At 54.1% G+C, this 209,265-nt stretch overlaps 11 protein-coding genes and 1 long non-coding RNA gene across 15 annotated transcripts; 5 read left to right on the forward strand and 7 right to left on the reverse strand.

Moving 5' to 3' along the window:
- Window positions 1-877: 877 nt before the first annotated feature.
- Window positions 878-5,873, reverse strand: P4HA3 (prolyl 4-hydroxylase subunit alpha 3). The gene is made up of 14 exons (XM_033085882.1): window positions 5,828-5,873; window positions 5,444-5,669; window positions 4,911-5,053; window positions 4,524-4,738; window positions 4,084-4,233; window positions 3,935-3,986; window positions 3,590-3,747; window positions 3,332-3,508; window positions 2,753-2,817; window positions 2,451-2,610; window positions 1,957-2,019; window positions 1,640-1,708; window positions 1,351-1,447; window positions 878-1,195 (listed from the first exon to the last, which is right to left on the reverse strand). The coding sequence occupies exons 1-14, from the start codon at window positions 5,871-5,873 to the stop codon at window positions 1,125-1,127; spliced, it is 1,692 nt and encodes a 563-aa protein (XP_032941773.1). The 3' UTR covers window positions 878-1,124.
- Window positions 5,874-6,381: 508 nt separating this feature from the next.
- NEU3 (neuraminidase 3) lies at window positions 6,382-8,803 on the reverse strand. 2 transcript variants are annotated; one of them, XM_033084519.2, is made up of 4 exons: window positions 8,745-8,803; window positions 8,310-8,364; window positions 7,976-8,215; window positions 6,382-7,872 (listed from the first exon to the last, which is right to left on the reverse strand). In XM_033084519.2, coding segments are annotated over exons 1-4 (1,224 nt in total). In that variant the 5' UTR covers window positions 8,747-8,803; the 3' UTR covers window positions 6,382-6,945. The 2 variants fall into 2 exon arrangements, with proteins under 2 accessions (XP_032940410.1, XP_032940404.1); XM_033084513.2 differs by having other exon boundaries at window positions 7,976-8,218.
- Window positions 8,804-9,927: 1,124 nt separating this feature from the next.
- SPCS2 (signal peptidase complex subunit 2) lies at window positions 9,928-13,368 on the reverse strand. The gene is made up of 5 exons (XM_033084580.1): window positions 13,297-13,368; window positions 11,725-11,808; window positions 11,293-11,453; window positions 10,489-10,623; window positions 9,928-10,186 (listed from the first exon to the last, which is right to left on the reverse strand). The coding sequence occupies exons 1-5, from the start codon at window positions 13,333-13,335 to the stop codon at window positions 10,000-10,002; spliced, it is 606 nt and encodes a 201-aa protein (XP_032940471.1). The 5' UTR covers window positions 13,336-13,368; the 3' UTR covers window positions 9,928-9,999.
- Window positions 13,369-17,070: 3,702 nt separating this feature from the next.
- Window positions 17,071-33,387, reverse strand: RNF169 (ring finger protein 169). Its single transcript, XM_033085894.2, has 6 exons — window positions 33,060-33,387; window positions 26,722-26,798; window positions 22,434-22,580; window positions 21,577-21,689; window positions 20,816-20,915; window positions 17,071-19,772 (listed from the first exon to the last, which is right to left on the reverse strand). The coding sequence occupies exons 1-6, from the start codon at window positions 33,385-33,387 to the stop codon at window positions 18,570-18,572; spliced, it is 1,968 nt and encodes a 655-aa protein (XP_032941785.2). The 3' UTR covers window positions 17,071-18,569.
- Window positions 33,388-33,443: 56 nt separating this feature from the next.
- On the forward strand, window positions 33,444-59,370 carry CHRDL2 (chordin like 2). Its single transcript, XM_042780161.1, is given in 14 exon segments — window positions 33,444-33,535; window positions 36,546-36,622; window positions 39,738-40,028; window positions 40,031-40,123; window positions 44,985-45,097; window positions 45,753-45,846; window positions 46,725-46,867; window positions 48,401-48,494; window positions 48,792-48,847; window positions 50,079-50,247; window positions 51,103-51,297; window positions 54,075-54,257; window positions 57,504-57,596; window positions 58,468-59,370. Coding segments are annotated over 14 exon segments (1,773 nt in total). The 3' UTR covers window positions 58,548-59,370.
- A 9,479-nt stretch (window positions 59,371-68,849) lies between these two features.
- Window positions 68,850-90,295, reverse strand: POLD3 (DNA polymerase delta 3, accessory subunit). The gene is made up of 12 exons (XM_033084454.2): window positions 90,203-90,295; window positions 89,383-89,438; window positions 88,779-88,881; window positions 86,837-86,876; window positions 85,273-85,405; window positions 82,614-82,866; window positions 81,423-81,495; window positions 79,492-79,654; window positions 78,105-78,217; window positions 74,084-74,178; window positions 73,929-74,010; window positions 68,850-70,477 (listed from the first exon to the last, which is right to left on the reverse strand). The coding sequence occupies exons 1-12, from the start codon at window positions 90,260-90,262 to the stop codon at window positions 70,272-70,274; spliced, it is 1,377 nt and encodes a 458-aa protein (XP_032940345.1). The 5' UTR covers window positions 90,263-90,295; the 3' UTR covers window positions 68,850-70,271.
- Window positions 90,296-95,101: 4,806 nt separating this feature from the next.
- Window positions 95,102-96,884, forward strand: LIPT2 (lipoyl(octanoyl) transferase 2). Its single transcript, XM_033084551.1, has 2 exons — window positions 95,102-95,641; window positions 96,235-96,884. The coding sequence occupies exons 1-2, from the start codon at window positions 95,161-95,163 to the stop codon at window positions 96,465-96,467; spliced, it is 714 nt and encodes a 237-aa protein (XP_032940442.1). The 5' UTR covers window positions 95,102-95,160; the 3' UTR covers window positions 96,468-96,884.
- Window positions 96,885-98,192: 1,308 nt separating this feature from the next.
- Window positions 98,193-99,888, forward strand: KCNE3 (potassium voltage-gated channel subfamily E regulatory subunit 3). Its single transcript, XM_033084612.1, has 2 exons — window positions 98,193-98,314; window positions 99,071-99,888. The coding sequence occupies exons 1-2, from the start codon at window positions 98,261-98,263 to the stop codon at window positions 99,392-99,394; spliced, it is 378 nt and encodes a 125-aa protein (XP_032940503.1). The 5' UTR covers window positions 98,193-98,260; the 3' UTR covers window positions 99,395-99,888.
- Window positions 99,889-105,103: 5,215 nt separating this feature from the next.
- On the forward strand, window positions 105,104-128,104 carry PGM2L1 (phosphoglucomutase 2 like 1). The gene is made up of 14 exons (XM_033084440.2): window positions 105,104-105,431; window positions 111,366-111,533; window positions 114,968-115,074; window positions 117,050-117,134; window positions 117,277-117,360; window positions 118,445-118,638; window positions 119,264-119,453; window positions 119,644-119,741; window positions 120,563-120,743; window positions 122,179-122,272; window positions 122,656-122,785; window positions 123,172-123,361; window positions 123,551-123,684; window positions 124,503-128,104. Exons 1-14 carry the CDS (start codon window positions 105,321-105,323, stop codon window positions 124,603-124,605), a joined length of 1,869 nt encoding a protein of 622 aa, XP_032940331.1. The 5' UTR covers window positions 105,104-105,320; the 3' UTR covers window positions 124,606-128,104.
- Window positions 128,105-132,432: 4,328 nt separating this feature from the next.
- TPBGL (trophoblast glycoprotein like) lies at window positions 132,433-133,512 on the reverse strand. Its single transcript, XM_033085981.2, has one exon. The coding sequence runs from the start codon at window positions 133,510-133,512 to the stop codon at window positions 132,436-132,438; it is 1,077 nt and encodes a 358-aa protein (XP_032941872.1). The 3' UTR covers window positions 132,433-132,435.
- Window positions 133,513-161,979: 28,467 nt separating this feature from the next.
- SLCO2B1 (solute carrier organic anion transporter family member 2B1) lies at window positions 161,980-189,514 on the reverse strand. Of its 2 annotated transcripts, none has more exons than XM_033084429.1 (15): window positions 189,222-189,514; window positions 183,251-183,340; window positions 179,512-179,649; window positions 179,272-179,434; window positions 177,722-177,946; window positions 176,855-176,953; window positions 176,414-176,544; window positions 171,518-171,626; window positions 168,030-168,194; window positions 166,723-166,915; window positions 165,729-165,885; window positions 164,522-164,691; window positions 163,886-163,950; window positions 162,692-162,812; window positions 161,980-162,515 (listed from the first exon to the last, which is right to left on the reverse strand). In XM_033084429.1, exons 2-15 carry the CDS (start codon window positions 183,329-183,331, stop codon window positions 162,341-162,343), a joined length of 1,992 nt encoding a protein of 663 aa, XP_032940320.1. In that variant the 5' UTR covers window positions 183,332-183,340; window positions 189,222-189,514; the 3' UTR covers window positions 161,980-162,340. The 2 variants fall into 2 exon arrangements, with proteins under 2 accessions (XP_032940320.1, XP_032940312.1); XM_033084421.1 differs by having other exon boundaries at window positions 189,176-189,514.
- Window positions 189,515-194,999: 5,485 nt separating this feature from the next.
- Window positions 195,000-199,994, forward strand: LOC117010330. Of its 2 annotated transcripts, none has more exons than XR_004420636.1 (3): window positions 195,000-195,718; window positions 196,625-196,724; window positions 199,311-199,994. It is a non-coding gene; the product is annotated as an uncharacterized LOC117010330 (long non-coding RNA). The 2 variants fall into 2 exon arrangements; XR_004420637.2 differs by lacking the exon at window positions 199,311-199,994 and adding an exon at window positions 197,174-197,226.
- Window positions 199,995-209,265: the final 9,271 nt, after the last annotated feature.

Consider the following 209,265-nt stretch of genomic DNA (forward strand, 5'->3'; position numbering starts at 1 on the left):
CACATGTACAGAAACATCTGGATGTGATAAACCGGGCTGCTGAGCAACCTGTGCTCTGTTCAGCCTGCTCCGAGGATTCAAATCTCATCCGAATGGCACCAGATGAGTGTCTCGGTTTAGAGACAAGTTTAGGAGAAAAACGCTCTGGAATGAGTGTATCCTCTAAAGAAAGGGTTCCGACAATCCCCTTCTGACAGCAGGAGCTTAACAGTAGTGAATGAAAGTGAAAACAACCCAATCGTTTATTGCCAGAGTGCCCACGCGGCAAGGAAAAAGAAAAGTAATAAATGCTAGATATTGAATTATCCTACCTTAACACCACTCCCCACCCCCTCCCACCCGGATAAAAAAAAAAAAACAAAAATGAAAACAAAATCCCAGGGAAAAAACAAACAAACAAACAAACCCCACCCCAAACCACAACGGCCACAACGTGTGGGGAGGGAAAAAAAATGGCGGCGGCTGCTGTGAGGGGAAGGGAAAACAAAGGCAGCAGCCCGGGCAAAACAAACGGGAACCTGGCGGGTTTGTGGCGTGGGTCCCCTCCTCACAGCACACGGAGGTGATGGATTCCATCTCCTTTCTCTCACTGGCTCCGCTGCCCGAGGTGTGGGGCCGGGACGGGCCGGCCCCCCCGCCCCGCCGCGCCCCCGGCTCCTCCCGCCGGCTCTCCGGCTTGGACCGAAACCAAACCGAACCGCTCAGGAAAAAAAAAAGTATTAAAAAAAAATCCGCCGAAGGATTGCTCACGCAGCCTCCAAGGCCAGGGAAAGGGAAAAAAAAATAAAAGCTCTTGCCTCAGCTAACAAAACCCGCGTAGCTCAGCGCTGTGAGGGAGGCCGGTCCGCACTGAGGCTGTGGCAGCCCGGGCCGGGCAGGAGCACAGAACTGCAGAGCCGTGCCAGGGCACAGAAAAGTCCCGGAGCAACGGGGCTGGGTGGGGTTGGGCAGCTGCAGTGCCCCAGCCTGACCCTCGGCTCCCGTGGGAAGTGCCGGGCTCCGTGCCCGCCGTGATCCCGGTGCCCGCCGTGATCCCACGGCGGCTTTGCCCCTGCAGGTGTCCCAGCCGTGATCCCACGGTGGCTTTGTCCCTGCAGGTGTCCCAGCTGTCATCCCACGGGGGCTCAGTCCTGTGGGTCAGCACCGCACGGCCGCCGAAACTCCTGCCCGTGTTCATGGATCCACTTATTGGCCACTGGAATGGACAAGGACACGGACCCTGTCTGTTCCCATCCCTCTGCGCCCTTCTCTAATCCTGCACTGGTATTGGGGATCTTTTTCCCTGTTCCCAGCCCCTCCTGCCTCCCTCCAAGCCCGTGTCACCCCGGTGACACTGGCAGCGTCTCTCACCCCACTTGTCCCCGGCCAGGACAGGGCAGCCGGCGTGGAGGGTGTCCCCGTCACCATTCCCATTCCTCCGCAGGTTCCACCAGAAAAGAGCCGCATTCTGCGGGGCAGAGAAGGGTTTGGAACCCTAAAACAGAGCTGGGATCTCCAAGACCGAATTTTGGTACCCCAAAACAAATGAGGGAGCCGCGGGGCTGGGGTTTGGCATCAGGAGAGGCTTAACCACAACTCCAGGGATACAGAGAGCACATCCTCCCTTCCCCGCTCCCAGGGATTCCACAGGACCCCTCACCTTGACCACGGGCACGCTGAAGTTGGCATAGATGAAAGCAGTGGAGCCTCCAGCCTCCACTGAACTCAGCTAGAAAAGCAGCAAAAATAGGAGCCGTGAATCCCCCTTCCCTGGGATGCTCCTTTGCACAGGGAAACTGAGGCACAAAACCTCCCTTGGACCCCAGCTGCGTTCCCCTCACTTGGGCACAGCACAGAACCCACGGACACTGGCACTTCCCACCCACTGCGGTGTTCCAGGGCTGCCCTCACCCATCCCACACCCTGGCAGTCTCGTCAGTGCCATGTCTCCAGGCTTGGAAACGAGGGAGGACTCACGTAGATCATGATGGTGGCGATCCTGTTGCCCGACTTCATTCTGTACAGGGGGCTCTTCCTGGACTGCTCCGAAAGGGAGGTGGGGACGGTCAGTCCCATGGGGATGGTCAGTCCTGCACTGGCACAGCTCAGCCCAGAGGCCCCTCATGCCCCAGCAGCTCCCCAGAAAATCCCTCCCTCTCCCTTCTTTTTTCTCCCTCCTTCCCTCCCTTCCCAGGAATACCCCAGACACCCATCCAGGGACCATCCATCCTATCCCTGCCAGGGTGCTAGGAACATCTCAGGGAAATAACCTAGGGATCACCATGGGGACACCCCCAGGGATCATTCAGTCTTCCCTTGAGCACCATCCCAGCAGCATCATAAGTAGCATCCCAGGGCCCATCTCCAGGAACATCTGAGGAATCACCCCAAAGGCCAACCCAGAGTCCGTCCCAGGAGCATCTCAGGAACCACCCTGGGTCTCCCCACAGCCCCGCTGGCAGCTCCCTGACCGTGGCGTGGTCGAAGTGTGGCTCGTAGTGCCCTCCCAAGCCGTAGTTGACCACCTGCAGGTACTCGGCGTAGGGCGGCCGCAGGTCCAGCCCGGTGACGGCGGCGATGCGCGTGTCCAGCGCCCGCACCACCGGGTCGGCCGTGTCCTTCAGCCAGGCGCTGTGGGCCCCCAAATTCATGTGGGGCAGGGTTTACCCTCAGCAGGAGCCAGGCTTCCCAGCATGGCTTCACTGCCACCGCAGAGGTGGCCATGGAGCCACGGTGGCCCTGCGGCTGGAGGACGAGGAGGGGTGGCTGCTACCTCTTGCTTATCCGGTACTCGGCTTTCTGCTGCTTCTCCCCAGAGGCAACCACGGATCTCTGCAGCTGAAGGACACATGGGGGATGCATGTTGCCACACATGGGGACCCTCACACCAAGCAGAGGCCATGATCAGGGTCGAAGCTGGTGGTTTGTACCCACTGGTTGCCAAATATCCCGCCCCAAGGTGCCTCACTGGGATGAGGAAGCAGTGACAGCAGGTGGAGCCACTGCAGTAGGGTGTCACCAAGCCAGGCTTGGTTGGGAAGTGGTTTAGGTGCATCTATGGACTTGGTTTCCTCCAAAAAAATTTTGGGGGGCTCAGATGGACTGGGGTCTTCACCTCCAGGGTCTCATCTAATCCTAGAGTGGTTTGGGTTGGAAGGGACCTTCCAAGATCATCCAGTTCCCCCCCATCCCTGCCATAGACACCTTCCACCAGAGCAGTTTGCTCCAAACCCCATCCCATCTGAAATCCCTGGAGGAAGCTTTGGCCTTAAAACCCCTCCTATCTCTGCCTTCACCCTGGATCACGCCCTGCTGCTGGAAAGGGACATCCCTGGAGACAGGGCTGGCTCACCCAGGGCCCTGCCAACCCCTTGATAGTCTCAGCCTCAGCATCGGTGATGAAATCATGGTACAGAGCCACGTAGGGCTGGATCTGGACCAGCTCCTTCTTGGCAGGCTGCAGGAGGAGGTAGGGGCTGCCGTTGGTCTCGTAGGAGCAGCCGAGGTGCAGGAGCTGCTCTGGGGCTGCCTGGGGAGGAAGAGGAAGGCAAGGAGGGCATGAGGGGGGCACAGGGGTGCTGGGGGACCACGGCACCCCTGCCAGTCCCACCTGGCCCCTGGGGCGCTGGCACAGCTCCTCGTAGGCATCACGGCTCTGCAGGCGGGTGCTGTTGGGGCGCTGCAGGGGGCTGGCACTCGCCCCTGTCCCCGTCTCCAGCAGCTTCTTGTACTTGGCCACGTTCCTCGACACCCTTTGGTTACTGGGATCTGCTGGGGAGCTGGTGTCACCCAGACTGCCCATCCCCATCAACCCCCTTCCCTGGCATCGTCCCTGGAGAATTACCCCAGATGGGGGCAACAAATGGGGTGAGGGAGGCTGTTGCCATGCAGAGGTGATGGGGACATCCCAAAATCTTTTCCCTCTTCCTGCTGTATCCAGGATTGTCCCACATACCGTAGCGGAGAAACTCCCTGGAGAGGCTCAAGGCATGAGAGATGTTTCCAGCCTGGATGGAGAAGTGGACACCCCATGAGCATCCAACCTCCCGCCTGTGGTTTGGCTCTACTGGACACTGGGGATGGGGAAGGGACTCATGGCTTTACCATGAAGTAGGAGAAGGCCAGATGGTCCAGAGCATCCTCCAGGCTGCTCCGGTCCTCCAGGTTCCAGCTGCCATAGGAGAGGCGGAAGAGGCTGGCAGCCTCCTCCAGCCACGCAATGGAGTGGTAATAGTCACCTGTGTCATAGGCCACCTGCGAGGCAGCAAGCACAGCACCTGCACCAGCTGGGCCTGCATCCCGTCCCATCCCATCCCATCGCAATTCCCACCCATCCTGAACCATTGCAGCTGTGGCTTTCCTGTTGCCATCTCCACCCTCATTCCCTCCACATCCTGTCCCATCCCTTCCTTTCCTGTTCCATCTCCATGCCCATTTGCACCTGCACTTCCATCTCACCCCATGTAAGGAAACCCCAATGTCTATTCCTATGGAACACCCCGGGCTGGAGAAGCTTTGTGGAGGCTCGTGGGGCTCTCCCTCACCTTTCCCACATGGAAGCAGTCGTCGGCAGACAGGGAGACGCGCCGGCCGGGGCTGTAGAGGGGCGGGTGCCCGGCTCTCTGGAAGACGCCGCTGGCCAAGCCCTTGACGCTGAGTGCGTACACGTCCTGCAGCCTCATCAGTGCCCTGGCTGCCCCATCCAGGTCCTCAGCTCCAGGCAGCTCCTGCTCCACCTCCCTGAGGCCAGCATGGAGTGCTGCAGGGTGGGAAAGACGAGCAGGGGGTGCAATCGCTCTTAGCAGCTCTTTTCCCTGGGGACCCACATCCTGCTCCTCCATCCATTCTCCTGCCCCTCCATCCTCTCCCCACCGGCTCCTGGCCCTGCCCAGGTGACAGAGGGGACCCAAGGCCGAGTGCCTGCCCCGTACCCTGCGTGTTGCTGGTGGCCTCGTCGCTGTAGACGATGCTGGGCCAGTCGGAGTGGAGGCGCTTGATGAGGCTGAAGGCCAGCAAGGGGTTGTCCACCGAGGCCTTGGGGTCCTGGTGCAGTGCCTGGACCTTCTCGTAGAACCTACAAGGCACCCACTGGAGGACACTTGGATGCTCCTCAGTGTTGGCAGCGCCCGGGTGAGGGCTGAGTTCCCCACAGCTTTGTCTCAGAGTCCGCTCTTAGCCAAGCCGGAGCTGAGGGATTGTCCAACCCTTCCCTCGTGCCCGTGCCTTGGGGATGCTGCAACCCATATCCCCACGGGTGCGGGGACCGTGTCCCCCTCCTGAGGACAGTGGGGACGTGAGCCACTGCCGGTCTCAGCTTCCCGTCCTCCCCCCACCCGCTTATTTATGGCCACCCACAAAAACTGGGCGCTGCGGGGGAGGTGGGGATGGATTAACCGCCCCTCGTATCCAGGGAATCACCCCCACCTGGGGCTGGGATGGGATGCCGGTGTGGGGGTGCCGGTACCTGCGGAGGCGGCGCAGGCGGGAGCTCTCGTCCCGCAGGTAGGAGCGGAGCCGGCGGAGCAGGCGGCGCTCGGCGCCCAGCGCTCCCCGCACGCTCAGCATCGCAGAGAACGTCTCGGCCGGGGCGGGGGGCGGCAGCAGCGCCAGCAGCGCCCACAGCCCCCCCAGTGCCCCCAGCGCTCCGAGAGTCCCCAGCGCTCCGGCCCCAGCGCACCCCGCCCGCAGCGCTCACAGGGCTCCAGGTGCCCGCAGAGTCTCCGGTCCCGGCAGCGCCACCAGCACCGCCCGTGCTCCCGGTATCCCCAGTACCTCCAGCAGCGGCCCCCGCACCCAGAGTATCCCCAGTGCCCCCCGTACCCTCAGCAGGAGCCCCAGCAGCACAGACCCCAGCCCTCCCAGTCCCAGCCGTGCCCCAGCCGCAGCGCCCGCATCCGGCCGCCGCCGCCGGGAGAAGCCGGGGGAAAAGGGGCGGAGAGGCCCCGCCTTTGGGGGGAAAAGGGGTGGGGGGTGCCCCGGATCCGCCACGCTGGCTGGGGAGGGCGGTGTGGGGCTGCTCCCCGTCCGGCATGTCCCCGACCCCATTCTAAGCTGCGCCTCTGTCCCCATCCCGCTTGTGCCCCTCTTATCTGTCCCCGTCCTGCCCCACACTCATCCAGCCTGTCCCTGCCCCTTTCCCTATCCTGTCCTGTCCCCATTCCATTTTGACCCCATCCTGCCCGTCCCTGCCCACATCCTGCCTGTGCCCGTCTCGATTTGATCTGCTGCCCATCCCGCCTGTTCGTGCCCTGCCTTGCACTCATCCTGCCTGCCCCATCCCGCCTCTCCATACACAAAACTCAGCACCGGGATGCAGTGGGCGGTGCCAGGCTTGAGGCCGAACGCATCCTTCTGGGGCAGGGTCAGCTCCGTTGGGATTTCCCCTGTACCGACTGGATTTCATGTGTTTTGGGAGAATTTTATTTTACATCAGCACGGGAATGTGAGGTCAGTGTCACTGCCGGGATGCGACAACCTGTTCCCTATGGAGCAGAATGAAACACCCCCCAACAGTTCCCTCCCCCCCAAATTAGTGTTCTTTTCCCCAGGAGGCAGGGAGAAACTCAGTCTAAAGCAGGCAAATGAAGAAAACAGGATAAAAAATGGTAAAAACTGGGAATCCTCTGCCACCTGCAGGAACACAGGAACAGGAACATTTTTAACAGAACCAAGACTTTTGGGTACTTTTTCCTCGTAGAATCAGCTGGCCTGGCTGGCACCTTCTGCTTTTCAGCTGCCACCAGGTGAAAAATGCTGATTTTTGGAGAAGCAGCAGCAGCATTTCCTATGCTGTGCTGGCATCCCCCTTGGCCAAGCCAGCACATCTCCACTGCCGCAGGCGCCCGACAGCATCTGACGGGTGATTAAAAAGCCATAATTAAATAAAAGGAACATGACGCCGAGCCTCTGAAACATCCTGGCGAGGTCTCGGCGCTGCCACGCTCAGTAGTGAGTGCACTGTCTGTGTTAGTCAGCCTTGAGGTCCCGATCGCCAGAGAGGTCCAGGGTGAAGAGGCAGAAGGCGATCTCCTCGCAGGCGCTGCTGGCGCCGCACTCGAACAAGCAGCCGAAGACGCCGAGGCCGGGGCAGGCGGCCAGGTCGGAGTAGCCGGCCGGGCCCGCATGCAGCACCCAGGGCCGCCGCCAGCCCGCCCCGTCCAGCGGAGAGGGGTTCACGTAGAGCCCGAGGTCGCGCCGGCCGCGCCGGTCGGTGGGGTGCGAGTAGAGCAGCCAGGTGCGCGCCCCGGCGGCGGCGAAGCTGAGCACGCTGCCCTGGCAGCCCCGCGGGGGCTCGCCCAGCGCCGGGCACGGCGCCGGCCGCTGGAAGCGCAGCCCCTGGTCCGCGCTGAGCGCCACGGCGCGGCAGCCCCGCGGCGCCCGGGCGCTGCAGTAGAGCAGCGGGCGCTGCCCGCCCGGGATCTCGGCCACCTGGCACTCGCCCGTGCGCTGCCCGCCCAGCGGCGCGCCCTTGTGCCAGCGGCGCCCGCCGTCGTCGCTGTAGAAGACGAGGGAATGCTGCCGGGTGAAGCAGGGCAGCCGCAGCGCCCCGTGCACGTAGTAGGCGTAGGCGGGCACCACGAGGCGCCCCGAGCGCAGCTGCACGCCGTGGCCCGGCCCCACGGCGAAGGTGGCCCAGCGGGCCAGGTCGGCGCCGATGGCCTCGCCCGTCACGTCGCGCAGCGCGCTCCAGCCGCGGCCGCCGTCGGCGCTGGAGGCGAAGCAGAGCCGCGCCGCGCTGCACCCGCGCCAGATCTGGCACCGCTCCGTCTTGCCCTGCTCCACGCAGATGCAGAAGAGGAACACGGTGCCGCTCCGGGCGTCGAACAGAGGACACGGGTTCATGGTGCGGTGGCGGGGCAGCGCCAGCGCCGACAGCTCCTCCACGGGACCCCACTGCCGGCCGGGAGGGAGGGAAACGGGGCTCAGCCACGGGCTCGCTGCTCCCTGCAGCGCCCGGCTCCGGTCCCTACAGCCCGGGGGCATTTTACCATTTTACCTTGACCGAGCAGCCGTGCCGGCGGCCCCGCCGCAGCACCAGGTACTTGGCATCCTCGTCCCGCGCCGAGGAGCGCTTCTCGGCAAAGGCCAGGAAGGAATCATCCGGGGGCACGTAGAGCAGAGCCGGGATGCGGTAGGTGACCCCACCTGCCTGTCGGAACAGCGTCTCCGGAGGGAAAATGTGCGGGGATCCCGGTGGTGGTGGCAGTGCTGGGGGGCTCTCCCCGCCATCCCTCTGCTGCTGGAAGGGTGGGAAAGTCAGACGGAAAGGGTTGAATCCCGGCAAAAGGAGGAGGTGTCCTGTACGGAGGGGGACAGGGATGAAGGCTCACCTTGAGGCAGGTGGTGGCCTGGGACATGGTGGCCCCCTGAGGTTCCCCCTGGGACCTGAGCAGGGAGGGAGAGTGGGGTGAGAGCAGAGCCCCTCGGTGGGGTCACACCGCCCTCCTGCCTGTCTGCGCTGCCCCCCGAACTGCTCAGACCCTGCTTCACCCGCGGTGCCACCTCCAGGCTGTTCCCAAGGGCTGTGCACCTCCTGCGCCGCACCAGCACGCCCAGGCTCCCCGTGTCCCGGAGTCCCTGTGCCCCTGCACCCCTCCATTCCCGTGCACCCCCCGTTCCCCACGCACCCCTCCCACCCGGATCCCACCAGGATCCCACCCTGCACCCTCCTGTCCTGCGCTCGCCCACAACACAAACCCCCGACACTCCAACACCGACCCCCCGTCCCCTCCGTGCCGCGACCCCCGCACTCCCCGCATCCCCACATTTCCGCATCTCCGCATCCCTCGCTGGCCGCTCCTCCCTCGCCGCCCCGCTCCGCCTCTTCCTGCAGCTCCCGGGGCCGGGCCAGGCGCTCGGCAGGCGGGGAAGCGGGCGGGGATCCGGCTCGGAGGGCGGCAGGGGCGATACCTGTGCAGGTGTGAGCGGTGATGGACGGGCTCCTGCTCCCACGGGAGAGCTGGAACGGTGGAATATCAGGAGACTGACTGGTAGAGCCGCTGCCGAGAAGTCCCCAGCAGGCAGGAGGGGAGCCAAGAGAAGGAGAGAGGCAGGACCCTGCTTGGGATGCCAGGAGAATCCTTCCTGGTGCTCCTGTGGAAGAGATGTGGAGAGGAAAGGCTGGAAAATCACGAAGGTCCATCTGGGCGTTCCCTGAGGTGAGGCAGCCAAGCCCAACCAGCTCTACAAGATAAAAGGAGGTCTCATCTTCATCGTCCTGTGGCTCCTGGGGATGAGGTTTAGGTGACAAGGCTGTGGTGGTGCCACAGGAATGCCAGGACTCTTCCAGCCGTGAGGATTTTGTGAACTGGGATTTCCTCCCCAGGCGTGAAACACCCCAGAGATGCTCCGAGACACGTTTGATGTCTGTTCTTCCCTTTTATTGAAAAAACAACCCCAAAAATCTCTCTTTTAAAAAATGCCCCTTTATAGAAGGGACACATGGAACAGGAGATTCAACAAGGGAACCGTGGGACAGACAGACACAGCTTGGCACATCTTTTACACTTTCTGGAAGCTTCCTGGCTGAGCACACAGAAGTAACATATTTGGTTCTCCCCCCCAACACGTTTTTTTTTTTTTAATATAAAAACAATCCACTAGCCCCAATTAGATAAATACAAAAATAAAGCAAAGTTGTTTGGGAGGGGATGGTTTTTTCACAGCAGGGTTTTGTCCTGAACTCCTAACAGAAAACAGAAACGTGGGATCGGTGAAAGCCCCTGGACACAAAGCTCTGCAGGTAAAGCAGAGGATGCTGGGGCAGCATTGGTGATGTTTCCCCCCCTGAGGGTGCCCAGAATCTGTTTCTGGGGTCCACCTCAGAGCCTGGAAGGCAGGCACACAAACCAAGCTTAGCCATGAGCTTCCACAAATCCTGGGTCCAGTATTAAAATTCCTGCTTAGCCGAAATGCGGTAGGACTTCAGGACAAAAACAGAGGCCATGATTCACTTTCTTAGCCACTTGACTTTATTGGTGTTACTTTAGCAGGTTCCCGGGGGGCGGGTGGGCTCTGGAATCACTTTGTTTTCCTCTCCAGGGCCAGGCTGTCGTGCAGCTTGGACACCTCTGGCTCGTAGGCCTCCATGACTAACGTGCCGTTGTTATCGAAGAACTTGGCGATGGATTTGGTGAACTCGGCTTCCCTCTGCTGTTTGGTTTTCCCGCTGATGAACGTCAGCTTCAGGGTGTACTTGTCATCAAACCTGTGGGAGGGGAGACACGCCTCAGAGCAGGACCCCAGTGGGGACAGGAACCCTCTCCTGCTTGGGGAAACCCTCCCGGGCTGCAGCCCCCACCACTAACACAGGTCAAGGCTTTTACACCCTGCATAAAGAGCAGTGAAACACGGACACTGGTGGCAGAGCTGCTCCCATTCCCAGAGCAGGACATGGATTTTGGTGGAGCAGAGTGGGCTGGCAGGTTTCAAAGGAAGGGCAGTACTTGGGGTGCTCTCTGGCAGGGATCAGGGGAGGGGTGGCAGCGGTGAGCCCGGAGCAGGCGGTACCGTTTGAGGCTGGAGGAGAGCTGCCAGACATCGTCAGGATCCATCCCTGCAGGGTCCTTCCTGTGGGCCACCAGGAAAATACTCTTCTCTTTGTATGAGGTATAAATGGTCAGGATTCCCATCATCACAAAATACGTGCAGGGAACGTTAAGGAAAGGAAGAAGGCGCAAGCAGAAGCAGAAATCAGGCAGAGATCCCCCCTGCCACTGCTGTTCAACCACCTCTTGTGACATTTTAATTCCAAACAGGATGTTTGGCTGATGCTTCATTAGCATGGGAAATTAAGTAACAAATTTGAACTTTATTAATTGATTATTCACTCCCTGGAAGTGTCTGAGGCCAGGCTGGATGGCGCTTGGAGCAGCCCGGTCTCTGAGCCCACTGAGTCCAACCATTCCTCCAGATCATCCCTGCTGTCAAGGCCACCTAATCCTTTGCATTCTGAGCCTCATGGAGTTGGCCCATGGACCCAGCCTGTCCAGATCCCTCAGCAGAGAGCTGCCAGCAGGAATTTCCTTTTCCCCTCTCAGTGTCTGACCTGTGGTATTAGGGAAAAGCAAACGTGTCTGTAACCAGACTGTGGGTAGAATTAAAAAAAAAAAAGGATCTGCCTCAAACCACCCAAATTTAGGGGCATGACACCCAGACAGGCAGGAATTTTCCCATCACATGAAAAGTGTCTGACTGTCAGCTGAGCCCCACACGACAGGAAGTGTTAATTCCTGAACACGGGAATACCCAGAAGGGTTTTGTTCATGTGGAAAACCAAACCCTTTCGGTGTAACCAGGATCTGTAAAGGATATGAGATAACACAGAAGGCAAGAACCGGTTTGGATTCAGGAAAAGGGTGCAGGTAATCCCAAATCAAAGCCACAATGGCAAAGAGACAAGAGATTGTGCAGATGATGAGGCGGCCGTCGATCAAACGGAAATTCTCCACGTATTTGTACTTCTCCAGGAGCACCTGTGGGACAAACAGGCAGCCCAGTCTGTTGGGAGCTTCTCAGGAATTCCACACAGTTTCTGGGAAGGGTTTGAAGGGACAATCCCAGTGGTAAACAGCAGGTTTATGGGGAATTCATTCTGCACCAGGGATCCTGGCAATTGATCCCTGTCAGGCACAAACACGTGGGAATCACAACAGACCCAGCATGGACACGGGACAGCCAACCCCCAAAATGCAGGAAAGGAAATCAGAATTCCCCAAGAGGAATAACCCAGCAGAGAGAACCTACCTTTTTGGCAGAGTCATCCAAGGAATTTTTCACAGCTGAACCGTCCCATTTGTCAATTTTTACTGGCTTGTCATCAATCTTCCACTGCAATGGAAATGTGTGGAGTGAGGGGAATTTCATCCCAAGGCTGAGCACCAGGACAGGAGGCAAAGCTGGGAGCAGCTGCCTGTTTGGGAAAGCCTGGCTGGGCAGAGGCAATACCCATTCCTGGGCAGGCTCAGCTTATACAGCTCATCCCAGGCTCGCAGTGGCTCTGACAGCAATTTCATTTTGCTTCTGCCTGTGCTGCTCCCGCTGCTTCCCCAGGAAGTGACAGCTGGGCTGAATTCCTGCCTTTGGAAGCGCTCTACTTTCCAGCCACACTGCTACACACGGGCTCTTGGAGGATGGAGGGGAATTTCAAGGAATTTCAACAACTCTCTTTGTGCAAGGGGAGAATTAAAAGGCACAAACAAGACATTTCAGTTAAAACCATTCTCTGAAACAAAAGCCAAGGACTCTGCCACTCTTGCACAGTAAAATCTTCTGCAGGGATGGGTCCCTCCCCATTACCAATTCCCACACACAACGGCTCAGCTTTTCCAAAGGGTCCACCTTCCCCTGAACTACATTATTTTTTGGTGACACATCAGTCCAAGCCCTGAGTATCCTAAGCCATCCCGTGAGTGACTGGAACTGGAATCTTAGCTGCCAGTAAAGCAATCCTCAATTTCACTTATGTTACTTCACTTTATTTTCCTGCTCCAGAAGCTCCCAAGCTGAATTGATCAACTTCCAATCCAAAGAGCTCCTTTCCCTCCTCTGGAAGAAACAAAACCACTTTAAAATATGATGTAAAACTCGATCTGCTCCCCTGCAGCCACACAGGGAAAAGCCCAGTTATCCCCCAGGCCTGGCACGTGGGAATTGTGAGGCACACAGTGAACGTCACTGCGTGCCCACGAGGTTTATGAGGCACGAAAGCAACGGCCAGAAGGACCTAAAAATCACAGAGAACTGGGACAGAGCTCTCACATCAGTGTATGGTACCAAATATTTTAAGTGGCTGCTTTTTGAAGCATTTTCTTCCAGGGTCAATTAGCATAAATGTTAACTGGAAGCCAAAGCCTTTGCTGTAAGAGAACAGGGTCGAATTCTTTCCACTATTTATTTTTCCTTTCCTTTTCCCTACAGCAGTTGGAAAGGGGTGAGCAGGGCTGAAGGGAGGATGCTCAGGGATGAGGGGAGATGCTCAGGTAGGATGCTCAGGGATGAGGGGGGATGCTCAGGGATGAGTGGGGACGCTCAGGGATGAGTGGGGACGCTCAGGGATAAGTGGGGATGCTCAGGCAGGATGCTCAGGGCTGAGGATGCTCAGGGCTGACTGGGGATGCTCAGGGCTGAGGATGCCCAGGGCTGGCGGGATGCTCAGGGGTGAAGGATGGATGCCCAGGGCGGAGGGAGGGATACCCAGGAGTGAAAGGCGGAAGCCCGGGGGCGGTAGGGGGATGCGCGGGACTGGCGAGGCGCCGCCCGAGGGGCACGGCCGGGGCGGGGGACGCTCGGGGCGCTCAGGAGCCCCGCTGGCGGTACCTTGTCCAGGAGCCCGTTCCGGCCGCTCTTGGCCGCCATCTTCTCGCCGCCTCCGCCCCCGCCCCGCCCGCGCCACCCGGCGGCTGCTGATTGGCCGCGCGGGAGGACGTCCGGCCCCTGGCGCCGCGCGGCACGCCGGGAAATGCAGTCCGTCCGTCCCGCCGCCATGCCTGCCGCGGGGGCGGCGCTCGCACCGTGGGGTCGCGGGTTCGGGTGGGGACCCATCCAGTTCCGCCCCCTGCCATGGCGGGTGAACCTCCCGTTGGATCAGGCCCAAAAGTGATGTCCAGCCCTGGCACAGCTCCCCCATACCGCAGGATTTAAAGCCGTGTGTGGATGTGGCACTTGGGAACATGGGTTAGTGGTGGCCTTGCAGTGCTGGGGCATTGGAAGCCTTGGAGGCCTTTTCCAGCCCGGACCGTCCCACGGTTCTGTGATCTCCAACACCATACGGCACCCTGTGGTGTGGCCGAGCCCTGTGAGGAGGATGCTGCTTATTCCTCCTCGGCCCCCTTGCCAGGACAAGGAGCCTCCTGTTTTCCACTGCAGGAGATGCAGTGCCAAGCTACGTGTCCATCTGGACTGATCCAACTGAGCTGCCTTGATGCAGGATGTCAGTGCTATGTTAAAAGAATCTGCTGCAGCCCCAATCCAGTCTCTACAAGTGAGAGCAAGCGATGGCTTTTCACCTGTCTGCTCAAGCCTGTACTAATGAACCTCTTTGTACCTTTGTTCCTCTCGGTGGGAAATCGGGCCTGGCTGGCTGCCCTGCCTGTCCAAGATGTTCCCGGAGGAAACCGCGCATTGTCCTCGGTGTTGGTGAGAGCAGAGGGGGCGGCAGTGGAGCAGCCACAACTCCTTGGGCAGCCTCTGGCAGCGTTCCCGGTCACACGGAGGTGCCAGCGGAGCTGGAAGCGGAGAAAGGACGGCTTGAGCACGTCCTGCTGCAGATGCCAGGGATCCCGACAGGATGGGCGAGCAGCACCCACCTCTCCTGCCCACGTGGAAAAAAGCACGGGTGTATTCCAGTGGGAGAGGATCAGCTCTGCCAGGGTGCCACAAGGACACTGCTGGGCTCCCTGGGATCTACAGCTGGATGAACCCCAGCCCAAACCAAGCTGCTGGGAGAGCAGCCTTGGATTAAAGTGGGTTTGTCCTGAGAGGAAGAGCAACTTGGGTCTCTGAGCTTTTCACACCAAATGATTTTGTGATTCCACAATTACTCCACACCCTCGTTCAGATGGAGTCCCCTGTCTGGGCCAAGCAGCAGTAGGATCCTAATTGTTTCCAAGCACAGCAAGAAGCAGGGGTTTCACTGTCAGAATCTGTTTTTATTCTGTTTGAACCTCGGCCTTTGCCCTGCAGTTCAAGTCCCGGTTGCTGTTAGAACAAACACTGTTATTTGTACACATTTGTTGGCATATTTCTGGTTTGTGACAATTGTTTCACAAGCAGGATTTACTCTGTTTCAAACAACAGAAGCCACAACATGACAGATGCCTGCATGTCATTCCACTCACACATTTCACACATGCAAGTCCGCGCTCCTTTGGTGCCTTCCATCGCTTTGTGACACATTCAGGTGAGGCCACAGGGGCTCAGCGGAGAGCAGAACGGCCGTGAGAGCTGCAGCCAGCCGCTGCTCTGCTGGCGAGCGGAGAACACGAAAGCACAACGATTTAAAGCGTTACTGGAGGGAAGTGTAGCGACATCGAGATTGGTTTAGAACAGTTCCGCAGCGGACCCGAGGGAAGCAGGCGCGCTCCTCGCCCGTGACCAGCTGAAGCTTTCCCGTTTGCATAGTGAGGAGCTAACTCCAGAGCAGTGCCAGGAGCGCGTGGCACTGGGGATCACCCCAGCTCCGTGCTGCACTCCCACCCTGGCACATCCTGGGGCTCCACCGTGGGCAGTTTCTGTCTCGTGTCCCCCACCACACGAGAGGGCCCAGGCTCTCCGAAACGCTTCCCCTCATGAGTGGGACGAGCTCTTTGCCAACCTTCTGCTGGACAGCCGGGAGCAGGACAGGGCTGTCGGAGGGCCCAGGCAGAGCCCTGCCCTCGGAGCATTGCTAAAGGCTTGTTTTCTAAAGTCAGTGAGAGTCTTTAAGGCTTCGATCTCCCCCTTTGCTTTCACTGAGAAAATACAAAGAAGCGCTTGTTCAAGCTACACTTCATGACTACTGTGCACTGCATGTACAATAGCATTGGAAGAGAAATACTGACAATATAGAACAACGTCATACAATCACCTGGCATGATCCCTTTTGGCACTTTTCCTTCACTTATCTCATCTCGCTGACTCCAAACACGGACCCTTCTGTACGGCTTTTCCCGGGCAGAGAGCTCCAGAGGGTCAGAAAACAACTTTCTGGGAGTCGGTGGCATCTTTGGCAGACACAGTCCTTCCGTCACGGAACCAACCCCAGCCCCTCCGGATTAGACAGCTTCGCGTTTTGGGAGGACGCTCCCACGCCCGCTGTCCCACAGCCAGCAAGGAATGCCTTCATCCCGGAGGGAAGGCAGCTGAGGGTTACAAAGGACTTTCACAGAAGTGTGAACAAATACTGGGTTCAATCTTGTGCTGCATCCACTGTTCAGCAGGAGGTGTTTTCCTTCTCAGCTGGCACGGTTTCTGGCAAAGGTGGTGTCATTCCTGACCTTTACAGGGGAGAGGCTGGGTTTTCCTGCTCTTTTGAGTGTTATTATTTACAATTTCTGTTGTTTTTTGCAAGCTTACACAAACGTTGAGTGTTAAATTAATAAACATTCATCCTGGCTTTGCACTGCCACAACCCTTCCCTGATGTGATTGTGATTCCACATCCAAAGGTCTCCTTGAACGCAGATGCCATGGCCTGTGCGTGATGCTCGGGGAATTGGGATCTCTGTTCTGGGGGCAGCCGGGAGCACGAGGGGTCCCAGGAAGCTCTTCTGGCTGGGGACAAGCTCCAGCCCAGCACTGCCTCCTACACTTCTGCCCAGCTTGGATTTGGGATCAGGAAATTAACGCACAAACCCCTAAATATTTATAAAATCTTTTCAAAAGAAGGTATTTAAGACACTGGCCTAGTGCATTGGGCTGTGAAATCTGTTTTAAGAGGGGAAAGAAAAGATACATTCAGTGTGTGAATCTATTTTTTTGTGGTGTAAGCAGCCCAGGCCCTGCTGAACACCCACAAACACCATGAGAAAAAAGGAAACTGTTTAGGGAAGTCTGTTTGGGGCTCCAGGGATGAGCTGCAGAAAAGGGGGCCTGTAAAGATAATTCTAAATCTAAATGCACCTGGGAAGTGCATGCTGTAGCTCAAAATGTTGGGAAAACCAGCACAGATTCCGAGTTAAAGCTGTGGCTCTTCCTCCTCGGCTCCAAGGGCAGATCCAGGCCATCACTACTTCTCTCTGTGCTGTTCTTCTAGGTCCAGTCAAGGCTCCAAGTCCTGAATTTCCTTCCAATTCACAGCTGGAGAGAGGAGCAGGTTTTGGTTTGGGTCTAAAGCTTCCAGCCTGCTTCAAGCAGCACCTGCAGGAGAGGGCCTGGAGTGCTGGGAAGGCACAGCAGGCCAGGTCCCACCAGCCCCAGGTACAACTTCAACCATCCAGTAGTTTGTGTGGCAAGGAGATACAGAGATAGAGATATATATTATGGAATCATTGCTATAAGATTTCTCAAAACAAAAGTGTCGATCTGTTGAAATATAGTATTTAAAATATATAAATTTTACCCAATAAAATATAAGATTTCTTTTTTTTTCTGTTTTTTTTTTTTTCTTAAATCCAGTTCAACTAGGGAAAAAGAAACTGCCAAGGTCCTTGCAGTGAAAAAGAAAACCAGTTCCTGTTTTCTTTTTGACTGTTTAAGATGGAGGGAGAAAATTGAACCGTTTTTAGACAGAGGAAATTGGGCAATGCAGTTGTCTTAGATCAGATCTGTCTACATGCACTGGCTGCCCTCCCTTCACAGGATCCACAGGGAAGTTTGTCCCTGCCCTGTGCTCATCTCAAAAACACCCTTGCCACCTGGGACACGGGGGCCAGGACTGGCAGTGTCCCAAGCCCTGCCTCAGACAAAGGTCCCATGGCCTGGAGGGTCCCTGTGAATGCTCTGCAAGGCAGCTGCCAATTCTGGGTAGGAAGGGTCCTCTTTGAGCTTTGTTACTGGAAATAATCCATGAAATTAATCCATGGAAGAGGGTTAGAAACACTCAGAGGGAGGCCTGCCCCATGTGGGCAGAGAACACACGCTGCACCAAGCCCAGGCTCTGAGCCAGCTCTGCTCCAGGCCCAGCTTCATGCCCGCTAGTTTTTAGTGCATCGCTCACCTGAGCTTTCTTAGTGGTTTGAAGCTGAAGCCAGGAAGCTGGAGCAGGGGCAGGGCAGCCCTTGGGACAGCTGGGCTCCCATCCCATCGGCTGCCTGGCCATGTCTCTTGGGATGCTCCTCTGGGACAGGCAAGGAGAGCCTCAGGTGTGCTGAGACAGCTCTTACCTGAGCAAGGGACGTGGCAGCTGCCAGGATGTACTTCCAGAAACTCCCTGGCCAGGTTTCCCTTTCTTCAACACTACAGGGAAGAACAGAAAACCCTCTGGGTTTGGAAAAGACACGGATTGGGAGAAAAGCTCCCTGGGTCCCAGTGCTCACCGAGTGGCTCCACTTGAGCTCTCTCCCCTGTCACAAGCATGAAATTACAAATGCCTATCAAGTAAAATCCTTATTTTAGGTCCTTCTTTTGGCTTTCTGCTTCAAGAAAGTGATGAATGACCTGTACTGCTGCTGCAGACAGTGAAATACATTCACTGGAAGTACTGTGGGGAGGCTCTGTTTAGGACTCCCCAGGAGAAGTATGGAGCATGGGCAAGAGGCTGACCCCACAGCCAGATGCAGCCTGAGGGAGAAAAGGGGGCAGGCAGAGAGAAGACTCTCGGACATTCCCATGAACAGAGCTTTCTCCTGGCAAGGGATGGTCCTCTCAGCCCACGCTCACAACCCTCCTAGCTGGGGATCCCAGGTGTGCCTGACTGCGTGTGGAGGCCTTGCAGTGTATTCACAGGGATGACAGACAATTCCTTCAGACCACAGGGGTTTTTTCCTCATTCTCTTTCTTTTCTTTTTTCAAATCTGAAAGGACGCTGGCTTCTCTCTGAACTGGACCTAGAAATGTCTTACCACCGAATGAAAAAACAATTGCGTGGGTGGAAGTAGGGCAAAAAATAGTTTTCCTATAAGATAATCTGATAAACCTCATGGTCCTCTAGAAAGGCAACATCGTCCAGCAGTGCTACTTGGCACCCAGAGTGCTCTTGGACCGCAGCAGATACCGATCCACGCGGACTTTCCGCCTATCCACTGTCCTGTTCTCGCTGTCGAAAATCCGCTGCAGGTGCAGGGCCAACCTCCTGTCCTCCTCCTCTTGCTGGAGCTTCTGCTCCACGTCCCGAACCTCGGGAGGCAGCCCCACCTCCCCTGCCACGTGCCTCAGTCTTTTGACGGAGCCGTTGTGCTCCAAGTGCTTTGTTTTGCAGCGTCTCTTCCGGCCCCGGCGCAGCAGCGGCGGCTGCTCCCCGATGATGTTCTCCACGGAGCTGCAGGTGCTGTTCTGCACGTTGATCAGCTCGCTGTTGTTCAGGTATTTCAGCTGCTTCTTCCCCGATGCCTTGATGGGGACTCCGAGCGTGCTGTTGTCAGGCAGCGATGCGCTCACGCCCATGAGTCTCCGGTTCAGCACTTTTGGGCCTAGGCTAAGACAGGATTTGTCCATGAACATGTTCACTTTTAGGTCAGGGACTTCAGCCACTCGTGTGTTTAGGGAGGTCACATTTGATCTCACATCTGGTTCAGCAGCAGTGTCATTGGTGGATAAGGCCTGCGAACCTCTGCTCTTCTCACTCCCTCTCCCCAGCTTCACTTCACTGACGGAAGGGAGGAAATCCAGCTCAGGGCGAGGCTCTCCTGCTGTGTCAGGTGGGAGGTGATCATCCTGCACTTGTGGCTGCTCTTTAGTGTGACTGTTGGAATTGGTGATGTCAGGAACCGCAACGTCTTCCCCAGGCTCCGAAGCCAAGGACGTAAGGGTCGCTTTAGAGAGAGTCTTTTTGATCTGACGCTCCTGAAATATCTGCTCCCATTTTTTCAGTATTCTAGGACTGGCCTCGTAGGTTGTTGGCTTCTGCAGGCTGCGGTTCAGGTTTCTGGGGGTGGATTTGATGATGAGGGGGCTCAGGACTCTGCCGTCGGGGAGCCTCTTTGGGGGCGTGCACGGGGAGCAGACGATGGGCTTGAAGTGGTTGAGCTCCTCGGAGATGCTGTCGTTGCTCTCGGGGCTGATGGAGCGCTCGGGCCTGTGCAGGGCCGACAGCGAGGACACGGCGCTGAGCAGCAGGCGCTTCTCGGCCGTCAGGTCCGGGGCGGACAGGCAGCGGTGGTTCTGCGAGGACAACAGCACCCCCAGCAGCGGCGTGGACGTGCCTGTCACGGGCAGCACCTGCAAGGCAAGGCAGCACAGCTGGGACGGGCTGGGGCTCGGGATGCTGGGCACAATCCCAGCACAAATAAATCAGAGAGGAAACAACACACACAACTGCAAATGGTCTTATGCTTAGCAATGAGAGGAAATATTTTTATCCAGCAGCTAATGTGCACAATAGCAGCCATTCCCTGATTAGTCCAAAAGAAGGTTTTTTCTACTCACTTATTTTGAGGTCAAAATAAGTTTTTGGAATACCCTGTAGTGGAACTCTAATTGGTCACATCCATAAGGCATCCTCTTAAAAAAGAAGAAAGTCCTTGGAGGGAAGGTAACTTAGGGATCTTTGCTGTGGGCTCAGTGAGGCTCCTATCAGCTCAGATGGCAGATGGCACAGGTTTCTGTTCCTCATGGGATCTCTGGATCTGAACCCTCTCCTTCTCCAGCAGGGATGAAACTGATCCCAAGAAGGAGGGGTGTCAGCACCTTGGAAGTGCCCAGGGCCAGGTTGCATGGGGCTCCTGGGATAGTGGAAGGTCTCCCTGCCTGGGGCAGGGGGTTGTGTGAGCTTTAGGTTCCCTTCCAACCCAAACCATCCTCTGATCCTGGGGAGACCAGGCCTTTGGATTTTCTATAGTATGGAAGTACCAATATACCCTGCTGTCAGGAAAACAGTGGGGTTTTTTTCTGTTTGAACAGCTTTGGAGAGAAAGGGAAAGGGAGAGAATATTATTTTCCTAAACTTCCAAAAGATTTTTCTTTTCCTGTCTGGGGATTTAGCCTTGAAAAGAAAATGAATCACAAAACAAAAGCCTGATGAGAACCCTTTCAACTTCCAATTAGCCTCCAATGCTACACAAGAACCCTGGCACCTGTCTGCTTTTCTGTTGAGTAATTCCCAACCCAGCAGGTTTTATTGGGAGCTGCTAGGAAGCGATTGGCCCCACGGCGATAACAGGGTGCCACAAAGCCCATATTTTATATCTCCAGATTACTGGTGCTGTGTAACCTCAGATAAAAGCATTTACATACAGGAACCTGTTTCCAGACGCTGCCTGTACCTTTGTTTTGGTGGCTGGGGCTGATCTCTGCCTGCTCTTGGATCTCTCCTGAATGGTGTCATTGCAGCTCCGACTCCTCTCCACCTTGGAGGTCAAATTCCTGAAAAGCAGAGGGGTGAGAACAGGAGACTGTTTGTGACCTTAGGAACAACCAGCTCAACAGCCCTGGCAGTTGCTTCCTGTGGGAGAGGCATCAGCCTTGGCAGCAGCTGGTTGGCAGAGATCCTTGCTGTGCCCTCGGGGAAAAGGGATCCAGGAATCCCAAATTTGTGGCAGAGCTCACAAGCTCCACGCTGAACACATGGAGACCTCTGCCCATGGCTCACAATGAACTGAGGTCAGTGCTAAGGAGGAGCTGGGTAAACCCTTTGCTTCTCATGTGGAAACACACCTGGCTATTGAGCTGCTCCCACTGCATCAAGCAACAGCTTTCCAGGGAAAAAGCCGTCTGGGGCTGATGCTATCCTTTGTATCTGTGCTGGAGAAGGAGCCAGCACTCTTGAGTTCATCCTACAGAATTCTGATTTGTGACTAATACCTTAAATCTACAGGCAATGATTTTCCTCCTTCATGGGATGAACATTAACTTCCTTAACTTCCAGGTAGGAAGTAATCAGACAGACACCACGTTCTACCAACGAGTCTGCTCTAAAATTCCACCAAAAATCACTTATTTTAGGATGGAACCACCATTTGAATTAGAGCATCGCAGGTCTGAAGAACATCTTTAAAGGACATTAGACAAAGTCTCAGCATCTTACCCTGAAAGGAAAGCAAAGGAGTAGGCACTGGTCTTGGAAACAAAAGCTGACCGATGCGTTTGCTTGCCCTGGAATGGTTCTTCATTCTCGGAATCCGAGAGACGTTCAGGAAACTGAAGTCAATCAAGGAAGAGTTAGCTGACATGCACAACAAAAAGAATAACTTGGAAAATAAAGCTCTTTCTTGCAGAAGTGTTAAAGACCCCCAAATCCCCCATTTCTGATTATACTGAGAGGACATAAAACATAAACACAACAGTACAAATAAATTGATAGTACAATAAATAGTACAAATATAAGCACACAGCTCCTAAATATAGCTGTCAGTCATCAAAGAAAGGTAATTTATTGATCAGGAAAATGTGGGGAAATTCTACAATACAGGTTGCTACAGGATGTTGGTTACTCAGCCCCCATGGGACAGCCTATCAAATGGAAATTTTAAGAGCATTTCCTGCAGAGCCTCCCAAATGAAATGGGAAATAAGCAGAAGTCAGCATGAAGAATGTGTTGAACTTCAGTCGTACAACTTCACTGCAGAGGATTCACAGAGAAATGTTCATGGAAATGTTCATGGAAATGCACAGAAGGCTGAACACCAAGGATATCCCCAAAGCTGAGGGGATTTGCCGTGTTAGGCAGAGTCACATAGGGGAGGACAAAAAGGGGGACAGAACCTCTAGAAGAACATCTGCAATCATAACAGACCTTAGAATACAGTTCTTGTTAACAAGGATCTTTATAGCCAGCTCATATCCTTCATGAACTGTTAAAACTCAATCAAGAAATCCTGGAAAACCAAAGAATGAAAATTTTGGTATGTGGGCAGGAAGGAGAAGCACGAGGAGCTTACTTACACAGTCTTGGTTCCCTTTCAGCACTACAGATTCATCTTTTTTCTGCTGTTCTTCCATTTTTCTTTTCCCTATGTCCATGTCATCTAGAATGAACTTGTGAATCAGATCCTCAGATGCCTTTTCTTCTTGTAGTTTCTCTTCCCTCAGCTGGAAATAATGACAAAAGAGGTAGAGTAGTCATAATTTTAAGTCCTACACTTACAGATTGGCAAGACCAAGAGTTTGGTCACATCATTTGATTTTGTTCCTTCATTTCTCTACTCCAGGGTAGAGCCACTGCATCCCTCTCACAATAATGTGAAGATTGGTTTGCCTCTATACCACGTTTGTGTTTTATACACAAGTATCATGGATTTTATCTTCTTTGCAAAACAGCAAAGGCACCACGAGGCCCAGGGCTGGACAAAGCCTTCTCTGCCACTGTATTTTCCAAAATAGAGGGACAAAAGCTTTTCTCTACTTGTAGGCAGAGAAAATAAAAATGTTCCAAACTAGTTTCAAGCAAGCTGTGATATTTCAGTTCTAGCCTTCCAAAGACCTGGCACGCAGCACACACAATTTGGCAGACATATACGCAGCAGCATCTAAAATAAAAGGTGAGATGCAGCAATTCCCACGTTGAAAGAGGTGAAATCCCTTTGTTTCACCGCTGTGTTGGGATGGAGAGGATCCAGAGCCCACCCTGCCCCTGAGAGCTGACTCCAGGCTCAAAGCTTGAATTCAGTTTCCAAAACAGAGAAGTGCAAGGGAATGCCAGGATCTGGGACACAAGGTACATGGACTCTGACTCTGTTGCACTATTTTGCCCCTCTGCTCCTCCTTTCCACTACCTTTTCCTGATGAACACACTTCAGAGAGCACCACCTGATTGTCCCTGCCCAGGGTAGCCAGCTCCCTTCTCCCTCCATCACCCAGCCATTCTCCCAGCTTGTGCCTTGCCTCTTCCTCAACTCAGAGCCAGGAATAGTCTACATGGATCTCCTTCCTCCATCCACCCTCCATGCAGAAGTTATCTGGACCTTTGATTGACACATCCTCATCCAGCTCATGAACCACAGCACTAGGAATTCACATCCCTGGGTTTTTCCTCATATTTGGGCATAGGTATCTCAGGTGCTTCAGAACCTCCCTAACTCAAAAAGGCACTCCTCATTCTGCCAAAAATATCTAGTGTTTTTCTTCCCTGCTGGAGGAGGGGAGAACCCCACAAGTATGGACATAAGGATGACAAAGAAAAGAGTTCAGAAGGCATTACAGGAAAAGCACATTGTGATTTTCAAATTGGGAAGGACCCAAATCCTACTGAATCCAAGCCCCCACAGATAAGGAAGAGAGAAACAAGGAAGAAAACATGGAGGACAACAATGAGGAAACAAGGCAGAAACCAGGAAAAACTCCACTGTTTAGCTGATAGTGGGTGTTCAGCAAATATTTTCAAAGACTGGTTTGACTCCTTGCTTAGAGGTGTTTTAAGATGTATCTTTAAATTCCTCATCTATTAATAATCTCAAGAATAACTACAACAGTGTCTGACTAACATAGATTGTGACCACATGACGCAGACATGATGAATAGTCTGCTCTAAGTCAACAGTACTGCTGCCTTTTCTGAAAAACAAATTCACATCAAGGTTTATCATAAAGTGTTTTTGTAGGTTTTTTTCTGGCTGAAATACTACCCAGCACTCATGTCCCTCCTGAATTTCTCACGTGGAAGAAAGTTATATGGAAAAATTCACTTTTCTGGCTGAATTATAAAATCAAAAGACACAAGAACATATAACAACACACAGGAATATTTAAGGATTTTTGGGAAATCTGTGGTACAATTAGTGTGAGGTGACAACACAAGCTTTGCTGACAGGGAAGTCCATAAGGCAACAACAGGATCCTAATCCTAATTAATAGGATACAAAAAATAATTTAGATCCAGATTTAAGCTTGCAAACGAAATCAAACTCTAATGATAAAATCTGTACTGATTACAAAAATAAATAATTTGAAGTAGCCTTAATGCAAATTGTCTCCCAGCCAATTTCCCTCCAGACATGGCAATGCTGTGCTGGGACAGGAGAACAAGAAACTGAAACGTGCACCCTGGGAGAAGAACCCCATGTTATCTGAGTAGCATCTCTGAAATACTGGATGCAGGACCAGCAGCTGCTGTGAACAGCACAGTGAGCAGAAAATGCGTTTGAGTCCTTTTGGACACTGCAGCTGCAGGGGGAAAGGAATGCTGTACAAGCAATGGATAAATGTTCCCTCAAGAAACGCCCATTCCAGAACCATCACTCTGACAATAACATTTATTGCCCAAAGTTTGGCAAACTCACGTTTGGTATCTTCTCTTCCCTCCACAAAGTGTCCAGGCTGCTGCCTCCCGGAGCCTGCTCCGTCTGCCCTGGCTCTGGGAAGCTGCATGTCAGCACATGCCTCAGGTAGGAGTTTCCCTCCCACTGTGTGTGCTTACAAGCAACAGACTTGCTTGTGATAGAAAGACAGCTGGACAGGATGAGTTGGGGTTTTAGTACACAGAAATGACAGCCTCCTCTGGAAAAACATAAAATGCAAGAGATCCAAGGGCACAAAAGAGGAAAACACGGCCTCATTATCCTGCACAGACAGCAAATATCCATCTAATTCCGAAAGCCAGTTGAGAAAATTAAGCTATGAGATAATCCATGTCAAATAAAATCTCTTCAGTACCTAATTATGGCACCACTTTGTTTCCAACTGCAAAAAGCAGGGAAGCGGGTCAAGAGGTCAGATGTATAAACCAGCTCACATCTGGGAGATGGAAAAAGGTTTGGAAATGCTCCTCTCCCTTCCTCAGTGGGGAGGCCCAGGTTATCCCCACTGCACAGGGTGAAACCCTGTCTCTTGAGACATGGAAGGAAACCCACCCATATACAAACTTAGATCCCAAACCGGAGCTCCTGTCTCCTCCTGCCTCACTCAGAATTTCAGAGATGCCAACAAACTCTTGATAGGTAGCAACAGTCACGATTTTGCTTCCCTACAGCTTCCTGACAGGAGGGTAAAGCCAAACGAGAGTCAGTCTCTCATCCCAGGTAACAAGTGACAGCACAAGAAGTAACAGCATCAAGTTGCACCAGGGGAAGTTTAGGTTGGATATCAGGGTAAATTTATTCCTTGAAAGGGTAGCCAGTCATTGGCACGGCTCCCCAGGGCAGTGATGGAGTCCCCGTTCCTGGAGGGATTTAAAAGCCATGTGGATGTGGCATGGAGGGACATGGCATAGTGGGGGCTTGGCAGTGCTGGGGGAACAGCTGGGCTCCACCTCAGAGGGCTTTTCCCATCTAAGTGATTCTATTCTGATTCCATGAATAAGGAAGCAGTGTGACTGCATCATCAGCTGTCATTTTTGCCAGCAAAATTTCAGTGCCATTTCCTCTAGGATGACGATTCACAGAATCTCCTCCCACACGGCTCTTTCAGCTGAGCTTCACAAAAAGCAAGCTTAAGGTGGCAGGGGGAAGAAACCCATCTCCCATCTGGCAGGGAGCAAGAAGGGGAAGGCAGCAGGCTGAACAAGGACAGGACAAAAACAGGCCCAAATGCCAGAAACGTGGTGAAGTATGTCCCTGAGACTGGAAGGGAAGGGAGAAGTGTTTGCACTGGGCTGCACATGGCAGTTTTTTGCTGAAGTCAAACTGTAGATGTAAAAAGGTTTTAGCTGCAGCCTGACCATGCTGCAGATGTGCTTCCTTAAACTGGATAGAGAATTGTTGCTGAAAATGCCACAAGTGCCATGACTTTGCACACAAAGTGTCTCTGCCCTGCTGGCAAGGCACCTCAGCTGGAGAAGAGTTTGCAATTCCTATGACAAGCTAATGAAATAGTCAGCCAAAGCTATCACAGTAACCTGCAGTGACACTGCCCATCAGTAAAAATAAGCAGAAAGCTCTAGTTTGAATATTTGGTTTTTTTTGAGGAGAAGGATATTTGAGGAGAAGGAGGTGCCTTATGCTGCAAAAGCCTTTATGGAATTATATCCACAACCAAACAGTCCAGCAACAACCAACAGTACCTTCCAAAGAAGGTACATTTCCATGTCCTGGAAGGCAGACTAAGACAGCAGAATTTGGCTTCTACATGTTCAGTTGCAGCCATTTCCTGAACTGGATGAACAGTATAAAGAGAATAAATGACCTTTGTTACAAAACAGGAAAAAAGAGCCCTTCAGGTTTCCCTGCAGGTAGGATGGCATTCCTGCAGGAAATCCAAGTTATTCTGGAAGAAAAAACACCATTACCCAAAGCACTGACCTTCCTTAGCTGGCTTTCATATTCTTCTCGGAGTTCTCCCGCTTTGCTTAATTTAATGGGTGCTCTGAATATAAAATCTGGAAAGAAAAGGGGAAAAAAAAGAAATCCTTTTTAGTGCAGGATAACTGGTGTTGGCCATCATTTCCCAAAAAGGGTGAGATCTCCACAGGCTGCACAAGAGCTTCTGCAGCGCTTTTTTCAAGCCCAGATGTTTATATTCTGCCACTGCTATCACAGCTCTGTTTAACACACAGAAACATCGGGAGGAGGATGGCCAAGCAATCCCACTCTGCACTTCCCGAGCTTCCTCTGAGATTCTCAAGAGTCCTTGACAAGCAGTTAAGCAATCAGGGAGCACTGGGAGGACATAAACACAGGGTGAAGTAACAGCCCGGAGATGTCACCGGGAATGTGAGCCCCAGGAATAGAGCCAGGATTTAGGTGCTGCTGCAGCCAGACATCCCGAAGACCTGGAGCAAGCACTGCCCCTCTCCCGCTTGCAGGCACTCCCCACTCCAGTGTCTGAGCCCAGCGGGCAGCATGTTCTGTCCGGCAGAAATTCCCTGTCCTGCTCCCACTTCCTCCCTTTCCCCTCGGGAATTCAGAAACCAAAAGCACACTGGCACAGGGTTATAGCTGAACTTCCATCCCTGGAGTCTGCTATTCCCAAAGGAGTCCCTCGGTTTTAGCAGCCTCAAAGCTCCCTCCCACTTCTGTGCAGTGCAAGTCTGGGCAAGTTGCACTTCAGTTGGAGGAGCCTGGAGGGAAAAGGGAAGAACCAGAACAAAACAATAACCCCTGGACAACCATCCTGGCTCAATCCATCTCAGTATTCCAGGCAGGGTGCAGCACAGTTCATCATCCCAACGTGCTGTGGTCAGGATGGGACAGGCTCGAGCAAGGAGCAAACATCAGGGGTGCCTCCTTTTCCCACCCTGCTAAAATGAAAGGATGTAAACCAGCAGCTCCACCACATGTTTTCAGAGAATTCCAAGATTATTTAGGCTGGTAAAGACATCTGAGACCACTGAGTCCAATCTGTGACCAATCCCACCTTGTCACCCAGCCCAGGGCACTGAGTGCCCCATCCAGATATTCCTTGGACACCTCCAGGGATGGGGACAGCACCAGGGATGGGCAGCCCCAGCCAACGCCTGACCACCCTTCCAGTGAAGAAATCCCTCCTGCTTCCCAAAGGGAACCTCCCCTGGCACACCTGGAGGCTGTTCCCTGGGAGCAGAGCCCAAATCCCCTGGCTGTCCCCTCCGGTCAGGGAATTGTCAGGGCAGGACGACCTCCTGGGTTTCTCCTCACAGAACTTCCCTCCTGTAGGAAGTGTTCCCTTTAGGCTCAGAGTGAAAGGTACAGCAGGGTGGGTGAATCAAACACCCAGTGACCAGGTGCTGACTGTTTTGCTGGGCATCCTCTGGCTCACAGCCACATTTCCCTCGTCCCTGTGGATGGGCCACAGCCCCGGAGCCAAACACGGCATTTACAGCCTGGTGAAATCCCATCACCACCTGTCCTGCTTTCCCCTGGATTCCCTTTCAGAGCTCTAGGGAGCCATCCATGCCTCTGGAGCTCTGAACAGGCAATGCTGCCAACGCCAGAGCTGCACAAATTGCAGAGCATTTCCTTAATATTCGCTCAGAGGGAGAAAAATCATCTCATGCAAGCAAACATGAAGCATTTAGATTGTAAGGCCTTTTTTCTCATAAAAGAGCTGCTATTTCCTCTTAACCCACATGCCTGCATGAGCCAGGCTTGTTTTTAAAGGAAAACATCCCAAGTGTCCCCACACATGTGATAAAAATCCCAAGCAATGTGGATGCTGGGGAGGTCAGGCTGCATTCCCTGCTCCTTGCGCCCGCAACCGGCCACGCTGGAATCCTTCCACTGGCTTCCAAAATGTTTTTTCAATCGTGTCCTTGAGCGGTTCCAGTGCTTTGTGAACTTTATCAAGCTGAATTTCCACGGAGACGGTCCCAAGAGCAGCAGCGCTCTGTAACTCGCCTGCAGCAAACTTCAATTACTTCTCAATGTTTAAGGCTTGTCTCCGGAGCTGAAAAGGTGGAGCTCTCCCCTCCAGGGCACGGGCTAACCCAAGGGAAACACGCACCAGCAAAGATGAGCCACGTCAACTCTCTCATTCCTCACTTGGGTTCAGCAAGCCGGAAGAAATTTTAAATAATAATAACATTTATGTGTAAGCTGTAGTGGTTGAGCTAAAGGGGTCCAACAGCAGATGGAGGCAACTTTATCAACAGCATCTTTATGTACCCATTTGTGTATTTTACAGATGGGTCAAAAAGAGATGAGACCCCCAATTTCCAACTCTGTATAGAAGAGATGAAAACAAAAAAAAGTATGTTTATCTTTATTTCACAGAACTCCAGAAGGAGTCAGGCTGGAAGGGACTGCTGTGGGCCACCTGGGCCCTGCTCTGACACTCCCTGCAAGGTGACCAGAGCATCAAGTCTTTCTCTGGCTCACCTCCCTGTGCCAATTCTGGATGTTCAGGTCCAGCACAAGGCTGCTCAGCCAGTTCAGTGTGTGCCACAGCCTAGGACAACAACAAAGCAGGCAAAACCGTGGGAGAAAAGGCTTTTTGCTGGATTTTGCAGCAAACCCCTTCCTCTCCAGTGATCTGTGTGTGAACAGAACTGGTTTCTGAATGAAGCTGACTCCGACGGGCTGCTGGGAGGGTGCAGCTGGGATGCTCCTTCCATGCCTGGTGAGGGCACTGCAACAGTCACAGTGGCAGGATCAAACCTGGCATCCTGCTTTTTTATGCTGGCAGACCAGAGTTGCATCCTATTGTGCTCAGTCTTGGAAAAAACAACTGATTTCTGCACTATTTGAGAGGACAAAAGATTTTCTAATTGTTTAACACTGGTTTTCTTTATAAGAGGCATCTGACTTGCAGCCTCAATCCCCCTGAATGAGTCCATCCTTTCCACACCAGCTCGGAATGCCTCACACACCATCTCTGTGGAGCCGCGCTCCCGACCAGCACATTTTACATTTACTGGCAAAGGATTCAGAAACCTCCATCTGGTGAATTCAGCAAGATGGGCTGACTGAAAGTGAAGCTGAACTCGATTCAGAACCCTCTGGCTCCCGGTCTGTCGTCCAGAGGCTCCTGGGTTTTGCCAAACCGATGCCATCAGGCAAGTCCCAGCTCTGCCAGCAGCAGCAGTGAATCCCCCTCGCCCCCAGCTTCCATGGAAACTTTCAGCAGGCTTTGCAGCTTCCCTCTCCCTTGAGGTTTTCACTACTTTTCCTTTTAACTCCTGGCAGTTAACACTTGCAGCTGAAGATGAAATCTTAAATGTTTTCAAAACATAAAACAAGAAGTTAGGAATTTCCTGACCCTAGCACAGGTGTAACCACTACTCAACCGGAAAATTGTATTCCAAGAGTTAATGATCCACTGCCATACCTCTCACACTGACCACTGGGGCTAGCTCTGGGTCTGGCCATTAATGGCTTGAATGGCAGATTAAAAATAATTTAACATTGTGGAGTGCTGGAGAGAGGGCAGTGAGGAAAGAGATGGAGGTGGAAGCCCTCTGACAGCCTCACGGCACAGTCCCTACCCCAGAGAGACACCCTGTCCCACCTTCCTAGGAAATCACAAATTTAACCCATCCCACCAGCAACACAAGGAGGAGAAAAGAGACGGTGTCAGGTTTAGTCACTCTGATGTGGGGAGCAAATCACCGCTGTTCCTGAGACAGGGCAAGGCTTCTTTGGGATTGCCACTTCCCAACTTGTAGCACTGCGGTCTTCAGACAAAAACAACAACTAGTGACAGGCTACAGAACAACAGAAATGACAGGAACTGAGGGAATCATCAGGAAATGCTCAACAACGAGACTGGTTTGGTCCAGCGGGGAAAGGGGAAAGCCACTGCCAAAAAAAGCCTGGGAGGAAGGAGGGGGAAGGCATTTTACAAGTCTGGTAAAAATACGCCACCCCTCTTACGAGCATCAGTTATTGACTGTTGTGCACTGCTACTGGGCAGAGCAGAAACAAAAGAAATCTGATTTCTGAATGCACTTATTTTCTCACAAATCAGGCCGAGCACCTCGCTGCAAACATATTCTGTTCCTTCTCCTTGGCCAACTGGATCCTCAAACACACACCCGCAGTCTCCAGGCCTCCCATCTGCTGCTCCTCTCTGCCTTCCAAGAACTGCACCAAGCAACTGTTCTAACACAAGAAACCTCACTTAGCAAAGCAAGACTTTGACTTTGCACCTATTTGGACACCTAGTGCAGAATCAAGCCCACTATTATGGAAGAATCCCGCAGGGAATCATAAAAACTGGGACAGGAAACCACGATTAATTAGCTGGCTTAAGCTAGAATAATCAAGGCATGTCAAGTGGTCACACAGAGTAGTTTCAAAGACTCTGCACGTTTTAAGTGATTTAATTAAATACCTGAGCCACAGCTTCTCTGAGCAGCCTCTGCCAGGGCCTTAGCATCTTTACAGGGAAGAAGTTCATCCCAATATCCCATCTAAACCTGCCTTCTGCCCCCTTGGTCCCACACACACCCTGCACAACCCAGGACAAGCAGAGAACTAAAATTAATTCTATTTAAAAAGCCCAGCTAAGACACTGCACAAGCACTCCTGCAGCATGGCTGGGCACTCTGATCCACGCTCAGCTGGACCACGCCGAGTCCATTTAAGCATGACTGACAGTAGAGACTGACTCGGGAATTCCCACCGTGCCTCCTCCAGGGAAACGCTCCCAGCGCTCCAGCTCAGCTCCCTCTGGACAGCCCCTCTGCTCATGGATTCAGCAAACCCTTCCGTGTGAAGGCTTCCTAAATCTCTTCCAGGTTAGTGGGGTTGGTTCAAACCACCAATTCAAGCTGTTGAAGCGCATCCTGCCAATTCTTCCCGCAGCCAATTAGAGGGTGCTGACACAAGCATGAACCGGGAGACCAGAAACACGCTGGGAAAGGAACGGGCTGGGCTCAAAGGATGTTTATCTGCAGCCTAAGTCCTTGTTTGCTCTACAGGGCTCCCCTCAGCACTGCTGTGCTGCTCAAGTGGGCACTGCTGCAACATCTCCCCAACCAACAGATCCCAGAGCATCCCGAGTTCTGACAGCAGCAAGGTGGGCACCTCCAGCAGCTCCCACCGGGAACGAGCAGCGCCACCGTCTCAGACCAGGATTTATTTTGAAGGGAACACGGGGAGCCGTTTTCTAGGAGTTGAGGAAGGCAACTAGCTCTGGAGCAGGGAGGAAACTTGTAACAAAAAGCCATGAACACAGGTATGAAGGACTTCATGTCATCAAGGGACCAGGACTGCCCATGGTGCAAAACCCTTCCTGTCCTGATGCAGCACAAACCTGCCCAGCTCCTGGCAGCACTGCTGGAACCGTTCACTTTCGGGGCACAAAACCACCTGAGGAACAGGGGAAACATCCCCCAGCCAGGCATCCCCTCCAGGGGATCATGCTATCCATCCCCTCCAGGGGATCATGCTATCCATCCCCTCCAGCTCCCGACAACACAGAGCGGGGAGGCTCAGCCCCACTGCCCCTCCCCGCTCAGGCTGAGCCCCCGAAGTCATTACATATCCCAAGCTGAGCCCCCCGAACTCATCACACATCCCAAACTGAGCCCCCGAACTCATCACACATCCCTGGGGCTGAGCCCTCGAACTCATCACACATCCCTGGGGCTGAGCCCCCCGAACTCATCACACATCCCAAACTGAGCCCCCGAACTCATCACACATCCCCTGGGGCTGAGCCCTCGAACTCATCACACATCCCAAACTGAGCCCCCGAACTCATCACACATCCCTGGGGCTGAGCCCCCCGAACTCATCACACATCCCCTGGGGCTGAGCCCATGAACTCATCACACATCCCCTGGGGCTGAGCCCCTGAACTCATCACACATCCCAAACTGAGCCCCCCGAACTCATCACACATCCCTGGGGCTGAGCTCCCCAAACTCATCGCACATCCCAAACTGAGTCCCCCGAACTCATCACACATCCCAAGCTGAGCCTCCCGAACTCATAGCCCATCCCAAGATGAGCCCCCCGAACTCATGGCACATCCCAAACCCGAACTCATGGCACATCCCAAATCCCGAACTCATCACACATCCCAAACCCCGAACTCATGGCACATCCCAAACCCGAACTCATCACACATCCCAAACCCGAACTCATGGCACATCCCAAATCCCGAACTCGCCCCCCCGTGGCCCCGCCCCGGCCCCGCCCCGCCCGCGCCCCCCCCGCCCCTCCCGCCCGGGATGGGGGGGCCGCAGGTGCCGCCGCCGCCGCCGCCGCAGCCGCACCTTGGTCCGGCGGCCGCTGCTCCCCGGCTGCTGCTCCGGCGGCCGCGGTGGCCGCGGGCTCGGCCTGGTGCCGCCGGGCCCGTGTGGAGAGGCGGCTGCGGCACAGCGGGCAGCAGAGGCCCGGGCCCTGCGGGCAGCGCTGGAAGCAGGAGAGGCAGAGCGAGTGGCGGCAGGGCGGCGTCACCGCCTCCACCAGCGCCTGCCGGCACACCGGGCACTCGGCCACCGACAGCACCACCGCGTCCTGCTCCTCGGCCGCGGGCCGGCCCCGCCGCCGCCGCCCCCGCACCGCGGCCCGGCCGCCGGCACCCGCCGCCGCCGCCGCCATCTTCCCACACTTGGAGGGCCCCGCCCATCGCACATAATTCATGAGGGCCCGTAGTAATGAGCGCCGCGCGCCGGGCCACGCCCCTCATGAATATTCATGAGCAGCGGCAGGCAGCGCCCCCTGCGGGCAAATCCCGGAATCACCGATGGTTGGGGTTGGGAGCGCCCCAGATCCCACCCAGTGCCACCCCAAATCCCACCCTGTGCCACCCCAAATCCCACCGGGTGACACCCCAAATCCCACCCTGTGACGCCCCAAATCCCACCCTGTGACACCCCAGTGACACCCCAGTGCCACCCCAGTGCCACCCCAAATCCCACCCGATGACACCCCAAATCCCATCCTGTGACACCCCAGTGCCACCCCAGTGCCACCCCAGTGCCACCCTGTGACACCCCAAATCCCACCCCAGTGCCACCCCAAATCCCACCCGGTGACACTCCAAATCCCACCCGGTGACACCCCAAATCCCATCCAGTGCCACCCCAAATCCCACCCAGTGCCACCCCAAATCCCACACAGTGCCACCCCAAATCCCACACAGTGCCATCCAAAATCTCACCCAGTGCCACCCCAAATCCCACCCAGTGACACCCCAGATCCCACCCAGTGCCACCCCAAATCCCACCCAGTGCCACCCCAAATCCCACCCCAGTGCCACCCCAAATCCCACCCGGTGACACCCCAAATCCCATCCAGTGCCACTCCAGTGCCACCCCAGATCCCACCCAGTGCCGCCCCAGATCCCACCCAGTGCCGCCCCAAATCCCATCCTGTGACACCCCAGTGCCACCCCAAATCCCACACAGTGCCATCCAAAATCCCACCCAGTGCCACCCCAAATCCCAGCCAGTGCCTCCCCAAATCCCATCCTGTGATACCCCAAACCCCACCCCGTGACACCTCAAATCCCATCCTGTGACACCCCAGATCCCACTCAGTGCCACCCCAAATCCCACCCGGTGACACCCCAAATCCCATCCAGTGCCACCCCAGTGCCACCCAGTGCCACCCCAAATCCCACCCGGTGACACCCCAAATCCCACCCAGTGCCATCCAAAATCCCATCCTGTGACACCCCAGTGCCACCCCAAATCCCACACAGTGCCACCCCAAATCCCACCCAGTGCCACCCCAGTGCCACCCAGTGCCACCCCAAATCCCACCCAGTGCCACCCCAGTGCCACCCAGTGCCGCCCCAAATCCCACCTAGTGCCATCCAAAATCCCACATAGTGTTACCCCTGTGCCACCCCAATGCACCCCTGTGCCACCTCAGTCCACTCCTGTGCCATCTCAAATCCCACCCCAGTGCCCCCACTGTGCCACCTTCCCTTGCCCCAGGTGCTCCAAGCCCCATCCAGCCTGGCCTCGGGCACTGCCAGGGATCCAGGGCCAGCCACAGCTGCTCTGGACACCTGTGCCAGGGCTTTTCCATCCTCACTTGGAACAATTCCTACCCAATATCCACCCCTGTCCTCTGGCAGTGAAGCCATTCCCTGTGTCCTGTCCCTCCATGTGTTGTCCCCAGCCCCTCTCCAGCTCTCCTGGAGCCCCTTTAGGCACTGAAAGGGCTCTGAGATTTCCCCAGAGCCTTCCCTCCTCCAGCCGAACACCCCCAGCTCTGCCAGCCCATGGCTGGTCTCTCTCCATCCTTATCCTGACCCACGAGCCTTTTGTTCCATCTCCCCTCCGCTGTCCAGCTGGGGAGGGCAGTGATGGAGCAGCTCTGGTGGGTGCTCGGCGTCCAGCCAGAGCTCAACCACCACGGACGGTGACTCAGAGCAAGCCAGAGGAGGCTGAGCCTCTGCACCAGTTGCTATGGAAATCTCTTGCACTCCTCTTCTGCTTTTCGTCTCTTTACTGGGGCACCAAACCAATCTGTCTTTTCATCATATTTTAGCACACTCTCCGATGAAGCCTCTCGGCTGCTTTGGGTTGGCAGAAGAGAAGATGTGGCTGCAGAGACAGAGGTGAAGCCCCACACCTTGGAGCCTCCCTGAGGAGGCTCCTGTGTCCATGGCTGGAGAGAGGAAGGGACGATCCATGCCCAAGGAACAGCCTCGGCACGCGTGCCGGGAACTTGCCGGGGGATAACATTAACTTTCCATCTCACCCACACTGCTATCTTTAGTTGTCTCTGGCTGTTGAATGACTGAAAGGATACCAGCCTGCGGATCCCTGCTGCTGTGGGCTCCGTGAAATGCCAGCTGACAAAAAAGTTCCTTCTCACGGAACAAAAAACCCGTACTGACTTGATTAGGATGATTTATGGCAGCGGTTTGGGGCTGGCCTGAGCCCAGCAGTTTGTGTGGCTGTCCTGTAGATGCTGCTGCTGGCCAGAGCCACACGGAGAGTTATTCCCCAGCTCCCCACAGAGCTCTGCTCCTGGGACCAGCCTGGCCTGGGAGCTGGGAGCCCTCGGGAAGGGACGGGTTAAATGGAATACTGGGAAGAAACATTTTACGATAAGAGTAATAATAAAACAATAAAATAATAAGAATAATTCTCAGGTTGCCCAGAGAAACCGTGGTTGCCCCATCCGTGCAAGCATTCAGGATGAGGTTGGACGGGCTTGGGGCAGCGTGGGACAGTGGAAGGTGTCCCTGCCCGAGCTTTGAGGCTCTCTCCACTCAAAGCCCTCCGTGGTTCTCCAGCTCGGGATGTGCGGAGCTCAGCGCTGGCCTGCAGAGGGAATCCTAAGCCCGTGCAAGGCTCCAGCCTCAAATCCTGCCGTCCCCAGCCAAAACCTCAGCCTTGCCCAGCCTGTCAGGGGACATTTCTCTGCTTCTCACCTCTCTCGAGGAGCTGGCAGGGTTTTGCCAGCCCCTTTTCTCTTCGGGGTGCTGCCAGAGATGGTGCTGGTGCTGGCCAGGCAGATGCACCATGGATGGGGTGCAGGTGGGATGTGTCCTGGTGGATACAGGAGCACAGACAGGCCCGTGGTGCTGTGCTCTCACATTTCCCCTCTCTATCCTTCCCCCTTGCTTTATTCAGCCTTTCTTTACCCCTGCCTCTTATTTGGCTGCTGATCTCCATCCTTGGAGGAGAATCTTTTCCCCACTGTCCTCTCTGTATCACTGGTTTTCTCTGACTATTTATTTGGAATTTGTGCTTCATGCTCAGACTCTAAAAAAATGACCAGATTCCCCATTCCAGGTTGGACTACGTGCTTCCATCAGTAAATGATCTTCTTAAGCCTCACCAGTCATTGGCTGCCTCAGACCCTCAAAAAGGTGAGGATTAGAGCTCTTCACGCAGGATGGGAGCAGGGAATCATGGACTGGTTTGGGTTGGAAGGGACATTAAAGCTCATCCCATTCTAACCCCCTCGAGGTGGGCAGGGACACTTTCCACTGTCTCAGGGAGCTCCAAGCCCTGTCCAGCCTGGCCTTGGGCACTGCCAGGGATCCAGGGACAGCCACAGCTGCTCTGGGCACCTGTGCCAGCCCTGCCCACTCTCACAGGGAACAATTCCTGCCCAACAGCCCACCTAATCCTGCCCTCTAGTCAAAAAGAGTAGTGCAGGAAGACTGTGGAATAAGAGCAAGAATTCCTGGCTGGCCGAGGGATCACGGCCGGGGGGGTGAGCAGGGACTGTGGTGTACACTGCAGGATGATGGATAATGCATCCTGGATAACAACATGATCAGGGTGCCTGATCAGCACCCCAGCCTGTCCCAGCACTGCTGGGGCACCTCGGATCCTGGGCACAATTCCCTCTCTCACTCCGAGCAGGAGAGCAGCTCCTCCATTCCCACCACAGCTTCTTCAGAGCAGCTCCCAAGAGCTCCGAGCAGGTTTCCAGCTCTGCTGCCTCTCTGACAGCGCTCTCCTGCGCGCTCCTCCTCGCCCACGCTGGATCAAATGTCAGGGACGCAGGGCTACAAAATCCCAAGGAAAGGTGGGGTGCCCAGCCAGCTCCTGGCCAGCTCACCCTCCAGCCACAAGGCTTGCAAGGTGGGGGATGTTATTTGAGCCACGCTGTTTACTCTGCAGTTTGCAGGAGATTCTGTTTTCATTCTCATTAAAGAAAAAAAAAAGGAATTGTCTTGTCCTCTTGACTGCCCAGAAAACATAAAGTGAGTTTGACCTAAAGGCCGGGAACCAGAAGACAAACAGAACAGACCCGTGTTTTATTATTCGCAGGCAAATGCCACAGTTTTTGGAGCCTGATTCACGATCACAGATGGATTGATGTTGGCAGTATTGAACTGTCAGACAGATTCCTTCACAGATGAAGATAAAGAGCCTTGGTTTTGCCAAAGGGTGAATGTATTCTTTATGAGACCCAACAGAGATGTAACACAGCACCTTGCTCCTGACAAGGCTGGCCTTTATTTCCTGGGTCTGCACTTAGGACATGCCTGAACTTTCCCATAAGTTTTAGCCCTGATGTGAGGCCAGGATCTACAGTCCTGAATTCAGCTGCTGCTGTAGCAGCAGAGGCACAAAATAACTTCATTGACTTGGACTTTGTGTCCCCATTTTTCTGAGTACTTTCATAATTTGCCCACAGACTTGTGCTACAAATGGGCTTTTCAAGTCAGCCCAGTGCAAGGGAAGAGCTGGGAGAGGAGGAACCAGGTTTTCCTGGTGGGAGCTGGAAGGAGCCTGCTGTTTACCCAAACCCCTTTAAACGTCTTTATCGAGGGGAAAATAGAGGGGTACTGCTAGAAAAACTTGCAGAGAGCTGGAAATGAGTGGAGCAGTGAAAAAAGGAAAGTGGCATTAGGTGGGGATAACTTTCAGCTCTGGGGCCAGCAGCACAAGGACCTGGAGCTGCTGGAGAGAGCCCAGAGGAGGGCACAGAGCTGCTCCAGGGCTGGAGCCAGGCTGGGAGAGCTGGGGGTGCTCACCTGGACAGGAGAAGGATCCAGGGACACCTCAGAGCCCCTTCCAGAGCCCAAAGGGGCTCCAGGAGAGCTGGAGAGGGTCTTGGGATAAGGGATGGAGGGACAGGAGACAGGGAATGGCAGGGTTGGACACAGGGAAGAAATTCTCCCTTGTGAGAAGAATTCCCATTTGTGCTTGGCCCTGGAATGTGACAGCACAGCTTGTGCTTTCTGCAGAGGGTCGGTGCCAGATGATGTGCAAAGTATCCCTGGATTCTGGGCCCCTAAATCCCCTGGAGTTCCCGGGTCCTTCAGCACTCACCATTCCCAGGGGAGGGCACCGAGAGGTGAAATCGTTGTTAGAGCTGGTGAACAAGAGATTGTGACCATCCCTGCAGATGTCTCAGCTCTCTCTTCTGCTCTGCACACTGGGCTGTGCTCCTGGAGGGTCACAGGTATTCCTGGGGAGAGTCAAGGTGGGGTGAGGACTCACTGCATTTCATCACTGGCATTCTGTGTTTCCCACTTCCATCCCAGAATATATGTCCAGCCCATCTGGGCAAAGAAATGTGTCTTGATTTCTTCTGCTGGCAGCTTAAAGAGAAAATAACAAAGGGATATTAAAAGCTTTCTCATTACAAAGATTTCACTCATATCCAGCTCCAGGAATGGTTTGGTACAGGGGGATGTGTTGGCACCTGGGGTGAAGTTAGAGACAGACAAAATTGGAAGATGGATGGAAAGAGGAGTTGGTTTTTTTCCTGCAGAATTTGCCTTTGGTTTCTTTTTTCTCTGCAAGAAATGGGGCTTGTGGTTGGTGTGACCAGGGTAAGAGGTTTGGGGACAGCGTGGCAAACCAGTGGCTTGGTGCCACTCTCAGTGTGGGATGGCAGCAGGCACAAAGATCTCACACCCTGGAAAGCCCAATCCCGAGCTTGAATTAAGAGAAACAAAAAGAATAACTTGGCTGATGGGGGAGATCTCCTGTCACCAAAGGGATCGCAGGTGATGACAGCTGCTCCCTGGCCAGTGCTGGGAGAAAGATGACAGGGAGAGAGAGACCTTGTGTTGTAGGCATGAAGGCGTTTTGAAAGAAGAATCCCAGCAGTCCTGCAAGGTCTGGGAGCTCCATCCGAGGGCTTTATGGAGCGGAGGGGATGCTGAGGGGACAGCCGGGTGGCGTTTGGCAGGGAGAAGGGGAGCAGCCGGGCCGCGCTTGGGCGGTGATGCGCCCCACCAAAGCCAGCTCTTGGCTCGCAGCCCCGGGGCGAGGTGCACCGGCAGAGCCCGGCCGGGCTGCAGGGCTGCAGGGGTTAACCCCGCGGCTCCCGCACCACCTCCCGCCCGCCCTGCCTCCTCCCTCCCGCCGCCGAGGAATTTCCTAAAACACCCCCAAAAAAGTGGGAATATAACAATAATAAAAAAAAATTTAAAATACCCACCCTGCGGATCCCCCCCCTCCCGCTTCCCTCTCCGCCTTTAATACCAACAAACAACTCCTCGGCTCTCTCCAAAGGAGGCGCCTTTGATCGGAGCGAGACGAGCCCCGCCGGGCACCGGCACCGGCACCGGCACCCCCGGGCACCGGCACCACCGGCACTGGGACCGGCATCCCCGGGACCGGCACCGCGACACCACCGGGCGCTGACACCCCTGACACCGGCACCGCCATCCCGAGCACCCCCGGGCACCGGCACCGTCCTGCGAGGCTCCGACCCCGGAACCGAGACCGCGGCACCGCCGGGCACCGGCAGCGGGAGCGAAGCCCTCCGCGCAGAGCGGGACAGCAGCGGCACACCGGGCACCGGGACCGGGCTGCGATGCTTCCCGGGGCGGGTCCCCTCGCCTTCCTCCTGCGGTGCCTCCTGCTCCTCCTCGCCTCCGAGAGCCGAGCCCGGGCTCGTAAGTCTTACCCGCTCTGGTCCCGGCCGCGCCGCTGCCCTCCGTGCCTCAGTTTCCCCGGCACCGGGGTCCCGGGAACGCGCGGGGTGCTTGGGGCGCAGGGAGGCTGCTGAGCCCGGCAGGTGCCGGGGTGTCCCGGCCGGGGGACAGGGCTGTGTCCCCTGCGCCTGTCCCCTCCTGCTCTGCAGAGCACCGAGCTCTCCCTGAGGGGCTGGGGGGCTCCGGGGGCTGGGGAAGGTCTGGGACCCCCTTCCAGGGGCTGGAAATGCCACAGAGCAGGAGGCTGTGCTGCGGACCTTCCTCGGCACAGATCCCACCCCGCACCAGCGCATCTCCCCCCGAGGGTGCGCGGGGACAGGGGCGATGCCTCCCCCGCCCCAAACAAACCTGGGGGCTTTCCTCCGTACCCATCCCTCGTCCACCCCTCGGTCTCTCCCATTTTTGCTCCCAGCAGGCTGAGTGAGAAGGTTTGGGATAAGGAGGGGAGGTTTGGCACTTCCCACAGAAAGGCTTGAAGGGCTTGGCCAGAGCTGTTGAGGAGCTTGGAGGGTGCCGGACGTGTTAACTGAGGTGGGCTGGGCTTGGACAAAGCGCCGGGACCCCATCGGTGGGTGCTGAGCACCCCTGCAGCCTCGCGGAGCCACCCGAGCTCCGAGCAAACTGAGGGACCTGGCGTGTCCCTGCATTTCTCCTTCCCTTTAATCTCCTGGAATCCCAGCGGAGTCTGCCGGTGGCTTGGTCAGGGTGATTTACAGCCTGCCCGCTGCCAGCAGTGCATTAGGCACTCAAATGATCACTCTCCTGGAGTGTGGACCCAAAATGTGAGCGCTGCATTGCTCATCCCGGCTGTGGGGTGTGCTGGGGGAAAGCCGGGAGGATGGATGGGGCTTTGCAAAGCCCCGGAGAGCAAAATCCGGATGAATTCAGCTTCTTTCCCTTGCCTGGGCTCATCCAAAGCTCCAAACGCAGCCCTCAGAGTCTGTTTGGTGACCCAGGGCTGTGGGTCTGACTGTGCCTCTGGCAGGGTGGGGAAGAGCACAGAGACACTCCAGAAGGTGGCACAGGTGTCGGGCGAGGTGTCTGCTCTTTGGAGGTGGCAACAGCCCGTAAATTGGGCATGAGCTGCGCTGGATGGGGGCAGCGAGGGCTTGTCTGACTCGGGAGGAAGCGCTGGGGCCGTTTGCAGGATTTACAATGTTGGTAAAGAGCTGGTGGCTGCGGGATGGAGGCAGGGATGGGGCAGGCAGGTCCCCAGATCCGGAACACTTGGGATTTGCTACAGGGCACATCACACGATGTGGAGGGCTTGGCCAGGACTTGCCCTGGTGGTTCGGGTGACAGAGTCATCGTCAAGCTGAGGACTTCTCCCCACCTCTGCAGCCTCACGCTTTTCTCGGGGCTGGGCGTTCGGGGAGAGTGAAGACAGGAATAAATTAGTTACGAGCAGGCTCATCAGCCAAGGGACCTACAGTGTCGTGGCTAAAAATAGGTGAGAAGCAGAAACGCTCGGGCTTGAAGGCAAGTCAGAAAAGAAGAATTTGCCCACAGAAACAGGCTATTTTAGGGGATTTGCACTCCAGCTGAAAAAAAAAATCTCAGAGGCACAGGTTACTGGGATGAATGTGCTGCATTCTGAGTAATTCGGGGGCAATGGTTGAATGCCACGAGGTTTTGGCTGGAGGCATTTAAACACCAGCATCTCTGGAGAGCACGGGGCACTGCTTTTCCCCCGGAGCTTGGAAGCTGCTGTTTCATTTCTTTTTAACATGGTTGCTGGAGAAAAGGGGGTTCCTGGGATCCCTGTGCCCCACAAGTTTGGATCCAGCAGGGATGAAGGGTGCTCCAAGATGGGAAGGACCATGATGGAAAGCACCCATGGCAGGGGGAGGCGAGGGCTGCATGCCCTGCTGAAGGGACAGAGCATTCCCTTGGGAAGGAGTGGGGGCAAGCAGGACCCTGTCTGCCTGCCTTCTGCACTCTGGAGAACTCAGGGATACTTCATGAGGCTGCATTTTCAGAGCTATAGGCTTTCCAAGGCTCCCAAAGTCCCAAGAAGGTATTTCCAGCCCAGAGCTGAGCAAGGCGAGTGTGTAGGAATTGATCTGGGTGTGAGAGGAGTCTTCAGGATGCCAGTGTCAAGAGCCCAGTGTGTTTTAACCAGTGCCCTCTCAGCTAAGTTGCATTTTAAGCCTTTCATAAATACAAGGCTGTCATAGGAGCGCCTGGACTCTGTGTACCAGACAGTGCTCTTTACACTTTATTTATGGCTGCTCTTAAAACTCACAAACTGGTTTGCATGAACTGCCTCCCTCACGCCCAGCACGGCGCTGGCTGGCAGGTGTGGGACCTGCAGAAAAACTGCTGGAGCTGGGAGCTCAGCAGAACTCCAAAGGAGCCATCTGGGGATGCAGGACCACCCTTCCCCTCAGCCTTGGGATGAAACGGGAGAAGAGGAGTGAGGGGACATGAGCAAGACCCCACAACCTCTTGCTGAGACATCAAATTGCTCAGAATGCTCCCAGAGACAGAATCACGGAATCACACGTGGCTTGGGTTGGAAAGGACACTAAAGATTTAGGGTGGGAATTGTAGGAAGCTTTCCAGCTCCCAGGAAATTGAAACTCACAGGAGGCTGTGGCAGAAGCATCTTCACAGGGTGGTTCAGAGACACCAATCCACGGTGACAGCCTGAGTGGGGTGGAGAAATCCATTCTGGGCTGCATCCCTCACACCACGAGAGGGGAATGTCTCCTTAGGCTGTGTCTCAACAGCTTCAGGCACCAGCCACCAACAAGATGCCATCCCACAGCTTCTCCAGATCCAGGGACAAGCAAATCCATGTGGATTTCCTGAGTGTGCTGCTGCAGGTGCAGTAAGACCACCCTACTGATCAGCACAGGAGCAATTCACTGCCACAAGCAGCTTTTCTCTCCAAGTGAATGAGGATGGTATCCAAAGTTCGACCTCTGAAAATGAAATTATTAGCCTGGCATGGCAAAAAATGGTCCAGAGCCTCCAGGTTTTAAACCTCCATCCATCCATCCATCCATCCATCCATCCATCCATCCATCCATCCATCCATCCATCCATCCCCATCTTGCTTTTGCCCAAACGTGCTGGTGCCTCTTGCCAAAATCAAAGCGCTGCTGAGATGCCAACAAGTGTCTCCTGCTGCCCAGCGCTGCCAGTCAGCTTTAATTTTACCAGCAGGCCCTGTGCAGACATGAATCAGGCTGCTTTCGAGGGCTGGACCCAAACCAGGGCTCCACTTGTGATTGAATGTTTGAAGGAAGCAGCCAACTGGCATGGGAGCCTGCGAGCCGAGCGGGGCCGCGTCACACCGAGGCAACTCCACTCCTTCACCCTCAGCACAATCCATGAGGATGCTGCAAGCAGGGAAAGATGAAGTCATTTTCTCACCCTTTTGCAAAACTGTGATTTTTTTTTTGTTTAGTTTTTTGTTTTTTAGTTTTGTGGAGTTTTTTTTCCTCTCTCTTCTGGGTTTCCTCATATTCGAGCCCCGTGCCCAGAAGTTTTGTGTGCTTTGCTGTGACCTGTGTGTCCAGGAACAGGGAGTTGCTGACTTGTCAAGAGCTGTGGGGGCAATGTGAGGTCCTGACCAGGGAAAAGGAAGGAAAACACCCCTGCCTGTCCCTCTGGTGACATCCACCCCAAAGCTGGTGCCTCTCCCCATCTGCAGATCCCCACGCCGCTGTGCCTGGGCCAGGCACTCTGGACAGCTGGTGGTCACCACCTGTGAAGGTGCAGCCTGGACAATCAAGTGCTTAAAGCCATCAAAGAGAGGCTCAAATCTGCTGGCAGGGCTGGAGTTGGAGGAGACCTACAGAGTTCTTTGTAGACCCACAGGGCTGCCTTTCCTGCTGGCCAGAGGGTTCAGCATCCCCTGGGTTCACCCTGAGGAGGGGCATGAGCTGGAGGAGGGACTGCAGCCCACCCCAGCACATCTGGGTGAATTTTGTCGGGCTGATTGCAGAAATCCATCAAGCAGGTGGCATCTCCAGCTTTGGCAAGGTGGCACTGCTGTGTCCCAGGTAACAGAGTGGACTGTGGAGTGGCTCTCAGTGTCTTTGGGGTGGTAAGCCCCACTGAGATAATTCTGGGGACTCTCCCAGCAGCCAGGCAGGGTCAGCACCTGCTGGCTCACCTGAGTTCATGCACTGGTGATGCCTTGGAAAACAGCCCTCCCCTCTCCTGCATCCCCAGGGTGCTGCAAGGTTTTAAAAGACCCATAAAAGCTTCAGGAACCACAAACGTCTCCAGCGCCTTTGAGCAGCACCATCACCTCAAATTCCCTCCATGACATAACCTTTTACATCACCCAGCAGGGCTGGGAGCACGTAGGCCACGGAAAGCTCAGGGACACAGGTGTGTGCCCAGGAAGAGCCTGGCTCCTGGGCTGAGCTCCTGCTGGGTTTGGAACTCGCTCCTGCAGCCACTCAGTCAGAGCAGTGCTGCATGAAGCCAAAGGGCTGAGACCAGTGGGATGGCACAAGCAGCCTGGTCCTGCTTGTCCATGGATCCTTGAGAGAATGAGCCAAAGCTCTTAGGGGGAGGAAAAGGTTTTTCCCCAGAATGTGCTTTTACCCATATTTCTTTGGTTTGTTGTTTTCTCTCCCTTTCTTATTTTAGCTTTTTTCCCCCTTTGTTAACAGTGAAAATTTCCCCTAAATTCAGGGTCTCCCTTCTCTGTCACCACTCCCAACCCTTCTGATCTCACAGGGGGAACACAGTCTGGGTTTGGTGGATGGGATGTGGCCACCAGCTGCTTGTGGGGAGCAGCGTGGAGGCTCTCCCAGGAACCAGCCCCTTTTCTCACCCAGCTCCTCCCGTTCGCTTGCAGGGCCGGACACGTTCTGCGACTTCAACGGCAAGAAGTACAGCCCGGGGGAGAGCTGGCACCCGTACCTGGAGCCCCAGGGGCTGATGTACTGCATCCGCTGCAGCTGCTCCGAGGCACGTCCCCGGGCTGCCAGGGGCTCTGCTGCATGGCTGCTGCACGGCTGCTGCTGCGCTGGGGCTTCGCCATCAGTCCCATTTGGCCATAGAGCCCTTTCCAGTCCCACAGTGGTGCTGGATTCACCTCTTCCCATTGGAAAAAGCTGTCCCCCGGGGGTGTTGGGTTGAGGGAGCTGCTGTTGACCTTGGGGAGATCCTTTGGGTACTTCCTGTGAAAAAGATGGAGAGTTATTTTTTACCTGGGCAGATAATGATAGGACAAGGCCAGGGTTTTAAACTAGGAGAGGGGAGATTCAGATTAAGGAGTTCACAAGAAATTGCTCCCTGTGAGGGTGGTGAGGTCCTGGCAGAGATTGCCCAGAGAAGCTGTGGCTGCCCCATCCCTGGGTGTGTCCAAGGCCAGGTTGCAGCAATCTGGGATAGTGGAAGGGTGTCCTTGCTCATAACAAGATCTTTAAGGCTCCTTCACAGCTAAATCACGCTGTGGTTGCATGGCTCTGCCTCGGTGGCACCGGCGGGCGGTGGGTGGAGGTGGCTCAGGGCTCTGCCAGAGGATGGGTTGTGATAAGGCTGTGATAAAGTCACCTCTAGCAGGGTGACCCGTGAGCTGGACGTTCCCTGTGGACTAACACACCCATCCTTCTGTCCCCAGAACACCAACATCAGGTGCTACCGGATCCAGTGCCCGGCTGTGCCGTGTGCCAGCCCCGTCACCGACCCCCAGCAGTGCTGCCCACGCTGTCCTGGTAGGTGGCCACTCCTCAGGGATGGGCTGGCCAGGTGGCCACGGTCCTGCCTCCTCTGCTGCCACTTGTGCCAGCCCTGCAGTGCCGGGTCTGGCCCTGGTCACAGAGCTCCGGCTGCTTTTTCCCTCCAAAAATCTCATTTGGATGGAGCAGGGCTCTGTGCCAGGCCACCTTCTGCCCCCCGTCCCGAGAGCTCTGTAGGGACAAAACGTCAGTTCACACCTCAGGGGCAAAACAGAAGCCGGCAATTTATTCTGATCATTTGCCAGCAAAGTGTCTTGGATTAAAAAAATAAAAAAAAAAAAATTAAAGTTTTTAAACAACTTCCTTCTCTGCACTGGAGACTATCAAAGTTTTAGCCCCAAAACTTTTCCTACCTTACCAATGCTGATCACCTCATTTTACCTCATTCTCACCCCTACAGATTACCTCAAAATTTAGCACCAAAACCTTCCCTACCTGAGTGCTGTCAGAGCTAGTCAGAAACCATTAGTGGTTTGAGAAATTAGAAAAAAACGAAAAAGGAAAAATACTCATTAATTTTCATTTTTTTGCTAATTACCTGTGAGACAGGCCCTTTTTACCTGACTCCATCTGAATTTGGCGACCATTACAACCAGGGGAGGGAAAAACCCAGGAATTTTGTTAAGAACCTGGTGAGGTCAGACCTCCAGGTTTTCCCTGTGTGCTGAGCTCAGTGCACTCAGTGCAGCTCCGTTCCCCAAAAGCTGCTGGACATTGGATCGCTGACCAACCACGCAGTGCCCATGGTGTGTAAGGGCTGCTGCTCCTTTGGGCTGGGCTGCTGGGGCACCAGAGCTCCCCTGGGGCCAGGCTGGGCTGGCTCCCACCCCTGGGCTGTCTTGTCTCTTTTCCAGAGCCGCACTCTCCGTCCGGGCTCCGCGCGCCCGCCAGGTCCTGCCAGTACAACGGGACCACGTACCAGCAGGGAGAGATGTTCAGCAGCAGCGAGCTCTTCCCCGGCCGCCAGCCCAACCAGTGTGTGCAGTGCAGCTGCTCCGTAAGCTACCGGGCACCTGGGGCTCTCCTGCCCCCCAGCAGGGTCCCACTGGCACAAGAACCCCGGGAGAGATGGCACAACCAGCTCCGGGGGGATGGTTTAGCACTGGGCTATCAGCCATAGATCCACAGGTTCAGAAAATGGCTTGGGTTGGAAGGGACCTTAAAGCTTTTCTGGTTCCATCCCCTGGGAAAGGGGATGGAAAGCGCTGACGGTGGGCTTGGACACTGCTGGTTTCCGCTGCTGCCTCTGCCATGAAAAAGGAGATGGGCACAGGTGTGGCTTTCACCTCGCATCGCTCACCGCCCAGGCTCCACCGCTCTGCTGCAGCAAAGGGTGGGACCAGCTTTGGCCAGGAAATAAAAGAGAGCCCAAAGCACCCCCTCTGCCATGGCAAGAGCACACACAGGGGATACTGCAGCTGATGCTGGACAGGGAGGTGTCTGTGATGCTGGGATAGCTGAGCCTCTGGGGCGTGCACCCACCTCAGAGCTGGGTGGTAAGAGGAATAGCTGACATGCAGGAATTAGTCAGCTCTTGGGGAGCCCAGCTGGATGGTGGGCAGCACCGGGCAGAGCCTCCAATCCAGCTGTGTGTGCTGATCCTCTGCTGTCCCCCCGAGCCCACGGGCTCCGTGTCCCTCCCGCTCTGTTTATTCGTCAGGGCAATGCCTTGGACACAAAGGAGAAAAGAAAGGGCTGGCTGTGGAGCCCTCAAAGGGGGGATGTCCCCGGCTGTGTCTGATGTTGTCAGCTGCTAGAACAGCTGCGTGAACAGCTGGTCTGACCCTCTTTGAAAACTGCCCCAAGAGCAGAGCCTCTGGGATAAACCCTGCTTTGTGTGGCACTGGCTCTTTCCTGCCTGGGCAGGTCATTGCTGGGAGCTGCTGGGCAGGAGGAGGAGGAAGAGGCAGGGCTGGAGTGCCCAGGTGGAGAGCAGGATTTGGTGTGCAGTGACCTCTGCCAGATCCTGTCACCCACCAAGCTTCCCTCGCCCTCTCCATGTTCCTCACACAGCGGTTTGGCTTCCCCATGGGAGAGGAGGCAGCTGTGGTTGGGTTTTCTGAGGATATCCTTGGCTGACCTCTTGGTCTTGGTTGACTGGGAGCTTGTGGATACCCCAGAGAAAATTTCTGCCTGGAGAAGACAACCTTGCTGCCGAGATCTGGCTGCTGAACATCCTATTTTACCCTTGGCAAAGCAGCTAAAACTTATCCCTGCAACAAACTGGTGCAAATTTGGAAAAAATGTTGGCTTGAGTTTGGAAGGGACCTTAGAGGTCCTTCAGTCCCACCTGGGCAGGGACACCTTCCACTATCCCAGGTGGCTCCAACCTGGCCTTGGACACTTCCAGGGATGGAGCAGCCACAGTTTCTCTGGGCACCCTGTGCCAGGGCCTCCCCACCCTCACTGGGAAGAACTTCCTCCCTGTGATTTGTGGTGAATCTGCAGCTTGAAGGGCTGGCAGCCCTGCATGGGGGACACACAGCTCTGTGTAACACTGACAGTGTGTTTTTTCCTCCTGCCCTCCTAGGAAGGCCAGATTTACTGTGGCTTGGTGACCTGTCCCGAGCTGCTGTGCTCCTCTCCCCTGACTGTGCCGGATTCCTGCTGCCAGGTCTGCAGAGGTAAGGGGCTGGCACTGAGGGCTGGGGTGCTCCAGCTGGCTGCCACCTGACTGCAGGGGCCGTTTCAAGCCACTTTAGCAGGATTTTGGAAGCCTGGGCTGTAAATCGGGCCGCTTGCCATCTCTTGGTTTCACCAGGAAGCAGAAGGTGCAGGCTTGGGTTTTCCTTGGGTAACAGGAATTGCCTGTGCAGAGCTCCTGTGTCTCCAGGCAGGCCAGCACGTGGAGGAGAGCTGCTGGCAGCCACAGAGAGCCCCTTCCATCCAGCATCTCCCAGGACAATGTTTTTCCCTTGCAGATGGCTCCTTTGAGAAGTCCACGGAAGAGGAACCCCTGCAGTTAAACAGAGGTGTTGTACGTGACATTTGCATTTTAAAACTCCGCTCCTTGCTTCCAGCACAGCCCCCTGAACCCTCCCATTGTCCTGTGCAGAGGGATCAGCCCCAGCAGCTCTGGGAGGACACTCAGGGCCTTGCAGGGCCATGGACACCTGGTTTGCAGGTGATTCCTGCCATGGAGTTGAATCTAGCTGAGAGATCAGCCGAGGGGAGACCTCAGGGAAGACTCTTCTACCTTCCCTCAGCAGCATCTCAGGGATGGGTTTAGTGGTGGAGCTGGCAGTGTCAGGGAAAGGGCTGCACTCGATGACCTTAGAGAATGTTTCCAACCTAAATGATTCCATTCTGTGATTCTGTCACATCTTTGGAAGAGCAAAAGACCTGGAACTGGGAATCTGGGACACTTCTCCTCCTTGCTGGCCAGTGTTAAACAGCCAAAGGACATTGTCAGAGCAGACCCAGAGGCCTGACCCCTGTCCATGGAGTCAGATGCCCAAATCTCTCTTGGGAAGGTTTTTCCTTCAGGAGAAGGTGTCTCCTCTCCCCTTGGGCATCAAGGTGTCCTGCCTCCCACCAAGAGGGCAGTGCTGGAGCTGGCCACCTCTCTGCCTTCCCTGGGCTGTTTGTATCAGCAGCCCCAGCAGGGAAAAAGCGACTCCCTGGCTGCCAAGGGCTCCTTCACGGCGACACTTCGGAGCTGGGCAGCCCATGCCAGGTCTGTGGGATTAGGTCACTTAGCTCCTGGCTCTGCCCTTTTCCATACTGCTCCACCACCTATAAAACCTCCAAAATAGACACAAGGGGACCCTTTGTGCTGCGTGTCTTGTCCCTGCACTCTGCTCTTGGAAGCCTGGGATGTTCCTGGGATGTTCCTGGGATGTTCCTGGGATGTTCCTGCTGTTCCAGTCCTGCTGGCTGGCAGCCCCACGCCGGCTCCCCTGGTGCCTACCAGGTGAGAGAGCAGCTGCCCAGGGCAGTGGGGAGTCCCCATCCCCTGTGTGGATGTGGCACTTGGGGACATGGGATAATGGTGGCCTTGGCGGCCATGATCTCAGAGGAGTTTTCCAACTTTAATATTTCTGTGATTTATATGGCTTGTGGGTCATTGCTTATCCCTGTGGTCTCTGCCCCTTCCATTCCCGATGGAAGAGGTGCAGGATGCTGCATGGCTCTTTCCAGCCTGCTTTGTGGTGAGAACAACTCAGCTGCTGGGGTCTGAATCCCCTCTTTTCTCTGGCTGCTCACAGAGACACTCGCAGGACCAGTGCTTGGGAGAGGTGGTGGGGAGGAAATCACCTGGAGCCACCGTGTCCACTGCTCTCAGCTCTTCCCTGGAGCTAATTCCCAGGAGCTTCAGACCCAAGGGAACAGGAGGCACCACTGTGAAGATCCTCTTGAAAGAGAAGCACAAGAAAGGTAAGGGATGGAGAGGCCAGGCACTCTGTCTGTGACTTAAAGTGGCTTCTCCAGAGCTTGGAATTCCTCAGGGAATCTCATTCAGAGGCAGGTTTCCACCAGCAAGTCCTTCTTCCCACACTTCCACAGCCAGCCTCAAGCAAATATCTCAGTCCTCATGCCCACAGTCTCCTGAGTGCACAAATCCACCACTTTCCAGAATGGGCTGGAAAAGACTGGTCCTTGGGATGTTCTGGAGATCTGGGAGCTGGGAAGGAAGGAGCTCAGCTGGAAGACTCCACATGGACCTTCCAGGACAGTGCCACAGAAGGGCAGGATATTCCTCCTTGTGCTGACCCAGTGCTGTGCCAGGTGTTCCTGTTGGAGGAGGGAGCAGGAAAGGGAGATGAGGAGGCGAGCCCTTGATCCAAAGCAGGGAATAGCAGGTCCTGTCTCCCCTTGGCCGCTCTCCCACCATTGTGCCTTTGGAAGGGCTCTTTCCAGTCCTTGGAGATGAAGGCCAGGAGGAAATTTTGGGACCTCCAGAAATTTCCATGGAGGAGTCAGCAGGTGGCACTCTTCACTGTGCTTCATCCCCGCGACAGCCTCGCAGGGACCCTGGCCTTCCAGAGGTTGGGAGGCAGGTGAGCTCCTGCCCACGCTCGCCCCTGTCCCAGCAGGGTGGTCCAAGCCAGCAGAGCCATGTCCAGGAGCTGTTCCCTGTGTCCATGGGGTGGTGGCTGTGACATCCCGCTGCCAGAGGAGCTCGTCCCTCCCAGCAGGACCACCTCGAGGGGCTGGCAGGCAGTGAGCCCACCCTGGGTGTGCAGAGAGGAGGAGATCCCTTCCCTCGAGCAGCTCTCCTCTCTCCTGCAGCCTGTGTGTACAATGGCAAGACCTACTCGCACGGGGAGGTGTGGCACCCCGTGTTCCGGCTCTACGGCCTCCTGCCCTGCATCCTCTGCACCTGCAGGGATGGCGTCCAGGACTGCCAGAAGATCTCATGCCCCAAGGAGTACCCGTGTGAATATCCAGAAAAAGTAGAAGGGAAATGCTGTAAAACATGTCCAGGTAGGTGGGATCCCGCTTTCTCCTGCAGCTGCCTTCCTTAACCTTGGTTTAAAGGCTCAGATGTGTAGGGATTCACACTGCTGGTGGCTGGAATTCCCACCAGACTCGTTCAGCACAGGTGGAAGGGTTGGCTTGTCCCAGAGGGCAGCAGGGCTTTGCTGAGGTAAGGAAGATGCACTGACCCCCGGAGGGCTCAGTCTGGTGGGAGGATGGCGTCTGGAGAAAGAGGCTTGAGGCAGGACACACTGAGAGTGCCTTCAGGGGAGAGGACACACAGCCTGTGGTCCAAAAACAGAGGGTTGAATTGTGGCAGCTGAGGTGTAGCTGTGGAGGGAGGAGTGAGGACACTTCCCAGGAGAGGGGCTGTCCGTGGTACTCGTGGTCTGCAGGAACTGGAACCTCCCATCTCCGGAGGGGACGATGGACACACAGGGTTTAGGGTGGTCTAAGTAGAACCGGGCTGGGACATGGAAAGGCTGAGGGAGCTGGGAAGGGGCTCAGCCTGGAGAAAAGGAGGCAGTGGTGAGTCCCCATCCCCAGAGAGATTTTAAAGCTCTGTGGCATTTGGGGACGTGGGGCAGTGGTGCCTTGGGGGAGCAGTTGGACTTGATGATCTCAAAAGTCTTTTCCAGATTTAATGATTCTGTGATTCCATGGTGGAGAACACCTCTTTCCCTTTTCTGTCCAGTGTGTTTTGGGTCTCTCAGCTCCCTGCTCTTTGGAAAGCTGTTTACCATAAGCCACAGTCCTGGCAAAGTTGTGGCAGGGCGTGACATCTCCTGCTCCCAGTAGAGAATGTTTTGTGGATGATAGCTCTCTGTAGAGACATTTATCAGGAGATGGACCACCACTGCTGCCCTAGGGACACTGAAGGTCCCTGAGTGTCCTCGAGCCCGGCTGCAGGTGCAGCAGGTGCTGAGTGACCCCCTCTGATCTGCATCTTCCAGGGGTTTCTGTGGAGGGTCTCACCCAGGAGGACAAGCCAAGGGCACTGCCATTTTCTGGAATGGCTGCAAAGTCATCTGAGCTGAGATTTTTGAGGTTTTCCAGCCCCTGAGTGGAGAGGTTCTCCCCAGGGGAGCCAAGGGCAGAAGCTCAGCTTGTTTTAATAAGGTTTTTGATATGTTTATGAGCAGGATTTATGATGTGGTGCCTGGTGGGAATGGGATGTGATGACTGAGCAGAACCCTTCCAGTTTTGCATTCCCACTCTAGTGGGTCTCTCTGGTTTGAATCCGACAACTTTCTCTGCTCACATCTCCTTGCAGCTCAGACTTCATTTTCTTCCCAGTTAAGCAGCCAGAACGATTTTGTTCCTGCTGTCCAGCTCTCACAGACAGTGATCACACACACACACACTGCTCAGCCAAGCTCCATCCTCGCCCTCTCCTTCACTGCTGGGGGCTTTGCCAGGCTCTTTTCCCAGGCACTTTCTGGGACTGTCCTTGTCTTCCTCCTCTGTACCCAGTAACTGAGGAGTGCTCAGTGATTCTGCCAAAGGACCCTGATCCTGGGAATCGCTGCACTGTGTTGTTTGGATGGGGGGACGCTGCTGTGGGCAGAGCTGGTGGCCAGGAGCTCTGTCCCTGCTCTTCCTCCCGTGCTCTGGGCAGCTGAGGTGTGATGCTCCTTGGCTGTTAAATTCCTGTTGAATTCCTGCTGTGAAGGTGGGGCTGTCATCACGGACTCCACGATCTCAGAGGGCTTTTCCAGCTTTAACAAGTTATCTTGGGTTGCCCTGGAGCACAGGTGAAGGTCAAGGCTCTGGACAGAGGATTCCCTGCTCCCTGACCCCTCGCTGGGACAGGTGAGGTGCTGGGCTGTGCTCATCCCCCTCTGAGCTGCAGCACTCAGCACCTGTCCTGTGCTCACTGAAAAGCTTTGCTTCCCTTTAAATTGGGATTTCCATCCCCTCTCAGAGAAGAAGAGCTCAGGACCACCTCAGAAAGCCTGGGGGAGAGCAGAGTCAGGCCTAAAATAAGTGTCTCACTAAAATAAACCCCAGGCATCTATTTATAGCCCAACTTTCTTTCGAGTAGTGTAAAAAGCTCCAGCATCCAAACTGACTGGGGAGAACAAGGCTAAATTCAGCAGAGCTGGGCTCCTCTGCGTTCCAAGGACCACAACCAAAGGCAATAAATCTCCTTCCAAAACCACGGGGGATTCTTAATTACTCCAGATACATTTGAAAGAAAGAGGGGGAAAATTAGCAGCTCTTCTTTACCAGGAATGCTGCAGGAGTCACGTAGGAGCCAGAGTGGGTGTCCTTGTGGTGACAGCCCATGTGAGGAGGGTGCTGGGCTGGTACTGAGCCCCCCGTGGGGCTGGGCTGGGGTCCCCTGCCGTGGGCTCATCCCTTTGGTCCCCTCGTGTTCCTCCCCCAGCAGGAGCGAGATGGGAAGTGTGGAGTCCATCCACGGATGGCTTTGTGGCCACGGTGGCAAAAAGGTCACTGCGGACAGTATGGGGGATCCTGATGGACAAAATCCCCCTTCCCCATCCCCTCTGCTGGCACAGAGGCCAGGGGGTCAGGGGGAATGAGGATGAGGAGGCCCACAAGTCTCTGTGAACCTCTCTTTGCTGCTGGTCCGGCAGCTGGGGATCGCATCACAGGCTGTGCCACGTGGCACCAAAGGCGTCGGGATTCCTTCTCCATGGCTTGGTGCCTCCCAGGTCCTTGCTGCCTGTCTCTGATGAGCCCTGTCCTTGCTGCCTGTCTCTGATGGGCTCTGTCCTTGCTGCCTGTCTCTGATGGGCTCTGTCCTTGCTGTTGCCCAGAAAGCAGGGCCCAGCCCGCGGACGAGGCGGCCGCGCCGCGCTGTGCCCGGAGCCCCGGCCGTGTCCTGGTGTACACCTTCGAGCCGCCACGCTCCGAGCCCTCCAGGGACGTCCTCAGGACCGTGGCCATTGAGAAGGAGCTGGCTGAAGAGGTGGAAATCTACAACTGGAAGCTGATTAAAGGTGAGCACCTTTGCGAAGGCAGCCAGCAGAGCAGGAGGTGTGTGTGGAAACCTGATGCTTTCCAAGCTTTGTTTGATTTTTCTGGCTTTTCTCGAGGGGCTCCACCCCTTGTGTGGTGAATCAAAACCTGCTGACAGCAGGCTGGCTTTTCTGGCTCCCCATTTCACACTCTCTTCCTGCATTCCATGCAGACCAGGGGCTGGAAGCCACTTTTGGCCCCACTATCCTCACCGTGAGCTGCAACACCACCTGGAGGCACAGGGGCAAGCGAGACAAGGGCCCTGGGGCTGCTCCTGCAATCCTCCCTGCTCTCATGCCAAATGCACATGGAAAACAAACAAAATAATTGCTCTGGTGACTCTGTGGGTTTGCTTTTGCTCTTCTTTTACACCCCAGTCCACCTACAGCTTGAAAGGTGTGTGCAAGGGGGATGAATTGTGCCAGCCCACTTTTTGGATGCTGGATTTGGATGCTCCTGTTGGTGTGGTCTCCGGAGCTCAAAGCACAGCAAATGCTGTCAGATGGCTCTGATCTCTTCTTGCTCTCTCCCCATGCTCTTATGGACCAGAGGAGCCCAGGCACATCTGGTCCAGCAGATATCTGTGCTGCGTTTCTCTGCAGCCCTAGGAAGCATCCCAGTGCCCCATTCCTGAGTTCCCATTGGACATACTCTACCCCAAAGAGCTGGAGTGCTAGAGGTTGGTCCTACCTTTTCTGTGGATACAGTGCCCCTGGGGCTGTGTCTGCCGGACACGTGCAGCCGTTCTGGTCTCCTGGTGTGTCCATGTGTCACACCGCTCAGCCAGCTGCTGACACCGGGCGCACACGGACAGCAGCTGGGAAATGGACGGCAGAGATGGAGCCCTCCACGCCTCATGCTGCCCCTGCCGCGGTGTCCTGGCCGTGGCCCTGCCTGTGCTGGCTCACAATGGCACCTTGTGGCCGAGGACAGCCCCGAGCCCGCGCTGTCTGGGCCCCGCCGCTTCCTGCCCGCGCTCCTTGGCACCGGCGGCACCCAAACTCCTCGGCACCTTCCGAGGCCAAAACCTTCACGTCTGCTGGAGCTCCCAGCCCTGCCAGCCAGGGACAGGGGAGGCCCTTGTCCCCGAGGCCAACACAGCTCTTTTGCTTGGCAGAGCGAAGTGTTATTATTGGGAAAGAGCATGAGCTCACTCATATATGGATTCCACCTCTGCATGGTCCATCACTCTACCAACAGAGCAGCGTGTGTGGAGCACAGAGGCTGCAAGTCACACCTGGACCTTGTCCATCTGCCTTTGTATGGGCTCAGATACCTACGTGGCCTCATCTATTTCTGGGCCAGGATGGTTTCCTCCACGAAGCAGGAGCTGGGAGGAGAAACCAGCACCAACTCCCAGCCAAAAGTTTTACCCAGCTGGCTGGTGGTGCACAACTGGCTTTCAGAGGAGTTGCAGGGCGGGCTTCCCCATCTTTTTAGGGGTCTGAACATCACCAGGAGTTTTGAAAAGTGACTTTCTGGTGTTTCTGACCTGCTGTCCTCTAGCTCTCCCCACCTTTTGTCCAAATCCCCTCTAAAGCATCAATAGCAGTGGTACATGCCTGACAGCTCCAGCAGCTTGCTCCATCTCATCCCAGACTCTGCCAGGAATGCTCCTGCCTGCTGGATGGGATGTGAATTCCAGGAAATGGCATTGCCCTGTGCCAGCTCCATCCATCCTGCCTCTCCACTGGTGGACTGCTGTTGAGCTGTGCTCTCCCGATTCCTGCTGGAGCGGGGCCCGCCTTCCTGCGCTGCTCCCCGGCTCCTGGCACGTGTCAGCACCACCATCCCGGGGCCAAAGGTCTCAGCCAGCTCTCTGAGAGCTCTCAGAGCATTATCTAGGTCGGCTGATTTAGAGATGTTTATCTCTTGTAGGTCTTGTTTAAAATATCCTCTTGGTTACTAATGTGCTGGAAGTGCTTCATCAGGACTGCAAGCACACCCTCCTGCTCCTTTCTAAGTATAGACCAGAAGGATTTATTGAACACTTGCGCCTGTCTTGCGTCAATAACAGTTTTATTATCTCCATCCAGTACCTTCTTTTGTTACTGGTAGGACTTCTTTACCCAACCCACTGGAAGGAGTAATTAACAGTCCAAATACCCATCTATTTCTCTCCACGCCTTTGACTTCCTGTGCTGATTTTCCACGGTTGATAACATCTCATTTATATGGATTGTGAGGCAGTTCCCCTTCATTACACCCTCTTTTAATGTGTAATTGCTGCTGGGAATCAGGGAAAGTCTCTTAACCAAATAAGGGGGACCACGTTGCCTCTCCCATTGCTGGCAGCAAGAGGCTGGATGCTCCGGGAGCCTGGGTGAGAGGTGGGAAGGATATTCCAGGCATACCTGCCTGGTTTGTCATGCCCTGCAGGAGAGTGGGGATGTCACAACCCCTGATCCCACAGAAAGGCCACTTCCATTGCTAAATGCCAGGTTCTGGTCAAACATCTGAGTCAGGCACCTCCACTAAGGGGGCGATGCTGGCAGGGGCAGAAATATCAATCTCTGCTGAGGTCACTGGTGTTTTTTCCTGTCCTGGAGCAAGTTCAGAGCTGCTGACAAAGAGACAGAAAGCTTTGGTCCCTGTCTGCTTCCAGGACAGGAACCCATGTGAGCATGGAGGGGTCCCAGGGAGCACAGGTGTCTGAGAGTGAGAAGAGGGACAGGGACCCCAGCATCCCCTTGCTCTCACCTTGATTTCTTCCATGCTTTTAGGGGAGATTGGAACTCCTGCAGGACAAGGTGCTTTCTGGAGCAGCAAAATCCTATTGCTGCCACCTGCTTTGTGGTGAAACATCCTGATTTAACAAGCAGTGACTGTTCCCATAGAACCATAGAAAGGTTTGGGTTGGAAGGGAGCTTCAAGCCCGCCCCATTCCACACCCCTGCTCTGGACAGGTCACCTTCCCCTAGACCAGGTCGCTTCATCCTGCCCTTGGACACTGCCAGGGATCCAGGGGCAGCCACAGCTTCTCTGGGGCACCCTGTGCCAGGGCCTCACCACCCTCACAGGGAACGATTTCCTCCTAACAACTATCTGACACTTAAATGAGATGTCTCCTGTCCTTGGCCAGCCCTGGATTCATTCCCAGCTCCCACCAGGCTCTGGCAGCAGGTCCTGCACCAAACCAGGACCCTGGGGCAGACAGTGTCAGGAGGGGACAGAGAATCCAAACCTGGAATTGGGCATTGCAGAACCTGATGTATCCCCCTCTGCAGGAATATTCCATCTGATCCAGACCAAGAAGATCAGCAAGCAAGAATTCAAGCAAGAAGCACAAAACTTCAGGCTGATCACCAGGACAAACGAAGGTAGGGAGAGAAAAATCCCATTTCTTCACTGCCCCAAACAGCCTCCTGATTTCCTGCTCTGCTCTGGCCATTCCAGAAAGGCTGTGTAAATCCCAGCATGGCGTGGGGAGCTGAACCTTAGGGAAAACACTTGTGCAAGTGTAGCAGGGTTGGGGCTGACCTGTCTTCACATCCATACGCAACACTCCTGGTTAACAGCCACGTTTTCACTTTATGGCACTGGAAAGGGCAGCCAGATTTCTAAAAGTGGATGCACTCTTGTGAAATCCAGAGGTTTTATCTCTCCAGAGCCCGTAAAACTGTTTGATTTTTATATCTAATCCATCTGGTGCTCCTGGGAGCATGGGGGGAGAAAAAAAATAATGGTGCAAGGGATTAGCGAAAAAATAAACTGTTGGAATATTTTTAAAAACCATTCTGGATGTTCTGGGATGTGGGTGAACACGACAAAGAGCAGGAATGCTGGTGCACATCTGGGAGTGCCTGTTTGGAGAGAAACTGCCCCGCTGCTCCCTGCTGGCTGCCTCCTCTCCTGGAGGAGGTGGACAGGGAGATTTATCCCTGCTTCAATCTGAGCCCCTTTTCTTCTCAGACCGTGCAAGTGTTTTCCACCAAAAGCATTCCAAGTGCCATTGCCTGTGCCATGAATTGCACTGCAAGGCTAAGAGCCCCCCAGTTAAAATCCCATTTTAACTTCAAGACCACAAACCTGTGGCTGGGATCCTGATGAGCTGCTCTGAGCACGGCTGGTGTGGGCTGCCCTCTCCCACAGCGAGCTCCTCGGATCCTCCCGTGCTGAGGTGCTGCACAGGGAGCTGTGCTCTCCTGCTGCAGGGCTGGGGCTGACGTGTGTCTGTCCTTGCTCATCCAGGCCACTGGAACATCTTCCGAGCCCAGACGTCGGAGCTGAGGATGACAGAAAGCCCAGAGAAGGAAACTAAGAACTTGTAAAGCAAAGAACTTCTCTCTAGCTATCGATTTATCTCCACACAGACACACATACACACATATATGAACTCCAGAGCTGCATTATTAAATAGACTGGCACTGCAATACAGGTCACACTAGTGGAAATTCCAGAGAACGATCCCAGTCCGTCGGCACGGGAGCCACAGCCGTGTGGGTGCCTCTCTCCAGAGGGAGAGGGCAGGAGGCTGGCCATCACCTCCTGCTGTCCCAGAGATGTTGGAGGAGCAGAGGGAGGAGGGGCAGCCCTGGTGTGGCACCAGGAGGTGGGATCCATCCCGGACACCCCGGCATTCCTGAGGAGCATCAGGAACACGCAGCAGAGCAGAACGTGACCGTGCTTCTTACCAGCTGCTGGTGGAAAGATGGCCTGCAAAGAAAGGAAAATCATCCCTCTTTCCTTCCTCGGAGCTCCTGGGGGCTGCAAAGGGGTTCATTTGGCTGGATGCCCTCCAAGGGGTGTTTTCTGAAAGATCTCCTCTCTTCCAGCTGGGATGATTCTTCTCCCTCTTTGCAGGTCATTTGAAGATGTAGGTTTTGGGAGGGCCCACCTGCTGGCAGGGTCTGAGACCCTGAACACTGCACTAAGGTTGCTACTCAGCATTTATTGTGCTATGTATTTATATCTATCCTATATAATATCTGCGGGGCTGTATTCACAGGAGGGGCGTCTCCCAAACAGGATCATTTCTGCAGCATGGGGAGGAGGGTGTGCAGCAGCATCGCCTTCCCCCTGCCTGGAAACAGCTTTGGGGGATCTTCAGGTTGTTTTGGTACATCTATTTATCCCTGGATTCTTGTTTTGTTCTGTTTTGATAAATCTATTTATTTCGAGATCCAACTCTGCCTGACAAATCTGATTAAAAGTCTTGATTCAGCTGGCTGTGCTGTTTCTCCTTTGCCTGTAGGGTCTGTGTTAGAGCTCGGGGGCCCTGGTGGGGTCATGCACTCACTCAGGCCACATCCTGATGGGATGCAGAGAAATCCCACAGATGCTTTGCTCCTCCATAGGTGACCTGGGCTGAAAACAAAGCTCAGGGCTTGGGCTCTGAGCTGGCACTGCTCACCAGGGCCACACAACGGGGCTGAGCTGCCTCAGTTTATCCAGGGAAAAATCCCTGTGAGGCTTTGAGCATGAGGGGTGCTCCCCATGAGGAGAAGGGAGAGGGGCCAAGGCACCTCCCTGTCCCACGGCTGTAGCAGGGAAGATGCTGCCAGTCCTGGGCAGAGCCTGACCCCTCACTTGCCAGCCTAATTAGCTGGCCCTCGTGTGATCTGACTGGAGCTGAGCCCAGGGCCAATTTGTGCTCATTTACCAGAAGTGGAGGCGCTGGGAATGAGGCTGCTCCGGTGGGGTCACAGGGAAGGCTGGGAGGAAAGCAGCAGGAATTCTGCACTGCCTGGTGCAGGGGAGGTGTCCTGCAGGTGTCTGCAGCGTGCTGGGACCACGGACACTCACCCAGACACAGACAGAGCTCCTGGGTGGATGTGGCACTTGGGGACAGGGGATAGTGGTGGCCTTGGCAGGGCTGGAGGAATGGCTGGACTGGATGGTATCAGAGGCTTTCCTGATGTGAACAATTCAGTCATTCCTTGATCCTATGGATGTGGTCCCTGACATCCCCCCTGAGCAATCCCTGCCCAGCATGTGGTACATTCTGTGTCTGAGAGACCACAGAGCTGCCTCCCCCCGTTTCCAAAAATGCCCTTTGTGCCATGTGGCTCTGCCACCCTCCCCTGACACCCCCAGCTCTGCTGGCCTGTCTGGAGGGCTGTGGGATGGAAAGGACACCAGCTTCCCCCTGGCTTGCATTTCCCCAGGACTGTAAGGGACCGTCCTGCCGGAGCGCTGGGGACAGGCACAGGGGCCACAGGGGCTGGTGGCCAGGCTGGGGACAGACACAGGGGCCACAGGGGCTGGTGGCCAGGCTGGGGACAGGCACAGGGGCCACAGGGGCTGGTGGCCAGGCTGTGTCTGACCACTGCTGTGGCAGGGCAGAGGGACAGGCTGTGGGCACTGAGCAGTCCCTGCAGGGGTGTCAGTGATTCTCAGCGATTGCCAGGAGCCTGTCCCAGCGGGGCACCTCTGGGATTAGCCCCTCTAATTGGATCAGCAGCCCAGGGCAGCAGCCAGCACCTCTCGGCCCCGGTGAGACCCCGAGCTGTGAACACGGGGTTGGTGCGGGGACAGGGTGACACCGTGCCCTGGCACCTCCATCTCCCACAGCACTGCCTGTGCTATGAGCGAGGAGCAGCCCCAGCTTGTGGTTGCAGAGATGCTCAGGGAAGCGTGGAGTTGTTTGGGCTGGAAAAGATCTTTCCACTCTCTCCAATTCCCTGACAGGAGGGGGCAGCCCGGTGGGGTCGGGCTCTGCTCCCAGGGAACACGGACAGGACAAAGGAAATGGTCTTAAGCAGTGCTAGGGGAGGTTCAGGTTGGATATCAGGGAAAATCTCATCTCCTAAAAGGCTGCCCAGCTGTGGCACTTGGGGACATGGGCCAGTGGTAGCCTTGGCAGTGCTGGGTGCACGTTTGGAATCATTGATCTTAAAGGTCCAACTTCAGTGATTCTGTGCTTCTGTGGCAAGCCCAGTGATGGATGGTGTGAGGAAAAAATTGAGCTCTCCACCTCTCTGCAAACCCCCTGCTCCGGGCAGGCTCCCCCTGAACAGCCACAGGCCATCAGAGGGGATTTCAGCCAGCCTGGGCCTCTGCTGATGTGGATAAAACCCATGGGCACAAAGCCAGCACCCACCGGTGCCACCACCAAGCCAGAGGAGCAGCAAGGGTCTGGAAGCTGCCCCTGGAGGCAGCCCGATGTCCTGAGAGGGAAAAAGTCACAGCAAACTCCCAAATCCAGCCTGGGTGACACCGAGGGCTTTGGGACATCAGATGTCCTGTCTGAGAGAGCCGGGCACGGACTCAGACACCAGCCCAGCTGCAAGATATGCCAAAAACGTTTCCCCCTTCAGAAACACTGGAACTGGGACCTAGGCAGGTACAGAGGGATGGACATCCCGTCCTTGGAGACACCCAGCCTTCTCCTGGACACAACCCTGAACAAGCTGATGAAAGCTCCAAGTTATCCCTGCCTGGAGACAGAGGCTGGAGCAGGGAGCTCCATCACCCAGGATTACCCCGTGGCTGTGTGCTCTGGGAGGGATGGCAAGTCACCACCAAAACCCTTGGCTCTGCCTCAGGGCTCTGAGGGCTCTTTTACATCAGAGCCGTGCTATTTCACGCTGCATTATCAGGTTAGTCAAAACACTTCTCCAAACTGTATGTCCATATAATGGCCAGCTACACTCACTCCCTTGGCCCCGCTGCTTTCCATTGCACCGGCTTTGCAGAACATCCAAGAAGTGCACGGAGCCCCCCTGGGCTGTGGGGAAGCCAACAGCTCCAGGTTGTGCTCCTTGGAGTTTTGCTCCCCTTGGGAGCAGCTGGGAGAGGCAGCACTGGGGACAGGCACTGCTACAAATGCCCACAGTTCTGGAGACAGCTCGAATTTTAGGCATCTCCCACTGAATTACTGAATTGGGATGTCTGCTCTCTTATGTCCTTCCCCCAGTCAAAGGGAGGATTTCTCCCCAAAAGGATAGGATTTCCCCTAAAATCTCTCCACAGAGACCCACACACAGCGCTGGGTGAACGTTTCCCCTGCATCCACTCTCCTCTGCACATCCTTTTCTTTTTTGGGGATGAGAAATGGAGAAACCAGAGGACTGTCAGTGCTGCAGGGCTCGCAGGCTGTTCTCGTGCCACCACAGGCCTGTCTCCTCTCCAGACTAAACAGTCCTAATATTTCCTGTCTCTTCTCACATAGAAATGTGTCTGTGATCACTCCTTTCTCCTGCTCCTTCACCTTTTTGGATGCAGGAGCAGCTCAGGATGTACCCAATCTGGCAGGTCCAAGCTCTGCTGGGGAAATGGGATCGCATTTCCCTGTCTCCAGCTTCGTCACCCCCAGAATCAGGAAACAAAGAAATCCCTGCAGAGAGAAGCTTGGCCAGGAGTCAGGGCTGTATGGACACTGGAAAAAGCCCCTGGCTTCCTGGAAGACGGGTGCTGAGAAAGGGGTGATGAGAAAAGCAGGGAAATCCTTGGAGCCCAAGGAGGGATGGAGGTGGTGAGGGTGGGGTGAGGGAGCTCCACTTTCACTGCCTCTCACTGACCCTCTGCGTGGTTTTTCTTGCTCCCAATTTTTGGCCGTGGAAGTGTGTGGCTCCAGCAGAGATCCCTGTTTTTACAGGCTGGATAAACCCAAAGGAAACTGCTCACAAGTCCTTCTCACCAGCCGTGCCAAAAGACCGTGATTCAGCGCCACTTTTTTGGGTGGAAATTAATTAGTTCAGGGCCATCACAATTATCTAACTCAAGGAGCACGACAATGAGCCACTGTCTAATGGTTCTTCATGGCCATTTAGCACCATCTGGGTCGTCTGATCAGGGGCTTTGCAAACAGTTGAAAATGAAGTAAGAAGGGTTGCTTGGCCCAGACACCTCTTTTCGCCTCCCAGCTGCACGGACAGTGCAAATAATCCTGATGGACCCAAGGGACTCAGGGGCTGCAGGGCACACATCAGCCCTCGGCTCACCCAGCTCCTCTCAGGCTGTGTCCCCAAGTGGAAGGTGGTGACCTGGAAGGAGCAGGGAAAAGGAGCTTGGCCACATGTGCTGCACCCCAGGACAACCTCAGCAATCCATCCTCCATCCTCCAGCCCAGGGGAGCCGCAAGGTGTTAAACCCACAGGTCCAAAGAGGGATGGACAGGCAAGAAAACTTCCAAGAAAACTTTCTAGATGGGAAACGTAGGCAAGTGCCCCCCAGCACTACCTGCAATGTCAGTGTCCATCCAAACAGGCCCAGTTTAGGGGTTTTGGATGTGTTTTTTACCATTCCTGCCTCTACATCTGTTTCTAGCTTGGTTCTGAGTGCTGCAGTTCTCACAGGAAAACCTGGGAGAGGCGAGTTCTGCCCACTGAGGGCTGCCCGAGGCAGAAGTTTGCAAGCAGGGTTTGGCAGGGGGATGCAGAGGCACCCAAACCCCCTCTGGCTTCCTGCTGCTGTTCTGTGGCAGGAATATCGGCACTGAAAAATGAATGGAAACACTGCCCCTCTTCCAAGCTGCTTCCCGAGAAGTTACAGACACCGGTGTGGGCTCCTGCTCCTCCCAAGAGGAGAGAGGGAATCTGGAACGGCCCAGACAGACCCAGAGGAGAGCTGCACATTGTCCTTCCCTCCCCAGCCTTCCCTGGAAGTCAGGAAGTTCCACAAGGGGTGGAAGTTTTGAATACGTACCCACATTGGTCTGTGGTGTGGGTCTCAGCCGTCACCTGGGCCAGGAGGTGTCCAGGGAAAACTGAAAAGTGCTTTGCTGCCTTCCCAGTGTGGATTATTGGCCTTTGGAGCTGACTGTGAATCACCAAAAGGAATAAAAAAAGGTTGATTAGAGATGATGGTAATTTGGCCCTTCATCTAAGCAGCCCCCAGCCTGTCACAGGTGCCCAAAATTCCCAGGACAAGCTCTCCAGATGGTGTTGACCTGCTAATAAGCAAGAGATCCCAGGACTGCTGTTGGATTTCTGGATCAGCCTCACCAAGCTGACCATGATCCCCAAAAAGGCACTTGGTTCCTTTGGGAACCTCTTGCCCTGCATGTCTGAGCAGCTCTGATGCAAACTGAGACACTGATATCCAAAAAGTTTTGTCCTTCAGGCTGGCAAGGTCAGGGTTAACCCCAATTCATCCAAAAGGATTTTGAGGAAGGTTTTGCCTTTGCAATGGCAATTAACCCTTTCTAGTTGGTAATTTCCTCGGTAAGATCACTGTGCCATGGCACAAAAGCTGAGTTTTCCCTCTGTCCCTTGGCCAGGCAGCACAATGTGCAGGTTGGGATGGGATGGGATGGGATGGGATGTCTGGGTTCCCTTGGCTGCTGGCTCACCCCAGGGCACGGGGCTCTGAGACCAGCTCTGGGTGATGCTCCCCAAGCCCGGGGGTCCCTGCTCAGGTGGGGACAGCCCCTCATCCCCCCGGAGTTCTGCAGCCCAGGGAGCAGCCGTGCTCCCCACACCTGGTCTGGAGGAGGGATCACGTCATCCGCAGCTCCTTGGCACACGAGTGGCTGTGAATTCCCAGCCAGCGGGCCAGAGGAGAGGCCAGCTGGGGGAAAAGTCCTGGGGGAGCCCACAGCCAAGTCTCCCAGCTGGGAATTGGTGGGGAGGGCTCAGGCTCTGCTCCTCACAGAGCCTGGGTTTTGTTCCCTGTCCCCAAGGTAGGGAGAGGGAGGAAGAATCTCTTGCAAGCAAAAATCCCTGGGATTTTGTTCTTCAGACATCATGGTTAGGGATGATACAGTGGGGGATGTCTGTGGAACACTTGTGGGAAATGACATCCCAGCAATCCCATGGGATGGAATCTGTGCATGCTCCTCTCCCATGTCCTCCTCCTTTTTTCCCTTGTTTCAGTTTTCAGACATCCTGGAGCTTCCGTGAGAGGCTCAGCAGAGCCTTGGGATGGGTCACAAAGCTCTCCAGGTTTGACCTGGGCTGCTAGTCCCTTGCTTTGATGGCAGCAGGGCAGAGTCTGCTCCCCTTTCCAGCCCAGGGTCCCTGGTGGAAGTGATGGGATCTTGGGAAGCAGATGCTGCTTCCTGGGTGGCTTTTCCCCTGCATGAGTTTTGAAGTTGCTAACCACTGGCCATTGCTCAGACTAATGGAGGGGAGTGTGGGTGAGGAGATGCCTTTCCTTGGGGTGCATCCTGGGGAGTTAATTCCCTGGGGAAGGGGGTGCAGGGGCCCATGGTGGCCACCCCAAACTGCCCTGGCCATGGGGCTGGCCAGGCCCTGCAGCCCCCCGCAGAGGGGCTGGTAGCCGGGAACCTGGCCAGGACCAGAAGCTGGTTCCATACAGTCAGGGAAAATAATAAAATTAAAGCTCATTAAGCACTTAGAAAAGGGTTTGCATTGAGGGGGAGTGGGCGGGGGGGCCGGGGGGCTGTGCATCTCAATACTGGGCTATTTAGAAGGGAGAATTTAATAACAGGGGGGTTGGTTTTTATGGCAATAGATTTATTCCACCTGGGCTAAGAAATACATTCCACATCTGCCGAGCCGTGTAACCAGACTCTAATTAAAATCGTGTGCCAAGCGAGGGCCTGGCTGTAAAACACAAAGCTGGCTTTTAGAGCGGCTGGGAAGCGCGGCCAGGCGGCCGGGGGCGGCAGGACGGGCACGGGGCTGGCAGGGCTGTGCCACCGCTCTCCCGTGCCCAGCCAGGGCACACGGTGACACCCGCGGGGGTGCAGGGACCATGGGGACAGCGTGCTGGGTGTCCCATGTGTGCTGTGCCCACCTGGATGAGGCGGTGGCTGTGCACAGTGACGGTGGCACCCACGCCTGGGAGGGCTGATGTCCACCAGAGGCAGAGCACGGGGACTGGTGACACCCTGGGGTGCAGGGACAGTGTGACACTGCTGTGTGTCCAGCAGGGAGAGGGTGACATCCCCCTTTCCACAGTGGCCGTGAAGAAAGGTGACCTCGATGCATTTCACAGGGACAGGGTGACATCCACTCACCTGTAAGGACCAGGGGATGGGGTGGCACCCCTGCTCTGGGACAGGGACAGGGTGACAGCTGTGGCAGCAGGGGGACAGGGCTGACAGGGCGCCCTGTGGGCCCTGCATGGGACACCCTGGTTTCACAGTGGGGTTTTACAGCCCCGAACAAACAGCGGCTGTGTCTGGGTTTAACAGCCCGGCCCTCAGACAGCGGCAGCAGCGCCAGTTCTGATGGAGACACTAATGAAACCTTCGAAATGGCTTGTACGGGAGTAGTGAAGTGAGAAAAAAACCCCAGAGCACTCGCTGCCAAGGAAAATACACTTACCTAGTAAAGCATGAGTAATAAGTGGCATTTTTTACAGCGTGAAGATATAACTTTTCATGAAAACACCAAATAAGGCTCCGTGCGAAAGTGGCCGGCCTTTCTAGTTGCTTTTTTTTTCTTTCCTTCTCTTTCTTCCCTTTCTTTTCGTTCTCGAGGCACACGTGTGTTCTCCCCAGTGCCCCTTTAGCAGGAGCCTGTTTACGGGGCCGCCTTCGCGCCACCCCCGGCGCGGCCCGCTCGGGTTCCGGCGCCCTGAGATGAAACGAGAAGGGAATGGAAAAACAGGAGCTGCTGCTCTGCGAGACTTTCTATTTTTAAAAGGTTAAAAATATCTATTTTGAGACACCAGCCCAGGAAGCGCTGGGGTGAAGCGGCGCGGCGGGACGGGAGCAGTAAACAGCGCCGGGACGTGCCGGGCGGCTCGGGAGCTGCGGCTCGGGATGCTCCGGCACGGAGCGAGGGACAGGAGCTGGGATAGTGGCACGGGAAGGTCAGGGACTTGCACAAGGCTGGGGAGATGCTCAGCATCCTGTGGGGGATGCTTAGCACCCAGGCAGGATGGCTCATCTCCCCCAGCACTGCAGCCCTGGTGCCCTCGCTGGGACTGGGATGCTTGGCTACCACTGCACATGGATCCCACCCCAGGAGTGGGATGTGGTACCCACTGCGGGAGCAAGGATGTGGAAAAGCCATCTCCAAAACCCCACAGATGCTTTTCCACCTTTGTTTTTGCAGCTCCACTCCCTCCTCCTCTCTGTGTGCCCTTGTGCTCATCCCTTGGCTCCAGCTGGGCAGGAGCTGCTGCACCTCATGTGCACCACATTCCCCACACGGGGAGAACCAGGAGCGTGTCCAGGGAAGGGAACGGAGCTGGGAAGGGGCTGGAGCCCCAGGAGAGGCTGAGGGAGCTGGGAAGGGGCTCAGCCTGGAGAAAAGGAGGGACCTTGTGGCTCTGCACAACTCCCTGACAGGAGGGGACAGGAGGGATTTGGGATCTGCTCCCAGGGAACAGGGACAGGAGGAGAGGGAATAGCCTCAGGCTGGGCCAGGGCAGGCCCAGGTGGGACACCAGTGGGAATTTCCTCATGGAAAGGGTGCTCAGGGCTTGGAACTGCCCAGGGAGGTTTGGATTGCCCATCCCTGGAGGTGTCCAAGGAACTCCTGGAGGTGCCACTCAGCGCTCTGGGCTGGGGACAAGGTGGGCATGGGGCACAACGTGGGCTTTGCCAACGTACTGGACTCTGTGATTCCTGGTCCCTGGTGCTGAGACACGGCCCTGGCAGGTCCTGCTGTCCCTGGGAATCTCTGAGCTGTGTTTTGCTTCCTTATAAGGCCCTGCTGCTCCCTGCTCCGGTGTCTGCGGCTGGGCTGGCATCGCCTGTTGGGAGAGCACAACAATTCCCAGCAGGCTGCCTGGACACCTCCAGCCCAGCCCAGCCCAGCCCAGCCATCCTCCATCCCTGCCTCCCCAAGCCCCAGGCCTGCTCTGTGGGAAGGAGGGTTATAAATCAGCTCAGCTGCCTCCTCAGCAAGGGATGGGGCTTTTGCATCCCTCAGAGCAGCACCTGCAGCCCCGTCCCAGGGGTTCAGAAGCACCTTGTCCAACAAGAGCCCAGTGCTGCAATAGTTCTAGCACTCCTCAGTGCACCTGGAAAGCAAGGATGAGGATTCCTCTGCACTTCACTGAATGAACCTCTCCCACTGCCTCTCCTGAGGCTCCTGTAAATGTGGTGGGAAGGGAGAGCAGCTCCCCCTGGGATCTGGATCTCCAGCTACAAATGACACAAGCACAGGTACAAAGCCCTCTGCATCTCCTGGAGGAGCCTGTGTCCCCTGAGCCCCACCAGCACCATGTCTCGAGGCAGAGCCTGGCTCTGGGCATTTTGCCCTCCCAGCCCCTGGGTGCCCACGAGGGAGCCTTCTCCCGCTCTCCAGCCCCGATTCCTCGCTCCCAGGCATTGCCTGGGGACATCCAGGGACCTGAAGCCCCCTGGGGCTGGCAGCCCGTGGAGTGTGGGAGTGGGCAGTATGAGATCATGACTTTGGAAGTCTGAAGCTGTCCCGGGTGCTGCTCCTGCAGACATTAAGTCATTTTCCTGAGGAAGTGCGGTGTGACGTCCATCTGGTTACAGGAGTCGGGGTGGAGCCGGAGCCCCAGGGGCACCACGGCAGAGGTGAGGAGCAGGAGCACCAGGACACCCTCCTGTCCCCCTGCCACAGCAACCACACTCCAGGGGCCCAGGTTCAACACAAATCCTGCTATTCTGAGATCTCAGGTAACCAAAAACACTCAGCTGAAAGCTTCCAGTCCTGGTTGTGATGGAAGAAATCTTCACCTGCTTCACCAGGGAAATGTCTTGGACTTCCATGCAGTCAAATATCACAACAACCCTCGAATATCAGGATTTGACATATTGTTTAATAATGACAAACGGGGAAAAAAAAAAAAAGAAGTCTCTGTTCAATGGGATGTGTTACTTATTGTTACCTTTAAAAATACCCTCTCAACTCTACCAAGAACAACAGAACCAGTACAGCAGGGTGGGTTTTTCTCTCAGAAGTCAAACTTTCTTCATTAAACCAGAAGAGGGTTGTTCACTCTCAGCCCAGGCCACAGCACGGGCACAAACCCAGCGATGCTGCTGGGTGCAGCAGCTCCTCTCAACCAACACTGACAACACCAGCCCCTGTCTGGGAGCACTCACCAGCCCCAGCTTCAGGAATGCTTGGGATCAGCTCCTCTGGAAAATCTTTACATCTGTCTGTCAACCTTAGCACCAACCAAGACCAAGAGCTCCTTCCTGGTTAACAGGATTGCTGTGCTTTATTCCTCTCCCACAGCAGGCTCCTCAGGACCACGTGCCATGACACACTTCCTTCAGCAGGCAGATGAGATGTCCAGGAAAAACACTCTTCTCTTGTCTGGTTCATGCCTGTAACAAAACCTTCAGGCAACCCAGACCCCACCAACTCCGCAGTGCAGCGGGCACATTCCCCGTACCTGCCTGGTGTTATCAGCAGTCCCTCTAATCCTCCAATCCCCCTTCCCCCTGACTCACTGGCCTCCAAGGCTGAACCTCCAGCTCTTTCCCAATAACAGCAAAGCCTTCCCCCAATTACTCCAGAGCCAATTGGGTGGGAAGCCTCAAGGATGTTTTTGTAAAGACAGAACACCAACAGTGTCCCAGTCTATAATTAGCCATCTGAGCAAGTGACAGAGGATATGTTCAAGGAAGAAAAGAGTAAGGGAGTTTTATATGCACTGCTTTGTCCAAAAAGAGATTATGAAAGGCAGAGCAAAAACTATTTACCAGTCTTAGGGGGAAAATGCAGTACATTTCATTCAGTTAAAGCTGAAGCAGATGTTCAATATTTGTGTCTGTGCCTGAAGACCTGCTACGTTACGTAGGCTTCCACCCAATGTGAACATCTGGATCAATCTGGAGAGCTGAGGGCGCACCAAGAGGGGAGGAAAACACCACAACTCCTAACTTAGCACCAAAGGGGTGATTAAAAAAATACAATTTCATGTGACCAGACTTAACAGCCTTTCAGGAGTTCCTCTAGATGTTGGTTGCTTCTAGCTGGCAGTTCCCCAACCGCTTAGTGAAGATGACTGAAATTATTGCAGTAACAAATGAAAACTTTTCTCTGATACAAAATCCAGTCCAGAGTGCTTCCTTACACAGTAAGCAGGACACCTTGCGTAACCAGGGCTTGCATGTTGGCCTCCACAAGCAGCAGCAGCTTGCAGAGAGCCACACAGAAAAGGGGAGCAACGCTCCCAAGCTGCCAAGAGGACTGGGAGATTGACCCAGTTCATTTCTTCTGGAAAAAGCCCATGATGGACACCTGTTTGTTGGCTCTGCTGGCAGGAGCTGCCCCTTTCTTCGGGTTCTTCCTCTCCTCCTTTGGCTCTCTCTTGGTGGGCAGCAGGGGCTGTTTGTGTGGAGCTGGTGCCTTGGGCTTGGAGAACTCATCCTCGCTGTCCGTGCAGGATTCGCTCTCGTAAACCTTCTCAGTCACTGGTGGAAAGAAGAGGGAAGGGAGCAGAGCATGATGATGGTTAAGCCATCCTTATACCAAAGAGCTCCCCACTGCAGCCTTCCCACTGCTGGAAAGAAGTGTTTTGGGTCCAAGGAGCACATGCCAGACACAGGAATTAGGTCCATTGCTCAAGGTTAAGCAGTAGGGAATGGCCTCAGGTTGTGCCAAGGGAGGTTCAGGTTGGGTATCAGGGAAAACTCCTGCCCTACAAGGGCTGTCCAGCCCTGGCACAGCTGCCAGGGCAGTGGTGGAGTCCTTATCCCTGCAGGGATTTCCAAGCTGTGTGGATGTGGCACTTGGGGACAAGGGCCAGCATTGCCTTGGCAGTGCTGGGGAACAGCTGGAGAAAGGACCTTAGAGGGCTTTTCCAACCACAGTGGTGCTGAGATTCCAATTCATATGGCAAAGGCTGACAAGCAGCCATCAGAAAGTGATGAATGCCAAGGAGATCATAATCAGCAGTTTAGCTTTAGTTCCATTTAGACAATGGAACATCTACTTCATGGCTAAACCCCACCATTCTGACTTGGTCCAATTTCCAGAGAGACCAAAGCAGTCAGGTTGTCCAGAAATCCAGGCAAGACAACCTAGAGACATCCCCCAGCTGCTCTCACCAGCACACTGCACAGTGAGGGAAGAGCAAAGCAGATGTCACCCATCCCAAGGGGCACAAACCCTTTGGGGCAGCTCCTTTCCACAGAGGTGGCCAAACAGGGCAAATATAAAGAAATCCTTTATAAAAAATCAACCCCAGGCCGTGTGTGCAATCAGGACTGTGCCTGAAGGGGCTTGCCAGCTCAGTGCAGCCAGCACCCGGAGATGGAGAGCCCAGGGACATAAAACAAGGCTCACGGAAATTAAACTGGAGTCAGCTCCACTGATGAAAGCCACCGCCACGTCCCGGTGAATGTTGTTATATCAGCTTTCCCAGCAGTGCTCTGGGATTCTTCTAGTAAGCCATTTTTCTTTAGCAACTGTATTCTTTTAAACAGATGTCTTAACTTCCCCTCTTCTGGGAAACTGGCTTTCACTTGTATTAATGCATCAAGTTAAATAAGGTTTCCTACGTCACCAGAGGCTGGGAAGAGGAATGCTATGAAATCCTCCTGGGCAGCACTAGCAGAGCCTCAAACAGGGACTGCAGAGCAAGCAATCTCCCTTCAGAGGGAACAGGCTTTTCAGGGAGCAGCTTCCACAGACCACTGGGTGAACTCAAACGCCTCATCCTGCTGTCAGCCCTGTCAGGAGCTGCTGGGAACTCCTGAACAGCGCAGTTAACCCTCTCCAGCTGCACTAACACAGCTTAAACAACTTTCTTTGGCTGCCCTCTCAGCTGAACTTCAGAAGCCTGCATTTGCAGCACCTATGGGTACACAGATAAGAGTCACAGCCAGACTCCCTAAATCAGAGTGGCTCAAACGATGGGAGCTCTAAAATGCTGGAATACGAATTTCCCTCCAATGCACATGTGGGCATTCCAGCCTCCAGGCCCACGTGTGTCCTTTGAAGCTTGAGAAAGTGCAAGGTACACACATACAAGCTTAAATCTCGATAATTCTCCTTTACTGGAGACTAGGAGCAGGCTGTCAATCCCTAGGTTTCTGTTGATGCCTAGGAATGTGTCTTGTGCTTAACTCCACACACACTTTAATTGCTCAATTTCCCTCAGGGCTAATCTCTAAATTACTTTTGCTTTTTGACACCAATTCCTTGCTATTGCAGCTATTGTGAAAACCACCACTTAAAACTGTGCAGAAATATAAAGTACAGCATCACTCTACTGTTAGGATTTAACATCTCTTAAAACCTAGTGTTTGTTTAAAAATAAAAAGACAGCAGGAAGAGGGGAAAAAAAACCCCTGTATTTCAAAGAGTAACTAAAATTTATGTTAGCCTGGAAGATTTGCAAGTTATTTAGCCTTGTGCATGGAAAGGGTGGGGAATGGAAGGGAGAAGAGAAACTGGACAATAACCAGACAGCAAGTCCTGCACAACAGGCTGGAGAATCCATAGTAGAGAATCTCCTCCCCATCCAGTTCCTCAGTATCCCAGCTCCATCCCTCTCTCCATCCCACAGGATCTGGCTCCCAAGGGCACAACAGGGCCTTGCACTCCCTTTTCATAAAATGGCTATGAACTGTAAAACCACCAGTCTGGATTTTCCAGGGACTGTGAATCCCTGTGGGGGTGAAGAAACAAAGGTAATATTCCCAGATGAACCAGGAAGAGACATTCCTGTGCTCTGGATGCAGAGTCTGTACAACTCAACTCCCCATCTAATACTGTTTTGTTCCATTTCCCCTCCAAGTGTTTTAATGCTCTGTCTGGGATGGGAGAGCAAAACACCCCTAAGGTGATCAGCCCAAACTGTTGGTAACTCTGTGCAAGTCCAGCTTTTGGACAAGAATGCAGCACTTGGGATTTCAGTCCCAGGGCAGCCAGCTGCTGAGAGCTACAGCTTTGTGTTTCTTGAAGGGAACCACACCAAGCTAATGGGAAACAGAAGATGCAGCTCTGCAGACAGGTGCAGACAGACACAGGCTGAGTCTGGGCCAGGCAGCTCCGGAGCCGAGCCAGGAATGCCCAAATCCCTGCATGCCCAGCAGCACACAGACCTGCACAACAGCACCACATTCCCCCAGCACTGCCTGAGCTCCACTGGCACCCCCTCAGCCCAGCCAGGCTGCAGAATGAAAGCATCCCATACTGACAGCAGCATTACAAAAACACATTACATGCTCTTAAGTGTTTAAAGCCTCCAAAAAAAACCCCCAAACCAACATGTTCTGAACATGGAGGAAACAAATACAGTGGCGTGAGACAGCTTGCTCCAGGTCACAGGAGAAAGGAGTCAGGCTGGAATTCAAAGCCTCTGGCTCTCAGGACTTCTGTAGGGACTCTCTTCCCTTCTGAAGGCAGAGCTGCCCTTATCAGAAACAGAAACTCTATGAAGTATTTAAGCCCCAACTTATTCCCTGTTTATCTGGGGTACTGTAAGTTTCTTTAACATATAATCAAATTCTGCTCAGCCCTGGATTTATCCTCAAAGGAAAAAAAAAACAACCCAACAAAGTTATCTCAGCCAGAATTTATCCCAAACCCTAAACCTCTTTCTGTACCATCTTTAAAAGCTTGCAGCTTTGGAGAGGAGAGTAAATGAGGGTGGTGATAACAATGGCAGGAAGAAAGGGAAAAGAACTGAAGGGAAATCTGTGAATAATCAAAAAAGGGTAAGGATTCAGCTCCAGCTCTGACTCCCCACCCAGGCCTTCACAGAGGCACAGTTACCTCAGTCTCCAGGTACCTCAGAGCAGGAGTTCCAAGTGGGTAACTGTGATTTTGTGAATCTGCCTAAGCCTGGGCCAGGCTGGCCTGTTAAAATGGCCAACAAAGTGAGCTCCAGTGAGTGCAGGGCACAGCCAGCCTTACCCATGCAGCCTTCCTCTTCATCAATGAACATCTTGGATTTCAGCACACGCTTCCGCTTCCTCTTCCTCCCTGCAGCTGACACCTGGAGGGCATGACAGCACTGTGAGACACCAGGAGCTCATTTCTGGCAGCTCACCACTCAGATCTGCTCTCACCTCTGTGGATGCAGGCTCCAGTTCAGCTTTTGGAGCAGGTGCAGGTGGTGGAGATGGAGCCCTCTCTTCCTCGGGTGTGGGAGATGGTGGCACATCTGCCAAGAAGAAGAACACCTTGATGGCACGCAGGTCTCACGCTACACACTGCAGTTCCCAAAGGAAGGGGAGTGGGACAGGATGGGACAAGCACACTGGGGATTTTTGATAAGCCAAAAGAATCAGTTCTACCAAGGGAAACTTTAAAACCAGGCACAGGAACTGGCAGGTTTCAGCTATACATTTCACTTACTTGTGAAAAAGAGTGACTGTAATTTGTTTAGAAATTAAAACTGTGGTAAGAGTTGTTGCTTCACTGGTGGTGCTACACATCCCAAACAATCCATGCTATTAGCTTAACCCAAGAATGAAGTGCAGTACACTGTCACACATCCTAAAAGGGATCTGTTAAGGGATTAGGTTATTTTCAAATTTTTATTAAAAAAAAACCCAAACCAACAACCAAAACAAAAAGCCCCACAAAAAAGGAAGCTGATTCTCTCACTGTTTCATCTCCTTGCTCTCCTCTGGGTTCAAGGACAGGGACACCGGACTCCTTTCAATGCCAAGACTGATCAAACCAGTCAAGGACACCTTCACACATTTGTGTGGAGCAAAGGGAGCTCTGGAGCCTCTCCCAGCAGCATCAAAGTGAGACAAGCAGGGCTGCAGCCCAACGAGCGAGGCAGGGTCACCCTCCCGCGGGGCTGGCAGGGGGACAGAGCTCCGGGAGATCCAAGTGAGAAACGCTGCCACGCACGCCCTGGGATGTGGGGGAACAAAGTGCTCCTGTGACCTATTGCTCCATGCTGACACGGATGGGGCTGCAGCACCGCCCTCATCCCGGGATCTGCAGCTGTCCCCAGGGAGCAGGGCAGCGTGAGGAGCTCCTGCCAGGCACGGGGCCAGCTGACCTCTGCAGGGTACCCAGGGCTCCAGGGAAATGCTGCTGGGCTGCCAAGGCCCAGCCATAAATTACATTCCTGCAGCAAGGACTCGGCCTCCCAACTGCTGCAGCGAGCGAGGCACGGGAATGCAAACACAGGGGGATAACGTGCCTGGGCTCCAGCCTGCTCCAGAGGGCTGGGGCTGTGAGGACACAGCTCACAACAGCTCTGCTCCCAGCTGGGAGGGCTGGGGGCTGCAGGGAGCTCACAGCTCTCAGTGCTCATCCCTGGGCTAAGGCCTCCACAGTGTCCAGCACCAAACCTGCCCAGCCTGGCCTCACCCGTTGGAAATATCTCAGGAGAGGACGAGCTAAGGGGGTTGAAAACCAGCCCGGTGAAAAGCCTCTGCCATATTCAAGTCAGTGTGCCAGCTGCACTAGATTCCTTGGGGGAAATCTGGGCTTTTTTTCAGCTTCCTTGAAACAATTTCCCCGTTTTTTTGGCAGGCAGAAGGCACCTTCTCCCCATGTCAAAGTGTTTAGGACTACTATCAAGCTGTTTTATGACTTTATTATCCTCCAGCCAACACAGCCCTCTGACATGTGATAACTCCTGAGTCAACCACTAGCTGCTGCCCACAGTTTGCTCAACAGCAACAGCTGCATGAAATAGATACAAGTTGGGCAACTGGATGGACCAAAGATGTAAATCCTGGCTTTGTTCGGCTTGCTCTGACCCTGCCTGGAAAAACTGTGAGAAGCTTTAGTGCTTCTGCTGTGGCTCTCCAAAACCCAGGAGTTTGTAGGTCACAGTGCCACTGAAATCACCCTCCAAAGTGGCTGTAAAACACTTGTCAACACTGCGAAACGCTGCCTGTGTTGGTACAGCTGAGGCTGCCAAACCTCCTGTCCTCTGTGGGAGCGTTTGTGGAGTTTATTCTGGCACTGGCAGAAAAACAACCCGCGGTGACTAAGGAACCCTCACACCAATATAACTTTTTAATGAAAAATCATTTAAATGGAGAGGATTGTGCCTTATGCCCTCTCTGTATTTTCGGCGTGGTACAATGTGCTGATGCTGGTGTAAGCAGAGCTTATTTAGGGCTACTTTTAGTACATCAAGAGCAGACTAACACAGAACTAGGCAGAAGTCCTGGCCTGACACAGAAGTGCCCACAAGCACTTCACATCAGCCCTGCAGGCTGAGTTTCACACCCACAGAGCCTTGCCAAGTCTGCCTGTCACTCCAGGCCCCCTTTTGCTCACTGATGCTGTTGATTCAAGATGCCCCTGCTCTCTGGAGAAACCTGTTTCCAACCTTTCCAAGGAGAGATGCTCTTGAAGTCCAGCTGCTGTATATATGTTTTTTTTAATTGCTTTTGTCATCCAACCCACAGTCTTCTACTTCAATACAGAGTATAATATTACCAGTTTGGACTCACTAGAAATATTCCCAACAATTCAAATCTATCATCTTTCATCTGGTTAGATTTAGAAGGGCAAGCAGCAGCACCAAAGGGCAGAGTTCTCCCAGTTCTCATTTTCTCTTTTGAAAGGGCAAACCGAGCGATATCCAAATTTGTATGTGTGCTGCAGTTTGCATAAATTTACATTTCTAATGCACAACACAAAGAAATGCAGAACAAAGAGGGTTCTGAAGCAAAAAACCTCCCCAGTGCCTGACTACCCTCTTGGGGAAGAGCTTTTCCCTAATATCCAACCTAAACCTCCCCTAGCATGGCTTAAGGCCATTTCCTCAGGTTCCATCCCTGGTCACTACAGAGAATATAAACCTTGGAATGAAGGAAACCAGGAGCCATCCCATTCAAAAGCACCAACTGTTAAACACGTGCTGAGGTCACGCAGGTACCCCACAGGAGACCAGAGAGCTCTAACATTCCCAACTCCTGCCTGATCTCACTCACAGGATGTGGACGAGCTGAGAGGTTCCAGCCAAGCAAGGCTGGGCTGATTTCAAAATTCCCTCCTCAGAGCTAAACAACTCAGCTTGTCATGTTCATGAAGAACAGCTTCCTGAGAGATTTATCACCCTGTGGGACAGTCTAAGGAGTGATACATAGCTGATGACAAAGATCATTTGGAATGGTGTGGGTAGCAGGGAAACCATGAAAGCAGGCCTAGAGGTGGCACAGATACTGCACAGATACCAACAGCAGCCACCTCTGCCTGGTGCTGCAGATTGTCCTCATGTCCTGGCTGCTGCCTGTGTGACAGCCACACCGAATGAGGAGTCAGCTCTGGCTCTCCTGAGGGACTCCACCTCCTCACCAATACACCCACTGCTGTTTCACCCTCTTTGACTGAACTCTACACCAAGCTGGTGGTTTCAATTACTAATCTGTAACAATCCCCAAGTTCTTTTCCTGCTGGATGACTGTTCCATTTAGCACACACTCCCCAGCTCCGTTCCAATTTACTTTCCAGTTATCTATACTGCACGGCATTTGTCACCTCAATTATCCAAATTCCTTGGGATGCAGCCCTGCTGTTGCTCATTACAAGCCCAGATCTTGCAATGTTCTGGGCACCCCACTCCTGTCCCAGCCCCCGAGGAGACGCAGAGTCGCATCGGGTACGGCTCCGCTGCCTTGCCTCCAACTTCCCTATTAGCTCTTCTCTTTTGGGATGCCTTGCTTCCAACACTGTCTTCCACACCCCTTCTATGAACAGACAGAATACAGACACTAAAAATGGCCCTGTGAGGAGAGGGAGGGTACTTGTGAGTGTTTCCCCCCCATGAACTGGTTCTGACCGGCCCTACGGCTCTGGAAGGCGCGCTATCTTTCACAAGAGATTTGGGAACCTCCTTCCCACACGTCAGTGGCACTGGCAGCACACTTGGTGAGGAGACAGCCAGGTCTGAGCTAAGCTAACACAAAGACTGAATCTTTGTTTCGAGACATCTCAGCTCCATGCCCGAGTGCTTGCAGCACAAAGATAAACACAGAGCTCAGGCTACAGCCATTTCCACGGTCTTTAGTCCTTTAAACTATTCCCTCTGACCAACAGATTTGGAAAGCAATGTTTTGGAAATCAGGCCCCTGACTTTCACGCCTGATTGTTTGCAGATCTTTTTACCTTCCTCATCACTGCTGTCAGACTCAAGCTGCTTGATTCGCTTCCTCTTTTTCTTGACGTTTTCGGCATCTCTTTCTTCCTCGTCATCTGACCTGTCCACTCTCTTCGTTTTACTGCCATAAATAGTAGAGGGAATAAAAAGGGAATGAGCACCCATCACCTCTCATGTGTGCATGAAAGCACCACGTGCATTTGAACGAGCACATTCCTCATAGAAGGCAATCAAACGCCTCTTAAAAAGATGAGCATCGCATACTCTGAACTGGACACTCTGTACAACCAGGCATAGGTGCATGAGCATTTCCAGGCCTCTCATCCTTCCCCATACCCAGCTCTCCAAAACAAGGAGGATTTCTTTAGCCCCTCTGCAGCTCAGCCCAGCGCCTCACCTCGCCTGGCCACGGCAGCCTGGCAGGAGTGCATTTCTGATCTTGTCTCTTCAGCTCAGGCTCCCACTGTCCCCAAAAGCATCACTCAGAAGCTCTTTTGACAGACTGCTTGCCACTGACTGACTATGAGGTAGTGTCTCAGAATCCTGGAGCCATTTTTAAAGACTACTGGAAAAATAAAATAGCTTCTTTCTTTTTAATGTTGGCGAGACGTGTCAGACGAAGAAGCCTGGAGGCTAAAGGCCCACGTATCCTCAAAGAGCTGGGACAGCCCAAGTGGCCTTCCCAGCTCCAGGCTGCCAACACCTCCAGGCCCTTGGCTTGGTGGGCAGGGCTATCAATAAGACAAGCAGTGAGTGCTCACTGCGATGGTGGGCTGGGTGGTGTGCTTACCTACTCAGCTAGAAATGGATTGAGACCACCAATTAATTACTCATAGGCCACCAGAGAGCCATCAGACTGTAGTGATTCTTTGTCCCTGTCAGTTTGGGTTGGATTAAACACAAAGGGCTGAACTTAAAATTAACTTGGAGCCTCAGCCCAAAGTAAACCAGTGGCATTGAAAGCAGCCCTACATGAGCTATGGAGATCAACAAGCACAACTTTGTGCTGCAAGCTGTGTACATACAAGCTTGGGAATCTCCCACCTTCCCTGCAGGACAGGTGCTCCTGCCAGCCCTCCCCAGGCTGCCTGCAGGGTCTCTCCCACGGCTGCTCACAGTGGGAGGCTGGCTCATGGAAAGCCATCCCCTCCCACCGAGGACAGCCTGGGCCCTGTCCCTGTCCCTCCCCAAGTGCAATGGCACCAACGGCCCCGAGGCACCCACGGCAGCAAATGGAAAAGAAACACCAGGAAAGAATCCTGACAGATAATTTTAGTCAGGTTTAGCACAGCTGAGAAGATGGAAACAGGAGGTGAGCCAGTGCTGCATGAGCAGCCAGCTGCACACAGGCTGTCCCCAAGCAGGTTCACAGGGACCCTGCAAGGCACGACCCACCTCTTCTTGTCCTTTTGCTGAATTCTAGCAGGCTCTGCCTTCTTCCCAGGCTTTTCTGCTGCACTATTAGGAGATGACTCTGTTTCTGCTACAGCAACTGAAGGCTTCCCTACTTCTTTCTCCTCCTTTGGCTGCTCAGGCACAGAGTTGGCTTTGAGTTTATCTGTGAACAAACCATTCAAAAAGAACAAACACTGGATATGCAGTTTGAATGACAATTTACAAAGCAACTGGCTAGCTCTGTGCACCAAGAATACAGACAACACCACCCATCATGTATTTAGGGATCTAGATTGGCCAATCACACATGGGAAAAAGAAGGGCATGCTTAAATTTCTGGGTGATTTTCCATGGTTCTGCTGTCCTGATGTCCAGCCACGTGTGCTGCAGCAGCTAAAACTCTGTGGGAGAGGACTGGGATGCAGTGGCAGGAGATCATCAGTGGAGTCAGAGGCTGCTGGGAGGGACACAGCATTGTACCAAAGCCTTTCTGGGAGTGCTGGGAAAACAGGCTGGCTGCTCCCCTGAGCACTGGAATGACAGCTCCCTTATTTATGATCAACAGCAGAAATCCCAAGGACCCCACTGTTGTTAACTCAGGACTTTCTGGCAATGGTGGAACCTTTGAAGCCACGAGAGACCTGCATGTAGGGAATAAATCTTACTCCTGGAATCCCACCCTCTCCTCCACACACATAATCATTTCCAGTTCTGATCACTTTGCTCCTTCTCTGCAGCCACCTCACAAGTTTCCTCCTGTGCTCCCCCACAGGACTCAGCAGGGAAGGAAACCCCTTTGGAAACAATGGAAATGCATCCACAAAGCCTTCCCCATCACCTTCCCCACGCCACTTTGGGTTTTCAGCCACAAGCTTTGGTCTAGGGCCCTTCTCAGACCTTTAGAATTTCCTCCAGTTAATTGCAGTGACTGTCCTTGGGCTGAGAGTGTCCTCAGCTCCCTCAGTCCCACCAAAACAGGGACTCAAAGAGTCCCAGCAGGGCTGTGCCTCGTCTGCTCAGTGCTGGAACTGTCCCCTGCAAACTCTGACAGATGTTTGTCAGAAAGTGAACTTTGCTGTTTACTCTCTCCCAAAATTCCTCTTTGAAGCCTCTTGTACTCAGTTATAAGGGAATCTTTGAAGAAGGTCCCACAGCCCTTTTCCAATACTCCAATATTTTAAAACTTCAGCATAGTTTCTCTAGACTTAGACACTTCAGAAGGGACCTGCAGAGGCCACCTAGTCCAAACCTCTGATCAGAAAGGTTACCCCTAATTTTTACTCTCCATTTATCAGTCCTTGGGTTTTTAGGGAAGAAATTAACCCTAAAACTAACTATGGGCTCCTCAGTGCTGTGTGATGAAAAGCAAGAATCATTAACATGCCCTGCAAAACAGGTCTTGGCAAACATCTCGCCAATAGCTGATCTTCCAGCCAGGAGAACTCACTTTAAATCAGATTTCTTCTGCACTAAAAATCCTTCCTGGGTTAGTCTGCTCAAACATGTCATTTTAATTGATCTCCCTCCAGCAAGCTTTTTGTCTGAAAAATTCCACTGAAAACTCTTAATTTTTGCTTTAAAAGCTGTGTGCAAAAACATTAACCCCTTTGAGTGCAAAAGAGGAGAAGAAAGTATGGAAAACTATTAGGAAAGAGGGGATATAAAGAAAATCCAATGAGTTTGGTGGAGTGGGGATGAGGAGGAAGAGTTCTCTTTTCTGTATGCCTGCCATCACAGCTCTAATACAAAACACTTGATTCTACTGAATATTTTTTAATTTCTACCCCGCTCAAATAAAATATAATTTTAAAAAAACCAAAAAGAGATTTCAAATACTCCTCAGGTTTGGGGTTTTTTTCATTTGTTTGTTTTTTTAACTACAAAGGCTGTTCCTTGACCATGATGGCCTCTGAGAACAGAAGAGCACTTACTCATAGCAGCTTTTCCAAAGAAGTTGTTCATGATGTTGTTCTTTGTTGGTGGCTTGCTGCTTGCTGCAGACACCTGGAAGCAAAGAGAGGAATAAGCACAGGAATTGCTTCCAGTCCTGCTTCTGGACAAGCAAATTAATAGCATTTGCCTTAGATTTTAGCAGATTTAGCAAACCCTCTGTTCTGGAGAATCTGAAGATACTCACTAGATATTAAGTGCATCAAAGGGGTCAGAGTAAGTCACTGAGGGCTCCTCAGCCAGGCCTTCAGATGTGACTTGGGGCACATTCCCATCTGATGGCTGACAGTGTAACTGAAGGAAGTGCTTGGGATGAGTGTCAGCTCCCAGGAAAGAACTGCTCTGTCTGCAAACCACCAGTGCCTCAGCTCACAGCAGCCAGCAGAGAGCTGGCCAAAGCAGGAAGGCTTTATCCAGCTCCTCTGGCACGTAGGCAGTCTGCAAGGAGCTATCACTGCTCTGCTGCACCCATGCAGCCACCAAAGTGAGAAATCACATCCACACCACCTAAGAAAGGGCAGCCTCCTAATCCAACTTATTTTCATGCAAAAAAAAGGCAACTGAAGACACTAAAGTTCCCAAAGCATGCACACTTGGCCAGTTCTAAACTCCCTACAAAAATCAGAAAAAGGAACCAAAATGTACTCAGTTGTTACAGAAAGGCCAAACCATCCCCAGGGAGTGTTACCATTTTAACACCCATTTTTCTGGCCACATCACTTTAAAAACAATTATACTAATTAAAATGAAAACATAATCCTGTCCTGGAGAAACAGCAATCCAGAAGATAAACAATTTAGTCTTGCACAGGACAAGTCTGAAACTTCCCTCACCGACCAAATTTAAACACCTTGGTACTTTTAAGACCTGGGCTTCTCACGTTTCACTTATTGCTCAAAACAAATCCTTTTAAGCACAATGGAGAGAGCAGGATCCTCGGTTGGTGTGTACATTGGGATAGCTGGAGACAATTGTCTCCACGGGGCAGCTGTGCTGGTTTACACTGGGGAATGCCAAAGCCCAGCTCCGTGGGGAGGTGTGCGGTGTGGCACGAGGGGATTGTGCACACAGGGGAGTGCTGATGAAGGATCACTGAGCACTCCCCGTGGGCTGGGCTGAGGTCACTGTGAGCAGATCATTGACACCCAGGACAGGGGTCTGAGGTCACTTACACCCGGGGCCTCTTTGGGCTCTGCCTTGGCCTCCTTAGGCGCGTCCTGGGCTCTGGCGGCGGCCTTGGCGGCGAACATGCCCATGATCCCTCTGTGCTGCTGCTGTGGGGGGCCCTTGGCGGCCGGGGGCCCGTGCCCATTGACGGTGCTGGCGGTGCCGGGGTCCCGCTGGCCCTGGGCGCTCTGCGGCGGCGCTGCCGGAGCCTCGCGCGGCGGCCTGGGCACGGCGGCGGCGCAGCGGATGGCGCTGAACCTGCGTGGCGGAGTGAAAAATCCCATTAGCCTTTCCAACCCTGCAGCCTTCACCTCGCCGTCCCCCCCTCCCGCAGAGCCTCGGGGCCTGCCTTCTCCTGTTATGGAAAAAGGAGCAATTTAATCTGGGCATGGGACAAGAAAGAACGGCTGGCACAGAGCAGGAGACCTCTGATGGAGAGATCAGCTGAAGCCGTCAGCAAGAGCCACAGCACTCGCATGTTAAACAAGCCGTGCAGCTTTCCGGGGGGAAAGGGCCTTCTCCACACCCAGGCTGGACAGGGAGTGGGCTGAGCTCTGTTCCTGAACAGGGCACGCTCTCCAGAGCCTGTGGCAGCAGTTGGATGGCTGTGTGAGGATCTAAAGCGTTCACAGCTTTCTGATGCTCTGACAAAGCCCTCAGCTGCTGCAGGTAAGCAAACCCAGCCGAAACTGAACAACTGAAATGGCCCAGACGATATCCACAACATCCTTATTTAACTACACACAGCCATTTCCATGTAATCCCTGAGACTGAGAGGCAGCTTGGCTCAGGACGGTCTGAAACTCGATTGTTTGGGGATATGGAGATACAAGAACTTAATGACATGCTCACAGTTACAGCACAACTCACTGACAGTCAGGAATAGCAGTTCCCAAAAATAGCTGAACTCTGCTCCCCACTGTGCAAATCACAGGCAATGCTTTCCAGATTTCCCACAGAAATGCCACAAAAGAGCCCGGGCTCACGCCTCCCAGCCCACTGAATTACACAGCATATTTTTATTTGCCTAAGAAATAAAGCAGCCCTCTGGCAGTTCACTTCTGTGCCTCAGCATTGGCTGCTCACGTGCACAGTCCCCTTCCACTCCCATCAGGATCTGTGTTAACAAAACACCACCATCTCCACAGCACTGTGAGGCTGCAGCAGCAACCTACAGGCTTTCAAACCTTTAAAGGAAGGAAAACAGACATTGAAGAAAAATAATCCCACTCTCCTTTACACTTTCAATCTGTTTTCAACATGGCTAATACAGCTCTCAGGGCAGCTTGAGTTCCTACTCTAAACACCATCAACCCCACAATATGTAACAGCCATAAACAGTATTGTCAATAGTTTTGTTGGCTGTGCAGCAGAGCTCACTTAAACTTCCCACATTCCAAGTCAGCTTGCCTTGATGCTGCTGTGTGACTAAACCTTTATGCAAAAATTCACTAAATAATCACTGAAAAAATAGGCAATACTTGGACTGTGCTCTGCAAACAAGGAGCTGCTTCTGTTTGGAAAGCTGGTAATGCCAACAGGCATTAAACCCAGATATTGCTATTAGTTAATTATTATTAACCACCTCCACTGTCTTCCCAGCAAAGCAGGTCCTGTGCAAACACAGGAGAGAACAAAGATCCCTGTCCCAGAGCTGTGAAATATCTGGGCAGACAGGGAAGTTCTGTTTGCTACAAACCTCTGGCTTTTGCAAGTCCTGCAGGAATCTTTCCCCAAGTGTCACAGACAATCCATGCAGATAGCAAGTGAGAGGGAATGTGATCAATTTGTATATCAGCCACACCAGGGCACGTGGCTCCACTGAGGTGGGGTTACCCAGCGCCTTCCAGGGCATCCACACTCGTGCCCCAAACACACAGCTCCTCTTTTCAACACTCTGGATACCAGCACGTTTCTCCTGTCAAATCCTATCCTCTCCCTATGACACACCCTTCAGGCATCCCCCTTTAAACCAGATTGGTCATGGCACTGTGCATCCCCATGACTTCAAGCTGAAGCTGTCGTGGTGGGAACAACACACAAAGGAAAAGCTGCAGCTGCCAGGCGCTGCTCAGGAGGGAGGCAGTGACTCCTGGAGATTGCAGTCCCTCCCAGCTCTCCTGCTCCACCACGAAGGACCCTGGTGCTGCCTGGACTGTTTTGTGTGCAGAGATCACAGCCTATTCTGAGTGCAATGAACCCACACAGATCAAAGCCCCGCTCCTGGAGAAGGAGTTCCTGTGAGACATCTTCAGAGAGGAGGCTGAGCCCAGAGGATGAAAATACAGTTTCACAAAACAGAAGGCAAACTCCTGTAAATGCTTTGCTGAGCACATCACTCATGGGTTTATCAGCCTGTTTCGATTTTCTCTCCCTGTGTGGCTGAGAACTGGATTAAAATGGTCATGATTAAGTGTGGCCTGGAAAAGAGGGAAACGTTTCCAGCCATCAGACAAGCAAGGTACTGGAACAGCCTCCCCCGTTGGAGTAAGGACCAAGTGAACCAACTGTGAGTGCAGTTTACAAAACTAGTACCCAATGTGCTAGTGGCAGGACTCTGGAGGTATCTTTTCCTAGCTCTCTAAAACCCAGGCCCATCTATCAAGCACTGAAGTGCAAGAGCAGTGTGGAGTGCTCCAGGAGGAGCAGGGAGGCAGGACTCACTTGCTGCAGTGCTGCAGGTTTGTTTTGACGATGTCGTAGTCGGTGTTGTAGAGCGGGGAGCTGTCCTTGAGCAGCGCCTTCTGAACGCTGTACACGTGCACGCTGGCAATTGTGGACAGCTTCGACTTCATGGCTGGGGGAGAACAAACAGCCCTGTTAGCACAGCCTGTAGAAAAGCTGACAGACTGCTTGACAGCAAAACTTGACGATAAAAAGGTCCAGCCACACCTTCTCCCAGTGCTCACTAACGAAGAGCTCAAGGTAACGAGCTCCACAAGCCTGTCACGTTTTCCACTACACTACACAAATGACTTAGGAGTGATCTCTCTGTGTTTACCCACCAAACATCCAGTGTTTGGGATCCAGAATACCTGAGTGAGTGCCTAAAGCTAAGGCAGGAGGTAGCTGGACATTGCTGCGCCCTGCTGGAACTGCCCTGTGCCACTGGGGCTGTGGCCAGCGCCACAGTGTCACCCCTGCCAGCCTGCTGGAATGAAAACTTTATCTCCTTCATGCTACTTGGACTGCAACCCCCTCGAGACAAGGGTTGGTTTTTAGGAATTCTTTGTTCATTGCCCATATTGTTCTTTCCACAGAGTCCTGGTCTGAGGCTGAGCTTCTAGGCACTGTAAAAATACACACAGTAATAATTTCTTGGGGCCAGTCCCAGACTATGCAGCCCTACTCCCATCAAAAATCTCAGCCTCTTCCAAATATAAGTCATACCTCTGGCCTGCCTTCCAATACAAAAACCATGAGCAACCCTTTCCTCCACAGCAAAACAGTGTTACACAGCACACATAACTCAACAAACATGACACAGAGTAGTTGCACTGCCTGACAATCTCCTACTCTGAGGCAAACAGCCTGAGCTAGAAATCCACTTCAGATTTCCAACAACGCAAGTCTTTCAAACAAAGTGAGGTCATTAGCACAGATCCTTAAGGTCACAAATACCACAGTGTGCTCTCAACTGCCAAAGATGTTATTTGAAAGTGATGAAGAGCCTCAAGTCGTGTTTCAATCCTGTGGGTGAGATTTCATCAGCAGGCCCAGAGCTGGGAAGATGGTGAGACAGCAGACAGTGCCCAGAGCAGTGTTACAAAGGGGGTTTTTCACATATTGCTCACTAAAGTGAGCTAAATGTCCTGTGAGAAGGTTTTAACACCCACAGGACTCAGAGCAAAGACTGCAATTGCATCGAACCAATAACCAGAATTGCCAGTTTCAGCATTCCTGGGGGCCTGAAGGTTCACAATTGTTCTGAGACACTACCAGGGTATTGTTGTGTCCCTGCTGTCAGTGGCAGGGACGTGGAGAAGAATCACTGACAAAATGTCGAGAAGTAAAAAAAAAAAAGAGACTCAAATCACAAGCCTGAAGGTATTCAGCTGTTGGCTCAGATACTCCAAATTCTGAGAAACAGCTGGTACAAAAAGTACACACCTGACCCCAAGAGCCTGGCTGGGCATTTACGTGCAGATGGCAAGTTCTGAGCTTTGCTCATTTCGCTGTTCTTTCAAAGAAAATAGTTAAAGCCACATGACTTTCCCAGCCTGCTTACCTTCCAGTTTATCCTCCCTCACTACTGCAACCTTGTGGCACTGGAAAAAAGAAACACAAGCTTAAAATCCGAGTTTTATGCTATTTTCAGTTATTGAACAAGAAAGTCTAACGATTATTGTACACAGAACACTGCAAGTGCCTTAAAACACTCATCAGTTTCTAAAGCTCTTAAAGGATCCAGAGAGACTGAAAACCCCAGCACTAATTCTGTGTGTTAGACATGAACCTGTCTGAAATCAGGGAAAATCCCGTTAAATTAAGGCTATAAACATGACACTGCCTGTGCAGCTTTAATCAAACACATCCCACTATACAGAATTAATGCAATAAATAATTACCTTCCATTTCAGGCAGATTTGGAGATTAAAAGACAATACTCCATGCAAGTGAACCAGTTTATTATTTGGGAGGACAAACAAAAGGTCTGTTGGTGTTTTATTCCAATCTACAAACAAAAACCAGGACACCCTGAGATTCACTACCCCTAAAAGAAGACTACCTGCTGCAATATCTATATTGGAATGGATATTTGTGCATTCAAAAACATTTGGTACAATGTCAAAAGCATTTACTGTTTGCCTCTGAAGTTTGTCAGTGGGAACAGACACCGAATCTTCTCATTTTCTTTTAAAAACCTCTGGGGTATTAGAGAGGGATTTGCATGGCTCTCCCTTCAGGAGTGCTGCAGCTGCATGGATCCGCAGCATTCCGGCTACACCTACTGCCAGCAGGCAGCAGTGCAGGGCTGCAGCACGCCAGGACTGCTGCTGTGATCGTACTGTAAAAGTACACAGGTTGCTAGGACAGACTTCAAACGTAATTATTTGTTTTAATAATTCCATGTCAGAGGTCACCTGTTTGTTTTTCAAATACATTAAATATAACAGTACAGGCTGACAAGCCCCTGGCCAGTTCCAGTGAGCCAAGAGACTTGTTATTTCCAAAAGAAATGAGGTTAAAACCTGCTAAACTTGGGCTATAAATGTGACACTTTAAATACACATGTTCCATCATACAGAACTAATGCAATAAATAATTCCCATCCACTTCAGGCAGACTGGGAGACTGACAGACAATATTCCATGTATGTGAACCAGTTTATTATTTGGGAGAATAAAATAAAAAAGCTTTGTTGGGGTTTTTTTTCCCAATAAAAAACAAATAAAAACCAGGACACCCTGAGATTTACAATTCCTAAAAGAAGACTGGATCATATTGTAATAGATATTTGTGTATTTAAAAACACTTGGTGGGATGTCAAAGGCATTTAGTGTTTGGCTCTTAAATTTGTCTGTGGGCAAAGCGGAACAGACACTGAATTTTCCCATTTCCTCTCAAAAACCTCGGGGGTATCTGCCTGAAGTTTTAGCTGACATTCCTGAAGATCTGACAAGCTCAATGCATTAAGCAGCAATTCCTTTGCTTAGTAAGCTGAAGCACTTTAAATATAAAATACCACTAATAAATTCACGTTTCTTTTGTTTACCAGGATTAGAAAGCTGGTTTAATTAACAAGACAACTTCAGCTGTACATGTGCTGTTTTATTTGAGCTTATTCCATGCTACATGAGCTCCAGGCTCCCTCCAAACACCACTCAGACATTTCCCTGGGATGTGGATAGGTTGATCTCAGGAGGGCCCCTCCACGAGGTTTTGTAATCTTTGCTGCCCAACAGCAGTGAGAGGATTGAGATGAGAGGAAACAGGATCTGAACAGGAATCTGAACAGGTTCACTGTGTTTCCAAACCAACTGATCCTCCCAGCCTGCTGTCTGAGCCTTCTCCAGAAGCCCTGGCACCGGCAGCTCCTGCTGCACAAAGAGCCAGCTCAGCTTCTGGCCCCAAAACCACAAAACAAGGCAGAAGAGAGACCAGAGGGCCCCCAGACACCTGTGGGGAGTGAAACCCTCACAGACACCTGCGGGAAGTGAAACACTCACAACGTGCCCATTCTGGAGGAGGTTCCCTGCCACGAGGTAGGTGACGTGCAGCTGAGCTCCTGAGTTCTCCTTGCGTTTCCTCTCCACGTAATCGTACAGCATTCTGCAAAAAGAAAACAGCATCAGCCACCAGCAGGGAGAGAGCCTGCAGCCTCCCTGCCATGGAGCCAGGCTGGAACAAAGGGGAAAGCCAGCCTGCAGGGACACCTGTCACACAAGCTCAGTTTTCTCCCCAGGGCTGATTTAATCTTTCTGAGACCCTTGCTCCTCTGCCACTGTGGAGAATGCCAGTCCAACAGCTACAGAACCAAAGGGCAAAAACATTTAATAGTGGGTCTCACAGCCCCTGGGCAGCTTGTGCAAAGCCTCCACTCCAGAAAGGCATTTCTGAACCCCCTGAGAGAGGAGCAGGAGACTTCCTGGTGCATCACTGCCCAGCCTGGCAGCCAGGCAGGTACATGGAATAACACAGCTGGCTGTGCCTGAGGCAGGGATGTTAAATATTTCCAGAGGAATCATTTTAATGCTCACTAGGGTGATGGAAACAGGGATTCACAGGGATTAACAGGAGTTAGCCAGGCTCTGGGGGTGCAGTGACACTTACTGTTTAGCCAGGTTGACGTGCACGCCCAGGGTGTAGCTCAGCCATTTGTATGTCACCTGGAAAAGGGAAAAAAACAACAAACCACTTTAGTAAGAAAACCTTGGCCTCTCAATTCCATAAATCTCCCATCCTGGGCTTGTCCCGAGGACACAGGGATCTCTGGCTGCCCCAGCATGCCAGACATCAGGATCTCAGGGCTGGAATCCCTGCCCTGCCCAGCCCTGCCATTTTGACCAGGTACATCATTAACACCTGCTCCTCCTCCTGCTCCGCCCTTTTAAACCGAGCCCCAGCCTCTGGGCTGAAACCACACCAATTAATTTATTGTTTGCCTAGATTTTCCTTGGAATGAGCTACAAAGCCACAGGCTGCTCTTGTTCACGCTGCCAGACAAGCTGCACCAACTTCGGTGCACCGTTTTCTAAGCAAAACCTATTTTATTTTATTTTATTTTTCTTTCCAAATAAAAATTTGAAATAAAATTGCAAAGGAAGCAGAAAACCATCAGCCTTCTGAACTGCCTTAAGGAAAGGGGAAAGAGAGGAGGGAGAACAGGGGGAGAGGAGGAAGAGAGGGGAGAAGGAAGTGGGGAGAGAGAGGAAGAAGGGAAAAGGAGGAAGGTGGCAAAAGGAGGAAGATGTGAGGGAAAGAAGAGAAGAGGGGAGGAGGGTGAAGAGGGGAGGAGGAGGAGGACGGGGGAGATGAAGGAGGGAGAAGGGAAGGGAAGGGAAGGAAGACACCGGGCGGGAAAGGAGGAAGGGGTGGAAGGAGGCGGAGGAGCGGTCAGGGAAGGAAGCGGGGAGATGAAGGGGGCACTCACGACGCGGTTCTGGTCGGTGACGAACTCGTCGATGTTCTCCAGGTACAGCTCGTCCGCCATGGCCGCGCCGGGCCCGCGCTTCCCGCGCGCCTCAGGGCCGCGCGCGCGCCGCCGCCATGGCAACGGCCCCGCCAGCGACGGCGGCCGCGGGGGGACACGCGGCGGAGCGCGAACGGCGAGCGGGGACACCGCGAGCAGGGAAACAGGGCACCGGGAACCGGGAACCGGGCACCGCTGGGCTCCCATCACCTCCGCGCCTTCCGTCCAGCACCGGCTGGGCTCGAGAGAAAATGAAATGAAATTAAATTAATGGGGGCTCGAGTGAAAATGAAATGAAATTAAATGAATGAAATGGAATGGAATGAGATGCAATGAGAGGGAAAAAGAAAGGAAAAGGAAAGGAAAAAGAAAAGAAAAAAGAAAATAATTAAAAATATAAAATAAAATTAAATTTAAAAAATAAAAAAAATAAAATAGAATAAAATAAAATAAAATTTAAATTAAAAGAAAAGAAAAATAACAAAATAAAAAATAATAAAATAAAAAAATTAAATAAAATAAATAAAAATAAAACAAAAATAAAATAAAATAAAATAATAAAATAAATAAAATAAAAAATAATAAAATAAAATAAAATTTAAATTAAGTTAAAATAAATTAAAATAAAATTAAAATAATATAAAATAAAATAAAAAATAAAGAATAAAAAATAAATTAAAAAATAAAATAAAATAAAATAAATTAAAATTAAATTAAAATAAATTAAAATAAAATTAAAATAATAAAATAAAAATAATAAAATAAAATAAAAATAAAATAAAATAAATAAAATAAAATAAATTAAAATAAAATAAAAATTAAAATAAAATAAAATAAAATAAAATACACCAAAGCAGTGCTCTTTGGCAGGTTTGGCAGCCCGCCGGGCAGAGCCGCTCCCGCAGTGCAGTTCCCGAGCGGGTCGGCAGGTGCCGGCTGACACCATGGGGAGGAAGCTCTGTCAGGTTTTCACCTGGCAAAGGTCAGGGAAGGAAATTGGACACGTTCAGTGTTAAAATAAACTCACCGTGGTGCAGCGCTGGAGTGCTTCTCTAGGGCTCACAATGGCATTCATTACTCAGCTGGCATCGGGTTTGTTTTGCTGTAACAAAATAATCTACATCCTCTTCCTCCTGTGTCCCAGGCACCTTCTCTCACACTCCTGGTGTCTCTTTTTCTTCATTCTCTGTGGTTATTCTTGTGCTGTGACATTCCTGTCTGCTTTACGGAAGGAGTGTGCAGCTCTTCAATACATTACTCATCTTTTTGTTGTTTTAGGCCTCTTTTCATCTTTTGTTTTTTCTTGCCTAAGTTTCCTGCTTTGAGCTTTCTGGATGGTTTCACGACCTGGGCTAAGGCCTGAAAACTGTAAAATTACACTTTTCACCCTCAGGGCACAGTGGGTGTGGTACTGCAGGCTGGCTTGAGGGCACAAATGAGGGTAAGAATTCTCTAGCTGAGGGTTTCTTTCCTCTGAATTAAAACGAATTATAATTCTCTGAATTAAACCTTACAGCTGCTTTATACTCTGAGGGAGCTAGGTGGGCATATATTGAAACAAGAGAGGTTCAGAGTGGACATAAGGAGAAGGGTTTGGGTTGGCAGGGGCCTTAAAGACCGTCCTGTTCCACTCCCTTGCCATGGGCAGGGACACCAGGCTGCTCCTGATCTCCTTGGTGAAATATTTTGAGATCTCTTAATGTGAGCTGGCTTCATTCTCCTTCCTCCTCCGCTGTGCCAGCTCTGAAGTTTCGGCGCCAGCTCCTGTGAGGTGTGAAAGGCAGAGTCAACAAAGCCCAGGTCCTTCAAAAGAGCCGGCTTTCTGAAGGACACGCCACAGGCAGGGCTGGCTCCTGGGTGTCCGAGCTGGGAACAGCCCTCTGAGCAACCTCTGCCCTCTGGGCTCTCTCCAGCAGCTCCAGGTCCTTGCAGGTGGGGTCACACCTGGACATCTCTCTGCCATCCCTCCCCTAACTGTGCTCCTCTGGGCATCTTTCCCAAAAGCAGTGCTGTGATGGGTGTTCGACCAGCAGAGCGATTTTGGCTGCTCCGAAGCCCTGCTGGCTGTCCAGATGGCAGGGTGACCTCTGGCAGGGGGTCTGGGGACAAACTGGGGATGAAGGCATCTCCAGCAGTGTGGATGAAGGGCCAGCAGCACGTCTGGGCTTTGCAAGTGGAAATGCCAGCTGTGGGTGGCACGGGAAGCTCGGAGGAGCGAGGAGCCACCTCCAGCACATGACCTGGCCAGAGAAGAGCAATCAGCACAGAAACAGCGGCTCTGAGCCGTCTGCCCAGGCCAGCAAGGAGCTTCCTTAAGTACTTCCTTACTGCCCCCGCGGGGCACAGCCGTGGCACAGCCTGACACGTGCGTTTCCTTGTTTTTGTTCCCTTTGGCACAGCCTTGGGAACGTGCTTCTCTGAGGCAATGACAGAGCGGGGAGGGGGCAGAGCACTGCTGCCTGTGGGGCACATCCAGATCCAGTGCCCCAAGGGTCTCAGCCCCAGCCATTCCCAAATCTCCCAAGGAAAGTGCATTCTGGAATAAAATGCTTGTCCTTCCTAATAAGGTGCTTGCAGGATTTGCCTGGTGCTGGTGCTCTGTGCAGGGAGGCTGGCTGATGATTCCATGTGATTCCTGGGAACCTGGATCAAGTCAAAATAAAACCACAGCTCGAGGATTCCCAGCACCACGGTCAGGGATGCTCCTTCAGGGTAGGCTGCTTCTCCTGAGCCTGTGTGGCTCCTGGGAACACTGAATTCCTGCCAAGTCATTCCTGTCATTGGTACATGCAAATGGCCCTCGAGTACAATTTCCCTGGAAAAAAAACCAGGGATTTTGCTGGAAGGCTTGTGGGGAGGGGGCTGCTGTGCTTGGAGGTGCCAGTCCAAGCCAGGCCCTCCACTCTCAGCTCTGCCCCTAATGCCAGCACAGCTCTGCCACCCCTCTGTGACACCCCAGCCTTGCCAAACTCAACAGGAATTTCATCCCAGCCTTCCCTGGAGCCAAGACGCTGCCCTTTGCCCATCTGTGAGCTGTGACAGTCCCTCCTGCCAGGCACCTGTTTTGCAGCCACCACCTCTGTCCTCCCCTCCTCTTCCTGCCATTGAGCCTGGCTTTTGCTAGCCCTGGAGTTCCCCGAGGGAGGCTCTGCTGTGAGCACTGCAGAGGCTCTGCTGGTGATAAAGGCACCCACAGGAGAAGGTGCAGCAGTGGATTCCGCGGATACCAAAACCCCCAGCCCGCTCTGGGAGCACCCAGCCCCGAGAGAAGGATAAAGCAGGAGCCATCCGTGACCCTTCCAGAGATTTCCGCCCCGCTCAAAAGCAGGATGTGCACAGTAAATAGGGCAGTGACGCCACCAGCGCTGCTTACGAGGGTCCCAGCCCCGTGACACACAGCTCGCCTCGTCCTGCGCAGAGGAAGAGCCCCTGCCTTTCATCTCCAGGCGAGGACTGCGGGCTCGGTCGTCAAAAAAAGGAAATAACCCGCTGGACGCACGCTGCTGGTGCAAAACATGAGTCTGTCCTGCCAAGGCAGAGACCTCTGTGGAGCTGGCCAAGGATGTGATGGGTGCTGCTCGGTTCCTGCTGAGGTTTATGGTGGTTTTCCCCCCCCTTTTTCTCCTTTTCATTGAGAGAACGGCCTAACAAAGGGAAGCACCTTTCCTTCCTTGCAGTAACACAGAGGCTGACCTTGTCAGCCGACCGAATTACCTGTGGCGACAAAGGGCACGTTCCCAGAGGTGTGTTTGTGACAGGAGTGGGAGCTCAGTCACACAGGGCACGTTCCCAGAGGTGTGTTTGTGATAGGAGCGGGAGCTCAGTCACACAGGGACCGCTCTGTGAAATCAGGACACGCTTTCACACGCTCAACCCGGTCGATAAGCTGGAAGGGCTGCAGGCTGGGAACAGCCAGCTCGTGTTTTAATGGTTCACTCATTAGCGGTTCCACCACGTTTGTCTATTTTCGACATTTACAATAAAAAGCTGAGGTGGGAACATTTTCACAGTCCCAGGGTGGTGAACTGCAGCTCTCACCAGCACCTGGGCAATGTAAGAATTTTATTTGCAGTCCACAACCTTGAGGTGCCAGCACAGAATCGCACAAAAACAAGGGGTTGGGAGGGAACTTGAAGCTCATCCAGTTCCAGCCCCTGGGACACCTTCCAGCAGACCAGGCTGCTCAAGGCCTTATCCAACCTGTCCTGGAACACTTCCAGGGTTGGAGCACCCACAGCTACGCTAATTTCACCCCAGAATCGTATTTTTAGCTTGCTTTGAGCAGGCTGTGACTGCCCAGGGGCACTGGGGTGTCCTGTGCACACTCCCTGCCTGTTCCCCGCTGTCACCAGTGCACTGTCCCCAACCCCAGTGCCCCATGTCCCACACCCACGGTGAGAGGGGTCAGTCTCTCCTCCCCGTGCCCCTCCTGCAGCCCTGGCCTTATCAGCCACCCCAGCTCCATGACCTCCTCCCCTGCCTTATCTGCTGTCCCTTATCTCTAATCCCTGTCCCCAATCTGCAATCCCCAACCACAGGCTCCATCCCTGGAAACCTCCTCTGTGCACGTCCCACGTCCCCTGCTCCGCACTCTCCAACCCCAAACCACCATCCCCTGTCCTGCTGTTCCCACCCACCACGTCTGTGCCCTGTCCCCCATCCTCCCTGCCGCACGCCTGTCCCCTCCCCACATCCCCCGGCCATTTCTCTGTCCCCACCACTCTGTCCGTCCCCATCCCCGCCTCCCGTTCCCATCCCCGCCCCGCTCCGTCCCCATCACTCTGTCCGTCCCCGTCCCCGCCTCCCGTTCCCATCCCCGCCTCCCTTCCCGTCCCCGCCTCCGCCGCCATCCGCCCGCCGTGCCCGTGCCCGTGCCGCTCTCGGTGCCCGTGTGTGTGTCCCCGCTCCGTGTCCCGGCCATGTCCAGCGCTGTGGCGGTGCGGGTGCTGCGGCTGGGCGCGGTGCCGTACGCGGAGGCGCTGCGGGTGCAGGAGCGCTGCGTGGCGGCGGCGCGGGCGGCGCGGGGCCCGGCGCCGGGCCGAGGCGGCCCCGAGGCGCTGCCGGCCGAGAGCGTGGTGCTGAGCGAGCCGGCGCGGCCCGTGTACGCGTGGGGGCTGCGCGGCGCTCCGGGCGCGGCGGCGGCGGCGGCGCTGCGGGCGCGGGGCGCGGCGCTGGTGGCGGCGCGGCGCGGGGGGCACATCACCTTCCACGGCCCCGGGCAGCTGCTCGCCTTCCCGGTGCTCGACCTGCGCCGCCGCCGCCTGCCGCTGCGCGCCTACGTGGCCGCGCTGGAGGCGCTGGTGGTGCGGCTGTGCCGCCGGCTCGGGCTGGGCGCCGCCCGCGCCCTCCCGCCGCCCTACACCGGGGTCTGGATGGGCGACAGCAAGCTCTGCGCCATCGGTGAGCTCCGGGAGTGAGCAGCCAGCCTCCAGGGAGGGCGCAGAGCCCCTGCCAGGGCCGGAAAGGGCTCCAGGAGAGCTGCACAGGGATGGGGACAAGGGGAGCGCATTCCCACTGCCAGAGGGCAGCGCTAGATGGGATATTGGGACGAAATTCTTCCCTGGGAGGGTGGGCAGGGCTGGCCTGAACAGCTTTGGCTGCCCCTGGATCCCTGGGAATGCTCGAGGCTAGGTTGGACACTGGGGTTTGGATAGTGGGAGGTGTCCCCTCCCGTGGAACACCTCCCAGCCCAGCCCATGCTGTGATCCCATGGCAGGGCGCAGTGACAGCTCTGGGATGCAGGGCTGGAATTTGCATCCAGGAGGAAGGGGCAGCACAATTCTGAGCCCCTGCAGCCCACCCAGGCCCCAGCACTTTGCAACCCTGCACCAGGGCTGGGTGCCTCCCTGCATCCACATCCACATCGTGTACCTACCTCTTCCTGGGACCCTGCAGCCTGGGTTTGGGGCCCTGCAGCTCTCCTCGTGTCCAAGCCCCATGGAAACTCCAGCGGTGGGATGGTGCTGACGGCTGGCTGCTCTTGGCCTCTGCAGGTGTGCACTGCAGGAACCACATCACGTCGCACGGGCTGGCGCTGAACTGCTGCACCGACCTCACCTGGTTCGAGCACATCGTCCCCTGCGGGCTGGAGGGGAAGGGGGTCACCTCGCTGAGCCACGAGCTGGGCCACCACGTCGCCGTCAGCCACGTCCTCCAGCCCTTCCTCGACTCCTTCCAGGAGGTGTTTGACTGCGCTTTGGTCTCCTCGGAAGACCCTGGGGATTAGGATCGCCGTGGTGCCTTGAACCGATGTTTTGGCAAAGCCAGCGGTGTCAGGGCAGCGCTGGGGTCTCTGGTGTGAGACGAGTTCTCGTGCCTTTGCCTGTAGACTGTGAGTGGACAGTGGCACAGGGCTGCAGGCTGCTGCTTGAACATCCAGAGCTCCCTGGGGCTGTCCTCTTGGGCCCTGTGAGTCTCCATCCCTCGGCTGAGACCTCCATGGTACCACATCCCCACGCCACTTGCTGGGGAAGTACCCAAACAGGTGCTTTTGTGGGGGCCTTTTTCTGCTTTTTGCCCCGCAAAAAATTAGCGATTTGTGTGAATGCTGATGAATTCATCTGAATTCACGTGGGTCGAGCATCCTTCCCTTGCTGAAGGGTAGAAAGAGGCAGATTTTATATATAAAGAGAGCTGCTGGGAACTTTGGCTGCTGGTCTTTTTGTCAGTGATACCCTTTTTCTCACCCTGAGCCCAGGGAAGTCCTAATGGTGGCGGGGAGGGTGGAAGACGGCAGTAAATGGCTGGTTAAAAGGCCATTGGAGCGCTGCAGATGCAGTGGGAAAACGGGAGGAGGAGGGAAAAGGGTCACAGGGAGAGAATCCATGTCTGCTGTAGATCCTGTGTGCCTAGGCTGCATCCTGGCTGGGTGATGGACACCTGGGACTAGGCTGCATCCTGGCTGGGTGATGGACACCTGGGACTAGGCTGCATCCTGGCTGGGTGATGGACACCTGGGACTAGGCTGCATCCTGGCTGGGTGATGGACACCTGGGACTAGGCTGCATCCTGGCTGGGTGATGGACACCTGGGACTAGGCTGCATCCTGGCTGGGTGATGGACACCTGGGACTAGGCTGCATCCTGGCTGGGTGATGGACACCTGGGACTAGGCTGCATCCTGGCTGGGTGATGGACACCTGGGACTAGGCTGCATCCTGACTGGGTGATGGACACCTGGGACTAGGCTGCATCCTGGCTGGGTGATGGACACCTGGGACTAGGCTGCATCCTGGCTGGGTGATGGACACCTGGGACTAGGCTGCATCCTGGCTGGGTGATGGACACCTGGGACTAGGCTGCATCCTGGCTGGGTGATGGACACCTGGGACTAGGCTGCATCCTGGCTGGGTGATGGACACCTGGGACTAGGCTGCATCCTGGCTGGGTGATGGACACCTGCTCCCACTGGGTCTGTGCTGCTGGAGGAGCTGCTGCCGTCAGCACTTCTGACATCGCTTTTATAGCTGCAGCCTCAGAAGCTGATTGAATGGACAGGTTTATCCAGGGGTGAGGAGTACTCACACCCTGCTCAGAGCAAGCCCTGACCCCCACGCACAGCCCCTCAGTTCTGCTCTGGGCCTTTTCCCTGCCCCACAGGCTTTGGGGTTTCTCTGCTGCTGCTGCACAGCACTGGCAGCTCCTTGTCAGCCACCCGTGGGTGCCCGGTGGGGCTGGAACGGGGGGAAATCCCATCTCCTGGGGCAGGCTGAGCAGGAGGAACATGCCCAGGCAGGCTCGGTGCCAGTGCGAGGGCTCGGGGACAGCGGTGCCGGACGAGGAGGGACAGGAAAGCGTGACCGGCAGCGTGTGCCGGGGGAAGCGCGGAGCCCGCTCTCCGCCCCTGCAGCCCCGCGGTCCGGCTGGGCCAGGACCCCGGCTGGGGACAGGCTGGGGACAGGCTGGGGACGGGCTGGTGGCCCCGGCGGGGTGCGTGGCTGCGGCAGGTGGCTCTGCCCCGGGAAGGGGAGGAGGCTGGCGGCACTCCCAGCCCGGCCGGCATCCCTCCCCGCCGGCTGCGATGCTCAGTCCCGGCTCAGCCTTGGCAGCGGCGCAGGCAGGGAGGGCACACGAGGTGAGTGCGAGCCCTCCTTCCCACGCCCCGTCCCCTCCTGTTCTTACACCCTTCCTAAGGTGGGTGTCGCACCCCATCTGTGGGTCCCCTCCTGGGATAAACCCAGCAGGCAAGGGGTGCTCGGGAGCCGGTGGGGGACACGGTGGGTGCCTGGGGGGACCGGGTGGTTTGTGGGACTGGCGTGTCCCAAAGAATGGCCCACTTGGGGGACAGTGTCCCAGTGTCCCTTCCTGGCTGTGCCTGCTCCGGGGCCCAGCAAGGTGTGAAGATGCACAGGGGAGCCCCGGAGGGCTGGCAGAAGGGCAGCGTGCCAAAGGAGGGATGGCAGGCAGAGGGGGTCTGGCACCCGAAGAGAAGGGAAATCCCCAGAGAGGTTGAGGGCAGCAAACCCTCGAGATGGGTTCACAGCGATCTGTGGGGGGCTGTGCCAGCTCTGTACCCTGCAGGGGTGCAGGATATTCGCCCACCATCCCCACACATCCCTGGGGAAAGCAGACTTTGAACCCAGCCCTCCTGGTCCCTCGGGACAGCTGTGTCCCCACACTGTCCCCAGCCCTGGGGAGGAGAGGGGGGCAGGCAGCTGCCCCAGAGCCCTGGGAGCTTTATCTCTTCTATGGAAGGACTGAAATTGAGGGAGAAGGCTGCTGGGACGCAGAGGATTTGGCCACCCTGCTTTGTGGCAGAGGAGATGCCTTGAGGACCAGTTTGGGGTCACTGTTGGCAGCACCTTCTGAGCCTCCCTGTCCTTCCCTGCAGCCTGCAGAGGACATGGACGAGAACAACCGGACGGAGAGCTGGCACCAAAGCCTGCAGGCAGTGCTGGACGCCTTAAACCAGACCCTGCACGGGGCCATCCCCTGCCCCGGCCAGGCCCCGGCCAGCACGGCGGGGGCCACGCGAGGTGACCGCGCCGGCCACGCCGGCCGCAACGACAACGCCTACATGTACATCCTGTTCGTCATGACGCTCTTCGCCGCCACCGTGGGCAGCCTCATCCTGGGCTACACCCGCTCCCGCAAGGTGGACAAGCGCAGCGACCCCTACCACGTCTACATCAAGAACAGGGTCTCCATGATCTGAGCCTGCCCCGCGCCTTGTCCCCAGAGCTGCTTGGGGTCACCGTGCTGGGCACACCCTGCTCGCTGCGGGATGTGACAGTGCTGCTGGCCCCAAAGCTCCTGGGAACCTCCTAAAGCTGCTGAGAACCCCCCAAGGCTGCTGAGAACCCTCCAAAGCTGCTGGGAACCCCCACCATGGAAAAGCCCAGTCCTGGTGGAGCAGTGCTGGGATGTCCTGGCTGGCAGGAGCTGGAAGAGTGTGACCTGCAAGCAGATCCTGCTCCTGCAGAGCCACCCCGGCTCCCCCGTGGGCTCCTTTCCCACCGTGGCCTTTGGGGGCTGGCAGGAGCCTTCAAGGAGAATATTTCCCCATTTCCCTACTCAGATCAGCCAGCGCTGACCTCCCTGGGCTCCCAGCAGCTGTGGCAGTGGTTAGCGGGTTTGTCTGGTGCTGAAACCCTGTAATGTTTGAGCTGGGCTGGGCTCTGCTTCCCTAGCAGGGAATTAAAGGAGGTGGTGGGTTCCAGGGGACTTGTGTTTGCTTCTCCTCCGAGCAAAGTCGGTGTTTGGGGCAATCCACGGGGCACCGCTCTGTGCCAGAGCCCAGGGAATGCTGAAAGGGCCAAGCCTGCCGCCTGTGGGCTGCCAAGGGGGATCCAAGGGCAGCATCCCAGCCCCTAGGATGGGACAAACGCCCCAGGATGAGCGAGTCCCCATCCCAGCTGGATGCTTTGCCCCGTTGCTGTCCGGGCAGCGCTGCTGGAGCCGTGGGCACGCTGCGAGCGTGGCCCGAGCCTGGCCGGAGGCGTGTGGCTCCAAGCATCTCCCAAGGTCTCTCCGGGCTCCGGATGGTGATGCCGGAGTCTTTCCTGCTTCCTTCCTGCTGTCAGCTGCAGCTTTGGCCTTTTGTACCGCAGGTCCCAAATGTGTTTTCCATGGGGTGAGGGCGCAGCGGTGGACGGGAAGGGGATGTTCTTGGGTCCTGCTGGGCTCCTTGGCTTTCACTCCGCTGTTAAGCTGGCTGGGTTTGGAGCTGGCCTGTGGAGTGGCCAGTGTCCAGGACAGTAAATGTCCCTGTCCTTCAAAACAGGCTGTGGGGCAGCGCCAGTGACCCAGCGTCTCGCACGTCTTAACCTGTTCATAATGGCATAATGAATGTCTTTAATTGCAGCTAGATTAGCTGGCCCATAGGGGCCTTTCCGCCTGCATTCCAAGGTTAAACAGAGCTGCAATCCCGAGCCCAAACAGTGACGCCAAACCCTAATCCAAGAAAGAATAGTGGATGTGAGAGTGTTTGGGGTAGGGCTGGAAACCTTGGCACCGGAGGCACGGGGACGGCAGCAGCTTAGCGACCAATTCCTGATTTGCCATGCCCTTGGCTTGGGCACAAAACCTGGAGCAGGGAGCCCTGGGAATCCCATTCTGGGGCTGATCCCACTGGGATTCCTGAGGCAGGCAGGGCTTTTGGGGCGCAGGTGTCCTCCGGGACCTGCCCCGAGGGAGAAGCAGCTCGAGAGGCTTTGCTCTGTTTGTCTTGCACCTGCAGCGCTGGGAAAGGAAAATAAACCCTTTATCTGCAAATAAATCAGGGAATCGGGCCAGGTGGGGACAGAGACACACGCCGTGCTGATCCTTTCCTCCAGATCCCCGGGTCTGTCCTCCTCTAACATCAGTCCCTCCAGTGGGATGAGATGGAACAGCTGGGATGTGGGACCCTGCAATGGGATGGGGGCTGGATGCTGAGTGTGGTGCCCCAAAACCCCCCCAGCGTTGTGGAATCTTGCTGTTCCCACTTTTGGGAGAGAGGAATGGATCTGGTGACTCCGGAATCTCTTCTGACGCTGCGACCCAAGGGGAAAAATCCTGTTGAAGGACAGCACGTCATAAAAATTTGGGAAAAAATTTGGGCTGGAGAGGGCAGGGCAGGGCAGGCAGGGCTGGAGACACCCCGGGTGCCCCCAGCCTGGAGCCGCCGGCTGGATGCCACCACGCTGGGTGACAAGATGCCAGTGCCACCTTGTGGCAGCTGCCTCAGGGTCCTGGTGTCGCATGCCCGGGACATCCTGGCACTCCTGGGACAACAGCATCGGTGGGACCGCTGTCTCCTGTCTGGCTGGGTGTCCATGGCATCCATGGTCTGGGGCAGCTTGACCAAGAGGGCTACAGAAACAGGGATACATGAGGGAAGGGTGGATTTGGGAGCCTCCAGAGATGGATTTGCTCCAGGAGCCAGTGAAATCAAAAATAGATGTTGAACTATTTAGGTGTTTATCCCAGAGCTCAGAGGTTCAGATGGGCTCTGGCCTCACCTCCCCAGTCCATAGCCTCAGGAGCAGATGATTCCTGGGTCACACTCACAAAGCTTTTGTTAAAAAGGAGATGTTAGCACACAGACAAAGAGCTGGGAGCGTGCTGCTCTTGGCTCAATCCCTAAATCCAACTGAGCAAATTGTAGCTGACTACATTTGGGTTTTAAGCAATGCAGCTAGGAAAAAAATAACCCTCCTGGGAGGCCAATTTATTTAAGATTTTTTTTTGTTGGCACTCAGCAATGGATCACGGGTGACATGGTGTCTGATACTTGGATATCAAAATGCGTGGGAAGTTTGGGCTGACCTTGGCTTAGTGGATCAATGGTTGGATTGTTGGAGCAGCAGGAATCACAGGAGCCTGTTCCTGGGACTGCTTTGATGCTGGGCATTTTGATAAAGGAGTGAAGGAGGTGAAATGATAGCGGCTCGGGGTGAGGTCAGGGAATGCTGAGCTGCCAGCACGGGCTGCCTCGGGTCATTCTGGTTTGGAATGGGTGGCACAGCTGAGTGGGCAGTGGGAAGCCGTGTTCCAGGGGAGCTGCTCCTCCGGGAGAGCTGTCAGTGCTCTGTGGGAGTGCTGTGCACTGTGGGGAGTGGGTGCTGGCCAGGGAAGAGCTGCTGTCCCCTCAGGAGTGCTGAGCCAGGCTGAGCTGTGCAGCCTGAGGGACAGAGGGGTTGGGGAAGGTTGATTTTGGGAATACAAAAATTTTGGGAATCCAGGAGTGGTGAGGGGAGCTGCTCCTGCCCTCCCTTAGGGACCAGAGCAGGGAAGTGGCTGTGAGCTGCACATTACAAACTGCTTTTAAAGCACATTTAGAGTGCTCTGCTCCTGAGGAAGCTGAGTGTGCTGCCGGTGCCAGAGGGTGTGGGATCAGGCCTTCCCAAAGCTGACATCAGGAAGCACCGAGTCAGGGGCAGCTGCAGAACTTCAAAAGCCATTTCCTAATGCCAGCAGTCCCTGCTGCATCCTTCCCACCTGCCAGCCTTGCTCTGTCTGTGCCCTGCCTGCAGAGTCCCTGTGCCCCTTCAGGTCAAAGCCTTCTCCAGCTGTGACCCCAGATCTGCTAAAACCTGGCATTCCAGCCCAAAAAGGCACCCGTGTCCCTGCCCTGCAGGGACAGCTCCACAGGGATGTCCTCACTGCCCGCCTGGAGCACTGCACTGCCTTCCCAACAATCCACGGCTCTGGGAGGGAAGGGGAAGCTGGAGCTGCTGTGTCATTACCAGGGAATCCAAAAGGCCTGGGAGCACTAACGGGGTGTTCAGGAGACATAGAAAATACAGCAAAAGCTGTGCAGATTGCCATGGAAACGCTGCTCAGACTGGGTTCCTCCCAGCAGCTGTGAGATCACGGGGCTGGTCCATTTGTTGTGTGAGGATTTGGGCTGTGGAGCCAGATCCCCGAGGATGCTAACAGGATGGGACAGATATTCCTGATCCTGATGTGTGCCTTAGCCCTTCTTGTGGCTGATGCCCCAGTGAATGCATTTAGATTAGAAACTAGAAGGAAATTCTTTGCCCAGAGAAGCTGCCCTCGGATCCCTGGAAGTGTCCAAGGCCAGGCTGAATGGAACCCTGAGCAGCCTGGCGTAGTGGGGGGGTATCCCTGCCCATGTCAGGGCTGGAATTGTTCTAGTCCCAAACGTGCCTCTGGGTTTGCTGCTGGCAGGCAGGGAGCAGGGCTTTCCCTGGCTGCACAGTGCCACAGTCCCACACTCCCTGGGCTCCATTGGGAGAGGCCATTCCCTCCTGCTGAGCCCTGCCACGGTCCGTGTTAGCTCCGGCAGCTCCCAGCACACGAGCTGGGGGCTGCCAGCAGCCTGCAGCCCTTCTCCTCCCAGGCTGGCAGCCCTTCTCCTCCCAGGCTGGCTCCCATCCATCCTGGCAGCCCTTCTCCTCCCTGGCTGTGGGTCCCTGGCTGTTTGCTGCTGCTCACTTTGCTCCGCGCGTGCCGTGCCTCAATCAGGCGAAACGATGCATGAGGGTGGAAACGTGGAAACCTTGGCTTTCCTTCGCTCGCGGATTAATTGCCCGTGCTCTGGCTTTTTTTTCCCCGGCCGTGAGGGCTGGAAAATTTGTTGCTAGCAGCAGATGAGAAGGGATGTTTGTGCTGGCGGGCAGAGAGCGTGGGGAGGCTCTGCAATCCCCCCGGAGTGCCTGGGGGAGCTGTGCACGCTCCAGTCATGCCAGCAGATGGGACCGGGCTTAACTTTCCTGGAGGAAGATAATCAGCTTTAAAAATTCTTCTGGAGGCTGATTAACCCTCAAACACCCTCAAAACCCTCAGTTGTCATCTCCCACGAGGTCAGTGTTTTCTCCAGGCCAACACAGCACATCTCCATCAGCGTGATCTAAGTTGTATCCCCATAATCTTTTTCCATGATTGCCCTGCTCTGGAGCTGCTCAGGCTGTCTGGCATCTGCCATGGGATGCCTTGGAGATAGAGATCCAAAGCCTTCTCACAGGGAAACTTCTGGGAGCTAATCATCACTGCCCAGTGTGGAGTGCACTGGTGAGACCCTGGGATGTATCAAACCCTCTGTGCTGCAGTTATTCCTGGTAAGGAAATAAGTTTTATCCTCCATGAGGGGAATAATCATGTGCTGACATGGGAGAGAAGGATAATTCTACTATCTTTCATCCATTTCAGGCTCCAGGGAGAGCTCAGAGCCCCTGCCGGTGCCTAAAGGGGCTCCAGGAGAGCTGGAGAGGGACTGGGGACAGGGGATGGAGGGACAGGACACAGGGAATGGCTTCACTGCCAGAGGGCAGGGCTGGATGGGATATTGTGCAGGAATTGTTCCCTGGGAGGGTGGGCAGGGCTGGCGCAGGGTACCCAGAGCAGCTGTGGCTGCCCCTGGATCCCTGGCAGTGCCCAAGGCCAGGCTGGACACTGGGATTGGGGCACCTGGGACAGTGGGAGGTGTCCCTGCCACGGCAGGGGAGTGGGAATGAAATAAGCTTTAAGGACTTTTTCAACCAAAACCATCTGCGATCCCATGATTCGATCCCTCTGCAGTGCCTGCTGTCACTATGGCAACCTCTGCGAGGACATACTGTGGGATTGGGATGCTGTGTGGGACTGGGATGCTCTCAGGGCTGGGATATTCTGTCGGATGAGGATGCTCAGCCCCTCAGCCCTCGGCCTCTCAGCCCCTCAGCCCTCGGCCCCTCAGCCCTCGGCTCCTCAGCGCTCAGCGCTCAGCCCCTCAGCTCTCAGCCCCTCGGCCCCTCAGCCCCTCAGCCCCTCAGCCCCTCAGCCCCTCAGCCCCTCGGCCCCTCGGCCCCGCCCCGCTCCCGGAGCCTGCTGGGAGTTGTAGTTTCTCCCGGCTGCCGTGCGTCCCTTCCGCGCCTCGGGGACTACATTTCCCGTCATGCGGCGGGGCGGGGGCGCGGCGGGGGCGGGCCCGGTGAGGAGGAGGAGGGTGAGGAGGAGGAGCAGCCCGAGCGGCCGCTCCCCGTTAATCGCCGCCGGGTAAAAACCGGCCCCGCGGAGCCGCCCAGCGCCCCTCGTCCTGCTCCGCCTCTTCTCCCCTCCCGGGTGATGCGCGCTGCGGCGGCGGGCGTGGCGGAGTGAAGAAGCGGTGCCTTCTCCGTCTTCATCCTCTCCTTCCTCCCTCCTCCTCTCCCGCGGCCATGGGCGACTGCGGAGCCCCCGGGGACGTGAACTCCAACGTGCTGGTGGCCCGCAGCACCGGGGACGCGCAGCTGGACAAGGCGGTGTGGCAGTGGCTGAGCTGGGACAAGGTGGGCGAGCGGCGGCCATCCCCCGGTTCCCTCCCTGGTTCCCTGCTTCCCTCCCTGGTTCCCTGCTTCCCTCCCTGCTGCCCTTGGAACGTGCCCCGGCTCCGGCAGGTGCGCCCGAGCGATCCCTGAGCCGCGCGGGGAAGGTGCGGCTGTGCCCGCCCGGCGCTCACCTGAGCGGGGATGGAGGGAGGGATGGATGGATGGATGGAGCCATCCTGGTACCTGGAGCACCGTGCTCACCTGTGCAGGGATGGATGGATGGATGGGGCCATCCTGGCCCCTGAAGCACCGTGCTCACGTGTGCAGGGATGGATGGAGCCATCCTGGTACCTGGAGCACCGTGCTCACCTGTGCAGGGATGGATGGATGGATGGAGCCATCCTGGTACCTGTAGCACCGTGCTCACCTGTGCAGGGATGGATGGATGGATGGAGCCATCCTGGCCCCTGGAGCACCGTGCTCACCTGTGCAGGGATGGATGGATGGATGGAGCCATCCTGGTACCTGGAGCACCGTGCTCACCTGTGCAGGGATGGATGGATGGATGGATGGATGGATGGAGCCATCCTGGTACCTGGAGCACCGTGCTCACCTGTGCAGGGATGGATGGATGGATGGATGGATGGATGGAGCCATCCTGGTACCTGGAGCACCGTGCTCACCTGTGCAGGGATGGATGGATGGAGCCATCCTGGCCCCTGGAGCACCGTGCTCACCTGTGCAGGGATGGATGGATGGATGGATGGAGCCATCCTGGTACCTGGAGCACCGTGCTCACCTGTGCAGGGATGGATGGATGGAGCCATCCTGGCCCCTGGAGCACCGTGCTCACCTGTGCAGGGATGGATGGATGGATGGATGGAGCCATCCTGGTCCCTGGAGCACCGTGCTCACCTGTGCAGGGATGGATGGATGGAGCCATCCTGGTCCCTGGAGCACTGTGCTCACCTGTGCAGGGATGGATGGAGCCATCCTGGTACCTGGAGCACTGTGCTCACCTGTGCAGGGATGGATGGATGGATGGAGCCATCCTGGTACCTGCCCCACCTGCTCCCTCCCTGGTGCCTGCTGGAGTGGCCAGCAGGCAGGAGAGAGGGATGGATGGATGAGTAGCTCATTAAAATGCAGCATGAGTCTGTTTCCCTCAGCTGCCTGACTTTAACCCCTCCCCAGGAAAGAAACAGCCAGCTTCCATCATTCTCCTTCTCTTTTCAGTGCCAGCACGCAGTCAAGAGCACTGCAGGCTTGGTTAATTCGGATTGAGCCGCCCAAACCTGTGACAAGTGTGGTGTTAGAGGGTATTTTGCTTGTCCTGTTGCTGAAAGGGTTACTTTGGTTTTTTGAGTGGTTTTTTTTTGCAGCTGATTTGTGCAATCATCATGGCCTGTGCTTTAAAGAAATACCTTGGTGATGGGGGAGGGTGAACCACCAGCCCCCCAGTGGCTTAGGCTTCTGACTGCTTTTTCCTTTATTTTTTAGGTTTCTCTCCTGAACTTCTTTTGCCATTATTTTTATTGACTAGGACTGCCGGTGTGCTGGTGCTGCTTCCTCTTTAATTCCATCCTGCCAGCATCAAGGCAGGAGAGCTGCAGCAAATGCCACCTGATGGCTCTGAGCTGAGCTTTCTCCTGCTCGGGAACATGGTCTCTCCTTGCAGCTTTGCAGAAATTAACAGGTGCCATCTGCACCTTCTGCACTCGGAGCTGCTGCTGTGACAGTCCCTGGGAATGGTGGCACGGGGGAGGGAAGGAGTGCAGGAAGGAAATAGCATTCCTGATAATGCATTTCATAACCCAGGCTGAATTCCAGTCATTTATTTATTTTTTTTATCAGTAATGGCTTGTTAGTATATTGAAAGGCTTTTGTTGTTTTTAACAGGTTGTTTTGTCTTTCCTGAAAACTGTGTGGATTTCCCCTGGGGAAAAAACACTCGGGTTAAAACTGACCCCAGTGGGACGTCCCCATTTCTAGAGCTCCTTCCAGGGCTGCAATTCACAGGTGAAATCCAAACTGCAGGGGCAGTGTGAGTGTACCTGTTTGCCCTCGCCTCCCTAGGTGACAAACACGACCTTTCCTGTTAGGCTGCTTGCACTTGGAGAATTCACAACTGCTTGGAGAGGTTTCCAAGAGAGCTCCTGGGAAGCTGGACCTCTCAAAATCTCCTGGATGAGGAGAGGAGGGCTGGGGGCTGCTTGCTGGGGCCAGGGGTGGTTCAGAAAGGTGTTAACAAACCAGGTGAAGGTGTTGTGGGAGGGGAAGGCAGGGAGAGACCAGGAAATGTGGCAGGAGCAGGGATTGTTGATCCAATGCCCTTGTATTTTACCACAGACCATATTTCACATATTTGCTGCTTATCAGGCTTGGCCCCCCTTCCCACCCCCATCTTCCTCAGCTGCAGGGATGTTTGTCGCCTCTGATCAAGGAAAAATCCATGCACTCAGCTCCCAGCTGTGGGAGGCTTTTGTCCTCCAACTTAATTGGAAATTGCTTGCTGTAATTAATTACCAGAGCTGTGCTCTCTGCCCTTTGTGGCTTGGTGCTGGTGCTCACCTCTCCTGAAGCCCGGGGTGAGTGCCCTGCTTTCCTCCCCTTCTCAGCAGCATCCTCGCTAATCCTGGCATTCCCCCTTCCCACCCTCCCTGAGCCAGGCTTGGGGACACCAGGCAGCGCCTTCTGTTCGATCCTGCTTGGCGAAGTGTGTGAACAATCAGTCATTGTTCCCCACTTTCTCCCTCTAATTCCCTTTCCTGCACTTCCTCATTTTCCTGTTGTGCTTCCCCACGTGCCTGAGTCTGCAGCAGGAGCCTGGCTGGTGTGGCCAGCTGCTCAGAGCAGCCTTTGTGCACACTCTGCTCCTGCCTGGGCTACCTGGGAGGAGCTCTGGCTGCTGGAGGCACTGAGCTCCACCTGAGCTGGGGGAGAGCTGGAATTAATTATCCAGGAGCTGTTTGTGCGGGCGCCATTCACTGCGTTCTCCCTGGGTTTTACTAATTCATGGACCGAGTGTCATTGTCTCTGCTGTGGTGTGGAGGGTTCTTCCTTGCTGCTGAGGTGGTTTGGGGGTGTCCCTCAGGGTTATTCTGATTTTTGTGGCTTTTGAGATGCTTTCCAGGAGGAAATTGAGACCAGTAACTTACTCCAGTCGTTTGACTTGCAATATTTTTGCTTATTAAGAGTTAAAAGTGAATTTTTAACAATAACTTTGGGGAAATGAAGGCCACAGAAAAATTCATTGAAACTCAAACCAACCTGGGACTTTTCCCCTTCTTTCAGCAAAACAAACAGGAATTGCTGTGAGTAGTAAATGGCCAGTTATTTTGACAGGGTGTTAGCATTGAAACCTAACTCTGGTGGTAAGTACACGTGATTAACATGACTGGGTGTGAAAGATCTGTTAGAAATACTCGGTTAATGCCCTTGTCTTTGATTCTGCACTTGCTCCAAATGTTGAACCTGTGGCAGGGCAGCTGGCCCATCCCTAGCCCAGGGTGTCCTGCTGTCCCCTCTGCCCCAGCAGGGTGTGTGCAGGTGGCACCAGCCTCTCCAGGCCACTGTCACCTTATCTGTCACCTCCTGTGTGGCTGGCCCTGAGCAGGAGCTGGTGGCTGCTGATTGTGGCCTCGGCCTGGCCCTTGTGGGCTGTGCTGTGTGTGCTGAACATGGGCAGATGTGCTGTACAGGCACCATGGGGAGCGAGGAGAGGTATTATATAATAATATAAATAATTATAAATGATATAAATAATTATATGATATATAAAATAATTATATTATATATAATATTATATATATTGTCATTGTAGGTACTGGGTCACTGGCATTATTGTGTACACATAATTTATAATATACACATAATCTAATTAAAAAATCTACTATATGCTCTACCATACATTTATATTATGCATCTATTACAACACATTGTTATTATTGGTTTATTTATATACACATGTATTATCTCTGTAAGAGGCATCATTATTTATCCATCTATAATGAAGACACATTGAAGTTGAAGTGTTCCTAGTGTTCTTGGAGGGTGGTCAAATAAATGTTTGGGTTTTCTATAGAAATTGTGGTGCTGGTGGTGTGGTTTGAGAGTGTGAGTTTGTGTTGTGGTTTTCTGGTTTTTTTTGCAAAGGAAAATATAAGAAGGTGAGCCCTTCACTCCTGGGAATTTGAATTGCTTTGTTAGAACCGTTGGCATGCAGGGATGTCTTCAAGCTTTGCTTTTTAAAGGAATGGCTATTTTTGTAACAAGCAGCCTAGTTTGTTTCTGCTAAAGACAGGAAACTTTAAGCAATTTTGTATCAGGGTTGGGTTTTTTTGTTTGTTTTTGGTTTTCTTTTTTGTTTGTTTGTTTGTTTTTAAAGGATAGTAATCATTCAAATCCTGTTGTTTAAAGTTTCTAAGGAACTTTTCTTTTTTTGCACTTGGGAAGATGAACCCTCACAAAACCCTTCAGATGGGTGACTTGATTTCATAACTGCCAAGCAAACCGGCAAAACCCCTTGTTTGTTTGTTTTTCAGGATTTACCCACTCCTGTAGATTTCCCTCTTTCTGTTGGCCCTGGGGTTTTCAGTCATCTGTAGAAAGCTTGGATATTTTCACTTGTAACTTTTTTCTCCTTCTTTATTTTCTGTAACTTCAGCTTAACAGAGCGTGGCCTGAGCAGATGAAAATGTTGTTTGTGTGCTGTTTTGGCCAAGTCATTTTTATTCCTTAGGAAATTAAGGAGTTTCAGTGAAAAATGCTTGTTAATCTATTTTTAAAGTGTCTGTTATATTGCTTGAGTATTGCCTCAGTGTTGCAAAGCTCCATAAACTGTGGAATGTGTAATTTCTGTTCTGTTTTTGCAGGGAAGCAATGTGGTGTGTCCTAAAAAGCTGCAGAGGATGCTGTGTAATGTAATAACTGTATTTTAAAGCAACCCATGCACTATGATAGTGTGAAATGAGCTTTTCAATGCTCTTGCCTTAGAGTCTTTTCACATCACTCATTTGTTTTCTGGTTGGCTGCCTGCGAACAGCTGAAAGAGAAACTTTCACTTTTGCAATTTAATATCTATTGTGCCCCATTGTTTTGGCTTCTCTTTAGGCCTGTGTTTGGCTGTGTAGTGAGCAGTGTCTTGCTTTGGTTGCCAGGCCATCCAGGACAATGGTGACTTGCCTTTATTTTAGAGCACACAGGAATAAAGTTATTTGAAATTCACTTGCCTTGTCCAGGGTCTGTTATCAAGCTGCAGGGATGGTTTCAGGTTTTTCCATGTGTTTTACTGATTGTTTTGTTCCAGTGAGTGTGCACAGTCCTGAGGAGCCTCCCCCTGTGTGTGGAGCATGTTCCCAGTGCTGCTGGAGCTGGCTGACCTCTGCTTTAAATGTCAGGGGTGCTTCACCCTTCCCTGCAGATTCCAGCTGCCTTTAACCTTTCCCTGGCGCCCTGCTTGAAGCAGCAGCTCTCTGGAGCTGAGGAGCCTGCTCCAGTGCAAGGGGCTGGCATGGGGTCATCTCCAGGGTCCCCTCCAGCCAGAGCACCCTGTGATCCCCACGGTTTTACTGTGCCTGTTTCCTGTGGGTGGGGAGGAAGGAAACGCTGCTTTGAAGTTGGGATTTTTCTGTCCTCCAGCGGCAGCGATTGGGAATTGAGTTGTGTTATTGAGTTGTGTTTTCTGCCTTGGAAAAACCTGTTCCCAACATGTAGAGGGGCTGGAGCGTGTCTCAGTGGCCTGGCAATCACATCACCACGTCAGTGGCAGCAAGGGCTCCTGGATCTCGAGTTAATCAGGATAATGTGGGAAGGGTGGGAGAGAGGAGTTACAGAGGAGGCTGTGTGTTTTATGGGATAGGAGGCATTGGCTGCGGGATTTACTGGGGACTGGTGAGTGTGGCAGCTCAGCCCCTGGTGTCAGGCTCTGAAGGAGGGCTCACTGGTGTTTTGCAGAACCAGAAGACCAAGGAGCAGATCGAGAGCCTGCTGCAGGATGGGAAGCACCAGGAGCTGCGGGAGCGCCTGTGCTGCCGGCTGAGCTTCGGCACGGCCGGGCTGCGCTCGGCCATGGGCGCTGGCTTCTGCTACATCAACGACCTCACCGTCATCCAGTCCACCCAGGTGAGCTGGGCACGGCCTGCCACAGCCCCTGCCATGGCCCCTGCCCCCGGGATCAGCTCCCATCCTGCTGGGATCCCACATCCCACAGCTGGGCGGGAGCGTGGAAGGCTCGCTGCTCGGGCAGATGGAGTGGCCTGGAGAGGTTTGGCTGGGCTGGGGGATCCATCACACAGCCCTGGAATGGGGAATGGGCTGTGAGATACAAAATCTTATGAGCTGCCATAAGAACTGGTAGTATTTGTAAAAAATGAAGCAACAGAAATAACCCCAACCAAAAAAGTGAATAAGCCTTTGCTTTTGTCTTTATCATGGGCTGAGTATATTGCACACACTTAAACAGTTATTTGTGCCCAGCTCTAGCCCTGAGTGTTGAAAAGAGAATGAGCTGATGATATATTTGGAACTCTTGCACTTGAAAAATCAGTGAAGTGTTTGACAAAACTGAATCTTACCTATTTTGACAGATACTTTTTGTAGAAATGGTGCTTCAGCCATGTGAGCAAAGGTGTTTCATTACATGGTTTAGCAAGGGCTGGTAAAACCTCTCATTTGATTCTGTGCATTAAACATTTTAGCTTTTTTTTTTTTTTGCAGGCTGATGCTCTAACCTCCCTCAGGACACGTGGCTGAGATAATGCTTTCTGTTGGCCTGGGATGGAGGGATGTGCTTAAAACAGCTGGGACTCTCCTAAGCTGCTGATATTGTCAGAGTTGTACAACTGGAGCCCACACTCTTGTGGAGAGGCCAAATTCCAGTGCTGTTTATGGAGGTTTTGTGTTGGAGTGTTGGTTTGGAGCCCAGCCTCCTCTCTGACTGTTTTGCTCTGCAGCATCTCCTTGGGTCTAACCAAAAGCTTCCTTCAGGTGTCTGACCTGTAAACTGGACACATCCTGGAATGCTGCCTCCTCCTTCCTGAAGCAGGAGTGCCAGCCTGCCCTGCCAGGAATGCTGTACTGGCACCAGCAGCTCCGGGTGGATGCAGTGGGAGCAGACTGAGGAGTTGGGGAAGGGGATGGAGAAGTCAGTGTCTTGTTGGCAGTGCTGGGATTGCCCTGAGCCAGCCCTCTTTTCCTGGAAGCGGAGGGAGCTCCTGGGAGTCCTTTCCCTGCTGCTGGGTTTGGAGGTGCTGGCCCTCGCTGTCCCTCTGTGGCTTAGGCTGGCTCAGCCACATTCCTGGCAGAGAGGGAGAGCTTTGTGCTGGCAAGCTCATTTCATGGGCATTGCTGCTTTTTGGGAGTTACAGACGGGGGGTGTGTGCGTGTGCTCCCTCTGCACAGCTGCTATTTTTAGTTGTTTATTAGAGCTGTGTGTGGAGCTGGGAAAAACAGGCTCTGGGAAGTGGGCTGGAACTTGTTTCTGAGGCAAACTGCAGCAGATTTAATCTTTGTTTGAGCACTCCTGTTCCAAAGCTGAGGGCAGGAGCAGTTCTGCTGAGCATGGGCAGCCCTGGCTCTCTGGATTTGTCCTTAAGCTGGGTCAGGATTAAATGGCCAGTGAAATAGCAGACCTGAGTGTAATTAACACTTCCTCCAGGTAAAATAAGCTGCAGTGGAGCTGCGTGTGTGTTCTGTGCCCTTCATTTGATCTGGGTTTTTTTTATTTGATTATACTGGTATCGTGCAAAGTCAGATCCAGGCAGGTACAGAGTGTTCAGCAGTTGCTGAAAGTTGCCAGTATGCAAACTCCCTGTAAAGCCCTGATTCCCTGGCTTTTGTCCTCCTTGGATGCATGTCCAGGTGCTTTTATTAGTGGGAAAGAAACCTGTCACTGATCTCCACAGTGACTAAACCAGCCACCTCTGCATCAAGGAATTTCCTGCTGCCTAAGGAGCAAAGCTAAAAGATGGGAAAATTAAATGCTGAACTTTGCAAAGCTGTTCCTACCCCTCTGGATTTCAAAACCAGAAGATCTTTGGGTCTTATTTTTTATACCATCACTGTTCCCTCACATCTCTTTTGAGCATCAGGGACTGGACCTGCTGTAGGTGTAGGCTTGTTCTGTTCCATGGGTTTTGCATCAGGAAGTGACCTGAACAGAACTGTGGGAGAGGGAATTGTGATACTTCAGTCACCTGAAGAGAATTTTGGCTTGGATCTGAGGCCCTTTTACAGGTGTGTGTGCGCTGAGATCTGCTAATGAGCTGTTAATTATCACCAGGAGATGCACCTTGGCCTTGTTTAGAAATGGTAGAAATTTAATGGCAGTAGCAATTAGGGACACTATCGAAACCTGAATCTTGCTAAAGGGTAATAGAAATTCTTTAAGGAACTTTACCCCAGAGGTGCTGGAATTCTTAACTGCCATTGGGGCACCTGGAGGAAGATTGGTGGCAGCTGAGGTGGAGAGTTGAGATAATGAAGAGGCTCTGCATTAATTTCCTCACTGACACTTATTGATTTACTTTTATTTCCTGCAGCTTTCATAAAGATGTTTGGATAGCAAGCAAGTCCCTTAGGACTGAGTTAACTCCAGCTGTGGAGTCTGTGGCTGAGCTTAAGGGATGAATTTTAAGCGAACTGCTTCGTGGCAGAAAGACATTCCTGGTTTTCTTCATGCAGAACCTTAGGCTAAATCAGGGATCTGTTACAAGAAATCTGCTGTCCATGTCTTTAGGTGTTATTCAGGTCAACTTGAGGAGTTTTTCCCGTTCCTCTCTTCCCTCTTTGCAGCTGTGAATGGAAGTTCTTGGCAGGCAGTCAGGGCAGGGTGAGCACTTGGTGTGTTTTGGGTTCATTGTGGGGGTGACTCCAGCAGGTGATGCTGCCATGGCACAGCCTGCAGACCTGCCACTGCTCAAAGAGTTAATTATTTTGGGAATAAACATATCCCTCTCTGTAAATCCCTCCCAGTCTGCAGCTGAGAGGGCTCTCCAAAGAGGTGCCAGTGCCCAGCAGGTCACACTTTGGAGCACATCCTTTCCCAGCCTCTACAATCTGTGATTCTGAGGGAAACTGGAGGAGAAGCTGAGCTTCCCACCCAAACCATTCCCTGGTTTAAGGCAAGTTTAGGACTAGCACTTGGGACACAGTGCTGAAAATGTCTGGAGTTGTACTGTGGGCAGAGGGACAAAGACAGGCTGACACATCTCACACTGCCTGAGGGGATGGACGTCCAAAATATGGATTTTTCTCAATTGAGTCTTGAGAAAATGGATTTGACTAAATGAAACAATATAGATTGAAAACGTGTTTGCTTCTTGAGGGTTTGTTGTCCTACTCACTTTTATTTCTCACTACAGTTTCTGTGATTACTTGCTTTGTTTCAGTGGTCACTGGGGGAAAAGCACTGCTGCTTTGTGAACATTGTTATTGATGTGTCTGAGCTGTGTTTTGCCTACTGACATTATCCATCCGTTGTGGAACATCACCTTTAATGTTTGTGTGTGCTGCAGTCCAGCTAATTCTTCTTTTCTCTTGTCTTTTTTTCCCTCCAGGGGATCTACAAGTACCTTGAGAGGAACTTTTCAGACTTTAAGCAGAGAGGCTTTGTTGTTGGATATGACACACGAGGTCAGGTCACCAGCAACTGCAGCAGTAAGAAGTATGAGTATTGATTACACTTGCAAGACTAGAAATGAAATTGTGACTTTAAATGTGTTCTGTCCTATCAGCACTTTTCCTTTCTGTGTGTGATGAGCTGGGCACACTCCCTGCTGTCCCTTAGTACATTCAAACAGTGATGAGGAGAGGCTGGGACTAAATCCTTTGTGGTACCAGTTTGCCAGCAAAGGAGGAGTCTAAGGCTGCTTGTTCCACCACAGAATTTACAGATTGAGTGCACAACAACATTAGGCTTAGTCTGCCTGGAGACAAATTTGAATATGGAGGTAAACTCAGAGTATTAGCATCCAGCTGGAAACCCCTGAATATTAATGCACTTTTAATACTGTTGTTCTCACTTGATTTAAGCTTGCTTGGGGGAGAACAATTCCACCTGCAGCCTGCTGTAACCCAGTGTATTTTCACTTTGAGGGGATTATACCTGGAATGCTTAAAATGTAGACTTCCAGCAATGACAAATTGTGCCCTTTGCAAGGTAAGGGGAGAAAACTGCTTCCTCAGCTGTCTGAGGGATCTTAGAGATTGTCACTGGGGAGCAAGACACCTGTGGTAATGGCATGCTGGCAGAAAAGCCAGCCCAGCAGCTAATTAGGTAAAGAGAAATTAATTATTGTAGTTATTGTTTTAACTAACAGTTTGGGATTATTTTTAATTTTGTAGCACTGAATATTTTAGGGATGAAGAAGTCCTTGGTAATACAGAGCCCAGAATCCAGTGGCTCTCTCCTCCCCCTGGGCTTTGGGATGTGCAGCCCATTGTCCCCCAGGCTTTGGCACGAGGGGTTTAAGCTGCTCTGTGACAGTTTGCAAGCCCAGGCTGTGTGGGTTAGGCATGGTGTGACATGGGGAGCTGTAAGTGACGTTCCTCTGTGGCCACACACACCTGGAACACAGACTTGGTGGGAACTCTGTTTCACATGTCCAAGCAGCACCTCACTTCTGGCTGTGTCCCTCCTGTCCCTGGGGTCATGCACCCTTGCAGCAGTGCTGAAAGCACACTGAACTCCCCACCAAGAGTTTCCAGTGGGAGCAGAGTGCTGTTCCAGCTCTGTGTCCTGGGCAGCAGGGCCTGGGGAATGCCAGGTGGTCCAGCTGTGTCCTGGAATTAAACTGCTGTAAACCAAGCAGGATTCAGTAGCCTCAGCTCCAGGCTGAGCTCTCAAACTCTTCCAGGTGGTTTCAGGTGACATTTGACAGGTGCTGTGGTGAAATTCTGAGTCAGTGCAGCTTGGGTTGCTGGTGATGGAGAGAAGGAAGTCAGGATGAATGCTTGTCTGTGAGAACAAGGGAGCAAGGTGAGCTTACACCATTTAATAGCTCATCTGTTTTGACTCTGAGAATTCCCTTTATCTCCTGACTGCTAAAAAAGTTTGATATCAGCTACCTGGAAAGAGAATGAGCTTCCCTGGTGCTTGAAAGGGCAAGTTTATAATAAAGTGAGATTTAGAACTATGGGCACTGTGTCTGTGTCTAAACATCCTGGGGTGCTGCTTTGCAGAAATATATTGTGGGAACAGATCTGCTGCCTGGACACTGTCTGAAGCTGCTGAGCATGGCTGCAAACAAGCTTTGTGTGGGACACCCAGTCCTTTTCCAAACTGCTCTTTGCAGACATCTGGTACTTGAAACTCTCTGGGAAGCTGTTTGTGTCCTTGAGCAGCGGATGAGTGTTCTGCCGTGGGTTCTCTAGCTGTGTGGGGGATATCTGCTTAGTTTGGGTGAGGAACTGAAGTGCTTTGCACTGTCCAGGCAGCAGCTGGAAGTGCTGGCTCAGGTTCTGCAGCCTGAGAACTCTTACCCTGGCTGTGCAGTGTGCAGTATGCCACGGTAAGCACAAGCCAAAAAGCAGTGGAGTGCTTTCAGGAACAAGTGCCTGGGGGTGGCAGGGATTCCATCTGGCTGCTGGGCTGCCCTGGGGAGTGTGAGTGACTGAACATTTTCTTTTTCCTCTTGTAGGCTTGCAAAGCTCACTGCAGCAGTGCTGCTGGCCAAAGATGTACTTGTGTACTTCTTCTCCACCTATGTCCCTACCCCCTTCGTGGTGAGTTATCTTTTGTTCATATTGTTGGCCAGCACAGTTAAGGGGGGATTTGAGTTGACTGCAATTTATTGAGAAACTGTGGAGTGCTGCAGTGTCAGAGCCCTGGGTGAGCCTTGTCTCCTTTTTGTTTTTTTTTTTGCAGCCCTATGCCGTGCAGCAGCTGGGAGCTGTGGCTGGGGTGATGATCACGGCGTCCCACAACCGCAAGGAGGACAATGGCTACAAGGTAGAGCCTAGGGCCTGGCATGCTTGGGGTTGGACAAGTCCTTATCCAGTCCCTGGCCTTGGAACCCTCTGGGATGGGGCAGCCTGTGCCAGGGCTTCCCCACCCTCAGGGTGAAAAAGCTTTTTTATGTGTCCATTATAAGTTATGTAGAATAACCCATCCTTCCATGGCCTGAGACACTGGTGTGTCATGAGAACATGAGTGAGCACACAGTTCTGTCTTGAGCATCAATCTGTAGTGGCATTCCATAGAGTCTGATCAGCAGCTGAAGAAATGCTCCTGCAATGTGTGTTCACTTCTGAGGCTTAAAACTCAGTTTTAAACTAAGCCAGGACTGAGGTGTGTTCATGCACACCGTAGGAGACTGTGCTGAAGATGGGAATGATCAAAGAGTGGATTAATAAAACAGTGACCTTGTGTCATTCCCTGATTTTCTGGACTTTGAAGAGGGATGGGTGGCTTCACTTTGGAATCTTGAGGAGAAAACAGAGGCAGAATATCTGAGCAGAGTCTGCACTGTGAGCTCAGCCATGCTGTTGGCACCAGACTGTGGGAAAACTGGCCTCTAAGTCTTCAACAAAGACTTTCCCAGTTGAGGGTTAGATATGGTGTTTCCACTCTGGAGAGTGTTTCCAGCTTAGAGATTAGAGTTGTTCAGCTGTGGAAAAACATGGACCTTGGTACACTGCTTATCTGCTCTGCTTTGGGTTCAAAAACAAGTTGTGCTCCTTTTTCAAATGGAATGCCAGCCTTGGAGAAGGTGATATCTTTCTACTGTTGCAGTTTGCACAGCACTCCCAGATACAAGTGCCCAGTTCTGGTTTCTCACGTGCTGATATTTCAGCTGTAGTTGGTAAATACCAGCTCTTGTGAGAAGAGCTTGTGATGCTGTGTAAGCTCCACTTATCTCAACTGTTGTGAGCCTGGGTTCGTGCTGAATGATTCCAAATGTCTTGGGAATCAAGCCAGTCAGACTTCTCTGTATGACTTAGGCAGAGATTAGGTAAAATCCTATAGCTAAAAGAATTTATCAGGTTAATAATATTTGTAAATAAACTGTCTTGCTTTCCCTCAACTTACCCAGGTTTATTGGGAAAATGGAGCACAGATCACCTCCCCTCATGATAAGGAAATAATAAAATGTATAGAAGAGTGTGTTGAACCATGGAATGGCTCCTGGAATGAAAATCGGGTAGACACCAGTCCCCTCAGGCAGGATCCTCTGAGGAGAATTTGTGACAGCTACATGCAGGATCTGACCAAGATCTGCTACCACAGGTACTGTGCAAAGCACAAGGTACCCAAGTTCTGCTTTTAAGTCAGCTGTGGGTTGCATGTGGAGAAAGTGACTGCAGGCAGTCTTCAGTGTGTTCTGAGGTGTCACTAAACCCCAGGGTCACCATCCTTGGGATTAAACCTTTTGGCTGAGAATAAACCAGCTGCCTTAGGAGTGGAGCACCCCAGTGGAGGGCATTTAATGCGAGAGAACATGCTCTGAGGGTTCTGAATAAAATGCAGAGTAAAAGTGAGGTGCACATGCACAAGACAGATTCAGACTAAAGGTTAGATGGGGCAGAAGATAGAAAAAAAGGAGGATGGATGGCATGAAGCAGACCTGGAATGACACTTCAAGGTGGTGGAAGAGCTTGAGTTTGATGTAGAAATCAACAGTTTGTTCTTGGGAGACTTTGATCTGTTTCAGCCAAGGTAAATACTTCATTTTCCAGGGGGAGCTTTAATCCAGCAATTTCTAGTGCAAAATAAGCACTTTCAGTCGTTCCTTTGAAAGGGATGCAGGAATCAGCAGAGCAGTGCCGTGGGGAATTGCAGTTTGTTTTGCTTTCCCTCACGAAGATAGCCTTGTTACAAAGCTGGGGTCTCACTGGAGCTGTTTCCTCCTCAGGGAGCTGAACGTGCAGAGCAGTCTGAAGTTTGTGCACACCTCTTTCCATGGAGTGGGACATGACTACGTGCAGCTGGCCTTCAAAGCCTTTGGATTTCAGCCCCCCATCCCAGTGCCCGAGCAAAAAGATCCAGATCCAGACTTCTCTACTGTCAAATGCCCAAACCCTGAGGAAGGAGAGTCTGTGCTGGTATTTTGGTTTCTACTTCCTCAGGTTTCTGTGGGGAGGGAGAGAGCAGGGAGAGCCTGCTTTCAGCTGTGTTCATGTGGGCAATCCATGGGGTTTGTCTCCACTGGGTCTTAGATGGAAGTAGGAAGGCTGTGGGTTTATTTGCTCTTACGTTTTGGGGTTTTGTGCCCTCTCCTCCTTCTCCCACCAGGAGTTGTCACTGAGGCTTGCAGAGAAGGAAGGTGCAAAAGTGGTAGTGGCCACTGATCCAGATGCAGATCGACTGGCAGTGGCAGAGCAGCAGGACAAGTAAGTGCTGGGACCCTTTGTATTTTCCCATAGAGAAGGTTCTGAGAGCCACAGAATGTTCCCAAAAGGTTGCCAGGCACAGGCCTTCAATCCACTCTTTCCCTTAGGTATATGGATGTTTTTACTTCTGGTTTTATCCTTTGGTATAGCTCCAAATGCATCTTACATCAGTTCACTCAGCAAAGAGTAGATTAAATATTTACTGGTGTAGTAGTAAATGGCCAAATAAAGCTCAGCTGTAAACTGAGTGGTTACCAAAGACAGCAAAGTCTTGTTGTGCTTTCATTTATATCAGGCAAGCCTTCCTTGGTGGTTGCCATGGGCTTTTTTGGTCATGTGTTGATTAAAATTAAAAATATTTAGAACTTTGTTTTCCCCTGCTTGTCCATATTGAATAGAAATTATTTTTCTCCCACTGACAGGCCCCAGTTCTGATGGCTGTGTAAGTAAAAGTTGTGCAGGCCCTGCCTGACTGCAATGTCCAGGTTGCACAGACCCCTCTGTGGGGATGAGCTCTGGGCTGTTCCCCTGCTGCTGGGCCATCAGAGCCCTCAGCTGTGCTAGAGCTGCCAGCCAGGACACCCCAGGGGTCTCTTTCTTTGCTGCTAGAATGCTCTGGGCTTCTAAATCCTTGTGTGGTGGGTGTGGAGTCCTGTCAGTGCAGTGGCTTTGCCTAGAGCAGCTTGTCAGTGCTGTGCTCACATCCTGGTGCTTAGGGAGTGCAGAATTGTTCCCCTTGGCTCCCTGGGTGCTCAGGGAGTGCAGAATTGTTCCCCTTGGCTCCCTGGGTGCTCAGGGAGTGCAGAGCTCTCTCCCCACAGCGGCTGCTGGAAGGTGTTCACGGGCAATGAGCTGGCTGCCCTGTTTGGCTGGTGGATGTTCTCCTGCTGGAAGGAGAACTGCTCCCCAGATGCTGATGTGAGGAACGTTTACATGCTGGCAACCACGGTCTCCTCCAAGATCTTGAGGGCAATTGCCCTCAAAGAGGGATTTCACTTCGAGGTGAGTGTGGGTTGTGTTGTTTTCTCCATCCATCCTTGCTGGTGACCTCAGGGAACCACAAGTAGGCAGGGACTGACTTGCAGGCTTTGGCTGGGAGTTTTGAGGGATTCCACCTGGCAGAGGATGTTCTTTGACCCACTGCAGCCTGATTTCCATCTCCTCAGTGTTCTCAGGCTGGGAGATCAGTGTGGGCAAAGCTCAGTGACAGGGGCACAAATGAGCACCTGAATTCCAGATAACAGAACACCTTAGCCCTGGTTATTATCTCCCCAGAGAGGAATTGCTGTGTGTGAGAGGAGGGAGGTGTGTGCAGCCTGCCTGTTCCCTCTGAGTGTTGATGGCTTTGCAGGGAGCACTTGGAGGTTGCATAATGGCCCTTCAGGTGCCCTGTGCCAGGGGGATTTGAATTTGGGTTTGCTTCAGGCAGGGGAACTCGTGTGTTCAGATCTTTAATGCAGCTTGGTTAAGAACTTGCTGAAAAAGAAACGGGGGGTGCTCCCTCCAGACTGACAGTTCAGTTCCTGCATCAAAATTAAATCTGGTTTCTGTGGGATGCTAGCCAGAAGAGTGCCCAAAATCATAGCACAAAAATAAAGGGCCAGGCCTTGTTTATCCATGTCTTGATTAAATCTGTGGGCAATAGGAGTAAATATTTTTCCAAGTAATGAGGAATTTAAAACCGAAAGGAACTCTGAAGGCCATTTTGAGTGACTGGCCAGATAAGCCTAATCAGGGTAAACATCACTTCCTTGTGGTGGATTTGGTTGTCTCTAAATACTTTGGTTTGTTTTCTTTTTTAATTGGACAAGGACATACTTGACTGAAAGAAAAAACTAGGAATTTACTGAACCTCTTGGCCCTCTCTAAAAGCTCCCCCTAATTTTTATTTGTAACTTCCTTCTCTCCAAGAAATGCTGTTTAAGCTTTTGGCTGTTTTTGCATGATTTGTGTAAAAACCCCAGCCCAGTGCTGTCCCCTCCCAGCACCCACAAGTGCTGCTTTTATATTTCTGTAGCTTTTCCTCCTCAGTAGCTGTGTCTCATCTGATGAGCAGCACAGATGATCTGATGTGATCTCGGAGCACCACATCCCTGACACACTTTTTCCTTGGTTTGGTACTCGTGTCCTACTTCAGTATCCACTGGGAAAATGCTGTCCAGTGGCTCTTTGCCTTGGACTCATCCTCCTGACTGAAGACAGGACCTGTGTGATGCTTCTTTGCTGTCCCTCTTCTGCTTGTCAGTTAATTAGATTTAAATTTGAGGAAAGCACTTCCAAAAAGCCAGAAAATTCAAAATACATTGTTATATTTTCTCTTTGGGTTTTTATTTTTTTAGTCTGAAGTGAAGGCAACAGTGGCTGTACTTTTATCTTTGAATTGAAACGAAATTGAAAATGTGTATTTTAATCACTCTTTTTGCCCCTCCTGTTTTAGGAAACACTCCCTGGTTTTAAATGGATTGGAAGCAGAGTAAAAAATCTCCTAGATAATGGAAAAGAAGTTCTCTTTGCATTTGAGGAGTCTATTGGTATGAGTGCTGATATCCCTTTAAACTGTTGGGAACTGAGGGGGGATGTGAATAGGATGGACTGATTTTAGCTGTGAAATAAAACACACAGAAAGTACTTTATTTTTTTCCCTAGTAGTTAATAACACTGATATTTTGCTCTCATCAAATTGACTTGCCAACTCCCATAATAAATTGTATCTGACTTGCTGATTCTGGTGTTGTGCTTATCTCTCCAGCCCTATAACCCCCGAGTTAATGAGATTCCTCCTGCATGTGCAGCAATAAAGCAGCTTCCATGTGCTGGCCAATTTTCCTTTACAGGATCAAAGGTTAAATCTTCAGTCAAGTAAATCACTGTAATCTGCCAGGTTGTTTTTCCACAATCCCTTTTTTCTTCCTAGGCTTCATGTGTGGCACATCAGTGCTGGATAAGGATGGTGTGAGTGCAGCTGTGGTCATTGCTGAAATGGCAACTTACCTGCAGGGCCAGGGCCTGACCCTGGCACAGAAACTCCTTGACATTTATGAAACGTGAGTGGTGGTTTTTGTCAACATGTTCTACTGCTTCAGAGCTGGGGTAATCCAAGGAATATTTGAATACAAACATATGAGTAAGTGTTTGTGTCCCTCAGATGTTGTTGTGGGTTTTTTGATGTAGGATGGATTGCAGCCCATCACCAGTGCACACATCCCCAGGGGGGCTGGAGAGGGAGTTGGGACAGACACAGGGAATGGCTTCCCACTGCCAGAAGGGATCTGGAGCAGAGCAGAGGTGGAAGGGATGGCAGTGACCACAATCCCTGCAATAAAACAGGGATTGTGTTTGTCACAATTAAACCTTGTACTGGGATCTCTCGGGTACCAAGTGTGCCAAAACCTCCTGAACCTTCCAGCTGAAAGCATTAATGTGCTTGTAGGTATGGCTATCACATATCCAAGACTTCCTATTTCCTGTGCTATGACCCTCCCACCATCAAGAGGATATTTGAGAGGCTGCGCAACTTCGAGGGCCCCCAGTGCTACCCCAAGTGCTGCGGGGCTTACAACATCCTGCACGTCAGGGACGTCACCACGGGCTATGACAGCAGCCAGCTGAACCACAAATCGGTGAGTGCAGGGCTTTGGGCAGGGCAGAGCCTGCAGGAGCTGGTGTGGGATACAGGGATGCAGGGGCAGGTGTGGGATGCGGTGTCATTGTGACCCAGTGATGAATGGCCTTTACTGACCCGCTCAGCCTGCAGCTCCTGCAGCTCCCGGGTGCTGCCCCAGTGGAGTGAGGCTGCTGCTGTGTTGCAGGTGCTGCCAGTGAGCAGGAACAGCCAGATGCTGACGTTCACGTTCCAGAACGGCTGTGTGGCCACGCTGCGCACCAGCGGCACCGAGCCCAAGATCAAGTACTACGCTGAGATGTGTGCCCTGCCCGGGCTCAGGTCAGCCTTCCCCTCCCCAGGCTCCCCTGCAGCAGCCTGCCCAGCAAACCCACTCACCTGCAGCTAGAAGGGATCACAACCACAGAGCAGTTGGGGCTGGGAGCGCTCAGAGCCCAGCCTGTGCCCAGCCAGGCCGGTCTGGCTGTCACATCCAGGCTTTGCTCTCCCTTCTGGGCTGTGCTGCTGCTGCTCAGTGTGTTTGCAGCCAGGTGGGTTCCCACTCTCCCTGGGAGTCTGCTGTGTCACTCTGAGCTGCTGCAAGGAACTTGGTGTTGTTCACCTGGGTTGAGCTTTTTCCAGTTTAAAAGGGGCAGGGGGGGAAATCCAGGGTGTGTTTCCTCTTCTATGGAATTGTGGTTTGTGTGGGAAGGGACCTTACAGACCATCTCATTCCACCCCTCTGCTGTGTGCAGGGACTCCTTCCACTGTCCCAGGTGGCTCCAGCCTGGCCTCGGACACTTGCAGGGGTGGGGCAGCCACAGCTGCTCTGGGCACCCTGTGCCAGGGCCTGCCCACCTGACTATTGCAGCATTAATTGAGATTAATCTAATTAAAGAAGGAAAAGGCCGCTAGAGGGCTCTGGGCACCACCTTTACAAGTCCCTCCCAACCCAAACCATTCTGTGATTCCATGGTAATGCCTGCTGAAAAGGAGCCTGTTAAAGCAGGCAGTTCGGACTCTCTGCACCTGCAGGGGCAGGAAACACGACAGAGCAAGTCCATCCCCTTCAGGTCTTGCTGCTTATTTATATTTGGGTATAAATAAATGTACTATATGCATCTCCCAAACCCCTGACGTGGCCCTGCTCTCTCCTGCAGTGACAGAGGTGTGCTGGAAGAAGAGCTGCAGAAGCTGATCGAGGCTCTGATTGAGAATTTCCTGGAGCCTGCCAAGAACGGGCTGACCTGGCGCTCTGCCTAGAGCCCAGGAGGCACCGAGGACCCAGGAGCAGAACCAGCCTCATCTTTGTGTCTGTGTGTTTCAAACTGCTGCAGTCTTGTTCTCTAAAGAAAGAAGCGTTCTTTTGTCAGGCTTTCCACCAAACTGCGATAAGGAGGGGAGGACAGAGGAAAGAGTACAATCTGTTGTTGCAGTTTTCAGTTCTTTTGACCAAAAGTTTAATTAACCCACACCAAATGAACTGCCCTAGTACCTTTGAGGCAGCTGAGCTTAGCTGCTACATCTTGTCTAAAGCTCAGTTCAGGTATCCACAACACCTCTTTTCGGTGTGTGAAAATCGAGTTTTAAAGGAGTGATCACTCCAAACCAACAAAGGCTGTTTCTTCCCTGCAGCTCTGAGACCTTCTGCACCTCCAAAAGCATCAAAGCAGAGCTCAGCAGTTCTTGTTTAGCAAAGCGTTGACATTTTTCAGCTACTTAACAATTCTTCTGTCAGTAAAGGTGTTCTTGGGCGTTGTAGCTTTCCTCTGTGTGTATTAAAGTAATTGGCAGTGAAACACAATAGTGGCAACAGCTGCAGCTTGGGGCTGGAGTTGCCCGGTGCCTTTGCAGGGCTTCCAAAGGAGCAGGAACTTGGTCATTCCTTGGTGAAATTGCCCCTTCTGACTACCATAGGCTCTGTAGCTACTTTTTGTCCCACATCTCTGAAGGGTCCTAAGATTTCTTGGTTTTCTGCATTCATCACTTTGAATGAAAATGCCAGTCAGTGACTTCTTGGTTTTTGCTGGCCTGAATTCATTTTGTCTGTGTATTAAAGAGGAAGAAAGTAGAGATTAATGACTGGCACAGTTATTAAATTGTGATTTTTGAAATTCTTTTTGGTCATGTCCTGTCAGGTAATTTGTTAAAATAGCACTTACAAGCAGTATAATTCTTTAAGGGTAAATTTTAAACAACTTCTCTCATTTGTTTTCTCGCTTTGCTCAAGTAGCAAGTGAGACTGCTAATCACATTGTCCAGAAAAAACCCCACCCAAAGCAATACTCAAGGTCTCCTCGTGGTTGTATTTTTGGGCGGTAAAGGCAGGGTTGTGGCACAGGGGAGCTGGTTCTGGACAGCTCCCTGCTGTCACTGGCAGCAAGTCAAGAGAAGCAGCAGCAGCTGAGTGCGGGGTTTCAGCTGTGTTGGAGATGGGAGAAGACCCCAGGCTGCTCTGGAGTTCAAGCTGTTGCTTTGCCACTATTGTTGCCTCTCCAAATTCATCCTCCCCGATGATGCCCTCGCAGCTGGGTGCCAGAGGATGGCACAGGGTGGGTTTGTGTGCTGCCTCTCCTTGGCTCAGAGAGCCCTGAGGTTTGGGGGTTTCCTGCTGCCAGCAGCTTTGCACTATATCCATGGAGGAGTTATTTCAGTGTCTGTGAATGTATGTGTACTAGAGAAGGTCTGTGTTGCACAAGTTCTGACCTGTCACTGCTATTTATTTATTTTTTTTAAGAGTATCTCTGAATTGTTCTGCCATTGAGTGAAATGTATCTAATGCCAAAAGCTTGTGTTTTTTTACCTTGATTGTACATTTGACTGACGTGGTGGGGAAAACAGGTGAACCCAGTTGGACTCAGAGGATGGTTTTGTTGTTGTCTGTGCTGGGCAGGGCTGGGAAGGCATTTCTGACTGCAGCTTTGCCTTCAGCTCTCCGGGAAAGGTGCAGATCTGCATCACCACTGCGCTGAACCTGAAGGAGCTCTTGCCATCCCTTCCATTGGCAGCAGATTAAACCCTGAGGCGCCGAGGCTTTTGTTCTCCAAGTAGTGAAGAAAACAAGTGGCTTGGGACATAATTTTGAGCCAAGACTGTAAAAAGCATGGGGGGTGTGTGTGTGATGGGCCCAGCTGTGTGCTGCTGTAGCAGTCCCATCAGTGAGTGATGCTTGTGCTCTAGTCTCCCCAGAGATCTGCCTTGTGTCAGTAGGCGAGTGCTAGGAACGCAGAAAATGTTTTCAAGTAGGCATTGTTGGAGCTGGTAACTGTTCATAGTCTATCTTTAATTAAAGAGAGAACCCAGCTGTGGGTGTTGTGTGCCTGGGGTTTTCCCCATGGCTGGGTTTGACAGTGAGCTGTAGCTGCAGTGATGCTTTTGGGAGGGCAGCAGCAGGCACAACGCGTTGAATGTACTTTCAGGGTATAATAACTATTTGCTGTTTTGAAACTGCTGCTACTGTTGTTTTCCTACTGTATTGGAACTGTTTGATATATTTATACTGTTCCATTTGTGGAACTCGTTTATCTCCTCCCTCCAATCTCACTTCCCTTACTTCTGTTACTGTGAAGGACTGGAATTCTCATTTCCTTGCCCTGTAACTTTGTTGTGCATCGTGTTAGAGTTCACTTGGTTTGTGCACAACCTTCCTTGAGCTGTCAGCTGCTCGTTCCCACTTCTCAGATAAGAACAAAGGCTTTTCTGACTCGAGTAGAAAGCAGATCAAAGGACACTGTGGATGCTGTTTCCGAGGTGCTTCCAGGTAAAACACCTTTCCAAAGGCTGGGCAGTGGCTAAAGCTGTGGTCATGCAGCCAGTGTGTGGGGTTCAGTGGTTGATAAAATCTGCAGGGCTTGGGTTTGCCCCATGTCTGTGACACGTTTCCATGGGCCTGGGACAGGAGCTTTTCAGGTTCAGGGCTTTGCCAGGCAAGGCTGAATGTCTGTGAGGCTGAGCTGGTAGCTCAGGTGGTGGTAGAGCATCCAGGTGTTTGCAGGTGCAGCCCACGTCTCTCCTGCTGCCCCTGACAGGGTGTGTGAGGGAATTGCTAACTCGGGAATGTGTGTAGCAGGGAGAGCTGGGCTGCATTGTGCTGGGCAGTGCTGCCTCCCTGTGCCCCCGCAGGATGTGACTGCAGGGCTGGAGGAACCCTGCTCATCCCCTCCTCTGGAATGCCAGCCCTTCCCTCCGAGGAGGGGAGATGCACCCTGGTGGTGGCAGGCAGTGCTTTGTGTGCCCTCCCTGCCAGGTCACGGCGGGTTCCAGCTCCCCTTTCCTTATAGGAGTGTTTGTGGGACACTCCACTCCAGTGGAAGCCAGCAGAGGAGCATGGGCTCTGCCCCCGGGGCAGGGTGGGCTGTGTGTGCTGCTCTAGGGAGCACCTGGCTGGGCTCTGACTTTAAAACTGATACTGTTATCACTTCGTTTTGTCTTCCCTCCCCTTTCTGTCCTCTCCCAGACTGAGGGGGGCTCCTTGCATGGTGACACCTGGGTGGTTACAGTGCAGCCCGATTCCCTCTGCTCAAGAATGGCTTTGTACAAGGTGATTGAAGTATCTCGAGTTGCATTGTTCTCCTTGCCTGGAACCTTGGGGCGTTCTGGATCTGTACTCCTGTTTACCTGATGTCTGTTCTGTAAAACAATGGGGTGTATTACAAATGCAGAGTGAGAATTTGCACTTTTCTGAAGAGTTTCTGTGTACTGCTATGTGGATTTAGCTGAATGAAGTGTTCTAAGTAATAAAATATTCCCTTCATAGTCTCAATCCAAGTTTCTTTGTCTTCTTTAGCCATCACTTCTGCCCCAGAAGCTGAGCTGGGCTTGCAGGAATATCCGTGTGCCACTTGGATAGGGCCTGGGAGCAAGGAGCTGTTCAGAGCTTCCTTTTGCTGGCACTGAGCTCGGTGCTGGAGCTGTCCCTGGGGCTGTGTCCCTGCAGTGAGCACCAGGACCTGGCCATGTCTGCCTGGGAGCAGCCAGGATTGCTGGAAGCTGATGGGTCCTGGCAGGCAGCAGTGCCTGGCTTCACATTCAGCTCTTGTCAATTAAAATGTTAATTTAGTAACTAAATTAATTACCAGCGTGCCATGGCCAGCCTGCGTGGGCTGTCCCCTGGGCTCGGCTCTCTGCAGGCTCCTGAGGCAGCTCTGCATGAATCCCTGCTGGATTCATCCTGCTTGGTCCCTGGAGTCAAGGGAAAGGGAAACTGAGGCACAGGGGGAAAGAGGAATGGGCTCAGGGCCCTGTCCTGCCCAGGCACAGCAGCATCTCTGGGGCTGAGGAGCCTGAACAATCAGAAGGGATGAAGATCATCTAAAAATAGGGATTTGTAAATGTCAGGCTGGCGGGTGGCTGGGCACGTGCTGGGAGCAGGGCTGCAGGACTGCGTGTCCTCAGGCAGGATTGGGGCCTGCCTGCCCTGCCCTGGTCGATCCTGGCTCCCCCAGAACTGCCTGGTGTGGATCACCCTGCACAGCCAGCACCAGAAGTGTTTTCTGGGCAGTTCTATCCTGACAGGAGCTGCAGAGGATCCCAGCTCTGCTCTGGATGGGAGATGAGGTGGGGACACCAGCCCCTCCATGCAAGTTATTTTCCACTGGTTTTTGACAGGAGGAGACTTCAGGGAAGGTCTGAGGCCCCATGGGATGATCCCAGCCCCCGGATCTGGGCGATGCTTGGTCCCTCTCTCTGTGCAGAGCTTGGTGGCACAGGGACACCCAGCAGATGTAATCCCCTCCATCTCCTCCACCCCTGCCAGCTTCTCCCTCATCCCCACACGCCCACCTGTCCCCAACGTGCCAAAAACTTGCTTTAAACAGCTGGGAACAGAGGTTTATTTGGAAAAATAATCCAGATTGGGGCAGATTAGTGGAAACACGTCCTTCCCCATCTGCCTGGGCAGTGCTGTGCCAGCTCCCTGAGGGTTGCCTGGAGCTGGGCTTGGGGAAAACACACAGCTCTGCTCATTCCAGGGACTCTGTCCTGCTCCCTGAGTCCCCTGTCCCTCAGGAAAAGTCCCCTGATCCTTGGTGGTGTCACCTCCAGCCCCTTCCTTGCTGCAGGGGACAGGCTGGTGCTCAGCAAGGAACCCCCATCTCCCAGAAATATCCCAACCAGGCTAATTAGAAGCATCCATAGGTCCATGGCAGAAATCCTTATTACCAATCCCACTCTCTGGTACAGAGGAAGGACAGAGCACTGTCCTGGGTGTGCTGCACTACAGGAGCCCACACTCAGCCTCCTTCCTACAGCCCTGGGCACCCTGGAGCACCTCGGGGCACAGCTGGGATCTCTGGGATCAGTGACAGCCTGGACTGGGAACATCTGAGCTCTGGAAAATAAGGAAGGAAAAGCAGATCTCAAAGCCTCTGCTGGCTGCAAAGCACCTGTGGCATTTCATGTGCAGGGCGTATAATTAGACATTTTTTGGCTTTTCCCCCCCATTTCAGTGATGAGCCACTGCAGGAGGCTCTGGGCGTGCTTTGCTTGGTTCATATCACAGCTGCTGTTTCTATCCTGCCTTTCCTTTGGCCCCAGGAGCTGCTGGGGTAACTTTCTGCTCAGGCAGCAGCTCCTGCCATGAGCCTGGGACAGTGGGATGTCCACATTCCTTCAGGGAAAGGGGCTGCACGCAAACGTGATGGCAGCTGGGCTTTTCCAAACAGAGGGCCGCCTTTGGGAACCCAAAAAGCTCATTCTGAGTCTCAGCTCGGTGACAATGCCCTAATCCAGCGGTTCCCTGACCCTGCTCCTTCATCATGTGTGAGGTGTGTGCTGTACAGAATAACACTGATGCTAACAAGCTACAGGAATTGTGCTCCCACAGCTGTTACTCATCCCCACATCACTGAGGGGCCTGGCATCCCTGGAGGGGGCTCTGAAAAGGAGAAGTGCCCTCATCCCTGGGGACCAAAAGCCCCCAGCTCCCTCTCTCCAGCCTCAGGAAAAGCTGGAGCAACCAGCTCCCTCACCAGCCAGCCCTTCAGAGGAAGGGCTTTGGGGTCAGGAGTGTTTTACACTCCTGCCTTTGCCTGGAGGCGATTTCCTTCCTGCTATCGATGGCTGGGCTCTGGCGCCTGCTGCCAGACCGGAGCTCTGCTCCCTGCTCCCACCCCGCCTGCTGCAGAGCCCTCCAGCCTCTCCTGCACCAGCAGGGCTCCCCATCCCTGTCCCCAGGCAGGGATGCTGCACCCCTGGAGCCACAGCTGGGGTGAACTCTGCCAGATGTGCAAACCCACCCCGCTGCCCTTCCCCTTGCTCGGGGGCTGTGGGTTGGCTGCAGCGGGGCGGGGAAGGGAGGGAGGAGGTGGGGAAGGGGATCAAGGGCAGGGGAGATTTCTCCCCTTGTAACTGCACGGAGTCACAAGGTGGCACCGAAACCCACAAGCTCCCACGATGGGGGAAAAACCTCAGGAAAAGGTCTTCAAAATGCAACAAGTTTCATAACGAGCTCAGGATTCCCCAGGAGAGAGTGGGGAACCAGCCCCCTGCTCAGTAGGACCAGCTCAGAACATGCAGGAAAATCATTCTGAGTGCAGTACTCGAACACAGCCCCGGTGCAGGCTCTGCTCCCGCTCTCCTTTCCCACCTCGACATTGGCATTTCAAGGGCAGCAACTTCAAAGGCAGGAGTGCAAAGGATCCTGCACCAGGCAGCATCCCCCCGGCTGGAAATAACTGTGCTTCCCACCCCGCTGAGTCCAGAGGCGGCCGGGCTGCAGGAACACAGCTCCCACAAAACTCTGGCAGGGCAGGGATCCTGCCCGCCCGCCCGCCCCAGCTCCCGCTGTGCACAAAGGGGATGGAGCAAAGGCATCGCCTCGGTCCCATCCCATCCCGGCACGCTCCCAAAGCTGCAGCTTCCTTGGGAAAGCCCCGCGGCTGGAGATGCTCAGCGCTCCGGCACCTCCTGCATCAGGCACCAAACCCCCCGGCAGAGAGAAAAACCGCTCGAGAAAGCTGTTACCTGGAAATTGTGTGCTGCCAGCGCAGGATCGGGACTGGCACAGCCTGGGATCTGTGCGCAAGCCACACTAAAGCCCTCTGCGTCCCCTGGGCACCAACCAGCTCAGGAAGAGAAGTTCCTGAGCACGGATGGAAACAGAGGAGCCCAGAGCTCCCTCCCTCCCTCCCTCAGTAACCTCGCCTCAGCCGCGGGGCTGTTCGGAAATGGTTTGCAAGGAGCTTTATAGAAAATAGACGAGGGAGTGGGTGCAGCTTTCCATATATTTGCTCTAGGATATAGTAACAGGCACTAAAGCAAACACGGGCGGGGGAATGAGGGCGGCAGCTTCTGCTTGGCTCGATTTAAATGACAAAGTGCCGCGACAGCCGGGTCTACGCTACATTCTAGAGCCAAAGGGCTGCCCCGCGGGCCCGGGGAACATGCACCCAGCCGGGGGCCTCCTACAGCCGCAGGGCCTCGTGCCTGCAGCGAGCTGGGAATGCCATCCAACAGAACCCAACGCGCTCGGAAATGCACGCCGCTTCCCAGGGGGAGCAGCCGGACCGTGCGTTCTCCTCTCTGCAGCGAGAAGGGGCAAAAAAAAAAAAAAAAAAGAAAGAAATCAAGTTAAACTTCGCACCTGTCCAATAGAAATCTAATAGGAAAGAGAGCTGTACATGGTCACAGTCAAGTCCAGGCTCCAGGAACGTCCAGGAGGCCAGTTCCAGGTACTGGGCGAACACCGGGGTGTGAGCGCAGCCCACACGGGCACCGGGCACGGAACCTTCCGGGGCTGTGCATGCCAGGATCCTGCAGGTCCGGGCATGGAACCTTCCGGGGTTGTGCATGCCAGGATCCTCCAGGTCCGGGAACGGAACCTTCCGGGGCTGTGCATGCCACCATTACCGGGGGAGCTGGCCTGGGACGGCCAGGGCAGAGGCGTCAAGGGCGGCTCAGCGGGCGGGGGCGAGGCCATGAGTGCCATCAGAGGCCTAGCGGTCCCCTCGGTGCCCGGGTGCCATCAGAGGCCCGGCGGTGCTCTTGGCGCCAGCAGTCCCATCAAAGGCCTGGCGGTGCCCTCGATGCCGGCAGTCCCGTCAGAGGCCTGGCGGTGCCCTCGGTGCCCAGGTGCCGGCGGTGCCCTTGGTGCCGTCAGAGGCCCGGCGTGCCAGCGCAGCGCGGGTCCGCGTCCTGCTCGTAGCGGTAGTGGTAGCCCTCCATCTGGTCGCGGCAGGCCTCGCGCAGGTTGTGCAGCCAGCGCTTGATGCCGCGGCGGTTCAGGTAGAGCACCATGAGGAAGACGATGCCGATGAGCGCCAGGACGATGCCGAAGAAGACGTAGGACGCGGTCTCGAGCTGCCCGGGCTCGCCGCCGTCGCGCAGGGCGCAGGCCAGCGCCTCGGGCCGCAGGCGCAGCAGGGCCGTGCCGCGCAGCCCCGGCGGCGTCGAGCAGCGCAGGCTCCGCGCGTCGAGCACGCGGGCGGTGGTGGCGCGCAGCCAGGCCAGGAAGGGCCGCAGGCCGCAGTCGCAGCTCAGCGGGTTGGCGCCCAGGCTGAGGCGCAGCCCCCGCAGCTCGGGCCCGTCCAGGCTGCGCAGCTCGGCGGCCGCCAGCCGCTGCAGCGAGTTGTTGCGCAGGTCCAGCTCCTCCAGGCCGGGCGGCAGCAGAGCGGCCGGCAGCGCCCGCAGCGCGTTGCCCGCCAGCTCCAGGCGCCGCAGGGTGAGGTTGCGCAGGGCCAGGGCGAGCTGCTCCTCGAGCGGGGCCGCCAGCAGCGCCTGGTTCAGCTGCAGCGTGCGCAGCAGCGGCGCCCCGGCGAAGGCGCCGGCGGCCACCGAGAGCAGCGGGTTGTGGCTCAGGTCGAGGGTGCGCAGCGCGGGCAGCCCCAGCAGGGCCATGTCCTCGATGGTGTGGATGTTGTCGTGGCGCAGGCGGAGCAGGCGCAGGTCGCGCAGCGGGCGCCCGGCGAAGGCGGCGCGGGGCAGCACGCTCAGGTTGCTGCCCGCGATGCTGAGGTTGTGCACGGCGGGCGGCAGCTCCCGCGGGGGCTCCTCCAGCCGCTCGCAGCGGCACTGCTGCAGCTCCGGGGTGACCAGGCAGTAGCAGGCGGCGGGGCAGGCGGAGGGGCAGGCGGCGGGGGCGGCGGCGGGCGGCACGGCCAGCGGCAGCACGGCGAGCCCCAGCCAGGGCAGCCAGCGCCCGCCGCCCGCCGGCCGCGCCTGCCTGCGGGCCATGCTGCCGGCGCGGGCATGCAGCGCCGAGCGCCGGGGGCTCGCTCCTGCCCGGCCGCAGCCCCCGGGCCCGGCCGCAGCCCCCGGGGCCGAGCTGCCTCCGCCGCCGCGCCCGCACACGGCGGCTCTGCCGGCAGCGCCCGGCGCGCCCTGCCCAAATCGGGCCGGGGGGGTGGAAGGGGAGGAGAGCGAAGAGGAGGAGAAGGAGGAGGAGGAAGGAGAGAAGGGGACGGGTTGGGGCTGCCCGGCGCTGCGGGATGGGCTGGGGAGCGCCGCGGGCAGCGGCCGTCGGGGGGAGCTGAGCCGGGCTGGGCTGAGCCGGGCTCGGCACCGGAGCCGGCGCCGCGCCCACCGCGCCCCCGCCGCTGCGGGCCCTGGCCCGACGGGGCTGGCACCGTGCCCCGGCCGCCCGAGGAGGGATTAGGGGATGCCGCGGCCCCCGCCAAGCCCCGGCAGGATCTGGAGGCTGTCCCGTCCTTTCCCAGCAAGGTGGGAGTTGCGCGGCTGCTGCCGTGTGCCGCCCCCAGCCCTGGGGAGGGAATGGGGGCTCTCGGGGGGTCCCCCCACCCCAGGGAGGATGGGGGGATTACCTCAGACCCCTCCCACTGCAGGGAGGATTTCAGCCCGGCTCCAGCCGGGGAGGATCTCGGGGCTGTCCCACTCCCCTCCCTGCCCCGGTGCCCCTTCCCTGACCTGCCCCTCAAGCCAGCCACTCCGCAGCATCCCTGAGCCTTGCGGGGTTATCTCCCTCCCCTTCCCAGCCTGCCTGGTCCCCACGGCATCCCGGGGCTGCCCAGGGCGGGGGGCACAGCGGGGATCACCTCCCCTGGTCGTGGAGGATGGTGTTGGGGTGGGCATGGGATTTTTGGGTGCTGGAGTGACGCACAGCAGGGACTGGGAGCGCTGTGTTCAGGTCCAGATGCAGCAGCAGCCGGATCCCTTCAGTGCCTAAATACCTCCGTGGACCATTAAATAAACCCCATCCTGAGCACACAGAGTCACAGACTGGTTTGTGTTGGAAGGGACCCTGAAGTGCATCCAGTGCCACTCCTGCTGTGTGCAGGGACCCCTTCCACTAACCCAGGCTGCTCCAAGCCCCGTCCAGCCTGGCCTTGGACACTTCCAGGGATGGGGGTCTCGTCGATCTTGATTTTTCTCCTCCTCCTTGTCCTTGTCTCACATCCTGACCTTTTCCCCAAAGTGTTTCCCCTCTTACTGGGGTTCCTTTCCCCAGAAGCATTCCTGAATTTTGCAGGGACCAGGTAAATTCTGGATGCTGCCGTGACTGGGTGCTCCCGACCACCCTTTGCTGCGCTCCCAGAAATTGGGCAAACTCTGCATTTAAAGTGACGGCGTCTGACAGCAGCCAGAGAAATCAAGGAAAGCGTGGAAGGGGCAGGGAGAGAGATGGACTTGGGCACAGTGGGAATAGCGATAGACTTGGGAATGTGTGCAGCATCAGAGACTGAAGTGTGGGGCACACGCTGGGCAGTGGGGAGAGCTAGGTGTGCATGGGGCGCGTGGAGCCAGCACTGCAGCACTCCCAGATGGAGCCTCCTCTCCCGAAATAGCGCTTTGCAGCCCATTTATCACGTTTAATTGCTATATATAAAGCATTGACAGCGCTCCGGGAGACCAGGCAGCGGGTGGGCGAGGTCAGGCCAGGTGAGCCAGGTCCTGGCAGCTCTCACCGGCTGGGCTGCAAGGATCCTGGCACCTCTCAGTCTTCTCTGGGCTCCTCGGACAAGGAGCTGCCATAAAAAGAGGCAGGCACCTTCCCTCCCGCTCCAAAAGCCATAAAACACGGAGGGTGAGTGATGCTGGAGGTTATGGGAGAGCGTGAGGCTCTCTGCAGCTCACCCCTTTGACTTTGAAGGGTGCAGGTGCTCCAAGGTTTGGAGGGGGCGGGTGTTCCAGGGCCATGCTGCAGCAGGGTGACTTTGGGGACGTGGGGGCTCTTTCCTGGTGACCGTGGTCATTTCCTCACCCTCTGCAAGCACCCTGGACTTCCCCAGGGATGGCTGGGGGGCGGTGAGGTCGCAGTATCCAGCTGAGCCGGGCTGTGGCAGTGTGTGCTGCAGGTCCCGAGATCATCGACCAGCAGGGCTGGTGTTACTCATTCCCATGGTCATGCTGGAGCCTGGAGCCCCTCAAACATGCTGTGCACAGGCCTTCAAACCCCTGATGGGCTTGGATCGATCCCAGAGCCTCCTGCACCACCCCCCCACCCATAATTCTGCATTTGAAGCAGCATTGAAGACTTCCTGTGGTTAAGGGCTGGGAGATTGCATCTGCCATTGCCATGTCTCAGGATGAGATTAGGTCAGGCTGATGAGATTTGTTCCTGCAATTCCATGCAGACCGTTACTCATTGCCTCGTTATCTTCTGGAGGCTTCCAAGGAGAATTGATTGCCTGTGCCATGTCTTGGGTGACTGCTGGCACGGCGGCCACCTGCTCTGTGACATCGCTTCTCTTCACCCCTCTCAGTGGCTTTGCCCCCCGGGGATGTGCAAGCACAGCTCTGGGTCCTCTCCCAGCATGTCCCACACTGCAGCATCCCTTTAAAATCCACACCTGTGACCCTGGAAGTGCTCATTTCCCTGCAGGAGAATGCTTGGAAAAATGCCGGAATATGAGGAGTAATTGTTTTTTTACATTTCCCACATGAAACTGTTGGAAAAGACACTTCTTTCACTTAAAAAAAAAAAAAAAATCCTCCACCTGTATTTGCAGAGGTTTGTCACTAAACTCCTGGCTTTGCCTTGTCCCAGGTGATTTCTTTCTCTCCCTTGCTCACACCTCGTGGGATTACCTTTTACAAAAAAAGGTGCAGGAAAATGGAGGCTGCCTCCCAGATTTTGTGCCTTTCTCCAGGGATGGTGCTGGGGCTGGAGATCAGGTCGGGCCCTCCTGGTCCCATGGCCAAGCTGGCAGAAATTGCCCTGCCCATCAGCAGCAGATGAGAAGTGGGGAACAGAAGCCAGGCCAGACAAAGGCAGTGGGGACAGCGCAGGGTTATCCCTGCAGGAAGAGCTCATCCCTGGGCGTGTTGAACCGCGTCCGAAGGAGAGAGCACCTCTCCCCAGCCGCCTGCAGAGCCGGCAGTGCTCTATAAATACATCAGCAATAAATAATGGATGGCCTGGATGGGCATTAAAGTGTAAACAGGAGGTGAAGGGCTCTCTCCCATTACCGGTCCCCCGAGAGGCGCGCGTCCCTCCCCGCGAGCCCGGCTCGATGTGACTCCCGCCGCAGAGCCCTTAGTCACAGCAGTGACACCAGCATATATCAGTGGCTCCAGAGCTGGCAGAAACAAACCAAAAATAGTCGGGAGGGTAGGCTCTTCCTCCCCACGGCACGATGGATTCGCCTGCGTCGGCGTTTTTGCCTGTGGTGCTCCTCTGCCTGCACGGGCTGACCCTGCCAAGGAGGCAGAGTCCTGTCCCTGGCACACTCCATCCCAGGAAGCTTGGGAGTGCCCCTGATTCGGGAGGCTTTATCCTCTTGGATGCAGCTGAAGTGTTGAGCTGGGTGCTGTCCCCAAAGGTCAGTGCCCCGTGGCTGAAGGTGTCCCCATTCCCAAGCTGGGGGGGATTGTCCCCATGCCCACCAGATGGTCCCAAGGGGTGGCAGGGACACCCATCGGCCGTGTGGGTGATTAGATGAAGGAGATACATGAATTTATGGGTGTGACATGGGATCATCATGGAGGTGACTTGTGCTGAGAGGTGAGAAGGGCTTTGCATGGCAGGGAGATCCTGTGCTGCTGCCAGAGGGTCCCCACAGCCCCAAAGAGAAGCCAACCCTCCTGGCACCAGCTGCTAGTGATGCACCCAGGGTCCAGCATCCTCCTGGAGTGGAGACCAGGCTTGGAAACAAGCTGGCTTGTCCTGGAGAGGAGAACAGGCTTGGAAACAAGCTGGCTTCTCCTCCTGCAGCCCCGCAAGCAGCTCAGGAGGGCTCTGCTCCGGGAGCGAGGGAAGGGCTGAGCTCGTCTGGCAGAGATGGGATTTGGGAGCTGTGCCAGCCCGCTCGGGGTCAGCTGCCGGCAAATCCCGGTGTCACAGGCTGCTCCCTGTGCGAGGGGCTCTGGCAGCGAGCCTGGCCCGGGGCAGCCTGCAGGGCTCAGCACCGAGGGGAATGCCTTTAAACTGCCAGAGGGAATGTCTGGGTCAGGCACTGGGCAGGAATTGTGCCCTGGCAGGGTGGGCAGGGCTGGCACAGGTGCCCAGAGCAGCTGTGGCTGCCCCTGGATCCCTGGCAGTGCCCAAAGCCAGGCTGGACACTGGGGCTGGGACACCCTGGGACAATGGAAGGTGTCCCTGCCCATCGCTGAGGTGGGACTGGAGAAGCTTTGAGGTTCCCTCCCAACCCAAACCATTATGAGATTTGTGTATTTGAGCTGCTCAAAGCAGAAGAAAAATGTCCCCATAAAATGTCATGAGTGCTGTATTTCCTGGATCTCCCCCAGCCAGGTTTGGATCTCCAATCCCAGAGCCAGTCTGTAATGGCAGGGGTGTATCTGTTTAATAACACCACCTAGGCCATCGAGATCCATTCCAAAAGGATAATAAATGGGATTGCTGGAGTGCAGGGAGCAGGCACCTCTGTCCACCGATTCCCCCTCTCCTACCCTCCTCCCTGAGCCCTTCAGGCCTGTTTATCTTCCTGCATTTCTTTGCAGAGCTGCTGTTTCCTGCTTGTCAGGGTGTCAAATCCACTTGCAGAGTACAGGGTGTGGGCTGGAGGCCAGGTCGGTGCTGAGAAGGGGGTGAGCAGGAGGGTGGGGGGGCCCTGACCTCCTCCCAGAGCCCTGAGCTGAAATGCCAGGTGGTGGCTGATGCAAAGCTGCTTGAGCATCGCCAATTCTCCAGTGGAGTGGAAGCCGAGGGGGTGATGCAATCAGGGAGCAGGCAGCTGACAGGCTGCCGAGCTCCCTCCACAGCTCCAGCATGTGCTTCCCTGCGTGTTTCCCACTGCCAGCCAGCTCAGCTCTCCTCACTGCACCGAGCAAATGGAAAAGTATGAATTTCCCCACGCTTGGGACTGGGGGAGGGTCACAATTACTCACACCGGAGCTGGCAATTAACAATGGAGATCTGACAAACGACAGGCTCACCTGGGAGCGTGCACAGCACCTGAGGAATATTGAGTTAATGCTCACAGCGCCCTGGGCTCGCAGCTGTGAAGTCCTGCTTTTGGTGCCTGGACTCAGAGCTCCTCCTGTGGGCATGGGGAGGGCAGGACGCAGAATTCCCGCGGGAATTCCTGTCCTCCAGCTGCTGAGGCACTGTGATGGGACCTGCCATTGCGTTATTCAGGTGACATAAATCATCTCCTGAGGCTAGAGGGGAGAGAAAGGGCAGGCATGGCCTTGCCAGGGCTCCTTTTTGCAGAAGGTGGCTGGGGGTGGCCCTCACCTTTCCCAGCTCTGGACAGGGACTGGGCAAATGTGGCCTCCTGGGACACAAGGAGAGCCCAGTGTGAGACCTGTGCACAGAAGAGCACAAGTCATGGATGTCCCAGAGCCCCCAAACCCTGGTTACAGCTCAGCCTTTGCTCCTCTCTGCCACGGGCAGGGCACTGGGGCGGGCTCTGGCTCTGTCTGGAGCTTGGTGGAGGAGGTGTGCAGCATCCTCTGCAGGGAGCTTGGCCCCAGCAGGGCAGCTTTGTGCTGAATTCTTCCTGAATCCCCGAAAACCTGACACCCCCACGCGCTGGTGAGGATTTTGGAGATGTTTGGAAGGGCTGCCTGCAGGAGGGATGCTCAGGGGGAGAAGCAGAGGGCAGTGCTCAGCAGGATTGTAAATAACTTGCTGTGGGGACTTTCCACCTTCCCTCGTGTGGCAGGGCTGTAAATCCCGTGCCTTGGGAAGCACCGGTGCATTAGTGAGGGCTGTAAAGCACCGGGGCCTCGGCTGGGCACTGCTGAGTGAAACCCAGCCAGAAAAACACACCCCACTCTCTCTCACAAACCACAGCAATCTGCTGCCTCAGAGGGCACTCTAGGAGACTCACAAACTAAAGTCCAAAGTGGCAAAAGACCTCCAAGGCTTCCTGGGCTGGGGCAGAGCCCCTCTGCAGAGCATCCCTCTCCCACCTTGCCAGCCCCACCGCTATTCCCAGGGTGGAAGGAGTCCCAGCCACCAGCTCCCAGGACACCAGAGGGTTTCTGCCTGGCACCAGGGATGGCCCAGCTGTGGTGGCTCTTGTTTATTGGTCTGAGGCCTGCAAAAGATTAGGAGAAAACAGATGGCTCCTAATTGGCAGTGCCAGCTTACTTCCTGCTCTCCAGATAAACCATTAAATTAAGGCTTAAATCAAACTTCGTACAAGTTAGGAGGCTGCTTGTAATTATTTCAAAATCTAGACAGATTTAAGGGCCTGGATTAAGGCTCTGTTTACTGTAATGAATGAAAAATGCCTGCTCTGTCCTGTAAGCCTGAGCAGCAAAGGGTTGAAGTGCTGGAAATGGGACCAGCAAAATCCTCAGGCTCTGATGACCAGAGTTTTGGGGGAAAGCAAGAGGTCATGGACTGTGGCCAGGCTGTTCTGAGAGAGCAGAGCTGTGATGGGGCTGCTGAGGAGCGCACAGCTCACTCTGGGATGTGGTGACACCATCAGGGGGCTCTGGACACCCACGGGCACTCACAGCATTGCCAGGGAGGGTGATGATACCCCACACATGGGCTCTGAGCCCCTGATAATTTCCTAGCAACCTAGAAAAGTATTGATGGTGCCAAGCAGCGCATCCATGCTTCATCTCAGAGTGAAAAATTCGGTGCTGCCATGCAGTAAATTCAGCAAAGCATCCACAATTAATGCACAGTTCCTGGCCATGCCTCTTGGACGGGCTGCCAGGACTGATTGATGATTGGAATTCTGCTAACTGCTTTAGGAGCAGATTAAGGAGCAAGTTAAAATATCTGTGCTTTGGGCATGGAAAATCAGCCTCAGCGAGGAAGCTGGAAGATCACATTACTCTAGACAGGCCCTTTGGCTGCCTCTGAGGGAGCTCCATCTTCATCCAGCCCTGCTCAGCCCCACGGAAAGGAACACGTGGGCACATGCAGAGGACCAGTTCTTGCTCCCACAGGAGGATTTTTGGTGAGCTGAGAGCTGGAGGTGCACCAGACCTCACAGCAAAGGCCAAATGCCTCAGAAAGCAAATGGCTCAAGGAGAAATTGCCTGGTGAACAGCAAATACCAGTACCAATATCCACAGGAGGGTTTGGGATCCCTTCTTCCTTCCCATTCAGGAAGGGAAATCAGGTGGAACAGCTGCTGGAAAGGAGGGGATGTGGAGGTTGGAGGAGGAGGAGGAGGAGGAGGAGGAGTGCAGCTTTGTCTTCTCAGGCAGAGCTAGGACCTCCATCCACATGAGAATCCCAGAAAGTTGAGCTACTTTGTAGTCCAGAATCCCCATGTGGATAGGGTCATGGCGATGGAACAAAGCAGCTCAGGATGATAATTTTGTGTTCTGCGCTGTTTTCCCAACCTGGGAACACTGTTCTCAGCTCCAGATCTCATTTGGGCTCGTTGTTTTAAGGGGTTTTTCACTCCGAATGGTGTCCCAGTGTCCTTTGCACCCCTCTCATTTGCATACAGCTCGATGACGTCACCCTCACAAGTGCCATTTCAGGGGAGCAGCAGCGGCATTACCCGACGGAAGGGAAAGGGCACAGAGATGAGAATTGGGACAGGAACAGAGCGAGGCCAATAATTTCACATTAACAATTATCATGGAAACCGAACAAACTTGGGAACTTGTTCCTAACCAGGATGAGGAGGCAGGGAGCGATTCACCGTGGGAATGAGAGCGCTGCGCCAGCCCAGCAGCAGCCGGGGGATTGATCCGTGTGCTGGGAATGTGCCACCATCCAGAGGGCTCCCAGTGCTGCCCTGGGCGTGCAGGACACCCCTCCTGGGCAGGATGGAGGCAGCAGAGCCCTGGGAGGTGCTGCTTCAGCCTCCCTGTGAAACTGCCAGACCCCAAAAACCATCCTGTTCCAAGGGCAGGGACACCTTCCTCTACCCAAGGCTGCTCCAAGCCTGTGCCAGGGCTCCCCTCCCTCCCAGCCAGGAATTCCCAGTTCCCAGTATCCCATCCAGCCCTGCCCTGTGTCCTGTCCCTCCATCCCCTGTCCCCAGTCCCTCTCCAGCCATCCTGGCAGGGCTCTGAGCTCTGCCTGGATCCGTCTCCTCTCCAGGTGAGCACCCCCAGCCCTGCCAGACGGCAGGGACAGTGAGGGGGAAGGAGGAGCAGGTAAATGGACTGAGAGAATTTGTGGCTCCTGCACAGGAATGGGCACAAACCCCTTTGGGGTGAGGAGAGGAAATGCAGGGATGGCTGCACTTTGGAGCTGTGGGAAGGTGACCCTGCTGCCAGGCACTGCAGAGTTAAACAGCACAGAAATGTGATCCATCTGGGGGACAGCCGTGCTTTCACAGCCTGCACATCGCAGCGTGACATTCCGGAGCCTCGCTATTCCCCTGGCAGAGCTGGGTAAATGCCACTGCTGCTCCCGTCTGATGGCCTCGCTGGAAATGCAGCTGCACACTCTGAGAGCCTCATGTCCTGCACCCAAATTCTGTGTCCCAGGCAATATCCCAGCGCTTCCAGCTGACTGCTGCAGTTCCCTTGGCACTGTGGGTGTCACACAACAGAGCACGGTCATGGTCTGTTGTACAGAGTTTGTACAGAGCTGGGAACATGTTCCAGCATTAAAAAGGGGAATAAAGCTGCTCCTTGTCTGGTGTGCACAGGGAGCGAGCCCCAGGATGGATGTCCTGGCTGGCTGCATCCCTCCCACCAGGATTTTGGGAAGGAACAGGCTTTGCTCACCGAGGCAGAGCCTGTATCCCTGTGTGGGAGTACTGGGGATCTGGTCCCTGCAGTTTGGAGTGCACAGCAGTATTAATCACACCCCGACCAGCTGCTGGAGGGCTTGTTTTAAATCTCCCCAGACAGCTCTGGCTCTGCTGAGAGTTCATTAAACACGGGCACTTTCTGTCCTGAGAGAGAATTAAAGGAGTTAACACATCCTAACGAGGAGCTGGAGCGCTGCTAATGGAGATGACAGCGAGCCTGACTGCAGGAGGGGGCTCAGGGGACTCGCTGGGACCTGCCCAGGGATCTGGGAAGTGCCCCTGGAATGGGGATGCTGTGCAGTGCCCTGCCTGAACAGCTACACCGGGTGGAAATGATGGAATTCCAGGCTGGTTTGGGCTGGGAGGGACATCACAGCCCCTCCAGTGCCACCATCTAAAAAGAAACATTTGATTAAAGATTGGGAGAGAAAAGCTTTCTGAAAAATGAGCAAGGAGCAGTCTACAAGCTTAATTTCAGTTTTCTGAGGGCCAGATCCATTCCTGTGGGTCCTGCCTGTGACTGGTGACTTTTGGGGTGCAGTGAATTCCTCCTCCCGTGTAACCAAGGAGGGGAATCAGGAGGGTGGAGTGGTACTCCCATGTCAGATTAAATTGGGATTTATGGCCTGGAAGATTTCATTGACACCCACCTGTGGTGGAGAAGTCTTGGTTTCATTTAGAGCCCCGTTCCTCCCTGCCAGCTAGGCACTTAGTAAAAGAAAATAAAAAAAGAAAAGAGGCTGCTGGGACAGAAATTCTCATTTTCCTTCAGCCCAAATAATAAATCCACAACCAATTAAACCTCCCCCCATCCCTGCTCCACAAACCACAGGCTCCTGGAAAGCTCCTGGCCCCAGCTGAGAGGAGGCTGCTCCACTCCTCTCCCTGCACAGGTGAAGCTGGGATATTTCCCTGGGTTTGGGGGTTTTATCCCAAGCATTTGCCCGTCCCAATTGCAGCACATCTTGTGTCTGCTCTGGTTTGCCTTTACAGGGCTGCCAGCCAGCCCTGGGGATTATTCACACATATTTGCTTGCAAGCATCGATCAGTTTGATCACCTTGCAGTCATTATTCTTGCGAGGACCAGAAGCTTTTAGCCTGGTTTGTTTAGTTTTTAAATGTCAGGAGCAGTGGAGTTTGCAAACAGGGAGGGAAAGGGTGATAGAAATGACCCGTTCTGACACTCAGGCAGGAGCTAGAAGTAAATTCAGAGTCTTGCAGGTTCAGAGGAAGGGCTGTGGGTGAGGGAAGGACAAGGAAGGGGAGGAATGGGGGTGATGTCTCACGGGGACAGGGAAAGTTTCCTGCAGCGCAGAGCTGTGTCTGTGTGAATCCCCTGGCACTTCCAGAAGGATCTTTGCATTCCTGGCTCTCAGTGAGGGATTTTCCTGTTAACGACCCCTCCATGAGTTTGCACCGGGGGCAGCAGGGCTCTGCCCCTGGGCAACAGCAGAGTGCCAGAAAATGTCAGAAAATGTCAAAAAACTGCCAAAAGCACCAGGGGCTGAGCTGAAACCTCCCTGCCAGGTCAGGGTGAGGAATTCACTGCACCCCAAAAGTCACCAGCCCTGGCCTTGTCTCCACAGGAATGGATCTGGCCCTCAGAAAATTGAAATTAGGCTTGTAGACTGCTCCTTGCTCATTTTTTCGGAAAGCTTTTCTCTCCCAATCTTTAATCAAATGTTTCTTCAGCTTTTTAGATAGTTCCTATCAAAAAGCCCATCTGTGAACAAAATTTCCCTCATTTCCAGCTTAATATTTTTTTCTGTGAGTGGCAAAATGTTCTTGTCTGAAAAATGTTTAATAAATTTCCCTCTGTCTCTTGCTTTTATTAGCTGTGCTTTCCTATTCCTGACGATGCTCTCTGCCATTCCCATGTTCCAGAGCCCACTGAATTATTCAACCCATTTATTTCTGACTTTGAGTATTGTTCTGATCTGCCAGTCAGATGGGAATGGGGAAATTTTCTTCCTCCGGGGGGGAATCAAAACCCTGCAAGTCAGAGGAATGTCATCCTGCTCTTGGGGACTTGTCTGGCATGGGATACTGGTGGGAACAGGGGGCTTGGGATGGTGGAAGGTGCTGCCCACATGCAGGAAAATTGCATTTTCACACACTGCCTTTCTGACTTGGTTTGCCAGAAAGGAAATATTCCTCCGGGCATGAAACAAATTGCTCCTGTTTCTGTCCCCATCCCCCTTAAAGCTGTGTTTTACTGGAGAAAAGGGCTTTGTTATTTTGGAAGGCAGGCCTTTGGGGAGCAGATCATTATCAGAATTTAAGAGCTGGATAGAGGCTTAGCCATTGCTAAAAGTCTGGTGTTAAATGGGCTCCTGTTTACTGATATTTGTACTTTCCACTTGCTGGAAAAAATAAAGAGAAATAAGAAAAGGCCTTGATTTCACCAAGGATATCAGGACAAAATGGGAAGTCAGCAAGAGGATTTTTAGCTGTGTGTTCCTTCTGATTACCTGGCCTTTCCCTGAGCACAGAGCACCACGAGCTGCTCCTCCTTGCTTTAAACCCCTCTGCTCTCCATCCCATTGCTTCTCCAGCACGGACAGCCGGGCTCAGCCTGGCCTGGAAGCTGGTGGGCATGCTTGAATTTCTGGGAAACATCCTTGCAGTTTTCCCACCCTTTTCTGCGTGAGCCTCAGTGCATCCTTGCTGTGTCCCAGTCCTTTCTTGGGAGCTGTGGTGCATCCTGAAACCCTCAGAGCAGCTGGATTCTGACCAGAACTGCCTCCCTGTGGCTCCACCTGGCTGGAGATGCTTCTCCATCCCCCTGGGCTGCTCCCCAGCTCTGCCACAGCAGAAGTGACCCAAGTCCAGCTGAGAGCTGTGCTCCAGCTCCTGCCAGGGCTGCCAAAGTCAGTGCACTCATTAGGGATTCAGGCAGGTTATTTCCGAACCTGAGCAGCTTCTCGTGTTGGTGTGATGCAGCATTTGAGATAATAAATCCTCTGGGAGCGGGGCTCTGCTGCAGAATGCACCAGCGAGTGCCCAGGCTGCAACAGCAGAGCCTGAATTATCTGGGTTTTTTCCTGTTATTTGCAGAATTCAGCCTCGTGTTACCCTGGATGAGAGAGAAGCTCTTGCAGTCATAATTAAATGTCACATACATTTAACAGAGTGTAAGTCTCAATTCCGAACTCCCTCTCCCATCTGGCTCCAGCACAGCTGAGATCAGGCTCTCCACAGCCTGGGGAATGATATTAGGGCAGTTTGTGTTTGTCACAGCCGTGACTGATGCCTGCAGTCAGCCCGTGATATAACGAGGGAGCTCAGGCAGCACAATGGGGATGTATATTTAGATGATGAAATAGGGCCCTGAGAGCCATTAAGTACCACAACATTACCACTGGGGTGTGTAAATACGAAGTGGAACATAAGGGTGGCTGAGTCACCGTGGTGGGGGGTTGCTCTCCACCCAGAAAAGCACCTGTCCCCTCCTGAGACAGGAGAGCTGGGGTTGGTGACACTGAACCCTGCTCCCTGTGAGCTCCCAGACAGCTGGGATGAGGGGTTCCTCCATTCCACAGAGTCACAGAGTCACAGAATCACAGAATTCCAGAATTCCTGGGTGGGTCACGCTGAAGGGATCCCTGTGGCTCCTCTGGTGCCACCTCCCTGCTCCAGCAGGGCCATGCCAGAGCACAGGAACATGTCCAGAGGGTTCTGGAACATCTCCAGGGAGAGACTCCCCACCTCTCTGGGCAGCCTGTTCACTGCTTGGTCATTGAAGTTCTTCCTCCCTCCTGGGCTCAGTCCCTGCCTGTTCCTGCTGGGCCCCGGAGCAGAGCCCTGCTTGGAGCCCTCCCTGCAGCCAGGGACACCCAGGGATACCAGGGACACCAGGGACACCCAGGGACACCCAGGGACACTCAGGGACACTCAGGGACACCCAGGGACACCCAGGACTGGGGCTCCTCTCCAGGCTGAGCTCCCCCAGCCCTTCCTGGGCACGGAGATGCTGCAGCCCTTGCTCAGCCCCAGGAGCTGCTGTCCCTGCTGAGCTCAGAGCCCGGAGCTGAGCACATCATCCTTGTCCATCCTGTGAGATCAGGTGTGCAATCACACCCAGCAGGGGCTGGTTTGTGACAGGAGATCACGGGGCTGCTGCTCGCAGGGGGTGGCAGAGCTCAGCCATCACCAGGATCTCTGCTGCCTCCCTTCCCACATGCCAGTTTTTGTCTCCATCTCGGCTGTGATTCCCCTCTGGGGCTGGCAGCAGCTCCCACCATCTGGGCAGAGGTGTGCTGCTCCTGGGCTGAGCCTGCCAGCTGCACCAGGAACCAGCACAAAGTGGGATGGTTATCTCTGGGATAACTATAGACCAAGGGATGCTGAATACTGGGATCAATCCAGGCTGGGGGTGAGCAGCCCTGCCAGGAGGGACTTGGGGGTGCTGTGGGTGAGAGGCTGGACATGCCCCATGCCCTGGGCTGATCCCACAGCCTGGGCAGCAGGAAATGGGGGATTCTGTCCCTGCTCAGGTGAGACCCCACCTGCAGAGCTGCCCCAGCCCTGGGACCAGCAGCACAAGGATGGAGAGAGCCCAGAGCAGGGCACAGAGCTGCTCCAGGCTGGGAGAGCTGGGGGTGCTCACCTGGACAGGAGAAGGATCCAGGGACAGCTCAGACCCTAAAGAGGCTCCAGGAGAGCTGGAGAGGGACTGGGGATGGAGGGACAGGACACAGGGAATGGCTTGGACATGTTGGTGTGGAACGGGCCAGGGGCTCACTGAACAAGAGACATTTCAAAGAAATGTTTGATTTTGAAAACTCGCTGAAAAATCCCCAGAACAAACTGTTCCTGTAAAGTTGGAATGGATCAGGCTCGTTTCCCCTTTTGGGACTTCTGCTTGGAGTTTTAATTTAATAATAGTTTGAAAAGTCCCAAGCTAGACCAGTTCTCTTTAAATCACAACCAGAATAAAGTTATTTGGTTTCTGGACAGATTTTTTGAGATTATTTTGAAATAGGAACCCAGAGAAGTTTTTGTCCTTATCTGGGCTTGGGTATGGCCCAAGAGCTGGAGAGAACAGAGTGATTTTCCAGGATCCACCATGATTTCCATGGTGTGGACTGCTGCTCGATTCACTGCAGATGAGTGAATTATCAGCAAAATATCTGTGTCCTTGTGCCTTTATTAAAGGCATCAAACAAGCAGCCAGCATTGCTGAACCACTTTGTCAGGGAGAAGAAATCCTCCTAGGGCAGGAATATTGACGGAGTTTGTAAACTCTGTCCTGACCTTTCTCCTTCACATAAACTTGGGGGCTGAGTCAGGACAATAAATCTGCTGCATCTCATTCAGGCAGGGAAATGATTACTCATCTCTCCATGGTGAAAGGGACTTGCTGGTGATTTGCAGACCTCCCATGGAATGGGAAGGGATTTATGCAGCACTAACATTGCCGTGCATGGCCATGCTGCTGCTCCGTGTCTTCAGGAAGGCATCCAGATGTTTCTGCATTGCTGCTGGGCATGGAGGGGAGAAACCAGCTGGAAAAAACATCCTGGCTGGGATCTAGAAGTCATAGATGGGCTGTGGGTGAAGCATGGAAAGGGGAGAGCAAGGAAAAGAGGGATTTTGCATCCATCCAGAATTTGCAAACACAAGGGCAGACAAAGGGAAGAGAAGCAGGATCTCCATGGAGATTACCAGTGCGGGTTAATTGAATAAAATATCTTTTCTCTGTTTGCAGAGGCTCCTCCCAGGAGCTTTGGGAGCAGCAGAAGACGGGAGATGTGCTCCATCACCCTGGCAGAGCTGGGGTTGGACATGAGGGCTCTTCCAAGGAGCTCATTCCTGGAGCAGAGAGGCAGAAGGGGGTTAATGTTCTCCTTGACAGCAAGAACCAAGAGCTTATTTATGATGGACAGCAGCTTAGTGGAGCCATGTTTGAACCCTGTAAAGAGCAGAAGTGGTTTGAAAGCCCTGAATGGAAGCCAGTCAGGTTTTTATGTATTTTTTAAAGCCTCATCAGGCTCTAAGCAGAGTTTGGCTTTGGTGCATGGCAGATGGCTCAGGAGATGTTTCTCTGCTCTATACATAGCAATTTTTGACCTAAATCCACTTTTGCCTCTTGCACAGAGAGCACACGTATTTTTGCTGGTGTGGGAGATTTCCAGGGCAGTTCTGAGGAGGGAGTGGGGAAAGCCCTCTGCCATGGCCTGGTGGCACAGGGACCCTCCAGAGAGCAGCCAGGCTCTCTGCAGGCACAGAATCCTGGGGACACGAGGGCAGCTGGGCTCCTTTGCTCTTACCCAGAGAGCAGTCCTGGGCTGCGGGCTCTGCCTGGCACCCTGCTCCCAAATCCCGCCCTGGGAACCAGGCACCACAAGCGTGTCCTGTTAAATAACCAGGTTGCCTAAGCTTGGTCAGATGCACCGAAACAACATTTGCAAAGTGCAAATCCCGCTGTCGGTTACGTAACTGAATTATCCCCCCATATGCCAGACAGCAATTCTACAGTTAATTGATTTTAATCTAATCATTTGTAGCCAGTCACCAGTTTTAATCAAGCCTGCCCACCCCCAGCCCGTCGCTTTGCGTGAGCCATCTTTCCAGCAATTACTGGTTTTAATTACATGAGAGTCTGGGTATGTTTCATTAATTCTTGTCGCATTAGCACAGCCCTCCATCTCCACCTGCGGTGTCCACCACAGTGGGCAAAGGAGCGTCCTCGCCCCGCCTTCATTCCATTGGGAATCACCGGGATCCAGGGGAGGAAAGCCTCAATGCTCGCTCCTTTTCCTCTCCCTCCTCTGCTTCTGGCCTGGGGGCATCTGAGCCAGGGCAGAACCCAGATAGCTCAAAATGCTGCATTTCTCCTTGAGGAAAAGGAGGAATTCCCCTTTCCTGCCCCCATCCCTGTGCCCAGGATGCTGAGATGGACAGCAGGGATCTACCCTTATCCCTGGGCTTGAGGGATGAGCCAGGGAGGAGTTTGCCTCTGGAAACACTCTGCCTGCAGGCTGGCATTTGTTTGGGGTCTGGCTTGTGCCCCCTTAAACAAATACCTCACAAAAATAAAGGATTTCTTCATCCCTGCTTGGAAGGAACAGGGGGCTGGAGGGTTCTGTCCTGTCTGGGACACACCTGCAGCCCTGGCAGGCCGGAGAAGGGAGCCACGGTCACTCCAGAGGAGATGTCCCCATAAATAATGGATGGCCAGCAGGACGGGCTAACGAGGCTTTTATGGACCGCTGATAAAGCAAACAGGAAAAGCCTCGCTCTGTCTGAGCGAGTAATCTTGGCTCCAGGGACCACTCTGTGTTTAACCCTCCCTCTCCCCACTCAGGCCAGTTTTACGCAGGTATGAATTATTGAATGCAGCCGAATTTTCCCTGCATCCCAGCTGGCCATGGCCTCTGTTGTGTGTGGCTGCTCCTCTCCCGGCTTGGTGCTGTCCTGGAGCCGGCTGAGCCCATTCCTGGGAGCTGTCCCGGGTCCATCCCGTGCCAGAGCCGTGTCCAGGGGAGGGATGCGCGGACAGCAGAGGGCTCTCGATCCCTCAGCAAGAGCAGGGCCCGGGGGATGCCCAGAAACTGCCCGGGGAATTAAACATCCTTTGGAGACAGGGCGGGGGAAAGAGAAAATGGAAGCTGGAAAGTAGAAGGGACAAAAGAAAAAGATAAAGAAAAGGGAAAGAGGAAAGAAAGGACAAAGAAAAAAAAAAAAATTTTTAAAAAAGAAAAGTTCTGTTTTCCCGTGCAGGGAATGTGTCTACAGGGAGCAGGGCTGCGCAGACGGAGCGCTGAGTCCTCCCGTTCCCAGCCCAGGGATTTGTCATCACTCTGCCTTTGCCTGGAATGTGAGCAGGGCAAGGAGAAAACCCCCTCCCTCGGACGGGCTGGGAAGAACCTGGAAGGTTGTTTCGGTATTTCGAGTGGGAGTGGGAGGAGGATGCCAGACTGCGTTTTTCATCCTTCCCAAATTCCCCGCTGTCAATGGAAAGCTCTGCTGTCCCTGTTGCAGGAGAGGTGTCCCAAAGCAGCGCTGATGGGCAGGGATGGGCAGGGATGGGCAGGGATCTCTGCCCTGGGAGCTGCATTTGGGATCATCCCCTTCTAGTGATCGCCTCCTTGCCCGGGTGATCCCATCTCAGTGCCCGCCGTGTTCCCGGCTCTGCCCTTCTGGAGCTGGGAACTGGGAGCTGGGAACTGGGAGCTGGGAACTGGGAGCAGGGCGCTCTCCTGTGCAGGCTTTGCCCCGTGCAGTGCCCAGGAAATCCTGAGTGCCCCTTAAACCCTCGGGCAGCACCGGGATCGCCGTGCACATCCCAGTCCCTAAACAAAGCTGCTCCATGAGATGGGACAGGGAGGTTCGGGTTCTTGTCCAAAATCCCTGCCCTGGCAGACCGGGAAGGAATTGCCAATAACACCTTGCGCCTTGGGATGAGCCGGGATGTTTGCCTTCCTCATTTCTGTGTAAATCAGCCCTTTTGTGTGCCCGGGCAGGGCTCCGGGCTCCGGCTCATCCCGGGATGGGGATGGAGCCCTGCAGAGCACAGGGCTGATCCCGGTGACCCGGCACCATCCCGGGATGCAGCAGAGCGAGGTGTCACCTATTAAACCTGAGCACACCTATTAAACGGCCCCTCTCCCCATGAATCATGTATGTCCGCATTTCCATTCCCCGCTGCCGCCGCCTTGATGGAATTCTCCGGGCTGATAAGGATGTCCCCATGAGCAGACAGAGCAGGCTGGAGGTGCAGAGGGAATCTCTGGGAACTGTGCCTGGAGCACAGCATCCCTCTGCAGGATGGAGAACCGCTCCTGCCTTGCTTCCCCTGCTCATGCCCTGCCAGGACAGCCCCGCCATGTCCCCACACTTTGTCCTGTGCCAGCCTTTCCCTGATGTCACGGGACGTCTCTCCCGGAGGAGCAAACAGAGCACAGCGCCCGGCTGGACAGGGAGGCGATGCTGGAATGTTTGCTCTGCTGTTTGTTCCCTGATGGATGGCAGAGCTGCTGACGTGCACAGCCCATCTCCCTGCTCTGTGTGCTCAGGGGGGGCAGGACACACGGTTTGTCCATTTTGTTTCACTGAGTGAGCTGCAGAAAGGGGTGAGCCAGCACAAGAGGCCCTCCCAAATATCCTTTGCTTTCTGCTGGAATATTGGAGGCCAAGTCCTTGCACAGTGCTGGGAAGTAACAGCAATCCCCAGAGCTCTCCCACAGCCCTCTCCAGTGCTGGAAGTGGTTTTTGGCCGTCCTTGGCCCTGCATCCTTGCTCACACCTCCTCAGCCTCTGTGGATACCTCCACTCCCTGCAAACCCCTGGGATCCAGGGCAGGCACAGCTTCCCTGGGAAATGTTCTGTGTCTGGTGCTGTCCCCAGAGCACCTGTCCCCGGGGATGGCAGCCTGGATCCGCCGCCTTTATTCCTTTATCTCCCGGCAGTTTTCAGCAAATCAGAGAAGGCAGATGCTATCAGCACCTGCAACTCTTCTCTGCTTTGGGAGCGCTGCAGGAGCACGCTGGTGACTGAGAGGATGCTAAAAAAGGGAACAAGAGGTTAATAAATCTTCCTCTCAGCCCCTTTCCTGGCCCTGCAAAGGGAGGTGACACCCGCTCATCCCTCACCACATCGCACAGCCCTGCCAGCTCCCTCCTCTCCTTCTGGAGGAGGGAGAGGTGCCTGCCACTCGGGAGAAGGGGAATCACTCCTGGATGAGTTATTGAGGGGGAATCTGGTCGGGTTTAGGGCTCCACACCTGTGCCAGGTGCAGTCTGCTGGATAAAGCCCTTCCTCTCCCTCCCTCCCCAGCTCCTGCCCCATCCAGCACTGGGACCTGACCTTCCCTTTCCTTGGCACTTGCCAGGCTGTTTTCCAGGAGCGCAGCTCGGCTCTGGCAGAGATCTGCCATCTATTAATTAGCTCGGTACCTGACGGGTGTCAGCATCCCAAAGGGATCCTGGAACAGCGCTGGGAATGATGAAGGGTTGGGAGGCAGTGATTTATGGGCGGAAGATTAAAGGAGTTAAATATGAAAAGCTGCAGTGAGTGATGGCAAAGGAGAGTCTGAAGCCTGTGCAGAGTGGTTTGAAGGGTACAAACACCCACAAAGAAGTGGTGGCTTTGCTGAGATGGGGAATTTCAGCAGGAGCCCTGGGGAAAGCTCGGGGTTACAAAGGGAACTGCCCCGGGCCAGCCTGAAGTTATCGGAGTGCACACTTCCAAACTCACTCCTCCGATCCCAATGCAGTGAAGGATTTTGGCTGCAGCCAAGCAGAGACATTGTTAGAAGGGCAGAAACTCATTTCCTCCTTGCTTCTCCCTCACTCCTGCACAGAGCTGAGGCAATTACCCCAAACTTCAGCGAGGTTAAAGGAAAAAAAAAAAAAGTGCTGAAGTTTTCTCTGGGTTTTAATCATTTTTTTTCCCTTTAAAATGTTTGTACTTTTTAAACCAATGCTAATTATACATTTTTAAATGGGCAGCATTTTATCAATACAGACAACTGGGACTGGCACACCAATTAAAGTCAGGGAGAGGACTACAGCTGTAGCAGAACACCTGTTTTTTTTTTTTGCTTTTTTTCCCAAAATTATGACATCAGCTTAATTGCAACTTTCCGATCCATTTTCCCCCCAATTAATCTAAAGTGCTCTATTCTTAGGAGGATTTTGGAGCTGTGATAAAGCAAGTCAACAGCCTGCTTTCTGACCCTCTGCTAAACTGCTAATGACTTTTTTTTTTTTGATTTTTATCTCCATTTTAATGGGCACAGCCCAGACCTTTGCTCATGGGAACATTTCTGTGCACTGCAGCACTCCCCAGGTGTGGGGTGTTCAGCCTGGGTGTCTGGGGGCTGTGGGGCCGAGCCAGGATTCCTGCAGGGATCCCCCAGAGCAGGAGTGGCCCCAGGGCATTGTGTGAGCTGGGAACAGGGATCATGTCAACACACACAAATCCCAGGGCTCCTTCACCAGGGAATAAAGGCAGGGCTGGGCACCAGGAGTCTCACGCTGCCTTTTCCCACTGGATGCAATTTGCCCACAGTCCAGTTTTTATTTTTCAGGGCCCCTGAGCTGCTCATTCACAGCAGAGCATCCCCAGAAAGTGTCAGGACAATGAAACCCCCCCTGGCTGGTGCCTGACCCAACCCCTCCCTCTCTCCCTGCCCCTTCAGCCTGGAATTTCAGGCCGTGGCTTCTGCTGAGTGCTTGGCAGCTCCATCCTCCCCCTGGCAGTGACCTTTTGCATAATTGAACACTGATATTGTCTCCTCTCGCCCTCCTCCCTCCAGATTAAATGACACCGCTGCTTCCCAGTAGCTCGTGTGTTCCTGGCCTTGATGATCCTCCTTCCTGCCACTTGAGCTCCCTCTGGGCTGTCCTTGGAGCCAGATGCTGAAACTGGACCCAGCCGCGGGCTGTAAGGGAGAAGGGGCTCCGTGCCAAGCTTCCCTCTTGTAGTTCAAAGCCCTCCCGCTTGTCCTCTCGCTACAGGACCCACTCACATGGCTGTGCCCACCTTTCAGGAGTGGAAAGGCCAGGAGCTCCTGGAAACGGTGCTGTATCCCTGGAGCATCATGGACAATCTCCACAGCCAGCCTCGCCAGTGGCAGCGCTGAAATTCCTGGGGACACTGCTGCCACGGAAAGGAAGGCTCAGGATGTGACAGGAGCAGGAAAATGAAGATGCTCTCGAGCTTTCCAAAAGCCTGGTGTGCCATTTGTCTGTGCCAGAAGCCCTCACATTTGTCAAAGCTTAGAGAGACAGACATAAGTGATCCAGGAAAGAACCCGTCGGTGGGAAGCAATTGGGAGTTGTAGGAACAAAGCAGCTCAATTAGACTCTCTGTTCACAGAGGAAATCATCAGAAATCACCAAACCCCGGGTTTTTTTGGTGATGATCCTCTAAATTAATGAGTCTGGAAATTTTATGAGCCTGTGCTGCAGATTATTATTGGGGAGCTGGTTTTCATTAAAACCATACCATGCACTTGAAGGCTTTTTAAAGGGAACAAAAAAAGCTGTGTAGGGAGTACCCCAAATTTTACACTCTTCAGGCTGCTTTAGCTCAAGGCAAAGATTCCTTAGGGTCAGATTTCCACCCAGGAGAAGGTTCTGTAGGGCACTGACAGTGCAAGGCAGCCTCCCAGGGGTCTCCTGAGGATTTTGGCTCCAGCTGGAGCTGTTTGTGCATTTATTGGTGGAAATCCCCAGAGTCAGAGCTGGCCTGCCCCACCATGGCCCCGAGCCCAGGCACCAGCTCCCTGCAAACCACCATTTCTCCTTCTCCTCCCTTCCCACTGGCCCACAGCAGAGATATTATTTTCATTCAGGGCAGGCTTGCTCAGAGCTGGCTGGAGACAACAGCAGTGAAAGCAGGAGGAAATTGGGTATTTTTATTCCTGCAGTGTCACCAAACCTCCAGCTCCCACCTGGGAGCAATGAGGTCAGTGCTGAAGGGCTCGTACAAAGACAAAAAAGTCATCTGAGCTGGAAAAAAATCTGTACAGGATGGAGGATTTACCTGAGCCAGGCTCACCCTGGCAGCCTTTAAGCATCGTTGGCATTCCCATCCACACCCATCCCACCAGGACAGAGCCAGGCTCCTGCTCTGTGCAATTCCTGTGGAAATGAGGGGAAGGATGGACAGGAGGAGAGTCACATATCCTGTGCTGGCCATGCTCTTCCTAAAGCTGGAACTCTGGCTGGCAAAAATGCCACGGAGGGAATGACAGCCAGGAGGGAATTTCCCCTGCAAAAAGGGGGATCTTTCCCCATTCCTCCTGCTCTTTTCTCTGTGCTGGCTGTCTCCCCGAGATCCCCCTGAGCAGAGGTCAGGAATATCCCTGGAAGAAGGGCTCACAGGGACTCACAGGGTGCAGCTCCTGGATTTTTGGAGCATGGCCCTCCTGGCAACACAGCCCCCAAAGCTCTGATGAAAGGTTTTCCTATTCCCCTGGCGCTTATTTCAACAAAAAAAAAGCAATTTTCCCGTCGGTTTTAGTTCCTTTTGATATGCTGCCTTTATCTTTGGTGCTTTGTGGTGCTAAATAGCTGCTGCATTTCACACCAGGAGAGCACAAATCCCTGTGTTTCCCCCAAAAGGGCAGAAATAAACATGGATGGAGTCACAAGTGAAACCACTCGTTCTATTTTCGTCTCCCTTATCTCTGGTACTCCAGCAAAAGATTTCTCCCGAGTCTTTCTTCTCCTTGATCGCGCGTTTTTCTGTTCCCATCATCTTCTCATCCTCTTTTCTCCCTACCCCGGGTTCCTGGAGTCTCTGCCTTTCATGCACAAAGCCAGCAGCTCTCTTTAATCAAACACAGCAATTAAGAAACTCTCAATTACAAGTGTCACTCGTGTCATGATTTATTCCCGGCTTCAGGACTCGGAGTTCAGCTGTTATTGCTGTGTCTGGAGGAGTCTGAGGGGAATGAAGTGCAGGGAGCAGCAGCCCCAAAACCTGGCTGAACTCACCAGCTGGGATGGGTTTGTGTGATTGGGAAGGAGGTGATTCCCAGGGAGCCAGCATGAGCAGGCACACGGGGCACAGCAAAGCATTTCATTTTTTATTTATTTATTTTTTATCGTTATCCTGCAGCAGCGTGGGATATGAGCAGTGCCACTGCTGGGGCAATCCGAAAGGAAAGAGGGGCAGAGTCCTCAGGAGTGACAGGGGCAGTGCCCTTGAACTGAAGGAGGGAGATTCCCACTGGAAACAGGGCAGAATTTCAAGGATGGGGATTATCTCTGTGCTTCCCCACCAGCCCTCTGTGGGTTCATTTTGTTGAGCTGCAGAGAGCCAAGCCTTTCCCTGGCAGGGCTCCTGTGCCCCGTGTCTTTCCCTCGCTTTGTTCCACCTCTGCTTGTGCTCAATTATTTCTCCTGCCGTATTCATTATTAATAGGCACATTTTCTGCCTAATTTCCCCCTCCTTTTCCATTATTTAACCATACCCAGACCACGAGTGGTGTCCTCTGGCCCGAAAGCCTCCTCTAAATTGAAGCTGTAGGTTTGTGTGGGGGTCTGAGGTGTGTGTGAAAGCCCCCATCACCTTCCAGGACCTGGACCAGCAGTGCTGCCTCCCAGGATTCTGGGAATGGGATGGGAGGCTGCCCAGGAGATCAGGGTTACCCTGCTGGGATGTTCCCTGCCTTGAGCTGCCACAGACTCCCAGCTTTTGCTCAGGCACTGCTCGCTCCTGCATCCTCTGTTCCCACAGCATCTTCTGCGAGGGCTCCCCTGAGGAATGAGAAATGCAGGAAACGCTGCAGCTGGGACTGCAGGGAACGGCATTCCAGCTGTTAAGCACAGCTTTCCCTCCCCAGTTCCCTGGAAAGCGGGAAGCTGTGGTTTCCTTAGGGCTTGCCTCAGCCTTGTGTGCCTGAGCATCCTCAGGCAGGTGAGCCCCAGCTCTGGGACTGCTGCAGGTGTCACCTCCCTGTGCAGGGGACAGGCAGGGCCGTGCCCCTTCTGCTCCAAGTGCAGCCCGGTTCAGGGTGAGACATTTGGGATAGGACACTGCTTTTAGTGCAGCTGAATTCCTGCTCCCGGACTTCCCCCGCTCCCCCTGGGCCGCCCACACGCCTGCCAGTGCCAAGGCCTGGGTGTCTCAGGCTGCTCAGCATCATCCCAGGAATGAGGCAAGCCCTCCAAAATATCTGGGCCTTTCCATCTTTATTCATTTCCTCTTCCTTTGTATCAACTAATAGTTTTTGGAAGGGGTGTGTAGCTGGTGTCCTTTGCCTTAAAATCGTGCTTATTTTGGCTTTTGTGGATCAGGCACAGCTGCTGCCATCTCCTTCCTCTGGGGCTGGGCATGGATCTGTCCTGTCTGGGGGTTCTGGGGGTTCTGGGGGCTGTACCCCACCAGGCATGCTGGAATGGGGCTTTCCCCAGTGTTCCCAGTTTGATTACCATCAGTAGTGTCTCCATCTCTCAGTGTGCCATCCCCATCGACCTGCACTTACTGCTCCTGCAGGTGCTTGCACACAGAGGCATTTCCCATCTCCCAGACCACAGGATTTGGAATATCTCATTATTTGTGCCCACCCTGTGCTCCTGGGCACTCCTGCAGTCACAAGAAATCAGGAACTGTGGGGGGAAAAGAAAGATGAGCACAGCATCCCCAAAACTTCACGAGTGCCATGTGGACACATTCAGTGCCCAGTGTGTACTCAGGGCATGGCACTGGGACCACCAGGAGATGGGGGGTGTGGAAAGGGAAGCCTTTTGTAACAGCAGGTGTGAGAGCAAGAAGAATTCCATAGCAAGGACAATTCAGTTTATCCAGGGAAAGTTTGTTTCTCCCGAGTTTCTCAGAAAGTTGCACCAGTGTGCACAGCTTGGAACCATCAGGTTCTGGTCTCTTTAGCAAATGACATTCTACCTTGAAGAGTGAAGGGAGATGGATTAAAATGTTCTGGCAGCCTTGATCGGTGCTGTGTGAAAGCATTTCTGTCCTTCAGCACCCTGGAAGCAACAGCTGAGGCTGAGGCTGGGCTGAGGCTGGGCTGAGGCTGGGAATCAGTGTCAGCTCTTATCACAGCTGCAGGATAAAGGATGCAGCTCCTATCACAGCTGCAGGATAAAGGATGCAGCTCCTATCACAGCTGCAGGATAAAGGATGCAGCCCCTATCACAGCTGCAGGATAAAGGATGCTCTTCCATGCACAATCACTTCAGACCCTTCAGCAGCTAGCCCCTGCACAACTCCACTGCAAGTCCATTAAGCCCCCAAGATGAATTCCATATTTCAGGAGTGACCATTACTCAACCTGTCTCTAAACACAGGAGATAATTCCCGATTTACTCTGCTCTGTTTGCTTGGACCTTTGAGAGAGCACAACTGGAGGAGATGCACTTGGCAATAAGCAGGGGAACTTACCCAATTCAGCCATGTGGGGAGATAATTTTATGCCTCCAGGTGCCAGGGGTTGTATCTTCCCCTCACTCACAGGACAGCCAGTGAATTGTGGTGAATTCCAATTTAATTTATGGGGACAGTATGAACTTGAAACTCTTCTGCTCCATGCGAGCTGGTGCCACATCCCCTTTCTCCCAGGGCAAACTTTGCACCCCAGCCCTCCTTCCCCTGCACCACTGTTTGGATGTTAAATCCCAGTGTTATCCATTTCACACCCTTTCTCCAACCTGCTGTCAGTGGTTTGGATTCCACTCCTGCTGTCCACAGCACTCACGACCATAAGCAGAAATTTTATTAGCTCCTGCTTCTCTCATTGTCGAGTAATTAATTAAAATATTGATTAGTCCTAGAGACAGGACAGACCCTGGTGAGATTCCTGTAGATAAATCCTTTTGGGTAGGCAGCAAACTACCTGCAGCTCCTGGAGCTGAAGCTTTCCAATTAAGCCTGTTTTTTTCTCCTCTCTTTCTCCTCTCTGCATAACTCCATCTGGCTGATAATTGGTTTATGGGAACAAGGTGGGACAGGGTCAAAATCCTTCCTTCAGTCAGGAGGCAGCACAGCTTCCCCAGGTGGGACAGGTGCCCGCCTGAAGGAGAAATGGAATGTTTGATGTGATCTGTGAGAGACAATCCTTGACACCCTTCCCCAAGTGACTGCACACGCGTGAGTCACTTCTTCAGCATCTTTCCAGGGACCAGCGCTGAGCTGGGTCTGGGTCTCCCTGATTGCTCTGTTTTCCCCTTCTGAGATCCCTGGAAACCTCCAGTTTCTGGGAATTGTGGTGCTAATTGGTAGCATTTCGGTGATTCCCTGGCTCATCTTTTTAGTGTCCCTCCGGGACCTTCCCAGAGTTTCTTGAACTTCAGTGTGACATCTTTGGGTTATTTGCCTCCCTCTTCCCCAGCCTGGGGGCTGAATTCCATCCCCAGCTCTGCCTCAGTCCCAGGCACAGCACTTCTCTGTCTCTTGGCTACAAACCGTGTCTCCTCAGCGAGCATTTCCTGGGAACAGATTTCAGGTTGCCAGAGGCAGCTCGAGTGAGACAGACATCTAGAGGGTTTTGATCCATGTTTTGTTGGTCCCCTACAAGCAGCCACTGGATCCACCTGGGACCATCCCTATCCCTGTGCTGGAAAAGCTGCTCTGTGGCAGCAGCAGCAAAGCAGGAGAAACCCTCTGGGTCTGACTGCAGCAGTGGCCAGGAGCGCTCCAGGGACAGATCTGCCTGACCAGAACACTCCAAGGGTGGCTTAAAAGCTTCAGCTTCGCTCTTTTTCCAGAGGAATGGGAGCTGTGTTCAGCTCTAAAGCGGCTCTTGGCTCCAGTTCTAATTCCTCCTCTTGACCCTGTGCAGTTCTCACCAGCCTTACACCAGCCCTGTTCTGCCCCCAGGTCTGTGACCCTGGTACCACAAAGTGCTGCATGAAAACATCCCCTCTCCATTCCAGGAAGTCCGTGGAGTTCTGGCCCAGCTGGATCAGCTCCTGTTAACCCCCAGTGCAATTCCTGGCTGGAGCCCAAGCTGTACCCTTCAGTGCTCTGTAAATTCAGTTTTGGGCTGTCTCCAGGGGAGATCTCCTCTGGGGAGAGCCTGGCAAAAGGCACAGGGCGGATTTTGCTGCTTCTGCCCCTTTCTTTGCAGCCCTCCTACCTGCCTGCCCCTTGCTCTGCATCCAACACTCCTCCTGCTGCTGCCAACCCTTTCACATTCCCTGGATTTTCTCTCCCTGCCTGCTGGGAACAGAGGTGGGAGCAGCCTTTCCAAACTGCCTCTCTTTAATCTTCCCTTTCAACCACGTTCTTAAAGAGCACAGAGGAGAGTTTATGTGGGTTTATGTCTCGTTATAGAAACTCCAGCCCAAACTGATGGAAATTACCAGAGCTAAAGCAGAATAACAGGCCTAGAGCTGAGACAGTTTTCAAGTGTTTATCCACAGGGATCTGACCTGTGCTGGAGGGATAACGAGGGGAGGAAGAATTCAGGCTGTGCCAGCTTGTGCATTGCCTGAGCCAGACCTTCCTGTGACGTGATGGGAGATTTCCCAGTGGGAAATGACCGTGCAGCCCTGAGCCCAGCAGTGAGAAGGGGCTGGGAGTGAGCTGGCCAGGCTGTCCTGCAGATCCCTGGTACATCCATCAGGATCCCAACCAGGCACGAGAGGGATGTGCAGCCTGCCTGACACCTGCAGCAGCACTGCAATTAAACTCTCTCTTTACTTTGGGAAATTTCATTATGCCCTTTCCCTTCCTTTCTGTAAAAGGAAGCATTGCTTTCAGCGGCTTGAGGGGCTTTCCAAAAGGCTGCACAGCCCTGAGGGGCTCCAGTGGGATGGGGGAGAGAGCCATGGAATCACAGAATGGCTTAGGTTGGAAAGGCCTTAAGGATCATCCCATTCCACCCCCTGCCGTGGGCAAGGACACCTTCACTGTCCCAGGTTGCTCCGAGTCCTATCCAGTCTGGGCTTGCACACTTCCACGGGCAGATTCCTGGCAAAGGCCACTGCAGCTCCCCAGGGAGCAAACTGCGCTGCTGTTGGCTTGTTGTGGCGTGGAAAGTACCCTGGGGTGGCTTGGGATCCAGCTGAGCTCGGCAGGAAAGCGCCTGTGAGCCAAGGCTCGTGCTCAGCCAGGAAAGAACCTTCTTGTCCGCAGATGCCGCAGATTCCTGGGTTGCCAGGAGCTGGAACCACCACCGTGGGCATTGTGGGCCCTTCCCTCCTCCTGCCCCAAGAACCTCATTCCTCTCCTGCTGCTTTAGCAGCAGATGCTGCCTGGCCATGCCTTGGAAAAGAGGATAGTGCAAAACTCTAAAGGCCATGGTCAGCAGATGCTACTCGTGCTTCCTTGGACGGCTCCACCTCCATCCCTGCAACATCCACGCACAGCTCTGCCTTCCAGAACCTTCTCTGGAGCCAGGCATCACTTCTTGGTACCCTGAACAGGGCTGTAAATTCTCAACTCGGTGAACACAAGGCACTGCACAAAAATAGGGAAAAAAGCCCAACCCAAACCCCTGACAAATTCCAATCAGCCTCTCAGTCCACACTGAGGTAATTGGGGGAAACAGCTAAATTCAGTCTCTTCAGCACAGCCTTCTCCCTTCCACTTCTCTGCACACCCAGCCTTTCCCAGAGGATATTTGTTGGGGGGGAGGAGGGAATTAATTTCCCCTCTGTGTATTTATTTTCTGCATATTTGGGTTGAACTTACAAGTTTTGTTTTCACTAGTGAATTCCATCCTGGAGCCAAAAATGACAAAGTTACCCAGTGGCTGTGGCTGCTCGCTGGTGGTAGGAGCAACACAATTCACTCTTGGGTGGGAAGGAGCCCCAGGGTGGGAAGAATGCAGGATATGGAGGGAGCTGAACCAAAATAGCACCAGGCTGGATTTCCACCCCATAATTACAGACAGAACCCCCCTCAGGGAGCCCAGGGCTGGCTGGTGCTGGGCTCAGATGGTTCAGCCACAGGCTCTACCCAGTCTGGAGTGGGCTCCAACCTCATCCTCTGATCCTGCAACCCTGGGAAAAGCTGTGCCCTTCTTGAACTGCAAACCAGGAATGCACCTGAACTTCACATGCTCCAGTGAGCTCCTGTGATAAGCACTGACCATCAGAAAATAAGTGCTGATAACATAAAAAATAAGAATTATAATCATCAGTCACAGAGATCTATGGGTTCAGTACAAACCCATTTCTTAAAAATGATTTATTTAAAAAAATGACACTGCAAAACCTTTCAGGTTTATGGTTAATGCTCACTGCTGGCATCACTGAGACAGTCAGCAGGAAAAACTGCTTTGAAGGACATGAATCCTGCAGGCTGCAGAGTCCACGGGTTAAAGTGTGTGGACTAATCCATGTGAAGGAACAAGCTGCACCCTGAGGTGGAGAACAGTGTGTGGGTGGATCCACAGCACTGCAGGAAGAGTTCATCCCACTGGGAGATCAGGAAGCAGCCCTAGGGTCCATCACCCCAAGCATGCACCGCTCGGCTGTGGGCTGATTGACGTGGCTTCACCTCCCCAGAACGGGTCACAAGTCACTTCTTGGTGTCACACTTTGGATTCTGGGCTCTTCATGGACTTCCCTGCCAGTTTTTCCTTCTCTGGCTCTGCCTTTGTCTCCTCTGCCTGGCTGGCTTGCCTCTCCTGCTTCCTGAGAATCACATACACGGCCACGAAGCACAGGAAGGCACCCACCTCGAAGAAGAACTGCAGCCCCAGGTACCTGTGGGGTGCAAACACAGCGGGTCAGGGCGTTGGGGACCATCCCGAGCACTCCCCGGCACTCTGGGAGGCAGTTCCAGGGAGCGCCTCTGCCACAGCACCTCCGTAGTCTCAGCCTGCACGGCTTGGCAGGGAGTGTTGCTGTGTGTCACAGCTCATCCCGACCCCCATCCCTACCTCTGCCTGAAGAGGGTATTGTCGTAGTATCTGCAGGCAGCCCTGCGCTCGCACCTCCTCTCCCACAGCATGCACGTGGTGTCGATGGCGCTGCCGTACAGCACCGGGCCCGGCATCCACGCTGGAACACAGGGCCGGTCAGTCAGTCAGCTGAGCCCGGCAATACTCCCGCCATGGCCACCCCAAACCACGGAACACAGGCTCAGTCAGTCAGTCAGTCAGCTGAGCCTGGCTGTGTTCCTGTCATGGCCACCCCAAACCACGGCCCTGGGTGCCGCGGCCTACACCGCGGCCTAAACCCCAGACCCGTGTGAGCGCCACAGCCCAAACAATGGCCCCAGGTGCCATGGCCTAAACCACAGCCCAAACCATGGCCCAAACCATGGCCCCAGGTGAGTACCACAGCCCAAAACATGGGCCCAGGTGCTGCGGCCTACACCGCGGCCTAAACCCCAGACCCGTGTGAGCGCCACAGCCCAAACGATGGCCCCAGGTACCATGGCCCAAACCACAGCCCAAACGATGCTCCCAGGTGCCATGGCCCCAAACCATAGCCCAAACCACGATTCCAAGTGAGCACCACAGCCCAAACCATGGCCCAAACCATGGTCCCAGGTGAGTGCCACAGCCCAAAACATGGGCCCAGGTGCCATGGCCCAAACTACAGCCCAAACCATGGCCCTAACCACAGCCCAAACCACGGCCCAAACCATGGCCCAAACCATGGCCCAAACCATGGCCCCAGGTGCCACAGCCCCAAACCATGGCCCCAGGTGCTGCAGCCAGGTACCTCCTGGACACTTCAGTGTTCACTCCACCACCCCAGGCAGCCTGTTCCTGCTCACCTCCTCTACCCACTGAGCATTTATTGCTCCTTCCCACGGCTGCTGAGGCATTTCCTGGGGGCCTCCAGGGCAATATGAATTTTCCCCCTTGGAAAAATAACTGGTGGGATCACAGGACAGGGTGTGGAGCCCCCATGAGGTGAACAGAGCAGTGTCTGCACACAGCCTGAGCTCCTGAAGTTACTCCCAGCCCTCCTTGGTTTACACACAGAGATGGAGCTGCCTTGTCTCATCCCCTCCACGTGCACCCCCAGACCCTGCAGGGCAGCATCTTTCCCTGCCTTGGGAAAGCCCTCTCCAGGATCTGCCATTGCTTTCCAGGATGGTATTTCAACACATCTCAATTTACCTAAAACTCTCAGCAGCATGAACTGTATCCCAACAGCAAATGATTTGTCTTCAGGCTGGATGCTCCTGAAAAACGAAATGGAACACATGCCTTCTGGCAATCCCAGCAGAATGTATGCTTCCCTTCCTTCTTCTGGCCTGAAAATCCTGCCAGACCCAGGAAGAGCTTGGAAGTATCATTTACAGACTAAGACAGAGATTCCCCCATGGCTTTCCCCTGTGCCTCAGCTTTACCCATCCTAGGGTCCAGCCCCACCAGCCTGGGCTCACATCTAGGCTGGCTTCATCCTGCTGCCACCCCGCAGGCACCTTTCCAAGGATGTGGGAAGCTGGAGCCCTAATTGCCCCTCTGCACTGGGAATGGGAAGCTGCTTTCAAGCGAAGGAAGGTGATTAAACTTCTTAACTTCACACAGAGCTGCCTTAAGAAGAGCCCGAGCGCTGCTGTGCTGAATTACTGCTGAGTTAATGGTGCATCTTGTGCTGAGGTAAAGCCACAGCAGGAACAAGGCACGAGGTGCAATCCAGGGCTGGTTTAACCCCAGGCAGGCTGATTCAATCCCCAGCTGGGGAAATCCTGCTTCCTGAACCAAACCTCCCCTGTGTGGCTGCCCAGGACTGTGGCCAAGGTGTCCCACCTGAGGATGAGCATGAAGGAGGGCGTGTGGGACGTGCTGGCGAGGATCCCTGCCAGGCAGGACAGCACCACGAAGGGCACGAAGAGGTGGGAGCAGCCGGTGCCGCAGGTGCCCGGCCTGGCGAACCCTGCCGGCCCCGGTCCCACGATGCAGCTGCACCTGGTGTAGTTCTGCAAAGAGGAGAGAACATCCAGGGGCTGCTCACGGGCCCAGGGATGTGCAGATGGAAGGGAACGCTGCCAGCTGCCAGAGAGAAGGAGAGGGGGTAGGATTTGTCTGGAAATAATGAGCAGTAATTAGCACTCGGTGCTTTGGGGAGACCTCAGAGCCCGGTGTGGTGCTCCAGGAGAGCTGGAGAGGGACTGGGGACAAGGGCTGGAGGGACAGGACACAGGGAATGGCTTCACTGCCAGAGGGCAGGGCTGGATGGGATCTTGGGAAGGAATTCCTGGCCAGGAGGATGGCTCTGCCATCTGTGCCCAGGCACTGTCCTGCTGTGAGCCCCTTCACCCAGGGCTGTGTGCAGGGCAGAGCTGCAGCCACAGCCAGAGCCCAAGCCCAGGGCAGTGTTAAACGTGTAAAACCTCACCTTTGAGAGAGCCTCATAAATAACTAGCAGAGCCTTACAGCAAAGAAAAGATGCCCTGGAGTGATGGATGAGGAATTTTTCCTTTTCTCTATTTTCCTCCCCAGGGTCTCCCAAAACCTCGTTCCTGCATCCAAGCTCTCATGGTGCCCTCTGGAAGGGCTGCAGCAAAGCTGGGCACACAACTGTAGGGTTTTCTGCAGGCTGGGAGTTCCTGGAAACCCTTTCCAGGGTAGGTAATGAGTGCCAGAGGTCCCTGTACTGGCAGAGACACTGAAAAGGGTGAGAAAAGGGTAAAATTTCCAAGAAAGCAAGGGCTGGAAGAGAGAGAAAAAAACAGTTGGAAAGGATCTGCTGTACAAAAAGCAGGCGTGGGGGTGCAGGAGAGCACGTTTGGGACTGAGCTGCGGCACAAATCATAAATGTCATTAAAATGAAGTGCTGTTAATTAACAAAACGCTGCTGCAAAGTGCCCAGACAGTCCCGGGCTGGGAGGAGCCCAGGGCAGCAGAATGACCCGGACCAAAGCAAGGCCAGGAGCAGAGCCCGCTCTCCCAGCCCCTCTCAGGCACCCAGGCCCCAGTGCCAGTGGCCAGCAGGGCACGGAGAGCCCCGACTCACCAGGATGGAGCCGTCAGAGTGCATGTGGACGCTGCTGCAGCCAGCAGAGCAGGGGGAGGTGTACTCCACGCCGTTGGAGCCGCAGATGGGGTTGAAGCCGGTCTCGGGGCAGCGGCACTGCGCGTTGCACTCCAGCATGTGGTGTCCAAACCCAGAGCTGAGCACGAGGAAATGTTAATGCCAGCTGTGCAGCATCACCAGCATGCATTCACATGAACTGCATGTGTGCTGAGACCAGGAAAAACCCCCCTGGCTGCACAGCAAACCCTTCAGCGTCAGTGAGGACCCACAGGAATTCCACCATCACCCCAAACCCCTGCTCTGCCCAGGCAAAGCATCCCAACCTCACACGGGCACGGGAGCCACCCACTTCCTTCATACTTGGTGCCAAACCTGGGCTTTGGGGTTCTTGCAACACCAGCTGTGGGAGGGAGGGAGATTCCTCCTAAGGGCTGGGACCACAGGACACAGAACAGGGAGTTCAGAGATCTGGATCAAGCCTTGAGGGCACACAAGAAGGTCCTGCCCGCATTTCGCTGCCTCAGCTTGGACTGTGTGACCCCCAGGGCTGGCTCCAGCCTGAATGATTCACCCACCACACTTTCCAAGATGAAAACTTGTGCTGTTTGTGTGAAAACCCGTGTTTACTTCGGGTTCCACGCTTGCTCCTCAGTAGGAAATCTCACTGGTGGAACTCTCACAGCCCTGCTCCTAAATACCCCATGTGTAAGAGGTTTTACCCCTAAAAGGAGATAATCTGAAATGACTCCACCATGTGTGGGACAGGTCATGGAGGCTGGCCCTACATTCTGTGCCCTAAACCTGAGGGCACAGCACAGTGTTTACACCCAAGAATTTCCAACTTTTTCTCCACCAGCTGTTTCTGCTGAGGGAACAAACCCATTTGTGGGGATCCTGCTTGGCTCTCCCTGACCCTGAGGAGCGTGCCCACCCTGGGAATGCCCCCGTGCCCAGCCCGGCGGAGCAGTGCTACCTGTCCCAGTAGGTGACCCCTGCCACCTTCTGCGTGGGGCAGCCCAGGAAGAGCAGGGGAAAGGCTGTGAGCAGGCACAGCAGCATGCCCAGCACACACAGGGCACTGCACTGCCTCAGGGACATCTGGAACCGCTTCAGGATGGCACCGCCCACCACGATCCCGACCATGGCCCCGGGGATGTTCACAGCACCTGGGGAAAGGCAGGGCACGAGTCAGGGAACCACAGAGTGGGCAGGTGGGGAGGGACCCCAAACATCACCAGGTCCACCCCTCCCACCATCCCAGATTGCTCCAAGCCCCAGTGTCCAGCCTGGCCTGGGACACTGCCAGGGATCCAGGGACAGCCAGGGCTGCCCACCTCCCAGGGAACAATTCCCTCCTGGTACCCCATCCAAAGCCATTCCCCCTTGTCCTAGCACTGCACCTTTTTTTCCATCTCTGATCTATATCAGCTCCTTCTCACAGCAAAGACCCAGAATTCCTGTTCTAATCGGGTTCCTATTTCTCAGCACAGGTGATTCAGAAAGCACCAAGGTTTTTGCGGAGACTGGTGGAATAATTTTATGAAAAAGTTGCTTTACAAAAGCAGCAGGATGCCACAGCAAACCAGCTGCCTCGTGTACCCACGGATGGAAGATGCCAGGAGCAGTGGAAAGCTGTGCTTTGCCCAGCAAAATGGGATTTTTCAGTGTCAACAGGAAGAAACACCAAGTAAGTCTGGGAAGCTTGTTTAATTTCTGTGCAGCACAGGATTGTGCCCATTCCTGTAGTCACCCCTGTAAAACCCCATTTATAAAAAACTCCACATTTCTGTGGGGAGAGCACAGTTCAGCTGTTTAATTCAGCCAAGAATCAATGGGGAGGGTGCTCTCAGCCCATAAATACCCACGCAAGGAAGGAATTTCCAGCTACAGAAAGGTTTTTTGATCTGAAAGAAAAAGGCCAAGCAAGACTCAGTAGTGAGAACAAAGGCCAGAGAAATTAATCCATGGAACACGGTGCTGACTTGAAGGCAGAGGGTAAATCAAGGCTGGGAACAGCTCAGCTGGGCACTGCTTCAGCATTTAACCTTCCTGCACCCAGCCCTGGGCTCTGCCAGTCTGCTCTGCTCACTTAGTTCTGATCTATCTGCTGCACACCTCGGAGGCCTCTTTCCCTGAGGTGCTCTTTGTTCAAAAATGTGTTTTAAACCCTTCTGGGGCAGGATCTCTGAACTCTCAATTCTGAGAGGGAGGCTTTATTCTAGAGGAATTCTTCCTAATTCCTGGATTGTTTTTTGAGGAGTCAAAAGCCCAGCAACTTACCAATGATCATGTTGGCCAGGGAGGCTGTGAGGGAGAATTGTCTCTCCAGGAACTTGCCCATGAACGTTGCTAGTCCAGCCACCATGGCAGAGATGTTGACCTGAGCCAGCACCACCAGCAGGTACACAGGGTGCCTCAGGTTCCTCAGCAGCACCACGGGAAAACCTGAAAGGACAAGGGGGGACCTGCTGCATGGAGAGCAGGGATATTCTCCAGGGAATCCCAGAAGAGTTTGGGTTGGAAGGGACTGCAGGGCTCATCTCATTCCACCCCTGTCCTTGAAGCTTTCTGGCAGAGCTTCTGCTAAAACAATTACAAAAGTAAATGGGAAGCCATCAAAAGTTAATTTATTTGTTTGCTGCGGTTGCAGTTTCAGTGCCCTTTTCGTTTCCATCATGAGAAATGCATTTTTTGATGACAGGCTCGAAGCACTCCAGCAAAGTGCCCTGGGGCTGAACCCTTGAGCAGGAGAGGTCTGCATCCTGGGGTGCTGTCCCCTTCCTGCACATCCCAAACCACTTTCTGCTCCTCCTCTGCTCTGGCTGGCACGCGAAGGGCAACTTCCAAACTGCTGATGAGTTTCCCAGATGAGGGCTTGGGCAGCCAATATGCTGGAGCAGAGATAAGGAATTAACAGGCAGGATTAATGCAAAGGACTGCCATAAATTAATGGTGTTAATTCTTAGCAGCTGACAAACAACTGGGACAATCTTTCTATCTGCTGCAGCACAGCGGCGCCGGGAGCTCTCCCTGGGGCTCGGCTGGGAGCTGGCCTCCGATGGGGATGGATTTCGGCTGTCCTGAACGTTCTGGGAAGAGCAAAAGGACCCTCTGTGAGTGCAGGGGGCTCCTCCCTGTGCAAAGGCAAAATTCCCCTCCATGGCAGCAGCCTTTCCAGCTCAGCACCCCGCCCTCAGGTCAGGCAAGCAGCCAAAAATCGTAGGGAGTGCAGAAGGGGTGCAAGCATGCAGAGCACGGTCAGGAACCCTGGGGCACTGACCCTGAGGAGGCTGGAGTCAGTGGAGAGAGAGGGAAGGAGCTGCATTACACCAGTGTGAACCCGAGAGGGGAGATGGTTTTGCTCTGAAGTACCACTAAAGGTCCTAATTTTTGAAGGGTATACCTGGAATTTCTCAGCCATATTGCAGGTAGGAAACATCAGCTTGCTTGCTGAAAAATCTCCTGAGAGCCAATCCAGCCTCTTGTGGGAATCTTCCACCAAAATGTCCTTTTCCCTGGAGGTCTCTGCTCTTTTTAATCAAGCCACACTCCTCCTGCCACCCCAGATGAGAGGTAAAAAGCTGAGCAGGTCCCCACCTCACGGTGGGAGCAGCAAGATTTCCATCCTCTGCAATCCCCACCTAATTGGAGCCTCATCGCAGCTCCAGAGAGGAAGCTGGGCAGACAGCAAAAGCAAGTGGAAACTTTAAAATAATAATGAAAAAAAATATCCTTGAAACTACCTTTAGGGGCCATAAGAGAAAAAACCGAGTCACGAGTGCAGCGTTGCAATTGCTTTGAAGATCACCTTTAATGGGCTAATTCCCAGTACGTGCAGCAGAATCTGCACATCCTCCCAGGTGTTTCCAACAGAAGCCTGGAAATTAGCAATGGAAATGACTTCAGGCAAGCTAAATCCTACTTCTTTCATTACTGCAGGGCTGGAAAAGCCCCTCCTGCCCGAGGCAGAGCCTCCAGGGCTGCCCAGAGAGGCTCAGCCCCAGGGGCACCAGCACTGTCCCAGGGTGCTCCCAGCCCTGTCCCACCTGGCCTGGGACACTGCCAGGGAGATTCAGGCTCCAGAATCTCATCTCCAAATGCTGCTTCCATAAATTATCACGTAGAAAATAATAGTGCAAAGAGAAACAGAGAGTGGAAACAAAAGAAGCAGGAGAGTGATGAAACGGGAAGGGAATTCTCTTTCCAGTGACTTGCAGATGAGCCAGCCCTGAAGTCTTTATCTTCACCCACATTGTCCCATCTGACCATCACACACTGCCTGCCACCCCGTTCCTGGCTCTAAAAAGAGTTCTGGGCTAGAGATCCAGGTGATTTCATCAAGATTGCTCTCCTGACACAAACCAGACACTTCATTTATTTCAGAACTGGGCTTTGGGGGATAAATTCTCCGAAATAATGAATTTATTAGCGCAGCCCTGACACAGCAACACTGCTTCAAGCCCCGAACCAAAGGTGCAGCTGGAGCAGAGTAAGATATTTCCTCCTCTCTGCACCCGGGAGCTCATTTTTATTCGTGTTTCAGAGGCACAGAGCAGAGTGTCGGTGTGAAAATCCCATCTGAGCACTTTCAATCTGCTCCCACGCAGCTGCTTCCATCTCACAGGTTTCTAAATGACAGTGCCACAAGGTCAGGGGGGGTAAAACCCCCGAGTGCCTCCTCTAATTGAGCATTAGGCTGACGAGCAAACGCTGTCAGCAGCGGGAGAAAAACCTGCCCACGCCTGCTTGGCTGTGCCTGCCCTGCACTGACCTTCAGAACACAGAGAATTTCCAATAAATTAACGGGAAAATATTTGGGAAATATGGGGGAAGCTGACAGAGTGCCTTCAGAGGGCCACATTTCATGAGCAGTTGTCAAAGTGCAGAGTATTTAAAAGCCCCAAACATCCCAACCATTAGTGGATGCCTCCAGAGACTAAAGCCCGGCTGATCCCCTTCATCACAAAGAGCCCACTCATTTCCAAACAACTTAATTGCCCTGGATTCGAATCTCCCTGTGGATTTGAAGTGCTCAGAGCCTGGCCAAGGCAGCGCTGGCCATTCCCAGCAGGACTGGAGGTCAGCCTGGCTTGGACAGTGTCTCCAGCCTTGAGGAGGGAGTTCTGATGAGGCTTTTCTGGGGATGAAAAGTTGCTGCTGTGGGTCTGACTCCTGCCGTGGCCTGAGGACTGAGCAAGAGCAGCTGGATGCACCCAAACCCCTCTGACTGAAGGGTTCTCTCTGCTCCAGGCTCACAGCTAGCACCCCTCCTTCCTGCCTGGATTTGGGCTCTGGTGAGATCTTGGTCTCTGATTCCTACTGCCCACATGAGCCATAAATCACAGAAGGGCTTGGGTTGGAAGGAACCTTAAAGCCCATCCCATCCCATCCCATCCCATCCCCTGCCATGGGCAGGGACACCTTCCACCAGCTCAGGCTGCTCCAAGCCCTGCCCAGGCTGGCCTTGGACACTGCCAGGGCAGGATGTGACACTCAGAGTGACTCAGAGTGACCAAGGCCAGGGGCTTTGGTGCCATGAGGTGGAGCAGGGCAGCGTGGGCAGGCTGAAGCACATCCGCTGGGAGCAGAGGGGTTAGACCCGACACCGAGCCTAAGGTGCATCTCCAGGGCTTATCCAGGAGCTGGGCTGAACTCAGGAGGAATGTGCCTGTTCCCTGGCAGCACTGCAGCCCCAGCAGGGCCCAGCTTGGCCGTGTGTCTGTGGCAGCAGGAATTGTCCGTGCGGGATCAGGGATTTGCACACTTACGTCTGATGAACTCCAGGAGGGAGAGGCTCTCCGTGTGCTGGGACCTCGGCCTGAGCTGGCTGAGCATGTCCTGCTTCTTCCTGCAGTCTCTGTCCTTCCCTCTCACCACCTGGGGACACAGCAGAGGCTGTCAGTGCACACATCACCCCACGGCCTCCCCTGCCCTCGCCCTTCTCTCCCAAACCTTGGCACACAGCTGCCCACGATGTTCCTGCCCTGGCCATCCCTGTCCGTGTCCAGGGCTGCTCCCTGCCCACACCACCAGCCTTCCAGTGGGGCTGACAGCACCCACACCTCTCCACGCTGCAGAGGAGCTCTCCCACCTCTCCTGACAGTGCTGGATCACTCTCCATCAATGTCAGCTCCCTGTGCCCAGCTCACACACATCCAGGAGGTGCAGACCTCTGCAGGGAAAGAAACCCAGCGGCACCCAAGGAGGGATGAGCTGGATCCCCACCTGCACAGCTTTGGGCACTGCTTTGGATGGAGGATGAGCCATTCCCTGAGTCTCTTTTCCTTCACCAGCCGGTGGGCAGGAAAGCGGCAGCAATTGCAAGAGGAAAATGTGTCCAGCCAAGGAGGGAGGCTGGGATGGAGGCAATATATTTGTCACCTAAACTCGGGGCAGGCTCTGCAGGCTTCCAGGCAGTCACAGGGGCAGAGGGCAGTGTCAGAGATGTGCTGCTGTGCCTGTGCAGTGGCAGGCAGGGCTCAGGGCAGCGTGGTTTGTACAGGACAGCACAGAGCGCTCACACCAGAGCCAGCAGCCCCAGCTCTGCCATCCCCAGCAGCTCTGCTGCAGCTCCTGGCACCAGCCCGAGCTGCACAAACGAGTTCATGCAGCAGCAATTAGAGCCTTGTAATGGGCAGGAGGAAACGGGCAGCGCTGGGGCTGGAATCACCTCCTGTGCCCTGGAACTGAGAGTGGTCATTAAACAGCAGCGAGGTCACCGTGTCTGGGCTGCGGGTGCCACATGCCCTTTTTAAGGGCGAAAGCAATTTAAATCCTTTCCTGTTTTGCCTTGCTGGAGGTCAGGCTTTCATACATTTTTCAAATGCGAAGATAAAATCCAGCTCCCTTTCACTTTTCGATTGTGTTACTGCTCTGAAACTGCAGCATTTTCCAAAAATACATTCAAGCTGTTCCAGACTGTGCCTTCCTCAGCTTCCAGCTGTTTGTACTTCTGAGAGTCAACAACCTGCACGTCCAGACAAAGCCCCAGCTCCTCCAAATCCCCCAGTCTGGGATGTCCCTGTGTGTGACCCTTGCAGGGGATGTTTCTGTGCTGGCTCGGGAGCAGCAGCTGCCTGCACATGGAGCAAAGAGGGGGAAAGCTCCTCTCCCTGTGCTGCCTTGGCCATGGCGTGGTTTTTTCTGCCTGAAAGGATCAGGAAACACCTTCCTCTGGGATGAAGGATAGCAGGGGCAGAAGGAGAACCAGGAATCCTGCCTGCTTGCTGTGGATGCTGCTGGAATGGTGCTGGAATGGTGCTGGAATGGTGCTGGAATGGTGCTGGAATTGTGCTGGAATTGTGCTGGCTGCTGGGTGCCCGAGCCCTGAGGAGGATGCTGTGCCCTGCCATGGGGTGTTTTGGCATTCTCTCAGCAGGAATTAGTCAAGCTGGAGCTGGAAGGTGCAATAACACGGGCTGGCTGCTCAGCATCATGCCAAGGAGAACCAAACTAAGCTTGCAAAATGCCCCCACTCTTGGATCTTCCTGCACGATTCCTTAAAGGACTCAGCTCCCTGATATCTCATGTTTTTGCAATGGGATTTTACCTACATGGAAGATTTTGCCCAGCCAGGCTGTGGCTGCCCCTGGATCCCTGGGAGTGTCCCAGGCCAGGTTAAGGTCCCTGCAAGCCAGCCCATCCCGTGATTCCATGAGCCCACAGGCATCATTCCCACCCTCACAGGGGATGGAGGAGGCAGACAGGCTTTGGAGGAAGGAGAATGAAGCTCCCACCCACTCTGCACCAGGAAGAGCATCCCCAACCTGACCTTGGCCTGGGGAAATCCCATCTCCCTGCACAGACAGGAATGAATCCAGGGATGGCTGAGCAGGGCTCTGCAGGACAGGAAAATGGAAGCAGCTTTTCCTGCCAGCTCCTGCTCTCCCCACCTGCTCCTGCACCTGTGAGAAGGGCAGCCAGAGGTGCCAGCAGGCTGGGTTTGTCCAAATACACCCTGGAAACAGGGATAAATGACCTGCTCTGTGACAGAGAGGTTTTCTCTGTTTATTTTGAGGTGTCTGCAGAGTTTCCCTCTGGCTGTGAACAGAACCTGGCACTCCCAGCTCACTGAAAAGTAAGGTCAGAGAAGTTATTTTCACATTAGACAAACAAAGTGTAAAACCTCACGGCTTGGAGAAGAATGATTTTCCTTTTGACAAGGTCAGGCTCCCTACAAACACTTCATTATGCCTCTTCCAGCACATGTGGGTCCCTCCAGGGACCCTATTTCCAGGAGTGTTAAAATAACCAGCTGAGGGGCACCTTGCTCCCACCAAATGGGAGGATTATTTTTAGCTGCTGTTTGTGTCTGCCTTTAAAGCTCCCTGGGGGAAACCCAGCTGTAGAGACCAGCCCAATCCCATACCCTGCCCTCTCTGCTCCTCAGACCATGCCCTGTCCTCCTGGGCTGCCTTTGGTGGTGCTTTGGGAGCTTGGAAGAGGCACCCAGAGCATCACAGTGCCCTTTTCCAGAGAAAGACCTCGATTTCCAGCCCCTAATGGTTGGAAAATCCAGGTTTCACCTAGGAGAGCTGGACAGGGAGGGGCAGGACAAGGGGGAATGGCTTCAAGATGAAGGAGGGCAGGATTGGATGGACTATAGGGATGGAATTGTTCCCTGTGAGGATGGAAAAGCCCTGGCACAGGAGAAGTGTCCCTCAGCCCCCGAGGCATTTGGGAGACGTTGGGTTCTGTGTTTGCAGTAAAACCTGCAGCAGAAGGGATCTGGGTGAACAAGAAGACGCTGCACACGAGAAGTGCTGAGCAGAGACAGTGCTCCTGCTCTTGTCTGAGGCACTGCTGGGAGCAGCTTTCCCCTTTTCAGTCCCTCTTGGTGTCACCCTCAGAGCCTGCATCCCAGGGATATTGGAATATCGTGACAATATGCTGCCTGGCTTGGGATACAGCAACACAGCAGATGGCAAAGCGTGAGCTAAACCCTGGCTACACAGCAACTGGAGAGTGCCTGAAGTTCCTCACAATCCAGGACACAACTCCAAGGAATGGTTCAGGCTCACGGAGACAGGATTCAACTGGAATTACTGGGGAAAAAAGCTGCTCTTAACTGAAAACAGCTTTTCCAGTATAAGAGCCTCATCCTCTCATCCCCTTCCTGATTTCATGACAACCTCTTGGCTTTGCCATGATCAGCCCTCAATAGGATTATTCGGGATACTTTGGTGCTAGGAACCTACTGACAAGCAGCAAAGCAGAGAAATAAAAATGTTCTGGGTTCGGAGTGACTAATTTGCAAAAAAAAAAAAAAAAAAAAAAAAAGATCAAAAGAGGAGCCCCACACTATCAGTAATGTTAACACGAGCCATCCCAGGAACTTCAAAGAAAGGATTCATCCCAAAAAGGTGAAGCTGAAATGTGGCTGTGGAATGAAAATGTGGATGTGTCTCGGCTCATGTGGCAGACTTTCTACAGAGGCTTTTATTTGAATTTTTCAAGCAGGGCCCCTTTCTGCTGGTGCTGATACCCCCACAGGACAGGCATGGCTGGCCCTCCCATTCCGTGAGATCAGAATTTGGCTGTTTGCTGTGTTTTCCTATGATTGTTATTGTTTTTAACTGTCGGTGGATTCCAAGAGCGTGCTGAGGTAGACGCGAAAATGAGGAGAAATCCAAGAGTTCCAAGAACTCACGTGCTGCAGAGGGACACGTGGGTGCTCAGCCATGTGGGAGTGTTCCCTACAGATCCCAGCCAGCACAGCAGGGTGAAATCTTCCTTCTCTTTTTAAAATCAATGTCCACCCGTTCCCCCTTAAGCCCTTCTGAGCTGCTCAGAGCGCAGCATTGCCAGGAAGTGCAGCTGTTTGAGCTGGAAGTGCATTGTTTCCTCTCAAGAGGCGTTTATGAAATTAATATTCCCATCAACCCTAATGAAGAACTCTTCCCTGAGATGGAGTGTGCTGTGCTGGAATGCTGAGCAGACCCTGCTAACACAGATCTTCCCCAAGGCTTCAGAGCAACCCAGGCTGTTCTGCAGGAGATTCTGGCACAGTGCTTTTGGGATCACCCTCATCTTGCCATGCCAGGAGCAATTTCCACTCCCTCACCTCACAGCTCGTGTCAGCCGGGAGGAAATCACTGCATCCCCAAGCTGAACTGGTAAAACAGGTCAGGGAGCCCCAAATCTCCACTCACTCCTGAGGAGATGCAGGCAGAGTCGGGAGAAATGAAGAATTGCTCTGCACCAGGACACAGACTTGTTCAGACAGGAAGGTTTCCTTGCTGCCTCGAGGTAAAGCACGCGTGGAGGGCAGTGACCCCACTGACAGCAGGGCCAGGACACTGAGATGAGCACAGCCTCACCTCCTGAGCGTGTCCCAGCAGCTTCAGCAGCACCCCAGCCTGCAGGAATGCTCCTGTGCAAGCACAGTCTGTTCTGCTCCACTGCTCCCAGAGCTGTGCCACGTCCTGGAGCACAGCTCTGCCCTGCACAGCCTCTCCCTGCACAGCCCTGCTGCTCCAAAATGCAGGATTGCTCCCAGACAAACCTGCCAGGACAGACAGAGCTGGCTGCCCTTCACCTCCCCTGGCAAAGCTCTCGTGAACGTGAGCGTGGCACTGCACCCTCCCCTTGCCAAGAGCCAGCACTGTCAGTGCCTCTGGTGCCTGTGTGTGTGCCAAGGTGTGTGTGCAGGGCCTCTCTCCTACCTCCTTTGGCATTTCCCGTGGGAAGAAGAAGTATGGCAGGGCAGACAGGGCCACCAGGCTGGCGGCCACCAGGAACCCGAGCCACCAGGCTCCGACCCAGCGCGGGTCCTTGTTGGTGAGCTGCACCTCGGCTGCAAGACGAGAGGAGAAGGCATCAGAGCCATGCTGGGACAGGAGAGGCATCCCAGTGTATCCATCAGCCCAGGGTGCTTGCCCCCAACCCAGGGACCCCCAGCTCTGGGGCGTGAGCAGCGTTTGCCCCTGACCACTCCATCACCAAACCACATTTCACTGTCTCCTCCCTATTTCATTGCTGTCCCCAAAGAGCCACTGAGCCCTCTGGATGGAGACAGCTGGCACAGGGATGTCCTGGCTGCCCACCCTGCCCCACAGGGGCTGGACCCCGCTGTGCCCAGAGCCCTGGCAGGACACGTCCCTCACCTGCGCTGACTTTGTCGATGTCCACGTAAAACCTCAGCATGGCAGAGCCCAGCATGAAGGCCACCCCGGGGCCAATGACCGTCAGGGAGAACAGGATTCCTGCAGGGGGACAGCAGCAGGGAAGGGCTCAGCCTGGGCACATATTCCTCCACACCCGGAATTCCCTTGGGCACGGCTCACATCTTTCCTGACGCCTGTGTTCAGCCTCTAGGAAGGACTGCAATATTCCCAGAGACAGGAGGTGCCCCTTGGCATCAGTAATCCAGATTTTTTACAAGGTTAAGGACATAAAAGTTATCAGTGAACTCCCCTCTGTGAATTACTGATAAAGGAAATCCACACACAAATGTAAGCTTCAATTCCTACCTTACACATGAGAGGTTTGAATCATCTACCAGAGCAAAATTTGATGCTGCGCTTCCTTGTTTTAACAGTGATGACCTAGTTTGCTGTTCCATTGAGTTCAAGGCTGTCACAGGTAACAGCAGGTCCTGCAAGGAGCACACCCTGTGCATCCCACCACCCTGGGACACCCCTTCTGGGCTGTGCCCAAGCTGCTCTCCAGCACCCCTCTGCTGAAGGACATCCTCCCATCTCCCAGCTGGCTGAAACTGCTCTCTGGGGTTTGCATCACTTTGCTAACATCTGAACAGAGCTCCCAGTGCTGCCCCTAAACCCACAGCTCGTGAACACAGAGGTCAGGCTGTTCCTCTTGTCCTTCCTGATGCCTTTAGGAGGAGGACATGGTAATTAACTCTTCTCCAGGCTGTCACTCTCAGGCCACAGTCCCCACACGGTGTTTTTGTCCCCAGTGGTGTTGGTGCCGCCTCCAGCCTGGCTCCCTTCCCTCCAGGAGCCCAGCCTCACCCAGGTAGAGGGGGGAGTTCCTCTCGCTGGCGAAGTCGTCGATGTAGGAGATGCCGAAGGGCTGGATGGGCACGCCGCCGATGCCCAGCAGCGCCTGGGCCACGAACATCAGCAGGAGGACCTCGTGGTTCTCCCTGGAGGCGTGGGGGGCGCAGCTGGCTTGGCTGAGGTTGGCGCCGGCCCCGCGCTGGGGCTGGCACAGGTCCGTGCTGTTGCTGAAGGTGCCTGCGGTGACAAGGGGACAGGTCTGAGGAGCGTGGTCTGCAGAAAGAGCTTCTCTCCTTCAGCACTGCAGGGGCTCTGAGCTCTCCCTGGAGCCTTCTCCAGGAGAACAACTCCAGCCCTGCCCCAGAGCACAGGGGCTCCAGCTCCATGACCTACTCTGGATTTGCTCCAGCAGCTCCACATCCTTATCTTATCCTTAGATGGCAGGAGAAAGAAAACACAGAAAGGTGCAAAGATCACCGCCCTGATGTTGACAGAGATGGGTTCATGTGCCACAGAAAGCCTTCAGGGCGTCACTCCCAGACCTTTGATAGCCCTTCCAGTACGCCAGCAGATTTTCTGAGCAGCTACCCAGGAAATGAGAACTCATTCTCCTCGGAAAAGCTGCCTAAGTGGAAGTTCTGATTCTTGCAGCCTCATCTTCCCTAGAACCCCGGGCAGGGCGTGGTGGTGCTGACAGCAGGATTTCCATGGTTATAGCTCAAATCCCATGGAACCCCAGTGCTCGGACACGGGGCCACCTGCAGCAGCACTGCTGAAACACCCATTTACTGTTTCCAAGCTGGGGTTTGCAGCTGGCCCCTGTCTGCAGCCAGCTATTTTTCACCTATTCAGCCTTCCTTTGGTGCCTGCAGTTGCCTGAACAAGATGCATTTCCTCTGGTGAGCCAGAGGAAAGCTGGAGGCTTCTGGAAGGTTTGCTGGGGCTTCATGGCAGGAATTGGAAAGGCAGCAAATAACTGGTTTACTCCTTTCTTTCTTTTCTCATTCCTTCATTTTCTTTCAGGGAGAAGACCCCAAACCCACCATGTCCTGTTCCCTCCACGAGTGATTTAGCCCTGCATGTTTCTCAAGGGAGGCTGAAATTCTGGTGGGATCTAAAACCTCAGAGACAGCCCAGCTGGCCCAGGGAAGGCAGGTGAGCTTGGATGTGCACATGCAAGGGGAATCAGAGGCACAGACTGCATTTGGATTGTTTTCCTGCCCTTTCCCATGGTTCCCACGTCCCCTGGCTCTGCTTCCCACCAGTAGCTGTTGCCTCTGGGGTTGAGACGATTTCATTCTCAGAAAAACAAAATTTCTGGAGGAGAAGCCAACAGCTCGCAGCTCCCCGTGCCTGGAGGGAAGGTCGTTTCCCAACAGGGGGCAGGGATAGGTGGGATATGGGGGAGGAATTGCTCCCTGGCAGGGTGGGGAGCACCGGTGCCCAGAGCAGGGATGAGATGAGATGAGATGAGATGAGATGAGATGAGATGATCTTCAGGCTCCCTTCCAACCCAAACCACGATCCCTCCTGGCGTCCCAGACCGTGTGGGGAGCACTCACTGGCCACGGAGCGGTCGAACTCGTAGGGGCCGGTGACGAAGTGGGGCAGGGCCATGAGGAAGCCGGCCAGGGACACCAGCAGGGCCCCGCAGCCGATCAGGCGCGGCCGGTGCACGCGGCTGCCCAGGTAGCTGACAAAGACGATCAGCAGCGTGTTCCCCACCTGCAGGGGAGAGAGCAGCGTGTCCCCAGGGAAAAGGGGCACGGGAGCCCGGCGGGGACAGGGGCTGGGCTGCTCACCTCGTTGAAGGAAGCGAGCAGCCCCGAGGTCTGGCTGGAGAGGCCGTAGCGTCTCTCGATGGTGGAGATGGAGCTCTTCAGGTAGCCCGAGACCAGGAGCTGGGAGAGCTGCAGCAGCCCGTGGCAGAACACAAAGAACTGCCAACACAGAGAGAGAGACCCCAGCAGGGTCACCGAGAGCTACAGCACATCCAACCACATCCCCCTCCCAAAGACACTGGTGCCCAACAAGCCTTGGAAACACCATCCTGCTCTGCCACCAGTGAAACCTGGAATTAGTCAGAGCCACAAAATCGGCCTCTGCCAAAGGTAACAACAGGGTCGGTATCCGCAAGGAAGCTGTAATTTCTTCAGCTGGGAAGTGGCTTTGGACATGCCCTGAGTTGGGGTGATGCCTGTTTGTGCTGGCCTGGTCCCTAGGATGCAGCAGCAGAGGGGAGGTTGCACAACATTCCTGCTCCCCTTCAGCCAGAGGCAGGCAGCCATCCCCAGTGCTGGGAGCTCTTCTGGGACAGGAACGAGCCCTTCCAAACACAGCAACAAACAATTCCTTTACACAAAGTCAGCAGAAGGTCAGGAAGAATAATTCAGACTGCTTTCCTCTCCTTCTCACAAAGCCCTAGATGTAAAACACACCTCTTTTGGAAAATATGATGGTTCTCTTTCACTTGCAGAAGAAAACCTTGTCAAAGCCCACCATCTCCCAGAAAACAACCTGCCCTCATCTCCATCCTCCCCTCTCCACCTGAGCCATCTCCCTCCCTGCTGCCCTGCGGCTCTCCAGCCCAAAGGAGTGCAAATATCCATCCCAAACAGTCACACACCCTCGTGTCCCTGCAGGACAGGCTGGATGGCCCTGGCTCCTTCCAGAGCTGCTGCCCTCAGCCCTGGATGATGCCCAAACCCTCGGGGCACTGCTCCTGCTCCACGTGCTTTGCAGCAGCTCCCACCACGGAGAAACTGTTCAGCCTGGCCTGGATCTCTGCCACATCTCCTTCTGATCCAGGCCTGGAGTGAGGTCAGTGCCAAACCAGCCTGCATGTCAGCCAAGGCAACACCCAGAGCACAAACAGGGACAAGGGGGAAGCTCAAACAAACCCCCGGGCCCCGAGAGCCGCGGGGCTGGGCTGGGGTCACCGCCCCCCAAAGCGATGGGCTGGCGTGATGCACACCAGGACACCACCCCGGACTGTCCCCACTCCCAGGCTCGTGGCACACTGCTGCCTGCAACGTGTCTGGGCTGGGAAAATGTCACCCAGCCAAAGGAGAGCGTCCCCAGAGCCAGCTTTGCTCAAACTCCTGCGTTCCTTCGAGCGGCTGGCTGTGTCCAGGCTCTGCTCCCTGAACACATCAGCTCAGATGGAAAGGCTGGAACCAGATCTGTTTATTGCAGCCATCCACAGCACACAGCCCCCTGAGTATCCACATCCTTCATGGGCTCACAGCAGCTCAGCAGCTGCCCAGCACTGCCCCACCTCCTCTTCAGCTCAAGGTGGGCTGGGAATCTGGTATTTTATTCTGCCCTGTCAGAGTGAAGCACAGAAGGAGAGATGCACAGGGCCTGCAGTGGCTTGGGCAAGGACTCCAGGGGCTCTTTGATCTCAGCCATCAATTTTTTTGTCAGGAAAAGAAAGAGCAGGCTTTTCCTGGCCTTTGGATCAGCTGGACTGGTGAGACTGATGTGCTGGCCCAGCAGGTCACCAGGCTTTTCCAAGACCTTTTCCCTGCCAGCAGGACAGACCATGGACACCAGGAGCAGCCCCAGGGCTCCTGGATGGGAGCCCAAGCTCAGCACTCCAGCACCTTTCTCTTGTAAAGCCTTCCCTCTACACCCATGGAATTAAAGCAGCTCAGAGAATCCAAACACTGCTGCTCCCACCCCACAGGTGCAAGAGAACAGGGAAACAGCCTCCATCCTATGCAGCCAGTAAAGCACAGACCTGGGAATTGAACACCAGAATTTCCTCTCCTGGTGGTCTGGGAGGAAAACCCTCTGACAAAGGCTCCCTGTATCTGCAGTGTTTATTGTGTAGGAGGAAACAGCTGGAACCAGTTTGGCTGGGCCTGTAGCTGGAAGGGAGCTCAAATCTCATCCAGATTCACCTATTCCATGGGCAGGGACACCTCCCACTGTCCCAGGTGCTCCCAGCCATGTCCAGCCTGGCCCTGGGCACTGCCAGGGATCCAGGGGCAGCCACAGCTTTTCCATCCCCCCAGGAGGAATTCCTTCCCACTATCCCATCTAAATCATAATGCTCCTTGAAGCACACAGGGTGGTTTTCAGTCCCTAAGCTGCATTTTGACATGTGGCACATGGTTTTTGCGGCATGCCCTCTGGAGATATAAATACACAAAAAAACTGCAGTGCTGTGAGTTTTGGCCCTTCAGCCGCTTCAAACACATCCAACCACATTGTGCAATGGTTCTGACTCTCTGCAAGAACCATTCAAACCCCAGGCTGGAAGTTTTGTTTTCTGAGGAAGTCATTTAGAAACCGGACAGGGTGGCCTAACTTCTTGAAAAAAAAAAAACCTAAGAGATGAGGGGAAAACATCCCGTGCTGAGGATAATTGTGTGCTTGGTGACAAGAGCTTCCTCCACATCTGCCCGTGGCAGGGGTTACAACAAGACAGCTTTTAAGGTCCTCCCCAGCCCAAACCAGTCTGGGATTTTAGGATCTACCTTCACAGCTACAGCTGGATTCTTTGCCTCTCAATGGTTTAAACTCTGAGCCCCTTTAAAATGTCTCCTCAAGGAAAATTCATGTTGGTGAAGATAACCTCGCTGGCAAGTAAAGGGAAAACAAACACACCCCACCAGATAAAAAGCAGCTGAATGGGCTGGACAGGATTGGGGAAGGAGCCTCAGGACACGGCTCTGTGTCTCCAGCCTCTGTGCTCTGTGTCTCAGTGACTCACTTCCCTTCTGCCACATGGGATGAGGGCAATTAAATGCACCAGCATCTGTAGGAAAACCCTCAAAACCCCAACTTCACCACAAAAGTGACAAAGAAATCTTGAGCTATAAGACCAGCTGTCATCTCTTGCTCTCTGGCCTGGTGAGATTCTCTAATGAGCCAGGTAATTGCCTTCCAACTACACTGATTGGAGTAATAAACTGGTGCTGAGGCTGCCTCTACTGATAAAAAGGAACTGTTGAGCCAGAAGGGAAGGAAGCAGATGGTGCAAGGCAGAGGGAGCCATTCCAGGTGCAGCCTGTGGTTCTGCAGAGCTCTTCTCTCACCTGGAGGGTCTGGGGCTGCACCGAGTCCAGGAGGACCCAAGACTTAGAAGAAAGGCTCCACACTGACAAAGCCAGGCCTAGATGGGATCTTGGAAGGGAGTTTTTCCCTGTGAGGATGGAAAAGCCCTGGCACAGGGTGCCCAGAGCAGCTGTGGCTGCCCCTGGATCCCTGCAGGGCCAGGCTGGATGGGACTTGGAGCAGCCTGGCACAGTGGGAGGTGTCCCTGCCCATGGCAGGGGTGAATCTGGATGAGTTCAAGGTCCCTGCAACCCATCCCATCCTGGGAGCCTCTGGAGTTAAACCTGCATTGAAACATCGTGAGTTGGAATGGAGACAGCTCCACACCAAAGGCACTTTTGCCATGGCAAACACAGGGAGCGTTTTCCAAACACACCTGGCACCCAGAAATCCCCTCAGTGCCTCCTGTGGGAAGCTGAGCTGCTCTTTGCCAGTCTGGCAGTGTGAGGGGTGTTGGAGCAAGCAGCAGGGGTTTACCTTGATGCTGAGGAAGGGGCTCCTGCAGAGGGTTTTCCGGGCCACGTCCGGGTGGCTGCTCCTTGGAGCTGGGCTTGTCATCCTGTCAGCCTGTCAGAAACAAATCATTCAGCACAGTGCTCTGCTGCTGTGCCTGAATTCCCCATGCTCAGCAGGCTCTGCAAACACCCCCACAGCAGCACACGGTCTCCCAAGCAGTCACTGATCATTCCTGGGTTCCTTTGCTTGGAGCACTTTAATTCCACCTGCAAAACCTTAAACACCAGTGGCTGGGAGGTGAAACACTCGGCAGGGCCAAGGACAATCCTGTGAGACATTCCTGGGGTGGGTGACATCCTTGTCAGTGGTGGGGCACAGGCAGCCCTGGCAGAGCTGACAAAGCTGGTGGCTGTGCTGCCATCCAGAGGTACCTCGGCTGCCTGGAGAAATGGGAGCTGCAGGAACCAGGGAGCTGCAGGAACGGCCTTCCAGAGGGATCTCGGTGGGCTGCACAACCCCATGAAGTTCCAGGGCAGAGTCCTGGCCCTGCCTTGCCCTCTGCACCCCTCGGGAGGGATTCCCTCCAGGCTCCTGCTGCACAAGGGGGGCTCAGCCAGCCCTTCCCCATCCCTCCCTGTGCTGGGCTCTGATGGACTAAAGCCCTGCTGTCCTCTGCATCCCATTTTCACCCATTTCTGCATCTCCCCTGAACATCCCTCCACTGCCACTCCCAGCCACGACCATGCAAGGAGATTTCAATCCATGGGAAGCAGCACACCTCCTTCCCTCCTCCCCAGGGACCAGTGATGTCTTTGTTGGTTTTGGTAGCCAGGCTTCCTGCTCAGGAAGCTGCATTGTTTGGAGGCACGTTAAACCCATTAGGCTTTAACTTATTATTCAGCACATTCTAATAGATGTTCTCATCTCCGCAGCAAATGGGGTGAAAGGCTTCCCATTATTATTTCGTGCGATTCTATTTCCCCCGTGATGAGAAGCAAAGGAGCGAGGACCCGCAGCCTCGAACAAATTAACAAATGCAGGGGTTGAGGTAACTTCCAGCGGGAGGAGACTGCCTTAACTGTGGTGTTTATAAACCTCCAGCACATGCTCAGGAGAGGTGAATTCCAGACAGGACCTGCACCAGCTACGAGCGCCACGGCAGCCTCTGCAAAAAGCAATTGCTGCCCTCAGCCCTGTTCCAAGAGATATTGCTGCAACAAATCCAGGATGGGATCAATAGAGTGAATTTGATGGGGAATGAAAGCAGGCAGGAAGAACTGCCCCGGCCCCTGGAGGGTTGGGCAGTGCTGGGGCAGAGGCACCTGCCTGGCTCCAGCCCCATGAATTATTGAATTGTTACTGGTTGCTGCTGCAGCCCCTGGGGAGCTCAGGAGGGACACAGGGGGCAGAGAAAGGGTGGAGCACCAAAGCAGGAAACACAAAAAAGCCCGAGCCTGCATTTGCAGGGATGGGAATGCTCATGGGGCTGGAAGCGCTGCAGGCTCCATGTCCTGGTTAACTGCAAACCACAAACCCAGGGGTGTGCAGCAGAACTCCGGTCCCCCTGCCCATCCCTTCCAGGCTCTGCTGTAAGTGTGTGGGAGAGGGAAGGTGGCTGACCTCTGCCAGGGCAAAGCTCAGCACAGATCTGAAACACAGCAGGGCTTGCCAGAGATCAAACTGAGGATAAAGCCATTGCCCTGAGATCCCACCCACCCACTGATCTGCTTTAGGAACAAACCAAACAGAAAAGTACTTTGATCCAACGAATGCCAGATAAGACCTAATTGGTTTCAAAAAGAAAGAAACAAAAACCAGGCATGACGACAGCAGCAGGTTAAGGGCAGTGTAATTCTTGTTGCCTTCAACTGCATGGAGCCAGGCCCAGCAGCATGCTCTGGCAGTGGCACGAGCCAGGTTTTCCATCCTGGAAAAAAACCTGCACAGCTCCAGATGGAAGGAAGAAATTCCTGGTGCCAGAGGCTGCTCTCTTGGAGCTCTTTGGGATTGGGGAGGACCTTAAAACTCGAGTGCCACACCTGCCATGGGCAGGAACACCTCCCACTGTCCCAGGCTGCTCCAGCCCCAGTGTCCAGCCTGGCCTTGGACACTTCCAGGGGCAGCCACAGCTGCTCTGGGCACCCTGTGCCAGCCCTGCCCACCCTGCCAGGGAACAATTCCTGCCCGATATCCCATCCATCCATCCATGCCCCTGGCAGTGGGATGCCATTCCCTGTGTCCTGTCTCTGCCTATATCTGAGATAATCCCACAAACCCTTTCCAGCACGGATTGAGATGCTCCACTTGTCCCCAGGCTGCCTTTTCTTCGAAATGCCCCACACCAAACCCTGTCTGGGACCTGCACCTGCCAGCAGCTCTGGGCTGGGTGCCACAGCAGCCAGTCCCACTGCCCAGGCTGTGCCTGCACCCAACACCTTCAGGAGCAGCTGCTCCCTTAGCTGGGGAGGAGAGGCACGCGCTGGGCTCAGCAGAGCGTGAGTAAATAACAGCCGATGTAACACAGCAAATTAAATCCCAGCAGGGGACTCGAAATGCCAGCAAATATTCCGGAGAGTGTCTTCCTCCTGCTGAATGATTTTCCCTCGCTGGCAGCCGGGCTGGGATGGTGTCAGGGTGTGTATTTATGAGTGTGCCTGGGGTGAAGGGGAAGCTGGCTCGGAAAACGTGGGCACACAGATGCTTTAGAATACTACACAAGGAAAAGACAGCGGATACACATCATGCCCTCCTGAAAAAAGACACAGGGAATAAAAAGGGATGCAGAGATGAGCCCAAGAGCTGTTTTTATCTTGCACCAAGTGGAAAAAATTATACTGGCCCAGCTCAGCGACTAATGAGAAACGGGCCACAGATGACACATCCCAGAAATCTTACAAGAAGCTAGAGTAGGAAAATGTTACTGGAGATTAAAAATGAGAGGAAAAAGGAAAGCTGGTGTTGAAACACATGACATGCTAGCACAGGCAGTGAGGGAGAGGCTCCAGCCCTGCCCTGGTACCCCTCTGCCTTGGGAAGGATGAAGCCCTGCTCCCCATGAGTGTGCTGAGGTCTCCCAGAGCTCCCTGCCTCCCCCTGGCATCCCAGGATTGAGAGTTTCTGGTTCTGGTTGATGTCCAGCCTCTCAGGCACCAGCAGCCCACATCCTCCTCCCAGGCTGCTCTCCATCCATCCATCCATCCATCCATCCATCCATCCATCATCCATCCATCCATCCTTGTGCTGTGGCTCAAGGCTTTGTGACATTGGCCAAACCAGGATCTCCCAGCTCTGCCAGTTTTACTCCTTCCCTTCAAGGCTTTATGCAGCATTTTGAATAAAGTCCCCCCTGTCTTCTGGATGCTGAACACCCAGCCCCTGTCCTGGGATGGCTGATGTGGCCTCCTCTGGTGTCCTCAGTGGGGATTTTCCATTTTAGCACCCCCTCCTCTGTGTTTGGCAGGGAAGCTCCTCCTGCTCCAAGCTGCTCTAACCCCCTGGATAGGAGTTAAAGTGCTGAAGGAAGGCTGATTCCAGCAGGGATCTGCCTTTCCACAGGCTGCAGGCAGTGCTTGGCTCTGTGGACAAACACCTGCCAAGAGAAGCCTGAAGGGAGGGGATCCCAAACCACAGTTTCCCCAGTTTGGGGTTTCATACACCACAAATACCTTCCTGATGTTTTTTCCCCTCTGTACTTCACTGGACAGGAGTGGAGACTGAGAAAAACGCGGATTTTTTGCTGAGTGCCCCTGAAAGCTGTAAGAGTCGCAGTGCAAGGAGCAGCTGGAGGAAACGGGCAGAGCCAGAGCGGCTCCAGGGACACAGACACCTCCGGTAAGAAAAATGAACTTTTGGAAGGGGAAGCTGTTGCAAAACAAGGACAGCAAGGGCCCCTGCAACAGCCCTGCGCCTTGAACACACATCCTGAGTGGAAGCCCCTGCAGTTCCCTGGAGCTGAGTCCTCCTGGAGCAAACCAGAGCTTGTTTGCTATTTATTATCTGTAACTTCTGGGAAAAAAAAAGTCCCAGCAAACCCAGATCTTCCGTCTTTACTCACAGTGTGCCCAGGACCACAGACCTGCTCCTCATGCCGAGTGTTCCATGAGGAGCAGCTACACCCCAATCCTGAACATTTATTCCCAAGGGACATTCGAGGGCAGCTCTTTACTCCCTCCACACTAACCCAAGGATTAACAAGCACAGCATCCCCAAATTTTGGAGGCGGCCAGTAAAACTTGCTTTACCAGGAGCTGGGAATGACACTTCCATCCAAGGGATGGATGGAAGAGCGGGAGCAGGGAAATGCTGGTGCCAGGACAGGGAACTGAGCAGGGCTTAGGAGAAGTGAGACAATTCCTTAGCCAGCCAGAGAGGAGCTGGCTGTGAACAGCAGAGGAGGCACTGGGGATGGGAGAGACCTGGTGACACTTGTGGGTGATGATGGGCAAGGAGCACAGCTGGAGTGAAGCCCCAGCCCAGCTGGCACAGGAAAAGGAGGAAATGCTGGTATTTTGGGCAGCAGGGGGAACTACTCGGTGTCCTTCTGCCATTACTTAACTTTAGTGGACTGCACTGTCAGCTCAGAGGGACCAAGAAAGTCCAGGGAGAATGGAGATTATCTTTGGAAGTGCCCAGACCTGCAGCTGGAGCCACAGCTGTCCCCAGCCAGGCTGCCTGTCAGCAGCAAGCCCTTTCCTGCATCCCTGAGCTTGTCCCAGGGTGTCTCCAGCCACGCACCACTCTCAGCTTTCCCCGGATGACACCTCAGAGCCCTGCGGTGTTCCACTCATGTCCCAAGCCAGGAATTCCCCTCAGCGCCTCAGTGCCTCCCACACTGCCTCCATTTCCTCAGAAATCACCTTTCCCAATCACCTCCCAAAGCCTGGGGAGGCAACAGCAGGTGCTGAGTGGGAAGTGAAGCTCCCAAGCCATCCCTCAAATCCACATCCAGCCACATCTTGGCTCAGGACACTCAGTATTTAATCCAGCTCCAGGCAGGGCACGTGTGGCAGGTCCAGCACAGAGCACAGTGCAGGGCAGCAGCCCCAGTGAGCCACTGGGAGCAGACTGGGAGCAGACTGGGAGCAGACTGGGAGCCAGGAACCACAGAGGAGGGGCTGGGATCCAACTGTGACCAGACCAAGGTCCCCAGGGAGCCCCGGGCTGCTGCAGGGAAGGGAGGAGGCCAAGCAGCCCTGCAGGGTTTGGGGTTGGGGTGAGGCACTGCAGAGCCTGGAAATGCCACCTGTGCCCAGCAGGACGGCTGGAAAACACGGGGAAACTGGGAAAGCAGGAGGGACACGAGGAGAAAGGAGAGTGTGCTGTAAAAGAAGCACACAGCAATCACAAGCAGGGGGCTGGCACAGCACCTTGGGCTCCTCAGGAGCCCCTCAGGAGCTTTCTGAGGGAATTGGCCAGAGCAGGGAGGAGCTCTGGATGTGTCTGTGCTTCCAAGGAGCGGGGAGAACCTCGTTCAGGTGCACAGCTCAGCACTCACAGAAGGGTTTGGGTTGCAGGGACCTTAAATCCCATGCAGTGCCAGGGGCAGGGACACCTTCCAGTGTCCCAGATGGCTCCAAGCCCCTGTCCAGCCTGGCCTGGAACATTCCAAGGGTCCAGGGGCAGCCACCATTCCTGGGACTGACTCCTGGGGGATACTGCCACCCCAAAGGCTTGAAGGGACACAGCAGCTCCCCATAAGAGAAACCCACCGGGGCAGCCTCAGGCATTGGGAAAACCGAGAAAAAAAGGGAGAAAGAAGTGGAGCTGCCTCACCGGGGGAAGAACCAGAGCCTCAAATAAACAAGCAGAAGCAGAGAGGAAGCGACAAAGCCCATGTGCAGGTGGCTCTCCTGGCCTTGTCCCCTTGGAGGAGCCGCAGGGATGCAGGAGCCCGGCAGCAGCAGCAGCAGCCTTTGGGGAAGCAGAGGAGCAGGTTCACCTTCCCACCTTGGGCACGCTCAGCATCCCGGCCGGGCAGCACCGCCCTACTCACGGTCCCCGCGCTGTCCCGATCCCGATCCCCGATCCTCGCCCCGCTGGCGCTGCGAGCTGTCCCGTGCCAGCACAGCCGGGGCCATTCGCTGCTTTTCCTGCCGGGCTGGAGGTGGGGATGCCTCTGGAGGTGGGGCTTCGCCCGAACTTTTATCAGCGCGCTCAACTTTTGCAATCCCTTTCAACAGGATTTCTTTTACTTTTGAGTTTGGTTTTTTTTCCCCTGAAGCTGCGATCCCAGAATGACGGAGCCGTGCGGTTTGCTGAGCCGGGGCTTTGCGGGCTGCTTACCCAGTCCCAGTCCAAACTGGGCTTGGCTTTGCCTCCACGCCCCGGCTGCAGTCCCCTCTCCCCTCCCTGCAAGGCTCTCGTTCCTCCCGGGCAGTTTCCTTGTGCTCGTTTTCTTGTTCAATTTGCTTTATCTACAGTTGGGTTTTTTTCTGTAAATTTTGAAACTGTGGTGTAGCCCTGGGATCTGGGAGAGGGAAGCTTTGTCTATCTAACCCCAGGCTATTTATTTTCAAAGTCTCCCCATACTCTTCTCGCTCTGAGCACTGAAGAGTTGGAGAAGTTAACAAGCACGCAGCCCCATCCAGCCCTGCCCTCTGGCAGTGAAGCCATTCCCTGTGTCCTGTCCCTCCATGCCCTGTCTCCAGTCCCTCTCCAGCCGTCCTGGGAGGGCTCTGAGCTGTCCTGGAAGGGCTCTGAGCTGTCCTGGAAGGGCTCTGAGCTGTCCCTGGAGCCTTCTCCTCTCCAGGTGAGCACCCCCTGTTTGTACAGACAGGTGCACAAACCCAGGCCAGCTTTGCCAGGGCGAATTCACACTTGGATTCCATAAATAACCCAGGGAAAGGTGATGCAGGGGAGCGTGAGACAGACAGCCCGAACAGCCCCGACAGGGATCCCTGCAGAGCGGCAGGGAAGGGGCTGTCCAGGAGCGGAGAGAGGGAATCTCACGCTGCGATGCTCCTGACAGAAGAGCACCATCTACTGACTCTTCCCGGCTCCTCGCTGCTCCCAGCCCGCACGAGCTGTGGAGTTCTGCTGCTCCTGCGGCTGCTGCTCCATCCCACGGCCAGCGGCTGCCACAGCACCCTTGTCCCGCTCGTCCCGCTCCGGGACACGCCCGTGATCTGTCCAAACTTCGTGTCCTGAAAACCCCGGAGAAACCGAGCGGGAAAGGGAATTAGGAATTCAAATTATTCGTAGACAAATGGGGCAAAAGTGCCACATCCTGCATTCGGATGCTTAAAGGCATTTAAGCATTTTTTTAACATTAAATGTGCTGTTAGTTGAAGGAGCTTGTGTTGTTTATGCAGAGGAGAAGTTTTAAAATTCGGCAGAGATTTGCTGTTATCCTTTTACACAGCATCACTTCCAGCTCTGAGCTGAGGTGTGAAACGCTGCCCACAAAGAGTCAGTGCAGATAAAACAGATAATTATTACAACATCGATGTTGTAATAACTATCTATTATTGTACCACTGCTGTGCCAGATTAACTGAGTGTATTTAAAGAAGAATGAAGAAGTTCCAAGCTCATTTTTATCTGCTTACACGGATGAAATGCTTGTCAACAACAGGTGCTGGCAGGAACTTTTCCTTTATCTGGTATCCAGCAGTTAAAAACTCCCCAAACTTGTTAGTTCACATCTATGTGGCATTTTTTCCCATTACAGAACCTGACGCTGTGCTTGACACACAGAAAAGGCTGATTACCACAAAAATGGAAGGAAAAGTTACTGAAAACCTTGCAAAAGACAGGACAGCAATGACGTGAAGCCATCCAGCACACGGCACAATGCACGGATCATGACACAAAATGTAGTCTTTGAAGGGCTTGAAGGTTTTTAAAGAAATATAATTTTTAATTCAATTCTTGGTACAGAGCCAATGGATAAGATACTTTATAATAGATACCCTTTAGGATAAGAATATTTACATGTAGAAGCAAATCCCTCACTTGCATCTCATTTTTCTTTAACCCCCCCTAAAATTCAATTCATAGCACAAGGAATGTGCAGTCCTGGCTTTGCCCTGTGCAGTATTTGGACAAAGGAATGGCTGGAGGAATTGCACTCGAGGAATGGCTGCAGTACCGCGCTGTGTCCACACGGCGGCAGCACTGAGAGGGCGCCGGCCCGGGGGTGGCTGCAGTACCGCGCTGTGTCCACACGGCGGCAGCACTGGGAGGGCACCGGCCCGGGGGTGGCTGCAGTACCGCGCTGTGTCCACACGGCGGCGACACTGAGAGGGCGCTGCCCGCGGATGGCTGCAGTACCGCGCTGTGTCCACACGGCGGCGACACTGCCGCCGAACTCAGCCCGGGGCTTTGGGGGCAGACCGGGGAGGGGCAAACAGCAGCGAAACCCAATCCTTCAAAAAATCCTCCTAAATGAATGCCCAGAAAAACTCTGACCACCGAGAAAGAGCAGCGGCTCGGCTCGAGTTGGCTCACAGATTTCCTGCTGTCAGCCCCTAGGAATTCTGCATGACACAAAATGTAGCCTCTGAAGGGCTTGCGGGTTTTTAAAGAAATAGAAGTTTTAACTCAAGTCTTGGCACAGAACCAATGGATAAGATACTCTATAGGACATCTTTTAGGATAAGAATATTTACATGTGGAAGCAAATCCCACACTTGCATCTCATTTTTCTTTAACCTCCCCTAAAATTCAATTCATAGCACAAGGAATGTGCAGTCTTGGCTTTTTCCTGTGCAGTATTTGGACAAAGGAATGGCTGGAGGAATTGTACTCGAGGAATGGCTGCAGTACTGGGCAGTTTCCTAATGGCTGCTGTTTCAATCTGCCAGTGTATCTGCTTGGTTTTACCTCTGGGCAGTGGAAAAATCAAAACAAAGGGGGAAGTGAAAGTTCTCACTCTAAGCTCTGGGCTTTGTTTAAACTAATAAATCCCTTATGTTTCTCTCTAGTGATGAAAATCAGATGTAACTGGAAAGTCCTCAATTAAATCTGAGTGATAAAGCTCTGGATTTGCAGTTTGTCAGGAGACTGTGCCACAAAGTCCCAGGGAGGTGCTTTGTTCTCCTCTGACACAGGCAGCAGCCATTGCCTTTGAGCAGACTTCTAAAACAGGAATAGGAAGATGAGGAGTTTCAGAATCCAATTCAGTTGATTCAGTTTCTTTCGAAATGGAAACTCCACAGGAAATGTTCCTTCTCTCGTGTTCCATGTGCAAACACCACACTGTGTGTTGATGGTGTTGTTCTAACCACACGGGCACTAAACACTGGGATGTGTGTCAGTTGTCTCCACCACTCAGAAATTACGGATATTTCACAGCTAAAGACTGGATTTCTGAACCTCAAGGAGTACATTTGTCCCTCAGCTGTTTTTAACACCAGTGTGTGTTGCTGTTTTACAGGGAAGGATGCTGTTTTCCCATGACTATATTTTTTGGTGTGGGGACTTCAATTATCGAATAGATTTGCCCAATGAAGAGGTGAAGGACCTGATACGACAACAGAACTGGGATCCCCTCATAGCAGGAGACCAGCTTATCAATCAAAAAAACTCTGGACAGGTGTGTGTAAATATCACCATACTTGAAAATTCTTCAGGCTTTTTTACTGGTTTTAGCAATTCTGTGATGCTTCTGTGAATCTGTATCCTCAGCATGGAGTTTTTGAATTGTAACCTTTTTTTGTGGGGTCAAATGTAACTATTTTAAAAGAATCATTGTAATATTTGGTAATGTTACTGTTTAGTTAAATTGTAATAGGTCTAATGCTGTTACTGTTGCTGTTGGGAAAAGGAGTAGTCCAAATGGCAACATTTTATTTGTAAGGAAAACACAGAATAACAAAGTCTGAAGAAAACACAGAATAACAAAGTCTGAAGAAAGCTACATTTTTTAGATTTGTGGGGTTTCTTGTTCTCTCTTTGCAGCTCTGTGTGGGAAGGCTGGGTATGGTAAAAAGAGAGACAATCTTCTGTTGTTGGTTCTGTCTGCTCACCAGCACTTTGATCTCGAGCAGTTCTTTCACTGATTTAGAGTTCCCTTCCATTTGTGCTGCTATCCTGCACACCAGAACAGGAGGCAGAACACTGGATATTTTTGGTCTCTCTCCATTTCTTTAACAGCTGTTTGCTAGAGAAAACAAGATGTACATTCTTGTCCAGTTCAAACACTTAATGAGTGAGAGGCTCACTTTGAATGCATTGAATGTATTAAGGACTTGGGTTTGTTCTGTTTGTTTTTTGTTTGCTTGGTTTTTTGGGTTTTTGTGTGGTTTTGTGGATGTGGTTTTGTTTTGTTGTTGTTTTGTGTGCTTGGTTCTTTGTGGGTTTTTTTTGTTTACTTTTTTTAAATCCTATTTATTTGAGGGGGCATCTTGTGCCAGCTTTTCCCTGTAAATGTTCAGGATGAGGTTGGATGGCACCCTGAGCAGCCTGGCCTAGTGAATGGCATCCTTGCCCACAGCAAGGGGCTGGAACTGGGGGATCTTTAGGTCCCTTCCAACCCAAACCAGTTGTGTCTGAATTTGTGAGGACATTTGGCACGTTCGGGTGGATAAAATGTAAACCTGAATTCCCAACTTTTGCTGGCACAGGAACAACTGAGCACCAGATTAAAATGCTGTGTTGCAGCATCAGTGTTCTGGGTGACCTCCAGCTGGTAATGACATTGAAGGAACAGTTGGTTCTTGATAAACCTGGGCTTAAAGATATAAAGATATGCTGGCGTAATTCTGTGCATTGGTGATTGTCTGGGTCACTGTTTAGCCATAGTGTCAAATGTTTTCAGCAGACAAAATGTGGAGAGGAATCCATTTTAACCAATAACAGGTTGTTTTGTTTTATTCTGAGGTGTTCATACAGGTTGTGAGTGTTGGAATAGAGAATTATGATCAGTTTGGAGCTGTTTCCCATCTGTTTCTGTGTTTTGTTTTTTTACAGATTCGAAGGGGATTTCTGGAAGGGAAGATCAATGGTCCCTTTTTAGGACAGTGAAAATGTACACGCTAAGCAGGAGAGGACACAGAATTCCCTTTCCCTGTTTTTCAAGCACAAGACAGCTGGGAATTGCTTTCTTCCCATGGGTAACTGGCAGGAAGGAGATTTCCTCCGCTATCCTTCCATCTGCAGCATCCTCATTTGTCACAGACACCGAGTTCTATTCCGAGGACTCCCATCAGCAAACGGACTCCAGTTCTCAGAAGCGAATTCCCAAGGCGGATTTTGGATTTTTCCCTGGAATCAGCGGGCACGGCCGAGCCCGGCGGCGGCCCCGGAAGTGCGGGCACGGCGGGAGCGCGCGCGGTGCCGCAGGGGCGGGGTCCGGCCCGGCTGCGCTTCCGGCCCGGCGGTTCCGGCCCGGCGGTTCCGGCCCCGCGGTTCCGGCCCTGCCCACGCCCGTGTCCGCCCGAGCGCGCCCCGCAGCGCAGAACGCGGCACTCGCTGTCCTGCGGCCGCCAGGAGCAGCTGTCCTGAGCATGGCGTGGGCGAAATCCCCTTGGCTCGAACGAGACGCCCGGAACCAGCGAGCGGCGGCTGCAGGTGAGTGGCCGGAGGGCAGAGCGGGCTGCGCAGGGCCCGGCTGGGCCGGGATCCACCGGGATGTGCGCGCTTGGAGCGCTGGTTCTGGGCCGGGATCCGCAGGGATGTGCGCGCTTGGAGCGCTGGTTCTGGGGCCCGGCTGGGCCGGGATCCGCAGGGATGTGCGCGCTTGGAGCGCTGGTTCTGGGCCGGGATCCGCAGGGATGGGCGCACTTGGAGCGCTGGTACTGGGGCCCAGCTGGGCCGGGATCCGCGGGGATGTGCGCGCTTGGAGCGCTGGTTCTGGGGCCCGGCTGGGCCGGGATCCGCAGGGATGTGCGCGCTTGGAGCGCTGGTTCTGGGGCCCGGCTGGGCCGGGATCCGCAGGGATGTGCGCGCTTGGAGCGCTGGTTCTGGGGCCCGGCTGCTGCGGGACGGGTGTCCCTGTGCCACCCCTGAGGGTCGCAGAGAGAAGCTGCTGCTGTGGCTGCGGCCGAGGCTCAGTGCGGAAAACTGAGCAGTCGTGGTGGAATATGATGGAAAACCAAATTTTGTTTGGTTTTGGATTTTCCCAGAAGTTTTTTGGTTTTGCTTTTGTTATTTTGTTTACATTTTCCCCTGAGCCCACCTGTGTGTTTTGCCTTAGGAAATGGGAACAGGAGACAGAAGGGGGAATGGGGACAAAGACAATTTTTTACCCCAAAAGGGACGAGTGCATTTATATTTATTTTCTGACCCAGCTGGAATGATTTGGTCTCAGGAGGCACCTGGGAGCCTCCTTTTGTCCTGGATGGGGCCGTGGCTGTAAAAGGGGTAAAGGGTGGAGCAGAGGTGGGCAGAGGAGTAGTGGTTGTGATCAATGATAAATTGGGGATTTGCATCTGGAAACAGCCATTGTTTTCTTCATGGGAGTCTTGGAAACAGAAGGGAGAGTCCGTGAGAAATGAGGATACTGCAGCTGGAGCGCTGGCAACGGAGCGTCTGCAGGGAATATTGCCTGGTGAGTCTCTCCTGCTGTCCCATCTCTAATGCTGTGCTGGCACCGAGTCACCTCATTCTGATTTAACCTGCCTTGAAAAACGGTTAAATGACAAATGGGACCACGAAATGGACACGAGAACCTTCGTGTTCCTGAGGGAATGCTTTAGCTTCTGAACTGCACAAATAATTCCCTCTCCCACAGAAAGCTGCTGGGCTGTGGTTCTGGGGCAGGAGTATTGGTGTCTTCAGTGGCACCTTAATAGTGATTTCTTTTCCTTGGAGCTCTTGGGATCGGGAGGAAGTGCTGTTCGTGCCCCACTGGGAAAGCACGCAGCAGGATCAGTGGTGCAGCTGTGTCTTTGTCCTGCTCTCTGCACCGTTCCGAGGGTGCCCTGGAGTGCTCTGGCTCATGGCAGGATAATGTGTGCGTGCTGCTGGGTCACTCACTGGGCATCCCGTGGAAGGCTTGAGGTTGGAAAAGCCCTTTGTGATGCTGAAATGCCCCCAAGAGAAACCTTCCTAAGCTGGAAGCCAAGTGGCAGGGAGGGAATCCCAGGAGGGTGGTGGGAACAGCTTTTTCCCAGGTCTGGACACTCTCAGGGCAGGGGTGATTTTGAAATGTTTGTCTGCATCTCCCTCCCTACACGAGAGCTGCCTCAGCCTGGATGAGTGTGAGGATATCTCGCTCTTCCTTAGGGCTTGGAGCGTGGCAGGGTGCAGAGCTCACGGTAAATCTTGTTTAAGCACTTCTAATATCAAAGCGCATTGAAACAGAGACTTTGAGGAAATAGCACACAAAAGTCTATTGCAAGCCTAGGTGCAAGCTGTCCTTATTGAAGATCCACGTTGATGGATGTTTTGTCTAACTATTCTGAGGCCAGAATGTGTCCAAAGCTTTGTTAACCCCTTGTCTTCTGCTTGGTAGGGACAGCGTCTTAGCCCAGGTCTCGGGAGCTGTGTGCACATTCCTCCCTGGAGCAGGGAACCCCCGTGAGGAGGAGCCAGAGATGGGGGCATCGAACCAGGTAAGGATCTGTTTCTATTTGGTCATTGTTTTTGCTGGCTTCAATGTCAGAGGCGCAGCGATCCTTCAGGCCTGGTGCCCTGCACCAGCAGTTCCAGCTCCTGAGCTGAGCAGGGAACAGTTCTGGGGTGGGGCTTTCAGCCTCATCAGCGTCCATTCGAATCAATCATTTGTTTCATTTCCATCAATCTCTCGGGTTTGCCACCCTCTGTCCCACTGTGCAGAGGCTCGATCCCACCTGTACCAAGTCCTGGGCAATGTTTGCAGCAGCAGGGCTGGAGGCAGCATCAGAGGCTGCCTTTGGAGCCTTGCTCTCCCCTTGGGTTTTACAGAGGGTGACAGACTCTGCCCTTAAGGATCCAGTGTTTGTTTAGAACACTGATCCTACAGCTGGACGGTTCAGGTAAGCGGGGTCAGAGTCTTGGGCCCACAAGAGGTTTTGTCCCACAGAGACCAACTGAACTTCCTGGGATAGCACATAGATGGTGCACTGGGACCTTGGGGTTCATAGTGAGCGTTGCCAGGTGATTCTGGGAGGTTGAACTGATGATTGAGATCTGCATCTCCCCTGCTGCTGGCAGAGGAGGCAGAGCTGGGACAGGACAGCTCCTCCATTCCTTGGTTCCCCAAAATCCTGTGGTTTTCTTGCTGGGGCTGCTGCAGGCGTTGATTCTGTGAGTTCCAGATAAAGGCTGTGCTTGCTGCTGCACAGAGGTTGGTGTCACACAGGGCCTGGTCCTTCATCTGGGCAGTTTTACTGAGGTGTTGTTACAAGGGAAATGGCTCTTTGTGCAGGAGGTTCTGCTGGGGCCCTTGTACCAAGGGACCTGATATTTTATGTGCAATGTGCTACCCAGGATGTTACAAACACCTGGGCTTTCATGTGGGAAGGTTCATGGAGGATGTTGTTACAAGCTAAATGGTCCCACATGTGTGGAATCTTACTTCCCTGTCAAAAAGCCTTGGGAATGCTCAGGAACACAGTGTGGGATATTTGACCTCTGAATAGGTCCTGGTTGGTGTAAAATACCCATTTTTTACTGGTTTGTGGTTTTTTTACCCTTGGAGGAGTGTGAGGCTGGCTAGCCAGGTGGTGTCTGAGAAGGGGAGGGTGTTCTGGCTTCCAGCAGTACTCCCAGGGCTGCTTTGGGATGTAATACAGAACCCAGCAATATTCCTGCTCTGCAAACGTGGGAGGGAGTGGAACAGCAAGTGGCAAAGCTGGGCTTTGCTCCTTAAATCCCACAACACCTGGGTTTAAGTTCCATCTGCCAGAGGAGGGAATGAACCCTGGTGCCAGCCATCCTGGGGCACTGGGCTGGTGTTACCAACTTCTCCATTGTCATTTGCATGATGTGATTCTCCCTTGATGAGAGAAGGCAGAGAATGAGGCAGGAGGGGGAGCTTGTTTCGTTTCTGTGAACTCCAGGCTTGGGGCAGCTGCAGAGCACTTTGGTTTCAAATAATCCTGCCCAAACACAGAGAACTGGAACCTCTCTTGGGCACTTTTGGATCCCCCTGTGCCACTCCTCCTCTGGTCCTTTACCTGAGAGGTGTGGGCTCAGAAACACCAGCCCCTACTGGACAGGTTTTTACTCATACAAATTAATTTTCTTAGAGGAGCCATCAGGTGTAATGAAAATCTGTGGAAAATGGGTGGTTGGTACACTAGCTGATAGCAGGTCTTGGGATTTTCTTCTTTTCTTTAACCTGTTCTTGAGAGAGCCCTAAAACTGGAAACTTGAGAGGGGGTGGGCAGGGGAGGAGTTGCTTTTCCTTTTTTTTATTATTGCTGTGGATTTTGGTATGTCAGTAAAATTGGAATAACTGAATTTCAGGGCTGTGCACTTCATACTTTTAATGTTTGTGTGGGTGCAGGAAATGCCAAATCCCAAAGCAATTCTGTGTCTGTAACATTAAGTGCAGCATCTTTAAAGCCAAGTGTGGGCTTGGTGTGGGGTTTTCATGTATGTTTGTACAGTCTAAAGGCTTTTCTTGTGCCCCAAAAGCCACAAGGAACCTGCCAGAAGCAGGCCTTCATTGCATATTGGGATCTCAATTTGCTCTTGGATTTTCCCCTCCAGTCTTCCCTTGGGTTTTTGTGCCAGAGTGGCTCTGACCCCAGAGCCATGCAGGGTCTGTAGCCTTGATAAATAGGAATGAAATTGGATTAAATTGGCCAAGTTTATGGGGAAGGCAAAAACATCCTGGGGTTTGTTTGGCCAAAGGTGGAACGTGAAGATGTCTGTGCTAGCACTGGGTGTGAGTGCTGATACTTCTGGGTTGTGTGTGGGGTGCCTCTGGCCCCTCAGAAATCAGAGCAAGGCTGAAGGAAGGAGGGAGGCTGCCACAGCTGCAGGTGAGGGCAGTAGTGGCTGTTCCAAACTGCTTGGTGCAGAACTGGAGGAACAGCTTTCCTGCTTTCTCTCCATCAGAGGGCAGAACATGAAGATGTTGCTGCACTAAGCTGTGTCTTCTGTGGGTTGTTCTGTGGTTGTTTTTTCTGGCTTTTTAATGTATTTCCAAGTGGGGCAGTGAGGAGCAAGTTGCTGGGTTGGTTACATGATTTCTGGGTGGCCTGTCACAGAAATGGGCATCTGTGTGTGCACGTGCTTCCTGGCAAATCCAGATGTGACATGGAAATCCTAAGTGAGGATTTCCAGCCTTGACTGCACGTGACACAGGCTTCTGAAAATGGAACTGGCCTTGGCAGAAGAGCAGCTGAGAAGGGAAGCAGAACTAAAATACCTGCAAGCACAAAAACCAAGTGCAGTGGTACTGCTTGGTCCTGTGTGCACCTCCTGCCTCTGCCTGCTGTGAGCACCTGGTGTTGCAGCTCAATGTTCTTCATTTCAGTGTCTGTTGGGTTTGGTTGTTGTGGTCATTTCCTCCAAACACCTCCCCTTCTTTACTGGACACATCCCTGGAGTGGGACCAGAGTCCCCCTTTCCCTGCAGGAATTCTCTGCTCCTCTGGACAGGGGGTGAAGCTGGGGGTTATGAGCCAAGGAAAACAACCAAGCCATGGGCATTCTGTCCTTGATGCATGCAGCAGCACCTGTTCTCCAAGTTCCCAGCACTGATGACTCTAAAGAAAATGCCTGTTCCCTCACTTCTCCAGCTCCCCCCTGCCCCACCTCCCCTGCTCTGATCCCTGGTGTGCCAAGGTCCTGCAGCTCCCTGGCTCTCCAGCTGCAGCTGCCTTGTCCTGCCTGTGCCTGATACAATATGGGCCTGAGGTTTTTTTAGCAGCAATCCATTCTTTTAAAGAGCACAAAAAGCATACAAAGCAGAAGAGTCTTTAGGAAATACATCCCAATAAGGGACTCTGCTGTTCCTGTAGTTCTCCTTCTGGCTTTCAAGTGGGCTGGAAGGATGGGCATGGCCTGTATTTTTCATATGAAAATGATGTTACTAAGTTTGTCTAGAAGTTCTGATTACTACTGTTATTATTACTCATTTTCTGACAGAAAACACACTCTGTTTGCATTTCCCATGTTGTTTCCAGGTGCTGCCCAGGATGGACATCTCTGGTCTCAGACAGTAATTCCCTAGGAGGAAGGGGAGCCTCTGCCTCATCTGCACAGCTCATGTGGATGTGACAGAATTGGTGTGGCCTGACAAGGCATGAACGGCTCTCTGTGTTCTGGAGTGCCTCAGAACCTCTCTCTGGCAGGTTTTGGAGGGGTTTCTCTCTGGGATTTCGTGTGATGCAGCACCCCAGGTGTCCCTTTGTGCAAAGTCCAGGGGTAAAGAATTGAACAACTGACAAGAGGCATCTGGGATGAAAATTATTTTATTAAAATTAAGCAAAGAATGCAGTAAGAAAAATTAGCATATTTCTAATGTCTGAAATAGTTAGGAATAAAAATGCTGGAAATGGATACTCTGAATTAGTGTCACCTGTTACAGATAAAACCCCACAGTGAGCAATCAGAGCAGAAGTGTGAAAGCTGGGATCCTCTGACTTCTGCAGTGGACTTAATTTTCTTTTCTTCCTCTCTTTCAGAACAGGGAAAAGCATGACACTCCTCCCATCTTTGCCAAAAGCTGTGGTGTTTGAGCAGCCAAAGCCAGGAGGCTTCAGCACCAGGGCTCTGCCCTGGAGGGCTCCTGGTCCTGCCCGTGTTGTGGGGTGAGTGAGAGGGCTGCAGGGCTCCTCTTTTCCTCCCTGCTGGGATTAACTGCCTGGGAAATCTGGGATCTGGGTGAAACTGCAGCTCTGCTGGTGTTCAGGGGTGCAAGGTCTGAGGGACTGTGTTTACCTGTGGCTTTGCAGGTCAGCAGGAACAGGAGGAAATGGGGTGCCAGAGCCGTGTGCCATCAGGCCGTGTTTCCCTCTGGGGACAGAGCTGCTGCCGGAACCACGGCCTTAGGTCTGCTCCCTCTGTGTCTGTGCCAGGTGGGATTTGTGCTGGAGAGAGAGGTGCTGTTGGGAACAAGAGATGGAGTAAATCCTCTCTGGGGATGTGCAGTGAAGGACTGAATAGCATGGAAGGAGAGGATTTATAAACCATATCACTATTTCTCCCAAATTGATGGGGGTGGTTTGGTCTGGGGCTCTTAATCTTTGTGTAATTTTGAAATGCTGTTTCATGAGTTACTGTCCAGTATCTTTCTAACAAAAGCTGACAGAAATTCAGGTTAAGCATTAGAACTTGGGTCCATTCACTGCAAAACCTTGCCAAGGCTGGAAGACTGGGGTGATGACTGCTCCCAGGAAATGTTACTTATTAATGCTGGGTCAGATTTCCCTCAGTGACTGTCAGGCCTCAATGGCTGTGAGTTTGTGCTCTTGTCACTGGGCAATTGGAAATAATTTCAGTATAATTAGAAATTTTAGAAAAATCCAGCTAAAAATCTCACCTCTGCCCTCCCTAAGTTCTCCCAGTTTTTCCCATCTAGGAGCTGCACAGAAGGCAGGCAGGGGAAATGACATCAGGGAACAGCTGAAAATTCAAAGGCACAAAGAGCAGATGTACCAGCAAAGGGCAGGAAAGGGGAAAGGTTCCAGAAAACATTTCTGTGGTCTAATTAATAATAATTTCTGATTCCCCAGGGAGAAGAACACCAACTCACAGCCATTTGGGCCTGACAGTCCCCTGCAGCGAGAGCTCAGCACACATCCACAGAGGCAAGTCCAGCATCTGAAAGGAAAAAAACAAATAGAAGGAAAAGGTGATTTCTTTTGCTTCAAAGTTATTTCTAGTTCTTAAAGCCCAACCAGCATTTGCTGTCGATTTTGGCTGGGTGAATCATGAGCAGAGGGCACAGGTTATGCCATTCCTTTAGCTGAAAACCCAGGGTGATTTAGAGGGGGCACAGGAAGTGTTTGTGTAGGAAAATGTGAGGGGATGTCAAGGGCATTTCTGAGAGGATTGCTGAGGTAACCAAAGGGAGCCCAGCAGACAATTTCTCTGGGAAATCTGAAGTAGAGTCAGAGCTCCTAGCAGGTACAGTGTTTTCCCCCTGAGTGGATTGGGGAGGAATTGTTTGGGACTTGGATTGTCCCTCTGGGTGATGCCAGTTGCTGTGATTTAGATAATTCCATACATTTGACTCCCAAAACTTCCCAGCCCAGGGGCTTGAGCTGACAGGGCAGCACACAGATTGTTCTCTGTGCAGCACCCAGATTTGGGGTTCCCTGTCAGCTTTGCTGGTTCCCATGAATTACCCCATAGCCCCAAATTCCCTGCTCAATTCCCGCTGCCATAACCCCACAGTGCCTCATGGATTGTGGATATTCCCATACAGAGCTGCCCCTTGAACACCAGCTGTGCCAGGAACCAGCAGAACTTCCAAGGAAGCTCAGCAGCATCGGGACAGGGACAGGTGAATATTCCAAAGAATTTGCTCTTTTAAACCCTCATCCCCCAGCCCCACCCGTGTCCCTGGGGGCACTGGACAGAGCTGCCTGGATTCCAGCTGATTTAAGCCCCCTGAGCTCAGGCTCCAGGTGATGTTTTCAAGCAGGAGAAGGCAGGGGCTGGAGGCACTCCCACCCTGTGCCCACAGGAGAACATCTCTCCTTTCAGAAACTCAGTCCTTTCAGAGCCTGAGCAAGCTCTTTTCCCTCAGGAAAGGGTGCACATCCCTGCCTTCAGCACACCTCCAGTGGGACTCACCTGCAAAAGCTTTCCATCCCTTCTGCATTTCCAGCTGGCTCCCTGAAAAACTCCCATCTTCATCCAAACAAAACTTCATCCCACCCAAGCCTCTGATTTTAAGGCATTTCTGCAGGCTGTTGTGTGGGATTTAGTACCTGTGAGGGAAGATTGCATTGGCTGTAATGCTGCTGCTGAATGATGGCCTCAGGCTGGAAGGGAAGGGTTTTGGGGTGGCTGGAACTCACCTGGCAGCTGTGTGGGAGCTCTGGGAGGTTGGAACCGGGAATTGCTGCCTGAGCCCCTCTGCAAGTGTCCCGTGCTGCCATCAGCAGGAAATGCCAGCTGTGCCTTGGGGTGCTTTTGGGCTGTGGGTGATCTCCATCCAGGCTGGAGCATCCCCAGGTGCCTGTTCAGAGCAGCCCCTGGCCCAGGAGCCACGGGCAGCCCTGGAGCCGTGTCTGTGCCAGCACTGCCCGGGCACCCCAGTGTCCATCCCTGGGACGTGCTTGGCACAGGCAGGACCCTGCAGAGCCCAAGGACAAGAGGTGCTGGTTGCCTTCCAGGGACTCCTGGCCTCCTCCTGCCCCACATTGCCATCTGGGACACACAGAAACACCCAGGAACATTGCTGGCAGGGAGCAGGAGACACCGAGGCCTCTGTGCAGCTCTAGGACCCAAAAACAGCTCCAGGAGTTGCCATCATCCTAGCCTGGTGATACTCACCTGCAGGAAATATCCTATGGACTTCAAAGTCAGATTTTACAGTCTGTCTCAACCCCAGTAGATCTTTCACATGTCCTGTGATCTGGACGTAAAGAGAAAAATTCCCAGTTGAATTTTTATAAATGAGGTTTTACCATTGCAGAACTTTTTTGGGTTGCAAAGCAAATCTCACCTGGAGGATGTTGGAGTGGAATTATGCCTGGCCCTGGCAAACAGATCCTGCCGTGCTCCAGCCCCACTCGTTCCACGGCAGGCGGGAGTCCCAGGGCTGTGCAGACACGGGGAGGGGGAGGCAGGCGCTGCTCCCCGCTGAGGGCTGCGGGGGCTTTGCACACCCGCGGGATTTGGGGTTCCCAGGGCTGGCACGGCGTTCCCGGTGTCCCGGTCGGTTCCAGCCACAATCCAGCGTCTGCACGAGGAGGTTCCGCCGCCGTTCTCCCGGTCCCCGGCAGAGCCCCGGCTCCCTGCGGCAGGAGAGGGATCGTGCCCGGAGTCCCGCACCCGCTGCGGCCGGAGCAGGAGCGGCAGCGCCGGGGTCGGCCCCAGCGCCCGTCCCGGGGCGGCTCCGGCTGCCCGCGGTGATCCCGATCCCGATCCCGGCCCCAGACCCGTCCCGGCCCTGCGATCCGCACCCTGCCGGCCCGGGGAGAAGCGGCACCGCTGGAACCCCCAGCGGACACCGACAAAACCCAGAACCGGCCCCGGGTCCCACCTGAGCACCTCGATCTCCGCGCAGCTCCGGGAGCAGCCCCTGGGTTGGGTTCGGCGCAGCGCTCCGAGCGATGATCCCGCCGCATCCCAGAGAACCATCCGCGTGGGGAACGGGGCTGGAGCGGCTCGGCCGCTCTTAAAGGGCGGGGGCGGGGCGTGGCCCGGGGGGCGGGGCCTGCACAGGTGCGCGGGGCCCCAGAGCGCATGCGCGGGGCGGGGCCTGCACAGGTGCGCGGGGGCCCAGAGCGCATGCGCGGGGCGGGGCTTGAGGGTATTTAAGCGGCGGGGAGAGGCCGGCGAAGCCATTTGCTCCTCGGAGTTCGTACCGCGCGGGCTGGGGTCTGTCTCTCTCTTCTTCTCTATGTTTCTTTTTTTTTAATGTTTCTTTTTCTTTACAATTTTCCTTTTCCCCCACTCTTCCTTCCCTCCCCCACCCCCTACACCCTCCCCCCCCCAAACCCCCCCCCTCCCTCTCCCCCCTAGCCCTCCCCTCCCTCCCTCCCAAACTCTCCCGGCCCGGCGCCCCCCATGCCCCTACCCGACCCTGTCGTTCCCGACCCTACCCTACCCTACCCTACCCTATTCCATTCCTCTTTCCTGTTGTTTGTCCTTCCACCCTTCCTTCCCTCCAGCCCTGGCTCCCCCTGCCCCCTGTCCCCGCTGCCCTGCCCACCCCGACACCCCGCCTGCCCTCCGTCCTGGGTCACCCACCCCTCTGCCCCCCCATTCCCATCCTCCAGCCTCCCCCTTTTCTCTTTCCTCCGCAGCTCGGGGTGCCGGATAATAAAGCCCAGAGGGCCGGACCGGCGCCCCCACCGTCCCTGCAGCCCCACACGGGGACTGGCCCGCTCTGCGGGTGTCCCCATTCCAGTCCAACACACCGCCCGACACCGCCGGGGCTCCGGCTTTCCCTACATCACACTGGGGGTCCCCGGGGGGGGCGGGTTGGGGAGAGGGGGGGGGTTTAGGGGGGGATCCCCTCCTTAGGAGGGGTCCCCGGGGGGGAGGGGGTTGGGGGGGTGGGTTAGGAAGGGCCCCCTCCGGAGGGGGGGGTCCCGGGGGGGGTCAGGGTGGGCCCCCTCCGGAGGGGGGGGTCCGGGGGAGGGGGGCGGGGCCGAGGGGGGCGTTCCCCCTCCAGGCCCCGCCCCCCTCCCCTGGACCCTCCCCTCCGGACGGGGCCCGCCCAGGCCCCCTCCCGGGGACCCCCTCCTCCGGACCGGGGCCCCGAGGGAGGGAGGGGACGCTCGTTCGGTGGGTTTTTTTTTTTGTGTGTGCGTTTACGCCGCAGAGTGACGTGACCCCCTCTGCTTCCCGCCCCACCCACCCCACCCCTCCCTCCCCCCGGGGCCCCGTCCGGGGCAGGGGGTCCTGGGGAGGGGCCCAGGGGGCGGGGCCCGTCCAGGGGGAGGGGCCTGGGTGGGAGGGGCCAGGGGGGATTGACCCCCCAACCCCTCCCACCCCACCCCTCCCCCCGGAGGGGCCCCGCCCCCCGCCCCTCCCCAGGGGCCCCTCCCCCGGAGGGGGCCCCTCCCACCCCCCTACCCCCCCCCCCCCCCCCCGGGACCCCCTCCTAGTGAGGGGGCCCATCCCAAACCCCCCAACCCCCCCAGGACCCCCTCCTGAGGAGGGGGCCCCCCGACCCCCCGCCCCGACCCCCCCAGTGTGATGTGGGGACAGCCGGAGCCCCGGCAGTGTGGGGCAGTGTTGTGTGTGGGGGGACCCGCAGAGCGGCTCCGGCCCCGTGGGGGGATCCCGCGAGGGGCGCCGGCTCGGGGCTCTCGGGCCTTTATTATCCGGCACCCCGAACCCCGCGGCTGCGGGGGAACAAAGGGACAGGGGACAGAGAGGAGGGACAGCAGGGATGGGGAGGGACAGAGAGGAGGGACAGCAGGGATGGGGAGGGACAGAGAGGAGGGACAGCAGGGATGGGGAGGGACAGAGAGGAGGGACGGCAGGGATGACAGGGACAGCAGGGATGACACAGGGACAGCACGGATGACACAGGGACAGCAGGGATGACAGGGACAGCAGGGATGACAGGGACAGCAGGGATGACACAGGGACAGCAGGGATGGGGAGGGACAGCAGGGATGACACAGGGACAGCAGGGATGACAGGGACAGCAGGGATGACAGGGACAGCAGGGATGACACAGGGACAGCAGGGATGACACAGGGACAGCAGGGATGACACAGGGACAGCAGGGATGACACAGGGACAGAGAGGAGGGACAGCAGGGATGGGGAGGGACAGCAGGGATGACACAGGGACAGCAGGGATGACACAGGGACAGCAGGGATGACAGGGACAGCAGGGATGACAGGGACAGCAGGGATGACACAGGGACAGCAGGGATGACAGGGACAGCAGGGATGACAGGGACAGCAGGGATGGGTGCGGAGGGAAGCGGGAGGGGAAGGGAAAGGCCGGGTGGGGGGGAGAGGGACGGGGGACACAGGAGGGGGAATAGAAGGGGGTACGGGGTAGGGACAGCAAAGGAAAAATGGGGGGTCAGGTTTGGGGGCAGAGGAGGGGAGGCTTTGGGGGAGAAAGAAAAGGAACACGGAGAGGAGGAAGGAAAGGCAGAGAGGAAAACAGGAGGGGAGGGGAAAGGGAAGGGGAAAGGGTCAGTTTTGGGGAGGGGAGGGAAAGGAGGGAAAGGAAGAGAAAGAAGGGGAACACGAGCAGGAGGAAGGAGGGAGAGAGGGTTTGAGAGGAAGGGAAGCCGAAGTCCGTCCTGTCCTTCTCTGCGGAGCTCCGACAGCAGCCATCCGTCCGCACCGAGCTCAGCCTGAGCAAATGGCGGCCGAAGTGAATGCTGGGAATTAAATCACCTCGGCCCCGCCCCGCGCAGCCGCACTGGGACCCCGCGCACCTGAGCCGGGCCCGGGCCCGCCCCTCAATCACCGCCCGGTACCGCCCCTCAATCACCGCCCGGTACCGCCCCTCAATCACCGCCCGGTACCGCCCCTCAATCACCGCCCGGGCCCGCCCCTCAATCACCGCCCGGTACCGCCCCTCAATCACCGCCCCGGTACCGCCCCTCAATCACCGCCCGGTACCGCCCGGTACCGCCCCTCAATCACCGCCCGGTACCGCCCGGCCCGCCCCTCAATCACCGCCCGGTACCGCCCGGTACCGCCCCTCAATCACCGCCCGGTACCGCCCCTCAATCACCGCCCGGTACCGCCCGGGCCCGCCCCTCAATCACCGCCCGGTACCGCCCGGTACCGCCCCTCAATCACCGCCCGGTACCGCCCCTCAATCACCGCCCGGTACCGCCCGGTACCGCCCCTCAATCACCGCCCGGTACCGCCCGGGCCCGCCCCTCAATCACCGCCCGGTACCGCCCGGTACCGCCCCTCAATCACCGCCCGGTACCGCCCGGTACCGCCCCTCAATCACCGCCCGGTACCGCCCCTCAATCACCGCCCCGGTACCGCCCGGTACCGCCCCTCAATCACCGCCCGGTACCGCCCCTCAATCACCGCCCGGGCCCGCCCCTCAATCACCGCCCGGTACCGCCCGGTACCGCCCCTCAATCACCGCCCCGGTACCGCCCGGTACCGCCCCTCAATCACCGCCCCGGTACCGCCCGGCCCGCCCCCGGTACCGCCCCTGCATCCCCCCGCCCGGTCCTTCCCGGTACCGCCCCCGGTGCCTCCGGGCCCCCCTCACTGAGCCCCGGTTCCGGCCCGAGCCCGCCCCGGCTCCCCGCCCCGCCCGGGCCGAACCGTCTCTCCCGGGCCGAGCCGGGGTTTCTGGTTCGGTGCTGCCGGTGCCGGCGGGGGATGCCGAGCGGTGCTCGCGGCTCGGGGCTGTGCCGGGCCGGGCTCGGGGCCCGGCGAGTTCCCGGTGCTGACCCGGACCGGCCGGGCCGCGCCCCCCAAACCCCGCCGCTCCCGCCGTGCCAGGGAAATGTTTTTCCAGCGCGGGTAGAGAGTTCTTTATGGGAAAACTCAATACTCAAGGATATCAGGGATATCGGAGAGATTCTGGTGTACATTGAAAACACATTGGGATAAATAAATCTATGGAAGAGCTCATTGGCTCTCCCAGACTGGCTCCTGTGTGATCGTCTGTGATCCCAACTGCTCCCGAGGGCTGTTCAACCTGGAAGCACGGCTGAAAATAGTGGGAAGACTCTGCTCAGGCAGTGGAGCCTCTCAGTCGTGTCCCAAAGGTCTGGCATGGATGGAGTTTCAGGGGTCCCAGCACAGCCCCTCTGTTTTGTTCCTCTGGAGCTGACACTTCCCAGCATCCCTGACCAGGGCTTGGGGGTCCCAGCACAGAGCCCCTGGCACATCCCGCTGCTCCTTCCAGTCCCCTTTAACCGGGATGATTTCCTGGCTAGGAGCACCCGAAACCAGCAGAACTGGCCTTAAGAACTTCTTGGAGGATCTCTCCTCTTTCTTCCTTGCCAAATCCCCACTGCCAGACCCATGCTGAGGCTCAGCTCCCCCTCCCCTCGATCTCTAAGGAATTGGGTTTGGATTTCCCAGTCCAGCAGGGTAGAAATGCTGCTGTCCTTATTGTATATCCTAAGTGCAGTAACTACTTAAAAATAATTGAAAGAAATCAAAGGAATGAAGAGAAATTAGATAAGAGCTGCCAGACCCAACCAAGGGATGCTCAAACCCCTTATCAATGTTTTGCTTTAATTAAACAACTCAAAGTAATTAACACCACACTGATACAGTTTGATTCTTTTTTATTGAGTTATAGAGAAATATGGCAGGATGCAAAAACCTTTCCAAACCCAGGAACTCCTTGAAGGGATCTACAGGGCACAGCTGCAGAGAGACCCTTGGGATTCAGGGGAAAAATCCCAAAGTTTTCAGTCTTTAGCATCTTCCACTGCATCACCATCGACAGCAAACGCGGCGTCAGCCTCAGGGAGACGCGGGGAGTCAGAGATTTTACAGATCCTGCCCTCATCTCCGCCTTTCAGCAGGGAGAGTCTGCAGGGAGAGGGAAGAAAATGGATCAGAAGGGATAGCCT

This window comes from Catharus ustulatus, chromosome 2, assembly GCF_009819885.2.
Source record: "Catharus ustulatus isolate bCatUst1 chromosome 2, bCatUst1.pri.v2, whole genome shotgun sequence".
NCBI classification, from domain to species: domain Eukaryota; kingdom Metazoa; phylum Chordata; class Aves; order Passeriformes; family Turdidae; genus Catharus; species Catharus ustulatus.

Coding starts and splice junctions, on each gene's coding strand:
- LIPT2 (XM_033084551.1), top strand. CDS start 95,161: ATGTCCAGCGCTGTGGCGGTGCGGGTGCTGCGGCTGGGCGCGGTGCCG. Junction 95,642..96,234: donor CAGCAAGCTCTGCGCCATCG/GTGAGCTCCGGG, acceptor TGGCCTCTGCAG/GTGTGCACTGCAGGAACCAC.
- P4HA3 (XM_033085882.1), bottom strand. CDS start 5,873: ATGCGGGCGCTGCGGCTGGGGCACGGCTGGGACTGGGAGGGCTGGG. Junction 5,670..5,827: donor CTGGGACTGGGAGGGCTGGG/GTCTGTGCTGCT, acceptor GAGCCCTGTGAG/CGCTGCGGGCGGGGTGCGCT. Junction 4,739..4,910: donor GGCCACCAGCAACACGCAGG/GTACGGGGCAGG, acceptor CCCACCCTGCAG/CACTCCATGCTGGCCTCAGG.
- RNF169 (XM_033085894.2), bottom strand. CDS start 33,387: ATGGCGGCGGCGGCGGCGGGTGCCGGCGGCCGGGCCGCGGTGCGGGGG. Junction 20,916..21,576: donor TCCTTTGCTTTCCTTTCAGG/GTAAGATGCTGA, acceptor TCTGCTTTTCAG/GAATTTGACCTCCAAGGTGG. Junction 19,773..20,815: donor CCCCAGCCACCAAAACAAAG/GTACAGGCAGCG, acceptor CTTGCCTTGCAG/GTGCTGCCCGTGACAGGCAC.
- NEU3 (XM_033084513.2), bottom strand. Junction 8,219..8,309: donor AGGCCACCACCTGCCTCAAG/GTGAGCCTTCAT, acceptor CCACCCTTCCAG/CAGCAGAGGGATGGCGGGGA. Junction 7,873..7,975: donor GGCACGGCTGCTCGGTCAAG/GTAAAATGGTAA, acceptor CCCGGCCGGCAG/TGGGGTCCCGTGGAGGAGCT.
- SPCS2 (XM_033084580.1), bottom strand. CDS start 13,335: ATGGCGGCCAAGAGCGGCCGGAACGGGCTCCTGGACAAG. Junction 11,809..13,296: donor GGAACGGGCTCCTGGACAAG/GTACCGCCAGCG, acceptor TTTCCATTGCAG/TGGAAGATTGATGACAAGCC. Junction 10,624..11,292: donor CTTGCCTTCTGTGTTATCTC/ATATCCTTTACA, acceptor CGTTCCCTGCAC/GTATTTTGTGATGATGGGAA.
- SLCO2B1 (XM_033084421.1), bottom strand. Junction 176,954..177,721: donor GAACTCCCCCCTCTACCTGG/GTGAGGCTGGGC, acceptor GTCCCCCTGCAG/GAATCCTGTTCTCCCTGACG. Junction 165,886..166,722: donor GGGGTCACCTACTGGGACAG/GTAGCACTGCTC, acceptor CCTCGTGCTCAG/CTCTGGGTTTGGACACCACA.
- PGM2L1 (XM_033084440.2), top strand. CDS start 105,321: ATGGGCGACTGCGGAGCCCCCGGGGACGTGAACTCCAACGTGCTGGTG. Junction 117,135..117,276: donor ATGTCCCTACCCCCTTCGTG/GTGAGTTATCTT, acceptor TTTTTTTTGCAG/CCCTATGCCGTGCAGCAGCT. Junction 120,744..122,178: donor AAGAGGGATTTCACTTCGAG/GTGAGTGTGGGT, acceptor CTCCTGTTTTAG/GAAACACTCCCTGGTTTTAA.
- POLD3 (XM_033084454.2), bottom strand. CDS start 90,262: ATGGCGGACGAGCTGTACCTGGAGAACATCGACGAGTTCGTCACCGAC. Junction 82,867..85,272: donor AACCTGCAGCACTGCAGCAA/GTGAGTCCTGCC, acceptor TCCGCCACGCAG/GTTCAGCGCCATCCGCTGCG. Junction 74,011..74,083: donor TGGAGCCTGCATCCACAGAG/GTGAGAGCAGAT, acceptor CATGCCCTCCAG/GTGTCAGCTGCAGGGAGGAA.
- TPBGL (XM_033085981.2), bottom strand. CDS start 133,512: ATGGCCCGCAGGCAGGCGCGGCCGGCGGGCGGCGGGCGCTGGCTGCCC.
- KCNE3 (XM_033084612.1), top strand. CDS start 98,261: ATGCTCAGTCCCGGCTCAGCCTTGGCAGCGGCGCAGGCAGGGAGGGCA. Junction 98,315..99,070: donor AGGCAGGGAGGGCACACGAG/GTGAGTGCGAGC, acceptor CCTTCCCTGCAG/CCTGCAGAGGACATGGACGA.